The sequence below is a fragment of the Indicator indicator genome, chromosome 20 (genome assembly GCF_027791375.1).
Source record: "Indicator indicator isolate 239-I01 chromosome 20, UM_Iind_1.1, whole genome shotgun sequence".
Lineage (NCBI taxonomy): Eukaryota > Metazoa > Chordata > Aves > Piciformes > Indicatoridae > Indicator > Indicator indicator.
The window spans coordinates 16167888-16456245 of record NC_072029.1 but is presented as its reverse complement, the minus strand read 5'-3'; the positions used below and the strand labels follow the sequence as shown (position 1 = coordinate 16456245).

General features: G+C 39.7%; 2 protein-coding genes across 3 annotated transcripts; one reads left to right on the top strand and one right to left on the bottom strand.

Annotated features, from left to right (window-relative positions):
* Positions 1-62282: 62282 nt before the first annotated feature.
* On the top strand, positions 62283-89627 carry GALNT11 (polypeptide N-acetylgalactosaminyltransferase 11). Of its 2 annotated transcripts, XM_054389988.1 has the most exons (11): positions 62283-62577; positions 64983-65106; positions 66953-67119; positions 70122-70247; positions 71013-71262; positions 74219-74336; positions 75754-75906; positions 78511-78729; positions 81885-81989; positions 86408-86545; positions 89092-89627. In XM_054389988.1, the coding sequence occupies exons 1-11, from the start codon at positions 62283-62285 to the stop codon at positions 89221-89223; spliced, it is 1827 nt and encodes a 608-aa protein (XP_054245963.1). In that variant the 3' UTR covers positions 89224-89627. The 2 variants fall into 2 exon arrangements, with proteins under 2 accessions (XP_054245963.1, XP_054245964.1); XM_054389989.1 differs by lacking the exon at positions 70122-70247.
* A 3838-nt stretch (positions 89628-93465) lies between these two features.
* Positions 93466-278944, bottom strand: KMT2C (lysine methyltransferase 2C). Its single transcript, XM_054390059.1, has 60 exons — positions 278772-278944; positions 231373-231461; positions 222046-222184; positions 212171-212377; positions 210131-210270; positions 208015-208124; positions 184201-184363; positions 183331-183502; positions 181477-181591; positions 180468-180640; positions 179601-179761; positions 177054-177167; positions 176063-176790; positions 166931-167050; positions 164408-164524; positions 161529-161630; positions 161244-161348; positions 159912-160093; positions 159006-159170; positions 158281-158390; positions 152784-152849; positions 151127-151339; positions 147494-147622; positions 145724-145843; positions 143080-143210; positions 140037-140223; positions 134519-134623; positions 134100-134147; positions 132798-132935; positions 132592-132624; positions 131825-131944; positions 129620-129758; positions 129172-129386; positions 128995-129068; positions 126700-126882; positions 124168-126048; positions 122848-123173; positions 120149-121971; positions 118738-118849; positions 117722-117800; positions 117539-117602; positions 115341-115573; positions 110689-112380; positions 108903-109115; positions 108289-108453; positions 106926-107067; positions 106263-106410; positions 105274-105452; positions 105017-105171; positions 104574-104826; positions 103423-103562; positions 102353-102457; positions 99392-100511; positions 98443-98579; positions 98135-98277; positions 97702-97870; positions 96711-96827; positions 96006-96079; positions 95516-95624; positions 93466-95250 (listed from the first exon to the last, which is right to left on the bottom strand). Exons 1-60 carry the CDS (start codon positions 278942-278944, stop codon positions 95158-95160), a joined length of 14958 nt encoding a protein of 4985 aa, XP_054246034.1. The 3' UTR covers positions 93466-95157.
* Between the last annotated feature and the right edge of the window lie 9414 nt (positions 278945-288358).

Below are 288358 nucleotides of genomic sequence, written 5' to 3'. Positions count from 1 at the left end.
AGCTCTGCCTTCCCAATTATTACAGACTTGGGCAAGTTCCTTGTTTCTTTTCAAGCTTTAAACCAGAAATAATGACACAGGACAACATGGGTGATACTGTGATACCCATGTTATTCTGCAAGTATTATTAAGCCAACCGTTTCTCCTAAAGATTTTGAAATTTGCAGGAGGACGGAGGAGGAGAGTGCATGAAGATTATTATGTTTTGTTGGCTCTCTCACCAGGCTTTTCTCTTGAGGAGAGATTTAAAGCAAATACTTGGATCAAATACCCCATCAATTAAAACCTGGATATCCTCCAAGAGTCCACTTCTTTGGCAAGTTCAAATAAAGCAGGTCTCCCTGTGTTTAATGTGCAAGTAAAAACTTCAGTGAGACTCAAAACGTGACTCTGGGGAACATCAGGATGTGCCTAAGAATCAACAGTCTGAAGGTTGGTAATAGTCACATTTCAGATTCAGAGTGATTATGGCATTGATTCTTTATTTGATTCACTAGGAACCCCTCTAAACCAGGGCCAGTACAGGTAGAGTGCTATAGCAGCACTTGAGTTTATGTGGAATGAACAAAACCACATTTTTCTCTAGACACACAGAAGTAAGCTGATCATGTCCATTCAAGATCTCACAACATTCGGCTTTAGAAAATGAATTTTGACTTTAAACTCTGTTCCACACATTGCATTTTTTGGCAAAAGCCTTCCTAACAGATATTCCAGGTGAAGTAATTTTCTTGAATTTTTGCTCTTTATATGGGAAGGTTCCAGAGTTTTCTCCATGTACTCTCTACCCAGCAAAGTAACTAACTGCCAGGTCAGTGGAGTGCTTGGTTTGGGCTACATGAACCCTTCAAGAACAAAGTCATCAAGGCGTTACGATCAAGACTGATATGTTTTATACTTCAAGGATATCCTCTTCCTCTACAGCCCTGATAGGTGGAAGGAGAAGCAGAGCTGGAGCCAAGATAAAGCAAGCTTGTGGTTAGGAAGTTATACTGCTACTTGCAGTCTGGCTAGACTTGGCTTTAACTACCAAATTGACTGTATTTTTGGATTGGTGAGAAAATGAGGCATTCATGACATGATTCAGAAACTAAGGCTTTGGACAATGTTTTAGGTGACTCTGTTAATGAATTACCAGCAATAGCTGAGTTTAAGTTTCACTGAATTTCTATGATCAGCTTAATGAATACATAGACTTGGAAAAGACTTAACCAAGATAAACAGTTGTACTTACTTTGCCCTGAAGTTATACATAGAATATACAAATATTCTGCACCAGTCACCATTGTTTTACATGTAATTTCCCGACAATAAAAAATCAAGAGCAAGAAAATGCTAAGACTATTGCCAGAACATATAATTAAATTTCCTTCCCAAAGTTATAATCTCCTGTGTAGCCCAGACAATGTGCCAGACCAAGAATTCCAGTTCCAGCCACCCGAGGTAGGTCCTGTCCCTACACTGGTATCACAGATCCTTTTCCAAGCAGTAAAATGACACAGGCAGACTCATGGACAGCAGCACTGAAAAGCCTGAGGAACAGAATATCATAGAAAGGAAAATATGAACTTCATAAGGCCTATTTTTAATTGATTATCAGATGGAAATAAATCTTTCTTGGAACTTCCGGAAGTGTCTCAGAAAAGTCAAGCTTTCCTTGTGTGGCCTTGTGTGCAAATTGGGACAGATAAAAGATTTCTTCTATTAAACAGATAACGATAAACTCTGACATGGTGCTCAGAAAAGAAAACAACATTAACTAAATCACCATGATGATTAAAAAACAACAAAAAAATCTAGTAAAGTACATGGCTAGGTTTATACACATAAAACCCCCTCATATATTATGAAAACATATATTAAACAGTTTAAATTTCCAAATCCTCAGCTTGTGCACAAAGGCACACTTTATTTAGATGACTGTTCCATAGATCCACAGAAAGTACAAGGCTTAGCCTTAGAGCTGTCTCTTGATCTCATATAGTTACCAGCCTCTAAAGAAAATATGATCTGTCAGAATTCTGTTTGTCCTTCTTGTATTTTGTTTCTACAATGGGGATGTGAAAGAGAAAGGCTGAATGCATTTATTCTGGTCTGGGCATCTTGCCAATACTTACAGATATATTTTAGGTTTTCTGGCTCACAGTGAGTTCAACCTTTTACCTGCCTCTCTGTTTAGACTGACAGAAGAAACCACAGCTACAGAATTAGTTGTAAAACAATCAGAATAGCAGAGAGGGTGAAGCATAGCATCAGCCATACATTATGACTCTACCCAGGCTTCACTCTCCCATCTCTATCACAGTTTTCCTTTATCATGTATTTTGCACAGTCCTGCTAAATGTTATAAGATCTGAGGTAAGCAGCACTGTAAAGGTTGTCTGCAAGGTAAGAAAGCTCTCAACAGAATATCCAGAGGTAACTTAGCTGTTTGTCAAATTATTGAACAGTTGGAAAAAAAAAAACAACCCACACCAAAAAAACTACCATTTTGTTATCCAGCACAAAATGGGTATGGTGTACTGGTAACAGTGCACCCTATTTTGCTCATTTATACTTTATACTCACAAGTTTTAGGTGGCTCCTGCTCCCATCCCCCTAACCTGCAGAGTCATAATGAACTATTAACATTTCCACCTTGTGCAGAAATAGTGCCTCCAGCTCCACCACCACTGATAATAGAGGTTTCAGTGATGACAGTGAAAATACTCCCACTAAGGCAAGTAACACCAGAATCACACCCAGCAGATCTAGTGGTGAGCAGCTCATATAGCCGGAAAACTTCCAGCAGGTTCAGCTGCTCCTTGCTCTGCACAGAGTAAGTCACTAAAGCCAAAAAATATTCTTCACATCCCCTCAAACGCTAATTGTGGTTATCCTCCCTGAAACAGCAGGAGCCTTGTGGCTCCCATCAGCATCAAGTACCCCACCCTTGGGCAGCCAGAGCCACCAAAATTTCTGAAAAACCTGATATTCATCCTTAAAGTTTTCCCAGGTCTCAGAGATATAAACAGAACTAAAAATCCTTTCGATAAAGACCGAACATGAAACTCTGTGAGAGTTTTTGATCTTTGTATTTTGTGATTCTGGTGGGTTTTAAAAACTATGTCTAGAGATAGCAGCTAGTGGTTTTGGCTGGGGAAATACAGCTGAGGATATATTATTTGTGTGGAGGTTACAGTGACTTTTGGAAATCATGGGATTACGAAAACAGGAACATATAGAGAGAAATCTGATGTGAAAAATGAAAGATTGGGAAGAAGATGGAGAAAAGATATTTGGGCAACATGCTCAAAATCAGAAACAGCAAAGATGTTTAGGAGATCACAGTGAAATTAAGTTCCCAACCCAGTGCCAGAAAGTTGGATTTCTGCACTACAACGATAAATATCTTCAGTGGTAACTGCTGGAAGGTCAATCTTATCTGTCAAAAAAGAAGCACCATAATGGATAATTATAAACTTTTTAATCAAGTTTCATCAAGTTTATATGATAAACTTGATTAGTGATCTCAGTCACAATCATTCTTTAGAGCTGTCCTCATACTAACTTTTATAGCATTGAATTTACATATTTTAACTAAAAAGGGATGAATCTATCTCCATGATAAACCATGCTATCATTGCACTTTTCTGCAATGCTAATAGCAATCATATTTCTACCAGTAAATAGTTTTCCATCTTCTTTAACTCTGTTAAAATTTTCCTTATGAAATACACTCTGGCATAATCAGACTGCTTTTCAAGGTCAGTCATTGGTAGGAAAAGGCATCTGTCTTGCAAAAAAAGTCAATTGCATTGGTATAATCAAGTTAGTAATGATAGTCCATTGTATAATCAACAAATTGGTGTTTCTGCTGGCTATTCCCTTTCCTCTTGCCTTCAAAATAGTTCTCAGTTCACTAAGACATTTGTGATGCATTTAGAAAATGGACAAAGTAAACCCTTGGAATTTTGCCAGTTGTGCTGAATCATGCTAATTACTAATTGCACCTGTTGCATTTCACTGCAGAAAGATCAACTTCTCAACGTAAGTATGATGATCTTTCAGGCACAGATGAACTTGCAAGTTCCCTGTGTATCACTTGTCTTTTCTGTTTCCTTGATGTAGTCTTTTCATCTCCAGGAGATGACAAATCCCAGCATGGGTTCGTAGCTTCCCTGTGTAGCTAAAACACACTATGTAATGAAGCATAGATCTACACATTTTACTTTATGAATCTCACTAAATTTACTAACTTAATTTTCTATTTATCATAATTTTGAATAGCTTCCATCCTATAGGATAAATGCTCTTTTCTGAGGCTCATCCTACCAAATAGTCATCCTTTCATCACTTTCTTTACCTGATTTTTTTTTAGAGCTTAAGCAAAATACAGAGTCAACATTTCAGCTCTGTATTCAGCTCCTGAGTAGAAATCCTGGGTTTCATTATGAATAAAAAAACCCAAATGCTCAATTTTATTCTATTTATGTTATATAATTGATTTGCAAATCACTTCAGCCTGTTCTGGATTAGAGGACACAATATGTAAGAAATTTACTTAGATATTTCACTCCACTTCAGCTGAATATATTTAGAAATGCTACTAGTATCTGCCATTAATAATTAATAAATTGATGTTTCCTATTCCAAATATTTAGGCAATACCAAACAACTAGAACCAAAAATTATCAGATCATTTCAAGCTAGCCCAGCAGTAAATTGGCACTACCTGTTACAATTCATGTTTGCTAAGTCCACAGCAAGAAATAGCCAAGAAAGCCTCTAGAAGTGAACAAATAAATAAAAAAATTTCTAAAATTGTCTGGCAGGGGCAGACTAACACAGAGGATTCCTGTTGTGGGAGTTCTCCTGTGCAACATGTACGTTCCCAATGAGCAAGCCCAGGCATATTTGTTTTTACACAGTCATTTCCACACCAAGACACATTTCCATTCCCCCCTCCCTCCTTCTGCTTTTGTATTCCATCATCCACACCAACAATTAGTGGAAGTGCCTGGCTGTGCCTGTTCACATTGTTTCCAGACTTTTGTGTCCCCCAGTGAGCTCTGAAGACCATGCATTATTTGACATGACATGACTCGGGGGCCTTCTACAGCAATGGCAATTTGCAAGGAAGCAGACAGAGACAAGGAAGAAGAAAGTCCTGGTTACAACAACCTGGGACAGTAGGACTCAATATGTGTTAATGTCCTAGCACAATACCTCAGGTGACTGGAATTTAAATTACTTAGTCTTGTAAAGTGAAAAATCCCAAACCCCACTAGAAATAAAAACAAAGATACAAAGTCAGCTCCTTGTTCTATTTGTTTTATGGCAGTAAAACACAGGATATGAAGTAGAAAATAATCTTAGTATAGTCAGAAACTAAATCCAGATGTTTTAAGATCAGGCAGAAGCATATCCATAATGTGGCAGGCTTTTTTTCTGAGAGAATTAAATATCTATTGCATTTTCCATCACAGTTCATTCCTCGGCAACATGAGCAATTTGCCACCTTGTATACACACACCAAAGGTATTCAGTTTATAGTAAACAGCTGTACCCAGGGCAGCTTCTCTTCACACACACAAGCTCTACACTTGTGTCCTTACATATTTTTCATTAACCTGGTCAACTGCACAGACCACTCAAGACCATAAAACATAACCAAAGGGACCTATTGCTCTTTGGAAATGAACTCTCAGAAGAATCTTCTCTGAAAATTGACATTTCCTTAGAGCGTATACTTAATATTTCCTCTCATTTTGTTGATAAAGCCCAGAGAAATGAGATTTTACTGTTTGTTCCTCCAAGAGATGTTCAGCCTGTGTATTCCAACTCTCATCTACAAAACTGCATGTACTGATCACTGCCATTGATAGTACCAGCCTTTGCTCTTATGTGTGTGTGCCTCTTCCTCAGTTACTTCAACTCAAATACAGTCATGGCTAAAACTGATATGTATAGAGAAATTTCATAGACTAAGTTTGTTACTCCATCAGCTTCTCACAACCTGTGTCCTCTCATCTCTCTCCAGGAACCTCAAGAAGCAGCAGCCCATGAATCAGTATTGACACTGATTTGCAGAAGCCCAATTACCTTTAAAGGCAAACACCAGTGCTTCACAAACATGCTGACAAAAAGTATATGCAGATTATGGCAGGGAAATATAGTTTTCCTTTTCAAATAAATATTTTTGAAGTAAACTTACTATTCTAATTGAGTCTAAACACATTAAATTTCTACAGTAGTTCTAAAAGGTTACACATAAAAGGTAAAAAACATAAATAAAAATTTCTCTCAAACTTTAAATGTTTGCAGCTTTTCCTCAAGTTACATTGAAATGTTGAAGGGAACAGAATAGGAATTTATTTCTGAAGTCTTTATCATATGTAATACTTGGTCACTGTCAGTCAAACATAAGGTCATACATAGACTTCTATTGTGTGTCACCACAGATTGAGCTGCATGAAGTATCAGTATTAGTTTCAGACTTTATAATCAAAAGAACAGCTGCTATTTATCTCTTCCCAAATTACTTCCTAGTATTACTTTCAATCGCTGTTCCATAAAAACCCCCAAGCTTCTGACTTGGTTTTTCGTTTGTTTGTTTGGGGGTTTGGGTTGTTATTGTCGTTGTTGGTTTGTTGTAGGTTTGTTTTGGTTTGTTTCTATTTTAGCTATCAGATGCAAGAGAATGTTATTGGGAGTAGAGAAGTAGGAAAACCAGCTTCTGTTTTGTAATGCAGGTATACATAGCAGAAAGGAAGATTGGCTGCTTGACAGCATGAAAGGAAGCTCAGGTTTCAAATGTATTGAAGGATATCCTGATGCAAGTGGACTAGTAGAATCTTCAAATACTGCAGAGACCTAATGTGCCTAAATTCTTCCAAAAATCCCATCTGAACAACTAGGCTTATTAGCATCTTTCCCCCCCTTTTTTCTCTCTTTTTTTTTCTCAAGGATTAATCTCATTAATGGCATTTCAAGTAAACTTGAGTCATCTGCTGTTCTCAGATTTTTGGATCTCAGATTTTAGACAGATGGACAGCAAAATCGAATGAGTTACCAAAGCTTACCAAGTTACCATTGACTTGTTTTATCTGACAATACACACCATGAAAATAAAACATGTTGGCTAACTAAGTGGGTATTGTAAAGCAACATGTTTTAATCAGCACTGCAGTGGGACAGGAGGGCACACGGTCTGTTAATAAAGCCAGCTGGCGAACAGTAGCTTGCTTTGCCTCAACAGTAAGTTGAAGTCCACCAGTACAGCTAATGAATACTGGGTGAAAACATTTTTATTTTACTAAAGAATGGAGACTAACCCACTACTGTGTGTACTTCCTTAAGTAGAGTTTCCTCCTCTATTGACTTCAGTGTTTCACAGCTGAAAATCAGAAAAATTCATTTAGACCGTAGCTTTGGCATGCCAACTGATAATGCCTCCACAAGCCTGTCACAGTGAGGAGTCAGAACTCTAAGCATGCAGTACAGAAAAAAGAACTTAAGTAATTGCAGTTTTTGAATTACTGGTATTACTTTATAAAGAAATGTGCTGGCATGTACCCTCCCACCTCTGCATAGCTCAGAGCACATGCAGTCATTCTCAAAACCGTAAAAAATATAAGGAAAATGTATAGTTGTCACACAACGGAAAGAAGCCCATTAAATTAGTATTTACTTTTAACATTAACGAGCTAAACAAAAGGGCAAAGAGAACATCTGGATAACATCTACCTTCCATTCATTTCAAGCTGTAACCATTATGATTATGAATGATATTGGCTCAGCTTTTTGGACAACAGAAGCTCTCCATTTTCCCATTAAAAATGTAGAGCTGACTTAGCATTAGTGGAAGAAGTAATCACAAAGAATAGTATTGAGACCATGCTGGTATTTTCTCTCCTACTTGCTGGCAGAAGTATTGGGGAACACTCAGCTCCAGGAACCAGAAGGAGAAGTCAGTGGAGTGCAGAAATGGAGACAGGATGTCTGTGAAGTCTTTGGAGGGTGCTGTAGGTTGAACATGGCTGGTAAAGCACTGTTTCAGATGTTCTAAACTCCATCTGATTGAGTCATAGACAACTGCAATGCTAAATGGCTGCAGACATTCTGTTTCAAAAACTCTGCTACCAGCTATTCAGAAAAAAAAGCCCAACTAATGTTTCACAGCTTTCAACAACCACATGGAAGGTGTGATAATTAGGCACACTCATTGAAGTACTACTTTTGATGCTGGAAGTTACCATAGTCTCCTGTAATTTATCCAATATCCTCAATCCTTGAATATCCTCAATCCTTGGTCTCCCTGATAACGCTGCCCAAAGAGTCCTAACTGTTATTTTAGGACACAGCATGACCATCTGTACACATTAGACTTGAATCCTTTCACTTCACATGTATTTTCCAAAGGAAAATTACAGAATCAAAGAATCACACGTTGCAAGGGACCCCAAGGATCATCTGGTCCATCTGATCATTCTTGGCAAAGCTATTTTGTATAGCAGAGGCCAAAGCTGAACACAGTATTCCAGGTGTAGCACTGCATAGAATGAGATAATAACTGCTTTAGCTCTGCTGCTGATGCTCTTGTTGATGCAACCCAGCATCTTGTTGGCTTTCTTTGCTACAGCAGCACACTGGTCACTCACATTGAGTTACTTTCCATTACTGACTTAGGTTGAGCTTGTAAATGGATCTTCATGGGACAAATACTACAGCAGGAAGGCCAGGTTTATGGTTAAGATAACTGAACCAAGTCTCCAGACTTCATGAGTCCAACAGTCACACTCCTGTACACCATGGAGCAAGTTGCTTAAATTCCAACCATCTACTTGAGTATCAGTACTGCAAGGACAATGTCATTTCCTCTCACCAGTCTGTAACATCTGTTCAAGCTTTAAACTTTCCAGAGAGTTTGTGTTTAGTAACATGTGTCCTTATGTACGTATAGACATCTAGCTCAACAACCTTCAGTTATGGATGGAAAGAACACTCCACAAGATGTCTCAGTGTTTCAATGTGGCATGCTGATACTTTATTTTTTTTCTTTCCTTCTTTAATCAGCCATTCAGCAATCCAAAACTTACATCAAGGACTCTCCTCTGCCCAACCTCAGGTGATACAGCAGACAGAGATTCAGACAGCCAGATAATGATTTAGTGCTCTTATCCTTGAACTGTCTTTCTTCATGCCTCTTGGTTTAGATCACACTTCCTGCACAGAAGCCATGATTAATACTCAGTAACAACAAATCCTCCTCTAATTACTTTATGCAAAAGGGATGACAATGCATGATGAAAACCACATTCTGGAAGATGCAATGCACTTCTGAGAAGGTGGCAAACTCCCATGCAGACTGTGAAAACACTGACTAAGCACCTTTTAAAAATCTCTTCCTTACTTTCCCTTTCTTTCACAAGCCTTGTTGGGACTATTATGCCTCCAGTTTCAGCTCCCACCTCAGAGCATGCTATTCCCAGAAGTCTCTACATTACGTGGCCAAATCCAGCTTCATTCTCCAGGTAGACACCATGCTTTTGGGACAAGATCCAACCACTCATGGAGTTAAATTCAATGTGCCTATGTAGAGGATGAACAATATTTAGTTTCAAGAAGCTTTCGCTTGCCCAAAGGCAATGAGCTATGAAGCTGTGCCGTCTCCACCCTTAGAGATATTAAAAATCTGAAGGGACACAGTCCTGAAAATCCTGCTCTTGCTGACCTCCTCAGCAGAAGGATTGGACTACGCAATCTCCAGAAGTCTCTTCCAACCTCAAGTATTCCATGATTCTGTAAACACACTTGTTAGCAGTTACATCTTTTAAAGGTTGCTTCACCAAAAGCATGACAACACAGGTTTAGCAAACATATTAAATGCACAACTATTAAAAAGCAGAGAACAGTCCTAAATGTGTAGAAACTTGTCACATATTATGGCTAGGTAGCGAGAACAGTCAACGTGATACTCTTAAGGATTCTGTGAATAATTCCAGGTGCCTTTCCCAATTTCCATGCAGAGTCATCACAAAACAAGTGGCATGCAGGTAACCAGCCATTTCTTCCACTGGACGAGCTCCTGGCAATGCTAACAGCACCTGTTCAGTCCCTCATATTCTTACAATTTATCATTTCTACAGAGAGCTTGTCTTCATGAAAATATTTCCTCATGTTTGGATTCAAATTTTACCCCCAGTCTAGCTCACTATGTACTGATTTCTCTAATTCTACTGAAAACACATTTTCAAACTTTTCCAAAGCGATAAACAGGCACTTAGCTTCCACAAACCACATCTGGACTTTAATCGTCGATAAAAGACCTCTACGAAGTCTACAAGTAAGCAGTAAAATCCTGTGTTTTGTAGTGTTATAAGCCAGCACTCTAACCACTCAGATAGCTTTTCTTTCTCCTGCTAGCAGAAGCACAATATTTTCTTATTTTCATTGTTCCAGCAGCATTACTGACATGAAAGGATGAGATGAGAAAATGGCGCAATGCCTGTTGTGAATAAATGATGATAAAGGGTTCATAACATAGCAGATAATGCTTATAATGCAAACACTTCCTCCTAATGAAACTCCAGATCTAGGAATGTGTTCTCCAGCAGCTTAAAAAAAGGCATAGAGCTCTACAGAGCACTCTGACTGCAAAAATAGATTAAGTCTTCAGCTTAATAGGTTCTGGAGCACAAGGTCACAGAAACCCTTTGCAATAATGTCTGTAAGATCACAACAATCACAGTGTGTGATATAAATGATCGTCATGGAACACATACTGCAGTGCATTTGTTCTGCATGCCACTAATTCAGGCTTACATAATGTAATTTACTGTCATACTAAATTACAGCTACCTAAACACAAAAATGATTCTGCAGCAGTAACTGTAGTAGGACACTGTTAGTAGTACTAGAAATAGTTCAGCAGTAGCACAGCACTGTATCACCTCACCACCAATAATATTTTACAGTTATTGATGGCATCTTATATTAATGTTTATACACAAGTTCTCCTTTCCAGAAGAAGAAACATACTCCATTCAAGATACATTTGAGTTGCCTTTTTTTTTTTTTTTTGTAATCAAAGACAGGCATAACCCTCCCTATTTGATAAGCCATAACACTTTCTCCAGGGTGTCTACAATCCTACAGTAGAAAACTGAGACTGCATCCTCTGCAACCAGATCAGGCCCTGTAAAGCAAGCTAATTGTCAGAGCCTGCTGATCAGTCTAGAGTAACACAGCCCACAAAGGGGTTGTTTCTATGGCAGACAGACATATTCTGTGACATCTGTCTGCTACTGATGTCGTCCTTGATGTTTCATGTCTCTTGTAGCCAACTCTGTTCTTTTGTTACTCCCTCTGCATGGGATGCCTTTTGATATAAATTAATCTCTTCCTCAAAGAGTGAGAATTATATGTGGTATTTCACTCAACATGAATGTCCATAATTGGATCTATCAACAGCCATGCTGATTCAGTCTTGTTTCCTTTCTACTATTAGCCCTGTCAAGCCAGCATGCAGGCACACCAACCTAATTCCATGACTGTCCCTTTATCAGCAACAAAATGATTGTTTTGTGGAATCTTCTCTTCAGGGTGAAATTCAGCTTTTGGTCACAGCTGAACAGCTCCCTTGAATGCAATGTGATGGTCAGGTGAAACTGGGCATAAACTGAACCTTGCAGGCACTGGAACCTCTCAGGGGTTGATCGCTACTTTTCACTTCACTCCTGATTCCTCTAGGAGCATGACATTTTCCTCCGTTTCAGTAATTCCCAGTACAAGCACAGTGTGAGTAACCTTCCCTGAGGCCCAAAGTCTCACCATCCACATTTCGGTAAAGTTTCTTCCATGACTTATTCCTCCAAAGAAATTCACATTCCTCTGAGTCTGTATCCTCACAGGCTCATAGGTATAAATAAATGAGGTTTGCTGAGACCATTTAGGAGCAGATTCTCCTACCAGAAAAAGTACTTTTCCATAGGCTGATAATGTTTGCATTATGCTTTCAAACTGAAAGGATTAACAGCTTCCTTAAATACAGTGGTAGATATTATGACTGCAAACATGAATCCTTTCTTTTTAACTCCAGGCAGAATCCAAGTGCAATCTCAACACTCCTGAGCAAATACCTTGCCCTTTCAGATTCTTAATCTTATCAGTCCAAGGAAGGAATCCAAATTTAAACTTCAAGGCCACAGAAGCTCGGGACAACATGGAGTCGGCCCTATGAGAGCAAGGAGGAGGACAGTTGCAGATTTAATTTTAGGCAAATGTTTCTCTCCTTTGTCCCTCTCTCCCCCCACCTCCTTCTCCCAAGAAAACAAACTTTTAAATTGTTTCTTTCCTCTTCATTCACACATCACATTGGAATCTGATTTCCTCATGTCCTTTGAAAGAACTGATCAGCTTATTCCTCATCTGCAGCTTCCTGAAGTGATCTCTAGACTGAAGAGTGTTGTTCTCTTCAGCCCACCCAGCAATTACAAGGAGACAAGAAGCACACTGCAAAAACTGACAGAACAAAATCTTTTCACAGTGATTTATCAGGCATGGAGCCATTAATGACTTCGCAAGTGTTGGAGGGGCAGAGCCTGAGCCAAAACTAGCTGTCAGAACATCATTGTCATCTACTGAGTTAGAAATATTTAAGCCATCTGATATTTCAGCCTGGCATCCCAACATAAAGACAGGCCTAGAAACAGCAATAAATTTGCACATTGAGGAGTCTGTTCAAAATCACAGAGGCCAACAAAGAAATGGGAGAAAATGTGCAGAGAGTCGTTTGTTTGTGTGACGTTGAAAATAAAGGATCACAGTCTCCAAGAGCATCCTCTAAGCACATCAACTCTGCTGCCAGGGCTGAAGCACCAGAGGCAACAGCCACTGCACTGAACTGAAAGATGTTTTTATATTCATTTGCAGATGTTATTTTTGTCCTTATTGTGAAAAATATCTCTTTGTTCTTTTGAAAAAAAGTCACCTTGTGATGAATTTGGGAAAAAAACAAGGAAGTGCCAACATTCTGCAATTTCCACCTGCTGGGAGCAGCAGGTGCTGGGCACTTGCCATGATGAAGCTCTTGAGACAGGTTCTGCCCTCAGTTGTGCCAGTGTAAATACAATATAACTTTGCTGGCACTCAGTGAATTATCCCAGATGAAATTCAAAGTAAGCAAGAGCAGAAATATCTCTTTTTTTTTTTTCTCCCCAGCACCATGGGGTTACAATGGTAATGTTAACATTAGAACAGATCAATTTTGCAAGATGACAAAAGAACATGCTGATCTCACTGCTGGCAGCTCCTACTCAGCAGACAATTGCATCCCATCTTAGAATATAGGTTTTAAAATGTTCAAAGCAATGTGCACGCATTAACTTCTAATGGCTTAAAAAGCCATTTTATAATGCTAATGTCTTCATATTACAGATGTGATGCATCTAAAGAGCAAAGGTTTCTACTGAAATATGTAGCATCTTTCAAAGGTATTTGGATCAGAAATTCCCATTTAGACATCTCTAATTTCAAGACTTCAGAACACGGCACTGGGAAAGATGGAGGTTCATATGACCTCTACTTTAGAAAGGCTCCTGCAGTTACACTCCATCTAAATTACTGGGTTGTTAGTCAGTTATGTATACACAAAGAAAACAAATGAAACAAAAAGTCCAGCAATTTAGTAAATACTTCCTTGCCACACTAACATATACAGAAGTTGAGAGCCACAAGGAAACCCAACTGGCAGGTCTACCACTAGGCCAAGAAGCAAGGGTTGAACACTACCCACTTGAATCATACGAGACTAAGCACAAAAAGAAGGTGAAAACAGAGTACTTCTAGCCTTTTTGTATCATGTCTTATTCTTGCTTGAGAAAGATGTACCTGTGAAATGCCCTGGAGCTTTACAAGACACAAACCCAGTCTTTTTAAATTGATCTACTTTATCTGACTGTCACAGGCAAACCCAACAAATAAAAATACATGAGAGGGGGAAAAAAGCATGCAACTTTCTTTTCAGCCATGCCTATTGCTCCACAATCCTCTAACTTAATTGTAGAGTATTTCACATTATTCACCTTTTTCTTTGCACAATATTTGTCATTACTTTTTCAGTCAGCACTTCTACATGACTAATAAATATGTTTTAGGCTAGCCTGCTGTCCTACTGCTTTCTCTTTCAGAATTGACTCCTCTCTTCTCTCCTACTCAGACCTTGTTAGTCCTTCTCTTGTTTCTAATTTGTAGATCTCAATGAGCAAGAATTACATGTCTCAGCAATAAACATGATCTTACAGCAACACAAGAGGATGAACAAAATAAAAATTACTGTCTGGTGAAAGCTCCCTTGACAACTACAGCTACATTGACAGGCGCCACTGAAATAATAGGAATAATGCTTCAAAATAACTGCCAAGAAAACGTTATGAAAGAGAAAAAAAAACAGTCTAAATGGATCTTTTCAAATGCAGATTCCACTGTCAAATGAGGGGAATGAGAAAAATGTTCTTGCTTATAGCACAGTCATATTTAACATCTGACAGGTAACACAAAACCACCAAAAATGTGAGTACAACTTGAAAGATTCTAGGCACAATAGTTCATTTCAGGAATGCTAGAATGGTGTAGAATGGAATAGAAGGATTGTAGTTTGGGGATGAAGAGGAGAGACAGAAGGTGTTATCTCATCAAATCATGAATTGCTTCCAACTTAGTAAACTTTAATAAAACTCAAGAATTTGCAGGCTTGTGTCTGAAGAACTACCACTACCTAGGTCACAAATGCAAAGCAAATAAGATATTAATGGACATGAAAAATTATGGCCCACTACTAATGATGTTCTATCCAAGACAGAACAAAGGCAACACTCATTAAAAAAGGTTGTCTGTGGGCTTAGAGAGGCAATTAGGAGAAAGCATTAGCTCCTTTGTCAATAATGCTTAAGTGTGAACAAGTTACGTAGGCATTTTTTTTCCATCTAAGCTTTACAACCATAAAATGGGGGAAATTGCTGTAAGTACTGGTGTGGTCAGAGCTATGTGGTGGTTGGAAGAAACTTCAAAATCCTGAAAAATCCTGCAGCAACTGCGGCATATCCCAAACTACCTATGGCTCTTCAGCAGGCAGAAAATACAGCTTCTTGGAGCAGAGGTGGAGATCCAGCTGCACTGAAGTTCCTGGTTAGACTGAGTCGGAGAAGCAAGGGGGAAGTGGGGGAGGGGTGCTACAGAAAAAGGAAAGAGATGGCAGAGACAATGCAGCAGGCAGGGTGGAAAGGAATAAGGTGCATGGGGTGAGTGATGCTTTGGTACAGTACATTTGATTTCCTTGATATTTTACATCTCTGTTGTGAAAGTGCTACTCATAATATGACAAAGATTATTGCCTAAAAACTCCAATTACAAATGCACAGGCAACACCCATGTTAGTAAAAACAAACCCTTTTCTCCGAGTAGTGAATGCACTCAAAGCTCCAGAAGTTTGGCTTAGACTCTTCAGCTTGCATTCCTCTCCAGAGAAAAACGAAATCTGCAGAGGAGCCATGTATTTTTCCTCCATTTTATTCAACACACTCAAGACACTTAATAAATTTGCTGTAATTTTTTATTCTCCCATAAAACAAAGGAAAAATTTAGAGGTAGAAATATCTTTTTGCTCCCTGGTGGTGTAGCAGAGACATGTGTAGGACTGTTTCCTACTTTTATATAATGAGATCTCAAAAAACAAACCAACACAGAAAAACATAGACAAACTCTGCCATTTCTTGCCAGAAGCACTGAAACAAAAGACACATCTGAACTGGGAATAAAACTTAAATAGCTACATAAATAACAAGAACACCCTAATAGTAAAGAAAAAAACACAGTAATTAAAGTTTTGAAAGGCATGTCAAGTCTGAAGATAGAGATAGTCAGCCTTTCAGTCCTCAGAGGGAATGGAGAGAAACTTTTGGCCTCAAGTTATCCTGTATTTATACAGTTTCTTGCATGTCTCCCTATAGTGTGAAGAAACAAAACAAAACAACAGTCAGTGAACAAACTGCATGGCTCTCTAGTCTGCTCCACCATGGCAATACAACTGTCCCTGCTCTTTTGGCAATAAACAGACTGCTTGTGTCCAAATCTAAGCAAGCTCTGAGTTCCACATTTTGGGAAATTCAGATGTGGATTAGTCCTGAGAGAGGGAAGACACAGATTAAACGCTCTGATTCAGCCACAAGGCACGGACAGTTCCCGGAGCCAAACATGGGGGATGCTGAGACCAGCGTTTGGGGGGGGATCAGACCTTTCGCTGAACTTTACTGCACGTCTATGTTACCTCGATGGGGCACACTGAACCGAACTCACAGCTCAGGACAGAGCAGCAGTGGTGCAGACGGAGTTATCCTCGCTCCTCCGTGCCACGGACACTGCACCCTGAAGCTCCCAGCACTACACCGGGGACAGAGACCAGGGGAGCACTCTATGTTCTAGCCCACCCCAGATGTGGAGGACTTGCCTGTTGCATAGGCTTCACCCCCAGGCAGCATACCCCGAAATCCCTGAGAAGGAGACACCTCTCCCTGACTTTCGCTGCGCTACACGTCAGAGAAAAACATGCCCCAGCGCCCAAGCCACGCCAGCTGCCGAAGGGAAGGGAGAGCAAGGAGCCACTTACGGGGATGTGGACTCGCAACATGAGTTTCTTCTGGCTGGAGCTTTTCCTGCTGCTGCTGCTGGAGGCATCTTTCTTCTTGTCCATAGCAGTGCTTCCCATCCCTTCGTCCAGGCGTGGTGCTGGACGATGCGTATGGAGAGGGAGGCTCCTCTTCCCCTTCTCCACACTGTCCCACCGTCCCAAGTTACTCCGGACTCCTTATTTTCTTTTTTCTTCTTTTTTAATTTTTTTTTTCAAATGGCCTTAGGAAATGGGAGGGGGGAAGGGGGGAGGGGAGAGATGGGAGAAGCAGAGGGAAGGGGAGGAGTTTCTCCAGCTCCGGCCTTTAATCCCAGCAGCGAGGTGTCAGGGGAGACCTTCTCAAGTGCATGAGATGCCCTTGCAAACGCTGCTCGCTTTCTCTCTCTTCCGCCCTTTCAAAAATATCCGGGGCATCCTGAGGGGGTGAGAAAGTTTCCTTCTCCTCGCTCAGCCCGGCACTCCCCGAAAGAGAGAAAATCAAAAAACAATCCTCCTAAAAAAACCCAAACGCCACAGAATGCCGAAAAGGGGAAGGCGCTCGGGCGAGGTTCCCGGCAGACTGGCGGTTGCGGGGAACACCGGGACAGCGGAGGCAGCTCGGATGCCCCGCTGCAGGGAGCCCGGCGGGGAACCCGGCCGGGGCGGGAGGAGGTGCCCGGGCGCTACCGCAGCCGCGGCAGGCTTGTCAGGAAGCACATAACGAGGACAACGTAACTTTTCTCCGCGGCGATCCGCTGCCCTCCGCGGCTTCGGGGCGCGCCGCATCCCGGCCGCTTCCCCCGGGTCCCGCTCGCTGCAGGAGAGGCTGCCGGGCCCTTGGCGGCGGGGTCGGGGGAGAAGGGCTCTGCCTGCGCCCGTATCCCCGGGCTGCTGGAGCAGGAGAGTGGGATAAAACGCTGGGATTCCCCTTCCCGAAAACGCACAGAGGCGGAGCGGTTCCTTGCCGTCCCGAGCTCACAGGCCTCCCCCCCCCAGGGTTTCTCCCCGCCGTGCCCTAGAGGAGGGTTATTCTCCCCGGAGGCAGCCCTTTCCCACCCCTCCGCAATCTGGCTGCGCAGAGCCCGCTGCGGCGGCCCCGCCGCTGGGCTCATGGAGCCCCGGCCAGGCTCGCTCCAACCGGGAACACCACGGGGCTGCCCTCCCCTTGCTTCCAGGGAACGGCTGCCAAGGGCGGGAGCGCCCCACTCCCCTCTTGAACATAGACTTTTCTGCTTCCCTCCCTCCCTCCCTCCCTCCAAACAGCCTTCAGACGCCAACTCCGCCGAGCGACAGAAGCAGCTCGTACCCCGGGCAAATGACTTCGGCGTTGCAGAAAACACGAAAAACTCTCAGAACTCTTCCACCTGTGGCTGTGCAGGCCTGCTGGCCTTTGAGAGTGTGCTGCGTTCCAGCTATCAACTAAAACCTTGCCAATGCCACCACTGCCAGGCAGGCTTTCGGGGCTGGGATTTTTGGAGAGGGAGATGTCTTTGCCCTAAAACAGCACGTGATTTTCATAGCATCACAGAATTGTTTAAGTTAGAAAAGACTTTAAAGATCATCAAGTCCAACTGTGAATCCAGCACAGCCAAGTTCACCATTAAACCATGTCCCTATGCACCACATCTACAGGTAATCATCATACACATGATACACAGAGAAGCAAACACACATTCTGGATCAAAATATAAGGCTTTGTTTTAGAAGTAATTCTTCTTCCCTGGACAATCTCTGCACTATCTTACACTGTCTGAGGGTGACAATGAGACCAGGCTCATTACAGCCATAGACCTTTGATCACATCACTCAAAAGCAGACTTTCACTAGGTTCAAAGCTGTGCAGGTATTCATTTATGGGGTCTACACCACAGCCACCTCTAACACATCTCATGGGATTCTATAAAACAATGATTTCTAAGCAATTGGGTGGAGAAGGGGAAGTGCTTTCCACTAAAATCTTATCTTCTGAAAAAATAAAGGATTGTAATGGCTGTCTTCAAGAGATACAAGCATTCAGATTTATCTCCCTCCTCTCAAGATTTTACAGATGCAAAGTTGGGTCAGTCATGAAGTCTGTAACCACTTCCCTAAAACCGTACCAAATCAAATTGAAATATGAACCCTCTTCTTTAGTGTTATATGGCACTGCCCTATAGGTTCCCACAGGACATCACAGAAACAGACCCAGAAATGAGACTGCCGGTGTTAGCATCACTGAGACATTAATGATACATGGACCGAGGAAGCAGAATTTCCCCAGGCAGTACATGGTGCTGCACCATGAGAAAAGAAGAGGAGCAGGGTCTCTAACACTGACTTTCCCCCAATATCTGCATAAACTCTTCTGCCAACCAAGTTCTACTGCCAAGGGATATGGGAATGGCTGACCCCTGCACCAGGAAGTGAGATAAATACTAATAAAAAATGTCTATTGAAAACCTGTAATGACATTTTTCATTGCCATCATGGTCATGAGAGTCAAAAAATAAGGAAAAAAGAGTAGAATTTCTTTAGAAGAATTTTACCAGTAGGTATTGTAAGAAGATCCCTTGGCTGTTCTTTTTTAAATTAACAAGCATTTGAGGTAGAATAAAATCTACCATGCATAAATCTATCGATAGATAGATAGATAGATACACACATATATATGTAATCCATTCCCTTATTCATGCAGAATAGTTTCCTACAATATTATAATTTCTTTTCCACATTTAGTATTTTAAATCTAAATTGCTTCTTTTTCTTCATGTAGATTATTTATACGAATAATGGTGGGTAATGTAAAGAAAATTTTGAGAAGTACAATAAAAGCAGTGTGAGCAAACTCACAAACCTAAAATCCCTGCATGAATCAGCTTCTCCCCCATGATGATATTGCCTTAAGCATATTTATAACTTCACTATTACCACAGTGTGGGGCTATTCTTATTTTTCTCCTTTGATCCTCTGTGATCCCAAATATGACCTTTGGTCCTCCAGTCATATTTTTAAACTTTTTATTGCAGCTCTGAGGATTAGAGGCACGTTTTTAAAAAGCCAAAGCCAAAATCCTCCTGCAGCTGCTGGACTTCAGGAGCTTGAGTCCCCATAAAGTCAAGTGTTAATTAGAGCCTGCTATAAAATAAAGGAATCACTGATTGTTTCAGACAGTAAGGCATCATGAGTTTATCCTTTTTTCAATCTTTCTTATCTTTTGGGGAAAAATGCAGCCATCATATGAACAAACAGCATCATAAATGTTCTTAATGAGAGTTAAAATTATTTTCCCATGATAAATCCTGTGAGTTCAACACTAATAGCTGTGCTTTCAGAGGCTTATAAGCATCTACATTACTCATTTCACAGTCAAATGAGTACTGAGATACTTTCAAGAATATCATTCTAAGTACTCAGAGGTTTCATGTACCCTAAGAGGGGGAAAGCAGAAGAGCACCACACACACCAGCCACATTTTGCCTCTCCCTAATATCACCTGTGTGCTCCCCATTACCAAGTTGTACATGTAGAAGCAGCCTGTGTATTTTGGTCTACACTCCATCACAGGGCTTGCCCTAGTTATTTCTTAAATGCAAGTTGAGTCAATTTTTCCATGACAAATTCCAAGAATACATTCCTAAGTTTATAAAATAGCCATACAATTTTGCTTTGAGCCCTGGTTGTATTGATTGTAGTTGCCATAAGTGAAATAATATGTCACCAGCTAACTTTTGTGCTGAAATTTCACACACAATATATAGAGGGGTTTTCAAGACTTTAAATTGAAGTGGAAAAGTGTTGAGAAACAATGGTGCATGGGGGAGGATTATGTGAGTTGCTGGTGAGTTTTAAATCATCATTAAAACCAGCAATTTTGATAATGCTTTAAGTTTGTTGTTAGTGATATTGACAAGCATGGAAAAAAAAAAGTGAAAATAGTTGTTGTTTGTTCTCTCCAGACTACACAGAGATTAATCTTACTGCAAGCACTTCATTTAGATTTTTCACACACACCATCTGTGAGTATTTTGCGGGCACTAAAACCTACAGAAGTCCCATTTTGGAGGCCTAGAAATAATGCTACGTTACATCCGGATAAGTACTGTAATTTCTCGGATGAACCACATCAGTTCTTAGGCTTCTGTACCCATATTACTTGGGACTCTCAAACCTTTAAAAAATGTTTCCAGGATTAAAAGACAAATCCTTGAATATTAATCTGTTTTGAAATCTGGATGCCCAAGAACTTGCCTGCTGTTACTGGTACCCATTGTCCCAGCACCTACTATGTTTCATCACAGCTAATTTTCTCTTTATTTTCTTCTTATGCTAACATTTGCCCATGCTGATCTCTACAGTTCCTCTTCTACCTGTCTCTTTATGCTGTGCTTTATATTCCACCTCTTGTTCTCATCCTTCTGTTTTTGCTGTGCATCTTTCTCTGTTCTCCAGTATTCTTCTCACCTTTGTGAGCATGTGTAAAGTTGACTGTTTGGTTTCTGTTCAAGCCATTTATTAGATTGAATTTGACCCTGCTGCTGCATGTCTCCTTAATTTAATCAGCAGCACAATGTCACTAGTATGATGTGATATCAAGATGCAGCAGTCACTCTACAACTCTTCTGTGGAGGGCACACACCACGCAGCTGTCTGCCCATACTCACACTCTCTCCTGCTACAAATGACACAGCATAGTGCAGGAAGCAGTTTTCAAACCAAGCAGAATAGAGTTAACACAGAGAAATACCTGCAGACAGCTAAACTGTGTTGGTTTGCAGCAAAACTGCAATTAAAATGGTCTTCCTTGGAGAAATTTGCACAGAAAATTGCAGGCCTGCCAGGAAATCTAAACTAGCTGAAGTAAGGTGAGATAATGAGGTCCCCAGAATGTCCCCAGGAACATGACAGCAGCAAAGACTGACAAATGCCTATGCTGAAGGAGAGAGATTGTGTGGTTGGGTGGCTGTGCTTCCTCTCCAGGCTGTCAGACACCTTCTGGTACATGAATGATTACTGAAGGAAATTCTGCCATCACCTAAAGCCCAGCAGCACACGGTGCTGCTTTAAAGCTGCATGCTCTGGCTGAGCCATTCTGCCCTGCAGCTCTCTCTCTCTTGCTCATGCCATTACTGCTGGTGTGCTCCAGAGCTGCTGCATTGGTTCACCCACTGACTAAGTGAGATGTCTTCTCATCTGGACCATAACACAGAGGAGAGGAAGTGAGAGAGATGGAGTTTCATAGGAACTTTCTAGGCTGTTTCTCTAATTTAGGCTGACTGCTGATTTCTCTCCAAACAGCCAAAGGCAGGGCATTTCTTTTCTTTTCCCGAAGTGTCTCAGTTGCAGATCTTGTGCATCTTGACAGTTGATCCTGGGTACCAAAAATTTTAGAAGTCTTAATTTGACGTGAGTAGACCCAAACTATAGATTCATTTGGTATGTAGATAGCCATAGCATGGTCGGCACAGGCACTCGTGCAAGAACTTGCAGGAGGCTTCCTGTTTTGCCATCTACAATGCTTGCCTCACTATCTCCCATCTTCATGAATCCACAGCCACAGTCCTCTTGCAGTTGCCCACATACTCCATAGCACTGACACCACAAGAACAGATGCAACCACAGTAAATCAGATGGGTGCACGATGATGCAACCTGAACCCTGTTGCATGGTTCACATCAGTGCCAGCACTGTATTGCAGACTATGCTGACAGGTAAATTAGATTCTTATTTGCATCATAATAGTCTAACAGTAAAATAAGAATAATATTCTCAGTGTCATCTCTGCACAGAAAGTAAGTGCCTGGGAGTCCTGATTTGGTGCAAACACAAAAAAAAAAAATCTTTTTTGAACCACAACAGCTTGATAAAAGACCTTGAAGCTGATTTTTCAAGGTTCACACAACCTCTGTCAGTTTTGAGAGCCAGGAGAGCCTTCCAGTGTGATCAAAGTAACTTCTGAGATAAAAAAATGTGTTTTTTTTTTTTTAATATTAGTTTTTAAATACAGAAAAAATTCCATTAACTGAAGTGATGCTGTTCAGCCTCAAGTTTTCTTAGTACTGAAGAATCACAGACAAAATGGACAGAGCCCTATAAAGCATCTAATTTCCTCCTTCTTGACACAGGAACATTTCTTTTGTATTTTCTACTCATTATGATTCTGACTTTCTGGCTATTAGCCAGACAGAATCCTTAGTGCTTTTGATCTGCATATATAGGCCTACAACTTAGACAGATAACCTCAATCAAAATTTAATATAGCAGATCATATGCAAAACCAGTGAAAAGATACTCATTTCCTTTATAGGGTGATCTTTGTCAGTTCTGCAAATTAACACAGAGAAGTACAAATAGCCCTCAAGAGGAGTCTGCTTGTCATTTTCTTTTTCAGCAGTATGTGTAATGCAGTACATTAGCTAAAAGAGCATTTAAAGGAGGCAGAGGCATCGTTCTACCAGATATGTGTGAGCACAAGGACAAAAAGTGTTTTCAGCAGTAAAACTCTGAAAATACTTCCATGTTTTTGCCAGTGAACTGGGAAGAATTCAGAGAGCTGAAGAATTAAAAACACACTTCTGTGAGCCTCCTCTGTGCAATAATCTCAGAATTTGTTCCTTGGCATAGCGTGTGTCAGGCCTCAGACAGTACATTAGGCGTCAACACCACTTTCCTTCTGGAGCAAAGTGGGAGTGTCTGCCCCAAAAACATCAGCCTGTTACTGCTTGGTGGTGCGGATGTAAAAAGCGGCAAGGTTTCCAAAAGCAATCCTAAGCAGTCAGTTCCAGGATGGTCTGGTAAGATCTCAAAGAAAATGATCTTTGCATGTTTAGCTTCAATTTTTTTCTGCTGCAAAGTGGCAAGGTGTTCCAGAATACACCTGGGACAGTAGCATTGCTCCTGCAGTAGAGCTCTGCCCCAGGCCAGTGGCTAGGCTGTTAGGCACAACAACATTGCACTGACCAAGAATATTTCCTGCATAAACCAGTTCCAATGTGTGTTCTCACATGGTATTAAATAATAACAGCAGAGCACCAGAAGTCACACTGTGTGAAGAACCAGTGAGAAGGTGATCATTTATGGATCAGAGAGAGAAGGGAATAAAAAGGGAAGAAACCCCAGAATTATGTGAAACTTCATCTACACAATGGCTTCCAGAAGATCAGAATACACACCAAAAATTTGCTGGCCTATACAGCTTGGCAGAACTTATGGATATCACAACATGCATGCAGCAAGATCCAAACATCAGAAAACCATAAAGGGTGAATCCCAGTTTCCCCTTGGTATTTCCCCTGTACTGAGAGCACAGCCTCTCCAAATTAGTCTTGCTTGAAATAATGTCAATATATTCTTTACCCCCAGTTAAGAGAAATCCTCAGAGGTTTACTGGCTATGCAATCAAGAGTATTTTCTATCGAATGAGCCCCATGAAATGAAAACCAATATGAAAATGTCGTTCTTTGGAACCAGTAACTGATGGATCTGCATTTTGGGCCAGCTTTTCAACAGAAAGCAGTAGTCATGTATTCTATGTACTTAGCACTGTGGAAAGAGTACAGAGAACAACAATCTGGACTTTATGTTATCTGAAGTCGAATGGACTGCCCCATTTGTGCTGTTTACTTCTTATTTGGCAAAAAAGCTTACAGAGTCAAATAAAAAGAAGCAACCAGCAGGAATCTCTCTTGTTCTATGAAGTCATGATCAGAAGCTCACACAAACTGCTGGGAAGGTGTGGGAGACAATAGGAAGCACTGGCAGAGTGCAACTGCATGCAGGAATCACGAAGGGGTGGAATACAGAAGATGCTTGGAAAGAGCAGATGTCAAGGTCATATCCTCTCCTACAAACAAAGGAAGTAACACTTCCAAGGGTGAGTGACAGAAAACTGACCAAGAATCAATGCAGAAAGCTCTCCCAGCTGGAATATGTGAGAGACAGCTGCCAACCAGACTGAAGGAAAGGTGGCCTCTTAGTAAAAATCTTGTGAAATAACACATGAAGAGCAACAAAAAGGTCTTGAAGTGCCTTGATGTCAGCCCTGAGAAGTCCCCACCTATACTAACAGCAAACCCAAGAAGAGGCATGTTCTTGAACCCTGATTTAGATACAAAGAGCGTTAGGTGTTTATTGAGCAAAACAGGTAGAAAGCTAAATGGCTAGAGGACTGTATCATCCCCTTAGCGTCACTTGCATGTAGTGACATAATTGGAATGAGGCCAAAGGACCATGTCTCCTCCTCTTCCTCCTCTCCCCATTCACAGAGCAGCTAGATCTGGCAGTGCTTAATGTCATGATCTACTAAAAACCTGCAAGAAAGCAGAGTGTGAAAAAGTGGCACTGCTATATGACAGAAACCTAAAATCGGGAAACTCTTGTAGGAAAGGAACAGAACCTACATTCTGAAAAAAAGTGAACAGCAGGAGGAAGACAAAAACAAGAAGAAAAATGTCCTGTAGCCGATGAGAAGCAAACAACTTGTGCATCTGTTTCTGCAAGCATCTCTGCAAGCTTCCCAGATGACAAGAAACGTAAAGTCCAGAATGTATGGCCTTCTTTTTACATCTGCATTGATTTTCTTTTATTTTTTGGTATACATAAAAATGTGGTTGGGAAATATGGGAGGCTTTAAAAGCTGAGAGAAATACATTCATTATGCCCCAGTGTTATTGCAGTCCACACAAGACCTGTTTTCACTGGGAGATGACCATGAGGTGAGGGGTCCTGAGGGTCTCAGTGCTCCACTCCATTGTGTCCCAATAAGCTGTTATGGGACAACAACAGTTTGGGTGAAAGGAGGGAGAGAGCAGTTGTTGTCCTGTCAAATTTTTTCCTGCCCATTGACACTACTCCTGATGGCATGAAGCTGATCATGTGGAAGGCATATTTTTAATTGCACAGTAGTAAGCTTTGCTGAGTACTATTCTGTTATCTGAAGTGATGGTAGAATATTCAGTTATTCAGAATTATCAGGATTATGAATATCTGAACTGGTATTTAATATCTAGGAGACAGATTATAATTACAAGCACTTTGTGCCTGGGAACTCCAAATCAGAATACACATCTGTATTTTGACTAGCATATAGTAAAATATAACATATAACTAATAAATAACATATAACTAATTAAGAGTGTAGGAGAACCATCCATATGCAAAAATCACCATGAACAGGTATAATTTTATATGAAAGGCAACGCCAAAGTAAAGATACAGAATTGCTAATACACAGACATATCTACATATATTTATCTCTCAAATTGGTCTGAAGCATTCCATACAAAATTGGCCCCAGGGCCAACTATTTTATAGCGAGGAAAAACTGTTGATAGTTGTTGCTGGAAGCAGGCCATAAATTACTAAAGTTTGGGTTAATCTTGCAATCTTATCATAACAGATGTTTTGTTTTTATCAGGAATTCAGGATCCATATTAAACAAATACTATCTTAGTGCCCAAATAAAATGCAAAGTACTTGGTATGATGTGTTTGATTTAATGGAATATGCAGATTTGTTTATGCAGATGCCACTCTTAGGCACATGATACCCTGAATTTATTTGTTGGCATTTGGACTAACAGTTTCACTGTTCTTCAAACTCCTGAGGTTTGCTACCATTCAGCTCTGCAGCAAGATTTTATTCCTGGGAGTGCAAATGAAGGCATTTAATTTTAAGCTGTTTGGAGATGAAGGAACAACTTTTCCCATTCATCTCTTTAGAATCTGACAGTAATCCCTTAGCAAAAAGTGTAGTCCTACCAGAACACAGATGTCCCATGAAATTAGGGCAACTTCAGGACAAGTATTTTTAGCACATTCTTCTCATTAGCACTAAAAGATAAGCTGAGGAAATCCCACTACTCTAACAAGTACATATCAAAGTTCACACAAATATTTGTTACTGAATCACACCAAAAAAATACAGCTTGAGTGGTAATATTGAGTGAAGGATACTCTTTTCTTATCAGTAAAAAAATATGTCTCTCATTAAGTCTTTTCACAGTAAAGCTGCTTCATTATTTATCTTCTGGGTTGGCAGTTACTGACAAAGTTGATCCTGAGTAGTGCATGCTGGTTTTCTCTTTAATATCTACTACAAGGGACCAAACATTTCATGTTGCAAATGCCAAACTGAAACAAACTCCTAAAACTGAAGAATTGCTCTAAGCAAACAAAAATCTCTTGGTATCAAAGCCATCACTGGGCATGAGGAAACATGCACTTTTTTCTCAAAGGAAACTGGAGAGTGCAGGAATTGCAGATTTATAAGGTCTTCCAAAAAGTATCATCCTGACTCTAAAGGGTTCTCAGCTCCAGCTCAAATCAATTAAGTTGAAATCTAAATCTGACACAAAAACAAATTTAAAAAAAGAAAATATTGGCATATATTTATTTAGTCCAGAAATCAGAATTTTCTTATATATAAGAGCAAGCAAGGTTTGGGACTGATTTTCAATGAGAAAACTAGCACCAAAAAAAAAAAAAAAATTGTAACTGCAATATATCAACGAAAGGGATTATATACAATACAAAGTGAGTAATAACAGGTGATTGGAGTATGTTCCCATGCAGAACATAAAAATTAATTTCAATATGGGGCCCAACAAGGTGTGACTATTGAAAGATTAGTGTCGGATTCACAGCTGGATACCTCAGCTGAGTCTGCCTTGCCATTATATTGCTCAGATACAGCCCTTAGCTTACCTCTTATTCAGAGGAAAAAGAATCTAACCCTGAAATCTTGGTGTTCTCAAGATAGAAAGCCTATGTGGAAAATACCACATATTAGCTCACCTCCCAAATTAATTTTGAGTTGTAAAATGAAATGGAAGATTCTACTCATTTGAGTGAAAGACCATTATTCCCTTCGAATAATTTAGGTAGAAGCTAAACTATTTAAATGCTTCAAGTCCTCTGAAGTTTTCCCAGAATATATGTGCTTGCCCAGAAGAAAAGGTGAGGCCTTCCAAAAAACTGAAAAAAGAGTGACTCATATGACTATAGTCCTACAGACTGTGAGATACATTATGAGACTCAGAGGTTCTGGCATCTCCTGGAAGTACCATTAAGACAAATAAGATGAGGCAGCACTATAAGTGTAGGAACTCAAAATGACTCCTCAACCAAATATCAATTAACCTAGTAAAGATTACTGTAATGAAAGTAACATTTTTGGTAATATCTCAGAGTATTTTAGTCATGCAGTATGAAACCTGTGAAAGTGAAATACTTCTGGGGCACAAGGCAATTGGAGGAAAAGGAGTACAATCAGTAAATAATAACAACAAAAGCGCCCAAGTTCAGGAAGGTAAACAAGGGTGGAGGCCAAAATCTGTTCTCAGCTGCCAGTGGACATGAAATTCCCAGGTTAGATGCCCTCTGCCACTAGTATTGACACAGGAACACATTGTCTTCTGTCCCCCAAAACACTGCAAGTCAATGACACCTTCTCCTCGAGTCAAATGTAATGGTTAGGCTTCAGTTTTATAGAGATTTGCAGACACAGTTGTGTAAATGCTGAGCACCTCATGGAGCCCTCAGAAACTTCCTGAAATGAAATGTCAAACTTGTCTCTTGTGCATAACACAAAACCACAAGCCAGTCTTTTTATGTGCCTTTATCACATTAGATCTTCAGCTTTTATTTTGGTCTATTTTTCATGCATTGCCACTCACCTATAAAATCTACATTTTTTTCTTCTGTGAGACTGAAGAGTTTTGGAGCCCTTGGTGATAAACATTGTCAGTAATTGCTCAACATTTTAAAATGTGCCTATTTAAACTTGGCATGAGTATTCTGTGGATTTTTTTTTTAGTGTTTGCATGCTTTCTGCAAAGAAAATAAATAGAACAAATATTATGGCACCGCAAGTTGGTAAATTATTAGCTTTTGCAGGGCCAGATCAGGGCCCTTCTTTACAAGGACACGTGTTAATATATAATAGAAGTGTATTTCAGTTCTTTTTAAATTGATTTTTCAGACACATATTGCAAGTCTTATAAGGCCAGCTGGAAAGGAAGTCAACCAAAGAGAGGCCTTTGAGAAAAATGACCCACTAGCCTCACAGATTGAGGAATACAACTGGAGCTAACCATACGAAAATTATTTGTAGCAGTTCCAGGCTGGCCTTAGACGCACACCCCCCAGCCTCACTTAATTCTGGATGAACTTTCCATAAAGCTCTTAAACTGTGATTCTAACACTTGGCAGATCAGAGTAATATAATAAATATAGTGGGCCAAATTTGTAATTCACCTTTTCAGACTACTGGTGCCTACCACAGCTGTGACTATCTCTATGAAGATGCAATTGATATTTAATATAAAATTATCATTCTGAGGATGTAGAAATGGTAAGTGGGGAGACAGCAAACAAATTTAATCTGGTTTGGTGCATGGGAAATGAGGTGGCAGGGAACCTGAAATATCCACACAAAGTATACACAGCAGTTAATATTTTGTGGCTACATTCAGAAACATAACTTGGAAACTGCGAGAGAGAAAGGTTTTATTATGAGATGGATTAAGGCAAGGCAGAGTTTGGTGAACCAAAATATTCCTAACATAGAAACAAATAAAAATAACCAGAGAATAAATAGGCAGAAAATTAGAGAACGGTAGCCAAAGAATAGCAAACAGACTCATGCAGCCTGAAGACTCAGAGTGAGTCAAGGAACCACAGACCAGAAAGTAATTTGGACCTTCTTGGTCCATTGGGGGACATTTGATAAGATAAAGAAAACCAAATCAGAACAGTTCAGTTCAGCCTTCAACTAACTGCCTGAACTTTGTACTGTTGTGGCAGATACAGGTAGTTTTAATGCATGGAGGATTGTGTAAAGGTATGAGGATTGTACATTCCTATACACAACTCTGCACACAAACGCAAGGAACTCTTGAGTGATACATTCAATACATCTTGAGGCTAAATTCTCCCATCTTTTTGCTAAGCAGAGATGTGAGGGGCTCAGGAGGAAAAAGGCCTTGTAATTAAGACTTCCTGACTCCGTCTTTCTAAAAACTCCAATTCCCAGTTCTGCAAACCATTTATCTTCAAGTATTGCATTTAAACTGTGAAAAATGAGCTAATTTCAGTTGCATAGGTTTCAAATGGAATTAGAAACATTATTTATTATTTATGAACTGCACATTATATATTTATAAATTATGATTTGCAAAATTCAGCACCCTGTCTGAAGGGACTTGTAAAGGAAAAAAGCCAACCTGAAATGAATTAAAAACTGAGGCCAGGAATGTGTGCTAATCCAAGTGTACAACAGAAAAAAACCTCAGGCACTTTGAAGCGAGTAGTGTACAGAAATGACCTGACCGCATTCATTAACGTTAGTCTGAGTTTCCTAGCACAAGAGATATAAAGGAAAGTGTTACCAGGGATAGGTGAGAAAACAAGTCTGCTTTAAGATGGAACAGCTTTTCCAGGAGCCTGAGTAATCTGTTTATCACTAGAACATGAAAGATAGAGATCTCAAGTTTTTCACATGAAAACTCATACAGACATCAGAAGCTAACCAGTCTGTCAGCTTCTCAGTGGATGAGATGTTGGAGCAGCTATGAAAGGGCTTTATTGCTACCTTGTATCTTTTCATAATTTCCTCCGTTAGAAAATCTTATGTTTGTAAGTATTGTTTTATCCCTAAATCTTCTCTAGTGGGAAAGCAGATCCTACACATCTGACATTTGAATAGGGCACTCCCTTCAGCAACCTAAAACTGTGACTTGGTGGGTAATAGCAAACTCCTGGAATACTTATCCCATACCACTTGTGGGACTCCCACAAGTCACAAGGGAGATCTACCACTGAGCTGAAGGTCTGAGCCACAGGCAGGCATTCTGAGGTGAAAGGCAACACTTGCCTAGCAAGTATTAGTCCAGGTCTCTTTGGGAAGCAGTGAAGTAATGGAGGGGTTGCAGATTAAGTTCATCACTACAATGCTATTTTTTAAGCTGACAGTATAAATTACATCTCAATTTATACTGATGAGATTCTCTAATGGTACATACCTCGTGTAATATGTTAGTCCTTGACAGGAAAACCAAAACCGGTTTGGAACATTCTGGGTAAATCTAGGAGAGAAGCCTGAATGCAGAACTTTTCTGTTTATATTGTCTTGGGTTTTAAAGTGTATCCATCTGCAGTCTAAGATGAGTCCATATATTCATGAGTTCATTTGTCGTTTATAGGCAAACCTAGAAACCTTTCATACCCAGTTCTTTTAGCACTATGGACTTTAACCTGGCCATACAACACATGCATACAATGCTATTAAAGAGTAAAATGTCTATCCCTTAACAGATGTGAGGAAAACCTCAAGAATTGTGAGACCTCTATATTAGTTCAAATGTCTCCTAATGGCAATGTGAAGGCCAACATTGCTAAGTGAAATAATCATTAACTTATTAATATGCTTACCAGTTATGCTTTTTGTTCACTCCTGTCTACACAAGAAAACAAAGACAGGTCAAGACTTACACACAAATTCTTTCCTGGTACTCTAAACTGTGTGTTGTGCCTGTTATTGTTCCATATTCTCTATCTTTCGGTCAGGAAGTAACCAAACTAGTAAAACAACTGAGCAGTTAGAGGATGTCTACTGCCAAATTATTTAAGACCTGCCTTTCAAGAGTACCATGTGCTCCCAGTTTTTATGAAGTAAGTGGGAGCTACAGCAGGTCTGGATATATCTCTTTGCCCCCTGTCCCTCTCACATGCTTGATTCCACATGGTTCATTCAGCATCGCTGACATCAGTGGTCTGAGGCAAGAACAAAGAAAGAACAGATTCCTCCAGTGTGGAATTTTGCCCAAGAGAAATCTTACAGGGGTTAAGTTCTGTGCTACTGTCTTCTCATCTGTAACCCAGAGCTTAGGAGTAGTCCCTGTTTCAAAGGGCTATGGAAAGATAAAGGGTTTAACACAGATATACTGCAGTGGTAATATGATATGCTGCATATCCATGAAACATTCTCTGGGAGCCTAACAGAATCAGACAAAAATGTTTTCAAAGGCCATAGCTGGAAAAGCAAAGCTGTGTTTTCCTTCTGTTCTGAGTCAGCTTTGGCAAGGAAGACAATATACTGCAGAAAGTACACAATAATTTTTATGCTTTCAAATGTAGAAGAGAGTAAGAATTGTGATACAAGAACATTGCATTATAAAAGGATGATCTGAGAAAGCACATGTGTGGTTTACATAAATATCATTGGCCTTACATTTTCTCCTGTTTTTTTCGTCCAGGCTCTCTCATGTAAACAGACAAGCATTTAATTCCAGGTGAGCACTTTAGTCTATGTAGAAGCCTCTAAAGCCAGTGGAGATCACTGTGTACACAGAAGTCGGGTAATTGTACTGCAGCTACAACATTAGACTTTTGGATCCTGACTTTCAGACCTGTTCAGCATATTACAGTGCTCCAAGAGCAACCTGCAGCAGCTAGGGACAGGCAGCTAAATAATTTTAAAATCAGGCCCTTCGTACCATATTGGACTGAAATATTCTGACTTAAAAGTTTGCCTGACAGGGCAATGTGTATTACCATTAGTCTAAGAGAATTAATTTCTTCTGCCTGCTTCTGCCAACAATGTTAGCTAGTGAAAACTGCTGTGTAAAGGAAAAAAATACCCCACAGCTTATCCTCTCACTTACAACACCTTATCCCTGGAACACAGATTTAAAGCAATCTTTTGTGCAGTATACAAAATAAATCAGCTGGCTGCCCAGAGGCCTCACCCAAGACAAAACAGTAACAGTCCTTCAGTTAACCTATCTCCCTGGCTCAGCCAGACGCCAAGGAATCCAGAGCCTCCCAAATGTCTGGGAAACAAGCAAATATCCTAAAATGCTGTAGGTCAAACCATGTCATGCTTCTTTGCTGTCTCTCATCCATAGCTGTTAGGGAACTGCTAGTGCTCAAAATTACAGCTATTGCTGATACAGTAGTGGCAGCACTAGCTGGCAGGATGTTGTCACTGCTAGGATTGTGCTGTTCTTCTTTAAACAGTAAAAATGAAACCACCTCCTAGACTGCATTCCAGAAAAGGCCAGGTAGATGAAATTGGCCCTTTGTGGAAAAAGGGTGGGGCAATGAAAAAAAAGGCAAACAGGAATGTTCGTGTACTTCGTCAAGGTTCTGGTTTTTGTTTGTTTAGCTAGATACTTCTACTATGCTGGAAGCAAAGAAATACCCTTTGGCTAATAACCTGCAGATTAAAATGTGAAATTGATCACTATCAGAAACACTTTGTGACCTAAAATGAAGCTCTGATTAATCACTGCAAGTGGCAGTAAGCAATGTGAAGAATTTAATTTTTTTGAACCATAGAATCACAGAATGGATTGGGTTGGAAGGGACCTCCAAAGAACATCTAGTCTAACCCCCAGCAGATTGCAGGGACATCTTTAGATTAGATTGCTCAGAGCCCTGTCCAACCTGACCTGGAATGTTTCCAGGGATGGGACATCTACCACCTGTCTGGGCAACCTGCAGCATTGATTTGCCACCCTGACTGTAAAAACTTTCTTCCTTATATCCAATCTAAGTTACCATCATGGTGACTTTGTCAGACAGAGTACCCAAATCTTAAGTTCCACTCTAACTCTGACATCTTGAATAGTTTTTATTTTGCATGGTCTGGCTTTCTTCACGGGGATAGATTTCAGTGTTATACAGTGTGATTTGATGGCAGTGTACTAGCAACACTCTCCACATTTCTCTGCTGCTAGTAGCAACTACTCTCACCATTTCAGTCCTATGTTTCAGTTATTTATATGGATCTCTATTACTAGAAAAACAGAAAATCTCATAAGCTTACTTTTCATCACTCTTTATCTCCCTTTCTGGCAAGTCAAGAATATATTCTTTTCATTGAATAGCTGAGGAATGGAGGCACAGTGAAAAGTGATTTGTATATGATGGTGGTCTAAGAAGAAACAGAGCATACATCTACAAAAATCCTGGTTGGAAGCCAAACCAGATGACCACATTTGAACCAAATCGAACTGAATTAATAAAGGCTTTCTGCAGCACTCAACACGATGTTATTTATGCTTTGAAATGGCATATCTGTTTCCCAGATCTTCCTGTCCAATTATTTAAAGGCTTGGTCCAACAGTGATAACATACAGAATCTGACTGTCAAAATATCTGCTGCCAGCTGCAGTCACCTGCAGGGACTGAGAAGAAAGACATGTCTGATGATAGCATCAAGATTTTGGCTGAGACTGTTAACTTCATAAAGCTGTCATTGTTTGAAAAGTGATGTCTGTTCCCTCTGTATCATGATGGAACCAGCAATGACCCATCCCTTGGATTTTACCCAAGGAAAGGCCAAAGAAAAATGTGAAAAACAAAGGAAATGAGCAGACCACAGTTGCCTGCCTCTGCCCCCAGTCACAACCCACATGAGCTTGGTTTGTTGTTTTGGCAGGGGAGCAGGCACTGAATAAGCAAGTAGAGCTGAAACTGGCAGAACAGTTAGAAAAGTATTTAGAGTTGTTTATGTATGAATGATTGCAGAGTGGGAAGGACAGACATCTTCTATTTGGATAGATCAGGTAAAGCCCTGGGGGCAGCACTGAAAACAGCCCTTTGCAATCAGATGAGTAACATGATCCTGGACTGCTTTCTCTTTTCCCTCTGTGCAGACTCCACGTTACATTTGTGCTTTGCCTCCAAGTTGGACTGAATGTTGCATTTGCTGGCATGTGTTAAATCCTGCTATAGCCCAGAAGATGCCTGCCACTTTAATCCTCTTTATTAGCAGCTCTCACATTTTTGGTGTTGTAGCCAAGGTTTGCTTGCTCTCAGCCTTAAGAGGCATTGGAATGTATATTTACCTCCCTCTGACTTCATTACAGTAGTGATACTTGGCACTCCAATTCCACCTCCTATAAAGGAGGGACAGCTCCATCACTAGTAAAATATGTGTGACACCTCAGGTTACGCTTAATTGCATTCAAATTCTGTGTAGTAAACAGGGAATCAGTCTAAATGCAGTGCCTGTTTTGCACAACTAATAAACTGTCTGAGAAACTTCTATTATTTGAAAAGTTCACTGTTGTTTTTATTGTGAGGATTATACCCTTTGTAAACACAGCCACTGTGGGGCAGCAATGCACAAGCATTCATCAATGCACACAGAAGTTTATGGGTGCTTTTCATCTCCCATGGTCCTGATGAGGCTGGGATGTGTTGTTACCTTATGTCTGCAGACAAGAGGTCGATGGAAAGGTTCACACCCTGTTCTGTAAGCATATTTCCCTAATCAGGCTGACTTAGTGACTTGGGAACCATTATGATTTTTGAAGGAAACGTTGAGATAAGGCAGTACCAAAACTGCTTTACGTAGTTTATATGTCTATTCTGAGAAGCTGTCAACAACTGATAGCCTGAGGATGTTTGAACTTCACTTGTGCAGGCTGCCAAATTATACGTTCTCAGGAGGATCACGCCTACATGCAAACAGGCAAGTTGCTATTTGCTTTTGCCATTTTCCCAGAGGAAATGATGGTGCCAGACAAGTGTGAGCAGACCCACCTCATATAGTATGTCTGTCTTTGTGGTTTGTAATTCTGGAAGTCAAAATGACAAACACTCCCACTACACTTTGTGTAATTGCTCAGTGATACAGAAAGGTGATGGTAATCCAGGAGGGCATGAGATCCCCCTACTCAGGATCTTCAGGATCAGACACACTAGAACTTTACAAATCCAAACCAAGGTTTTACTGGAATTTCTCACTGTTCTTCATTACTCTGGATTCCATGATCACTTGCACTCAGCCTAAATGCATATCTGGCCCAGAGCTAAAGAATGGAGATTGTAACTGATACGAGCTTGATAATGAAGAGATAACTATTTGAGCTTATAATCATGACTTAGATGTAAGTAAATTAAAACAATATAGAAGCTATTTTTTACCAAGTTGGGATTCTTGCTGTCAAAATGAAAACAAGGAGATCATTAAAACTGGTTTGGGTAAAATACAGAAAATTCTATCTACTTACATGTTAGAACTAGGAACTCAGATGCCACAGTCACTCCTGAGGGCAATTTTTGAGCAGATCTCTCACATTAAGTACTACCATGCCTCTGTGCATTTCTTTTGTCTTGCATTATTTGACAGACCAAGATTTTCTGAGTTTAAATATATTCAATAATGATTCTGAGTTTTATTTAATGTGACTACTGAACAAGAAAAACAGTCAATTTTAGTTCTCAGCTTATCTTTGTAATACATAATGCTACATCCTTGTTTCCCCTCTAAACATAAATCACAAGAAATAAAATCTTTAGTTCAATCAAAATTTGCATTTCTTGTTAGTCTTCCCCATGAGTTGTCTCACCACATCAAATGAGTAGATGAAACAGATTCACTTAATGAGCCTGCATAAGAGGGGGAACATAAGAATAAGAAAGAATAAAACCATTCCTCACAATAATTCAAATTGCCTGTTTTGATTTTCTTTCTGTAGGTACCAAGATATGAGAAGTGGGCATAGAAAAGATATCTTGAGATAAGCTCCCCCAGAGGTAAGAGTTATCCATTCCAAAGTTAAATCAGTGCTACAGACTACACTAGAAAGAGAGCTCATTGTAAGTATACAAGCCTGAATGTCAGGACATGGCAGTGTAGAGATCTCTGCAGGTTAATTGATCCTCTTTCTTTGCAGGGTGAAGACACAACCTGAGACAGATTCATTCAGACCACCATGATGTTTAAAGACCATACAGTTCAAGCTATAAAAATTAGGAGGGTGAAGAACTGCCCTGTTCCTGAATTACAGCTTTCTCCCAGGTTGATGGGACAGATGAATGCTGCACCAGTCAAGAATCATATACAGACTCGGGTGGGGAGGGCATCACAAAGGGTTCAAGGGCTACATATATCTAGCTTTCATGCTGCCCACTGTTGGGGTAGACTGGCTTTCTAATTGGACATTAAAAATATTGCTGATATCTGACTTCTTTTTTCCTTCATCTTCTCTAGGGGGCATTATGGGATAGAGACAACTGAAGTTTCATGTTTGGGTTTAGTTTTGGTCATGTTTAGGGGGTAAAAATTTTGTTTTAATCTAAGTACACATTCATATAAAACACATTAAAAGAAAATTTATGAGGTTTTTAGCTAAAAAGTTGTCTTTTCTGTAGTCAGTAAATACCTAACACAAAAGGAAAAATAATATTATTATTATGTGGTTTTGACTAGTATGGAAAGTTGCAATGCATTGAAGATTGCTAACTTTTGATTTTGGAAAGTAAGAATATATGTAATGCTGCTAACCAAACAGCTTTGCATCACCCTTTGAATGGTAAAATAATTGCCAGACTTGATAGGACTGTACATGACTGGCAGTAGGAAGAGTACATTTCTTTTAACTTTCAGTTGAAATTGATAAATTAGCAAGGCAATATTGCTAAGAAGATCCCCAACTCCAGTTCCTTTATGAAAACTTCCCAACATTCTAATCAGTTTTTTAAATCACCAAGTTGTATATCAAAACGTGTGGCGCAGTGAATTTCTGCCAAAGAAGTGGTGATAAAACTGTCTGGGAGATAACATTTACCTAAAGGTGTTCAAGCTATTCAACAAATCGCTTACCCCGTGCACTGCTGTGGGGACCCACCTAGTGAAAGCAGGACGAACTGCACCCAACCAGAAAGGGAATACTGAGCCAACGAAACAAATCATTGAACAACGGAACTTAGAAGCTTCCAAATGATGAAACGTGTGGCAAGATGAGAGCGAGCACAAATTCCAGACAATTTACAATCACCATCTGGTATTACTTTGCAATTAACTTGGTTCCATAATATGGTATAGCAGAAGTTTGCATTTAGGGGAAAGGACAATACATTTTGGTTTAACTCAAATTGGTACAGTGCCAGAAGACATATCTGTGACAACATTCAGTGTTACCAGCCTGAGCACTAACAAAATCAGGAATTGGCCTCTTTAAAATCAGAAGAATGGCTTTACTGAAAAAACACTAGAAGATATTTCACTTTGTTGGTTTGGGGTTGTTTTGTTTGTTTGTTTGTTTGTTTTACAAATTTTTTAATTTGACTCCTGTAGGAATAGCCATCATTTGATGTATTGTCAGAATCTTCAAGGTTTTATTCTTCTCACCACAAAGGCTGGAAGTTTTTATTATAATGAAGGCTGAAATTTTTACCCTCCTACTTTTGTCAACAAAGGCTGTAAGAGCACCATGAAGATTGTTTGGTTTACAAGAATTTTCTTATGCAATGAAGTGCTACAAATTTTGTTACAATCAGTATTGATCTGTTCAAAGGTTTTTTTGACTCATTTACCTATTTACCTGATCCACAAGTGAACCAAAACTTTCACAACAAATAAACCTCAAAAAATATATAGACACTAAAATCAGATTCTTGGCTTAATGGTACAAAATTATATAACCTTTTTTTTACACAAGGACATACAAAAAGTGATAGAGATTTGATATGCATTTAATATTGAAAGTAGCTTTATAATGCTCTTTTTCTGCCTGAATGAAGCACCAAACATCTTTTGTTTTGCCATCTGAAGACCTGTCAAAAGAAAGCTGTAAATACTAAATACCCAGTTACAAATAGATATGTTATAGTGTAGGAATTCCCCCAAACTCTTAGAATCATTTCCTTTTGATTCTGCTCTTGTCCATAAATTTTTAGGTTCACACAGTATATGTGACATTATTTTCAGAAAAATCCTGGACAACCAAAGCCACAAAGCCAATTGCTACCATCTAGAACAGCTACTTAAGATTGGAGAAGAGCCATAACAATTTAGAGGTGAGAATAGAATTCTAGTTTATCTATCCTAATTACAAGTTTCTTCTCTCTTTCTTGACAAGACTATTCCAAGAAAATCCTGACTATTCTGAATCCTCCTCATACCAACCAGTCTTATCTTAGACCTTGTAAATATTTTATCTCCACTTTTTTACCTTATCTTTATCAAGATACTACTACTAACAAGTGATACTTTACATAAACTGGTAGCTGAAAACTAGAGCTCCTGTAAGAGTGTGTCCTAGTAGTCAGTGTGCTGCTACTTGGGACACAGGGACTCTTCTCATGATTCTGGACTACAGAGGAGTATCAAGGCACACAGGCCATACTTGCCTTCTGCCTGCACAACCATCTAGTGCCTCTGAAAAAAAGGGCAGCAAGCATTACTACTAGAGCACTGGTTCTTCAGATCAGTGGTTTGGGCTTTTTTACCCCATAGGAATAGGAAGCCTTGCTCTCTAAGGTATTCCTCTTTGTCTCAGCCCCTTCTCTTCCTCCTTTCCCCTTTGCTGAATAGTTCCTTTTGCCTGTCCTCTCTCTGCTTCTCCTCCCTCTTCTCAGCAGCTTTAAATAAGTAGAAATTGCTGTGGGCAGAAGACTGTGTATATTGATATGGAAGAGATCTCTGGGTGAATAAGGAAACTTGTCGCTCTGTGATTCTCCATAGTCCCTCCATGCCTCCCTTCCAACTACAGCTTCCACAAAATGCTGCTGACCCCTTCCCCACCTCAGTCACCAAATAGCATCCTGTAACTCATGCTACGGAAAATGTTACCTAAACCCAAGCCACTTGCAACTAATTCTGCTTATTGTTAATGGCAGTTAGATCCTAAATGGCATTGCTACCAATCTCTCTTCTGCAGTTTTGAGGCTTTCTGTACCTTCCACTTATCTTTTATGCTTTCTTACCCTCTCTCAACACTTTGGGTGTTTTGTCCTTCTCTGACCATGTACAATGCCTCAATAGAGATAAGCAGCTGAGGTTTCTAACACCAGGGGGCATCTCAAGACTGGCAGAGAGTATTGCACTATCCCCTTGTGCCACACAATGTCTATTCATGACAGATTTTAGCATAATTTACCTGCCATTTCCCTAATTTTTCCGAAGATAGTATACTTCTTTCAGAGCTTGACATTTTCAGATAGTGCAATAATGGTTTCCTTCAGTCCTTAATTTAATTGCCTACTAATCCTTCACTAAGGTCAATAACATAAAGGTCTTGTTATTTGTATCAGGATTTTTTAAGAGGCTTCAAAATTATCTCAAGCCTTTTAATCATATAGATTTTTTGCTCATGCTAAAATAACGAGCAAATTTACAAGTAACTACACAGCTACTGGATTCTGCACAGACCAATTAGAACACTTCATCTCTAATTAGTTTTCATCATTTGAAATACAGTTTAGGACAATTCCAAAACTCATATTTTAAAAACACTGCTTTTGACTGTCTATCCTAACACTTTTCTTTGGCAAAACAGAAGTTAGTAATGCAAGGAAGAGTATATTGATGATGGGGATTTTTTTTTTTTGTAATTTTGCTTTGGACTTGCCTAGCAGCATCAAGAGAAGCAGGTGCCCTTGATTGTAGTGATACCTAAGTGTCCAATATGAAACTGTGTTAGGCCACAAATGCTTCTAATCTAAATAGATAAAATAGACACATGTTGTGGGAGTAAGAATTTTATCAACATACTGCACATAACAAATGAAGACATCAAGCAATAAACCCAGATTTATTGAGGGAGCACCTTGAGGGACAGTTATGTCTCCTAATTATTGTCCTCATAGCTCTAAGAATAAAATTTCTCTTCAGTTTGTCACTTATGCATAATGAGATAGGAAACTCCTGTTGTCTGGAAACTGTAGCTGAAATTCCCGCTGCCTGGATTGTGGCCCGCCCTGGAAGGTTCCACAATCACCTAATAAGTGTGGCCAGAACAGAAATTATACTTCCCGAAGTGAGTCATCTCACTGTTCTATAAATAGCAATTTATAGTGAGACTCTCTGAGCTCTCTGGGATTGCAGCAGGCTGTGAGATGCTTTCTCCTCCCCCTGAGCTGAGATACCTTTCAGGGTAGATTCTGTGAGGATTTCTAAGATTGTCTGCTGACAGAAGGTGTTGTGAGGTTTCAAAGATCATTTGGTGTCAATAATATACTACCACGGGCAAAGAGAAAGATCTTGATCATAGATTAACCTTTATATCTCTGTGTGCCTGTGTGATTCAATTTAGGAAACTTTGTAGTGTTGATTACAGCAAATTTTACCAAATAATTCTGATAATTGGCTGATGATTAGGTATTGTTAAAAAGCTCATAACCTAATCTTGTGATTTACTGTAACAGTGCTAACAAATCTTAAAATTGCTGATATCTCCAAGTTGTGAAGAATCCAGAATCATTCATTCCCAGACAAATTGCCATAGTTGCTTGCATAATGGAAACCAAGAAGTTTTCCATTAGACATAAACTGTGGACAAGTTTGGGACTAAGTCTAGATCCAGGCACACCAAGACTTCTCTCTGAGAAGGAGCTTAGAAAGCTTCTCATTGAGTCACAAGGCTTTCTTTACCCTTTGTATCCCTTCTATTAGACAAAAAACATTGACCAACTCTGTGACTAAGATTGGATCTAGCTGCATCTAAGCTCCCTCAGGAGTTTAGAAAACAAGAGGATCCATTCTGAATCTCATGACTTGATGGGAAGGTCTCCCTTACCCTTTTGACTCTCCAGTCTCTGAGTAAATTGTTCTAAATCAATTTGAACTCAATTTTCTTTTGTAGGTTTCTTCCATGTAGTAAGCAATAGAGTGAACCTTGCCATCAAACTTTGTCACACTTTTACAAATTAACATTAAAATCACTTTTGCTAATCACCTATGACAGTGGTTCTTTAAGTGATCTAAATCACTCTTCTAAGACAAACTGGCATACTTGTCAGGATCCTAAATCAAGATTCTGTGACAACAACTCAGGCTTGGAGTCTTTTTCTCAGTTCGAACTTTATCTAACCTCTGTTTATGTGACATAACTAAAGGGTTTTAGGTTCCACACTTCAGGAAGTCTGAATCTTTCTCACATACTTACCTATGAAAATCACATTTCAGACCTTCTCGTCAAAACAGGAAGACAGAGTGATGCAACAGAGTGATGCAATAGAGTGAGCACTGAAGGACTTGGTTCTATTTTTTTGTCTTCCACTGCTCTGTTGGATGATCTGGAACAAACAACTTCATCTTTCTATGCTTTAACTTCCACATCTGTAAAAAGAAGATAATGAGACTAACTTCCTCTGCATATAAAGTTTTTTTTCTCCTTTCATTGGGGAGTAGAAACAAAGATGGAAGGAAATTCTTGGTAGAGTTCTTATATAATTAATTGGGGAAAAGCCAATTCAGTTAGGAGATTTCTGGGGTTTACAGGACTGTTTTCATTTTCAAAGCTTTGCAATGCAGTTCAAAATGGAAAAGAAACCAGTCCAGGCTGGCCCAGACTCTGAGCCCCTGAGCACAATTGAGCAACACTGGATAGAATGTTTAGCCAATTACCTCCCTCCACAGATTCCAAGGAATGTTTTATTTCAGTAAAAAGAAATCACATAAAGTCTAGCATCTCACTTCCAGATCTTAAGAGAACTTCTGAATACTAAAACCAGATGGAACGTAGTCAGTAATGATTCAAAGATAAAACACAACTTTTCCATGGTTCTCGAGAGACTCTACAGAAAGTATCAATAAAGAGCTGTTAATAAGTACAGAAGAATCACGACTGAGCTGTAAAATGTAGGGGAAATGTGGAAGGGAATTAAATAAAGCATGACAATACTAGCCATATCTCTATGCTCAGTGCTGTGATTCCCTGCTAAGACAAAACAAGGGAAGATGCTCAGATCTGTGAGTTCCCCAAGTACTCTTTTACTCACACAACTGGCTTTTTCCTCATTTTTCTGTTGATTTTAGGGATACATTACATAAGTTCATCATTACATCCCACGACATCTTTCTTGTTTCATTAGCATGGGTTAATGTTAATATATTTAGCTAGTTGGTAGACCTTATCTGTGACCCATGTATGAGAAGAGAGAGGGCTGGCCCATGATACTGTATTAGGTTTGTTCTTGTCTCTGTCCAATCTTGAAGAGCAGGACATTTGAGAGATATAAATGCTCCATTAACAGCAGTGATGCTAGGAGGGAGTCTTTATTATTAATTTTACTAACAAGGTATTTTGTCAATAAATATCAATTGGCAACACTACTGCAGTTGCACTACAAAGAAGTTGGAAATGCATAAATGTTCCTTCGTATCTTGTTTTAAGACACTAAAAACCCAAAGTCAGAGCTGCTGACTTCTTGTGAGAGACCTAGGAAAAAAAACATTCTGCTTTCCAAAATTTATCTAATTGTCATTATTATTTTATAGTTATCTTTCTTCTGAAAGTCTTTGGCCTGAATCTTTACTCAAATTCTTCTTTGGCAGGTTCTGTAACTCGAACAAGATCTAACTGGTCTGATTCACAGAGGGTGTAAAGCCTGTCATCAACCAAATTAGTTTTGATTTATCTTCATGCAAAAAAAATCACTTTCAGCTACAGGGTCTAATACCTTAAGAATTTGTCATTCTTGTGGCTTCATGAGCAGCATCTGTGGTTGCCCCAGAGCTCTTGGCCACTAGGTATCTTCCAGGCTTAAAGAGTCACACAATGGTGTTCAATGTGTCTCCATACATCAGCACACCATTTTGCAATGCACCGAGAATCTAAACCTTCACACAATCCTCACTATCAATAAATCTGAGCGTTTAAATAAGGTTTTTCATACACAATCTCCTGTATTCTTCCCCTACATCAATCCCAGTTGAATCAGCTTGGTGGTCTGACTCGCTAAGTAAACTTTAGGAAATAGAATTAAAAAGCTAAGCAACATGCCCTCTGGTATAGCCCACAAAAACTTATAAATTCTGGCACCTAGTGTCCCCATGCAGATATCTTCATAAGTAGTGAGGAAGAAGTTCTTCCCCATGAGAGTGGTGAGAGCCTGGAATGGGTTGTCCAGGGAGGTGGTTGGGACCCCATCCCTTGAGGTGTTTAAGGCCAGGCTGGATGAGGCTCTGGCCAGCCTGATGTAGTGTGAGGTGTCTCTGCCCATGGCAGGGGGGTTGGAACTAGATGATCCTTGTGGTCCCTTCCAACCCTGACTGATTCTATGATTCTATGATTCCATGATAAATTCCTGCTACAGTCAATAGAGAACTACTCAGTGCAGTTAATGAAACTGAGAGCTATTCAACTGTGCAAAATACACTGACATACCTACCTCAGGGTGGTCTGAATAGCTTGCCATGTCAACTATGAGCAGGGTTAAGTTTGTTAACCACAGATGCTTAATGACAACTGCAGTGGTCTGAGATCTCAAAGACTTTGACATAAGACTTCAGATACAACAAACATTTTTGGAGATCTGCTTCTTCCTGGATCAGGAGGCCAGGTAGAGAACACCACAATGTCTAAAATGGCATTTGATGCCTGCATTTATGTAACTAAATCCCACATTATTTCTCTACTGCGTATAAAGGAAGCTTAGACATCTGGTTCACATGGAGACGCCTACACTCTGAAACCCAAATTTAGGTGTCTTAATCTGCTGGTTAAGTCCACCCTTTTACTCAGAGCTTTCCTGAGCTGGCAGCTGCATTAGCATTATGTTGAAGAGGCCTCTATGGACTTCTTTTTTCATTTCTATTTCTAATCCACTCATAAGCACATTTAAGCTTCTAGCCTCTGCAATATACTTGCAGCAATTTACAATCGTAACTCAAGAGAAAATATATTTTCTTTTGAATTTACTGCCTTGAAGTTTCATCAGGACACCTGAATCTTGTGATACAAGAAACACAGAATTCACTTTCTCTATGATGGTATCTTTTTATGCCATTCTCACATTCCTTCATAGTCCTTTTCCAAGTTAAACCATTGGAGTGTATTAGAGTGCCTTTTTATCTTTCCTTAAGGAAGCAATTCCACACCTCTGATCAGTTTACTGCTTTTCCCTGTACCTTTCTTGGTGCTTTAGGGAAAATTGCACACAATATTCAAGATGACCAAACATTTGGGATTTTATGACAGTGTCCCATCATATTCTTTATTCCTGTCCTAATGTACCTAATATAATTTTTGTCTTTTCACCCAGTACAAAGCACAGAACTGAAGTTATCAGTACACTAGCCTCAACAGCTCCATGGAGTTTTTTTCCTGAGTGGAAATGGGGTATTTGATGAACTTGTTTTACAGGCTTTTCCTCAGTAGTGGATAACAGTTTTTGTCTTCTACTCAGAGGTCTATTTTTGAAAAGTTATTTAGAATATAACCTCTTTGAGATCTCTGCCAACTGTCAAATTTGATAAATATGGTCCAAAATTTCAAAAATATTTGAGAAATCAGATAAATCCATGCACATATTCTGAGTTGTCATTCAAACATCTTTTTTTTTCCGGAATTGGGCAAAAAAACATGTCAAGTGGCATGCAGCCGAAGTAACACTAAGAAGGAAAAGTTCCAGAGGAAGAAACTGAAGAGTCTGCTTCCTCAAATACTCCAAATAAACTATCCAGCTCTTACAAGGACTTGTTTACTCAAGTCAAAGCCATAACCGCATGGAAACTCTATTGAGGGATGTGCAGACTGACTTCAATCATGGACAGCTTATAGGCATTTTTTTACAAAAGGAAATGACTGAAACAAATGCAAGTTCTCCCAATTATTGAAAGAACAGTTGGAGTTTCCTCCAGTTTTCTCTCTCAGAGCTGGTCAACAAGCTCTAGATCATAGCTGGAGAAATTAGTACTGAACAGTTTGGATTCAGAAAAACAATATACATTAATTCTGTTGGGGTTCGGGGGTAGGAGCTTCCTTTTTCACAAAGTAGAAGAGCCAGTCTAAGAAATGAGACAAATGTGAAGAATAACTTTTGTAGCTCAGTGCCCCATTCTCATGTCTTTTCTGTGTCTGAGATGTGTCAATGACAAACATTTAATAAATGAAATTTCAGTGCCTGAGTACATATGGATCCCACCTGCTGACTACAACCCATATTCACAGAAGATTACTTTGGGTTATGACTTCTTGCCAGCACTTTTATATGAGTTCTTGTCGCTTGCTGTGAGCACAGAGGAAGTGGGTCAATTAGCTTACACTAATGAGTTATCATAGAGTATATTAAGCAATTGGGCTGGGCAGATTATCATTATCAGGGATTCTGAGAAACATGTCTCAAAGATCTTACAATAAGCGATGCTTAAAAGTAGCAGTTTATGAATTCCGTTAACAAAACGAAAATTTAACCATTATCTTCGTTCACAAACTCCCAGAGTACACTAAGCAAATCTGATACTTAGTTTCTAAACTTCACCAGGGTTTACAAAACAATATGCTTTCCATCCTCTTTCCTGAAAGGACACCTGCCAAGTTAGGTACTGCTCAAGGATGGACCCGTGGTGAAGCTACCCCACCATCCTTTTGTCTAGTAAGGGAGTGGCTAGATCACTTTGGGTATAAGATCTGAGGATTCAGCATGCCTCTCCACGTGTTAGGATGTAAACTCCTGTTGCTACAGATGCATGCTAACTGCCAAGCACGGATTATTTTAGGGCAGTTCTGGCTGATTCGGTTAATCTGTGTCCTTTCAGCTGAAGAAGCCAGCTCTCCCATATTCCAGTTAGCTACTCATACTATGTGGTGAGGAAAATACTGGTAGTTGGTCCACAACTTCCCCATCGGCCTGACAGACACCTCTTGTCTCCTCAAAGCCCCTAGACAAGTATTTCCACGGGCCAATAAGGACGGTGAAAGCCAAAGCAGACACCCCTGTGGGGGATCAGAACTTCAGAGAAAGCTGCAAGGGAGCATGCCAGCCCAGAGGGATAGGTAGATACACAGCGGCGCGGGATAGGTAGATACACAGCGGCTCTGAAGGGAGCGCCTGCTTGCAGGCCGTACATCTACAGCCTTCCAGCCCTGACTAGTCCAGCGTCATGGCAATGCAAGAAGGGGCCAGGCAAGAACCCCGCATCTTCACCCCGCAGTCTCGCCATCTTCCCACACCGACCGTACCTCGCCTGTCATGGCGGCCGCGCCTTGAGCGCCCCACGTAACGGCGGTAGGCGGACCGAGTGTCACGTGGCGCCTCCGCCGCGCGCGAGCGGTGCGCGCCGCCGCCGCCGCCGCCGAGGGCACGGGGCGCGCGGAGGGGTAATGCCGCCGCCGCGGTGAGTGTGGGGATGGCGGCACAGAGACGGTGAGGTATGGGGTTGGTGGTGGCGGTGTGAGAGGAGGCGGCTCCGGCAGGCAACCAGTGGCGGTGAGAGGGGCAGCCCCTCAGGGTGAGGGACGGGGCCAGTGGCGGCGGTATCAGGCCAGCCCCGGTCGTTTTCCCGCCTGCCCTGAGGGACGCGGCGGAGCCTGTGCCGGAGGCACAGATTCTCATTTTCCAGGGGCCAGGCTCAGATGCGGGGCTTCTTCCTTTCTAGCTATAATGAATGGTGCGAGCTTATAGCGGAGAGGCTGCGATCGGTGGGGTGAGCACGGTGAGGACTATTAGTTTGACCTGACCAGTAGCACTGCTCCGGGGAGAGACCGTGGGGCCGGTGAGTGGCTGCCCAGAACGGAAGACAACGTAATTATTGGGTTTGGTAGTCTTTAGATGCCAGCAAAGGAGCAGCAGCCTGCTTGCAGGTAAACCGAACCTCTGCAGCTGTCAGCCCCGAGTGTGAGGATCGGTACCTGTTAGCTTTCATTGATTCGTGTGCGGGGATAGGGCAGGCGTTGCTTTTTTTGGGAGAGCTCTGTGACCTGGTGGCGTATTAAAGCTTTTCTTATCTTTATGACTGGGAAACTTATTTTTAAGCCATTTCTCCTTTTGTGTTGCAGTGGGTTTCAGTATATACTTTGTAACATTGAGGCTCCCCCTTTCCTATCAGCGAATATGTGTTATTCTACGTGGCTGGTCTCCATCCGTTCTAGTCACTCCCCCCTGCCATGTGGTATTTTTCTTTTTGTGTTAAAGCTTATAAACAGCAACGGAAGATACCGATAGCAAATTAACTGTCTCCAAGTTACTTGCAAGGCAAAAGAAAGGTTCTTTGGTCCTATGTTTGCATGAAAACAGACCAAGCCGAGCAAGCAGCCAAAAGCTCTCTGCTGCTGGGAGTTGAGCAGGTCAGACTGTGTTGTAGTGTGGCAATGGAATCTGCTTTTCCACATATCTGTTTTGCCTTCATTTGTTTCTTTATAGGTGTCAGCCTTACCGTTGCTGATGAAACTAATTAAAACAGTAATGCTGACCAGGATAGCACTTCTGCCAAACTGTCCTGATTAGTATCAGTTGCAGGGCAGCTGCGGTCAACCTTACAGAACTTTTATTACATAACCAGATATCAAGTGCAGAGAAGAAAGTAAAAATCTCATGACCTGACTTTGTTGCTGCACTGTGAACAAACTGCTTTATCTGTTTGGTTCAGTGTATTTGGAGTGTTGCTTTCTGTTTGGAAGACTGGTGAACTCTCTTAATGCCAATACAGTAATTATGCAAGTGAGCAGGATCATCAGCACCCTGCCAATATGCAGGGATTTGATCCCTTCTGCCATTACTTAGAGTGGTCTGTAAGTGACAATAAATATTCTTGAATACTTTCTGATGTAGCATCTGCTTTTTTTTTCCTTTTTATTTTTTTCCCCCATATGAATCTCATTTTAATGAGAGACTGCTTCCAGACATCTATGATTAACTTAAGCTGATGCAAGTGCAGGCTGTGCCCGGGAAAGGATGGTACCAACCTCTCCCTGACAGTATGTTCCTGTACCCTGTATAGAACCTTTGCATGTGTGAAGCTGTCCAGCTGGGATTCCTAGACCTCATTTTAGAACAGCATAAAGGTCCAGGTGGTTCCAGATAAGAGGCTTTTGATTAACAAGCAATTGGCCTCCCCCAGTATAACTGTTGCTGAAGAACTGCATGCCTTCTGCATAAGCTTCTCCTCATCTCTGGGTAAGATAAGCTCCTGCAGAGTTTTAGGAGCTCTTCTGCAGCAGGGAAGGAAAGAAAGAATGCTGCAGCTCTAATGAGCCTTCAAGTCAGCCTAAGATGAAGAAGCCAGCAGGCTAAATGACATGGATTCTGGTTTAAGAGATTCTGACTGCAGATTTCAGGGCCTGTTGCCTGTCTTCTGCTTATCTAATCACTTTGTCTCAGAGGATGCAAGTCAATACTCCATTATGCATAGGGGTAAAATTGGAAAGAGTTCCTGATAAACTGCTGTGTGACAGTAGTTTATGAGAATGGGTGAATCTGTTCGTCACTTTTATAGTGATGTAAAGTACCAGTGGGTGTGAGTCAAGCTCTTTAGGAGGAAGAAAGTGCTGAAACAGCATGGCAAGGGAAATAAAGATAAATTATTAGGATTTTGAAAATTCATCTCTTATAAACCACTCTTCCTTGTAGGAGGTGGTTCACTGGTGGTGATAGGGCGTGTGTGTGGAGTGAGGCAAACTTGGTCAAATGGAAATTGAAGACAGTAAAAATGGAGATTTTAGATCTTCTAGCAAGAAAGGATAGAGCATTGTAGGGGTGAAAATAACAGAGGATCATTCTTAACTTTAGTTAGATTACCTTGGAAGGTACTGTGAAAACGTTGTGGTCTGAGCAGCTGGCAGGCTGAGTGTGGCAGCTGTCTGTTGATTACCAAAGCAGAGAAGTAAAGGGAGACTTCCAGCTACCCCTGGAGGGAAAAGTAGCATTTTGAAAAAATACAGTAATTTCTTTCTGTGACAGTTCAGTTTATTGACTTCCTAAGCAGTTACATCTGTCTGGTGAGGCAATGCTACAGTTACAGGTATCCCTAGTATCAAGTAATTTTCCTTAGTGCCTTGCCTTTTGGAGAGGTGCTGGAATGCAACTATGTTGCTTGCTGTTGAAGAATAAAACCGTATTTGTGTATTTCAGAACTTAATTTGGTTTATTAACTGTCAGAATGTATTACAGAGGTGAAGTATGTTTCAACCCCTGTTAGAGTGTGGGAGGTAGATAAAACTGTTGATTCTTATCTAAAGTTTCCTTTCAAAGCATATAGTGGCTTATGGAGATGAATGCATCTGCTGTTGCAGTTACTGTGTTAATGTATGAAGTACTGTCAGTACAAAGGCCTCGGCTGTTAAACCAGTGTTCAGCAGCATGAGGAAATGCATTTGTTCAGCTCATTTTGTTCAAGAGTTAGTAGTATCTACCAAATCCTTCAGCTGTGCTCTAGCATGTTTCTTGTATGAGTCAGCATTGTGCAATAATTAGTGTAAGTACTTCATTTGAAAATTCTAAAAACTAGAAATAGACTGAAAAAAAAAAAGAGGGGTGGGGGATTTAGGAAGCTGATCATGCTGTTTCAGTGAAAAGTTGGCTTCAAGTATACTAAGTTTCAGATATTTTGTTACATAAACATCTGAACTCTTTCCCTAATGTGTGAAAATACACCAAGTTTGTAGATTAAATGACTGATAGTGTTACTGAAATACGGAGTCTGGACTGAAGTACCTGTAAGAGTGATGTGCTGTATCAGCCCTTTCTTGTGCAGTCTAGGGTTTGGCAGCCAGATATTCTGCACATTTGAAACTGGAATGCAGTGCTTGGGGATGAATCAACTTTTCCGCTACTTTAGTTAGAACCCCCTAATGCAGGGCACCTCAAGGCTTCATCCTGCCTGCTTTATGCTTTGTACTATGAGCAAGAAATAGCTACACAGGCTAGGAAGGAGTCCAGACCCTACTACCCTCTACTGCTCACAGGCAGGTACTTTGATGTCTTTGCTGACTCTAAGTTCAGTTTGGAGTAGGAGAGCTGTTGTGGTTTTCTCTTGCATGGCAGTAGTGGCATTGCAAGTTCTACCTTTCAGAGACTGAAGGTTTGCTGTGACTGACAAGTTATAATCTGTCAGCTGTGCTACAGAGACTGTTCTTGTCCATGCTCTTAGCTCCCTGTTGCCGTGGAGAGAGCTACCCTGGCAAAAATAATTTCTCTTGCTGTGCCAAAGGGAAGGAATATGTGCATGGAGAAACATTGCAGAGTGGCTGATGAGAGGTAGCTGCTTACCTGCAGTAACTTTTTGTCATTCCCAAGACTTCAGCTATGAGACACTGCACCGCTGAAGAAGCTGAATTGTAAACTGGCAGGTTGAACTAATAGACTCACAGAGGCATGGCATAAAGAAGGTACCTCAGGAAATGATTGCTGTGTGCCAAACTGATTTAAGCAAATACTTTACTGTTAGGTGCATTTTCATAGAGGTGGTCTTTTTAGTTTATGTAAACCTGCCCTAAATGACAGTTTTTCTTGTGCAGACAAGGATTAAATTAGATGCTTTAAACCTTGGAGGTGGCCTTAATTAAAGCAGATCGTTTTCCAGGAAGCACAAAACAATCCCCTTTTGATACACAACCCCTTGTGAACCAGTCTTTCCAGGTATTTTGACTGTTTTGACAATTCCTGAAGTGTAACATCAGGAACAAATGATGTCACTGTCTCTGTTGATACCTCCCATGTTTGTAGTGAATTTTCTTTGTAGAAGTGCTTTCTTTTGTTTTTATTTTCCTGGATTACTTTAATGTTGTCTGTTAGCATGAATCTCTTATCTCGTGTTAGCTGACACTGAGACTCGTCACCTGTGAAGCAAGAGAAGTCTAAGTTTTGGATTGCACACTAATGTTCTGTGCTAGAGATGTGTTGGAAAGCATGCCTCCTAGTGAAGTGGGAAAATGTATTTTTGATCTGCTGTTTATTTGTTGCAACATCTGTGATTTCAACATCAAAATCCTGAGGATTTTTTCCCATTAGAAACATTGGCAATAGATAAGTAGAAGAAAAGAGATGGAAAAGGAGTGGTCCACCACTCTTTCCTCAGAGGAGTTGCTTTGGAGAAGGAGAGATTGAGTCTGTAAGATTGTGCAGAATGAAATGAAAGACAAAATTAACTCTTGGCATAACTTGCAGAAGTTTGCTCCCCTTCCAGTGTAAAATCTCTTTATGCTAGTGACTTGTCATTCTAATCCAATAATTAATGTTCACAGATTTTTTTTTTTTCAAGAGGCATGCTAATTGAAGGTCAGTTTGCTTACATATATGAAAACCAACCTAATCTATTCTCAAATACAATATTTAGCAAGATAAGGTTAAATTCATAGGTTAGATGTGTGAGAGAAAGTGTTTTCAGTGACTCCAGGTGTGGCTGTACCAGCAGGGGTACCTCTGTCATTATTACAGTGTTGTGTTAAGGAAGGGAAAAAGAGAGAACGCTTCCTATACGAGAGTTTACTGATGTAATTTAGCAACAGGTTCACTGGGGGAGCAGCAAGTATGAGTTGCTGCTATTCTTACCCAGAGCTGTGCTGGGTTTTCGTGTCATCTGCGCTTATTGTGGCCGCAGAACCTTTGATGTATCTGCCTGAATGTGTCAGTCAGGTTTTACAAGTGAGAGCTGTAACATTGAGTTGCTAATCAAAAACTGTAGCAGAGCAAACAGTTCAACCAGAATGTCCCACAGGTCATTCTGATAACTACGCAGAGGTCCTGCTTCAGTCAGTGAGTTCAAGAGAGTACAAGCAGTAGTTTGTAGTCTTAGGATTCCTCTTGTATTTTAATGACTGGAGATATGAGCGAGAAACTAAGAGGGTGGCTCCACAAGCAAGAAAATGTCAGTGTTTTTTGGTCTTCCTGGTTTTCTTACTTGGAAAAACTGAAGTCCCGTGTCTCTCTGATCCAAATGGTATGGATACTGTGGACTGTGCCAAAGCTTTGGAGTGAAAAACTCCAAATGACCTTTGTTTCTGTACATGAGAAGTGCAAATGGACATTGAATTTTATTCAGCACCTCCTTATAGTATTTTAGAAACATAGAATGATTTGGGTAGGGAGGGACCTTAAAGATCATCTTGTTCCAACCCTCCCTGCCATGGGCAGGGACACCTCCCACTAGACCAGGTTGCTCATTCTCATTAAGCCAGTTTCCAATTCTGCAGTGTTAGTAATAACTTAATTGCAGCAGTTTTGCATTGTATACACCTTCAGGTATAGTCTTTCAAAGTTCCTAGTCCGAGTTTGCAAATGTCTTATGTATTTTATTGTACATAGCTGTTGATTTCATTACTGAGCTCTGTACAAATAGGTGGTTGATGTCTGCTTGGAGTTGACTGCAGAATGGGGATTTGCAGAAAAAACGTGTGCAAAATGCAGTGCCCAGTAGTCACAGGTTTAACGCTGAGACTGGTTAGCCCTAGTTTTCGTTGTCCCCCTCAAAAGTATTTCACTGAGGTCTGAGGTCTTTTTTGCCAAATATGCTGTGAGCTGAAATTCCTCCCACCCCTGCCCTGGAAAATGTGTTTTCATTTTGCTTTTAAAAGACTGTAAAAAAGCCTAAAACACCTTTCATGAATATTTCTTATGATGAACAGAAAGCAAATCTAGAAAATGTCAGTCAAGTTGTGGAAATTTTGTGAAATTACTAGTGAGTTGAAAAACAAGAAGCAGAGGAATTTTTGCAGCTGAAATCAGCATGCCACTTAATGATTGTTTTCCCTAGTATTACTGTGGTCTGTATTGACACTATGATGTAGAAATACACTGATTGAATGTGCTTCTCTATTGAGTGAGTGTAAAATAACCAGTCTTGTTTATGCTGCCAGATCCATATGGATTATGTATTAGCTGAGAGGGGGAAAAAAAACACCCCACCCAGCAAAAACCCCACCAAAACAACCCCAAAATATGCCTTTTCCTCTTCCCCCCCCCCACAAAAGGCAAACAAACAAAACTCCCCCAAAACAATAACAACAAAACCCTACAAACAAATAAACCCCCACCAACAATGAAAAAAAACCCCATGACTGCAAACAATAAAACAAACAAAAAAACCCCCCACCAACAACCCCAGCAATAGAAAAACTAGATCAGTGCTCGTGGCAATCTGTGCAGTCAAATGAGAAATAACCTTGCAGCACTGATCTAAAACCCCATCCAAATTAGCCCGTTGTCATAGAGAACCTTGTGTTTGCTCCCCATTCCCAGTGAGGACTTGCAAGCAGTTCTCAGCAGCAAAGTGTTAAGTTTCAGGCTCAGCATTTTATTGTTCAGTGAGAATGAAGACACCAACTGGATTTGACTGCTGCTGCGGTAACTGTGTTCTCACTGGGTAACCTTGTGCTGCCGCTTCAGTGCCGACTCTTCTGGAAAAAGGTGAGCGTTCTGCTGTTCAGCTGCTGGTGGAGAAGTGTGCCTTACCTAATTATTGTGCACCCATCTGTATTCCTACTGTCATTTTGGTAAGCTTTGCAGGCACAAAATGCAAGGAACAGCTAAGTAGATTTTAAACATATAGGCAAAGGTATTAAGCAGCTTACTCTTGTGTAGATGACCTTGTAAGCTCTCTTATATTTTGAATGTGCATATAGGACTGCAGGGTTTTTCAAGTAATAGATATGTGGATCTTTCATGTGAGGGAGCTGTATTGAACAAGTTGTCAGTGTGGGTTTTTTAAATCATGCTATTTTCTAAGCTGTAGCTTAGAAAAGAAGGAAGGAAGGGCTGTATCACAAAATGCATGCATCTTTGGAGACTGTATGTGGAAATTCTGGCTTTCCTGAGAGCTGGTTTTGCTAATGGAAGGAAAATCTCTGTGTTTCAGTTGGAAGGAAGCATTTATTAGCAACAAAAAGGCAGAAGGTATTTTTAGGACTCCGTGAATGGCATGACATATATTTATTTGCCAGATGGCTTAAAGTAACATCCAGTTGAGCAGCCCTACGGTGCAGCATTTATTAGAAGGATAGGTAAGAAAATTCCATGCATGTAACTGTGCTTTGGCAAACCAGTAGCTTTTCTGTGACTGGGGGGAGAAGAATGAGAGCACTGCAACAGCATAAAACTGTCTATAGCACCTATTTACTCAGTACTGAGCACAAGGATTTTGATAAGTTCATGTTTCTAATCCAAGTGTGCTTGCTTTCTCTAATCAGACTGGGCTATTATATTACTTTCCTTGATGCAATGTTGTACTGCTTGTTGTGACTAAACCCAGTGTTCTTTTCTGTTGTTTGTTAATATGAGATCCTGCTCTTGTGAAACTTTTTCTTTCCCAAACTTCTAACTGCTTTTTCCATTAAAACTGTGTCCCTAAATGAGAGCCCTTGTAAAATACTCTTACTCCTTGGAAAGGAGTATTGTCAGGAGAAAGGCGTCCTTCATCAGTAAGGAAAAAAAGGCCTATTATGTTTTGTTGTTGACAAAGAAGTGAAAGAGGGCTGCAGAAGGTGTTTTAAAATTTCTTTAAGGGAGCATTTAAAATGAAGGTGAGAAAAGAAGGAGCTTTATTTTTTATAATAAAAGTGCTAAAGGGTTTGCATTCACTCTAGTGTGGCAGCCAGCTAAGTGAAGCTTATTACCTGGAGTTGAAAAAAATCTGAAAAGCTTGATAAGCAATGTGTGTATAGGAGGTGTTTCAATATATAGTCCACAGATTTAAAAATGACAGTATGCACTATTTAGACATCTCTGGTTAAAGTCCGAAAACCGAAATGCAAATGAGTATACAAGTGAGTCATTTCATAGTGGCAAAATGGTGAGGGTTGAGAACCTAAAGACATAAAGATTTTTTTTTTCCTTCTTCCCCCCCTTAAATACTTTATGCTTTTCAGACTTAGCACACTTGTAGTTTCTTAGATCTTTGATAGTTCATGCAACTAATCTATATGCCTTTCTTTATCTATGAAGTATAATGAATGTTACTTCAAGATTATTTATCTGTAACATGCTGATCAAAATTTTGTATTAATTCTAGGAGGGTTTATTTTAGGTGTATGACAGGGATTTGTATAGCTGTGCTGAAATGACTAAACTGTTGGCTCTCAAAGCTTTTAAAAATGCGTTTAGAAGTGACTTACAGAGGCTAATTAAAAATAGATCTTAGTGTGTCATCTCATTAAAATGAGTAGGAACGGTGATCTTATGCAAGAGGACAGACTGTGGTCCATGGTCTATTTCTGTGAATGAGGGTTGCTGGGGCTGGATTTATATTAGTCTGTTTTAACTCTTTCATTCTCAGACCTTGTACCTCACTAAATAATCTGGCTCTGTTTTCGTGATAATATCTTGACAACAGCCCAGCACCTTCAGCATCTTCTCCTCACAGGGCAAGCATTCCAGCCTGTGATCATCTTAATGGTCTTCCACTGGACTCGCTCCAGTTTACAGATGTCTGCCTGGTACTGGCATGTCCCAGACTGGGTGCACTGCTCTCTGCCTTTGGTCTTATGAGCGCTGCATGGGGAGGTGTAATTGTATCTCTCAGTCAGCTGGATGTCCTCCTGTTGATAGTCCTGGATGCTGTCAGCTGTTGCTGCAAGGGCATGCTGCTGGCTCAGTGCTTAGGCAGACCTCCTAGTTCCTTCTAGGCAGAGCTGTTCCCCAGCCTGTGTCAGGGCCAGGGAGTTTGTGTCCCAGGTGCAGGACTTTGCATGTTTTCTCACTGGATGTCACCACGTAGGTTCCTGTAGGCCCAGCCTGTCCTTACATGAATGGTTACCTGCCTGTATTGTGTCAAAAATAGTGACTTAATTAATAAAGTAGATGGACCCATCTCTTCTGTAAGGTCAAAAATTAATGGTTGTTTTTAATTAAAAGCAAGGTGACAGGTAGATCTAATCTGATGCTAAACCAATCCAGTACAAGGGTTTTTTATAAGGACTTGGGTTGATACGTAGATTCTGGAGCACATCACATGCTAAGCTTTTTTTTTGGAAATAATCTTTGGCTATTGTTTTGAATGTATGTTCAGTGGATGTTGCTCCTCGTGATGTGGGTTGGAGTCTGAAAGAAGCTGCCTAAGATGTCTCTTTTTTATCTCGCTAATGTTCACTGTGGCTCTCCCTTAAGACTGGTTGCAGTATAAAGGATGCCTGGAAAAATACTTCTTATGATATTGCAGAAGCTACTGTGAATGACATCTCTGTGTGATGACTGGAGTATGATTTCTTCCTAATCTGGCCTCTGTTCATCATGATTCCACAGGAAAATAGGAAAGCCTGTTGATGCCAATGCATCTTTTGGAAGAGGGGTGATGGTAGCCATAACATTGTAGAGGCCAAGATACATATAAAAAGCTAAGACTATTAAAAGAGCAAAGCTGCGTTTGTAAGTACTTTGTTACTTTATCTTCTTCTTATCCCCCCATAATAAAGAAAGTAAAAATTAATTTTTTTTTTTTTTTTTTACTAGAATGCTCCTTAAAAATAAAGCTTATACACATCTGTTCCTTGCCTTAATATAGACCCCAAATACACAGGCAGTCTTGCAGGAAATCTGGGTAGTATGAGCTGTGGAGTGTGTGTCTGTATTCATTTTTTTTTTTTAAGAAAAGCTGTTCTTGGATAAACTACAAGCAGACTTTAAGGTTTTCCCAAATAATTCTTACTCCTATTTCAAAAACCTTGAGGTTAATCTGATCCTCTGTTTGACCTCTGACAAACATGAGTTTTGGCACAGTCATGAAATATCGAGTCATACGGTGTGTTTACTGAACTGCTGAGGTTAATCCAAGCAGATGTCAGTGTTTAAGCAGTGGTAGGTCATAAAGCCTGTAGCTACTTTGCTCTTTAAGACAAAATATTGTGAAATGTGGTTGGCATTTTTTTTTTGCATTAAAAATATTGGAAGCTAACACATTGGGCCAGTGTTAGAGCTTGCACAGGTTACTAACGATGAACTCTCCCAGGCTGTCTGGAGGGAGCAGAGTTGTATCATTGTTGGGCCAATTGTGAACTGAACGTAAATATTACTGATTTTGATTCATGAAATGAATCTTGTGCTGCTGTTGTAAGGATGTTACAAGAAGCTGGTGCAACATGGAAAGCTGTATTGCACATAATTACTGAGGCTCAAGTCTGGAAGGTAGGCTCCTGGAGTTTTTTTCTCTTTGCAATTGACTGACTTCCAGAGACATTTACTAAGTTACTAATATCTACCTTTTGTAGTAATATTAAAAAAAATGTCAATGATTTACTACTTGTGCAGGGAACTGAGACATCGTTACTGGTATTCATGGAAATTAGAGAGGAATATTTTACTCTTGGCATTTCTGGCATGTGGGTCTGCAAACTCAGTTTGAAGGCTTTGCCAAAGTCTGAAATCTATCAGGCAATAAATACGTGACAGTCAAAGCCAAGCAACAGGAGGGAGACTGAAAGTCAGAGTATTTGGTTAGAAATACCAAAACTTAAAGTTTTGGTCTCTTCTGAGCTGAATCTGACGGGGGAAGTTCCTAAGATATTTTTTTTTCTTTTCATGGTTCACCCAGTTTCCTCCAAACTGGGTTGTAATTTCCTGATGTAAAAGTTGCCACCACCTTGCATGATTTGTGTTTGTCATGTTGAGGTACCTCTGTATTCCTAAGTATATGAATGTGAACAGCCATGAATTCCATGTATCAGTAAGATCTTGTGTATGTGAATTAAGGATTGTAAAATACTTAAAGTTGTTACCATTTAGTATTTGCTGTGAAAGCTCCTATATTGCTAAAGGACAGGAAATGTCTGCTGTTCATTCTGGATCTTCTTCCCAACATGAGATTTTGGTGAAGAGAATTGTATGAGGTATTTTGGAAACTTACTTTTTCAGCTGTGTTGCTTTTGAGAGATATGATAAACCCTTCAAGCCTGGTCTCAATTACTGGTAGAGTCTGTGATGAACTGTTTTGTGAAACAATTATTTTTTAAATACTTAAATTATAGATTTTTTTTTTAATGGCGGTGAAATTTTTATTTGCATTTGAATAAATAAGTAGAAATTAGTTTAACTATACTGTCCAAATAACAATTTATTGGTGACTAGACTCAGTGTTAGAATATTTATGGCACCATGTTAGAATATTTATGGTTGAAAGTTCTTATGAGCCTTTTGACATTATTATCTGCATAATGGAGTTCTGCTTTCTATTGATTTGTTTTTATCTAACTATTCAAATTTGTTCTGTTCAACTAGTTCTGGTTACATTAGCATTAGCAGATCTTTAGGGCTGTTGAGTTTAAAATACATACTGCATGAAAAGAACAGATTATGTTTATATCAGGGCTGAGAAAGATACTAATATGTTGGAATTGAAAGGCTTATCTTTTGTATTGTCTCTATGGAGGAACAGCTTGTTTCCATTAAAAAAAAACCCCAAACAGGAAAACCAATAGATTTCAGTTTCAAAACTCTGCTTGGAGAAACCAGCTGGGAGAGGATGGATGTTTAAGACATTCATCAGACTATTGTGACCATGCATAGGCAGTCAGAGACAGTTGTTGGGTAAATTGGTAAAGTGTTTCCTAGATGACTTCAGAGAAGGATTCTGTTCTCATTCATTGTCTAGATGGCTTGCAGAAAAAAGACATGGATAGGGAGATGGATGCGGTAAGAATCCATGTGGCTGTCTCTGAATTGAGTGTTTCCTCCTAGGTCCTTGTGACCAGCTGAAGAGTTCTGTCCTCCCTCCTCCTGGCATGTGTCAAAGTGGCTATGTGTTTTGTTTCATGCAGAAATGAGTGAAGGGATGCCTGTCTCTTTGCATGTTGATGAGGGATGGAGCTATATTGATGTGATTCTAGGGCTGAAAAAGTTCTCCTCTTTCCTTAGGGCAGGTCCCAGTCAGGACTGATAATTGCTTAGGACTTGGAAACTTACAGTGGCTTCTTTGCTAAAACACATCTGTCATAGTCAACCTAAAACGGAGTGGAATGTGCAGCTCTGACGCAGATTATGACTCCTGTGGCTGTTTAAATGGTAAAAGTGATTGAAATCCATAGGACAGCGGTTGAGTGAATAAACTAATAAACCCCAGTGTGCTTTTCATAGACAGAGTTTAACTTTTTTCCATTCTACCTTCAAACTTGTGTAATAAAGAAATAAAGAGCAAGTCTATGTTTTCCTGCCAAATATATTACCAAATATCTTGCTTGAATGGTAAGCTACTGAAAGGACTTAGTTTTCTGCATTGTGCACGTTCTGTCATTTGATTTAAACACTGCATTTCTACCTTTGTATTGCTCTGCAAAACTGCAAACAGTGAAGGAGGGGAAAAGAAGGTGAAGCAGTTCCCATTTAGCAAGGAGCTTGTGGTAATTGTCATGCTTTGTTAACAGTGCTTTCAGCCTGGTCAGAGGACTTTGTGGAGGTGGAGGGGATGGACAACGATCTTTTCACTCTGCTGGTTGCTGATTTATTCCTTCCTCTTTAACCTGATATCTGATGTTGGTCACAGCAAACTTTAACCTTATTGTGGCTAGAAGTGCCACAGCAGCAAAGTGGAGCTCTGAGCTGTGAAAGAGAGGGGCAGGCTGGGGAAATAATTAGTCCATGAAGAATTTGGCTCTGCATGCCTGTCTTCCTGCTGTTACCTGAGACAGCAAGGATTATCTCTGGTTTTCCTGTGCCAGCTGCAGTGTAGATGGATCCTTAAGCAGCTCTAAAATTAAAAGGTTCCTGCTCTGTTTTAGTAATTTTTATCTTCTTAGAAGAGTGCTGTTCCACAGTGTAAGTGCACATGCCATGATGTTAGGATTGTGCATCTGTGTTGCCATAGTGAATGGAAAAACAACTCGAGCAGGTTTTGAGGAACAGTACATTAGGCTTGGACAAGTCTTACAGCAGATGACCTCCCTGTGACCATGCAAAAACCACCTGGCAAGCACCCAGATCTTCTTTTAATGGGTATTAATTGTCTGCAGACTGTCTGGCAAGAATAATTATTATAATGAGAGGATATAACTGTTTATCTAATCTTGCTCCTTTACAGCCTCAGGTGCTTTTTCCTGAGCTTAGATTTGCCTTGGTGTGACCGTTGGCCACTGTTAGCACAGGGAAGAAGGCACTGGGGACTGTTGATTTGTACATCTTCAACTGGTAAACCCATTCTGCTAGCTAGAATGAGAGGATTTTTTTGAATCATTTCTGCCACAGAGCGTTTGTGCTCAACTACTTTCATGGCTTTGCAGTTAAGCAGCAAGATTTTTGCGTGACAGTTTTAGAGAGCCTGTTTCACAGAGCATGCAGTTCATCTGTGCTCAGGGTCAGTATGAGATTTAAACCCTTTTTTTAAGACCTTTTTAAGCTCCTTGAGCTTAACTGCTGTGTAGATTGTTGCCTTGCAGAAATGAGGGAGTTTGGCATGGTAAGAATAATGGGTAAATTATTTTTGAGGAGTTGGGTTTTTTTTTCTACTTTATTTTACTTTATGGGTTTATTATTTTTGGAGGGGTGGCAATGACCTGCTACAGTCTGGGAAGTGTAAGCTTGAATTTTGACATGTTGCTTTTTGGATGCAAGTCACTGAGGACTCAGAATTGCATTGCCAAAATAAGTGGGTTCTTTTTAAGTTTCTTTGGGATCATGAATGCCTTCTACTTCTGTTTAGTAGTTTTCCATATTGAGAAGGGAATAATCTGTACCCATAAACGTTGTGGTTTGTTCACTGCCAGGCTGACCTGAAGATTTCTGGTAGTTTCTGAAATTCTGAGAAGTCTGAAAAATGCACCAGCATAAATTCTTGTTTCCTACTGCATTACTTTATTTTCTTAAAAACAAGTGTTTTGCTAATTAACAGATGGTTTCCTGATTCCTTGTTACTATGCAAAGAATTTGTTGAGGTTAGATAATGGTGAGAGAAACCTAATTCTCTGAGTTAGTGTTTCAGTTTTGGGAACTGAGTTCTTGTTTGTTGTGGTGTTTTGGTGTGTTGTGGTGTTTTTTCCTTTTTTTTTTTTTTGGTTTTTTTTTTGTTTGTTTGTTTGTTTTTAAACCTTTTTTAGATTTGAGAAACTCCAGAGTTTACCTGATTCTCCTGGGTAATGAAAATTTGCTGTCATCAGCTTCATATGCTTTACTTTAGGGATTTGCTTATGGTAGTAATTTTGAATACAGCTTGGGAAAATTGTGTTAGCAGATGGGTGGCTAAGGTTGCTTCCTCAGCTAGATTGCTTCCTTCCACCTCTAAGTGGGCATCTCCAAGGAGTATGGAAACTCTTCTGGAGTCTGCAGATGCCTGCAGGAATCCAGTAAATCACCTTGAAGCTTTTTGCTCTGTTTCTATCCCCTATCTGTTTCCTTTCTTCCTGCAGACGAAGAGCATCTGTAGATGAAACTGTCTTGGTGCTATGTGTTGCTAAATTACACCTCATGATTTCTGGAATTTCTGGGATGTTCACAATCAGTGTTTTCTCATTCCATGTTTTAGGGTAGGAACTGAACTACAAAAATGGCGATGTTTGGGCATAATCTTGAACAAATAGCTCCAGGTGGCCCTTCCTGAGCAAAGTGACCTTCAGAGGTGCCTTCCAACCTCTACCATTCTGTGAAGAACCAGTTCTGTGTGTAGTACACTGAGTTACACCGTGGTGTGTTTACATGAAGGCAAACATACAGGGAATGTACTGCTGTGGGAGAGAGAGAGAATGATATAACTGTTAGGGGGAAAAAATCAATAATTTCTTACCTTTATGATATGTCACTGGGCTCTTTGTGGTTGTTTGCTTCATGTTTTAAAGTGGTAGTATCCACACAGAATGTCCGAACTGGTCATGTTTATCTTTTGAATGGGAAGGTGAAAAGGGATTTAATTCTTAAGGTCTGTGCTTCAAGCTTAAGTTCTAATAATCCTTTAATGGAAAAGTAACTTATAGAATGCTTTTCCTTTACCACCTGATGAGGTAACAAAGCACTCTAAAAATGTGTGTTTTCACTCTCTTTCAGGTAATTGAGAATGGGCTCTCAACGATGCTAAGTCTACAATGGGAAGTGTCACACTTCGCTATTTCTGCTATGGGTGCCTTTTCACATCCGTGACCTGGACACTTCTGCTCTTTGTTTATTTCAACTTCAGTGAAGAGAACCAAGCCTTCAAGAATGTGCCCATCAAGGGGCTGGAACCTCAGAGGCCACTTCCAAAAAAATTCTACCCTCGTTTCACGCGGGGGCCTGTTCATATACCTGAACCGCAACAGAAGGACAGTAAGATAGGAAACCCTCTTGGAAATCATATCCAGGACCCAGTTAAGGGGGAGGTGGAATTCTCTCCTGAAATGGGTAAGTGGCTTTTGGTGCTTGTGGCAACATTATTAAAACAGTAAAACAAGTGAGCTATTAAGGTTGTTTTGCTCAGGTGTTTTTTAAAAGATTGTAGGGAGAAATCTGCAATGAAGTAGTTTTGTTTGTTAAAAATGCAGTATTGGTGAGTCTCTTCTCTTACTTAAAATATCTTCTGTTGTGTTTAATCCAAAATACACTACTCCTAACACAGGTGTGCTGTGTAAGTGTTAATGAGTGGAACAGTATTACAGCAAGGTATCTACCTATGAAGCAGTTCTTGCTTATTTCATATCTTACTCCTGTGTTGACTGGGCTCGAACACAACTTTTATTAGCCACAGAGAAACTCTGCTCATATGTGGTAATTAAAAGTAGCTTGGTAACAGTATACAACAAAGAGAACCCATTGATTTGGTGAATATCCTTGGAATATGAAATCATCTACAAAAAATGTGTGTGGGACAAATTACTATGAAAGATGTATTGAGATAACAGTGGTTAGGGCCAAATCCTGCTTGCTTTGTACCAAGAAAGGTCTTTGTGTTTCTTTGGAGCATATTTCATCAGTGAGATGATTTGGGTTTGTCTTTCAGACTTGCCTTCCAAACTAAAATGCTTTGTGCATTTAATTGCTTTGCTTGTATATTTAACAACTTACAGCTTAGTGTTTGCTGCTGTGCTCAGATATGCAAACTGAGGCATGTTACTGGCCTGCAAAATTGCTTTAAGTCTGGAGGCAGATGCTGAGTGTTGCCAGTGTCTGCTGCTTTGGGAATTATGGCATAGTACCCTGCATGGACAGGACTTTAATATTCATACCTGATGGAAGTCCTCTGTCATTACTTTGGATGAATGCTGGATCCCCAGCTTCAAGACCTTTTAGAACTTACCAAAATTCAGTTTCCAAGCTGATCATTGGACCTGTGTGAATATGCAGGAAAAATGTTGATTCAGATTGCCCTGTGGCATTACAAATGTTTATCAGCTCACTTCAGAAAGCAGGAGAGCCAAATGAGGTGAAGGCCAGACTAGAGGTGGCCATTTCTTTCCAACTATTCAATATGGGCCAGGAAAGAAAATGATTCCTTTTTAACTGGGAAGTCCCTTGATCTTCAAACCAAGTGACTGATTTGGCTGGTGAAAGCCAAAGGGAATTATAGTGCCAAGATAAATTCTACATGAGTCATCAGAAGACAGCTGGGTCTCAGTTAGAATTAGATCAAATGCTGCAGCAAAGGGCTTCCTGTTTCTTTAGGGTAAGGCAGTGACAAACACACAAGCGAAGCACCATAGGGTTTTAAGTCTATTCTCACTTGTGAGTATATGACTTAGTGAGAGAGAAGGCCATGGCACTGAGTCAAGGCAGGCAGGATGGCATTGAGGATTTCAGCCTTGTCCTCTAGCATTGTTTTTATTTATAACAGCAATTACTGCCTCTGCCATGCTCAGCAACGGTTGATGCTTCTGCTAAACTATCAATAAACAGCTAGCTCCACTGCTATTTTGCTTGCTGTCAAAGTCTAGAGTGATTTAAACAAGAAGTTCACATTTTTTATAGCTATTTTTAGGTTGCTGCAGACTTGAGAAAACTGCCTGAAATCGGAGCTGCTATTTTGAGGGATTTTCTACCAGTGTTAATGTATTCTGTCTCTCAAAAATCCCATTACAGACCCTTCATCTGAATGGATAGGTGCTGATATGTTGTGTAATAAAGTCTACCCTCAGTTACTTGTTCAATGTTAGTTTTTAGGTGCTGCTAAGAATTAGAGGGCATTTAAATGAAGGAAGTGTCTCTTGTAAGGTAGTAAACACAGTGGAGACATTAGTCTTTGGAGAATGCTGTAGGTTGTTCCTGTGAGGAGATAATATTTCCTTTTACCAGCATGACTTTCATTCTATTTACAATCAAATTGTATCCACAGTTTGGTCTTTAATGTGAATTGAGATTTCAGGAGAAACTGGTACCTGTCCTTCAGTTAAATTGGCACAGAAGAAAGCAGGAGCACGTCAAGGAGAAACTACTTTGAGGATGATGGAGCACTGGAAGAGGCTGCCCAGAGAGGTTGTGGGGTCTCCTTCTCTGGAGACTTTCAAAACCCACCTGGACACAGTCCTGTGCAACATGACCTAGGTGTACCTGTCTTACCTGGGGGCTTGGACTAGATGATCTCTGGAGGTCTCTTCCAACCTCTAGCATTCCATGATTTTATTATAGCTTCAAGGGCTGCTCCTAAGTACTACCTATTTGTAAGGAGTAATTAATTGCACAAAACTACACTTTGCAAAACCAGAGGGTTTTTCGAAGAGCGTGATGGGTTTTTAGGGAGGTTAAAGCATACATTTCAAACCTTCGTTGCTTCCAAAGGACTGCTGACTGGTCTTGGCATTTTTTTCTTTTTCCAGGAATGATTTTTAATGAAGAAGATCAGGAAGTGAGAGACTTGGGCTATCAGAAGCATGCTTTCAATATGCTTATCAGTAATCGGCTGGGATACCACAGGGAGGTGCCTGATACAAGAGATGCTAAGTATGTACTGAGTTTTGGAGAGGACATGGTATAATCTCATGTGCTGGAGGTCTCATTACTCATGTTCTACCTGATGTAGCATTTAACACTTTTGTTAATACACTCCCGTTAGATACTCATTCAACCTCCTTTATCTCTGAAGGCAGATTTCCAGCTATTTAAACAGGAGTGCTTCAGGTTAGGATTTTTATTCTTTGGTCTCTACTATCTTTTTTGATTGAATATTGTTTCTGAATGTACAATTTTTTGCCAGCTGGAAAAGGCATATGATAGGTAGAGCCCCACACTAGGCTCTGTGGAAAAGAAAAAAAAAAAAAAAAGATTGCCATTCCCTGGAAGCTGTTTTTTTTTCCTGATTCTCAATACACTTGAAGAATGCTTAATCAAGAACCAGACTGGATATATACTTATTTAAACTTTTATCATACTAATTTAATTTTTTGTGTTAACATTAGGCAGCTGATTTGATAGAAGCAAGATTTTAAAAATAATACTTGAAATGAAAGTCAGTGTAGAAAAGACCTTGAAATTAAACTTTCTTTCCAGCCACACTAAGATCACATGTCCTGTGTCTCTTTCATCTTGCTAACTTGGACTTGGTTACTTTAAGCATTTTACAATATTTTTATTTTTTGAAGCTTTGTTCTGAGGTGCTTAGTACTGTAACTACCAGAAGAGATACTATAATTCTGTTTAGTATCTTTGAAAGATGGACATTAAATACTCCAGTGCCCAAGGGAAGGAGAGACTGTCACCTAATGTACTACTTTACATTTGCTGCAAGCCTGCAGAGGATGAGATAGAAGAATGACTGATGATAAAGACTCTGTTTCTCAGTTAACTCCTTGCTGGTATCTGGATTGCACTGCTCTGAATACTTCAGATTTTTTTTCTTTAATCTGTGAGGGGAAAAATGCTACCACAATAACAAAAAAATCCCAACACTGAAAAAATAAACCTGCATCTGTTTTTCTAATGGTTTCTCTGGTGTGGGTAAATGTAATGAATCATACTTGCTGACACATCTTGCTCAAGAGCTAAATGCATTTCAAATCAAGACTTTTCTTGCATGCTTCTGGGTTTTCATTTATAGTTTCTCGTTTTTATTGGATTCCCTCATGTCTGGCATCTTCAAAGAAGATGGACAAAGAATTACGGGTGGAAAATAAAGAGAATCTCACTCTGCTTCGAGTGGGATTCAGCTTGCAGATTAAGATGCTTAAATTTAGATAGCTCCCTTTAGTTGTCTCTGCTTTTATTATAATTAGCAGAGATGCAGTCAGTGCAGTTAGTGGAACATTCAGAGCCCTTCAGCTAACAAAATGTACTTGTCAGCCTTGAACACTGTACTCCACTGACAGCAGTGACCATACTTAAGTGTCTTAATTCACAGGCTGAATCCCAGCCTTGGTTGTCTGCATAGGTATTTAGTACCACTGGAGGTATTCTAGGATACCCAACCTAGTCTCCAGCAGCTGACCAATAAAGTTGTGGGGTTTTTGTAGAGCTCATGTGATATTTGCCATTCCTGTATGTGTCTGAGCTCTTAAGGGTACTAGATAGTGTTTTGATAGCTGAAACAAGCCCTTAGAGTTTTCTTGTTTGTCTAGAGGATCTCCCACCTCCTCCAATCCATCATATTCTGTGTTAATGATATGTCTGTATTGTGTGTAAAGCAACTTACTATGCCAAGTCCTGCTATAGATGTTGTAGGCCTGGGCTCTTTATGTTCCAGGTAGGGGTTCTTCCTATACATGTAATGCTTGCTTCTTACTTAGGAAGTTTCAATAGTGATCTAGCCTTGTGGAAATCCCGCTGACACTAACTACTGTATTTCTGTTTGCAGATGTAGAGAGAAGTCCTACCCTTCTGACCTGCCATCTGCCAGTGTTATTATCTGTTTCTACAACGAAGCACTTTCTGCCCTGCTTCGCACAGTCCATAGCGTCCTGGATCGTACTCCTGCACACCTTCTTCATGAAATTATTTTGGTGGATGACAACAGTGAATTGGGTGAGACAACCTTCCAGTGATGTTTTGGTTGGTGTCTACACGTTTCCTGTGCTTCCTACCTCTTCCTGTGCTTTCTTGACTGGTTGATTAAAAACATGAAACTCATGATGCAAAGCTAATGTGTACTGCAGTCTATCTGCCAAAAGCAACAGCCAGTACTGATGTTCTGGGATGATCTGCAGGGTGTTCTGGGAAGCCCAAGATGACATCCCCTTTGACACTGGTGCCATTTTACTGATGAGCTTTGTATCTCAGGGGCTTTAACTTTCAAACCCAGGTTTCAAGCTAATGAGGAGTGTACATTTGGAGGGGAGTGATTAGGCACTTGTTCATAGTTCAGCTGTTTTTAACTGCTTGTGCTGCTGTGGTGCTCAAAGCAGGTTGCACTGATCCTTCTGTAAACTTTGTGGGCCACTACTAACTGTGAATGCATCTGAAAAGAACTGAATGCACATACTCTCAGCTGTGGTCTTGCAAATCAGTTGATGTGGCACTAGGAAAACAATGTGTCGGGTTTTTTTGTACTTGCTCAGCATTTTGGACTGGTGGAAGCTGGAATGAGACTCAGCCTTTGATGGAAGGGCTTTGCGTGGCTCTCGCACAGCCTCTTGTGGCCACCCGAGGAGTAGCTGTCCCTGGCTCTTGGAGCAGCCTCTGCTCCCTCAGTCTGAGGGGCCCTAGAGGGGTAGACCTTGCAGAGTTGCTTTGCTGTTGTTGAGAGATTGATGCTTCAGCGTTTTTCGCCTGCATAATGGATAAGGCAAAGACAAGCGACTGGAACCTCCTGGCACTTCAAAAGCACCTGTTGAGGAATGCCTTAGTGTACTTGCCAGCAGGACTCTTCAAGCTCCCTACTGGCATCTCTACAAGTTCACAACTTTATGCATGTTAAAAATGATATTTAGATTATATTTTTTAGTATATATAATTAGCCAAACATGATTAGTCTCTGTGTTTGGTTTCTGAGTTAAGGTCTCACTTGCCCTGAGATTTGATTAGCTATGGATGATGTAGAATGAAATTCTCTTGTTATGCAGCTAGTTAATTTCTCTGAGGTGAGATCAAATGTTAACGTACAGGAGAGAGCAAAGATCAAGCCCTCTGTCCTTTGCCACTAAGAACGTGTAATATTTAAAGCTTGTTTTGTACTTTGGAAGAAATACAAACTCCTTGCTACAAAGCCTGTTGTGCAATTTGTTGTTTAAAAGTTTTGTAACCATAGTATTCAGAAGTCAGCTTACTTCAAAACTCAGTCTTTCGAATGTGGTTAATGCAAATTTAGGGCAAGGAAGCTGGTAAAGGCTCTAGAGAACAAGTCCGATGGGGAGCAGCTGAAGGAGCTGGGGTTGTTTAGTCTGAAGAAAAAGGAGGCTGAGTGGAGACCTTATCACTCACTGCAACTACCTGAAGGGAGGTTGTAGAAAGGTGGGGGTTGGTCTCTTCTCTCAAGTCACAAATGATAGGACGAGAGAAAATGGTGTAAAGTTATGCCAGGGGAGGTTTAGGTTAGACATTGGGAAAAAACTCTGTACTGAAAGGGTTATCAAGGACTGGAACAGACTGCCCAGGGAAATGGTTGAACTACCATCCTTGGATGTATTTAAAAGCCATCTAGATACAGTCTTCAAAGATATGCTGTAGTAGTGGCTTTTGCAGAGGTAGATAATGATTGGACTTGATGATCTTGAAGGCCTTTTTCAGCCATAGTGGTTCTGTAATGTGTTTGTTAGTGGCTGTGTTTAGGTAGAAATACCATCACTCTTCTGGTCTACTGCTAATTTGAAGGCTAAATCAAGTTCAAAACATTCAAGTTTTTGCCTTTCTTGTACCTTCTGAAAGTTACAGCTTTGGCATTGAGTGTTGTTAACAGCAGCTTTAATGTTTGGAGTGAAATTCATCAGGATAATAACATTTATTCCTGCATATCCTCTGTTCAAAATTTGTCTGCCTCTGTACCAAAGTTCCTTATGAAGCCTTAGCTAGCCTTTTTCTGTTGTTTTTTTTTTTTTCATCCTCATTTTATGTTTGTTTCTCCATAAGCTTATTAACTTAGGTTTCAGTCTTCATGTGTCCATCTTCTCTCCAGTGGTCCTCCTTTAGTGTTAGAAAGCACTGTCCTCATGTGAAAGAAGTATTGTTACTCTTAAAATTGCCATTGATGTTAGTTAAGGTGCAGTAGTGCCTACAGACTTCAGTGAACTTTGCTCTCCTTCAAAAGCACCTGCTTGCCAGCAGTGTCTTTGATCCTTTTGGATTTTAAAAAAGCAACCCCATGAGTGACTTGTACTTTGTATCTGCTGTCATTTCAGCTAAGGAGGTAGGGATAATGAAAGGTGTCTTCATGCTTCTTTTTAAAGGTGTCAGCGTTGTTTTAGTGTGTGGAACATAGTGATTTAAATCACTTGCCTTATGTGAAAAGGCTTCAGAATTTGGAAATGCCTTTTTTTTATTATTCCTTTTTATCACCATTAATTTCTTTTAGTGTAGAGTCTACTAATTGCAGTTACTATGAGACACATTATACTAAAGGCTTTGCAAGTAGAACAAAAAAGGTAACAGTCCAGTCTGTATTCAGGAAACCAAGCCTAAGTATAAAACCTGAGACAATGACAGTGCATGAAAGATTAGTTGGGAAAACAGAAGGAAGTGCTTATCAGCAGGACTGTGCCCTGTGGAAGGCCCAGTCATATGGTCCATCACCCTCCTCTGTGCAGGCTATCTACCTGCTTTGCTTGTGTGGGTTTCCACAATGCAACAGGAGAAAGGGAAACTGTTAACAGGAAAATGTGTGAATAAAACAAACAGACCACAGCAACTGGAAGACAAGTATAGGATGTGGGATGACTGACAGCGCTTCTGATACTCTTGGTCTGAAGCTGTGCTGTGTTGGGGTAACTTGTTGGTCAAGTTTTTGGTCATGTTTGAGCTGAACATATTGGGTCTTTAAACAAAGCTTTCACAATTTCCATCTTGTTCTTCAACATGTGTTTTCCTTTTCTCAGCTGACTTGAAGAAAGACTTGGATGAATATGTAAAAGCTCAGCTTCCAAAAACCACGAAACTGGTAAGAAATGAGAAGCGAGAAGGCTTGATTCGAGGAAGGATGATTGGAGCTTCTCATGCCACAGGTATAGTTTCTTGTTTCTCTTTTCCTTGCACTCTTAGACCATGTGTTAACAGGATCTCTCTCTGTAGCACAATTCTTTCAGATCTTGACTGTTTGCATTGGCCTACTGTAGGAGCTCTGTGTGTTGTGCTACGTTCTAAACCATACAACATAGTGCAGGGGAAGAAAGATTTGGGATAATGCCGTCCTAGGTGAGAGATGTTTTAGCAGTTGTTTCAGAATAGCTTGGCTTTGACATGGGTTAATTGCACTGGTCTTTGGCTGTTACATTAACGTACGTTGTGACAGCTACACAGCGTCTTCAGTGATACTAATGATAGTTGGAGACCTTAACTAACATCCAACCCAGTATCTGTAATATCCTATCATTTCTGTGGTCTAACTCATGTGTGGGAGGTGCACTGCCCTGGGACAAATGCCCCTCCTGACTCCGAGAGTGCTGGTCTGATGATGTTTCACTTAAAATACAGTAGCTCTGCTGAACCTGGATAGAAAATCTGATGATATAAAACTCTGTCAAAGAAATGCAAACGACAGCCCACTTGAACAATTCATAGGTCGTTGTGAATAGTCAGGAACTACCTTCTGCCTTTGTGATTGAACTAATATCCCTGTGGAGCCTCTAGTTTTCCAGGTGCAGATGGTGTTTCCCCTCTGTTACGTGGGGTAGTGATACTGCTGATGCTCTGCTGCTGTAATTGCTTAGGTATTTGTGTGTTTCCTGTTATCATGGATCTTTGTTGATTTTGTGCTTTGGTCTCTGCAGGGAAAGTCCTGGTTTTCTTGGACAGTCACTGTGAGGTGAATGAGATGTGGTTACAACCTCTGCTGAGTCCCATCAGAGAAGATCACAGGACTGTGGTGTGCCCTGTGATTGACATAATCAGTGCTGACACGCTCACCTACAGCTCTTCCCCAGTTGTGCGTGGAGGGTTTAACTGGGGCCTGCACTTTAAGTGGGATCTTGTTCCTTTGTCAGAACTGGAAGGACCTGAGGGAGCCACTGCTCCAATCAAGTAAGGTTCCTCTATGTGGTGTGAAACTCTGTGTAGCATGTGGATGATCAGAAGCACTTAAGCATTATGGAGTGTAATCTGGGTGTGCAAATGCCTAACCTGTCAGACATTTGTTTATTTTACTTAGAAATAGTTTTGGTTACAATTACCTATTCCAGTTGTAGTTTCTCACATTTAATCATGAATTTGATATATCTGTATATACAGATCAAGAAAGCATGCTTCTAGAGAATGCTTATACAACATCAAGTATTGCTAAAGACAAAAGTCTTCAGAAGCTTATGCTATTTTTCACTAAGTCTCTCCAGTGCTTTCACTTTTGAGCTGTGTAGTGATATTGCTTTCTAGTCTGTCGGTCTGCTTGGCTTAGTCATGATTTTGGTTACCATCTTTGTGTTAGTAATATCCTGCATATCCCACTAATACTGCCCTGAAATGCTGAAAAATTTCTAGACTGAGAAAAGATGGTTTTGTGGTAATAGGAGGATGGCTCCTTAGCTGATGGGAGAGAACATGAGAGCATATGTTAATTTTCTATGTCAGCATAACTTTTTTTGCATTAGATTTCTTTTATGTTTTTCCTCAACCAAATATTTTGTCATAAAAATTTCTAAACGAATACACATGGATATGGACACCATCTTTTAAATATGCTTTTCTCATTGCACAATGTGGCAAATACCAAAAACTGTCTGTTGGAAGCCTGTCTGTATTGTTTTTGTAGTCTTTTGAGTCATTCAGAAGAAAAAGCATTATTAAACCTTAACATCAGGACTTCAAAGTTCCCTTCCTTAATCTGTTAACCATCAGTGGCTGTCTCGCCTGTACAGAACTGGAAATGCCTGATTCCTACTGCATATGTAACTGTTGTAAAATTATATCAGTAGAAACTTTTTTTAGTAGCAGACACACGTGGTTCAGACATGAGAAGCTGTCCCAGTGTGAATCCCTTCATGAGAAGTGTCAGTGCTGGTAGAACAATGTCAGGAAGCTGATTGTGCGTTTGCTGCCTGCAGGAATCCATCTCAGTACAGAACACAGGTTTATCATAGAAAATCATAGAATCACATTGGTTGGAAAAGACCTTTAAGATCGTCACGTCCAACCATTATCTAATTCTACATGTTGCTGGCATATGTAAAAAATTATATTAAATGAAGGTGCAAGAATTCTACCTTTTTTTTACAAACTGATGCCCTGCAGCTAATGTGGTACTTTGGTTTGCTAAGTCAATCAGAAATGGGGTGGGCTCATCTATTTAATTTTTTTTTCTTGGACTGAAAATAAAGAACGTTTCAGGCTGACACAAGCAGGTCCAGCACAATGTCATCTGCTGTCATCCCACAGCTCTGCCATTAGTCTTTCACATATACCCATCGTAAGATTTGGTTCGAGAAGCCAGGAAACTTCTTAAGTTGTTTAACAGTGCGGCTGCCTTGTTGGGAAAGTGCCTCTGTGGCAGTTCCTGAAGCTGGAAGAGAAAGGGCAGAAGGGGAAGATCCGAGTGAGGGACCAGCATAGAAAGTCTGACAATCTTTGTTCTGTTAAGAACTGTGCTCACAGTTACTCTAGGGAATGCCTCAAGGTTGGATCTTGCTGTGTTCAACACTGTTGCATTTGTTCAAATAATTTTTAGGAATAATTCCCATGAAAAAGGCAGAGAACTTTACAGAAGGAGTTTAATCATCTAAAAAGATTATTTTTTCTGAGTAGGAAAGTGACTCTTTCTCTGCTTCCTTTGAAAAGAGAAGCCTTACTGCTGCTTAACCTTTGAAAATGGCTTTTCATCAAATGGAAAATCTTACATTTTAGACACCTCCATAATGAAATATTTCGGTGGTGGGGATGGAAAAATGGAGAACAACATTTCGACCCAGTTTTTCAAGTGACAGAAACTGTAGTAGAGAATTGTGTGAGAACAAGAAAGGAAATCCAGACGTAGGCTTGGTTTTGTTGCAGGTTTTGATTTAACAAAGATGAGAAAAACTCTGCTTCCAGCCCACTGTATTAACTATCATTATGTGCTCTTGTTTTACTCTTGTTCTGTTCTAAAGCATCCATATGTTACAACTTTCTGATACAGCAGTAATTCAGCCTAAAAGACTCTACACTGGGGACCGTAGACAGATTTTTTTTTTTTTTTTTTACACAATGGAGCACCACTCAAGTAACACCCAGGCAAGGATTAAAAAATGGAAAATACCAAGGAGAACAACTGTGCATGTTTACAGACTGTAAATAACTTACCAAGAAACTGATGATTGCATCAATAATGAAAGAATGCTGCTCCTGGCATTTAAATTTTATCTGGGAGGCAGAGTAGCATTTCTTTTAGCAGCCTTTTGACTTGTATGATTTAAATTTGGACCTTGTTTCTTGATCTAATTTAATATGGGGAAGTAATGCATAGTGTAGATTCTGTTCTTTCTGCAGTTCAGTCAAGCCTTGTCTGTGTAATTTGCCCCTTTAAGAGGGGGAAGAACAGGTTACTGTGTGCAAGTGTAACACCTAGTGTAACTAGGGGAAATAGCTTCTGGTAAAGATTGAATTAAAAGCAGCTCTTAAGGTTCACTGTAGAAAACTTAATGGGCTTCAGACTTGCAGAAGTTTTTACTTTTTCGGTTTGATTTGTTTAGTAGAGAGACAGCCACTTCTTTCCTCTTTTCCTGTCCTATCCCTTTTCCTCAAGATAAATGCAGCTTACAGGTATTGGATTAATGAAAGATCACAAATGGCACTTAGAAATCTGCTTTTGAAAATGAGACTGCGAGTGTGATCTAATAATATATAGTGTCTGTGGCATTTAAATTGTGCTTTTAAGATTTAAAATATTGAAGTTTGAAAATAGCAGATCTGAAATGTAAGATTTAAAAGACAGCAGACTGGGCTGAAGTTACTGCTTTGGTTTGTCTGTTCTTAAATAAAAAGTGAACTTGTTTCACTGTTCCTTTTTTAGGTCACCGACTATGGCTGGAGGCCTGTTTGCCATGGATCGCCAGTACTTTAATGAGCTTGGGCAGTATGACAGTGGCATGGACATCTGGGGAGGAGAAAATCTGGAAATCTCTTTTAGGGTAATCTAGCTTTTGTGTATATTGGAGCTCAAACATCAGTGTCCGGCTGCTTCTCTTCCCTATGTAGCAATTCTTTAGCACTGCTATTTGCACACAGAAATTGGCACTTTCGCTCCTAGGAAGGATGCCTTCAGTGCACAGTAACTGCCTTTACAGTAATTTTCAAGTTGAGTTTACTGGGAAGAATAAAGAGAATTTTGAGCTCTGTAGTTAAATGTTTGTGGCTTTTCTTTGTTTGCTGGAGCATTTCATAATAACTATAGAGAAACATAGGAAGAATCATGCACATTTCTGAAATGAGTTTGTAAACAAAGTCCAATGATTTCACAAGTTGGTTTGAAAGATGTGTGATGGTCAGCAACATTGATAATAAGTAAGCTTATTATATTTCCTTAGGTATGTGTGGGGCCTTTCAGACACTTTACAGCCTCCTTTCTGAAGGCCTGAAAATGTGAATTTTTATTGTAGCTGAATTAAGAGTTATGCAGAGGAGTCACATTGGTTGGAAAACTGATGAGAAAATTGTAATCAAGAGATTTGAAAGTGATACTTAATTGGGCTGCCTATATTTTATCTCACATTTCCTGTCACTTCACTGAAGGAAAAACAACTTTTTGTGCCTGCTGGAAAATTACGATGACAAATCTGAAAAAGGGGTTGAAAAGTAAAATTAATGTTAAAAGACCCAAACAAACCCCCAAAGTACCACAAAACAAAACTAACAAACAAAAAAACCCAACACAACAAAACCTCCAAGCCAAACAGACAGTCCACAAAACTTTAGAGAAATCTGTCAAGTTGGATCATTAGAGAAATCAAGATTAGATGTCAAAAAAATAACTGGCATTTAATAAACTTCAATTGCTTTAAAATATATTAAGTCTTCAGTACGTAATACAGTTATTAGATACCTGAGCAGAAGTGTATGGAGTGTGAGGATATTGTTGTTACTGTGTAATACAATTTTGAAAAAGGGACTTTTTGAAATGTGAGTCTATTCAGAGAGCTTCATAGTGTCTAGAAGCCTTGATGTTGATTGCTTTTCATTTTCTGCCATGGAAGTGTGGACATGTAAAGCTCATGTAGATAAATAAATTCAGATATGTTAGTCTGCAAGCTGAATTCCAGCACATATATTTCAGTGTTTTCTAATAGGTCATTAGAGCATAACATTTTAGAAGTTTTACTATTTGTTTCATGAAAGCCATGACTTATGTGGAAAGTGTGGTGATAAGACAGAACCAGCCTTTCCTAGCCTAAAGATCTAATAATTTGCTTTGTCAGAAAGCATGACATGGACAACACTGCAGACACCTAATCCCATCATAATGTATAAACCTGCCTAAGCATCTCTGGAAGGGGAGGAGGCAGTGTCAGTATGCATACAACGAGGTATCTTCTGCTTTTATCTGGACAGATCTGGATGTGTGGTGGCAGGCTTCTGATCATCCCCTGCTCCAGGGTGGGACACATTTTCCGTAAAAGACGTCCCTATGGCTCACCAGGGGGACAGGACACTATGGCTCATAACTCTCTGAGACTGGCACATGTGTGGATGGATGAATACAAGGTAAGAGACAATTCTAGGTTGTGAAATAAGGTTATCTGTTTGTCAAAGAACTGTATCACAATGGGGTCTGTTGGCACCTCTGATGAGGTTTTCCTTTTGTAGTCTGATTTCCTAATGTTAATTTTTATATAAATTCCTAAATTCTGCAGGATTGTCATATGGCTTTTGAGTCATCCCTGTTACTTCTAGTTCTTGCAGCAGATTGTTTTTATCCCTTTTTAGTGAAGCAAAAGGTAATGAATGAGTTCTTGTGAGCTCTGCACTGCTTTGTGTCAGAATCGGTATTGCATGACAGCCATATATGACTCTATTCCTGCAGGTGGTTTCCATGCTAGTGAGACAAAGAGTTTGCTGGGTTTTTTGTTTGTTTGGGGTTTGTTTGTTTGTTTGTTTGTGTTTTTGTTTATGCTAATTAGCAGTCTGATTCTTAGTCTGTTTTGCCCTGGAAGATCAATCAGGACTGACTTCTGGATTCAAGGCCGAGCATATTCCTTCTTTGTCTTCAGATCTTGGTACTGATGCTTTTGAATGTTTATCAGGTGTGGTACTTGAGGACGTTTTGCCTTGTGAAACTCCAGGATTTGCTGTGTGTCCAGCTCCTGTGGTGCCTACAATTTCTATGCAAGACATAGTTTATTAACTTTGTATTCCTTAGAAGCTTATGTTTCAAACCCCATCCTTTATCTTGATCTTCAGTCAGTTTGAGGAACCTATTAGGGGTCATTAATTTTTATCTCCATCTCTGTAATGCATTGGTAGATTTGATCTATCACTTTCCTTTTTATTGGTGTCTGGACACAGTTGCTTTGTGATTAATGGTGAATCCTTTTTCTGAAGCTTGGAATTGATTCTTTGTTATAATTTCCAGCTAATACTGCTTTGTCCAACAAAGATGTAAACTGCTGATTCTAGCAGTCTCTTATCACTGATTTGTCCTGGATGTTTCCAGCTGTTTCTAATCTAATTCTCTGATAGCTGCCAGAGACTGTCATGATGACAGATTTATATGTTAAAGGCAAGCCTGGAAATAATTCTGGTTTTGTAAGTATAATGCAAGTATTTGGGGCCAGTATAATTTACTGAAGTGATTGTATGATGAATAGTACAAAGATAAGACTTAAAGGACCAATTTTGCAGCAAAGAGCAAATATCCATGTTTAATAAAGAAAATTGCGTGAAGGAAGGGAAAACAGCAACATTTTCGTAACTGTCAAAAGCAACATGTAAAAAGTTCATGTATGAAATGGAAATAAAGAATGCAGAAAAGGTAGGATACTAAAACTTTAACCAGCAAAAAGGCAATTAGAATAGCAGCTGGGGTTTTTTGAAGCAGGCTAGTTTCTGATTTTCTGATAGTGATGTCCAGTCTGTTTCCAAACTTCCTCAACATTGTCCAACAGTCCAATGTACTTAATGCTTCCCCTGCCTCTACTATTCAAATAACAGTGATACATCAAGTGCATCCAAATGCTCAAAGGTCAAGCACAGATGTGTAATTTTTTCTTGAGATGGTTGTGTCTGTCATCTGAACATGAGAAATGGCAGTGGGTAATTGAAAACTGTCAGGATTTGCTGTGTGGCCAGCTCCTCTGGTCCCTGCAATTTCTGCATAACCACATTATGGTAAATAAATTCCAGATGTCTACTACAGATTAATCCAGCAAAATACCATAACTCAGTGCCCTCAAACTGATTTCTAAATAGTCTCTAGTAAACATCTTCATGTGCAAATACAATGCCTTTTCTGTGAGCTCCTTAAATCTAGCTGGCATGAAAGACCCTACAAGGGGATTTTTTTCTTCTGGTTTTGGTAACAGTGTTCATGCCACATTGTACATTCATGAATTCCTGGTTTTCCTCATTGTCTCTGCATTAAAGTTGAACAGCACATAAAATTGAGCTGGAATCTTAATCTGTCCTTGCCTAATCTGGTACAATTCCAAGCATAATCATAAATTAGAGAATGAATAAATAGCATTGTGGAAGCCTTTCTGGAGGTGATGCAGAAGAGCAGGAAAAACTGGGGCCCAGGTGACAGTTTTAATTCATCATGTGAATAAATGGGTGGACTCACTAAACATCATGAGAAAATGCCATCTATAGGTCTAATGTGATAAGGAATCTTTTTTGCCCTGGTAACTTGTATAGGTAGAAGGCTAGAAACTGTGGAAGACAAAATTGTTTCGCTGTTCTGGGGTTCAGCTGAACAATCAAATTTAAAGAGAGTGTCACCAACGAGGATGATGACAACATGCTCATCTCTTTCTGACTCAGTAACTGTAGGAATCCTTTCTTACCAATGAAGTGTAGGGTTGATTTGCTTCATCTTTAAACAGGCATCTAAAAAAGGTTGGCAAATTCATGCCTGAGAACTGTCTTCACAAAAAGCAGTTTAGAAAAACTGGCTCAGAGTAAGAGAAGTAAATTTCATCTCCTGTGGCAATCTAAACACTGGAATTTCCTCATGCCAGTTTCAGAGTTATTGGTTGAAAGTACTAGAAAAATTAAATGAAAATGTGGGAGTTTTGCAGACAGGAAAATGTTGGAAATAGCTGATCTGAAATTCTTCTCTCTTTATCCCCAACCTGTTTCTCTTAAATACAGGAGCAGTATTTTGCTTTAAGACCTGAACTAAGAATGAGGAACTACGGAAATATTACTGACCGTGTAGAACTGAGAAAAAGATTGAACTGCAAGTCCTTTAAGTGGTATTTAGATAATATCTATCCTGAGATGCAAATATCTGGGCCCAATGCCAAAGCTCCACAGCCAGTTTTTATTAATAGAGCACAGAAACGACCCAAAATAATCCAGCGTGGAAGGGTAAGAGAAACTTCCTTAAAAATGTGGAATTACTGTTTTGAAATTTTCTGAAACATTTGCTTACATACAAGAAAAAAAAAAAAGTGTTTCCACAGGGCATAGAGGTTAATTTTGCAGTGAGCTGTCTTGAAAATAACAGAATTTGTGTTTTCAGAGAAAGGCAAATCAGTCTCACTCTGATCTATATTTCAGGTAATCTTCAGATACTATTCCATGAGGGTTTTTACCTCAAAAGTCTGAGTTATGAAGTTTTGATGTTTCTAGAAGGCTCTTTCATGGCTGTTGGTTCTGAATGATGGATTTGGATAGAGGGAAATATTGCTTCAAATATTCATGCTCTGTTGGTTTATGATAAGAGTATCATGTAATTAGTTTCCAAACTCATTGCTTTTCCTGGATGACTTTCTGCAAAGAGGAACATTTGCATCTGAGACTGATGATGGCTTTTCTAGTCTTGACTGTTAGATAATGAACTACAAATGAGTTTTTCTCCTTTTTTTTTTTTTAATCTTCAAAGTAGAAGTGAAGAGAGAAATTCTTGCAGGTATTCATGAATGAAATCATGAATAAATTCCTGCCTTAGCTCTGACACCTATGTGTATGTGCTAGCATCTGATGTGTGCTTTTTTACACTTCCCAAAAATACTGGAAAGCTGCAAACCCAAGACAACTTTCTCAAGGTCTTCTCTATGAAAGAGAAGAATTTTGAATTACTCTTTCAGGCATACATAAATTATGGTTATCAGATTATCTTCTAGCATTGAATAGCAGTGGAGCCCTTTCCACAAGATAAGACAGGCTGCAGTAGCTGTTGACTGTTGTTTTGTTTTTGTTTTTGTTTTTTTTTGTCCTGCTAGTAGATTCAGGTTGGAGGACCTGAGTTCATGCAGAACCTGTTGATACCATTAAATTTTTTGCTTGGAAGCAGCTATCTGAGAATTCACAATTTGTGCAGTAATTGTGTAATAATATCCCAGCCAAGCTGTAGTTATTATTAGGGCAAACACCTGGTTTGTCCCTGAGTAAAACTGGTATGATGGGCTGATTCTCCTAGTGGTTAAATGCTGTTATTCCCCTCATTAGACATTTTTTGTTGTTGTTTTGTTACATTTAACAGCTTTCTGCTTTCAGTCAGAAGTTTAACTAAGGGATTGCTGATGTGGAGGAGACTATTTGAGAGATCTGAATCCCTCAGCAACACTGCAGAGAAAATTTTTCTAGCAAAAACCCCCAATTTGGTGAACCTTTAAATAAGGGAAAAAAGCAGTTCCTTGGCTTGCTTCTCTGTGGTTCAAGAATTATACCCAGCATTGTGTGGGAGAGTCAGCCTTGGCTCTGTTGATTGTATAAACTATTTCCAGATGCCTACAAGGAACAGAACGATCAGCCAATGTCACCGATCCATGCCAGACTCTTTAGGATTCGGTATGAATCACTCCAAATCCCAGCTTATTCCCAAAAACTAATTGGAGCAGAGATAAGTGCTGGTTTGACAGCTGGGAAGAACTGTAATGATCACAAATTGTGACAGTGTTATCAAATGCTGATCAGCATGGCCAATAAAAACAAGGACAAAAATTGTATAAAACTGGTGTAGCTGTATGGTTTGAAAGCCTTCTGTTGAGTGAGTAATGATGAAAATGAGATCTCTCCTAGAAGTCTCTGGGGCACGAGGAAATGTTACTTAAAAGGTTTTTAGTAATTTGTTTCAGATGTATGTAGGGAAGAGGAGAACCATGGTGCACTTGAGGAGGCTGTTGATGTGCCTCAGGACAGCTATTTCCAGAAATAGTGCTTAATGAAGAATATTATTTGGTGTTTGCACTCTCTAATTTTTGCTCTCATGTAATGGAGCAGTTCTTTCATTTTAATTACTGGAAATGTCTTCTGGTTTCTAAAAATCTGTAGAATCAATGCAAATGCCAAGACAACTATGTATGTCTTCATAATAAAATGCAGCTAGCTAATTAATCAGCTTGGCCTTGAGTCCTGGACAGCAAATGCTTTTTTTCCTTGACATTCAGCTCCAGATTGGAAATAATGATTTTTAATGTGGATGCCAGATAGGCCCTGCCATCTCTCCCACAAACACACCCAGTGACAGTCAAATGAACTCCCATGCTCTTGGTAGAGAGTGAGGCTCTTTGCTGTGAGCAAGCAAACAGCAGAGCTGTGGCCATCGCTACAATAACTGCCTTTGTCTTCTGCACCCTTGTCTATGTGTGATGTGGTTGGTGAAGTGCAGGCAATAACTGCTGCCTGAACAGCCTGATCCCCACCACATCAGGGGAGAAAAAAACATTGAGCTGAAAGCAAGCCTTCTGCTGGCCACCAGTTAGTGGAGAGCATGCATATAATTTAAAGGTAGGTACTGTCATGCTCAGTAACTCTGTGGGGATTGCATCAAGATCTTAATGATTCCTGACTGTTGGAATAGGACGACCTAATCTTCAGACTATACAGAAAACCTCTTGGGTGACTTTTCATAGAATCATAGAATCATAGAATCAAGAAGGCTGAAAGAGACCTCAAAGATCATCGAGTCCAACCTGTCACCCTAAACCTCATGACTGTCTAAACCATGGCACCAAGTGCCACGTGCAATCCCCTCTTGAACACCTCCAGGGATGGTGACTCCACCACCTCCCTGGGCAGCACATTCCAATGGCCAACCACTCTCTCTGGGAAGAACTTTCTCCTCACCTCCAGCCTAAACCTCCCCTGGCACAGCTTGAGACTGTGTCCTCTTGTTCTGGTGCTGGTTGCCTGGGAGAAGAGACCAAACCCCTCCTGGCTACAACCTCCCTTCAGGTAGTTGTAGACAGCAGTGAGGTCACCCCTGAGCCTCCCCTTCTCCAGGCTAAACAGTCCCAGCTCCCTCAGCCTCTCCTCATAGGGCTTCAGGGAAGCTCTTTTGCACAAGAAGTGGTTGCAAGCCAATAATGGCTCATCCACTGAAAAATGAATTAAATCTCAGTGGACTGTGGCAGGGAAACTTGAGTCAAAGGGTCCTACAGCTTGATTTCCTCCTTTGAAAACCTGTTGTGAATTTGAATCTGGGCCACACTGGCATGAGGAGGTTGTCATTCCTGTGTTTCCTTTGGTGTTTGATATTTGTTGCTTACTCTGTCCATCAAACTGTTCTCCTTTCATAGTTGTATCACCTTCAAACCAACAAATGCCTGGTTGCCCAGGGCCACCCGAGTCAGAAAGGAGGCCTGGTAGTGGTTCGGGAGTGTGACTACAATGACCCAAACCAGGTAGGATATTCCTAATCACCTTGGAGAGTGACTCACCTCTTACAAATTGCTAATGTGTTCTCCTGATGGCATCTCATCAGCAAGCAGGCTGATTTCAGAGAATCATTCAGACCACAAGGCTGGCTGAGGAGACTCTGGATCTTACTGCTCGGTACCTACTAATGCTGAGCCTTGGATATTATAATCTCCTGTCTTGATGGCATGAATCTGTATGTGGCTGAAGACTCTTAAGTGGCTTGAAGTTCATAATTCACTGGCTGACACTTCAGAATTTGTAGTTCTTTCAGTCAGTTCCTCGTATTGGGATTTAGGGCTGCCTTTTCCTGGCCTGCCCTTCTTTGTGTACTGTACAAATAGTCCTCTGCTGCTGGAGTGGCTGTCATTTGAGGTGAAGGAATGATTTGTTGTTATCATTAAACAGAAGCAATTCTAAGGAATTTTGGAAATATTTGACTACAGGTGAATTATTGATCTCTGGGGATGGATAATAATCAGAGGGCTGCACTAGACTAGGGAGTTTTCTGCTAACATCTCTGTCCTGGGCCCCAGGGAGGCAGCAGACTTCCCCATGGGGTGGACCTGGTAGGCATATGGGGCTCTCTGTTCCCCTCAGAAGGGAATCAGACAGCATTTGTCTATGCTATCTTTAGGTGACCAGAAGGATATATGTACCCCAGATCTGTGAGTCCCAGTTCCACTATGAGAAAGTTGAACCAGCTTCTGCTTTCTGAGTGACTAAGCATGAGCAGAAGGACCTCTGTGCCTCTGTAGCTTGAGGTGAAGGTGGTGACTCTGATAAGCAGCATCTGAGCACTACCAAATCCAAAATGCTTTGCTTGAGGGAAGATTCCTGTGCTCTGGGGACATCTAAGACACCAGAAGGATCAGTTGGCAGCTGAATGGCTACTGCACCCCAAGACTGAAGGCATCTTTGCACCTTCTCTCTTAGCCTGTGTTGAGAGGCAGGGGGAAAAGAGCTGCTAGGAAGAAGCCAGTCCTACAGAATTCAACAAAATAGATTTCTTTAACCCCAAGATTGATCAATTTCCATATCATGTGCCATTGAAGTTTTATTTGAAAATGGAAACAATTCACTATACTCTAATTCCACATTGGTGTTACTCTGTGACTCCAGAGAACATAGTCAGTGATTTTCCTTAGGGCTATGGAGCAGATCAGTCATTAGCATGAGTCTCTGAGCAGCAGCAGTTAAAAGTCCTGCTCACCTGTGTGGTGGGAGCTGGGCACAACTCTGTTTTTAGAACCCAAAAATCTTACAGTGATGCTCTCTTAAGTGTTAAGAAGTGGGTGCTGGATGAAAATATCCAATACATCTTCTGCTGCCTTTTTCTTTTTAGTAAAGTTAATTTTTAAAAAGGTATTTTTTGGTAGAAAATGTGTAGGAGGGTAAAAGAAGTCATCACTCAGAACTGAGGTATAAATCTTAGTCATATAGTCTATAATCTTATTGATTATAGACTTCTGATAATGTGCTGGTTGCCAGGAGATGTTTCCTTCCTATATTGGGCTGTTGCTCCTGACAACGTGAGCTAAGCATCATCCTTCCAGCCTTCAGCAGCAAAGTAGTCACTAAACTTTGGAGTACCCAAAAAGCCCTCGTGGGGTGGCTTTGCTTTCCTTGTGTTTGAATCTGTTAATAATCTGCAAGTTCATACTGATACTATAATCTGTGTTCCAAATTTGGGTCCTTTTTCCTCTTACCTTTGTTTTCTACACCAAACTCATAATTTAGCTTTCAATTAATGTTGACCATCCTGTATATGCCTTTCTGGAGAAGTGCCACACTGGATTTAACCACTGTTTTAGTGTTCTTTACTCAGCTTTTGATTAAAGGTGTGTGCTCCCAGTGTCATTGCAGTCTGCTCTCAGTTCTTGCCAGTTTCATCTGTTGTTTGGGTTTGGCTCCATCATTATTCACCTTTCTATAATAATACCCTTCTGGCAAGTCCTGCTATTTCTCCATTCTCTCCTCCTCTTTAATCTTGCCAGGCTTTATTTCTCATGACAAAATTCAAAGAGAAAAAGCATGTTAGAAGGCACAGAATGCCTGAGGTTAGGGCAAATTTTGATGCAATACCTGCACTTCCTCAAAGGAGACCTTCACTGTGCTATAATAGTCACTGTGATAATGAATGAGCTGTGTGCTTCTCAGCTGTGCTGGGCAACTCAGCAGTGTCCTGTATCACAGCTCCCTTCAGAAGGCTGGGTTTAGTTTCATCAGAGGAAAAAAAAATGATTAAAATTAGATTTTTTTTTTTTTTAAATTTGCCTGACTTTTCTTGCCTGGAATTTGATATTCTATACTCTGAGCATGAAATGCACACAGATTTAGTGGGAAAAAAAACAATATAAATCACAGAGTGGGCATGGTTACTGCAACACAGAGCTGTATGACATTGAAACAAGGCCACAGGTACTTCTGGTGCAATTATGAGGGATTCAGTTGCCTCATTCACAGGATTAGAAGTCAGAAGGAAGAGAGTTGATGTTGGCAAGTGATGCAGATGAGTAAGGATGCTCCTTGTACATACCACCCTGGGGTCAGATCTGGGAATAGCAGCAGAGCAAGAGACCTGGCCAGCTGTGCTGTCACCTGCTTAGCATCCAAAGGGCTGTGAGGTGCTGTGTGAGTGTGGGGCCCTGCTGTGCATTCAGAATGGTAGGTGTTTGATGTTTAGCCAGGTGGTCTCAGTACCTTCCCTGCACTGCAGTTACAGATTTCATATACCTTTTCTTTGCCATTCCCCTATGTAACCCAGGGTCTTTTGAAGTGCACACACCAAAGTACCTTCTTTTTTTTGCTTTCTGGCAGAAAGGTCAGAAAATCCTGTTGGTAATGACAGCTCCACATCCTCCACCTGTCTGATCTTGGCCCAGGTCTTTGCAGACCTGAAGGCACTGAATAGCAACAATAGAAGTACCTACTTCTGCTAAAATAAGAGAGGACAAGCTGAGTTTAAGTGTGTCCTTGCTTCTTGTTAGGTGGTTTTCAGTGTGATCACAGAGAAACTCCTGCAGTGCCATGTAAATTCAGGAACCCCAATGCAGCTGAAGCTGTCAAGGTGAATGGATGCATTCTTGCTTTATACAGGCAGGCCCCAAAGAGGGACTAAATTAGTTCCCACCACCCTGTGAGCTGCTAGGGTATTGTGTAGGGTCTAGAGATGCAGATCAAGAGGTTTTCTTGTTGGCTTAGCTAAAACAAAGTGGGAGGGCTGGTTTCTCTCTGAGCATGGCACAGCTAGCAAAGGCAGTGTGGCTGGGGAGCAGTGATGCCATAAATCTGTCTGTTTTGGGAATGGTGACACAGTGATTTCTCACTCCCTGGAGAGCAGTATGGAATGTTTTGATAGCACCTGGATGTCAGTGAAGATCTCTGAGCACCAGGCCACCAGCTGCAAGGTTTAGGACCCCTGGACCAGTGTGGAGACCAGCATAGCCTACCTGGCACCAGGATCTGCACAGCTGATTTTGGTTTCTTTGCATTCAGCATTTACAAGCTGACCCCAGGGCACAATGTTAAATAAATTCCTACGTGTTTGTGGCCAAATGCAGCAATTTCACAGAAGATAGGAGATGCCTTTTGGCCTTTTATGTCTGCCAAGCTACTTTCCCATGGGTCTTGGGCCATCTGCTATCACCCAGCATCCCCCTCTGGCTCCCTACTTGCAGCTGAGGCAATCCACCCTCCTTCATGATTGTCTTTGTGTAAGGAAATTTACTGCCTGGCTCGATGACTTGGCTCAGAGAGTGGCTGGTCATCTGCTCAGAGATCGATCCACTGCTTGCCTGTTGCTTTATCTGTTCTTGCTGCCTGGATGGGAGGAACATATGGGGCTGCTTAATTTTAAAAACTCTGATTATAGAGTAGAATCACAGAGTGTTAGGGGCTGGAAGAGACCTTGAAAAATCACCTAGTCCAACACTGCTGCCAGAGCATGATGACCTAGAGTAGGTCACACAGGAACACATCCAGGCAGGTTTTGAATGTCTCCACAGAAGGAGACATTGCTTGAAAAGGTCAAAGTTGGCCCTGCTGAAGTCCTGATCAGGACATCTCTTAGAGACACCCACCACAGTATCACCCACGCTGGCCTGCCCCTTAATCCACACCCACAAACTCATCAGCTCGCTCCTCGTCTGGCCCTAGGCAGGACTCAGGACATTCTAGTACTACACACTTGTGATTCTAGAATCAAGAGTGGTCCTTTTGGTGCCTCTGTGCAGGGTGACAGTGTGTGATGGGAGGGCCACAGAGCACTGCAGCTGTGTTTCAGTTGCTGGGAAGAGCGCACCTCTGGCACATCCAGATGCCAAAGCATCCCCTCCGTAGCTGACCAAAAGACGCAGGGCACCTGCCCTGAAGCATGGGGCTAAGTGTCTTTGTCTTGTTTCAGGTCTGGGTTTACAACGAAGACCATGAGCTGATTTTAAACAACCTGCTGTGCTTGGATGTTTCGGAGACTCGCTCGTCTGACCCCCCTCGTCTCATGAAGTGCCACGGCTCTGGCGGCTCGCAGCAGTGGACCTTTGGGGTGAGTGGAGTGTCTGACACACGGCACGTGGCTTGGAGTTGATGTCACAGTAAGTGACAACAGCACTAACAGGACAGCAGGGTGCAGTTTAATTATGACTAAACCTCAGATCTTCCAAGTTAATTGTACTGGACTAGGCCTGTCCCGCAGCCTAAGCAGCCTGCATAGAACTTGGCATGGACTTGAGACTTCCACTGAGCTCTGGGACATGCAGCCCTTTGCATCACAGGAAGGTTTCTGCAGCCCTGCTTAGCCTTATTTAACTTGTCAGAGCCACCCACAGCACTTGTGGCTCACAAGAATGTGCCAGAGAGACCAAAAGCCATTTGTTGTGTTGTGTTTGTGGGACAGAATCCAACAGAGAGCCACGAGGATGCTTAGGGGACTTGAGCATCTCCCCTATGAAGAGAGACTGAGAGCTCTGGGGCTATTTAGTCTGGAGAAGAGAAGGCTGAGAGGGGATCTGATCAATGTCTATCAATAGTTGAGGGGTGGGTGTCAAGTGGAGGGGGCCAGGCTCTTTTGGGTGGTTCACAGTGATAAGACAAGGAACAATGGGTTCAAACTTGAACAGAGAAGATTTCACCTCAACATGAGGAGAAACTTCTTTACAGTGAGGGTGAGAGAGCACTGGAACAGGCTGCCCAGGGGGGTTGTGGAGTCTCCTTCTCTGAAGACTTTCAAAACCCACCTGGATGCATTCCTGTGTGGACTACCCTAAGTGATCCTGCTCTGGCAGGGGGGTTGGACCTGATGATCTCTGGAGGTCCCTTCCAGCCTCTGATATACTGTGAGACTGTGAGCAGTCCATGAGGTGACCTCTGCTTGGTGCTTGAAGATGCACAAGGCAGAGCTGAGGACTGACAGAGGAGTTGTTTTGCAGTTGCTTCTGCCCTGTGATTGCATCGTGTTAGTTTAATCACTTAAATGCTGCAGTGGCAAATGTCACTGAACTGAGCCCATGCTGCACACACAGGAGATTTGGTTCCTGGCTGTTAACTCAGAGGCTGCTCCCTCCCATGCCCACTGCAGAGCAGTGAGCCTGTAGTACAGACATTGCTGAACAAAGAGGAGGGCACTGCCAGAACCGCCTTGTGCACTTCCAAAACAGCTCTGTGTGAACTGGGTCAGGTTCATGCCATGCTGCTTGTTGGCAGCACAGGTTCCTGAGTGGAGTCAAATAAGGCTGTGGCAGGCCAGGGCAGTTTGGAGATAAGAGGCAGGTATTGCATGAGCCCAGGATTGAGGGTGTCTGATGTTTGCACCAGCAGTGCCACAGCTGCAAATGGTAGTGGGAGCAGTGAGCTGAAGAATTCTGCTGCTGGTAAGAGACTATCCAGGGGTTTTCATCTTGAGTTAGATTTTACAAGACTAAGAGCATGGATGTTGAAATTTAATGCACCTAACTATTAGGTGGTGCCTGTGGTGGTGGAGGAGAATCTGGGGTTAGTGTGTGAAATGTGGGTTTTGAGCTGGCCTTTGTCCCTGGGGTGTGGGAGGTGGATCTGCAGCAGGGTCAGAGCAGTGCTTGGGAATGAGCAGGAACAAAAGGAAGTGGATCAGATGTTACCACACCAGTGTAGTTTGCCTGTACTGCACATATCTCATCTCAGGCTGAATTAGGGGTGGAGAAGATTCAGAGGTTTATCTTCAGGGCAAATTGAAGGTGTGGGGTGCCTTTCATATGAGGAGTGTGTGAGCAGGCTGGGACTCTTTAGGTAGTGAAAACTTGTGGGAACAAGGAGACCAGTGTGTTGAGTCACTAGTACAGTGCAAGACTCAGTGGGGGTATTTTGGAGGAGTGTGGTGTTCTCTTGCCTCACTGGACATCTGCTTATGGCCATAAGCAGTGACACAGTGCCCAGCGCAGCTCTGTCATGTCACTGCTCTGTCCATGCAACAGAGCAGGAGATTCCTGGTCCCAGGAGCTGCTGGGGCTCTGTGGAGAGCGCTTTCCAGATGGAAAAGGGATCCCAAAATGCCCAAGCACCTGCTTTGGTTTTCAAACAGCAAGCTGTTATTGGGAGGAGAAATACAGGGTTCCTTTAGGGGATGGGGATGGTGGGAAGAGAAGAGAAGAATCTGTTTTCTTCTCACTTGGGTAGGGTCTGGCCTTGCCCTGCTTGCTGGAACCCACTCAGTACATGAGAGGGTTCTCACACTGTGTGGCAGCTCCTCAGCCTGTGGGTGCTAAGGGCAGTGGTGCTGCTAAGGCTTGGCCAGACGCAGAGCAGAGACCTGGCTGTGCTGCACTGTAGCCTCGTGGGGCCCCTCTTTGCTGAGCACTGGGGAACACTCTGAACTGGGTCCCTGTAAGGACGCGAGAGCCTTCATTTCAAGGTCTGGATGTGGTTACAGGGCGTGCTGTGCTCTGGCTTTGACACGGTGCTGCTGTGGGTCTGGTGTGTCAGGGAGGCTGCTGAAGGGCTGATCTTTCAGGAAGGAGAACCCCCTGCCCTTAAGCACTGGTTTTGGCTTCAGTTTGACAGTGATGTAGAGCAGAAGTTTTTATAAATAAACCCCATCTGTCTTTCTCTCCCCTCTAGAAAAACAACCGCCTCTACCAGGTCTCTGTGGGGCAGTGCATGAAGGTGGTAGATCCACTTAGCCACAAAGGGTATGTGGCCATGGCCATCTGTGATGGGTCCCTTCCTCAGCAGTGGCATTTTGAGAGCTGAGACAGCGAGGACGCGGCTGAGAAGCGTTAAGCCAAGACCTGATTGCCCTTCAGCCCTGATTTTAAGTCATTCTGGGGGGCTTTGCGAGGAGCCCTTAGCTGCTGCACCTGGCCCAGCCATGGCAAGGATCCTGCTATGAAGAGCTATGTGCATGAGAAGGTCCAGGTGGTCACCGGTCCCTTCTCAGACACAGCAGTGACAGGAGCAGCCCTGCTGCAGGACAAGATGTAGAAGTGCAATTTCTCAGCGGTTCCTTGGATTGTTCTAGACTATTGAACTGGTTTTGAGTAAGAGAAATTATTAGAGCAATGTAATTTAAATGGTGAGGTTTTAGCTTTGTGACAGAAAGGAGTCGCTTCAAGTATTCCATGGGCAGTATCTCATTAATTTACATTTTTAGTATGGTTTTACTGGCCAAATCATTTTTCTTTTTCTGGAAAATATTTTTATTCCCTTTTATCTTCTGAAAATTGTCATTTGTAATATTTAAATTTAGTTCTTTTAATTTGCAAGTTTAGGACGTTTCTTGTAGTTTAAATTCTTGCTGTCATTCGTCAACTCATATTTAAAACAAAGTAACTATTACAAAGTCTATTTTGATGACTCATGACAGTAGCTGCATTTAAAATAAAGTATCATTTTTTTATTAATCTGGATGGCTTTACTCTTTGTAGCTGTTGGAGCAGAAAGCACCACCTTAGAGACTGATGCAAACCAGCGTTCACAGAGTTTGGGTCTCCCCTTCTCTTCACAGCTGGTTCTTTCTCCCTCACCTCTTGGAAGTTTAGATAGATAATTTCTCTGGTGTTTTGTTTTGTTACTTTTTTCCCCTCTGCTTCCCTTCCCAAGTTCATTTGTTTCACTGCTGACCTTTCTTTGACTTCCTGCCTCAGCCCTGGATGTTTCTTCAGTGCCTAGAAGAGCACTGCTGCAGAGGAGAAAAGCTGTTCTTACCCAGTGTATTTTTCTTGCCAATGTTGGCCTTGTCTATCACACCACAAGGACCTCCCTCCCTGGGGACTGTGCAGTTTGAATGCCAGCAGTGCCAGGGCAGCCTTGGGCCTTTGCTTGGGTGGCAGAAACATTTTCTAACTGCACAAATGCTCTGGCAGCCAGTTACTGACCTTTGGGGCAGTGTGAGGCAAAGAATGATAATGTTGGAGTAATTACAGACCCATGTCTTCCTGCCGGGAGGAGAGATTCAGTTGTGACAAGACTGCACATGGTCCTTCAGCCATCTGCCAGGGCAGCCACCCTGGGAGGAGGAAAGCAAGAAGAGGACAATGAACAGGTAAGAGCCATCCCTTGCTGCTCTGTAGCTTTTTCCCTCTTTCATCAGTGGGGGAAGCAGTGATGGGCAGGGAGGAACCACGTAAGCAGGAAAAATAGACTGAAGTGGAAGTTCTTCCTGATATTAATTATGGGAATAATTAAGTACAATGGCAATAATTAAGTTGGACACCATCGAAGTTCCTTGTCTCTAGAAGCAACCCCAGGCCCCTTCAGCAGCTGTACGTCAGCTGAGGCCTGTGCTGAACCTGGCTGGGTCAGGCAGCCCTTGTAGAGGCACTCGAGTCTGGAGAGCAGTTCCCAAGTGGCTGTTGTAGGGTGGTGTGGGGCTGCCTGGCCTTTTGACCAGCTCACAGCAGCCTCCACCTGGACTCTTTTGGTGGGGTAAAACCAGCTGTGCCCACAGCTCGAGAGCGGTTTTGTGCTGCTTGGCCTTGGCCAGTGCCTGCTTCCTCAGGAAATGCTGGGGTGGTTGTTTTGTGTGGAATTCATTCCAGTCCTTGTTGGGGTAAGGACAGGCTGCAGCTTTGTTTGCACCTTCATTTACACCTCTCTAATTAACTCTGACTTGGTCTCATGAGTGAGTGATGCAGCAGTGGGTGCTGGTGCAGCTGCTCTCAGCTGTGTGCCAGGCTTTCTTGTAGATTGAGAAGTTTGTTTTGGCTGCCTTGTGCTCTCCCTCTTTTTTTTTTTTTTTCTGAGCCCAAGCAAGTCCTCATGCAGGGGGAGCAAATGCTTGCTTTATTTATGGTCTGAATCTGTTGCCACAGAGATTTTTCTTACCTTTTGCTCCTGGTGAGGAAATTTGGAGACTGCTGTCAGAAGCAGCTCCATTCGTGTGGTCTTTAAGCTGGCAGTAATAGGCAAGAACATGGAATTGTGCAGCTGGATTATTCATGCATGTAAAGAACATAAATATTCTACCCCACCCTTGTATGAATAAAGCGCCTCTTAGTCTTTGAAATTCAGAAGTTCCCACATTCGCAGCGCTGCATCCCTGGGCCTGTGGCTCCAGCCAGGGATCGTGGTGCTGGGCTGAGTCCTCCTGTGCACCCAGCTGCTGCCAGGGCCTGGTGCTGGTTTCCAGGAGCAGATGGAGAGGATGGCAGTTTGGATGGTGTCAGTTGTTTCTGCAGCGAATGGGTTTTGGCCACAGCCGTATCTGCTCAGTGCTGCAGCTGCACAGCCAGGTCAGCACACACAAATTGAGTCTCTGTGAATTAGTCCTGAATCAGTTGACTGTTCTCAGCTTAGCCCTGCATGGGCTGCCTGTGGTTAGATGAGAATTCATAGCTTTCATCCTCTGAGTGACTGCTCACAGCTGACCCGTGGGAATTTGGCAGAATAGGAAGCACAGAAGGAAAAGCCTTACAGAATCACAGAATTGCTTAGATTGATCTTTCTGGTCACTGAGGCCACCTCTTAACCCAGCACTGCCACGGCCAGTCTGGTTTCTAAGCTGTCACAGAACTCAGTTTTGACATGGTCATACTGAAAATGTGTCACTTGTAAAGAAACTGTTCCTGGGGCTGATTTTTAAGCCTGTGTGTCACACGTTTCGTTCTTGAGGCCTTGTGGAGCTGGTAGTGACCACAGCTGAGAGTGGCTTTGCTTTGTGGCTCATGGTTCCGAGGTTGCCCTATGCTGACCTGTGTGACATTCAGGAGCCAAGTGCAAACAGCTGCTGGGCCAGCAGCCAAGCCCCGGGCTGTGCTCCAAGCTCACCATCTGCTTTCAGCTCATTCTGAATGTCCACCTCAGACATGCTCAGGCCCTGTGCAGACAGCTGCTCTGTCTTCCAGCAGCCAAAGTGCATGATATAAATAAGTTACACTGCAGAACAGCTTTGGTCTGACTGGTTCCCACCTCTCTGCAATAAATCTTGGAGCCCTTTTTTCCACCTTGACCCAGGACTTGGGGTCTTTAGTGTCAGGCAGCAGTGTTGTGGTTTAACCCCACACAGCCCCTCACTCACTGCCCTTCTCAACAGGATGAAGGAGGGACATAGAGGGGTGAAAGTTAAAGTTGTGGGTTGAGATAAAGACAATTTAGGGGAGAAAGTACAAGCCACAGGTGCAAGCAAAGCAACACATGGAATTCATTCACCACTTTCCATGGGCAGACAGGGGTTTGGCCATCCCCAGGAAAGCAGGGCTCCACCACCAGTAACTTGGGCAGGAAAATGATGTAACTGAACGTCTCCTCCTTCCCTCCCCAGCTTTTGTTGCTGAGCAGCAGAAAAGGCCTTGACTCTGTGCACTGCTCAGCACCAGCTAAAACAACTCTGTGTTACTAACACTTTCCAGCACAAAGCCGAAACACAGTCCTGTAGGAGCTGCTATAAAGAACATTTACCAGCAAAATACAGCATTTCCTTTTATTTACTTTTCTTCTTTTCATCTTTTGTAGGTTTTTCTGGGGGGAAAAAAACAATTGCAGGGGACAGCATCTGGTAAGTGCTCAGGACATGGCACCACAGTGTAACATTTAGGATGGAGCTTGCACTGGAGACAGAATTGCAAATACTTTTGGCTGACGGCAGCAGGCACTGAAATCTGAAAGAAGCAGAAAACAGACACCTCAAAATAAAACAGGAGGATATAATTTATAGATGTAAAATATTTTTATTTGTAAATGCTGATCTTCTAAATCTGTTTCCACAAATTCCAAAACCCATAACACTCTGTATACTTCAAAAAAGTATTTTTTTTTGTGTTGTTTTTGTAATTTTTTTTGCCAACATTAGATACTATTATACAGAACAGAAAAAAAAAAACCTGTAGGACAAATACTGGTAGGATGTTGGAATATTGTACAAGAGAAGAAAAATATTCAAGAAACAATTTCATACAGCTATTTATCAAGAGAAAAATATATACAATTGATTTATTCTGTAAGATAAAAATACATCATGCCATATACATTACAAGTTCAGAACTGTATTACTGAATATACCAACAGTTTACAGTCCACTTTAATTGTGCACACAAAAAAAAAAACCAACAAAAACAAAACTTCATTTTTTTTTTTTATATTTAGCCTGTGAAGTGTCAGTACCAGAATTTTAAGTACAAAATAAAAAGCTAACCTGGTTCAAAATGCTGATTAAATTTCTACAAGCAAACACAAAACAGTGTTTATTTTTTTTAAAAAAAGAAATGTAAACAAAAAACAATCCATACAAACACATCTTTAAATTACATTTTCCAAAACCCTATTGCCAGAGTCCTGCAGCTGCAAGCACATTACATCTAATTATTTTTCCTTGTTTTCCTTTTAAGAAGGCTATCATATCAGACTTAAGCTCCAACTACATGATTCTATGCTGTTTACATGATTTAATGTAGGCTGAACAGTCACCTAATCTGGACTACTTTTGCTGAAGAAAAGAAAAGAAAACAAAACAAATAAAAACAAACCCCAATGTCCAGCCTCTATTTTGGGTGGGTTTAGCAGTTATTCACAGTTATCACAAATTGTAAGCACAAAAAAACCTGACTTAAGAAATAGGGATGCAACAATATAATACAAATAAAATTAATCTAAATTACCCAAACATCTACAAAAGTCAGAGCTGTAATATACACGATGCCCTTACCAGGCTTAAGGTTTGCTTAAAAAAATTCTCGTGTAAGACCACAGTTGAGACTGCTTGAAACATAAAAAAAAACACAACCCTCTCTTGAAACTGAGATTTTGGTTATTCCACCATGGTGATCACAGGTCAGGTGATACAGGAGATCATATTGGAACATCCCTATTGACGCTTGAGAATAAGCACCCGAACTGCTGCAGAGTCTGGTAGCATTTGGTCAATAACTATTTTTTTTTATACTGTATTTTTATTTTTTAACTTTTTTTTTTCTCAAAATATTTACACTTTTGTACAAAGTAACAGAGTTTGTTAGTTCTGCAGGTAACAGCAGCAGCTTGGCTTTCTTCTAACTTTCTTTTTAAAAATAGCTTCATTCACTTATTCAATAATAAATACAAAAAGGTTCTCTTATTTTACAGAAATCAAAAACTACAATAAACTGACTCATGGAATCAAGTATTTAAATGTATTTTAGTGCAAGTTATATTTTTCCCTTAGCTCTATCCCTAAGGAAGTCGTTTCAGTACATTCCTTGTTCAGTGGTGTCTACTTTTTATTTAAAATTTTTCTTTAATTAGAGGGCCTGCCCCTTTAACAAATAAGGCTGTGGCCAGCACTTTGGACTTCTCCCTTTCGCTGGTGATTTCAGTCTTACATTCATAGATGCCCACCTGCTGTCCTGCAGGTCAGCCATCGGTTCTTTGCCCAAGTTAAACAGTTTCTCCTTAGTGAGCTCAAAAACAAAAGTGCTGGACCATTCTGTTAACTCAGTTTAACCTCCACGTGTCTGGAAAGTTTCGCTTCAGATTTTGCCGGCTTGCTTCTGGTGCTTGTTTGCTTTTTTTTCTTTTTATTTTTCTTTTTTTCCTTTTTTTTCCTTTTTTTTCCTCCTTTATTTTCTTTTTAAATACTTGAGTAGAATTCTGTACTTCCAGAAGTGACTTTTTTTTCCCCCCCTTCAAAAAGGCAACAATTTTCCGTCGACAAAATCAAAATGAATCACTTCTTCCTAGGGACAAGCAACCCTCAAAGACAGCAAGGAATGCATTCTAGTTCATCCACTTTCGGCAGTTTACAGCTCCACAGTGACATGGAATCTTGTGCTGGTCATCTTCAAAATCAAACTTGTAGTCATAGCAAAGCTAGAACAAGATGCAGGAGAATGGTTACGCAACAACTGGGACTGACCACAGCTCTCCCCCTATCTACAGGTTAAACAGAAAAATACAGTAAAGGTTGCACTGCTGGCAACTGGCAGGTTTTTAAAAGGGAAGATGGCAAGGGGGGAGTGTCCCTTTCCCCCACTTGGCACAGACAAGTCGTGTCACTGGCTCTAGAAATCACCTAAGTACCTGGAAACAAACACAAGTAGCAACAGGTAAGAGAAAGCAAATGAGAGCAGCCTACCTCCTCCCCCTTCTGGATTCTCCTGCTCGAGCTAATGATAATTTTGTGTCCTCTCTCAAAAGTTACCACTTCAGCCACACAGTTGGGTGCGCAGGAATGGTTGATATACCTACAAAAACAGAGTTTGCAAAAGGTGACCCCTTGAGAAAATGCATCCCTTGAGGTGGATTGCAACCTTGCAATGACCTTAGCTTCAGGGGCGCACTGACTTGCCACATACAATTACATTATTCTGTACTTGTTCCTTGCCTAGAAAATGTCAAAAAAGCAAGTGTTAAAAAAGAAGTCCATCCTTCATAGCTGCCATGAAACATGATCAAAGATGAGCAAAGCTAATGAAAAAGAAGACATTGTTTCAGTGGAGCTGTTAACAGCTCAAAGAATAAAAACCCCTTGGGAAAACCCACAAACTTCAGTCCCCCACAGACAGCCCCAGACCAGGGAGCAGGGCTGACTCCCCAGGAGGTCAGAGATCCGCAGTGTCACTCACCTTGCAGGACCTCCTGTCAGGGTGGCGTCGATGACGTGGTCGTTGTCAATGCGGAACATGTACACACCACGATTCTGAAAGACAGAACAGGAACAAAGGCTCCTGGAGGTTCTCCATGATTGTCAGACATGAAAACAAAGCAGCCACATGGCTGAGATCCAGGTGCCCTGCTGCAGTCAGGGTCAGAGATGATGCACCAGCTCACGAGGGAAAGTGTGAGTCACACACTGCCAGTGTGTGCCCTGCTGCCTTGCCAGGCTGTGGGTAAGGGAGGGGTCAAATCTCTGGTGAATTATATTGCCCTAACAGCTTCTGTCCTGCTGTCATCCATGATCTCCACGTGTTCCACAAACACGAACCGTTTCGATACTGCTGAGGTACACAAAGGAAGCTGCTTCCAATTGCAAGAAGTTCACATTAAAAATTAAGGTTCTGACATTTCTGTCAGAGGACTCTCTTTGTCCTCTGGGACAGAAGGTACATGTAATACCTGTCTGGGCAGGGTGCTGTGAGATCTATTAAACATTTAAATACTCTGATCCTTGATAAGAACTGCTGCTGTCTCCTGTTCAGCCAACTGCACTTATAGCACAGCAGAGAACAGAAATGGGGGGGGGCAAGTGAATGCATCAAAGAGGATTGTTTTGTTGTTTGAACATTGGAAAGGGGAAGGGGAAAGAAACAGTGAACAAACACCACCCCTACCTGAGATTCATAAAGCTTCTCTTTCCTGTTTGCCACCTCATTCCGGATAATAGTTCCGATGTATTCAATGACCATAGTGTGCTTTTCAATGTCTCTAGCAGCATATAAGCCCAGGCCCTATAAAAAAAACACAGTGTGACTTAGAATTCTGCAAGAACTTTGCATTTTCACTGCACTCCTCATTGTGCCCCTGAAGCGTTGTACAGGAAATCACAAGAGAAGTCAAATACCCAAAGAGAAAGCAGCAGCACACATAAAACTGACGTTGTAACAGCCAAGGTGCAGAACCCAGATTCACATGAAACTTTTAAGATGCAGAAAAACCTACTTGGCCTCTGTCTAGGTGAGAAAGCTTCTCTTGTACCTCTGATGTCTGACTGTATAAGGATTCTAAGTTCACTGAAAAATAAAGCAGGCCTTACTAGGATGGAAAGAAACCTAACAGGGACACAGTGGCACAGTGTAGTCAGTCCAACCTAAAACAAAGCACAACTGTATTCATGCACAGCCAGATTAGTTACAAAGCCTTAGCAAAATGGTCTGTGGAGCAAAGCACCAACACAGTTACAGAAAGCAACACATTTCTTATGACTGCAAACAAGCATTGAGCTCTTCAGCACTTGACTCAGCCTGGTCTGAGCATATCCTACTTCCACTATCTGTCTTTTTATTAAGGAGTTTTAGGTTTTTGAGAAATATGCAAAAAAAAATGGCATAACTTGAAAGAAACTGTTTTCTAGATAACTAACAAATTAGCTTACAAGGTATTTACAATAAATTAGAAATCTTATGTAAGATAAACCTATGGAAGTGATTTGCCACATTAAAATTGGTAATGTTGGGATGAGACTTGAAGGAAGTTTGCCATAGCTTTAGTTTTCATTTTTATATACAGAATGTATATAAATACTTCTGTATATAAAATGAAATGGATATAAGTAAAAGAGGAAGTAAAATGTTTGAACAGACATTTCCTGAGATGAGAACTGACCTGAATGCGGGAGCGAGCCAGGTAGACGTTGGACTTCCATTCAGTTTTCATTTTGCGGTACTGAGAGGACTTGGAATGGACGAACTGCTTACTGTAAGGCGCGTTCAGCTCCCCCGTGACTGTGCTCTGAAATGACTTCGATGTGCTGGTGCTATTCAAGGTGTGAGGCCTGTAGGAATTGGGCATGTAACAGGAAAGAATACAAGAAAAACTGAAGATTTCTCTGAAAACAGCCACAACAGCCATTCAAAATTCTTTCAGACGCACAGACACTTAAAGCCAGCTAGCAGAGACAACACAGCAGTTCCTCCGGCTCGGGCATGCACATACACAGCCAAAGACGACAGGGTTTGTAAGCAGCAGACGAAAGCACAAATAACCCTAAGCAGCCTATAAACCCTGGGCTGTACTATGTGAAATTAAAACAAAATACCTTAACACAAACCTCTTGACATGGGTACTCATTTTAGGCTCGGCACGGGCACAGCCCGTGGGGTTGATGGCAAGAGGGAGTTCCATTAAGGGGTTTCGGCCATAGCGGAAGGTGTAGTTCTCACAGGCCTCAACCCCTGGCAGCTGCAGAAAAACAGACAAAAAGAAAACAAGTCCAAGAAATCATCTGTTAATCACATGGAACGAAGCATTTACTTCTCCATACTGCCTCCGGACCCACTTCTTATGTCTATGAGGTATCTGACAGTTTGGGGTGCTCCAGCAGGAACTGGGCTGGTGAGGACTCACCGATTCGGCAATCCTGGCCACAGCAGAAACTGTCAAACCAAAGAGGTCTTCACCCTTCAGATAGCCGGGAAACAGCTGGAGCATTTCTGACTCCTTGCGAACAGAAGCAACGGGCTCCAAGATTTTATCCCACACACCTACACAGCCATAAGGGAAAGAATTACAGTGACCCAGAACCCCCTCTATTGTACTGGTTTTAAAACCAGCGCCCAAGGGTATCAGGAACCATAAACCAAGCATTCTTTTCCTGGTCACATACACAAACAGGCTGATGCTTAAAACATGAGTTGCTTTTTCCTGAGCAAATTCCAAACAAACACAACATTTATCCCACACCTTGGGAACGAAGCTTTTAGCGTCAAGTATCCTTTGACAACAATAGCACAGACCAATTCTCTTGAGAAAAACCTGCACAAAGTAGAATTGCCTGCAAACAATCCCTATATCCTCTTCCCACTGATTGTCAGCTCTCAATTGGAGGTGGGCAGTTCCCCCAGCAGTGGTGTAACTGGACAGAGGAAGGCTGTGTCTATCAGCATCCACAGCCTAATGTTTTCTTCACCCTGCCAGAGACAAACGTGTCCTGAGAAAAATGTCTTCAGCTCCTTTTCACTGCTTATTGACTTCAGCACAGTTGGATGCTGGTTTGGAGATAACTGAGAAATGGTATTGTACCTGAACAGTCACTTCTCATGAAAGGAAACTTACATTGACATTCCTTCCTACTATAATTTTCAATATCTGTGAACTTGTAACAAGTCGTCTTATTTTCAGCTTAGACAACTCTTCAAAGGTGTCCTCAGTCCTCATGGCATGATATTAAAAATAGGCCCTGGAAGCTCACTAAAAGCATTACATGAGAAGAGTGTCTGCAACAATCATTTGAAATATTTATCATACCAGCAGCAGCAAACCCACCAAAGTCACGATCTTAGCTCGCAAAATTTACCTTTTGGTGTGGTGTCAGTAAGGACCAGATCTTCATGGCCTTGCTCCACAACCTTGATGACAAACAAGGGAAGCCCGTCCTTCTCCTCGATGGAGCAGAGATAGCGACAGCGCCTGTTTGCGTACCTCATGCTCCAGTACAACCGGCTGGCCTCGTAACCCACGGGGAAGAGTGCTTTGGAGGAGTGGAAGGCCTGCATCTGCTGCGGCAGCAGCTGCCCGACCGCGTGGAAAATCAGGCTGCCCACACGGAAAGTGTGGTCACGTTCCCCTCGCTGAACAATGCTAGCGATCTGCCGCACCTCGTCGCGCTGAACGTAGACCCTCCTGAAGACTGCAAAGTAACTAAGTTCTTGCTCATGAGTTCCCTTTGGTTTGTGCATGGGGCAAAGCATGGTCTTGTCTTTAAAAAACATGCATTGTGCTTTAATGGCACAGGTAAAGTGATAAATATTGGTGCACCTTAACCTGTGACAACCGCTGGTGGCACCCATTTTGTGACAGAACATGCATTTCATTTGCAAGCCTCTTCGCAGTGCTAGTTCCACATTTATTAAGGCACCAGCTTGTGTCTCATAGACTTCTGTAGACCAAAGAGCACAGTTCAAATGGACCCAAAGGTCTAAATCCAGGTTAAGAAGCCTTGCTGGTCCATCAGTTAATCCATCACCTTCCTCGTGACAGAAGCAACATTTCCTGTAGTCTTTAGGCACAGGATCTGGTTTAAGGGTCGTGCCCAGTTTTTTAAGAAATTCATCTATTTCTTCTTCACAAGGAGGTTTGAATGATCCTTTAGGAATCACAATCTGAATGCTCCACTTTTTCCATTTCATTCCTTTCCATTTCTTACTTGGAGGCCGACAGTCATCCAGACTGCCGTGTATTGCTTTTAACCTCGGCTTTAGTTTCACTGTTACCTTAAGCTCATCCGGTTTTGCCTCTACCTTGGCTGCTTCAAATGCAGGGGGGAACATGATGGGCGGTGACGATGGTGGAGAAACTTTTTCCTGCAACTGAGGCAGACAGTGGACGTCCAAAGTGGAGATGTTGTTGCTGTACTGATGGAATGCTTTGGGCGGCCTCTCTTTCATTGGCGACTGTGGCAAAGATGGAAGCGATTCCTGCTAAATCAACAGGAAACTCTTAAGAATCCCAAACCATTAACATTAAATGTATCCTGAAACACTGTCAGATCCCTGGGGAAGAAGCTACTCAGAAGGCCTCGAATCATGATGCAACAGCAGAAAAAGATGGAAATTACCCTAATCTGTGTTATCATAGTTTGTGCCAGGATATGGAGCACAAAAATTCTCCTAGTCAGTCTATAGTGTGGTGCCCTTTAATAAAGAAGAGGAAACACAAATAATCCTTTGTCCAGGTTAAGAATTTAAGACCATTCAGAATTACCCTAGATGAGCTAAAAGAGCTAGTTCTTGGGTATTTTTAGAAAGTTTTGTTACAACACAAATTTTAAAATATGGGTCACAGAATTAATGTAGAATAAAAATCTTATTTGGCAGGAGGGGAAGATATGGAATTAATGCAACATATTTTTCCTGGAAACAAGCAAGAAGGAAATTCCTGCAGGGCAGAGATTTGGTTTAAAAAAAAAAAAAAAAAGGAGAGAAAACAAAGGAAGTTTAGACTAAAAAGTGCTCAATGTGGTTGGTACAATTAATCTTGAAAGAGTAAACGAAAGGACCAAGAGGCTGAACATGACGTTTAATTAACTTAATTATGTACATGCTGATTCACTTGTGCAGAAACATCACCCTGTTTAAATACAAGTGGAAATGAGCTACGTGGGACATTAAAAGGATGAGGCTGTACACACATTTATCTTCTCCAGGGTTTTGGTTGGTTGGTTTAGTTTCGTTGCTGGGAGTTTTGTTTGGGTTTCGTTTGTTTGTTTTGTTTTAATTTCTTCTGAAAAAATAAGTAGGATGCATTTGAAGCAAGGTTGCAAGCTCTACAGTAAATACAGGACTATCAGAAAGCATTAATTAGGTAATGCTTCAAGCACATGGCCTCTTTTGTCCACTGGGTTGAGAAAGAAAGGCACAGTTGAACTAGAGAAACCAAGCCAGTTAAAAGAAATATTCAAAAAAGTTTATCTGTGAGAAAATAAGCTTAGCAGGATCATTTAGTCTTGAATGAAGACTATTCCACTTTCAATGATTAAACAGACATAAATTTAAGTTATCAGGGAATCCCAGCATGGTGGGAATTAGAAGGAACCTCTGAGGATCATCTAGTCCAACCCTCCTTCTAAAGCAGGTTTCCCCAGAACAGGTTGCACAGGAACACATGCAGGCAGGTTTTGAAAGTCTCCAGAGAAGCAGACTCCACAACCTCTTGGGGCCACCTGAAAAAAATCTCTGGCCTAATTCCAGTTCAATAAATTTCTTAAAATGTCCTTCTCCAGAAATCTCTTTCCCTATCACTGTGACTTTACAGGCTCTTCACTAGTGTTTACACAATTCAGGATTTAAAATGGCAGCTTTGCCCAAACAAAGCCAGTGAACGGGACTGCTCTTCCAGTTACACTGAACAAATAAGTCTTTTTGCAAACTTGCTGTCCAGTTATGATTTGCACAGCTGTTTGGTTTTTTTTTTCTTACTGTATAAGCCAAATCAAAATACAAAATAGAGCCCTGCAGGGATGTGTCCTTGGGTTTGTACAATGCCCAGGGAACTTAAATTACTGCTTTTCTGAGACTGCATTTTCAGAGTCTGAGGACAGCAAAAGGTGGCTACTGTTCTGCCATGCATCTCTCTCAGACAAAGTTCTGCAAATATAAATTTTATTTCATGCTGAGTCTCAACATCTGACTACAGAGTTATTAACTTATAAACCTCCAAAATAAAGTGCAAACTTCCCCTCCTCACCCTTCAAAAAATTCTTCAAACAATAGCTGCAGTAAGTTCTGCTCACTAGGGTCTACCAGCATTTGATACTTACTTTGTTCTCTGAGTTTTTTGCTTGCAAAGCTGCTGAATAAAGAACAAAGCAGTTGTTGCTACAGAATACAATGTCCTTCATTTTATCAGAGCCTTCTTGGGAATCCTGGGAACCAAACACAGATGATTATCAGAAGTGCATTCTAACACCATTCTTCACATAGTAAGTGTAATGAAGCAAGTTTTCCAGTCTGGCTAGGAACACTTTATTTGTAGAACATTTGTGAAATAATGAGTGATACTGAGATATAAATACTTGATTATTTGGCATCTAATGTTACCACCACCTACAACCTCGTTCTAGCATTTCTTGCCTTTAACAGAAGTTTAACAATCAAAATAAAGCATTCTATACCATGCACCCATCTGCTCCATAAGCACTCTTGCAAAGTAAAATTTTCTTTTTATCTTTAGACAGCAAAGGAACATCTCATTTCAGCCTAATCAAAGACAGATCACACTGGTTTATCTACTGATCCATCTGCAAAACATTACTGGCAACTCAGGGCTTTTCTGACAAAGCCAGCCCATTACTTTTGTATATAAATTTTCACTTTATACACATATATACCTTTATACATGCGTGTGTATCTATCTATCTATATACACACCCCCTTGATGCATCATTATCTCAATCTCATTGAAAGAGCAATGGTACATTTAGAATGAAAGATAGTTCCCAGTCTAAAAACAAGAGACTGTGACTGCACTCTGATTCCTGATCAGGAATGGTGCAAGCCTTCTTGTTCTTACAATACTTCCTGACATGGCAACATGGAGCTCCCTTTGGAATGAAGGTCCATGAAGTGGTCATGGAAGAAGCTTAGTACCAGAACTTAGGAACCTGCTCTATAGGGGACCTATTTTACAAAATTTGCTGAAATTAGTTTTCTATAAGTAACAACTTTGATATTTCTTATTTGTACTAAAAATATACCCAACCTGAATTAGGACACACAGAGAAGGAAGACTACAAAGAAACCTGGAAATGGTATCAGTGGCACAACATGCAGTGGCTTTTGTCTGCTCAGTCACTGTTCCATGCAAGAAACTCTACACCCACTGCAGTACCTGTTTAAGGAAGGGAAGGTCTTTGAAGGTCTTCCGCACACCACTACCAAGAACCACAACTTTGCAGTGAGAGCACCACCGAGGTCTCAGTGCTGAGCCTTCTGCAATATTCTGGCTGTGATCCTTATAGCCAGCTACACCTAGAAAATGGGCAAGTCTGTTAGAAGCTGGATCAGATTGAACTAAATGCATGAGAAGTCACAGTATTCTTCTGTGGTCTAGAGGAGTAGCATTCTCCTGGATAGGGCACAGAAGGCAAGCTTTAAACTACAGCCTAATCATAGAATCATAGAATCAAGAAGGCTGGAAGAGACCTCAAAGATCATCGAGTCCACACCTCATGACTATCTAAACCATGGCACCAAGTGCCACGTCCAGTCCCCTCTTGAACACCTCCAGGGATGGTGACTCCACCACCTCCCTGGGCAGCACATTCCAATGGCCAACCACTCTCTCTGTGAAGAACTTTCTCCTCACCACCAGCCTAGACCTCCCCTGGTGCAGCTTGAGACTATGAACTCTTGTTCTGTTGCTATTTGCCTGGGAGAAGAGACCAACCCCCTCCTGGCTACAACCTCCCTTCAGGTAGTTGTAGACAGCAGTGAGGTCACCCCTGAGCCTCCTCTTCTCCAGACTAAACAGTCCCAGCTCCCTCAGCCTCTCCTCATAGGGCTTGTGCTCAAGGCCTCTCACCAGCCTCGTTGTGGCAATTGCTTTAACTAGACCAAAACCAAGTGTGTGAACAAGGCAAAAATACATTCTTGTATAAGAAATTAATAACTAAACCAATAAAGGATCACAGCTATCTCAGATTTTCCAGCACAGGAACAACTTTTCCAAATGAAGGATTTAAAATCAGGTTGGACAAAAATCCCACAAACTAGTAACGTTGGGAACTGTGGGAAGAAATTCCTCACTGACAGTGACGTAGGTAACATAATGGAAATCAGAGATGGACCAGATCCATTAAATTATGCTTAACAGGAGGAGCAGGACCACATGTCCTGAACATGTACAACAAGAAAAGTGGTATTTAGAACAAGAATCAATTATTTAATTCTAGAGCATGAAATCATGAGGCTGAAATGCATTAACACTGACTTAGTTAAAATTTTGGTACTGAAAACTTAAAAGAATTAATGTTCCCTCACCATTACTGTTTGCAGGAAATGGCACATTAGGCTGCTTCAGTCCGTAAGGTCCTACCATCCTGGCAGGTCCCATGGATCCTGCCTGAGGACCCTGAAGTAGTAAGTGATGCCTGTACTCCATAGATGGGTTCACTCTGTGACTGTTGGCGGTTGCCATGGAGGATGGGACATCTGGAGCGTTACTAACCTCGTAACTGTTGGGAATTCTGACGTGGAGCAGGTTGGAGAATGCTGCTACAACACTACTAATGTTCTAAAAACAGCAATAAAAACACATCTTAGTTTTCATCAGACAGGCAGTTAAAATAACACAGAGAGATTATCTTATATTGCAGTAATAAAAAACTATTAGCAGATTGCAACATCTGCTTTATTGTACTATGCTACAACCCCTTCAGATTCACTGTCTAAAGATATTAACACTAGAAGCTTATTCCTTTTACCTCAGCAGCTGTGGGATGTAAAGTAATTGCTACAGATATAAGGCCAGACTTAGGACCATTCTGGGATGGTCCAAGCTGAGAGGCAAAAAAGCCAGAACCAGGTAATGCTCCTGAACCAGGTTCTGATTTTATGTAATTCCTTTTGGCTTCTGAACCTGAAAATAAACCAAAATACACTAGGTTAATCCTTCACATGTGTGAATTTAGGTGGGGGGTGGGGAAAGCCAGTTCTAGCTGTTGCTGCTCTGCAGCCTCACCTTTTCCAGTACTGCTAGGCAGGATGGGAATGATGGGAGATGGTACAGGTTCTGGGTTCTCCTCCTTTACAACTGACAAGTCTGGATACCTACTGATTTCCATTCCTACCACACTTTCAGGAGAGGAAGAAGGAACAAAGCTGTCAGGAGTGTCTCTGTCCTCACAGTGATCTTGAACCCTGGAACAAAACCCAAAAAAGATCTTTTGGAAACAGTGTAAAAACATTTGGGAAGTCAGAGTTACAAATCACAATGGGAAGCTGAAATGAACTTGCTTCTTGCTACTAGCCATGGAACGCAATTACATGGCAGGCCATTACTTCTGGCCATCTCAGACTCCATTGCACCAGGTCATGTCTTGGCAAAGATACATAGAGCAAAAGAGGCACTAACAAAGCCCAGGCTCCATCACAGAACTGCCTGTTCCCCATGGCTCCATCTGCCCATGTGAAAAATGGTATTTAGTATTTAATCTTTCTGGTTTAAGTGTCTTCACTGGTCTATCCCCCCTTATCCATGCACAGGCTTCAGTGCCTCAAAGACACCCTAATTTTGGTTAGGCAAGGGAAAGGGAGGCAAAAGGGAAGATCTTTTTAGATCTCGTCTTCTAGCAAGCATTTCTCATGTGGCAGCAAAAACTGAGCAGAGCTGGGGAGTTTTCAGGCTGACTCTTGCACAGTTCTGCTGTCTGGTACAGCAGTCATGCACTGCCATGGTGCAACACTTTTAAGAGAGCAAGCTAATGAATTATTAACAATTTAACAGCATCCAGAGTCTAGCAATACCAGAAGCCACCTCTTTCACTATGCTGCTCTCTGCACATGGAATACTAAGAGTTAAGCAGAACAAATTATGTCATTATGTTCTCTGCACTGTGTAGCTGTGCACAATGGATTTCATTTCTTCACACCTCCACAGTCTCATCTCCTTTATAAAAGATCAAAGAATCTGCTCCAAATATGTTCTTGAAGATGTCAAGGAAAACCTACCTTAACTCCTCCTGATTGTTGTGAGGTGGTGTTGGAAGTGAAGCAGGAACATCCACAGTTTTAGGGCCCTGAGCCATTGCTCTTGCTAATAGATCATCTTGTGGTCTGAAAGGCAACTGGAACTGCTTTGGTCCCAGAGCTTTGGTAACTAAAACCAGAAACACAGAGCACAATGAGACATCTGCACAGCTCTTCCATTGATAAACCTTCTGTCTGTTGAGGTATTGGTGGCTCCCTGACACCATACCAAGGCATTACCAGCAGATGGTAACACCACTCTCACTGAATCATTGAAAAACCTACAAAATTACAAGTATCAGAAAACACACCCTGACTGCACACAGAGCCTGCCAAGGACACATTTCTGCTGGTTTTGAGCTCACTCAAAACTACCTGGTTAGTCATTTGTACTGGACATAGAAAGTTGATGCTAAGGTTTTCTTCTTTATTAAGAGCACATCTATCTTTCAGCATGTTTTCTAAAGGGAGGAGTGAAAAGACTACACTTTGTTGTAAAATAAAGCTGGATAATAATGATTACAACCTTAAAGAGTCTAGGCATACTCTTTTGACTATAGCAACTGAAGAGCATCCCAGCTATCTGTTTTGTAATTTGCTGCAAACTTGATTCGTTTATTACAGAAACAAAGGTATTGGTCTTACCATCGTGACCTCCTAACATTCCAGCCTTGCCAGCAAGTTCTTCAGTGGTTGCAAAGCCATTTACCAACTTCTGACATGCCACTGGAGGTGGTGTGGGAGGAAGAGAGGCTGGAGGTGTTGGAGGATTACTCAGATTGTTCTGCTGCATGAGATTAAAGAACCATAAATCAACCATGGAGCACAGGGTGAAAACTTGCCTTGTTCTAGTACAAGATGTATGTAACCCACTCACAGGTAGCACTGATAAGCAACAATAGTTAAAGTATGTGACCAAATACATGAAAGTTATCTACTACAACAGATACAATGTTTTGCTTTGCTTATATCAATGACATTATCAGAGAAATATCAGAGAAATACACATGACGAATATGCATTACAGAAAAGCACAAAGAACAAATTTTGGAATGGCTTGGGAGCCCAAACAAATTCCTACAGTTTAATCAAAGGTCTGAACTTAAGATTGAGAGTGACTCCATCACCACAAACAAGCCAGCTTACCCAATGCTCACTAAAAGGGAAACTACCTTGCATTCAGCACAGGATGAGCTCTCACAGAAGCACTTACCATGAGAAGTTGATACTCTGCCATTTCACACTCTGGGCTACTTCTTGCTATCCTACTGAACTGCCTACATTTTAAATGCAAATTACATGAGAACTTCAGTATCTGCTCTTGCAACAGTCATGCCTACAAAGCTAGTACTTAATATTCACTTTGGACCACAGCAACTCCTTCTGCTAGGTCACGCTCTCAGCTGACATGCCAAATAAGGGTGGAGTAACCACCACTGTTTTTAGTAAGTTACTGAAGTTTTATATTAGGGCAGTGAAGCAGCAAAATTGATTCTGTCTGTTTGCTATTTTGCTGCTCTCCCTCTCTTGCCATCCTGATCTCAGAGTTAAATTCTCTGGGTTATTAGCTTGTCAACAAACAGTCCATTTTGTTCAGAGTTCTCTGGTTCTTAGTTAGGACTTAGTGGACAAATGAGAAAAGTCTATTTCCCATTTAATTCACATTAAGAAACGCTTTAATGTTTGCAATGACTTTGCAAAAGTACTGAGAATTCATCCTTTTCTGCTCTACGAAACTCTAATTACAATTTTCACCATTTAGCACCTATTTGGAGAAGGAATACTTGTTGGTTTTAATTAGCTTACCACACAATTTCCAGAACTGATTTCCACTTTCAGAGAGTAAAACAATGGTGATCATTTCACCATTGCACTATCTATCTAGTCTAGCAACAGATAATTGCTTTCTTCTGGCTGCACAGAAGGCAGGGGTTCCAACCAACTGGTAATAATGTCACAAACTTTTCACAGGGAGAGCACACAATGGAAATGCAGATTAAAACCATACCTTGTAAATGAGCTGGGAGTAGTAGTCCGAAGCGCCATCAAGAGTAGCACTACCAAAACTTCCTACAAGTCGATTTCCACCACTTAGCTGGCCACTGCCATAGGGAAGGAAGTGTGCAAAGCTCACTCCAATTATTGGTTCCATCAAAGGCAGAAGAGAAAGCTGCTGTATTAAAGAAAAAAAAGTTAGAAATTATATAAATAGGTGATAGAAGCACTGCAAATCTCCAAACATCAACAGAGTGGATTCTAATTTAAAAAAATAATCAGTTTACCCACTATCAGAAAACTGTGTCAAGCTCAGGCCTCTCTATTTGTTAGGGAAGGTGGCCCCTGTATGTTGCATCTGCAGCTCAGGCTCCCTGCCAATTCAGCCACAGAAGCTGCCAGATCCTACAGGAACTCCAAGGATTTGAGACCACCAAATGCCTGCCATTACAGTAGATCTTCCAAATTGAAATAAACCCAAAAACTACTAATTTCTTAGTTTTGTGGAAGTTCCCATTTTCTCCACACTGTACTCAAAATTCAATTTAATGATCAACTTAATTTCCCTCATGAGAAGCCCACTCACGAGTCTCCTCTTGATGCATGACCCAGCACCTGTACACCCACCTGTTTTAATTGGATGAATGTATCAGCATTAGGGTAAATAGCCTGCTTTTCTTCTTCCTCTTTTTTCCTTTTCTTGGACCGAGGAGCTGCCTTCTCTCCTGTCCTCTGAGTTCGCTTATTTCTCTGTTTCTTAGTTTCAGGTCCTACATCTGTTCTCTGAAGCTGGCTGTTACTACACCCAAATGCACCTTGCATCTGGTTTCCTGCAGTTTGCTGCTATGAAAAAGGAAGTGAAGCGGAATTTTTGACATTTTAATATAGAGTTTGTTCAAATTTACTGCACAACAGTCTAAAAGAACAAGCACAGTATAATAAATCTCACCCATAACAGACTGTGTTTTATGGATTGTTTACTTTGCTGTCTTACTGGTAACTGTAGCTGCTGCACTGTCCCTACACACAGAATTATGACTTATCCTTACCACCACTGATATCTGCAAACATCATTAAAAAACTCCCAAACCAGAGACATTTTCTTTTGAGTGCCCCCTAAAATACAGTGACAAGTGTGTGCAAGCCCTGGAGATTTTCACAAGGACATAAAAAAGGGCAGACTTGCTTGCAGAAAACAGGAGTGTAAGTTACTACAATAAAAATGTACTTTGAGGTTAGAAAAAAACCAACAACCTGATGCTGTGAAACACTTCTGGACTATGGCATTTGCTTCAATACAGTACACATTTGTGAAGCCATTTTTCACATAAAAGGAGAGTTAAGTAATTAGAATGGGAATTTGTAATGCAACAGATAGTGGCAAGCCAAAAGAAAGTCCAATTTCTTTCTATCAATTATTATTTTAAACAGCTCTACATGACCCCTACCACAAGTACTCTCACCACTGCTCCTGTCATATGTGTTTTAACAGAAACACTTATAAGTTACTTGCTGCTCACATTACCTTTCTTTTTATCAGTCTTTATTAATTTTGAATGTGTTTATATTTTGTTTCAAGGATGTATTTCAAGTTTAGGCAACCATAAACCAAACTAGGTACAGATTGAAGATTACAATAAAATGACCAAGAAATCAAAGTGTATGCTACCTCCACAGAAAGCAATTTTCTTTAGGTCTGTTTTGAAGAACCTTAGAGATTATTACATTATATAATGCCATTAACATAAAGAATGAATGCTCCCTTCCATTAATGTGAAATTAATTAGAGGATTTTTCTGTAAGACAGAAATCCAGCAATTTTAGGAGATTTAACAATTTCACACTTGTGATAAAAACCCTGGAGCACGGTCTCTACTATAATTAGAGATAAGATTTTCACAGGCAAGAAATAAGCACAGACTTGGTTCATTCACAGAACACCCCAAATGGTGCAGGGGTGTGAAGCCCAACCCTATGCCCCTGGCAAAGGTGCAGTCACAGAAGAAAGCAGCATTCAGGCAGACCACACCCTGCTGTACAGAAACATGCTAGTAGGGAATTAAGAGTCATCCTGTCAAATCTTGCCTTAATCTTGCTGAACATTAGGAAGTGACATTTTAAAAGATGATTATCTATAGAAAAGTATTTTTTGCATTTTAACAATTTCTGAACACACTGACCTACAAAGTCATAATAAAATTTGTTCTTTTTGTTACACAGATGACTTACTCATGGAGAAAAGGCAGGAAGGGAGGTAAAAATTCCTTAAGGCTGTTTCCTCTACCCTTGTGCAGGTAGATTATCTCCCCACCTTTTCACATACCCATGGTAAAGACACAAGCTAGCCTCTGATTGTTGATGACCACTGTACAATAAAACCCAGCAGCATTCATACCATAAAAACCAGGCTCACCATTCCTTCAGCTGGATTCTGCTTCTCTGTTAACTTCTTATCCCCAGAAGCCTCCTCTTCCGTTCGGCCACTGCTGTCTGATTTCTGATTTAGAAGAGATGAGGACTTCTTATTTTTAAGCAGATGTTTCAGTAGTTCGTTCCCTGACTCCCCTTTTGCTGCTGGAATGCTAGCTGGCTGTGCTGGACTCTGAACTGAAGTAGCAGTCTGTGGGGTGACCTTATCTTCTTCCACCTTAATACTGCTTGGATTTTCAGGTTTAGGCTCAGCTTGACCCGAGCACTGATCAGTTTCTGCCTTTTCTAGTTTAATTTCTTGAATGCTGGTGGGTGTATCTGCTTTAGCCTTCTCAGTCTCTGCAATTGCACTTGGCTGTTTCTGTGGCAGACTGCTGTTGGGGAGCTTATATTCCAGCTCTGGAGGGGTTTGGCTCTCTCCTGTGTTTGATGTTGATGGGCCTGTTACCTCCACTGACTCCTGCTCATCTTGATGATGTGAAAGTTCATTGGGGGTGTTAACTGTGGGGGTGGAGGTAGAATCAGAAACGGTCGGAGTTGATGGTGCAGTTATATCTGAATGTGGAGTTGATGGGGCTTTTATTGACTCTGCATCATCGTCCTTTTTCTTTTTTCGTGTCCTTTTCTTTTTTCCTTTCTCTTCTGGGATTATGTCAGAATAGAGCTGTATGAGAGACTGGCTTGATCCAGGGAAGTTTGTAGCCTGGGGCACGCTAGTGTCCGAACCACAAGGGGCACTGCTATTGAGTGCTGCAGATGAAGGTACAGCAGGAGTAAATGGAGGCCTGACTTGGTTCTGTGCAAAGGTAGGCCCAGGGAGATTCCCATGACTTTGTTTTACATTATGGAAATTAGGGGCTCCACCTGGAACAGCAGAGGCATCAGGTCCAAAAGTCGTAGGTCCCACTGGCCTACGCTCACCGCTTTGCATAAAATTTGTGGCAGGAGGTGAGGTCACAGAACCTTGTTGCAGAATTTGCCCCATTTGTTGCTGTTGGTGCTGTGGAGACTGCTGAAGAGGTCGTGGAGTTTGTATGAAATCACAAGGCAGGTCAGAATTAAAGAAAGTCATCTGAGACAAGGGTGTTTTGTTGTTTAATTCAGATCCTATCATACTGTGCTGTTCCAGTTCCATCCTCTGCTGCAAAGCCCTCTGTCGATCTACCTCCTGCATAAGCTGAATGCGTTGCCGCTCCTGCTGCTCTCGTAAACGCTCCTTTCTTTCTCGCTCTTGGAAGCTTTCACTGAAAGGGTTATTGTCCTCAAATTCCACCCTTGGTGGTGGCCCTGACTGTGCAGCTGCATTTGGACCAGGCACAGGAGCTGGTGTACCAGGAGTAATTGGCAGCGGTGTCATTGGAGGCTGCATCCTTGCTGGATTCATGGAAATATGACTTGCAGGGGCATTTGCAGATTGCCATCCAGATAAATTCGGCATTCTGGTAGGGTTGGACTGCCCAGGGATTACCATTGTGTGTTGCTGGTTCTGCAGCTGTTGTGCCACCATAGGGAAGTTTTGCTGATTCATTGCTGGTGACGTTCCTCCTGGAACCATTGGTGGTTGAGCCTGGACACCTGGCATTATAGCATGGGGTGGCATTCCACACTGCTGCTGCTGCTGCTTGATTCGATACTCCTCGATGAGCTCTGCATGCTCTTTCTGCTGCTTTCGAATCTAAACAGTAAAACAGGCATTATTCATCTCTGACATGTACTGACTAGGTAAGCAGCATAAAACATGTAACCCAGCATTTTCATTTCAGCAGACAATGAATGGCACAGGGACACAATTTCTGCAGTCTTACTTCCTCTCCCTTTTTAAGGCTAAATAACCATTATTCCATTAGAATCACCACCATCCATCCCAAAGCTTTAGAAACAATAACAGTGCTCAAAGTTGCAACTACATACCAAGACTGCACTGTGCTAGAGAATATACAAACCTAAACCAAGTGATCCTTGTCCTTACCATTCATGCACAGGATAACCACACTTGGGAACAGACAGGAAAAAGGGAACAGTGAGATGGATGATCTTCACATGTCAGCAGTATTTTTAAAAAGATATAATTGAAGAAGAAAAGTTTGCAGGAAAACAGTTAGGTAGATCCTCATTTGCTCACAAGACAGATCCTCAAAAATCACACAGCAGATGAAAATGGCAAGCACTGCTTGAAAATTTTAAATTTTAGGTTGAAAATAAAGTCCACTTCAATGCTAGGAGTTAAACATAGTAGTTCATTTCTAAGGCAAGCAGGAGAAGCAAATGGAAGGATATGACAGTGTCAACTAGACAAGAGCGAGCACTTCAGAAACACAACAGAGGTGTAACTGCACTGCTCTCTAAAACAGTAAAGGGTCTTGCAATCCACCGGTTATTAACATATGCGTTATGGAAAATGCCTCTCTCCCTGCTGTTCATTAGATTATGACTTCCACATCTTCCATTTTCAGTTTGAACTGATAGAAAAAGTCCATAACATAATTAAAAACGCTTGACACGACTCTCCTTTACCTGGGGCAAGGGACAAGTCAGGAAGCTCAGGATAACAGAGATATTTCAGGACACACTCCAGAATGCAAGACAACCCACAAGGCTATTTACATGATAATCTCAGGTCCAAGATGATTTATGAGTTCTGGCTTGGCACTGACACTGCCAGATAACAGTCACACTGCAGAAAGCCACCAACTGGATTTGTCTGCACTGGTTCAGAGCTCTAGGCCTTTTCTGTGGATACACAACACTAAAGCTGTGTTGGCTCTGTATGCCTATACCATGAAGCATCCAAATCCTCCCAGGGAGGGCATCACAGGATCTGCAGTGGCAGATCAGCCACATGCCTGTACCTGGAATTAGCTGAGATCTCGAAGGACCTGTACTGACTACACCCAGATGGACCTGAGCCAGCCTGTGCGGAATGACCTGGTGATTTTAACTGTGCAGGGGAGAAGAAGGCAGAACTTACCAGCACAGGCACAGTGCCACCCCAAAGCAGTTAAACTGCCCTGGCTGCAGACAATATGGTAGTGTCTGCATGGCTCTGTGCCTGAGCTAATAACCCTGTCAGACATCAGCTCATGTTGCACAAAGTCAGCTCCAGTTTCTCTGTGCCCATGACCAGGACCAGCAATTCACAGGGATCTGAGAGCTCTTTTCTCTACATACACATCTAGAGACTTTGCCCTTTTGAAAAAACTAACAGAAGCTTGATTACAGAAGAATTACTTCATCTGATTTGAAAGAGTGGTGAATTGCTTCAAATTGAAGGTCCTTACAAATATACTTTCACAGAACCTTATTTAAGCTCCCATGAGGCATGTAACAAAGTGCTGTTTAGAATGTGGATGACTGGTTTGGAGGGTATTTACCAGCAGTATATGAAAAATAAGTTTAAAAGTGAAAAAATAAGAGAGTTTTAACTATGGGGCACTAACTGCCAGCAATATCATGATTAGCAGCTGTTACTTCAACATAACTCCACTGTAAGACTAGATTGATGTATGTATGAAAAAGATAAGTGGAGTTTTTTTGCACTTATTCTACTTGTGATTCATTATGGAAGGGATGAAGAAATTATGTAGACATAATTTATCTGCTCCATCCCTCTTCTACATAGCAAAAAGGAGAGCCAACTAATACTCCATCCAGCACATGCTTTGTCTTGAAGGAACACAGGAGCAAGTAGTCAAGGGTCAGATATCAGTTAGGACTTTGTTCCAAGCAGACTGCTGCCAATTTTTTCCCCTCATATTAATAAAGGAAAATTCTAAAGCATTTTTATGTTTAGCAAGTCTATCTGATCCTGAAAACCATGTTAGATAATTTATAAATAATGAATGTTTTGAGGAACAGAGCAGTCACTACTCTTGACCATAGTTTTATCAAAGCTATCACAGCTTTACTTTTAATCTCACTTGCAATAACCACAGCTTTAAGATGTAGCAAGTGAAATTCTAACTGAATATAGAGAAGGAAGAACAAAACCCAGTGAAAGCGGTTACACGTTGGAAGAGGAACCCAGAGAAGCTGGGAAATCTCTACCCTTGAAGGCTTACAAAACTTGACTGACAAGGTGCTGAGCAACCTGATATAGCCATGAAGCTAGTTCTGCTTTGATCAGTAGAGTAGTTGATCTCCAGATATTCCTCTGACCCAGGAACTAGACAGATCGTAAAACTGGACTAACACTAAAGGTATAATGAAAAGAGATTTTCAAACAGTACCACTGAACTGGCACCAGATTCTGATTGTGTCAGGATACCTGAACAAGAATGAATTATGAAGTTCATTCAAGCCTGAAACAAAGCCCTGAATGCTTTGACTTTCCTCAATCTTTCATTTATGTTTTTCATGGTGCCAGGAACTTTGTGCACAGCATTCTGCCAAGTAATTTCCCTTCTTCCCAAAATACTAAACCAGCTTTTTGTCATAATGTTTGCCACAGCACATTGTCCTACAACTCCAGTGTCCCTGGCAATCAGAGAAGTGCTGTTACACACACAAATAGGATAGGCAGTGGCTACCTTTAAATATGCTCCACCATATGTAAGCATTTCAGCTTGCCTTTTAGAAGATTTAAAGGAGTCATACTAATATGACAGCTTAGTATCAGCTGGGATTCCAGATGATTACCTGGTCTAGCTGCTTCTGGACCATACTTTGCTGCTCAGTAACATGTTTCAGCTGTTCTGCATCTTCTTCTGGGAACTCCCGGCCAGCTTTCTTGGCTGTACGCTGTTTTGCTGAGAGTGCCTTTTTTGACTTCCTGTGGGCTCCAATCTGCTCCTCCAGATACTTCTGTTGCATTTGAAGAAGTTGTTGTGTTTCTTGCAGCCATTCTTCATATTGCTTTCTTTGTGAATCATCTAGAGAGAAGGGAAATTAATGATGATATCAGCTTGTCATTCTGGGGGTAGGCTCTTCTCCTGCTTTTTAGAGATTAAGTTTAACAACCAGGTTCCTCCCTTATTTTAAGAAACCATTGGTAAGTTCAGCCAAATTTGACAGTGGGTGTCCTATCCCAGGAGATATTAAGCTCTTGGAGTGATGTGAGAAAAGGAGAAAAAGATCCAAATTAATGCCTTTATTGAGAGAATGCAGTTTTAACATAGTCCCTTCATTTCAAGAAACATGAGCCCACTGTGTACTCTCCTCTGACACAGAAGAGGGGACATGGAAGAACTCTGGAAGTACTCAGGTGGAAGCAAAGAGATTAGGGAGTAAGAACAGAAAATTTACAGGAACCAGAGCCTCATTTATTGTGGTGTTTACAGAAGAGTTTTGTACATGCAGAACCCATTTTTGTTACTACTTCCAAGGAAAAAGAAAACTATAAACCTCCATTAAATATCCATGACATAAAGATAGATACTGTTTTTGTAAAAATAATTTTATGCCAGTCTTGTGCACAGGACCTTCAGCAGCAGTGCCTTCTCCTCCTCACAAACAAATGCACTCTCATCTAGACTGTAACTGAGACATTACTCTTAACAAATGAGAAATGCTCATCTGCTCTGAGCAGTTCACTGCTCTCAGATGTTTTTCTTGAGGCAAAACAATCATGTCTATTAACATTTGATCTACACTAAGCCCAGAAGGCAAGAGAGAAGGTTTGGTGATGGTATCATTTGTCTCTTGATTGCACTGTGGCAATGAGCTGGGTAACCAAGAACATGGCATGGATCCTCCTTGTAATGAAAGTCTGTTAAATAAGGATACCTACACAACAGTAGGATTTCACTACTATCATGTTCTCCTTGGGTTCCAAACTCTACCACCTTTTACTTTAACAGTTATTGTGGTAGCAACAGCCACCAATTCTTAACAGCTCAACAATATCCATTCAGAGAGCTAGCTACAGTTCAGAGGGGTGACTGATCTTTCAACAAATTCTGGACAACTAATCACACAACTGGAAAGGATGAGTGAGTGAAAATGATGGAGGGGAACTGCAGACGGGAGTGATGTGAAAGTGCAAAAGGGAACACTGAAATACGAACAAGTTCCAGCTAAAAATAATTACTGCTGAAAAGAGAAACAGATTTTGTCAAGTGCTCAGAACCACCATCACCTCAGCCAGAGAATGCCACCGCTGGGTGCCATGTCAAATCTGACCAGAACATAGTATCACAAGGCTGAGTGCTGCTACTCCAGTTTCTGGTAAATTTGAAGGTGTTTACTTCTGTTTCTTACTCATAAATACCAAATTTTTGTAGACAAACACTTTTTTATAACGTGGCCTTTCTCTCCTAACATATGCTCAGTTTTAATTTCTGCTAATAAATCTTTCTCATCAGAGAGACTGGGATTTACAATTGACCTAGGGCAACTAGAAACAAGGAATGTAAAATACTAGTGTAATATATCTCTGCTTTCAACAGTTGTAGTTCCCAGCCACTCCTGCTTAACTAATGCCTGGAAAGCTTTTATTGGTATTTGTTAAAAGACAATGATGCTGCACAGAATTTTTTGTTTCTGGGATAAAAATGGGCTCATCAGGACAGAGAGTTGTTCCCACTGAGCTCAGACTATTACAACACAACCAAAGACCAGGTTTTTGACAGAGTACCATTCTTACACAAATCCAAATAATGCTAATTTTCCATTTGTTCTATTTCCCTTTTTCCTTTCGGTGTTTCTTGGAGGACAGCTTCTAGAAAAATGCTAATAGCATTTACTAGGCACGGCTATACTGGTAATGATGAAATGACTCAATCTTAAAAGGATGACTTTTTGAGAAACAGGATTAATTTATGGATAATTTATTTTAAAAACACCAGAACTGTTGAAGGAAACAACAACATATAATAAATTATTACATCTGTACTTACTGACAAAACCAGGACCAAAACTGGGGGGATTAGGTCTAGAAATCTGAGGTGTCAAACTTCCATCCTAGAAATTTCAGTAAAACATAGAGAAAAGGGTATTAAATCATGATATAATACACAACCCCCCAAACTAGTCATCATTATTAAACACTTTTGTTTAAACACCATATCAAGTCATAGTACCTGTGTAATGGCCTGCTGCATATGATTTTGACCTTCACTGCTCTGAGACCCTGGCACTGGCTGACCCATAAAAGGAAACCTATTGACATATAAACAGAAAGTGAAATTGTAACTTTTAAAACTTCTGGCATTTTAGGGAAGAGACAACACTTTGCAATACACCAAACTTACACCGGGGTGTCCAAACATTTTATAGACATTTCTTGAACTTGTCTACTAAGCTTTTGATGCTATGACACTTTGCCCTTGGTTGAAACTATTGCATTTTACACTTTTCAGAGAGATGAAGTACACATGATGTACTGTACTAAAATATACACAAAAAATATTTGTATTTGTATTTAGATATCATGTTTACCAGCACATTCAACTAGAGTTGGGTAATGTACCCCTCAGTAAGCCATGTATTATCATGTAACAGCAAAGTGTATGTTCAGAAGGAAAAAACATATTGGTTTGATGGGTCACATAAAAAGAAAAGGTGCCGACCCTTTCTGCCTCATTGGCTCCCTGCAGTCACGGTGAAGTCCGCACAGTTCATAGCTTCTTTTGTCCTCAGAACAGATTTAAAGAGAAGATGAAACTTCCATTACTTGGGACAAATCTTGCCATTAAATTATATGCTGCAACATGAAGTTTAATGGTTGCATGGCCATCAACACTTCAAACACAATGCGTGGAAGATGTGCCAGTGTGTAATTAGTACGTGGGGAAAAAAAGAAGTGTCAACAGTGAAGCCATGTTGACCAATGACATTACAACTCAAACACAAGCCTGACATGTTTTAAGACATCTTGTAGTTTCTACTGTCACGCTTGCCTCCTAAGGATAAAAGCAGTGGCAGTAGAAACTATAAACAGTATCCAAACACATCAGATGCGTTCCAGTTGGTCCATTAGCACGGACCTGACAAAAACCTCTTTTTCCACTTTTTCATTTCCTGCGTACAGTTTCCCTAGCTCTATCATTTCCTTTACATTTTGTAGCCCTTAAGAACAGTATCACGTGTTGCCTACCTGTTCATAACCATTGGCGGCATCCCCATGTTACTCTGCGCCATAACCTTATTGATCCCCTTCAGAGCTACCATTTTTGCTTTCATTATGGGATCAGTAATTGCATCAAAGTCTACAAAAGAAAAAGAGTAAAAGTGAATTACATAGCTCAGAATCGTAAGTTAATAACTGGAGCTGATCTGTTGAGATCTACGTCATGCATAAATCACCAGTAAAACAATATAACTGCACTACTATTGCATGTTACTTGAAATCTGTGGTTAATATGTAGTTTCATGTATTCTTTATATAATGTCCTTGATTTCAACCCCAACATATAAAGAAGAGCAGCCTGTGGACCAACAGATGAACAAATTCTATTTATAAGTTTAAGAATCAGGAAGAAGAGTTATTTCTGTGAGGTCAGTTGGCTCAACTGACACACCACCACTGATGTACTAAGAAAAGAGCTTTGCCTCTCTAATTAGCGGTGTCACTACAGGCAGAAAGGCACACATGGCCCACAGAGCATCTGAAAAGACCATAAACATGGTGAACTCTGCCTTTTTGCTCTCTCTCTCTCATTAGATGCCTCACATAGAGCAGGTTAAATAAGAGTATCAAAAAGCTGCAGTTGGAAGGGACCTCTAGACATGATCTTAGCCACCTGGGGTGGCTGCAGCATGTTCTAGCCACACTACAAATATGGAACTGTGACTTGGGGGCTACGTTGAATTTGTCTTTCAAACAAACATGGGCAGTGGAGTTACAACTAGCACGTTTCTCAACTTGTCATATTTCATTATGTTTATCATTCACTAAGTTATGGTGATGGTCTTGATCTGAATGCTCAAACTGCTTTTATACTGAACAGGAAATGGCAGTTTATCTTCAATGCTTTTAGCACATGCAAAATTGTTTGCAATGTTTCTGGGCTTTGCCTAGATTGTGAGTTTGGAATACAGCTCTCAACGATCTCTTTTCTTGAGACACACTAAGCACTGTGAAAAAATGTAATAAACCGACCATAAATAGAAAGTTGATCTATCAAATATCAAAAGGACAACTACTGCACTCTATCACTTCATTATGTTTACAAAGGATGTGTTTACTCCATATCACACTTTAAAACCTAAAGTATTACAAGTTTACACCACAGAGTTGATGCCAGAAAAATCAGCACTAATGCAAAATTACCTTCATGTTGGTCAAGTCAACAGAAGCCTTGCCACAGAATTCAGAATGCCACCTCAATGCTCAATTTCCATACTCCCATCCCATACACCAACTACTAAACAGTTTGGGGTTTTTTGTTATGCCACATTTAAACTCTACATTATCTACCTGCTTATTTCATTGCCACTGATTATTTATTTATTCCTGTATTTTTAAAAAGCTAACCAGAGCACAGACAAAGACATCCCCCACGTACCAATATTGGGGAAAAATGGCTCTGAACGTTGGCGAATCATGGCTTGCATCTGTCGTTGCTGCTGCTGCTCCTGTCTTTCCTGATCCAAAAGGTCCTGCAGAAGAAGTGGCTGTTCCTCCAGCAGAAGTGGTCGTTCTCGACTTTGTTGCTGAGCTAACGGTTGAGGAAGCATAATCTGTTGGGGTCCAGATACGCCACTAGGGCCAGGACGATTTGTGACAGCCACAGTTTGATTAGATGTCTGTCCTGGCCCAAAGTTATGATTAGATGACTGACCCTGAATGAATCCTGGATTTGGTGACCCTTGAGGAAAATTATGGTTCATTCGTGGAACCATAGTCAAATTTGAATTTAAAGTGTTTTCCAAGATCTGTCCAGCAGGTGTCATTAGTGTTTGTGGAATACCTGATGCATGGTTCATTTGTGTTGTTGGCAAAGATTGAGATGGAGATCCGAGAGTCCTTGCTTCAGCATTATCTGAGCTTTCATTAGCTAGCAAACTTGAGAGGACTGGTGTGGATCCAGAAATACTGCAAGAGCTTACTGCTCCTTGAAGAGGCAGAGGAGCAGATCCCTGAGCATCTGGACTAGGCACAGTTGTCTCTTGACCAGGAACCGCAGTATTTTTGTCAGGGAATTCTGAGTTAGCAGACTGTGAAGGAGCCTTTTCTCCATCCTTTACCTCCACCTCAGCAGCCTGTTGAGTACTTGTGGATTCAGCATTTCCATCACTTTTTTCATTTTCATTCTTCTTTTCCTCCTGAGTGTTTGGGGAAACTACTTCTGCTTTTATTTCATTTTCTGTAGCAGATTTCTTCTGTGGAGACTGGGTCTCAGGAAGAGAAATGGCTCTATCACCTTGTTCTTTCTGTTTTGGTTCTTCTGTCTTGCCCTGGATATCTAGTTTGTCATCAATGGGGACACTAAGATCTAGTTCTTCATTAAACATTCCTTTCTTATCCCCCACATCAAGGTCTGGGTCTGTGTATGCAATTATATCAAATTCCCCAGATCTCAGAAGATCATCAAGGTGAGGATCATTGGTTTCCAAATTATCTAGAGTATCCAGTTCATCTCCTTTTCCATCCTCTGTGTCAAGATTCAAATTTTCCAAATCCTCATCATCTAAATCTTTGACTTCGACTCCCTCAAGGTCTTTCACATCCAAATCTTTTACGGCAGGATCATCAGGATCAAGCTTTTCCTCTAGACCATCACTTGGCTGGTTGGGAATCTGTAAATTTGCAGATTCATCGTTTGGTGCAGATGTAGACAAAGATGGTCCTGGGAATGCATCAGCAACTGGTGGATGACTTAGAGAACGTATTACCAGTGCAGGTGGGTTGTCAGGATTTATTTGATCCTGTTGGGGTTGTGACATATGCTCCAAACCTGTAGGCATCTGCAACTGGTTAGGTATACCTTGAGAATTATGTCTCAGTGGTTCTGCTGGTCTTGGGCCTGGAAACTCCTGCCTGGGTATAAAGGCAGCATGTCGCTGATGTTGTGTTGCTGCATCCATAACATTTGCAGCAGAAGGGTTAAAAGGCAGCCTTGGCCTCCCATCAGGAGCTCTGTGACGTAATTCAATAAATGCCTGACCCAATATATTGTGCTGCTGAACTGGAATTCCTTGTGGAGGAAAATGCTGAGAAATCCCAGATGCATTATTTATTTGTGGATTGTTCACTGGCCGAGGCATATCAATCGACAGAGATCTTCTCAGCTGTGGTGGAACTCCAGGGCGTTGCATTGGCTGCTGAGGACCAAGGAAGCGTTCTTGACCTGATGGTGGACCATGGCCACCTCCTGGAAACCCATATCTAAAATAAAGTATGAAAGACTAAATAATCTTTTTTCCTTAGGACTGCCTAGTCTAGTGTGTTTGACTAAATAACTACTCACCAAAATGCTTTACATGATTCATTCATTAAGATATTTAAATAAATATTTTGACTAATTATGCTTACATTTAAATGAGCTTTATGACTACAATAAAGTAATTGCTTTAATTATGTTTAATAAACAACCTGTTTTCAATGCCAGTAATAATAATGGATAGATAACTCTTGACAGTAAGAAATATCATAGTAAATAAACTACACGTTAATGGAACTCAGTGTAAAAAATGCTTTTGTGTGGATTTAGAAATTATTGAAATGAATTCCACATATTGAAAATATTAATTCCTGAGATGACAAGGTATGTCAGTCTTGGTGTTCATTTTACTTCATGGCATTCCCTGTGCAAATGGCACAGATGGAAGCTGACATTTGGTGACATATTCATTGATAATGAAAACAAGAATATTACATTTATCTGTTAGTCAGACAGCAAAGCTAAAGCCAGACCTTTCCATTTACTAAAAAAAAAAAAAAAAAAAGAAAAAAAAGAAATGCTCCCTTTTCCATGCCCAAGGAGATCTTTCAGGTCACATAACTTTCACAAGAATGGTAATTTCTCCATTCTGATTTTGTTTTAATTCCCAATAAAAGACAGCATAAGCCAGGGTTAGTGTAAATACATTTTCTAGTACAGGCACAGGCAAGCTCACTGTACCTACTCACTTCAGGACCTACCTACTGTAGACAACAAATTATTTTTCATCAAAACCTCCCAGCTTTATATAACAATTTATGTAAATGTAAATGTAGAGCTACTCCTGTAATGTCCTGAGTTTAAGAGATTGAAGAGCTTACCTAAGACCATGAGGTCTCATTCCCATGGCATTCATATCACCTGGAAACTGGGGTCTATTGAACTGCCCATCAGCAGGAAATGGTCCCCGTTGATCTTTTGGGTAAACAGTGAACCTTGGCCCACCTGGAGGGACAACAGAGGATCTAATATTCCCAGGATATGGAGGAGGAGGGCGGTTAAAAATTTGATTCAAGTTGTCTTGCTGCCAATGCTGAAGAGGTGTTGCATGGGTAGGAGCTGCTGCATCCTGCAAGGCTTTTTCCTGACGAACTGCGTTCTTCTTCTGCTGCTGTTGCTGTAGAATAATTTCACGCAATTTCTGGCGCTGTTTAAAAAACAAAAATCATTGTGCTTGACACTGCAGTTGACATATTTTGAAGCGTTACACTTCCACTAGGTTAAACCTTTCGGAGAAAAGAAACTCTTCAATCACTACAGAAAAAAAACAATAAACTACTTTAATCACTTCAGAAATTAGAAGAGTGATCAAATGGTGCAAAATGCTGGTAAGAGAACTTAATCTCCAGACTTCTTGATAGAGTGTGAACCCCTTTCCCCATTTAACATAAAAGCAACATTCTTTGCCTTTTTCTATTGTAACAATGCAGGTCCTTTCACCACATGAAAAAGCACGTTCTGAGTAAGAAAAGTAATCAGACGTCTATACTGAAGAAAATTCAGCAAGAGGTTTATACCAAAGCTGCAGAATTTACTCTGAGTCTGTATGATAAATACTGCCAATTTTTCCACTAAATCCATTTCCCATCGCTCCTTCCAAACAAAAGACTGAACAGCTTTCCACAAATTCAATGTAATTCTGTTTCAGCAAGAGATGTTTCCTAAACATTCCCTGACAAAAACCTTGAGAGAATGTGCCTCAAGAAGAGCAGTGATCAATGGCAGGATTCACCTCAGCATGTCAGCCAACTGAGAAGTTGGATGTCTAGTCTGAGATCCTCACCTGTCACTGTCACAGTCACTGACAATCATTTCTATATTTCATCTATTATAGGGTAGAGTTAATTGTCCTCTCAAAGCTTTTTTTTTTTTTACCTCAAACTGTAGGTAAGAGCTATGACAGACCAATCATCTACATTTTCAGTGGTTTCAAAGATCACCTTTGCTCCTTAAAAACTACTGATCTTTCTATATTCTCTATATATTGTGGTTCTATCCAGGAGGACCAAATTAACACCCTAAGTGAATGAAGACAACTCTATGTTATAAAGCTATGTTTAACTGCAAGAAATTTCAAATATGAGCAAGAATGGGGGAAATTCTTCTACTTATGAAATTTTAATACCATCAGTAATTCTCACCTGTCTCAGCTTCTCAGTATCTGCTTGAGACATGTTCATGGTATTCTGTGTATCTGTTACTACTGTAGTAGGTGCTGGGCCAGGAACCTGTGAAACTTTGGGATACTGCTGTCCTTGAGAATTCATCGGAGAATTTCCAGATGTATTGAAGTTGCCCTCAGATCCAGGCCGTGGCTGTTCAGCAGCATCATGGGCCAGCTGACCAGCTCCAAAAGACTCTGGCTGAGGCCTTGGCGTCATTGGTGGCTGATCGTATGGGTCACGTGCTGGAGCAGCTGGACCATGACTAAATGAATCTGTTATTGCAGGTCCTGCAGGTCTGGGAGTTTGAGAACATGGATCTGATGGCCTGACAAAAGTTCCTTGAGATCTGTTCTGTGGTGCCTGCAGGAAAGGATCTCTATTTGGTATTAGTCCTGGTCTCGTCATTGCAGGTCTGTTAAAACTCTCTGGAATCCCTGGCCTTGGAGTTGCTGGTTGCTGAGAATAAGGATCACTGATAACTGGCCTTGGTGTTCCAGGAGGTTGGGCGTATGGATCAGAATGTCTCTGATTTGCTTGGGATTGAGCAAATAAATCTGCTGGCTGAGCAGGTCTTGGTGTTGGCGGTTGCTGCATATATGGATCAACTGAGGTGGGCCGAGGAGTTCCTGGAGGTTGGGCATAAGGATCAGCAACTGGCCGAGGAGTACCTGGAGGCTGGGAGTAAGGGTCCTGAGAAGCTGGCCTTGAAATGGGTCCAGACTGAGGGAAAGAATCACTCTGCTGTCGCACTATCCGGGGTGGATGGGCAAAAGTCTCCTTTATTGCAGGATGGGGAGTGAGTGGAGGCTGGCTGTATGGATCATTAGGCTGATTATGGGAAAAGGTGTCCACTGGCCGTGGTGTGAGAGCAGGCCTTTCGTAGGGATCAACAGCAACGCGCCTTGGTGTAGCTGGCATTGATGCATAAGGATCTTGTGGGGACTGGGGTGGGCGCATAGGAGTTTTAAAAGGTCCAGGGCTCCCATCAACAGGAGCAGGAGTAGGGGTCAATGGTGGCCGTGCATATGCATCAGCAGGAGCTACTCTCTGTCTCTGAAATGTATCAGTTCTAGGAGCTGGCTTAGTAAACAGATCACTGCTCCCAGCTGTCAAAGGAGCCTTCCCTGACTGTTCCATAACAATGGGTGATCTTGGGACCCCCAGTGGTTTGGAGAACTGCTCTGATACCATGACAGGCCTGGGTGTGTCTGGTGGCTTTGCATAGGGATCACTGCTACCTGGAGATGAAGAACATGAATCCCTGACTGGTGAAGGCCTGCTTCCTGATGGTTCGGTCACTTGAATGGGCCTAGCAATGGATGACTGTGGTGCACATGTATCTAATGGTGCAATGGTGTTTCTTCTAACAAAGTTTTGGTTAATGGGTGCTGGTCTAGGTGTTCCCACCATTTTAGCATATGGATCCATTGGAGAAGGAGGTCTTGTGTTTGTGGAACCTGGAGAAAACATTTGTTGTGACGGTGTTTGAGGAGTCTGAGACTGAGACAGTGAATCATGTACTGGGATTCGGGTTGGAGTAGGGGGTGGGGCTTGAGGTTTTAGGAACACATCATCTGAGGATGCTGATGTAGGGGTAGCAGGTAGCTGCTGCTTTGTAAATAGATCCTTATGGAATGTCTGTTGTGCAGGAGACATATTTCCATTGCCAGTCTGTGGTGTCAAGGGGCTCTGGATCCCACTGCTAGGTGTGTCTGAGCCAGACTGGTTCAGAAGCTGTTGTGAACCAAACTGCTGCTGCTGCTGTTGCTGCTGCTGTTGCTGCTGCTCATTTTTTACTTGTTCAAGCTTCTGTGTGGCTTCTATTTTGGCTTGCTGCTTACTTTTTTGCCGCATTTGCTGTTTTAAAATTATGAGGAAAACGATTACACTTGTTAAGTCCAGAGTATACAAACCCTTCCTGATGACTGAATCTATAATTAAAACCTTAGGACACATCAAAGATCAATTACAAATAACTGCAAATTGCGGGTTTTAAATGCAATGGGAGCAGAGGGTCTAGCTATTTGTAAAGTTCAATTACCTTGACGTGCACCTTGATTGCCTGGGAAGAAGCACTTCCCAGGCTGCCTAACGAGCAGCACTGCTTTCCAACCTCATATTCTGAAGAGGAAAGGTTACTGACAGCTGCAGCACTTGTGTGCGACAAATGGGCTCTGAGAGACAACCAGCCCAATTTGAAGCAGTAGTCTGCAGGACAAGGTTACTGCAATACAGACTATATTAAAAACAAACCACTAGCCAGCCATGCAGAGAAAGAATAACCTGCTTCCATAAGAGGTAGAATTTATGAGTTGAAGTTTTAAAACAAAGTTTTCTAAGACTTACAAGTAGCTTCTCTTGTGATAGCACCTATTTTCTCCTTACACAGAACAGCTGGCTTTATGCTTTCCCACAAAGAAAGGACAAAATCAATTCTATTACAACAGAGTCCAACAATGCAATAAGAAGCTGGAAGAAAAATAACAAAACACCCTAAATGCAACACACCTGTCTGAATTTCCATTCCTGCTCATGTTCTGATTCCCTCTGTTTTAATGGATCTTTAAAGAGGTCGGAGTCGATGCGTGAGCTGGGATCAATGCTATCCTGTTGCTGCTGCCTTTTCATGGAGTCATTTGACATCTGTACTTTATTGATGCGCAAAGCAGCTCTATTATCTCTGGCTTTTTGCTGGAAAAAGATTTTTTTTAAAAAGGAATTAGCTTAATTTTCTTCTGCTAAGTGGTAACACTGCACCTGTTGTTCCTACAAAATCTATCTTCAAATTATTTGCACAGCCTATTTTAATCACATGCATGCTTTTGAAAACTAAATTATGCACTTTAAAGGGAACTCCAAATCGGAAATACTTCATCTCTATAGAAATTCTGCATTTAAGATACACAGAAAAAACAAAGGAGTTATTTGCAGTAGAGGTTTTTTTGTATATGTTAAGACTGTCTGTTCAGGTGCTGTGCCAAGAATGCACAACCCCCACAGTTTACCTTTCACATCACATATTGGTGTGGTCTGCAATCTGAAGACATGAGCACAGCACATGATGTTTGGATCAATAAAGGCCACCAAGGCGGAGAACTTCAGTGACAAGAAAAATACAGTCTACTCCATTAAATAGCCTCTATAGATCACCATCTGTGTTAAGTTAGTAGTATAAACATAGGATATGGACTTATGGATCAGGAAAAATTGGATTGAAGAACAGCAATTGCTCTTCAATGAGGCATTTTACAGCCATACTGACACTTTAAAGCATCTAATGGAAGTTTCAAAGAGTCTGTTTTACCACCAATCTAGGATGTGATTCCTTTTCTGAATCAAACCCTCACATCTTCTTTTTCACAAATTTATTTCACAGTTGTCTAAGCAGGGGTTGCCTAGCAGAAAAGACTTTAATCCTCTCCCTCCAACAATGAAACAGTGGCATAAATGAGAGCACCAGTGTCACAGCAGCAGAATTAGTGTCATTTTCCCCTGTAAGTGAGGGGATTGTGCATACTAAGGAAAGTAAAACATGTACTATGAAAATTTACTAACACTCTTCTGAATTTCATTTTTAAGGTCGCCTTTACTTGTCCCCAGAGTGTAAGTCCCTCAAGGAGAGGTACCACAGACACTTCTTGTGTGTACAACGCCAGAACCAGGAGAGGTATCACAGATGCTTCTTGTGTACACAATGCCAGACCCAGGAGAAGTACCACAGAAGCTTTTTGTGTGCACAATGCCAGAAACACTACCAACACCTGAATGGGAAGAGTACATGGACTATAACTTCTGTCAGGAAATAACTGCTTCTTGCTGTGTAAACACTTGTGTGCATGCAGCCTCCTCCCAGACAGGTGGGAAGTAATTTTTACAGTTACATTTCAGATATCCATCAGGAGAATAGCACTGCATTTATTAAGAACAATAAAAAAGACAAAATCCAGTAACAGAAATAACTGTGAAGTGATAAACTCCTGGATATAAATCCACTTGTGTAAGAGGATAGTATCTTATAAATACTCTACAGAAGGAATCATCAAGATTAAATATGGCATGGACAAGAAGGTCCAAAGGTGCTGAAGCTATAGGCGTGAATAAAAAGCAGAAGAATGATGGTGTCTCAGTGATAAAATGAAGATAATAGAGAATTATTCTTTCAAGTGACATGGGGTTCAGAAAGATTAAGAATTCCACTTTTCACATTCAGTCTGGGGCAATGATTTATCCTCTAAAAGCTGTCACGGAGATAAGGGGATTTTTTAATTTGAACAGTAGGAGATTATGGTGATACTGCTAAGCTCTGAGCCATCAATACACCTGGGAATCAAGTTTGCTTACTAATGGGACCATACTAAAAAAGTGGAGGTGTGGAGAGGCTAAGATACTGAAAACATAACTGTGAAATCCACAGAATGTTCACTCAGCTGCTGTTGTGAAGAAACAAAGAGAAGATGAGAACCAGGAGAGAATAGAGAGGTGACAAAATTAAAGTACACTTTCTAAAAATGATTGTGATCCTGTGCAGAAAGGGACAGAACAAATGAGACTTGAGGTATGAAAAGGCAGTGGGAATCACAAATGGTCTCATATTAGCTAACATCTTCAGCTTGCACAATACTAATATAGTTTATTCCAAAGAACAGAGATACAAGTATTTGGAGTTAGAAGTGAAAATATCAAGTAGTTTTTGTGCTAGTCTTAGAACTGAATTTATCTTAAAAAAAAAAAAGAAATTAGAACCTTATAAATGAAATATTTGTTTGCTGAAAGCATGTAAATGCAGGTGGCAATTGTTCTTACCACATATGGAGCCCTCTCCTGTGAGCTTGCTTTCCTCCACAGTTTAGCAATCTGCTTCACTCTTGTAGCCCAGTCTGCAATCAGAAAAATGGCTTTGAAAAGTCTATTCTATATTTTTTCAAATGAAGATACATAAACTGCTAGAAAATATTTAATGTTATTCAATAAATTACTTACCTGGGAATTCCTCCTTCAGATTAGGGAAGTTGATATTTGTATAGAGAACAGGTGCTACTGTTGCCATTTCACCCAAAGCTTCTTCTTTTTCCCACTTCAGAGTGCTTCTTTGAGCGTTGGACATTGTATCGCCTTCCCCTTCCAAAGGTGGAGCAGAAGGTGCCCATGAGCTGTTAGGATCACTCACCATCGGATTGAATGCTGGATTCTTATCCCTGACGAATTAGAGAAGGGTTTTGTTTTACAGACAGATTGCTCTCAATACAAAAATCCCCACAATTAGCAAAGTGCTTGTTATGTTTGCTATTTCAGTCATGAACAGGCTGCAAGAATACAGAAGGTTTTGTAAGGGCTGGCAAGAACTATGGCACAGTATTAATAACAGCACCACCCTTTAAGTCATAAATGCTAAACACAAGACATTTTTTTATTTCTCATCTTGACTTACCTGGTATCAGTATAGGATTGCTGTGTAATGGGTGAGAAAGTGGCCAGTCCACCTCCAGCAGCCAAAGCTGTATGAGGAAGATGAGGGTTAGGGCCAATCAGGCCATTCATAAGGGGCACTCTTGGAAACACATTCTCTCCTGGAAAGAAGAAAGTTAAATTACAGTTTTAAAGGTGACTGCTTTTAAGGTAGAGGTAGAAGTTTTCAGTTAAAAAATGATGTCTCAGCTAATGAAAAACTGACTTCTTTACAATTTTATAGTACTGGCCTTACATGCTTTTAAACTTCAGATCAATTTACCCTCTTCCCTATAGCCTTAAGGGATTCTTTTATAGTGTATCATATACATGCACAGATTTTTTTGTTAATTGAAAAAATAAGGGTTTTTAAATAGATCTCCAGAACTTTTGTGGCAGTCTATGCTATGTTGTTGTGCTTTATATTGAGGTACATACTTAAAGGCTAATGATCTGCCATATTTATTATATCCAGACCCAGGAGTGGAGAAGGCTTTTTTCAGTCCTTACACAATTATCCTTAGCTACCTGAAGTAAACATCTCTTCTGAGACTTCTGAGCCAGGTACCAAAGTAAGCCTCATTATCTGCTAACTCCCTGATTTGTAACCAATGAAACATATAAATCTAGTCAAATGAGCATCAGCATTTTCTAATTAAATGTCCAGCCTAGCAGTACAAATGCAGAAAAATTTATTTGATTACAATATTACAAATGTGGCACAGGCAGATTCATCCCAGCAGATGGTATTTGCAGATGTTCCTAGACAGAATTAACACTGGCCTTGAATCCCTGTCACTTAAGTGCAACTACAACTGTTGTTCCAGTATTCCCCTAAAAGCATAGAAGTAGCTCAGGAATTAGACACGTCTGTAGGATGACACTGTATCATTCTCTCATGCTTTAGGAGGCTGTCTTCTAATCCATAGGTTACATACACTAGGAAGCTTGGATAAAAAAATCAAAATAATTCCAGAGAACACCTTTGTTATAGCTGCTAAATAGCACACAGAAGCTGCAAGGATCTGACAAACAAACAGCATGGATATTCAAGGCCTCTGGTTTGCACTGTAGGATCACACCTCTTTATGAGAACAGAGCATTAATTTTATTGGAATTGCTGAAATTTGATGCAGGCTTCCCTATTACTGAAGCATTTATCTCACAGAAACATGTGGATCACTACATCATAACTGAACCAAATTATAAATCTAAAACTGTAATTGTGAAAGTTCCCACAGGGAGAAGTTAAACAACTTCAATATTTGATATCTCTAAGATTATCTCCAAGTACTCAAGTAACTAGGAAACAGGCAATGGTATCTTTATTACCTTTTGTTTCAAATCACCTCATTATTTGCTTTAAACTCTCTCCTTTCTAAGACTTTTTGAAGTCTTTCCTTTTTATGGAAATTCATCCAAGCAAGAAACCAATCATTTTTCTTATTATTATTAATTAACTGGTGAAATCAATCTGCATACTACTTTTTGCAGTACCAGTACAACAAAACGGCCACTCTTTACAGGAGCTCACAGAAAATCCATTAGAGGTGATGTTTGATGAGAAAAGAGTGCGTTTAATTATGTTTATACACACTGCTAAAAACACCCAATAATGCTCCACTGGTAAGAACAACAAATAGAATCAATCTAGCCCTTGTTTTCAATAAAAGAGCAAGAATATGTTCTAGCAACTCATGATAACTTAGGCAGTAACAAAGAAAATAAATTATAATGTCCCAGCTACATTTAAAAATCACTTCACCTTCTCTCTGTATTTGGGCAGCTAATGTGTTGAACTGAATTCTTAAAGGAAATTAAGACTCAATAAGTCACTGTTACACAAACTGTTTCCTCACCCTTGAGGAGATACTCAAAAGTAATTAGAAGAGAACACATACTTTATTACAGACAAATTTGAGAACTATGAAAGTGTCAGTTATAATACAATCTCCAATATGTCAGAAGAATTTAAAATAACTGTCCTTTCCTAGTATCAATATTTACGTGCATGTTAATCACATAACTCCCTTCAGAACAATTTTAGAATAACATTTCATAAATTAACAAGAGCAGATTCCACCAGTTAACAATAGCAGAAAGTGAGGCATGTCCTAATTTCAGTACTTAAAAGATGCAGACCTCTCATGACCGTGCTGCAGGTTTTAAAATCAACAAAGGAACGTACCTTGACCGTGCAAAGGCATAAGCTGTGGTGGAGGCGGAGGTTGTGGCAAAGGAGCTGGCTGGGTGGTTGCTGGACTTAATACAGCTGTGAACAAATCTTCAACATCCTTTCCTCCTAGCTCTGCAAAAACGGTGTGTGTGAGTTGGCTGCATTGTTTATACATGATATTATTGTTCCTGTTTCAGCTGGGATAGAGTTAATTTTCCTCCTAGGAACCGATACAGTGCTGTGGTTTGGATTTAGTGTGAGAATAAGGGTGTAACACACTGCTGTTGTAGTTGTTGCTAAGAAGTGCTTTTCCTGAGTTAAGGATTTTTCGGTTTCCTACACTCTGCCAATGAGTGGGTTCACAAGAAGCTGGGAGGGAGCATGGCCAGGACATCCAACCCAAACCAGCCAAAGGGTCTCAGTATACGAACTGGGGGAAGCTGGCCAGGAGGGCCACATCAATGCTTGGCCATTGGTCACTGGGTGGATAGCAATTGTATTGTGCACCACTTCACTTTTCTTGGGTGTTATTTATCTTTCTTTTTGTTATATTCCTTGCCATTACTACTACCACTACTACTTAAACTGTTATTATTATTTTATTTTAATTATTAAACTGTTCTTATGTCAACCCATGAGTTTCAATTTTTTTTTCTAATTCTCCTCTCCACCCCATTGGCAAGAGGGAGGAGTGAATGAGAAGCTGTGTGATGTTTAATTGCTGGTTGGGGTTAAACCACAACAGTTTTATAAAAGACATCAATGATTAGAATACATACCTGGGATTTTGTACAGTTTGCCAAGAATAGCACCTGGACAAAGGAAAGACAGCGCAGAATAAGAGATCATGAAAAGAAGCATAAAAATTAATTCTGCAGCCAGGTCCAAATAGGTATGTTATAAAACACAGATTATTTGATAAAAAACGTGAAGATTTCTACACAAGTTTTCCAGAAGACCAAGATCAAGGACAAAAAAAAATTACCATCTGTGACCATTTTGTCTAGCTCTGGACTGAGGATTCCATCCAACTGTTCTTCACTCAGTGGCCGTGAAGTCTGGTTGACATTTGGCTGAGGCAGAGAAGAAGGATCATCAGAGATGGGACCAATATCCAATCCAGCTGAAGGAAGAAAGAATACTAAGTTAGACACAAACAGTTAAACTTATTGGTACAGAATAAAGCAAAAGAAAAAAAAAATCTTTTTTTTTCTTTTCCCCTAAAGCTGAGCTCTCAACTAAATCGAGACTTTCTAAAATTTGAAAGGTAAGGCCAAAAAAATTAGCAACAACATTAGAAAAAGTAAACCAAACAGCTTGCTATTTACATCCAGCTTACTGTATTGTCTGAGGAACATTAATTGAACAGAATGCAACTGGAAGAATGTGAAACAAGACTACTGAGTCCAGGTTCAACACGTTTTTGAGTGTACAGTCGTCAGTATATAGCCCCACTTATAACTATTTTTTGCCTTTTAAAGAACAGTCACACCAGCAGTCAATATAGTTCATCCTCACGTACCTTAAGTTTCACTCCAAATGTTTGTATAGTATCACATTAAATATCTACTGAAGTATAGTCAATATCAAACAAGTTACAGAAGCTTCTGTTTCAAAAATAACTAATGAAAATTCCAGACCAAGTGATTTGTTGGTGCTGAGAAAACATAATTTACTGCATAAATTTCCTCACATCCTAAGTCAATAAATCTCTCAAAAGAGAAAGATCTTAGGAAAAATCCCCCAAAACTTCACACTTCAGTATATAAAATATATTTCTGTATTAGATATTAAATAAAAACAAATTTAAAATAACAAAACATGCTGTTCTACTTATTGCCAACCTGTGTTTTACATAAAGTGATGAACCAGTATCCAGTGGAAACTAAAAGATTGATGCTGTTTTATTCATGCTTTAGTATACTCATATTGTTAAAATGTTTTTAATTTACAAAAGATACCACTACGATAAAAACTACACACTACTACTAGAAGTAATATTCTAATTGACAGTGGTAGCAAGAAAATGCATGGGTTTGTTTTGTGAAACACAAAAACTCAAGGTTTTTAAAAGCTGTAAGCAAAATTTTATGCAGTTAAATGTAGAGTGCAGAATTCATAGGTCGTGTTAGACTCAAACACCACAGAAAGAGTGGAAAATGAAGGCATGAATTAGTGACACAACAAAAAGGGAGTGCTAGTTTCTACACATGCAGTTCTCTCAGCTAGAACCACTAGGAAAGATGACTACTTCTAACCATGGATCATCCATTGTTTAGTTTCTTACCAAATGGGGAGGGTGAGTTCTCAACCTGGAAAGTGCATAAATCAAGACCTACAGGACCCAAACCAGATAAAATGGATGATTATAACACGAAAACAAAAAAAAAAAGAAAAGAAAAAAGCTGCATGCTGAAAAAAGCTACGCAGGTATGACAGACAACAGCAGCTACATTTTATTCTCTCTAAGCAGCAAAGCAAAGAGCCAAGTAAAATAATATGTTGAAAAGACTGGGGGTTTTTCTTTTTTTTAATTTTTGATAGAAGAGAACAAATTCCTCTCAAACCAAGGCATTCTTAAGACAGGAAAATTGTATCTGAAATCACCTGGAGCATAACCTATAGATACAACACAACAAATATATCTACAATTAAGAGGAAAAAGAAAGAAAACAAATACTGGAGAGACCTTATAAATATACATACCCGAATGATCTCCAGACTTTACCAAATCATCAGAAAGTATTCCAAGAATATCATCATCAGTATTTAGGACCTCGGAAAGATCGGCTAAAGGATCATCGGTGCTACCTGTATAAGATGCAACCAATTAAATCAATTAGTCATGGCATTTATACATGACTCTGCTGATGTACTACAGCTTGAGCTATAAACTCAAACACGTATCCACCAGGCTGCAAGAGCCTTTTACAGTGTGCTGCGGACTACAGGTCACTCTGGTCTGAAAGACTGCAATGCCATTTGGAGGTCCCTTCCAACCCCTAGCATTTTGTGATTCTGTCACTAGCATCCCCACCCATTCAGTACTGCAGCCACCTTCACATGCTTAGGTTGTTTAGTATTTTCTCCAGTACAGTAAACATAATAATGCCATCAGTCATATGGAAGAAAGACTGTATGACATAGGGAAAAAAAACCTCCAAAATCTAATGAGAACTTGCAACCTCTAAGACAGAGAGGTCTGTGAATATGGAAGTCAACAAGTAGGTTCTATAAAGAACACAGCTCACAGCAACTCAATAAGGAATATTATTTTTAAAAAAAGTAGTGATCAGTTATATCTCAAGACCACCATTACCTTTCCTAAGACTACAGAACAACCAGTTACTACACCTTGACAGATAATGAAAATGTAAGACTAAGAAGCAGTAGTAAGAGAAAAAAAAAATTAAGATGCTATTTTTAAGATTAGAGGAAATCCTGAATAAGTGAGAACAGCCAGAAGCAGAAAAATTTCATGTTTATTTATTGTCTAGGAAAAATTGGCCTGGGCCTACCAATAAATTATTTAATATTAAATAATAAATTCTAGATATGATTACCTTCTTGACATCCAATCCATTAGAGAGAAATTAATCCAAATGGCCCATCTGGTTTTATTAACTAGTTTTTTTAAAGGCCTATTACAGATGTGCAATATCTGAAGAAATTTGTTAGACAGATAAAAGTCGAGAAAAATATTGTTGAGGACAACTTCAGACTATCACGACTACATGAGCAATCACTGCCATACCAATGAAACATGATGAGCTGGCAAATACATATACAATTAAACAGAGGGAAGGGATTAATACAAATCACAGAACGTACAAAGTGGAAATAAATAAATGTGGACAGGTTGAAGAGTGACTAGGAAGTCAAAGAACAAAGAGATTTCACAAACATACTGGAATCTTTCCCGCTGTTAAAACCCAACTGCCCCAGGAAAGCATTTATAGCTTAATTCAGATGACTAGTGTCATGGATTTACTTATATCATGATTCTACTCTCCAAGCCACTGAGTTTTACAATGAATTAGAAAGTTCCTTCTGCTGTTTTTCAGAAGCAACCTTTTCCTTCCTACTATTACTGAAAGCCAAAGAGAACAATTTTTCTTCACTTAATTTTTATTCTTTATTTTTATCCTTTGTAATGCACACAAGACAATATCATCCTAATTAAATCATGCTTTATGTTTGCCATTCAACTAGGTCAGTGCAGATCAGTTTACATCTACATAAAGAATATGGCTCCTATTGATACCAGTAGAAGTATTAAAAAGCATTACTTTGTGGGTACAGTTATTTTGTGTATCTGATGAAAAGTGCTATGAAATGTAAGGTTTTAAACAGAACCTGGTTGGTTGGGTTTTGGCTTTGTTCTGTGTTTTGCTTTTGGGTTGCTTTTTTTGGTTGTGGTTTGTTGTTTCTGTTTGTTTGGGGGGTTTTTTGAGATACTTGCCTTCCTCCTGGCAACATGGTCTAATTATACAAGTAACTAACACTAGGCACTGCAGGATGATGTTAATGACTTCAGCTGGTTGGTAGGCAAAGGATTGACTTTAACCATTCCTTAACTTTCCTGAATTCCTACTTAAAGGCGGGTAGGCATCAGGGAGAAAAAAGCCCTTGGGAAGAAAGCACTAAGACTGTATTAGCAGCCTTTAGTTCTGTAGCATTTTATGCCACTGTGTTTTTCTCCCCAGCCTTTAGTAATGTGCTTGGGAACAGTCCCTAAAAATTCAACTTCTAATCTGAATATAATTATATTGTATAAGTAGCTAGAAAGAGCTCAAGTGGAAAGATATAACTGAAGAGTTTACAACCCGTGGCTACTAACTGGCCGTGAATAAATTCAGGCCTCAGACTAGAGGGCTCCTAACTATTAAGCAATCAGATTCTGTAATGGCCTTCTGATGAGATTAGTATGTTGGAAAAAAAGCTACCTGCTTTCAAAATGGAGCTTGTTAAGTCTACAAAAACACTGAGTATTGGTGACAGCAAAGGGAAAGACTCCATGATCCAGAAGTATCATATAAGACATCTAATGTAAAACATATTTTCATATCTTGCTTCTATTTTTTCCTCATTTTAATTCCATGTGTGCTAAATATTATCTTGGAAACAACTAAATCACTTTAGTCAGCTGCTTCAGATCAGAATCAATAGCTGGTTGACATCTGCTGCAAATAAATAGCTCGATACTGCTCAGTAATTTGACTCTTATAGAATGAAGATGAAAACTAAGACAAAGCAAAAAAGAAAATAATTTGCTTGTAATGCTGGATCTCTAAAAGAGCACAGTTCTGCTGCTATCTCATGATTCTTATTCCTCCAATATATTTACTACTTTTTTTTTTTTAGGTTGTAAATGACTAAAACTGCTTCTCCCAAAGCTGTAGCCACCCCAAGATGTTTAATCAGGCAGCAGAATATCTAGTTATAAAATGTCCCACAGCAGCCTGTGAATCAGTTGCACACAGACTCCTCTTCTTTTGTCTAGGAAGAATTTTGTTAGCATTCTCTGGGAACCCTACTTGAAGAGATGACTTTTCCAGAATCCCTAGAAAAAATACACTGAATTTAAGCTATTTCATCACACTACCAGAGCTTTCACAGAACACACTTCAGCAACTGGCCTCTTTTTCACCAGAGACAACCAGATCAAGAAACTCAGGAGAGAGATAGAGAGTCCTCAGATTACTCAGGATGCAACAGATCCCAATCACCACCTCTAGTATTATCCATGGACTGCCAAGAAGACCCTGGAGATCTGGTGCTGTTTTCCCAGCGGCATGCCTTTGCACTCTGCTCTAGCACTGTCTTGGAAACGATTTTGAGGGTTGTTCCCCTGCAGAACATACTTTGCAATGTGCCACCACATTGTAAAACCACACAAGTCTTGTAACTGAAAATAAAAACTGCAACCTCTTTGCCAGGCAGAAATCAAGACCAGGAGCTGAAAGCTCACTTCAGTTATAGTTACTAGAAATTAATAGTAAATAGAGGACACTACAAGCCCTTTCTGGCTGGTTCTGCCAATCCAAATCACTACTGCAATCCTGTCTAGAAAAAGCTTCAGCTACCCTTAAACCAAGCTCTAAGAGCAAATAGTCAGAGAATATGTCACAGAAACACAGTGTTAGCTCGTGAGCAGACTAAACCGGTCACTGTCCAGCCCCTATCAGTCCTGTGCACATGCTGAAAAGCGAAGTAGATGGTAGATAGGATAATGTCATTAGATGCTGGAGAGCTCTTTGGAAGGTGAACAAGTATACCCAACCCTCAATCCTGAGATTATACACATGGAGTTTCCAAGAGAAGAACATTTGCCTTGTGGAAAAGACCTATGCAGTTAAGCAAGAACTCTCACAGGAGTCATCAATTATTGTAAGAAACGGTACTGAGGGAAAATAATAGTCCTACAGCCTGCCAGTGCAGTGAATAAAGCAGCTCATGTTGTTCCTGCTCCAAAGCCAGGTCTGTATCAAAACAATGAAAATACCACAGCTGCTCTGGGACACTGTTGCAACCTCCAGCCCCTCTGTATTACCAGCCAGAAAGGAAGAGGGAACTGTTGCTAGCTCAGCATTTAGGCAACTTACCAGGCTCTCTACAACTCAAAATGAATCAATCTCTCTCACACATGTAGATGCTATTGTGAAAATATCTCCCACAAAGTTACAGTGAAAGAGTTAAGAAAAATTGCCCTGGAACTGGTTGATACTGGCAGATGACTTCACCCAATGGCACTCCAACTACAACAAATAGCTCCATCTGGACATAGTTTTGGCTGGAAATGTGAACAGTTGAGAGAAAATCGCTGAGAACATTCCTAAGGCTGTCCTTTGAGTATCTCACATATAACATGGGGAAGATAGTAGGTTATCCACCAAAACCATTGCAAGTGATTTACTTCTCAAGAACCACTTTGTTACATTTTAGTTTTGAATTAAAAGAATGGAAAATGACATTTTAACAACTTGGCTTATTCACAAAGAACAGTTTCTTTAAAAATTCCTTTAAAGCTTTAGAAAAATAGAACATTAACATCCAAGTTCATGAATTTCTAAGAGCTCATACTACCATAATACTTGACCATTAGTGCTTGAATCTTGCATTTGGATAGCCCAGCAAAGACTTCAAATCTCTGTTTCTCTGGCCTTGAAGGAATGTGGAGGTGAAAAAGCGTCTATGTGAGCACATCTGATTGCAGTGTTGGAACCAATTGAAACACTCCATGTGCTGTGGTTTCCCTTTCAGGGCAAGTTAACTTTTGCATTCCCTATTACTCACACTTTCAACTGTGTAACAATCAACGGTTAATTATAATGTAGCCTTTTGCATTTTATTCTCAGATTTCACTGAGTAACAGTCACAAAGAAGAGACCTTTCTTCAAATGACTCTCTGGACAGGACAGATTGTATCAGTGTGTATAAACATTTTCAGATGGAAAAGGAGTGAGGAAGAACTGAAACACTAACCATAAATAGTAAAAGTTTAAAAAAACCCCATAAACAACAGAATGGTAGACACCTGCAGCTAACAGCACATACTACAAGACAGAGCTAAAAATAATTTGGAGGGGACACCAAGACTTTAGCTTTCACTTGCTCCTTTGAGTGAAGCTGCCCTTTCAGCAGCACTTTACAGCCCTTCAGCTATTTGCAAAACTCTCAGCAGTAACTTCAGTAATGTTTTGCAATTGCAAAAGCAAAAGATTGCCTACAGGCTACAAACTGTACCTGGAAAGGGCACTCATGTTCAGAAAGGGCACAGTGAACCAAAAATTCCAAGGATACTGGCAAGCTAAAATAATCTAAAACACTAAAGAAAATACAAGAAAATACAAGAAAATACAAGAAACTACAATTCACTACACTGTATCTTTTAATTAGAGTATTTCTGTTGTCTTCCATAATGGATCTATATGTATTCTTACACACAATTAATTTTCATGGATTTTATAGACATGGCAGTTATAGTCATGGAGCCTCAGATTGACATTAAGTGCCAATTGTTGTGCCATCCACTGCTCTTTCTGAAACAGCTGGAGCCCTTGAGCTGAATATTACTGATTACCAACATAACTTAATGTCACAAGGACCAACAGACAGAATATTAAAACATGTATCAGATAAAAATTGCAAGGAAAGTGGAAAAGACCCAGTTGCAACAACTAATTCAAACTACTGAATTATCACTACCTTTAGCTTTGCATACCTTGAGGTCCCAGTTTTGCCTGAGCTGGAGTGGAGGTTGAGGAAAGAAGGGGGTCAGATGAAGGATCCAGGAAATTGGTGGTCAGATTTGTTTTACATGACAGTGGAAGTGACTCTTCGGGTAAATTATCTAGGCTCATCTTGGTTTGTCTGCTGGTATCTAGTAGGTCTTTCCCAAAGAAAGCTTCCTGCAAAGATGACGAAATGATTCAATGCAGGAAGAACACTCTATCTATTGAAAAAAAACCCAGATAATCAACAAAGTTAAACTTAAAAGCCAACAGTTACTATAAATACAAAAATATAGTCTCAATCCTGCATGCCTTCCAGTACGGCAGCATCTCTTCCAGGCTGTGAGGTGTGGATACAACTTACCTGAGATAGCTACGTTATTCGAATTAATATTTTATAAGTAAATTCACACCTTAGATTATACAGAAAGATTAGAATCTTCTTACATATATGTGACACAGACCATGTACCAATACTGTGTGGTTATATATCACAAGATCTTTAGCACTTAGAATATTTCTCCTCACACAGAAAGGACAGCTGAAGAATGGGAATGGTACTGGGCAACTTGATCAAGGCCAGACAAAAAGCTTATGAGAAACATGCAGAACTGGAGAGATGTGGACATTCCGCTGGTCAGTCAGGACAGGGTTAGAGATTTCTTATACCATCTGAAGACACACAAATCCATGGGCCCTGATGGGATGCATCCACGAGTGCTGAGAGAGCTGGCTGATACTGTTGCTGAACCTCTCTCCATCATCATTGAAAAGTCATGGAGAACAGGAGAGGTGCCTGACGACTGGAAGAAAGCAAATGTCACTCCAGTCTTCAAAAAAAGCAAGGAGGACCCAGGCAACTACAGACCAGTCACCCTCACCTCCATCCCTGGAAAGATGATGGAGCAGCTTATCCTGGAGGTCATCTCTAACCACATGGAAGGCAAGAAGGTTATCAGGAGTAGCTAATCTGGATTTACCAAGGGGAAATCTTGTCTAACTAATCTGATAGCCTTCTATGAAGTTATGATGATGTAGATGAGGGAAGAACAGTGGATGTCATATATCTTGACTTCAGTAAAGCTTTTGATACAGTCTCCCATAACATCCTCATAGAAAAGCTCAGGAGATGTGGCATAGATGGTTGGTCAATGAGGTGGATTGAAAACTGGCTCCACAACAGAGTTCAGAGCGTTGTCATCAATGGCACAGAGTCAACTTGGAGGCCTGTGGCAAGTGGTGTCCCCCAGGGACCGGTACTGGGTCCAGTTTTGTTCAATATCAACAACCTGGCTGAGGGGACTGAGAGGACCCTCAGCAAGTTCACTGACAATACAAAACTGGGGGGGTTGGCTGACACCCTGTCAGGCTGAGCAGCCTGTCAGGCTTGAGCATTTCCCCTATGAAAAGACACTGAGATCCCTGGGGCTCTTTAGTCTGGAGAAGAAAAGACTTAGAGGGGGTCTGATCAAAGTCTACAAATATCTGAGGGGTGGGTGTCAAGTGGAGGGGGCCAGGCTCTTTTTGGTGGTTCACAGTGATAAGACAAGGAACAGTGGGTTCAAACTAGAACATAGAAGATTTCACCTCAACATGAGGAGAAACTTCTTTCCAGTGAGGGTGACAGAGCACTGGAACAGGCTCTCTAGGGGGGTTGTGGAGTCTCCTTCTCTGGAGACTTTCCAAACCCACCTGGATGCATTCCTGTGCGGTCTACCCTAAGTGATCCTGCTCTGGCAGGGGGGTTGGACCTGATGATCTCTTGAGGTCCCTTCCAACCTCTGATATACTGTGAGACTGTGATGCAAGTGCACTGTCATCCAAATTCTAGAAGGGCCATACAGTGCATTGCAATTAGCACAAATTTATCTTAAATTTGCACTGCAGTAACAAAACTCCTCAAGATGTTTAACTTACATTAGTGCCTTTTAAAAGATTACATAACAGCTATCGCTCACCTAAGCCTCAGTGCTCAGCAATTTGACAACAACCTATCACATTTGCAAGCCAATTGTTATTCATTATATAAGATTTTTTTTTCTGTTTTCATGTAGTTTTTAAAATCTTGATTTAGGATACAGCTGTTAAAAATAAAGGTAAGGACAGATTTTTCAATGTCAGTTATTGCAACATGAGCAAAAGAAAAATGTAACAAACATTCTGTGTTTTAAAGGAGTAAAACATGCGTTAAGAAAACAATATTTATCCTTATTAATCCAAAGGAAATGTTGCTTAAGTATTTTCTTTACAACTCACTTCTCTACTTAGGAAATACAAATTATTGTTAGACAGAGATTGTTCTGTGTCTCTGACAGTTCTTTGTTTTCAGTGCCAATGTACATCATGGAGTTTGGTGAACATCTACAAGATAATACAGTTTTCATTTAAATGATGGCTGAGAAGAGTGAGCCAAATAATGTTCTCGTTGAGAGACAGATAAACCAGTTAGTTTTTAAACTGGCTGATGGTAGGCAAGTTGCTTGTTCATCTTTAATATCCTGGTTATTATCCATGACTGCTGACCTCTTAACCTGCTGGGGACATCACAGAAATAGTGGGGTAGAAAGAGCAGAGATTATTGTGGTAGGGAGATGCAGCCATATAAAGCCACAGAACTGTAGGAAAACAAGTTTTCCCTATCAAACCATGTTCTATCACCTGCTGAAATGAAAAACATGTATCTTAAGAAAATGGCATGTGATCAGGTTCAGAGAGAGCTGAATGCTGAAAATATCATGTATCAGTTCAGAGAAAAAAACACCAAAGGCTTCCTTTCCCCCTTGCCTCCTCTCTCTGAATCAGTAGAGATCTATACATCGAGAAATAACACCAGAGAACTGGAGATGTAAGATAATGTACAGCTCTGTATAACCTACCTAATATACATCACAAACCAATGAACATTCTTTACAGAAAACCAATTTCATTTCAATGATAAATTGAGAAAAGGAACATTGATGGTTTGCTATGAATCAACACAGAAAGATCAGGCTTTTAAATGGATTTACAGAAGAAGCATACCACCAGTTTTACCTGCAAGTAGGCTGGAAAGGTTTCTTCAAGTTTATTTTTCTTTTTTCTGTAACGCTTTTTTATTTTCTCAGTACTTTCAGAAGCTGGGGTAGACTCTTCAACTGGAGTGTCTGGCAGCTGTTCTGTCCACCCTAAAAAGGAACATTCAGGCAGAAATAAATAAAACACTCAAGATCTTGCTCTAAAGGCACAGTAGCAGCATATCTAACGTATCTTGCTAATAATTCAGTAATTTGAGACAAATTATAGGTGCCATTCATCCAGATATTTGAAAGATAATCCCACTGAGGTAGTATTTCCAATATCATCAATGTTGAGTTACATATTGATCACCTTTCATTTTATTCACTAACACTTCTCAAATTAAAGGAAAAATCTTTTTTTTAATACAAGAAAAGACTGCCATAAAAGTAACAAACAGTCTAGAATAAGAAGCCCTTCTAGAAAAATCACACATTTATTCAGCTATTATATTCCAAAGTGGCACTGCTTCTTCTACTAAACACAGAAGCACACAGTGCTCATCAATCATTTAATATTTTATTTCAATAGACCAAGTAAAACACTGCAGGTAAAAGCAGAACTTTTCCAGTCCTGCTACTTCTGTCTTGCCAAAGCCAATTACATGAAGTTAATGACCCTGGGAAGTTATTTAAGAAACTGTATTATTGTGGTAGTAAAATCAGCTATGCTTTATACTGTAGTAATCTCTTTATCATATTCAGAGGACAGCAAGTAGAATGAGGCTGTGACCTCTGCATTGTTTGACAGTGAGCTTTTGCAGAGAAAGGGACTGGAACGCAACAAGAGTAGCCAAAAAAAATGGTAAAGGTTGATGAGTACTGGCAGCTAGGAAGCAGGCCCTCAGCAGGCTATGATGATTTAAAACATACAAAGATTTTTGGAGTTGTCTTTTCTTACAGCAATTGTGCCTGAGCAGACAAAAAGAAGCTCAAACTTCGAACTGAAGAATACTTGTCTAGGAATACCACTTTTTAATAGTATACATTGTACTGTTAACCCAGAATGGGAATGAACTTTTTTGCCATCTCTTTTTGTTGGTTTTGGGTTTGTTTTTTGTTTGTTTGGTTTGGTTCTGTTTTAACTTAATGGAGTGGATCTCCACAGAAATAAACTCCAAAGCAACATTTTCAGCACTACCTGAAACAATGTAGTCTACTACACTGAAAGTATATGTACAAAGCAGAAAAACATTGCTACAGCACCCCCTCTGAATAGGGGACCTACCCAGAATTCTGGGTTGCACTGACAGAAAGAAACATTTGTTGGCTTCATAATGTAGTTCTACAAATGCACTTAAGGCCAACACTTAAACTATGAGTTTTTAATAGTACCTGAATGCTGTAGTAAAGATCCAGTCTTCACTAAGTTGTAAAAATATACAACAAAAGACTATCTGGCTATAGAAAGGTTAAAAACACAATGCTAAACAAACAGGAGAGAATAATAGGAGAAATCAAAGGCCAGAGTCTTCTGAGATGGTACCAGCTAACCTTTAGAAGCAGCTGCCTCCTTTTTTATAGGAAACAGGCTCTGAACTAAACATATTCCATATCTCACCTTAATGATAACTCAATATTTTTTAGGTTAGATAGTGTGAACGAACACAGATGGATGAAGTAATTTAATCTAACCACACATAGGAAGCCAGAAAAGAAGGCCCATAAACAAAACCTGACTTCTTGTTAGGTGCCCAATCTACTGAACACTACAGTGTCAGAGGCAGTAAAATAGCTTTGCTCTGAAAAGAGAAACCAGAGTAGGATTCTTCAGCCCTGCAAAAAGACAAGAACTGATGGGGGGAATATGACACAATCTTAGAAAATCATTCTGGATTACAAATTAATACAGAATATTTTTAAAAATATTTTTTCATAACATAAATCACAAGGGTAGCTTATGAAACTCAGCTGAAAACAAGGAGGAGTTTTTTCTTTATGCAACAACAGCATATTGTTGAGCTCACTAATACAGAGCTTCACAGATATATTTAAATATTGGACACATTTGTGGAACATGGAACACTGGCGAACAGTAAAAGTGATGGTCCAAGAAGACACCTCAGATCAGGACTACAGCTGGAGGAATTTACATCAGAAGGAGGATTGCTCTAAAACTACTCCATTTTTTACACTGTGTTCTACTGGTCAAAGCTAAGCTAAAGAGTTTGCACACTATACAGCACTCCTTATAACCCTCATCAATGATCTCCCTGTAAATCATGGGCACTGCTGAAATCATAGGTATGAAGGAATTAATATTTTCAGCTAGATTTATAAAGCCATCATGAGAAATACAAACCCCTTTTTTCTTTATAGGACATCCCTGGAAGGAGTTCTATGCTCACAGAATCATAGAATGCATCGAGTTGGAAGGGACCTTTAAAGGTCACCTAGTCCAATCCCCCTGCAGTAAGCAGGGACATCTTTAACTAGATCAGGTTGCTCAGAGCCCTGTCAAGCCTGACTTTGAATGTCACCAGGGATAGAGCCTCCACTACCTCCCTGGGCAACCTGTTTCAGTGTTTCACGACCTTCATAGTAAAGAATTACATTGATGAGTTGCCTTCATTAAGCATGAACAAAACTTTTGAAGTTAAAAATTTAAAAGTTTCTGCACTTACCTTCATCTCTGCCAGGTAACTGCTCAGAAACAGATCCAGAAGAATCTTTTCTGGAGAGAGATCTTTTAGTCTTTCCCTGCCCTGTACGACTTCTCTGACGTACCATAAATCCACCAATACCTAACAAAGAAGGAAAAATTCAGTATATTGATTAAAACTATGTTCATAGGAAGAATAAGAACTAAGATAAAGGAAAAGGGGACTACTGCATCTGTAAATGTCTAAGAATGGATCTGAGATACTTACAGGAGTTTTCATTCAGTTTGAAGAAACTTTTGTGAATTGCAATGTCTCAGTGGGTACATAGGTAATTACCAAAAAAGATCTACAATTTTGGACAGTAAAACATCCTCAAGAACTTCAAATCACCAAACGTGGCAACTTTCAGATGTCAGTCTTCCCTTCCCTTGGCAAGCTGATGTGTTACTAGAATTGACTGCAGTGCTCCTGATCCCTTACAGCTGGTGTCTATCTACATCCACACATCAGATTCAAGTTTGTTTCATTTTTCAGGGAAATTGTTGGCTGCAGAAAACTAATAGATGGCTGCTCAACTCATGATCCAAAATCACTCTGAGGAAACAAAACTCTCTTCTCTTGAGGACCCAACAGTAGAAATAACAGGCTTGTTGATATTATTTGTAGATTAAAAAATGCCATTTCTGTTATAAGTGGTGGGTTTGTACCACCACCTCCACAGGGCAGGCCCACAACGGAAGACAATATGCACATGGACATGACCTGCTGAGGCAGCGTGTGGGGAGGGTAAAAGGTGATAGAGATCTGTTTAGCTACTAAGAGAGAAACCAAGAGAATCTGGACCATGTTGTAACTTCTGCTTCCTTTAATTCTTTCACTGTATTCCTTGCTCTCACTTCCTCAATCATTTCATGGCCTCTGTTCTCCTTCTTTACTATATTCATAATCCAAGGAAAAGGCCCACATTACAGCAAGCAGGATGGGTGGGACTGGTCAGGAGTATTCATGACTGCAAAGACTACAATCAACTTCTTAAGCATAGCAGTGGGCAGCTGCATAATGAAACACAAACCAAACATGTTAACATGGATTCTGAGACATGCCAAGGTGTGTGTGATATGGGGGCTCTTCAAAAATCCAGGTGGTGTCTGAGCAGTGCTTAATATCACGGCTTCAGTTCTAGTCCTAATGGATCAGGGCTACTTCCTACAGAGTTGCCTATGTACCTCTGCTTTTTCTGCCTGCAGACAGTTCAAGTGTTTCTGTACCCAGGACACACAGTTAATCCACAGTCAAAGTAATTAAGAGTTGACTGCACTAATAAATTAATATAAGTGAATTAATCCAGTAACTGAATTCATTAAAATTCACTGCCAAAAGTCATCTGCAAATATTTAGTAAATTATTAATATCGAGTATTTCAGAGAGATACCTGCAAAAAGTTCTCTGAAGTTCAGATATTGCCATATATATAAATACTTGCATGCAGCACACACACAAAATGGCCTTCATCAATGATACACATACAGTATACTCTCCTACCAAGTTAAGAATCAATACAAGGTGTAGGTTTCAAGTATTAACCAATAACTGGCAATATACCAAGAACAGGCATATTTCCAAGCAGCAGTCTTTGGAAATGTATTTTGATAAAAGGACTAAAAATCAACAATTAGTAGAATACTTCACTTTTCCATAGATTCCTAATTATATTTTTTTTTTAGTTGCACATTTAAAAAAGTATAAAAAGCAAACAAGGGACACAGAGTCATATAGATCATTGTATCCTACCAGGTCTATATGGTTTTCGCTTCCTTTTTTTAATCCCATCACCTCCTTCTGCCACTTTGGCATCATCATCCACAGCTTCTCGTTCTGGGCTGGAATCTGATTTTCCATCACAATCCATAAGATCACCTTCTGCAGAAAAAGAGGCAATGGTAACTTTAACTGGAAAGGGGAAAGAAGACATTTTCCCACAATTTCTACATCTGACTGATTTCCGAGAAACTGATTGAGAATGACAGACTTTTCAAAAGGGTGAAAAGATACTCAGACTCTTTAAATATTTTTGGGATACCCATCCTATCTATTCAAAAAGATCCACTGTATACATACCTCTTCTGCAAGATGATGTCTACACAAAACCAGAAAACAAATGCTATAGTCACTATATGTGAATCTGAGGGGTTTTTGGCATCCCTTTCAGAAGCCTCTGCTATTTTAAGTTCTATGTGTCTATTCTAGCTATACACTAGGGACCATGGACTCATTTATGATATGAGATGAAGCTTGATTTTGTTTACTGTCCTCCCAAGCTTTGTTTGGTGCAGCTTTGTTGTTTTGTTTTGTTTTGTTTTTTTCCATTGAGAAAACTGAAAAACTACAACCTGGACTTAGAAGGTAATGTTTAATGACTCTTAGCTTAGAGGGTTCTTGAAGCTGTGTGAATGAGTGAAAGCAGACTTACCTATGAAAAGGAATTTGACTCATACAATAGAAAATTCAGCCCAAAGGAATTACTCAGCCTTAAAGATGAAGACTATAATTTTGAGTTAGAGTTTATATTCTGTGGGTAAGCAGGGTAGAAACAGATGACAAGTACAATGGCATCAAGAAGTCTTTGGTGTTGAAGAGAGATGGAGTTAATTCTGTTTCTGAGACCCCCAAAATGTCAAAACAGTAACAACCATCTATCTTCATTTTATTGTAAAGTTTTTGAATTGTTAAATATACTCTTTCCTATGAAAAGAAATTGGAATTCCAGTTCTCTGCTTTGAATTTAGGTGTGTAATTATATATGGTCTGAAACTACATAGTTGTAAGAGGAAGAAATACTGTTAGAGCTGGACTCTTTCATACCATTTTTGTTGTGGTAGAACTGCAACCCTTGCTCTTCCAGAGGCTGGGTCACACACAAGACTTTCCCACCGATGAAGTCTTTTCTGAGTTCTACAGCAAAAGGAGTTTTCCCTTACCACCAGAGTAAATTCCCTCCTCTCCTTAAGAATATGAGGGAGCCCTCTTTGCAATGTGTCCACTTCTGGCAGAAGAGAAGCTTCCCTGAGTGCTAACGTGTCCTGCTACACAAAGCAGTATGCCAAATGTGGACCCACAGTGGTCCTTCCCATTTACTCACAAAGCACAACGCTACAAGTAGCAGCAGAAGAGCCAGACCAAGTCTACTTAAGCTGAAGCTCTCAAAGCAAGCTGAGCTTTCAAGTGGACTTTAAACGCAGAACATCAGAAAAAATGCCAAGCCTGATGAAATGCTGAACCTGATGAAAGGCTATAGATGAGATGACAACAAAATTTCCACAAGCTCAGTTTTCTCCACCTGGAATTTCATGGTTGAAGTAAGGCTTATTCCTATTTGCCTGGAATTACTACACTCTGTTGCTCCAATCAAAGCCGTGGCACAGCTTTATTCATCTTGATGCTCAAAAAAAAATTTCAGACATTCAGAGAACAGGCACTGACCCACTCTACAGAGCAGATTTAGAGCTTTCAGGAAATACAGCCAATCCACCATGTATATGCTGTGCTGTTACTGTCACAGGAATGAACGTGCCCTAACTCTCAAAAAGGCAATGAGAGGTGATCAGAACTGAAAAGAAAAGTATGTGGAAGCTTTGGTTCTCCCTTTCATAGTCTGCTATTATGTTTATGTATCTTCTTATCTAACTGAAAAGGGATACCTCTAAAAGCCCACAAGCAGACCAGAAGTTAGAAAAGTTACATAGAAAACAGGCACGCATTTGTAAGAGTGAGGATGATTAACCATTCAAAAAGAACAACAGAAGTGGTTAATTCTGTCTTGATACCTTCAAACCAAAATCAAAAGCTTTTTTTTTGCTTTCAACAACCCACCTGATGGACTACATAAAAGTATGAGATGGAATTTAAGAGTCACTGTAATGCTAGGGTAATATACCAAACTATGTGAACACTGAATGAAAGAAAACCAACTAGTTAACTGTTTTAAGGGTTATAAACAAATAAAGGAAAGCTATCATAAACCCCATACAATTCTAGTCCACAGCAGATGGTAAGGTAAGATTGTGCTAATCAAACGAGGGGAATAACACTTTTATCAACAAGTTAACACTGAAACTGCACTGATGGTTAAACTACCCAGTTATCTCAAGTACACTCTCTGTATCTAAAAAAAGCTTCATGTGACATTTCATCTGATTAACAAAGAGGCAATGTTGCATAAACAGAAAACACTTTAGATTGTGGTAAGGTGGGGTGCCTCTGTTCCTCACATAACAAACACCTGCATGTCTAATGTAATGACTTTCACACCTGCCATTTAAGTAAGCCTTTGCCCAGACCATGGATTAACACTGATTCTACCAACACACTTATCAGGATGTACAGCCAGACCATGGCAAAGAGGACAGGAGAATGGTATTGCACCACGCTGGCTGTGTTCTGAGTGTTGAAGAGTGGGGATTTGAAGAGTGAGGGCTGGCTGCTCCTACATGCTTTTCCTACTCTCTTTTCCCACCCTCAGTTTCCTCTCTCTGTTCTTGCTCAGCTGTGAAGGAAGCAGATGAGTACTGGTGGTCCTGGGACATGTGAATCTTTGCTCCAAGTCTAGACTTACGGTGGAAAAAGCCTTTCAAAGGGCTTCTACCATTAACTGAAATGTCATCTCTGTACACAGAGATGTGTTTGGGTAGGCAAGTGTTTGCTCAGACCCCTTCCTATCTCACCAGCCTTGGAGGCCACAAAAACACTGCTAAATCTTCCCCCCCTCCCTCCATATTATAGCCTGGAATCTGAAACCATTTAGTAGGACTCTACATACAGCACCATCTACTTGAACTACAGCAACACCTAGAATTCACTTCCAAACTCAAACTCTGTCTTAAATTCTCCATTGGAGACGAGGACAAACAAAATGTCGGTTTTGTTTATGGAAACACAATGAAATAATTTTTTTTCCACAGACTCTCAGGTCAGTCCACCTTATTTCTTTCAATAGAAGTAAACACTCTCAGCAAAAGGTTTTTACTCCACTTTGCCTTTGTTGCAAATACCAGCTTTACAGTGATCTAAACATTGCTTTGCTAAGCCAACTTTCATACAGTGTTTACTCTAAATTTCAGAACCTCAAAACCCACTTGTACTCAGGGAGCACACAGTATTTCCCACATGCAACCGAAGGATTAGACAAAAAGGCAACTCATATTTCCAGTGTTGTTAGCCTTACAAAGGTGAGTTTCCTACAGGACGGATGACCCATAAGCATGACAACAGAAGAAATCCCTGAAATGGACAATTGTTCAAGTAATCTCCATGAGGTCTTCTGTGCAGAACATGTATCAGTATAATAAAAATTCCCAGGGATATTTCCAGTACACACGTGTACTGTCATGCTCCAAAATACAAGACATGCCAAAAGAAGACTGCTACCTCTACTGTCATCCATCTCCCCATCTCTTGAGTGTTCTGACTGGGCATCTGGGGGTGTCTGTAGCACAGCCACACTGTTCTGATTTATAATCTTCAGTTTAAGCTTTGGTTTCGTCCGTTTTCTTCTTGGTACTGTAACAGTTAGGCTCTGTAACTGAGACATGCCGGATTCTGTCAAGCAGACTCCATCCTGGGTGTATGTCTTCGGTGGGTCTATAAAAGTTAAATGAATCATAACAGTAATATAAAACTCTTTAATTTACAAGGCTTAGATTTTTAGGAACAGCACTCTTAAGAGTTAATAATCTGTGTGTATGGAGGTAATTCGAGTGAGGACATCGGTATAAATAAACCAGAGACATCTGATACTCTCTAAAACATTACATCATAAAGCTGTGACTGTAGAGTTTGCTGTCAAATCCAACAACAATCCAGGAATCAAACCTCAAACCCATCAAGGGTTCATTACAAAAGGAAGACTCGACTATGGATACCAGTGCCTTGCAGGGTACTTCTGTACCCCTGGCACACCCATATTGCTGTGCAAGTCTTGCATTGAATCCCTGTTGCTTATCAGCCAAGGTCCTCATCCAGCCTCCAGCACTGTACCTTCATCTTATCAACGACCTTAAGCCTCCCAGACTCTTGGTAACTCCAGTGAGTTGTTAGCCCTATTTTATAGGCAGACAAAACCCAAGCTGTATCAAGTGAGCTGCTCAAGATCAAACTGAAAATTGTGTGTACAACTCATGTCTCCCAAGACATACAAGACTGCTTCCTCCTCAAGCTCTTACATGACAACTGAGTCTACCAAACAAACTCTAACATTCCTTAATTCACCACACAGAAAGATGCTGTCAGCTGTGCTGAGGCCCTGCAAGTGAAGGTCTGTGAACTTGCAGGAAATTGGCAAATTATAAAGAGGCTGTAATGATGCTTCTCCTTATTGGAGCCAATTAAATACTGATTTGACAACACAGCTTTTGAAAACACAAAACCATCAGAACATTAGTTCCCTTTAACCAAATGTATTTTCTTATGTAACATTTCACACCTTGAAACACAGCTGGTTCTGATTTCTTCCCAGATAACTGTCTCCTTATGTTGAACTAAAACCCAATGTTTGCTTTTAAAAAATGCATACTCTTTTTCACACTGAAGATTTCAGAGGAGAATCCTCTCTCAGAACCACATTTGTGCAGTATCAAATGGAAAAAAATTCTGACATGATGGAAGCCATCCTAACATGATGGAAACTCTTAAGTACTATCATAAAAAGTGACTTGTGAATAGGCTTGTCAAGACTATGAACCAGACGAATACAGAAAAGTTTTGTCCTCCTGCAGCTCAAGCCTGTAAACATTTGTGACCATGTTGGACTCAGATGTACTATGTTATCACTGCTGATATTAAGGCAAGCAACTAAGTCTGCAGGATCAAAGCATAATTTAAAATAATTATTATAGTGCAGGTATGGCAGGCAAAAGAGAAGGAAGAAAAGAGAATGGAAGAAAGAAAAAAAAGGCATGCTGTGATAACTGAAGGATAGTTAATGTTGGGTGTTATAAAATTGTAGAAAAAGGAATTTTTGTCTCATGTAAAAATATACCCTTAAAATACACTAAATGATCAAAGATTAAGCATTTACATTCTTTACCTAGTTCTTTTGATTTTGAAATAATCTGAGCTCCAACTGATGAATCACAACAGTCCAAAGAAGGCACTGAAAAATATAAGGAAAATCATTTCAACTTTTAAAAATGGTGACTTGGTTTAAATGGAAACTATCAGTTAATTCTCCTTCAAACAGTTTCATTAAACTCCCTGATTTATACTGTTGGCAACATTTGCTAGCTCCTTAAAATAAAAGTGCTTTTCAGAGTCACAGAAGGTGTGACTACAAAACAAGCCTGATACAAGCTGAATTGCTCCAACTTCTTAGAGCCAAGAATGGCATTGGAAAGGCACTGAACTTGATGGCTAATGATCTTCTACTGGACCAAAGGCAAACGAATACACTGGATCTACTGGGTTGGAAGATGACCTCCATAGTAGTCATGAGGTCCAGGTTTTGCTGACCTAAGCACAAGAAATGGGAGGGCTTTCTGAAGCCCTGTGGGTAATGACCACTATTGTATTTCCCCAAGGAGGGACAGGGTCACTTCAACAGCTTCACACACAAGACTCTGGTTGTGTCTATGCTGTCAGGTCTCTTATACAGCATATATGAGAAATCTGCTATATCTGAGAACAGATGATACACAACTTGTTGTAGTTATATAGGGTAATTCTTACTGAAGGTAAGAATATCCATAAAATGGAACAGCAGAAACTCAGTTTAAAAACTACAGCTTGTGTGCTTCAGGGAAGCACTGGAACAGTGTGACTGAACAAATGATGACCAAAATGTCCTACAACACTAGGCTACTGTTGGGGAGGAGAAATGCTCTTCCCATCTGCCTTAATTACAATAACTGTAATCATGTTTCACTGACCTGTGATGTGCAGACTAGACTCCTAATATTAGTAGTGACTTTACAGAGATTATGTAGACAGAGTAAGTGAAGTGAAAATTAGAACCTTCTATCTCACAAACACTGAGAACTAGAATCAGAAAACCTGTTAGTTTGCCACAGTTAGTACTACCATATGGGCAAGTTCATCCACACTTTTTTCTTTTTTTACCTAGAAAACTTATCCACGATGAATTCAAGACAAACATCTGGAATATGTAGTTTGCATCTACCACACAAGATGAGACCACTGAGGTAAAGCACCTGCAGGAGGTTCAGTGCTTCTCAGTCATGTCACAGCACTGCACTGTGCTGCTGCTGACCATCTCATACACAATATGGGAGCCAGGGGCAAGACTAGGAAAAGCACAAAGGCTTCCAAGTAAGATATAAATTCTTTGCTAAATAAAGTAATGAATATAAAATCTAGAGGATGTTTTCTAGGAATATTAAAAAAAAAAAAACCACAAAAAAACCTACGTGAAAGTTGGTCTTCAAAAATGCAGACCTTCAAAAGTTTAATGAAAGGTGTAGCTAAAGCATAGGACATAACCTACAAAAACCCCTATGTTCCACATAGTCAATAAATGAAAGCAGCCCATGAGAATGACTGAAAAACTCATACACAGGAGTGTAAGGAAAAAGACAAAGAAGAAAACAAATTTAAAATGAGATTTTGAAAGTCACTGAGTTAAAAGGAAATATGGACAAGCTGCAGGATGGAAGAAACTCAAAAGCACTGAACTGAAACAGAAAAAAGGCAGATTGTAAGAAATACTCTAAGTGGAACAAGACTATGTCTGTTCATTTAATTGCTTGTAATCTACAAGATGTTTAAAGGCAGAGAAAACAACTACTGAATTGGGATCCAAGATAAACAAAAAATTCAGAAAGACACCTGTGAATGGGAATTTGAAATCCTCATTTAAAATTCAAACAACAGGGACCCACCTTCTGGTTGGGGTCAGATTGTGAACAGTTTTAGCTTTGGAGTCTGAATAGAGTTGAAATAGTCAAATATAACAGAGGTGAGGCCTTCAGAGACAAACTCACAAAAGCTGCACAGTGTTTGAAGACAGTATCAAACAGACTTCCAGAAAATGAGCTAATTAGAGTGAAGACTAATGATTAAAATCAATAAAATAGGTAACAGAGAAACACTGTGCTGTTAGAGAAAGGCTGTTCAAGGCAAAAAAGTTAAAATCTGAACAAAAAAGTACTTTCTGCAGCACTTTGCTGAAGTTTAACCAAAATTACTATGTTTATTTGCAAAAGGGTTTAAACATACTGAATATTGTACAGCATTTAGTAGCTTCAGCTGAAAAGAAGTAATTGTGCAGACTACAATATGATTAGATTCAGTTTCAAAAAGAAAGAGGCCTTCAACAGAAAAGAAGAATTCTAGGAAGGAATTAAATCAGGCAAAACAGTTGATGGAGGAATACAACACTAACAGCACTATTGGATGCTTGCATAACTGTGTTTCCTTGCAAACTCAACAGTTATTTTTTTAACATATATTATTATGATGCTTTTGTATCCTGTATTGGTAAAGTATACAGAATTACATTTCAGAATGGAGAAAAATTTCATTTAATGAAAATTTTACAACAGAGGCTCCCAGACATAACAAGTGTATCACTGGCAGTATTGAGCACCTCTGAATCTCTAAGTGATAGGAACCCCTCGCTGCCTTTCTGGGCATGCTTCCTTGAGCCAGAGGAGGAACACATGCACAGGCAGCTACCCAACTGTTACCAGATCTATTGAAACTAGCTAAAGAAAACCAGACAGAGCCAAACCCTTTGCCTTCTGCAGAGAAAGAAAAACAGCACCAAAAGAGAAGGACACTGGAGTGTGTGGTTGGAGAGAGGATGGGAGTAAGGGAGGAAAGGATGAAATTTGTAGATGGGGCATATGACATAAAAAGGAAAAACACTAGAAAGGCAGAATGCCATGTAGATGGTGGAGAATGGCTTGTCTAGGAGTAAATGTAGGTAAGAGATGCACACACCCTTCCTGGATGTGCAGGAATTACAGGGCAGAGGAAAAGCTTCTGCTACCTAGAGTAGCTGCTAGTACCCAATCACGTGAATATTCAATCTAAATTAGAAAAAAAGTTTCTACAAGGCACATGTTTCTGGGGGACACATGTTATAACTTGAGACCATACTAAAAGGAAACCTCATGGAACACTGATCAGAGATGATTATTTCTGAAGAATCTAGTAATGAAGGTTTATGATATGCTACTTCAGAATAAATCTCACCACTAACTGGCTTTTGGTATTTATGTATATTGTATTATGTTCAAGAAGAAAAAACTATCTTTTATTTCTGTGTTCTGAAGAAGATGACTTTGTAAGACCACCAGCTATGCATCTGCTATTCTTAAGGTGTGATAGGGAAAAGCTATTACAAACTAAAAATTTTCCATTTTCTGGAGTGAGAAAATTTGAAGCTCTTTCTTAATATCAACAGGCTAAAAGTATTTACTCTTCATCAACAGTAAACCTGCAATGTACTGTTAATTTACTAGTTTGAGAAGCTCTTCTCTATAAAGAAAGTAGTTTAAAAGCTTCTGATAGTATGGCAATACATTAACACACTCTATGGTACATCAAATGAAATAAAGCAAGAACCATCCCACTAAGAAATGCACAGAATGGTACATTTTAAGAAGCCTTCTACTGTTAACTAATATTTGCTTCCCTAAGTTTGTCAATTGCTTACTGTTCTCATCTTGGAACAAAACATTATAGGAAACTTTCAAAGTGGTTTTAGAAGAATTAATGAGACCAAAACACTTCATATGAAAGTACATGCAAGTATTTATATGAACATGCATCAGATGACATACTCAGACATGCAACTGTGCAAATGTACATGTGTTAAAGGGTTATTATATATACTGAGTCAAAACATGAAAGAGTGTGTGGGGAAACGTGTCTTATTTAAAAAAAAAAAAAAAAAAAAGTGCAAAAACCTGCAAAGAAAGCTTGGGAAATTCCTAATGCATTATTCCTGCAGGACTGCTTCCCATTCCTCAAAATAAAACATAAACAACACAACTTCATGAAGGTGTGAATGAAGGACTAACTCAGGGACCATCTTATGCCTGGAAGTGAAACATCTCTGATACCATCTTGTCAGGTTGTTCCATCTCACATATTATGGTCTTTAATTATCTCTAAAAGATAGTTCTGCCAGCTCAAAAGAGAAAGGAAGACAAGAGTATTTCTCACTTGCACCTTTTCGTTTTAATTGCCCAAAACTTATTATCAAAATAAACAAAAATCTGTGCTACATCTGCCAAGTTTCTTGGTTTCTTTACCCACTTACAAAACCTTTTTTTCTCCTTTTTTTTTAATTTGTGAAAACACTTAAAAAATGAAGTGACTTGCAGAAATACATAAGTCATTCTTCTAATAGTGATAAAAGTGGAATACTTGGAAGCGTTCCACAACCACGTGTAGTTGACAAGGGAGCACATAAACCTCCAAGCTCACGTCAGTAAGTTATAATTACTGCCACGCTGTCATGAGGACATTCCAGTGCAAAGGGACATCAGATGCTCTGTTGAACTTTTCTTGGTGGACCTCTTGAGGACATGCCTCATGGTATCTTCTATTTTGATCAGGAAAGCCGATCTTACTGACATATCTTGGTGAATATGAGTATTTCTTGAAACATTCACTTAGCTTTTATACCTTTCTCCTACCATACCATAATGATACCCCAATAAAGGGTTAATGTGAACACATTAACGTGCTACTATGCTCAAAACAGATATAGGCCTCAAAGTACCAGACTAAAGCAGAAACTTCCCTGAGCTGACATGCAGATACAACAGACCTGAGATAAAACACTTGCAGCAAGACTGTGAATCACATCATAGGCCACTCCCAAGAACATGAACCAGCACCATCCCACAGAACCCATGCTGTAGTTCTGCTTAAAGATAAAAACTCAACAGCAGCAACCTCAGCTCCTGAAGTACCTCTGCTATAGAACTGCAATACAGACTAACAAGGAAGTTGGCAAAGTTCATGAGAAAGAACTATACATTTTCACTAACAAAAAAATGGCAACTTCCAACTAGCAAAGCATGTGAACTCTTTTAAAGACTGCAGCTAGGAAGGGAACCACCAGTCTTAATATACTAGGAGAGCTGACAGAGCAACATTAATAAAACATGAGGGAGGAGGGAAGAAATGCTTGAAGAGACTGATGTTACAGCTACTGCTGCTTCAGCCTCAAAATATAGGAAGTTTTTCTGCTTAGAATTGATTTTCAGATTCTTCTATAGCTAGTAACTTCAGAGAAGTGGGCTTTCTTCCTTCCAACTGACAAAGCAAGATGTTTTTGAAACCTTTCAATACCAAATGCTTTTAGTCATTTACCCAAATTATCTTCAACAAATATAGCTTTTCTGCTAGGTTTTCTTTGGCCTTGCGGCCAGTCACTAGAGGATGCGAAAGAGCCAAGGGCACTTCCAGAAGGCCTTTAAAATAAACATGAAAAAAATCTTAATTCTATCACGAGCCAAATTTCCACCAGAGGAAAAAAAAAAACATAACACATTCCCAAGCCTATTCATTGCAGTGTGCAATCCTGCCGTTGGTTTCCATCGTCTCCTTACCGTTTGTTGGTGGTATGTATGGCCTACAAATGGTACAGTCAAAACCCATATCAGCTATGTTTTCCACTTCCTCCTCTGTGTTTAAGTTCTGACAGATTGCATGCATCCATCTAGAAATTAAGTGGGGGAAAAAATACAATTTAAAGGAAATATGTGGTGTTTTAGGAGACCCAAATATCAGTATATGGTCCAAGTAAATGTGAAATACTTGTTTAAATTCTTTTAGTGAGAAATGATGAATCAGGTTCTCCATATACAGCATTCCCCTATGGTTGTGTGTGTTAAGCACTGTATATGCAATATCAGATTACCTATTTCCCTTCACAGGGAGGAACTACTCTATAAAACAATGTTCTGGAAGCAAATATATTCTGTATTATAATTTTCTTCCTATATTGCAATCATTTAAACTACTTACTCGATACAATGTAACCTAGATTTAGCCTCATGACAATAGACTTGAAGGTAAATTAGACACTTTTTTGTTGTTGTTGTTACAAGAGGGGGAAAATGAGGCACAGAGTGAATAATTAATTTGCCCAGAGTCATATAGTTAAGTCTGTGGTACAACTAAGAATCAACTACTAAGAGACTTCTGAGACTCAAACCAGTGCTCTTTACCACAAGACCATTCCCTTCATCTTTATGCTTTTACATTAGGGAAAAAAAATTAATTAAAATAAGCCTTAAACGGGAAAAACCTGTAAAATCTTAGCAATCCTTACCGATCACATTGTCTACACTGAATGATCAGCTCTTCATCCCTGTAAGTGCGATAGCAGATCGGACAGGTAGACAAACTTGCACAGGGAGCACACTGTGTGTAATTATTTTGCCATTCACATCTTAAGCCTGGAGAAGTTGCTCCACAGTGTCTGCACCAAACACACCTGCAGAACGGACAAAATGATGTATTACTCTCAGTTCACAGGAGGATTATTTTGTGGCTTTAAACCTCGCCTACCTAGAACCAGGTGAGTAATTAAGTTTTACATCACTAAAAGCATGTGTGGAACTCATTTCAGGTCAATAATATTTTAATTGAATGAAAATGGCATTATTTAGATTTTGAACATTGGCAATGTTTTTATACTTTTTAAAGAAAAGTCCCTAAGAAAGAACTCCGTTCAATCTACAAAAACAGGCACATGGTCACAGGAGTCAACAGGTCAAAGAAGTTCATGCTTCCAGTTGACATTCACTTTGAGATATGGAGACTTAACCATGTAAGAGATCTATTCGGTTACTATTTCACCCAAATAAAGCAAATGTTTTTCAGAGGGGTTTATTTTGAGAAGGATTTGGTGAAGCACTCATTAATTTTTCCAACTGAATGTTGGAATGAATATTCCAATGAATGCAAATGGAATGTTTTTTGGCCAAGAGTTCCAAAACAAGATTTGTGTCCACCTCTACTTACATGGGTTTTGGCATGAAGAAACAGTATTAAAAGGAGATAACAGTTTCCCTGTTAAACTACTAACTGAATGAAGCCATTCAAAAGTATTTTGTTTGTTTTAATACACCTAACTTAGATACAATTGAAAGTTTACTACAGTTCAATCGACATTGCAAATTCAAAGTGTCAAAAATAAACGAGTCAGTATCTCTGACCCCAGAACCAAACACACCATTTGCACTTCCAGCCTCCCTTTGGAACTGTCTGCAGGGGTGGATCCAAGCAGTAGGTGTGGTAGCTGATGTCGCAGTCATCACACAGAAGCAGCCTTCCTGGATCTGTTGCTTTCCCACAGGCTTCACACACTGTGCACTCCAGACACCTCCAACCTTTGCTAAGCACCACTTTAGTAATCTGCAAATGGCAAGGTGAAAATTATTTGAAAACTGCTCTATGAAGTGTGATCCTTGTATAAATTAAGGTCTGGCTAGTGGAGCACAGGATGCTCTTCTGTGCACACTATCTACATCACAAGTGGCTGTTTATCAATTAGATTTTTCTGAAGCCTCAATAAATGGGAATGGATTACATAGAAAGAAACTGTAATTACTGACATTTGATACTAATCCAGAACATAATTCCTTTGGGCAAACTATCACATGCAAGAATATATACTGCACTGGATCTACACGGAGGACAGTTTGCTCCTTGCAGGAGGAGCTGGTCCTGTAGGGATGAAGGACACAGCTGCTTTTTTTTTTCAGTTATGCACTGAAGCCAGGATTCAGGTCACTACAAATCCTCTAACTTTCCTAACCTGTGATGAGGTTTGAGTCATCTGAAGCAAACAACTAATTTATTGTAGTTAATATATAACGTAAGACCAGAATATAAATACAAAGCCAAATTAGAGTTGCATGAAATGACGCATATGGCATTTTGTTAGGTGCATTTAAAATAAAATTTGTTGACATGTTTTAAAAAATCCTACTTCTATACAGATGCACTTACATAATAAACAATAAAGAATGTACAGTATATATGTTGCATTAAATAGCTTATTATATACTAAGTCATCTCATACCGTTCAAATTTAATTTTCACACATTTTCTCCTAAACTAATGAATGTAAAATGTATTAATTAACCACTCCAACTGCTGTCAATTCTGACAGCCAACAGATAAATTGAATCAGCTAAACCTTATGCCCCTAGTAAATGAAGATGCAGAACATTTTTTTCTTAGTTTTTAATTCTGCTTTTATTTAGGCTTTAAGCTTATATCTCAAACTGTTATTTTAACCAACTGCTGGATAATCAGAGCTATTTATGGTTGCAAATTTACAAAAAGGTTAATTTCTCTTGAGGCAATGCATACTATAAAATGACATTTAATTAAAGTCTTTCACAAGGCACATGCAAATAATGGTCACATTAGCTGATGAATATCTAACAAGTTAATGACTCCCCTAATTACCACAAACCCAAATGCAGCATAGTGCTGTTAAAGTACAATATCAAAACAGTGTAATCGAGTACTTTTTTTATGCAATACAAGCACTCACCTTAATACTGACACAGTATGGATGGTAACACTGACCACATTGAGAACAGGCAAGCAACCTGCCCTCAGCACCTTGGCCAAAACTCCCACAAACTACACACATATCCTGAAATGATAAAGAGCAGCAGATTTTCAATACATGCCAGACACTAAGCTCTGAAAATGCATAACTGTAAAGCCCAACTAGCTTCCTGTATAACTTAGCTCATAACAAGGCCATTCATTTACTTTTTTATTAATTAAAAGCATAGAAAGAAAATGAAAACTCAGTAACCATTATCCTAACCTGATGGAGAGTGAACTTGTCACTATTGGAGAAGAGGACAACTGTATTATGCATCGAGTTCTCTTCCTCATCTTTGTTAGAGGAAATATCCATAGTTGTGACCTATTAAAAAAAAACATAGAACATAAACAGCAAGCACATCACATTTTCTAAGACATGAGACAAGATGAAACTTGTTCTCTAAATACATTCATTTTTTAACAGTAACAGAGAATACAAACTTTGCAAATGCTTATTCATATACTGTGAACTTTCATAAAAAGCTATCTTCATCCAAAATTACTATATTAATTCACATTTTCACATAAGTACAAGCACCATCACTACTTCAGTTTTACAGACATTCTCTTCCTCTTTGTTCACCTTCACACATTGCTTCATTGCACTTTAAAATGGAAATGGAAGGAAAGAGTAGTCTAAAATCAGTAAGCAGAAAGTGTCATAGTGTGACCAGTCTGCTCTGCTCCCCACATACAAACATTGAAGTTCTTACTGAAAAAATAATTGCAGTGACATGCTTTTGAGTATTAATTCAGAGAGCAATTGCAAAAATTTCATTTATCCTATTTTGCCCACAATGTGGTTTAGATAATGTTCCAGGTGTGTTAGAGGAATAAGTAAGAGTTCTAAAGTTACAAGAGTCAAGATACTCTCCATAAGCAGTTTCTTTATGAGGTTTATCTATCTTGCCCATAAAAACTTGCACTGAACTTGAAACAGCTGTTTTTATCTCAATCCATAAGCTCTTACTGCAGACAGTCTCTCTCCTTTTGATCAAGACATTGTTACTCTGACCTGTCCCTTATTAATTCAGCTTATCCATGTACATAGAGCTGCTCAGGAAGAAAAATAAGAAAAAAAAGACTTCATCTGGGTCCTGACTTTCATGCAAGTCTTGCTATGCAGAATTTGATATCCAAGAATTTAAATTCACAGTCCTATTTGCCCTCTGAACCAGTAGAAGCCATAGAAGCTCTATATAAAAGAACAAATGCATGCTAAAGAAATATAACTTTGTTTAACCAGCTGTTCTAATTTTATAAATGTGTATTATTTTAAACACAGTTTAAGTCTTACAGAGGCAGTTTTGTTTAAATGATAATTTAAATATTTGACAAATCCAAACATTACTCTGGAGATAAATGTAAATATTGTTACAACAGCTACAGGAATCCTTCTGATGCACTGTTGCTGAAAATCAGCATTTACTGAGATGCAGCTAAAAAGGAGATATATTGTTAATCTGTTTTAATTACTGTGCGGTTGAAAGCACTGCAGCTGTAACTACCTAATTAACCAAAAACCACCCAAAACACCTCTTGATATCTTCAGGGAGAGTTTTTCTCCTTGCATTTATTTCCATAGGTTCCACAACACTCTTGGAATTGCTTGAACACACACACAAAAAAATAAAAACAACAAAATTTGAAGGACTGAAGCACTGCTGTTTTGATGCTTGCTTAATGTCAGCTGTGATACAGCTTGAGTTAACCTGCAGCCACCTTCTTACCCGTTCCCAAGACGTACCCAGATATTTCCAGATTTGTATAGCTGTTCACAGGTCATGATCCCATGCTGAGTAAAAATCAGTTAGTGAAAAGGGGCTGAAAATACTGCCATTTCAAACATTTATCTGGCCCGAGGCTGCTCTCCTGGTATTGCTGCCTTCATCTACTCCAGCACAAGACAGCCGTGTCTCCCCTCTAGAACTCTGAAGCTGCCATTTACTTGAGGAATAATTTCTATAGGAAATTGTGGAGAAGGATGTCCACTTTGTATTTATAGCAATGTACCCAACTCAGAGTCCTCTGTTCATGTACAAAAAATGTTAAGAATGTGTTCTATAAAACTCAGCTTCTTCTGTAGTATAAATTTATGCTTTGTAACAGAGAATCATAGAACATTCTGGGTTGGAAGGGACCATTAACCGTCATCTATTCCAACTCCACTGCCATCAGCAGGGACATCTTCAATTAGATGAGGCTGCCCAGAGCCCCATTAAATCTGACCTTGAATGTTTCCAAGGATGAAAGTCCAAAAGTAAGAAAAAAATATAATTAACATGACAAAACAACTGGTAAGGATGATAAAAACATGGTATAGTGCCCTTACAAAGAACAACTCAAAATACTGAGAGTCTTCAGACTAGCAAGGAAAGAGTGGAAGGAAAAAGAGAAGAAATTATGAAGATATACAGAAACTGAGTGGTATGGAAAATATCAATTAAAAAACAATTGCCTCTTCTAAAAGAGCACTGAGCAGGCAGTGAAGCCAGCAATTTAAAACACCTGGCTGATGAGTTGTAGAACTAAAAAAAGGTCAAAATATGATTTCCAGAAGTTCTTACAAGTGAATAGACATATTCATGAAAGACAGTTCCAATGCAGGCTGCCCAAGTCAAAGATACCACCACCCATTCAGCAAGTCTCCAAGCCACAAACTGAAGTGTCTCCTGTAGGCATCTCTTGTTTCTGCACTTTTGCCCCAGCACTTAGTTTTGCTTCCAGAAGAATCTCTGGTCTGATCTGCTAGGGCTGCTGTTATATTCTTATGCACAAGCCTCACTCTCCCCTTTTCTGTTGTTCCAGTGAGCACTGCCCTTATCCAGTGTGTTCTTCACCCAAGAAAATGAAAGGAGTATTCTAAGATTTCCAACAAATGTGCCTTTAAGTGGCAACAGTAGCATAAAACTGCTCTAAATCCATTAAGCTACAGTGCTTTGGTTCTTCATGACAAACACTAATAGCCAGATTTAACAAACACCTCTGCTTTTCAGTGCTCATTTGGTTTATACAGTGTATTAATACAAGAGTTATAGTTGAACAAAATTGTGTTACATTGCAAAACTACAGTATAACACAAAAAATAAACGTTCTTACCCCTGGAATGACTACAGTCCCAACTCCGTTTTTCAGTTTTGATCTACCTCTGCCACCTCTTCCTGAAAGACCTGCACCACGTGGCCTCCGCTTCCCTGGGAATCCTGATCCACGGCCCTGTTCAATGTAAGATAACAATTAAGTGCAACCTGAAGTTCTTCAGTTATATGGGATTCAGGTATTCAATGCATTTAGGGAAAAACAAGTAAAAAAACACCCTATGATTTCAAGTGATTATGAGCACACTAAGTCATAGTCATTAAGTCACTACATAAATCATTGTGAAACACTTAACTACTTACTTGACATAATATGATCACCTCTATCACCAGTGAGAAAGCAGCCAAAACCAGAAATGTTTATTTTCTGCTCAGGAATAACTGGGAATCTGGATTATTTTTATTTTTCTCCCCCACAGTTGCAAAGTATCCAAAATAAACAGCCTTTATTCTATGATTCATTTTTGTTTCACTTTAAAACAGTCAGCTCAGAGAGACATGGGACTTCTGAACAGAATCTGGACACTTGACTACTTGCCATTACAGATGCTTTTCTTATGGGATGAAGAACCAAGCAAGAACTGGAATTTATTAGGGCTCTATCCTGCTCCCAAAGTGAAGCAGGAAAGGGGTCTATGAAACTCTCTTAATTCAGCAGATACAGAGAGACCTTTTTATACTAACTATATCAATTATACTCAGATCAACATTATTCACAACATGACGTTCTTCTTGCAAAATATACACTTTTTTTAAACAGCTTCTTTTCACCCTTCCTTATTTTAGATGCAGGCACATAGTTGCAGTGTTTTCTGCTCTGAAGTATTCACAGTATGTTCAACTACAATTAACCATGGAAAAGCAAGCATATTTTTGAAAGTAATAATCCAATATTAATGCTATGATTTACTTGGACTTTTTATTATTTTTGTTTCATTTATTTATTTCAAAATGAACTAAATACAAAGAGGATCCCTAATCCTCCCTAATCACTTCCAGAGAGAAAAAGAATATATTTCTCCATGTCCCCAAGTTCTGGCTGGTATACCAGGTATCTTTACAGAATATTTTGAAGGCTCTGATCTGTCTAGCTGACAATAATTATGGTTTATACTCGAATAAGCACCTTTCCTGCTTTGAAATAAACTATGAGATTATTTATTGCATATTCAGTTTGTGAATAATCTTCTCTTCTAATGCAGCCTGACTCCATTAGATACAATGCCTGTATCCTAACATTTGCTGGAAACTACTTTCAGTACTAAGGCAAAACTCAGTAAAACAATGTTAATAGAACCACAAAGCTCTTTGGGGATGGTGTCACCAACAGACACAAACTGATGGAGACAGGAGTTCCCTGGATGGAAAGCAGTACACTGGGCTCAATATTACCAACAGTATTTTTCAAATTTGCCAACTCCTGTTTTAAAGAAGATGAAGTTTATGGTAATAATTAAAGGGAGAATCCAAACATTCCAATGTTAAAATTTTATTAATGTCCAGCTATTAATAGAAAGAGAAATTAAACTCACTTACTCTTACACAATGAGGTAATGTAACACAATGATATTTTAGGAAGTGAAAGGAAGGCTGCTACTGATGGCTAAAGTATTTATATGTATCAAAATGAAATAAAAAATGTTGTCTTTACATAGACAAGGAGTTAATAAATATGCACACAGAGGACATACAAGCTGATTTTTTTAACATGTAAACTCTTTGGCATGTTTCTTACTTTGCTTCAAACCAGGTATCAGTATTGTTATTTTGATACAACTAGTAACAGGAAAAAACACATACTTCTATCAATGTTAATGCTGAATATTAAGTTGAAAATTAATGCTCGAAGCAGCCAAAGCTAAGCTAATGTCAAATTAAAATAAAATTAGCATGAGTGTTAAAGTAAGATGAAAATAAATAATTTGGAAGCTACAGCTATTTCTCAGAATTTAATCATTTAGCTTTTTTTGCATTTATTTAAAAATAATAATTCCACTTAGTTTCTTCAGGTGTTTTTAATGGTAAATGTCACTGTGGATACAAGCTTTGGTCCATCTAATCAGGTAGGAAACTTGTTATTTATTCCCCCCCAAGCTAAAAACAATGTCACTTTGAATCCAGTCTGCAAGATTTCTCCACAGTAACAAATTCAACCCACCCTTCAGATCTCTGCTCCTTTGCGTGCCTGGCTTACCTTACTGACAGTATTAAAGATATTTTCCGTCTCAGGTAATTTATTTTGACAGCTACATAAAGCCAACGACAAAAAGTGAAGCACTCAACACAACAAAAAAAAAATTGGTAATTCTTTGCCATTTGAAAATGAGGGCAATGCCATCATACTGTGAACTCTGGTAGGCATGTAATTTTTAACCTGAAAGCTCCAGAGTTTCAATAATTTTTAAAGGCCTTAAACAGTAATAGAATGGAAGATTAATTCAGTTGTGAGATACAGGATTTCATCACTAGTCTCTACAGCAGAAAGATAGCAACGGATACATGAAAATAAATTCAAATTATTTACCACTTTGATGCTCCAAATGGCACTGCCAGGAAGCTGTCTGGATTTAAAAATGTCCCGACCTTCTGAAATGTCTGGGGACCAGGAAGGTGGGCTGACTGTATTATTGGTACTCCAAGCCCCCTAGGATATGGTAGGTGAGAAAATAGATGTATAAAACTTGGCAACATAAAGAAGGGGAAAAAAGAAAAAGAAAAAAGCAAGCAACAAAACCAAAATTCTGAAAAGCAAAGCACATGCAGGCATAGGCATTTCTATGTTAAGTAGTCAATTAGTTCACTGAGTGAAAGGAAGGTGGGAAATTTTTAGGTTCTCATTGAAACACAGGCCAAACAAAATATTAACCTCCAACTGATAGTTCAGTACAACAAAATGAGTTTTATAAACAAAGCATAGTATACAACCAAAAAAAGCAATCATACAAATGATATCCCTAAATGTTATTGCATCAAATGAAGATGACAGTAGTTTGAGATAACATCCCCCTTTAGACTTCAAATCACATTTTGAAAGAACAGATGGCCTTTGTCAACTTCTGAGTCTAAACTACTGACAACAACTAGATTGAGAAGAAACAAAAGGAATATGTATATATGCCTTTGGAAAAAAAAAAAAGGAAAACAAAAATAGTCATGGTAATTAACAAAGTATCTCTTTCCTATAAGCTTGCCACAAACAAAGCATTATAAATCCCCACTACTAGTTTTTTTTTTTTCACCCCAGTGGTTTCACATTACATTGTAGTATCAAATCTTAGTATATTATTATATACATGTAATAATAAATATCTGTATGGTGTACCTACAAATTCTTTTTCACTAATTATTATTGCCCTGATTTATTGAGTTCCAGTTACAGTGAGATGCTGTAGAATTCAGTCACAAGAAATATGGCAAAACAGTAAGAAAATGCTAAGATGGACAACAACAGAAAAATCTGAAGTTCTTCATACACATTAAAATCTGTGGAAGACTTTATCAAACCCCAAGTAAAGACTGCAGGAGACAGCCATAATAAATAACTTCACTCTAAATTTACACATTCAAGTAGTTAAAGGATAATATATTTTCCTAATTCTGAGTTTGTGAGAGTAAGAAATAATGAATACCAAGATGAGAAGAAAACAGATGAAAAGTGTAAGTTTACTTTCTGGAGAATGCCATTCAGAAGCAGAATTGCATGGATGATATGGAATAACTTCATGCATACTAATAGTCCCAACTATTCACACACACGTAACTGGTCACATGGGCAAGCCCAGACACATTCATGCCTTTCAATACTGGTCTATACAATAATAAGAAAAATGAGATAGCTTTGCAAAATGTGGATTTTGTTCTGAAATGAAATATTCCTCATCAAGAATGTGTGGGAAACAGTTTCTCTGGAACCAACAACTCATCAAAACACATATCCATCTCAGACTGTAAATAGGTATTTCGCTAACAGCTGCACTGACTGAAAATAGGGCTGCCCCTCAACTGATTTCAGGCCAGAAGGATCATGGGCAAGATGGCCCTAATCCATGTAAGGCACACTCAGGTTAGCTCAATCTGCTGATGAAGGTGAGTATGAGCCAACATCTTGCTTACCCCCTTGAGCAGATGAGGAAAAGCTCATATGACACCTTCTGCTTGCAGAGCTGGGTAGGCAGCAACCTACAGCTCCTCAGATAGATCAGAGTTCAAACTGACACAATAGATCCAAAAGAAAATGTTTTTTAACGACCTAGAAGCCTCCTTACATATAAAACCTGCATTTAAAAAATGCCAACATCATCCAAGTAGTACAACTCGGTGTGGATATGGTGGTATTCTATAGAAATTTGTTTTCTCAGACTTTCACTCTACCTACACAGGAAAGGGAACATGGACAACACAGCTCTTAAAAACTTTCCACCTACATTTACACAAAGTGATAATTATACACACAACCTACAAACTGTTTTAGTGTCAGGAAGACTACTTTTGTGTTTTCAGCTGTCCATCATTGTCTCCCCTCTGCCAAGGTGCTTCCAAAAATGCTCTAGCTGAACTGGTAGTGCCAGCAACTGTTCACTTGCACTTGGGTTAAAGTTAGTGTGCTTGATTCAACAGCTTAAATGGTAAGATTTTGCTATCCCAATTTTTTGCTAGAGTTCAGTTAGATGGTCACCATGGTGACATCTCAGAAGATCACAAATATCAAAAACCTCTACAAGGGAAAAAGCACTGAGCAGATTCCTTCTGCAACTGCAAACCTAGAGATGGACAAAAGTCCCTGTTCACATCCAGGACATAAGGACACAGTACTCATGGCACATCATGGGCACAACCACACCAAGTCAGAAACTTGCACAGAGAGGTTTGAATACTTCTACCCAAACACCTTCCTGGGGTGACTTCACTGAAATACACATCACTGTACCTGTGCTGAACCACTCTGGGCTCCCTGCATGGTCAGCAAAGAGAAACAGGTGCTTGTAGAGGGCAACTCTCCATATGGGATAAAAAGTACCAGATTCATCTCACCCTACATGCCCCTAGAGTTCTGCAGAGACTCTTAATGAAAACCTCCAGGTGACTACAGTAGACCTTTAACACTGCAGATACCTGCAGTTGGCTGAATCTCACTCCTTGAGCCTGCAGCAGGTGTAAGTCTGAAGTCTGATTTTGTTGTATCAAGAGCACTGTAGTTTATTAATCAGTCCTCTCTTGAAATCTCATGATTTCACTGTCACACCAGTTACCAATAATATCAGCAGGTCTGTGGCAATAGGAGAACCACCTTCACTATGCTAGCCATCTTTTGAATATCAAAGAACATTCCAATTTAGCAAAACACAGTTAAAATTTTCATAGAATTTTAATTACTGTCTCCCTGTATTTCAAAAATTCAACATGCCCATTAAGTAACTGTTCTTACAATACTGCAACTCAAAGAAAATTTGTGTATTGTAGGAAGAAGCTTTCCATCAATAAGGGAAGCTGGCTAAGGGTCAGAATTCAAGATCTCAAATATGCTCAAAATACTTAATCAGCAAGTCATCTACCTACAGTTACTTGGGATGTAGAAAACTGTTTTCCTTTTAAGAAGATACACTTCTCTAGTGACAAAGTATACTTAATAGATTAAAAAGCTAAAAGAATATTAAATCTGAATATGAAATATTGTCTTCCAAAACAAAATGAATTGTATATGATTCATAAACCATACTGTTAAGAATTAAATGAGAAATTTAATCCAAGTTTTATTGTAGATCAGAAACATTTGAATTCTTGGTCAGATAAGCTTAATTAAAAACACACACTTCCACAATATTATGAACAAATGAATTACATCAAAGAGATGCATTAATTATATTTTGGCTTTTAATTAATGCCTATTGCCACACAACACTGAAGAGAAAGTTCTATTCAGTTCATTTATATCACAACCACGGCAATAATTATGTACTGTGACAGAAACAGGAAGTTCCAATTCTCAATCATATTCTTGAGTTCTCAAAATTGAACAACACAGCTGCAAGTAAATTATAACAAAAGGAAACCCAATGTCAGCAAGGGTCAGGAGATCTCACTAAATTACCACTGACTGTGTTTAGCTGCTTAATGCTTCATGAAATCTACTGCAATTGCAAATGCACAAAGCTGGATTTTCAATTTAACATTTAATGTAATTTTAAGGTGAACAAAATTTAATCTGTTCAAGATATAGCTCCCATCATAAAAAGAAAAAAAACCAAAGCAAAACAACAACAAAAATCTAAACCACACCACAAAACCTAACCATAACAAAACCTAATCCTTGAAAAACAATATTCATAAAAAAAAAGACCTTTTTTGATCATTATCCAACATCTGCCACTACAACAACATACTTTGTGGTACCATGTAATTGAAGACAGCCAAAAAGCCATAATACCCAAGAAAGAACACCCATCCAGACCCATCATCATGATTTGCATTTTTAGTGTCATTTTAGAATATCTCTTAAGACACTGAGAAATAGGTGGTAAGCTGTCCACATGACTTCATGATGAGGACTCAATACCTCTAATCACAGTATTTCCCATGGAATGTATTCTAGAATCATGCCTATGGTGTAACAAAACCAGTAGGTTATTATTTTGAATCTGATATTATTCTACAGACTATTCTCAACTCTTATCAGTCTTACAATGCCACACATTGCAATGTTCTCCATTTACTGACCTGATACTATTCTTTCCAGCACACAGTGCCCTAGCAAAAATACCTATTTCAAATTTATCCAATTCAGATACGTAGAATATACCCAGTATCATTTCAAGCTTATCCCCAAAGAAAAAACCCACCCCGTTTTCCCTGTGAAGATTTATTTAAAACTAAATATAGAGCAGATTAGTCATTAATAAACTTACATAATAATTTCTTTTAAGACTATTACTTCAGAAAAAGAAATATGAAAAGATCTAAGAGAGGTCCTGCCCCTGGTATAACTGCAGTTTATAGGCAAGAGCAGAGAATCTGCACACTCCATGAAGAAGACACTGTACAATTACAGCTCTGAGCACAGCACTGTAAAAATTCCATCATGCTGGCATCTACATTTCAGATGTACGCAAAATCTAATTTGGCTCCACTACAGTGCAAGGTAACAGAAATAGCAAAGAGACAGCCCCTGGACTGAAAGCCATGGGAAGTCAGTGAGATGCTAAGCCTGGCAGCTACAGAGGGTCCTCTGACTGGGTGGGATAAAGATTTAAAGCTCACCTGTAGTTGAAGGTATAGATAATATGCTACTCTAACAAACACAGTTACTAGGAGTGCACCTTACTGACAGGACTTCTTATGCTGACACAGAAAAACATTCTCCAAAGCGGAGCAAGCTTGTAGCAGCCAAAGCGATTCTTAGCAATGCAAGGTAGCTACATACTGATTTATACATAGCTCCCCTTCTTTTTGTAAAATGGATTTTCTCTTGCTACTTCCAACGAAAGTAGTGATGTCTGCCAAAATGCTCAGGTAGAGGGGGAGTGATAACAATAACACTGATAGTGCACCCTGAAACAGACTCAGGATGCTTTTTAAAGCAGAGTATTGTCTTCAGACTTTGTGAGATAGGCTTTAGTCCTTTCAGATGAAGAGTGATATAGTGGTGTTGCAGACACATCACTAAATCCTATTAAAAATTACTATTAGGATCCAAACACAGGAAATCACTTCAGATTATGCATAACTTTGTATTCAATAGCAAACCCAAATAATTATTCAAATATATTTTATTAACAATTGTATTAATAGATTTTGAAGAAAGGGATAATCATTCATCTTACTGCCCAGAACAATACAGTAAAAATTGAATGAAAGCAATTCCAAATCAGAAGCCATTCCTTCACATGGATCCCCTGACTCCACTGAAGCATGTGTCTAATAAAATTGAGGCACAATACATTCAGGATCCAGATTTTTTTTTTTCTGTTCTTCTTCCTATGAGGTTCCATAACCCAATTGCCATGGAATTTTTTATTATTATTATTACTCTTTAAACCGAAACAGGACATTCCAACAAGGTAAACTACATATTAAAATACTTAAATCATCTAAGAGAAAGTGAAGAATATTGCCATCTGTGGAAACTGGCTAATGTTGGCTTGTCTTCAGGGTTTGCAGAGTAATCAGACTCTTTATGAAGTATCTATTTTAAAAGTGTGCAGCTCTGGACAAGCAACTAGTTCTGCAATGACAGCTCCTTTGTGCAGCAGCTGTGGAGCCAATGTTAGCTTGACCAAGTACAGAAGCCACACTTTCTTTAATTAATAAAAATAACCCAGTTCTATTTGTGTAACTTTTCTCTCTTATTTCACTGCCTTCTTAAGACAGGTTCACAAGATCTCACCTCAGACCCATAGAATCAACCTGCATTTGAGAAGGCAAAAATCCCTCTTTAGTGACACCTTGAGAAGAACCACACATGGCTCCTGAACTGCTATCTCCTTAACTTCATAGAAGCAATTCTTCCTCCCGAACTGTTTTCCTCACATTTGATAGGTTTTGGATTAATGATCCTCTTTGGACAGACAATCACCAAAACACTGTGGTAGGCTAAAATGTTTTAAATTAAGTTTATATCTCTTCAATGGTGAGGCCACACCTGGCATGGAAAATAAGATGGAACAGCAGAAAGCATCACTTTTCTCAGCCGCCTGCATCTGCCCCATATCCTGCTCTCCCTAAGGCTCCCTGGGAAAAAAACATCCATTTTGAAGTGTCTGTAGAGTATGACAGGCCTTAATCCTTTGATTTTATACCTGGTGAAAATCTGCTACCTTGCCTTCAAACCTGTCCCAAAGAACTATCATGCAACAGGAAACCAAACCAGACCCTGGCACACATTAGTGTCTGGATAGCACTGAAGGTAGGCAAGAGAGAAGATCAGAAGGAAGAACACAGAGCACACCTACAGGACTTCTTTCTTTTGACAATTTGTGAATTCATTTCAAAATCATACCCAATGAGTTGTTTATAGAGAAAATCATACATAGGGGCTGTTAGCACAAATATGCAGCATTTTTTTCTCCTGGGAACCAAAAGAAGTATTAACAAATACCAAAACCAAACCAAAACAAAACAAAAAAACCCCAAGCAAACAAATAACAAAACAAAAAAAATCACTTTTTAAGATGACATAAATTGAGTAAACTACATTAAAATGTTCTTTGACAATTAAATCTATTTAGAAGCTTCTGTTCCTAACCACAACTATTGATCTGGAAAAATTCTTTAAAAACCTGAATGTTTTAGCAAAAACATTTACCCATTTACCTAGAAAAATCTAACTGTAGCAAAAAAACCCACACTGAGTTCTGAGAATTAATTAATTCAGAATTAATCTCAGTGGAAACAGAAGTAAGATCCTAATAATGAAGCTCTTTTTAGAAATCTTCCATTATAAACAAGCTGCTTCTCTTTTTTTTTTTTTTTTTGCATAATACACATTATCTGCAGGTACAAAACTTGTATCCTTCATGCCCAACACAGAAAATCAGATGAACAAAAATAACAACTGACTGTGAAAATGATCCCCAAGCCCAAATCCCTACCAGCTATTTAAGATAATTTAGAATACTAGTAGAAGGTGATAAAAACAGAGCCTATTTTTCACTAATCAAGTATCTACAGGGTTGGGGTTTTTTTTCTTCAGTCCTTATTCAAGACAATTTTTTACAGATTCCCATGAGGTGCCAATCTGTGCTAAAACTGAATAATCAATGGAAAGTAAGAAAGAGTACTGGGATCTAAACCAAAGTATGCATGAGTTCTTCTTACCAGAAAATTGCTATTCACTTCACAAAAGTTCCAGCTTAATAGGTGTTTAAAGTGCAAGATAAAGATAATTGAAATCAAAAGACACCCTCACAGATTTCCAAGACACTTTTACAAGACAGATCATGAATTTCACAAATAACTTGTCCAAATCTACATTAAGTATTGCTAAGTACCTTGTATTTTAAAACATAGTTTGAAAACTGTTGAACAGATTATATTGATTTAGCACCACAGCTAGGATTTTGTGTTACATCTGATTTATAAACTGTAATTCGACTCAGTTTTATCAGCATTACTCATACCACATATTAAGAGGCTAATGTTTACACTCCGTTGTACATAGATTATACAAATTGCTACTTTTACAGGTGTTTTGTTTTGTTTTGCTTTATGATATGTAGCTGTTCTGCTACAGGCATTTACAGTTGGGAACAACCTGAGTTTTCCTCAGTATGTTCTCTGGTGGTTAACTAATTTTATTACCAGTATCATGATGGTGGTTCCCATGAAGAGCAAGGGAAAATTACACAGGAAAATAAATACAACCCTTACTGGAAGGCAAAAGAAGACAAATAAACTTCTCCTACAGAAAACCTGAGTTCATTTTAGACTACCTAAAAAGGTCAGCCCTCCTCCACTTGCATGGTAAGTTGAGAAAATAAATATAATTTTGAAGACAATACAAAGTACTAAGAAAAAACCCAAAAAGTTTGTATATGAGGATAAAAAAAAAAACCCCACAGAAACTCTTAAACCTTCCAAATTTAAATAATTATGTTTGCTGCTTTTATTATACACTTTTAACCTTTTCAGAAGACTATCTCATACCTTTTCTTGAGAACCAGGAATTTTGAACTCTTAAGGTAGCACATAAAATGGGAAAGAATTGTGCAACACATACAAAGGTTTTTTAACATTAGATTCAGAAAGGCATGAAATCATCAGCTTAGAAGTCCCAGACTAAAAATACATTGTGAGGAGAGACCTGAAACACTAATTTTTGTGTAGAATTCTGCAAACACAAACCAAATCCCGCTGACTGATGAACTACTATCTCTACAATCACGCAACTCTATTAGAGAGCAAGATTCATAGGTCCAGAGAATGGTTTGGATTGGATGGGACCTTAAAGATCTAGTTCCAACTCCCCTAGCAGGGACACCTTCCACTAAACTAGGTTGCTCAAGGCCTCATCCAATCTGGCCTTGAACACCTCCAAGCAGAGGGCATCCATGACGTTCCCGGGCAACCTGTTCCAGTGTCTCACTACCCTCAGTGCTGCAGCAGGTGACAAACCTGAGGATTCTTTTCCCTTAGCAAACTTTATCCTAGTCAAATCACAATGATTTGTACCAGACAGTTCTTATATGGTATTTTCTAATGTTAACAAACCCATCAAATTATTTGCAACACCATTAAAATTGTCAAGATACTATCTGGCAGTTCCAGGAGTTCCAGGAGTTGTTCCAGGTTTTTCTATAAAACCAGTTTCAGAAATGTTAACACACTTTGAAAGTACTAGCCAAGATAAAGGCACATAGAAAAGAGTTGAAAGTTTAAAGGCCCAGTGTTACAGACATCTGCATTTGCAGCATATGCATTAAAAAAATAACACCTCTTTTATTTTGTTCCATGTATGAACCAAAAGATACTTTAATTCTCACAAGAGAACCTTTACCATATCTGATCTCTCAATTATTCAATATGAAATGCCTTTCTGGAAGAACCACACATTCACTTAGAATAAATGCATACTATGTCCTAAAAAACAAGGGAATTTAATGCATTATACGGAAAACGTGAACTATGCTTCATAAATATTAAATTAAATATTCCATGTGCTTACCTGTCTTGATCTGGGTCTTCCAGGAGAAAACTTGCGTTTGGTGATGGCAGGCTTTCCCATGCCAATTTTTGGAGTGACTGTTATGTAAGTCGTTGGGAGGGCACTTCCAGCAGCGGAAGGCCGTGGTGGGGGCTGGCTGTGCTGTACATCTCGTGCAGAATGCAAGTCTAACGAAACGTCGGGCGAGGAAGACATGGTTGTCTTGTTTATGTTAACTGATGGGGGAAGTGAGGGGTAAGTCTCAGCTGGTGATTTTATGGGTTTGTCTCCAACTGGTGAACTACGGGCAACACCTTCATTTGCAGAAGTAGTTTCTACTCCTAGAAGAGGTGGCGTTTCTGACTGTTCATGGATTTCTCCTTTCTCTACATTGTTTTGCACTTTTATTACTTCCAGTTGTTGTTCTACAGGGATACGAATATCTCCTTTACTTTCGTTCTCCTGTATTTCTGACATCACAGTTATGGTCTCAGGTACTGAAGACCGAGAGTCTACCGTGGATACTTCTGGTACCTCCACACTACCTTGTGGTAGCTGTCTCTCTTCCACTTGTTTGTCTAACTCCTGCTGTATTACAGCTTGAACACTGTCCACCATGTCCGTCATTTTCTCAGTCTGACTCTCATCAGATGCTGGTGTCTTTTTAGGAGACATTTCCATTTCATCTGAATTAATTTCAACAGACACTTCTGTTTCCAGTTCTGCTGTCTTTTCTTCTGGTGATATGCCTGTAACTAAGTACAACCGTATTAAAAGCTCAGCACAAAGAAGAAAAACTTACCCGGGTGTTCCGGTGAACGAGTATACTTGCTACTCAGCAAGTACATCAAGTACATATCACTTTACTTCAGTGAATTTAATAGGTAGCTTAAAATATACTTCATAAATACCTGTCTTTGTACCTATTTTTACAAGAATCTATAGTTTTGGTTCATTATTTACTTCCCAGGAAACACAGTAGAGTAAATCAGACTGCAAAACTCATTCTTACCATCTGTGACACACCCAGCAGCTGGTTCTTGACTAGGGCCATCACCAGTAATGGGTTCTTCCTGAAATTTTGCATCCTCTGCACCACATTCCACTTCCATTTCATTTGGACACGCTTAAGGAAAGGCAAAGAATTTATCAAAGTTGGTATGTTTATCCTATTACCCTGACATCAGTATTGCTGTTGCTGACCTTTGGGCTAAAGACAATGATATTTAAGGATATGATAAGGTTAGGCAGACTACATAGTGCTCCTTAAAGATTAAGAGCCTTTTTCTCATTAACACTGGAGCTGGTTTATACCTTTCAGACAGCAAAAAATGTCTATAAAGCAATTTTATACATTTAATTGCGACACAGTCACAGACTTTTGCATTACCTGACCAATACAACAATGCTTTTCTCAAATTCCAGTCTGCTAAATTCAACAGAACTTGCAGCATGGAGGCTTCAAATTTTTACAGAAATACTAGAATGGCTTATGGTATGGATATGAGGTTCCATCTACTATCAGCACTTGGAACATTGATTTTCAACCCACCTGACCTGTTAAATAATATAAAAACTAAATCTTGCCACTTTGGAACTAAGATATTTTAATCTGTGAGGTTTTCCTTGAATAAAGGAATATGCATGGAAAAAGCACTGCTGAGTGCTTTTTGGCTGACATTACAGAACACAGAAACAGGAAATAATTTAATTTTTCCTTATGTAAAAACTTTTTGAGTTCAGGAAATTCATTAAAATGCACTAGACAAAGTAGAAGCAGGGAAAATAAGGTATATAGCAAGTGTTAACTCAAAAAGAACTGATCCCTCACAGATGATAGCAACAGAAAAAGTCAAATGAATGCAGCTCAAAGAGTCTCTTTAAAGTTCAAAAAGCCCAGAACTATTAGGTGGTGCTACTTTTAGCACCTAAAGACTGCTCTTAGACTCTCCCAACTTTAAAGTGATATTTTAACTTGAAGGAAATGATCATTTAGATTGGCTTCAAATCTGATTTTAATGTACAAAAGCGCTCTCCTGAGTATAAAACACTACACAACTGTACTGAGGTAATAGCTGCAGATTACTCCTAGTGGTTGAGATGACAGTCCTGTTCCTCCTTGGGGAGAAGAGTATGCTTCTCAACTCTTCTACTAGCTAGAAATCCTGAAAGGAGTATTACTTAAAACTTTAGCCTTTCAAATAAAGTTGTTACTTATTCAAAAGGGTTTTCAGCAGAAGACCGGGAGTTCTTCCAGTCTAAGTTTTGGGTATTTCTTGTACATCTTCCTACATTTGCTACATGCACTGCCTGAGAGTTCAACAGCCTCTACTAACCTTTCAGAACTGACCTTCAAAGGCTGAAGTCGTCACTTTTTCTAACTTGGTGTGCATCTTCACTGCCAGAGTTCTGCTCATGTACATACATTTACCTTCTGTCACTGCCCTTCCTCCAGGATCAGCTTTTTCTCTACTGCTCACAAAACGTATGCACTTACATGTACAGGCTAACATCAAAGAGAATGACTTGCTTACACAAAACATCAGTTTGAACATACAAAATTAGAGTTTTGGTACAGTCCAACACTTCCCCTTTCTAGTCAAAAATTATCAAGCTTTTGAAGACACAGAGACTTACGCAAGTGAGATACCAATGTCTTTTAACAAAAGATCAAGGCACAAGCATTGCTGTTTAAGCATCAAAAATGCACATGGCAGTGGCAGTGCAGTTACCTGTTAGATTTTACCTTGCTTCCAAATTTAACCACAACTGTACTTCTCATGAGAGTAGGTGTTATTTAACAGAGCACAGTGTGAAATACGCAAAGACATTGAGCTACAACTTCTTTGCGCATATTCAGATCAACAGATTCAAATTCTCTCTGTGCTTCCTTACTCTTGCTAAGTAAATAAAAAAACAAACACCTAAAACAACCCCAAAACTACAGTTTTCTGCAACTTCCATTTCCACCTTTTGCTTGATTTGTCCATTTAGACAAGAATATCTCAGGAATACGATGACTGATCTTATATTGTTTTGAAAAAGGACTCCTGATTAGAAGTTGTTTAGTTAAATATACCTGTCCCTTGAACACAGTCCAGCTTCTACTGCTGTGTCTTACCTGGACAGAGGGAGAAGGAATGCTATGAAAATGACAAGTATCATGAGGGAAACAGGAAAACTGGATGTCTCCAGGAATATCTACCAGAAACTGGCTTATGCCTAGTGGTTAGGCACAAAACAGGATGTCAAATGAATATATTTATTAATTGTATCACATCCCAAAAAAATCAGAGAAGATTACAGCTTCAGACTGGGAAGTTGGAGCTGGAAGTTTGAAAGCCACCATCGTAGGTTTGCCCCTGTTCCTAATACAGAATATGCTGAAAGCTAGAAAACATTGAGATGGACTTCTTGAGCAGCTGCAACTAAATAAAGGAATGCATGGAGCCCACAGAGTAGAACATGAGTGTTTGGTTCACATGAGATTTAGGAGATAGCTGCAGATACTTATACTTGATGTTTTCATTTTGGAAATAGAAATATTACATTTGATTACCTGTCACACTGTCAGGTTCAGGAATGAGTTCAGAAGTGTCCATTACATCACATGACTGAGTCTGATCCCCTTCTCCTTGTTTACAAAGAGTGCAGACGTAGTCTTTCAACTGAGACTCCAATTCACTACCTGGAGATCTGTCACATTCTATGTGAATCCACCTGAGGGGATTCATTTAGTGTGAGTATGATTTTAGTAATAAAAATATAAAGCATCCTAGTAAAAATCAATCAAGAAAATAGCACTGTTTTCCATTCCTCTGAGAAAATAAACAATGTCAACCAATGCTTTATTGCAGAGAATTTTACAGAAATAAATATGATACAACAGTATGTCAAGCAGTAAACAAATTCAAACATGAAGACCTAAGCTGTCACTAAAGCCAATTGGACACCATAATATGTATCACAATATCAAGATATTGCACAGTTTACATTCTGAAATGGTTCCCAATAGAGCTTTGGTTTTCTATTACTGGCATAGCAAAACACACAAAATTAGACAGAGAACAAGCACTTGAAATTTCTTTTGATAAAAGTGACCATTGCAAACAACAGTCTTTCAAAGTTAAGACAGTAACTCTTCCAACCTGCTTATTCACAAAACAGAAGCAATGGAAGAAGCAGCAGCATCAGAGATTTCTCTGTACACTTCAGAGATAACTGCCAGTTAAGACTTAATTTTCTAAGAATACAATAAGACTACCTATGATTGTTCATTGTATTTAGGAATGAAGGATCAAGATGTTGCACAATGTGGTATTACAGTATTGTACATCAAATGCAATCTATAATTGTCACAGACACACATCAGTGTCACACAGCTCACCATAAGCTTTAGGTATTTAACAAAAATTTGGCTTCTTACCTTTTGCACATGTGACAATGCAACATATCTTTCTGGAAGTCTTGGAGGCACAGTTTTTCACAGAAAGGACAAGATAAGTTGTCTTGCTGTTGGTAACAACTGTCACATACCAAACAATTATGGTGCCACTGACAACTTGTTCGTGTGCCACACTCAGCACATACTCTACAGTTCTAGAGATCACAAGAATTTAGTTGTTAATTATGATATTTCATAATGTGATAGAACTGCCACTAACTGACATTTTCCTGGTTTTAATTAAATAAATTTTCTGTCCTTGATAACACTAATAAATTACCCAGGATCTGAAAATAGAGCATGAAGAGCCTGTGCACCAGCAAAAAGAGCTTCCTTGTAATACTCCTTGACTTGAAAGGAGTATTTCTTACGACATCAGATTTTTTCATTCATAATCTGACTTATTTTATGACTTCCACAAACTGACTATGAAATTACATACATCTCATATACAGAGGCTTCCTTTGTTGTGCTGAAATCATATTTTTATCATTATTTATGCTTGTATTAATCACAAAGTTACTGATAAAACAACGGAGTTACTGATAAAACCACCAACTCATCCTGCCCTCCTCAAATGCAAAGGAACCCTTGAGCTGCAGAACTTCTGCTCTGATAAGCAAGAAGTAGCTGAATATAAAGAGCCTTCAAGTATAGATTAGATATACTACTGTACAGGTTTTAGATTACATTTTAGTTTACATTAGATCATTAGATCAGATGTCATTAAGTGAAAGTTATCCTCTCCACCTAGATTCTATGATTCTCTTTTCCCCTGTGGGGGTTGATTTACTGTCCTGCGCAGGCTGCTTCGGACACTGCACTGACAGCTATCCTCAGAGAGCAGCCATAGAGCTACTATCACCTACCAGTGGGATTCCTTCAGAAATTTCAAGTTACATGGCAACAAGTCTGCAATACACCTAGAATAGCATAACAAAATATGGGCCCTGGTAGTGACAAAGAATTTTCCTGAAAACTTCCGACTTACTTTACATTTCCAACCATTTGTTGGTACTGCATCCATAACTGGTTGTAGACAGAAAGTATGGTAGCCTTTGTCACACGTATCACACACCAGCATCTTGTTGTCTTCCCCAGAATGCCTAACAAAAACAACATGTGGTTAAACATTTAAACAAACCATGACAAAAAAAAAAAAACTATTTAAATGAAGAGTGTAAACAGGAAGGCACACAGCTGAGCATGTGAAAATACATGAATACCACTTACAAATGGCCCCAAAGACGATGCTCTCAAATTCATATTGAAGAATGAATGAAGACCACTAAGCTTGCTTTAATCAGTGATGAGCCTGTGTAACCACTCTGAATTCTAGAAATTAGCCTGCTTTCACTTTACATAGGTCAATGGAGATTTAATCGCCTTTCTGCACTGAAATCAGTTCAAAATCTCAAGTATGTACTTTGTTTCTTTCTGAAAAGAACATGCAATTGTACTTGTTCCTACAAACAGTCTGGCTGTACTTTTTCTAAGGAAAAAATGAGCCATCACCTCTGACTATCAGAGCTCCTACAATGTCAACCAATATGATTGCAAGAGCAAAACAAATACTAAAGAAAGAGATTTCAATTTTCCTACAGTCAGGTATTACAGACCTTCACCACAGATTTCAGTGATATAAAACAAATAATTTGGTGATATCTAAAGGGGTTGTGTTCTGCTTTAGTTGAAATAAATTACTAGATACTACTTCATTACCTGGGAGATCTGATATTTAGAAAATAGTGTATGTTCTCTCTTTGAATGAAGATATGCTTAAAATGCTATTCTTCAACACTGGAATAGAACAGCCATGCTGCATAAAGTAATAGGTGTGAAAACATCACATTTTCTTCTACTTTTCTACTAGAGAAGGTTTGCTAGCCAATACTGTCAGTGCCCAGCGCAACATTTTTAAGGATACTTTTTAGAATGTACTTCAGTGTTGTAACTTCATTGCTGATATTTGCTATCAGCAGTGTGAGATCAGGGAATAACCTGCTTTCAAGTGGGTGAATTTGCTACCAAACATGAACTGTTCTGCTTGGAAAACAGCAAAGCACTGACTGATCAGGTACATGAGGCAGCAGCAAAGTGGAGTTTTTCCTTCATACTGTCCTAGTTGAAAGCTGAACAGAACTCATTTCTATTTCAGCAAGCCCTTAAAAACCAGAAAGAACCCTGCAGTGCCCATCAGATTAAGTTAGATGAGAACAAGCCTACAAGCAGTTAGAGGTTCCTAAGTGAACACTTACAACATTGCAACAATTATGTTTCTTTGTTTCAGTATTTGTCTGGTGTAACAATTCAATCATGATCACTCATGTCACTTTTTTCCTTTGCTCAAGTAAGCCATGTTCTTGTTTTCATAATGACTCATTAACTGCCTCTGAAGGATATTATGAAACAGAAGGGAGGGTCTAATGCAGGGGACCTACCCAGTATGCGGTACAGACACAACAAAATGACAGCTCAGTAAGAGCACAGGTTCCCAGACTGTAATGGCTCTACATTAAACTAATTTGTTAATTCAGTGCATTTGAGAAAAATCTTTCGTATAAAAGAAGGAAAAAGTCAAACGGCTTTGCTGCTCTCCAGAGTCTGCCAAGATAAAGGTAACACACAATGCATAGGACTTCCAGCTCAGCTCCTTTAGAAGGAAGCTCTCAGCACAAAAGTTTGTTCAGCTGTTTAATATAATATCATAGCAGATACATTTGAGTAAGTGATCTACACTATTTAAAAAAAAAAAAAAAAAGAACAGTTAGTAAAATAGATGTTTTAAAATCACAGCACACAAGTCTCACATCCACCTCCTCCATGTCCTTTAAGACCCACTTACTTGCAGTTCTGGCACACTTTGCAATCAGGACACTGCCAACCTGCTCTTTTCAACGGTGTAACTTGTATGTCCAGGCACATCCCATGATAGTGCTGGCCACAGGTAGTACAAAAGAGTTGATCCAAGAGGTCTCCAGGGCTATCGCACACTGCACAATTTGCTTCTTCCTTTGCTACAAAGAAATAATTTTTTCAGTTACCATTTCTTTCACAGTTATGAACCTTTCAATGAAGCTAATGAAGCCGAGGAAACCTTTAGCAGTTCTTATGCATACAAAACTTGCTCATTCTTGCAAAATTTGAATGTAATTATTAAAATATCCCTAATAACTACCTTTTTAATTTGGTTTTCTGATATATTCAACTAATTTTCTCATAACAAAAGTACATTCATTTTAAACCTTAATAAAGTCCTACCAAAAGGAATAGTTTAATTCTTCTCAAGATAAAACTGAAGAGTTTTAGGACCAACTCTTCTTTGGAGTAAGTTCAAAATAAAGCTTCTGACAGCTTTACTTGGCTTCTTATTTAGCTGAAGTGGTTGCCAGTATGGTTGCTTTAACCTGAGTTAGGGGCAGTAAGCAAGCCTATTGATTGGAACTAAAACCTGATGCAAGAGAAGCCTGATGAGCAAACCCTTCCCATGTTGTGTCACTAAATCAAAAATACTAACTTGGCTGTGCACCATGGTCAGCCTTTAAAAACAGAGGAGTACAAGCTTGCATCTTTCTCATACCTTAACATACACAAATTCTTGAATAAGCAAAATGGGAAAACAGGTCTAAACAAATGGATTCTGAAGCTGATCCTGTCATGGAACAGTTTTCATAAAAATGTGGCATTAATTGTGTCATTTCAAAACTGTACTTACATCTTTCGGGAGCCTGATCAATATGGTCTGGACAAAGTAGGGACAAGTTACTGAAATCCTGAAATGTGCCTGCTCCAGCAGCACAGGGGTAATGGTACATCTGGGTACATTTCTCTTCACAGCATTTGATAGTGGCTCCAAGGTGCTTACAATATGCACATCTCTGAAAAACAAACATAAAAATACATCACAAACTATTTTGTCTTGTCATTTTTCTGTCAGACCTGCTCCCTAGCCTCATTTAACAAACACACACCTTGGCCAGAAGAAGGGAGTGAATACCAAGGAGAAGGAAACTATTGAACTGTGACTTTCAGTGGCACTCCCAAATCATTCCAATTTAAAATGTTTAATGAAACCCATTCTAAATGCACTCTGATGACTGAGATTCTTCTTGTCTCTATGTTATCTAACTTGAGCTATGCTTCAGTGAAGAGGCTTGGAGACTTATTCTGAGTAACAAAGGCAGACCACACTATGCTGTCAATAGCTTATAACTGAAAACCACAGAGCTCTGTAAGTTGTAATGTAAAACTGTAGACACCACAATCAGAAATGCAAATAGAAATGAAATATAATGTTCTACTAAAAATCTTACTGACGTTATACAATTCTCTCTTGGATGATCATGCATTACATAACCTAGCATTTTCCTCTCATCTCTCCTTTCAAGGCTACACAAATATCACCACCAAACTTCAAGTTGAGTCTTATTAGAAGCCATAGGCACATTTGTAAAGAAAGAATTATTTCTCGGAAAGAACTACCCAATAACCCTCCAGTTCTCTAGTCAAGAGGGAACTGATTCCATAAGTCTGCTTGTAAAATATCACCCACACCTTTCTGATTCAGTTAATCAGTCTTTTTTCTTTCTTGGATTCATTACAGTCCCTGAAGCACTGTAACATGCTTTTGCACTTTTTCACCAAGGCAACAATACTTTGTAAGGCACAGCACAGTAAGATTTGGAGTAAACTTAAGAAAAAACAGGTCAGTGGCTCACAGAATGGAACACATAGCACACAGCAGCAATGCATCTTGGGGACTCTCATTTTTCATAATAAAACCATAATACTAACACTGGCATGTTTGATTACTAGCTTAAGTGTCAAGTAACATTCAAATACGAACATAAACCAAATCAAAGAATAGCTACATACTGCATCTGCTTAATTCTTAGAATACAGACAGTATTTATTACCATAATTCTTCTCTGTTTCAAAGCCTAGCATGAAATGAGGCATGAAATACTGCTACTACGAGTCCACAGATAGCAAAGCCAGCCCATATGAAAATACAAATCACAAAGCTCCCTGTGTTAACAGCTACAGTGATACTCTTAAAACCAGATAAAATTAATGCCTTCAGCAAAATGTCTTCCTTCACCACAACTCATGGGCAAGAGAAAGAAAAAAAAAATTCTGGTTTATGCTAAACACAACTGTTAAAAGATAAAACACTGGCACAGGAATTGAAGCGAGTGACTATGGATAGCTACAGCCATGTTTCTGTGCTACAATGCTCAGTCTGGTCTTCAGATCTGCAATATGTCTCACCTTTCTCCATGTCTCTAACACCTACTAACAGTATGGAAAAGATGTATTCTGTTACTTTACTAACTGAAATGCAGAGGAGTAGAGGGGGAACCTGGTAAGCAAACAACAACATGGAGTTCCTGAAGCATATGAAGAAGGTAGTAGAGGCAATCACATTTAAGGACTGCCAACAAAATCAAAGTCATGCAAGAAACTCATATAACATGATGTTATATTATAATCAGGAAACAATGTATTCAGGAAAACACTTGCTGAGGATGCTGTAAAAAATTAAATCCTGAAGTTAAATGTGAAATCATGAAAATATAGCCCAAAGCCTCCAACTTCATGAACTGCAGCTGCACATTCAACAGCACACAACCCAGTGCATTGTTTTGTACTCAACACTCTAACAGCCTATTGAGATGGCCCAAATTATAGCTATGGCCCAGCTCTTACACACATTTTTCAAAGATATTACTCTCTAAGCAAGAGTTGAAATGAGAATTTGGGAGGAGCTGAGGTCTAAAAACCTCTTCTTCAGGAAGGAATTCAACAGTATTTGCTCGATCTCATAATTAACCTGTAAGAATCATCTAATCAGGAAAGAAAATTATGGAAGGACTGGAAGTGCTCAAGGAATCCAACATTTACTGAAAGCTGGGGACAATGGATTAAACAGGAAACATAAATGGCAGTTTTAAACAGCACATGTGTTTTGCAAAAACACCAATCAACAATGGCACACAACAAACGTACAATCACAATCTACCTTTTCCCACATGCTATATGACTAAGTGATGAAATTATTAGAAATGAGCAAACTACAGGATTATTGCAAAGTCTTGAAAAATGTTGATGTTGATTTAAGGAACCATGTAAAGATGCTGGAAGAAAAATGGAAACCCAAATTACATTTAATTGAACCCTTCAAACCCATCTGCTAAACTGCACTGGCAATGAAAAGCATTTGGCAGCTAAGTGAAAAACACACTTATAAACACTGTGGTATGTATCATCTGAAGCAAATAAAAAGCACAGAATATCAACATTTACTGAATTTATAAGAGAGAGAAAGCAATCTGATGAAACAAATGCCCAAAGGGATTTTTTTTTCTTTTTGGAACAGCTGTTGATGAGAAGAGTTACTTTTCCAGCAGTAGAAGCCAACAGTTCTCTGAAACCAGGCCACACGCTATGACCCCAGAATAATGAGCATGCAGCTATTACAATTAACTGACCTTCATGAGGAAAGTAAGGATGTGAACTGCAAAGCATATTAACTAAGAAAACACCTCAAAAGTTCTGCTAAAGAAACTTTGGAACAATTGCTACTTTACTACTCTATTGCTAAAACATAGCATCAGGACAGTAGGAGGTAGAAGGAGGGAATAAATCATGTTGCCTATGAATTCAAAGCATCTTTACCACACTGCATGAGGACAGTAACAGAAACAGTACAGAGTCTTCAGTTTCACTAGGAAGAGCACAAAATACAGTATTATGTGAAGGGGGTAGAAGCTGAATCCAAGCATTCAAAGGATAGGTACAGGAAAATGGTGTCAAAGCAAGCCAAACACTGTTTTGTTCATGGATCAAATAATTCTACAGCCCTGTTATACAGAAAAAAACCTTACAAGATGTCAGGAAGCTAGAGAGAGTTCATTACTTAATCATAGCACATTTAATAAAATAAACATTGCTGACGCAGTCAGCAGACCATCTTCCTACTCAAAAAGTCCTTTATTGGTTACCATTTTCTTCAGCAAGATCCCAGTCCACTTGTCCATATCAAGAAAGCTCTGATGCCATTCATACTTCTGCTCTTACTATTGGAATTTCCGTTATTTAAAACTATCCACACCTCCTTTAACTTAGTCCTTCTCATCTTTTTCTTTTGACTTTTTTTCATAAAGACAGAAAAAGTTCTCATTTTTAGTAGTATTTAGAAGTAAATAGCTAAGCGGTATTTCAAATTTAGCTTTTAAATTCCCTTTATTCACTAATCCCATTGGATATAACACAAATATGGTAAAAGAGCAAGAACTACATGAATTAACACAAAACCTGATCAATCGTCTCCTCCCTTTTCTAGTTGTAGAGTACATCCTCCATGAAACAGAGTGGCAGAAACCACACAGGAAATTTCTGGGAGGATAAAAACCTCATATGGCTATGGTAGAATCAGAATTGCACCAAAACCAGCTGAAAAATAAAGGTTACATCTGCCTGTGGCTTGGAAGTGAGCTAAACACCATGCTGCTGGCTTTAATGGAACCGGCCAAGCTGTAACATGGTGACAAGAGAAGCAGCTTACTGTGTACATCTCTCTAACCTTCCTACAACATTAAAAACCAAACTAAGCCAAACCGACAAAAAACCCTGACAAAATATGTATTCCAACTTTACATCAACCTGCCTGCTCCTCCATACTCTGAAGTACTCCAAAACTCAGTGCCCATTCAAACAAAGAAGAGATGACTGTGTTTACGAGGTAAGATTTTATCCAGATAGTACTAAGAACAAGTCAGAGGTCATATTTCATCTTTAATTTATTGCTTTTAGAATACTTTATAGTATTAGTGCCTCAGTAACTGGACAAGAAACAACCCTTAGGAGGTAGCCATTAAAGAAAGGCTAAAATAGAGACTTAAGTGTTAGTATTAGGTATTGGAAAAAGGTTTTTAAGCAAAATGACAAAAGGTTTTCACTGATTATAAGCTTCCTTAGCTTTTTTAAGGGTCAGCTGACAACACCTATAGCAATAACCAATTTTAAATTTATGACAGTGTAACCAAAATTGCATACAAGCCATCTGTCCTTAGTTAAACACTTTAATGTATTACCTGTAAGAACAAATTTCAGACTGTTTAGCTACTGAAAACTGCTATCATACAAACCTGTAACTAAGGAGAATGAGACCTTAACATCCTGTCATTAACGAGACCACAAAGAAATTTTAGTATAAACAGTGGTTAATGAAATATGTTCCCTGGTAGCTCTGATAATCTTCATTGATTACTCACACCATCACCTACCAAAAGCTTTATATTGCTAACAGACACTAACCACCAATAGTACCTTTAATGTCAAACACTCTGGTTTCAGTAAAAAAGCATACAAGTGCACAATGTAGTAAAATGGCAAATGAAAAGAGTTGGTGGATTTTGACTGAACTAGTGATTAGAAAAGGTACTAAAGAACATGCATTTGCAGGAGTATGGAAATTGCCTTCTAATTTTAAAATGCTGTGCTAATCATGGCACAAATTTGGAAATTACTTAAATTTCTAACAAGCAAGTCAATCCAGGATCAATTAGTTTTGTTCCTCAGTCCTTAACACACACCAAAATTGATGAGATTAACATTCTGATTTTTCTCTTATAACTGCAAATTAAAACCATAATGTTCTTAACAGACAAAGCATGTATTAAAACTTTACTACAGTGTCCACTTCATGCTCTGAGTACTGTGAAGTAAGCTTAAAAACCCCATGAATCACAATTATAGAAATAAATCATCAAGTTTTCCTTCTAGAACTGTATGAAGCCTCATGGACAGCCAGAAGAGATGCAATTTGGCCAAGCTTAACACATGACTGATAAAAGTGTCTTCTAGCACATAACTCTTCACTAGATACTCCACCTCTCCATAATCTGCCCAGTTATCTCCACCAGAATAAGGAACAAAGGTAGGTAGATACAAAAGATAATGACTAACACCACCACCAGTGACTCAAAATGTGTAATCACCGTAGCAAGCAGAAGTCCCTGTAAGTATGGAGATTCCAGGTTCTCTACAAGTCACTACTTTGCTCCCCCTTCCTACCACAGCTGCATTCTTTTTTCACCTTTACAAAAACCGTGTATTAAATAAATGGTGTTGGTATCAAGACATGTAAAAATTGGGACAATAAAGTATTCCTGTTTTGCAGAGCTGGTTTTTGTTACAGTTGTGATAGGTTAATAACCTGTAGGAAGCAAGTTTGCTAAGGTAGATTATTTTTTTTACCTTAAAACCTGAAATAGGTAGAGGAAAACATGCCAACCTTATGGCACACAAATCCTGACTCATATAATCTTAAATGTTCCCAAGCCCTGTCTATTCAGAAGCTCCACAGAAGGGTTTGTGTGCCTTCAAGTCATATTCACCTCATCCTTACATAAGCTAGTGGAATAACTGCATGCAGATGATTCCCTCCAGACTCTGCCTTTGCTGCTTTTTTTTCACACTTCCATGAGGAAAAGCAATTTTTATTCACCTCCTCGCTTTCTACAAGATTTAGGATAATGTAAATGTTTTGAGTCTAAGTTTTCCCACAGCCAGCAACCAACTATTCCCTTAATTCTCATCTCATACCAACCATGACAGAAGTGCACACACAAGGCTGTTGTTTAGTTAGCATGTCAACAATCAGAAGGTCAATCATGTTTAATGTAATTTAACTTGTGATTAGGCTTCAGCATCAGCAACTTCAGGACAAACAAGGCAAGAGCAGAAATCACCAGCTTTGCTTTAAGGCTGCATTTTGGCAGGCTCAGAAAACAGACTGTTGTGCCAGTTCTATTTGATTCATTCTCAGAAGGTCTTAAGAAGTATGTGTAGACATCTCCTTTTGTTGGCAGAGCATAGGCTGAGCCACAAATTGTTGCAGGCTTGAAAAATAAAATAACTGGGGGGAAACATTGCTACGTGCTGCTTGTTGAATGAGCTTCTCCAGGCATCTGTCACTGGTCACTGCGGAAGATACCAGGACAGAGTCAACTTTCTGTCTAATCCAGCACAGCTGCTACATTACTAAATTGCACATAAGTGAAGCATTCTATAGGTTATATCCATGCTACAGAGAATCTGTAGCTACTAGGCTTGCATGGTTACATCGGCAAGGCCATTTAATAGAAACTCAGTGAAAGGAGAATTTGCTGCTGATACAGTCACAATGTGCTTCACAATGGCACAAGGTTTGAGATGAGGAAATCTAAACTTCAAGCTCTACATTTTGTGTCTTCCCGTGAGCCAAGTATTTAAGGTCCCATAATAGAGACTTAAAAAATTCAGTTGTTTAAACAGTGTCCATTTTTGGCTCCATTGATAATATTGACCATTGTCTATAATTGGAATTTAAACACGGCTCTTATGTAGACACAGCCACAGAAGGGTCGAAATTTAGATGAGTCTTGAGTGGAAGCTTGCCTAAATTATGCTGGCAAAAGTTCTCTAATGGCAGGACAGCTAAGTCCACACCAAAGGTATTGTCACTGTGGCACTATCAACAAAGGGACGGGTATGTGTACTGCTTACAAAGACTTCCATATAAATTCTGTTCTATTCACGTATGTTTTCTAAATGATAAAATGCTGGGTTAAAGCTTCACTTACACTTGCTTAAATTCTCTTAAATACTTTTGGAACACTGAAGTCAAAACTTTCCAGCCATTTCTGAGAAAAGTCAGTAAGAAAAACATTTTGCTCATCTTAAAAACAACCTCATTCACAGGACTTGAAATTTGGCAGGAACTTTAGTGTGGGGGTACAACTTTTGCCCTCACCTTGCAGATCTATCCAGATGTGACTAAGCTTGAGAAAACTAATTTTTTTAAAACATAAAACACTTCCAAAAGTTTGTCAGTGAAAATCCCAGAAAAATCTACTCTCATTGATCATGACTGATCCCCTCAAATTTCTAACACTGATCAGACTTCACGTACCTTCTGCAAAGATTGCTTCAGTCTGAGAAGGATTAGAGAGAGGAAGTCTGTAATAAATAGTCTAAGCACAATAAGCCACTGGAATGGAAAGCAGACATCCCTAAGGCTCTTGATACTACTGTCACTTCTGTTGTCTGGGGAATGAGAGTATCCAGTGCACAGGCAGATGGACAAATATCAGTCAAAGAGACAAAAGAGACTAACTACACTGTGTGGATGAGTCTGATGAGACTGGGAGAAGAAACCATGGATGGAGATGGATATTGAGAAGGGGCAGAGATAACATTTCAAGGGTGAATTAATTAAAACTGGGCAATAAAATTGCATAAAGAGCTGTGGAAACCAATGTGCTAAGACAGAGGAAATGGTGAAGGGACAGATCTCAGGAGGAACCTAGGGAAAAGAGAAGAGCAAGATTAAGGAGAAGGGATGTAATGAACAATGAGGATGAGCAGAATGGTCAAAAATCAACTGGAACCAAAAGCCAGTCTGAGGCAACTGAAACTGGGTGAAGAAGACAAGGAGGAAAATCAGGCTGTCCTCTGACACCCCTATGCTGTATCACTATCACTTAGTCAACTCAAATAGCAGAGGTCTGTACGTAGCCATAAAGGATTTAAACCTGCAGTCTGGGAGGTCTGGCTTTCCCTTTTTTCCCCAACACAAGGAAATGGTATAGCCAGACAATTACAAAACAAACACACAGAGACACAGATAAGCCAATGAACAGACACGTGTGTAACTATAACTATATGTATGTACATTAAAACACAGAAAGGATTGCAGATCAAACATGGACTTGGTGCATAAAATGGACCTCCTAGGAGTCTCTGCATTAAAGAAATATGTTCTATCTAGGACTGTGCTTAATTTGTACAGGGGGAAAAAGTATGTATTGACAAAAGTTGTGGATTGTTTGTGGGAGGGAAAAAAACCCACTTAGTTATGGCAGCTGGATGATGTCCTGTGAAACAATTTTAGTTTCACTTGTTTCATTGAGCTCCTTTATGATATTGCATAGTGTACTACATAATTTGTTAGAAGATTTTTTTTAATCTTCAACCTTGCTGTTAAAAGCTTGGGGTTTCCCCCCTAAAAGCATAGTTTTGATTTCTACAGAGATTGTGCACTCACAACTCCAAGAGAGCGCAGTACCAGCACAACTTTTTAATGAAGTCTGAGCATTTTTGAAACTCTTTCAATTTGTCATCCACAGTAGCAGACAATTTTGAATTAAAAATTCAACTTCTCTTGGGGTAAACTGAGCCTAAGACGCATAAAAAGGCCACATAAATCTGCTATTTGTAAAAAAAAAAAAATTACAGTTATGTTATTCACATGTTTATTATAGTAGAAACATCATAGGAAAACTCATGAGGAAATGAGCAAGTCTTTCCTTTCAGCAGTATTTAAACAGTCTACATACCTGCACGTTGAAAAACGACCAAAAAAATGTAAAAATATAATAGTGAAGATATTTTTACTAAGATGGCAATGTCCACCCCATGAACTGAACTGCACTACCTGGCCTGCATGCCATCATACAATTAAAGACATACACACAAAGGATATTAATTGTGTGCAGACAATCTGTCTCCTATCATGTCCTAACTTTGTGTGTTTGATTTTATAGTCTTAATAATGCATTTTTTAAGCAATGATTTTGTAGACATATTAACTGATCTTATCAGAAAGTTCACATCAGCAAAAGTCACTATATATACTCAATGATCTGCTTAATTTACAAGGTAATAGTAGCAATGGGGTGACAAGGAACTCTGGATTATGTACAGACATAAAAAAATACAGGAATTTCCTGCCTTTAATACCTTCCTCATTAGAGAGCACCTCCTTAGTATTCCTTCCCCACTGACTGCAATCAGTACCTTATTGTTCATAATTCCTATTTCCTTGGCTGTTCCTAAATTGTGCTCTCCAAATGGCACAGAGTCATCGTAAACAAAATCCTACATCTTCAGTTCACTAATTTCTGTAAATTGAGCTCAAATAAAGCAATTAGATGGCATACTTTGAAACTACCAGCTTGAAACATTAATATAATTTCTTTTCTAATAAAAGCTTTACATGTTTTATCTGGTTTAGGCTTTTAGATTTTTTTTTTTAATTTGACTAAATTAGTCACTTATGCATATTTCTCCCATTCCTCCTCCCAAACCATAGTATCTCCAAATCCTAAATAGTTCTGGTTTCTTGTTTTGGGTTTTTTTAATTCACAAGCTATTTGAAACAAATGCATAAGCTCCTTGTTTTTCCATCCTATTCCATCACTGACATTCCTTGGGCAAGCACTGTGAAGTGAGACATCCTGACCTAGAATTCAAAATCCTGAAATGAGTGGTCCAACCTTTAGCAGGTAATTCAGCTGTTGTTCTGGGGTCTAGGGAGGTGAGGATAAGAAGGGGCTGTTCATTTCATTTTGCAGCATGCTGCCTCAGTAGCTTGTGAAGAAAAAAGCTGCCAAATTTTGTAATGAATTCCACAGAACATTAAGTCTGATGCTTAGCAGAAGCCATAACTGTTAAGTAAATTATATCCTTTTGATGAATACCCTTATTTGAAAACAACGTTGATTCTTCTAACCCTTTAGCAGTGTCCCAAAACAGATGTGCACAACTGCAAATTCTGTTTGCTTTCAGGTTTACGAAGTGTGATGACATTTTTACAATCATGCATGAGCCCTTTTCCCCAGGAGTAAAATAAAATACAATAATTCTTCACCATCTGTTTGTTAATTTTGCATTCATTTAACTTTGCATTTTAAACTAATAATCATTTTCTTATAATATAGTTTGTTCCATTGGTAAAAATTACAGCTGTTCAATTAAAAAAAGAATGGTTTATAATAGCATACAGTTTTCCTCTAAATACTTCCATTGCTCTTAATTATAGAGATATTAGTGCCATTGAATGGAAAAAACTGCCAGGAAATAATGTTGTGCTTTATATGTCACAGACTCCCTTACTAAATGTACATATTTACTCCTGCTTCAGCACCAATTCCCACCTGGACTCTTTTACATTAAAATTCCTTTTCTCCACTACAAGATTCTGTGTGTTTTTTAATGCTGCTATCCATAACAAGCTTCTTACCCTCTTGAAGGAGTAAGACACAAGCAATTAGATGAGCTTCTGTTTCATATGTAGCATATAGTCAGAAAAAGCACAGTCCTATGTCTTCATAATGCTTTTCCTTAATCTCTGATGGCAGGTCAAGGAGGTTTTGGTATTTTTATTCCTCTTTGGTTATAGCTGAACTAGGACTAGAAAAATGCCCTAAAAGCTTTTTCTCACAATGTTTACAGCAAAATGGGGAAATCCCATCCCTTTATCAAAAGGAAAACTGCACTGAAGTAACATGAATAATACATCAGAACTAGTGAAGAGGAAATAATTTGGGTCAACAAAAGACAGGGGCCTGGAGAAAGAGCTGGAGCCAGCCTGAGGTTCTGAAAGCCGTATTTTGGATTCTGCATTAAGCTCTAGACAGCACATTTTCCTGTTGCTCCACACCAATCAGGATGTAAGGTCACAGTGATGTTACAAGTCCTAAACACAGACCATCCACATGGTACACAGTGGAAAGTCTGCTACACAGTGGTTCCTAGGCTTAATAATCATAATCATCTACAAAGAAACTCTTCAAGAGACATAGGCTCCTCTGCTAATTCATGTGAGTGGCCCAGTACTATTAAAATAGATTCTTCAGATGGTTAAAACAATCAAGATTCAACCACTATTTTCTAAATTCAGTTTTATCTGATGGCATGGAAATCTGAGCATCAGATGATCATCCTAATTTTGTGGTTGTGTTAAGATAACAATGCTGTCACAGTACTAAGATGAATGCTTCGATGAAAACACCATAAGGCAAAGATGGTTTACCACATAATGGATTTATTTCAATTAAAAGAGTTCAGTGAAGGCTGAAAAACACCAACCTCCTGCATAAGGCTGTAACAGTGCACTCACCCACAGAAATGAGCCTCTAGAAGTACCTAAGACAACAGGCTCTCATAAAATTAAGAGTGGAAGTACAACTATACATCACTGAGATGCTCAGCTTCTAGTCTTACCAGAATCTTGAGTATTCTGACCTTTTAGTTTCTCAGATGAGTGAGCATTGCTGCCAGGTCCGACCTTTACTGGGGGATTTATCCATCACAATATTTTATGTCTGACAGAGAGCAAACATTCTGGAGGTGCCCAAGGCACATTCTGATGTGATGGATGAGTAATAGTAACAATCTTCCCAACAATTCACCACCTATTTCAAGTTACTTTCATTAGGAAAACCTCACCTGGTACAACATTTGGAAACCCTGGAACTCTTACCTATTCAACGCATCAAAGCCATTTACGTTTTGGAAAATGAGAATTTTCCTTAGAAAGCTCAAAGAATAATGATAGCAAATGAACTATCTAAACTCTCTAAAAGTTTCTATTAACTTTTAAAGGTTTATGATTTGTCAACACATCTCCCTGGAAATAGCATACAAATAACACCTAAGATTGCCATAACAACCTGCAGCAATTGAAAGGAAAAAAAGGAATAAAAAAAAGGCACCAGTATTTGCTTGGATATTTGACAGCAATTTCTTTAGATCCAGAAACATTATTTACTGCACAGAACCTGCCACTCTTCCCAGTTCTTTATAAGGCAATTTCATAGAGAAGCTGAGTGGAGGAATATTTTTTTTAAAAGAAGGAAATATTATTTTATGAATTAATAACTAGAAGTGAGAAGGCTAGATGTGGAAACACCTGCAGTGTTAGAAAGAAACCTGTCTGGACTGCAGAGTGAATACATGCATTCTTATTGTATCTGAAGTGAGACCACGTCACAGCAATAGAAGTAGGGTGTATCAATTGTTCTAAAAACGCCAGATGTTCCCAAAACCATACATTTATTTATTTATTTAATGGCAGCTACTTCCCCCCCCCAATGTACTGAAGAGGAACATGACATCTTTGAATGATCACTAAAGAAAAAAACACAACACTGGTATAAAAGCTTCTAGGAAGTGCTGATTTGAGGACATGGCACTTCATCAGCTCTTCAATTAGTATTATTAAATAGATTCTTGTTATTAATATTAATCATGACTATGATTCATGGAACAACTACAAGTTATTGGCAGCAGACCTACCACACTCTGCCTGCTTTTTATTCCCAGGTCAGATCTACAGAACGGAGAGGAATGGAAAGAAGTGATATTAATTCTCTCACATAAAGAGATGACTATCAATAGTATCCTACATCATTACAAAAATAACTTTGCTGCAGGTAATGTCTGTATTTAGCACTTAGTGTTAGGTACTCACACACGAAAGGCTGTTGGTCCACATTTGTGAAGATTCCTCAGCTGTCTCTCATGCATGATTTGTTCCATGATATTAAAAAAACCACTCAAGGACACCTGCATTAATGGCACTACTTCATACTGATGCCTGCAATATTTATGCTCAATCTGCAACTCTGGGACAGAACTTACACTAATAGAAGTCAATAACAAAATCTTTAGGGAGTTCAAAACTATTTTTTGCTAATGGTTTGATTTTGCAAGCTGCTGAGTACACCAATCTCAGAAGCAGTTTTTAGGCTACTGCTTAAAAACAAACTGATGCCAATAGCCTAGTACAAGTACTCCTGAGTTTTAAATTAAAATATGTTTGTATGACTTTTTGTTGAAGGATGGTTGAAAACCCCAAATGAAATCTGTATTATTTATTTTAGTAGGAAAAATATTACTCAAACTCTTGATTGGAATAATCAAAACTACCTTATAACTCCAATTACATTGAAGAGTCTGAACTTCAAAGTTCTTGTTCAAAAAAAAGTACATGAGCCACATCCATGAAAAAAAGTTAAAAGATGCGCTTAAATAAAATACTATTTCACAGAGAAACTGCTGTGAAACCAAGATTAGAGTCAGGGTTCTAATACTAACCAAACAATGCTACAGGTCAGCAAATGTACCTACCAGCTTGTTCCACAGGGGTATTTTTTCCTTTTACTCATGTGCTATCTATTAAAGAACAAGTTTCTGAAAGCAAGGAAGAAGGCTTTGAATTTCTATGACGCTCAAAAGCATAACAAGGACCTGTCCTTGACTGAAACTAACCAATATTAACTACAAAAGATTGATTAGTCTTTCTTCATAAATGTAATCATCACATAGAGGCAAAATTGGACCCCTAAGCACTAACATTAAAAAACCCAACAGATCGATCTACATTAGCTGTTGAAAAGACTGAATATAAAAAAGCTAAATAAGAAGCAGCCATGAGAGAGATTGTAGTAAGGTAGAAAATGAGGACTGCATTTAAATACCTACAAAAGTGAGGAGATCACAGAATCATAGAATGCTTTGGGTTGAAAGGGACCTTAAAGATCATCTAGTTGCAACCCCCTTGCTAAGGAATACTTACATTTCCTTTCTTGTGTAAATTTCTCTGTGCTTACTGTTGGCATCTTGTTAAGTGATAGGTGCAGATTGCTGCATTTTTACAAGTATATTTAGAGTTCCAGTATTCTTATCTGCTGAAAATGTGAATGGGATACTAATTCACATTAATTTGTAATATTTTCATAGATTTTTTAAAAGAACATTTTGTTATTTCTCTGGTCCACTTTTAAAATTTGGAGGCATTGCATTGTCATTTTGTTTTTTCTTTCAGACCTTGAAGGACTATGCTACTGCTGCTGCAGATAGAAAGACAGGAGAAAGGGAGAGCCCAAATGTCCAACAACAAAGCACCAGAACGGGTCAGCAAAGTGAAGCACTAGCTGAGGAAGATGGTACAATCCTGATTTAAGAGACAGTGCAATCTTCCTTTAATGGGCTTTTCTTTGTTCTTCAGAAATCAGGTTCTTCCCTTTTTTTAACACATAAGCCCCCCAAATAATATGGTATTAGATTATAAAATCTTGAAATTAAATGCCCAGCAACAGAGTGCCACCTCAACATGAACCTAGCATGTCACTGCCTTAATGCTCAGAGTAACATTTAAGAAAGACACATGGGGTGGGGGCAAGAGAAAAAAGAATACAGAGAACTTCTTTGGGTGTATTATGAAAAAAAGTGTTTTCTACTCAAGTCATGCAAAAAGGAAGAAAAGGTCTTTCTGAAAGACACTTCACCAGTTTGGAACACACACTAAACAATTTCACTTCAGAGCTTTCAGTAAATTATTTCAGTGAATGTTATTGAGTAAAGGAAACCTGCACTAGAAATTCCTTCAGGAACATAGGCCCTTTCATGTTTCTCAGCCAGGCTTTTCAGCTTTCATTTCTGGGCTTTCATTGCTGCTTCTCTCTCAGCCTCTTTCTGTGCCCCTACTCCATTTTGTCTGCTTCCTACATCTCACAGACTGCCCTTACTATCTGCAATGCCAATCATTTATTCAGCATCAAAACCCTCTCAGAAACATCTTTGTAGCAGCAATCTCTCTCCCTCAATTCTAGTACCTACCTATTCGACATCTAGAGTTCAAGAAAGGTGCATTTTTCAAAGCATTCATCTTGAAAAATCTCACAGACTGAAAACTCTAAGGCTGACTCTGCTTTCCAGCTCTTGTGCCAGGGGAGCACGCACAGGGCAAGCTCCCACATAACAGCCTCCTGGCACCACAGCAGGAAGCCAGCAGCACCACTGCAACGGGAGAGAAAAAAGGAACAGGTGAGGCTGAAACATCAAACGCTTTCCTTGAGGTGAAGCTGTATGAATCATCTCAAGGAATGATATCTCATGCTAAGGAGCCCAAGAATTTTCCCTCCTCATTTGCTACTGTGTTCCGGAAATGCAGTTACTATGGGAAAGCTCATTTATGGAGATTCACCTGCCAGAAATGACACTGTGCTTCTGTTCAGGTCTGCAGAACTGCAGGGGAAACTGGGCAATGAAGTTAGAGAAATTGTATTAATTCACTGGAAAAATACATCCACTTATTAAAAGCCCTCTCTTAGTCTGAATAAAGTTTATTACTTAAAGCCAAAAGGTATGTATTAGAATACAGGTACTAATCATTTTTCCTTTTAACAGCTGGCAAGGGTTAAGCCAAAGAGGGAGCAAGATGCAGTTTCACCACTCTCATCAGTGTATTAGTGGGTATTGACAATACTATTTGCTATACAGACACATTCACAATTTTTTTCCATATACCTGGAAACAAAAAGGTAGGGATAAAAACACAGCTGTTCCTTCACAGAAGACTCCAGACAAAGCAAATCAAAAGAAAAATCTCAAAAATAAATAACTAGTTTTAAAATGTACATCTTTACTTCTGCTGCATCTTAGAAGATGAATGTTCCTCCAAATTGTGGTTCATAAATTAATGCCTGCCTTCCTCTTGTAAACAGAATCAACACATTGAAGACAATATGAAAATTAACTATAGCTAAACTTGTCTCATGTTAGCACATGCTCCTTTTCCTAATTAAAAGGTCAGAAACATGATTATATCAGTTGATGAAGAAAAGAATTACTATAAAGACTGAAAAGTCACATTAAAATACTTGCACTTGTTAAGAATCAAACTCCCAAAACAAGAACCAGAAAAAGCTCTAAATCAAACACTTTGCAAAATTTGGTATATTTATACTCTGCTGTATATTAGCACAAAACCAGGACAGTGTGTTCTGTGTCTCTAAAGAAAAGAACCTTTTCTGTTTCTTGAGAAGCTAATTTTTTATTATTTGAAAGTGCTACATTCGGGATCTATCAGATAGCCTTGAAATAAGTATGTCTTCACACTTATAATACAGTTTTCTACTCAAACATTTTTTCGCTGGCTGGTTGACTTGAAAATTTACTCAATAGTAACAGCATCTCACATGAGATAGTACAACTCTGAAATATTAGTCCATCTAGAACCTGGTAGGGAAAGAAAAAACATCAGCTATTCATTCAACAAACCTCAAGCAGACTATCAAAACCAACATTTACAAACAATCTCTCCTTCAGTAACACACAAAGACTTACTCCACTATCAAAGCCTTCACAAGCAAGCAACAATTGAATCAGATCACTGGGAAAATAGATGCAATTTTCCTTCTCAATAAATAGAAAATTCAAAATTAAAATCTATTTCTACTTCTTTGATCCAAAATTCTTAGACTTTACATCAGTTACACTTCTTGCACAGGCTACTGCCTCTCATTTTATGATCATACTATTCAGACAGATCACTGTTTCATAGCAAGCCTTTCAAACTTTCAAATACGTCACTGAAGATCCACGTCCAAGAGTGGAGTCTAATTAGGTCCCAAGGTATCCATATTATACATGCCAAAATAATTACAAAAACCTATTAGAAGCAGAGATGTGTAAAGGTCTTGATTCACATTTACTCAGTGTTAACTATTACTTCATTTTCTTAAATACCAGCAGGGATATAGAAAAATGTATTTTATTTTGTACTAGAAATTCTGGCCTATGAGACAACTGGGGAAACTGAAAACAATTTTTTTGAAAGCTGAGTCCTAACCTTCGTAGCTTTAAAGGTGTTGTGCTTGATAAAGAACAAACAAAATTCCTTATTTGCAAGAACTCCAATTTAGTTTTTTCTGTTCTCTGTTTCACTGCAGAAGGAAAAATAAATAGACAAAATCCTATCAGATAATTTGACACACACAAAAAATATCATAAAACCTTGCAAAAGTGGCTGTACAGTTAAAAATAACAACTACTAGGTAAAAAAGCTAGGTGGTTAGGTTTGGGAGGGTAAAGTGTATTAAATTATGCGTTATTTGCTTTGGCTCCTAGACTCAGATTATAGGTAACAAGAAAACAGGAAAGGGTGATTTTTTTTTTGTTCTAATACTCCTAGTATTTACAAACATCAGCCTTCTTCCTTGTCTGCCTGTTGTCACTCTTCCCTATGCCTGGACCCTCTGTTTTGATGAGTGCTTTTCAAAGCAGCTACTACAGGACAATGACTTCAAATGAACCACAGTATGTCATGGTAAAGCTTTTTTTGGTTCAAACAAAAGAATGCTTTTGTTCATCATTGCTCAAGTGACAGTACCAATGAGAATAAAGTTGCACATCTTACTTAAAAGCAGGTAAATATCTGTTCTCAGACTGCAAGACCTGCAATAAAACTGAACACATGTACAGGTCCCATAGCAGCTCTGGAGGCTGAATAGATTTACCAAAGTTGTACTGACATAATTTATGGTGTACAAAAGTCTTCCAGAAGAATTACATTTAGTAAACCAAACCCAGCTATGATAATTTTAAGATATTGTGGCTGCCCAGCAGAGCTTGGGAAATACAGCTATAAAATAATTGATGTAGCATTTCTGATGTCATTAACAACCTGTAAGAACAGTCTGATCCATGTTCTCCAAGAAACAACTGACCAGGATTTAGGTGTCCAAAATCCAAAGCATTATGGAACAGAACAATTCATGGAGGGTAATTTACAGTGTTAAAAATGCCACCAAAGCTGTACCCTTAGTCACTATGAAATACAAAGCTCATCATCATTGGCAGAGAAATGGCTACAAATTCCAAATTAACAACAGGGAAATCCATGGAAAACTGAAACACTTCACATCCCCCACTGCTGAACTCTTACAGCATTTGTAAAACATGCCAGGAACAGAATGAAAGTACTAAAGTGACCAAAAGCATACAAAACTGTCACTATTCCTCTAGTCTTTATCTAGCACTTTGTGTGCTACAGTTCTCCAAGGGATGGGAACCCATAAAAAGAGTTGAGATGTTATTTTGGAAGAATACTTCCTGCAGTACTTCCTTCCTCACTTGCAGGACAAAAGCAGCTACAGGGGTTAAAAAAAAAAACAAACCCTCAGTAAGATAAACTCAAAAACCACTCCCATCGAGCAGCCAGGTAGTCACTCCCAAATTGCCATCAAGGGAGCGAAGAGAAGCCAAGTGCCTTGTACATGCAAAAGTACCATAAAAATAACCCTCAAGAGCTGGGAGAGGACCTTTTGAATACCAGAACTGCTCTTTAGTATCACATTACAAAGCCTCTCCTTGAAAAATGGGCAAATTTACAGGACTCTGCCCAGAAATAGTATAAATTATGATAGATTATGTTCTTTATGCATTTCCCCTTGACTTTAAGAATTACTGGCTCTTCCACCAATGAAGAAGGGAGCTTTCAGAACATCCAGGAATTGCAAATCCTGCACGTTCAAAAAAAAAAAAAAAAGGCAAAAAGACACCACTACATGCTCTGCTCAGATAGGTTGAAACATATGAAGCCAAGACCATCCCTAACTTCAGGATTCTGCCATCTACATAATTTTTCACATAAAGTTTTTATGATGACAAAACCTAAAACTATCTGGGAAATTGCTATGGCTACATGGCTACAATCATCCAAAGTGTATGAAGTTAATATTGCATTAAGATGGTGATGCTTATCTTTATATACAAGGAACAACACAAGGAAGTATCAATTTAGCCAAATCAGTATTGAGCTTCAAGCAGGACAAGTGAACACACACATACACTAAAAACACAGGCAAGTTTCAACAAGATGAGAAGGGTACTGAGGCTAAGGGGTGAAGATACACTCAAAATATAGACAAACACTTCAAAAAAAAGTGTAAACCTTTAAAATGTTTCCCAGGTTTTCTCTCAATTTACTTCCTTATGGTCTAGCTATGGTGATCTAGAAACAAGCCTTAAGCAAAGAATTAACAACAGTAGATGGAAAGGGCTTTATGAAACAGAGTCAGGTATTTAATGTGCAAACTTTCTGACACTGCCCCAACTCTGAAGCACCAACAAACAGTGCAATCTTCTCTCTCTGCTGGCAGAATTCAAGAGAAGTTACCTTCAAAACAGGTTTTCAAGATTGCGTACCATGTGAAAAGGGCTTACAGGAAAGAGAAGTGTCAAAACAGCAGATAGATCATTTGGAGTTTGGAGCGAGGTAAGATACTACTGATTAGCTTGCCTCTATGTGAAGCAGTAACTCCTACAAGTTCTCAGCAATGGTAACATGTCAAACGCTGCCTGCAGAAACTCAGCAGGAGTGGGCAACAGCTGTCCTGTACAGACAGCAGAAACTGCCCCGATTAACTTTAAAAAAAAAAAAAAAAAGGTGGGAGAAGACAACAACATTTCAGCCGTTTGGCTGCAAGAGTCCTCCCAGCCCCTACCATTTTACGATTCTAAGAGTCTTTGTCCTGAAGAAACACTCGACTATCACTGGGAAAAAATGAAAGCTGTGAAACAGATCAATATGCAAAGAGCTAAGAGAATTCCAAGGCAAACAGAAATCCACATTTTATTAAATGGAAACGTGACTATTTTGGAATATGGTATTTTGGAATGTCGGCTTTAGACACTTTGTTACTATCATGTTTTCCCTATTCAGCCTTTAAGTAGATAGGAACCTCCTTCTTAGTTTACTGTTTTCTCTGAATTTAGTGCCCTTGACAAACTCTCCCAGACTTGCAAACTGCTTCCTAGATCTTATCAGAAGAGAAAGTTGGCTGGGAAAGTTACTATTGTATTCCTTTCTTGCACAAAGTTTGCTCAAAAGTAGTTCAAACACATTATCTACCGTGTCCACCTTAAATTCACTTTTTGAGTTGAGCTACTTAAATAATGGAGGAAAAATAAGTCTACCTTATTTGGGACTTTGCAGCATCCAGAAGAGCTATGGCTAGACAATGTAAGGCAGACAAGCAGTAAACTTCATTATTTCCTCATCTGACTGTAAAGAAACAGCCACCTACTCAGCATACGTAAAATAAACATGGAAACTATAAAGCAGCATTTAAAGTACCTGAAAATATTTCAGAAACCATTCTTGTTAAAAGCTAAGCAGATGCAAGCCCTGAAGACCTCCATTTTAAATGGTAATCCCAGTAAATTCACACTTCCAAGTATCAAAAAGCAGCATAGTCAAGAAAGCCCAAGACTGAAGCCAGAAATACAAGAAAAAAAACCAGAAAACTCTGCTTGTCTACATCTACTACTATTTTCAGTAAAAACCCTGATTTCTGTTCAGTTAGTTTCCTTTGCTTCGTTTCTTTTACTCAATCTGCATTTCATAGCATCTTTGCACCTTGCCACAAACATCTGTAGAAACACCTTACAGATACAGGTCTACCTTCACAAAGCTGACAACATGACAGCTTCTTTAATATGATCATTTTAATGTACTGAGTAGAGCACTTAAAAATTATAGGAAAATTTAGTTAAGTTTTTGATCAGGCAAATAACTGGAAGTTTTCTCTCCCCCTGTCTATATTCTGAAGAGCTCTTTTATTTGAGAAATTGAACAAAATTACTCAAAAATCCCATGAAGACCTAATAAAATAGTGGAGGAAGGACCTGCCATGTCTGGTCATTCAGACTCTAACTTATAAACTATACAAACTCCAGAGAGAAGTATGTGAAAGAGTCATCTTGAGAAAAGCTCTGCCACTATGCTTGTTGCCTGGATAACCTGTTCTTTTTTCTGACTTTTGAAACTTAGAAAGTGGTCCTGAGAAAATCCATGACTCCAGGACTCCCACTTGCTGAGATGAGCAAGGTAAGCTAGACAAACAATGAGTCACCATTAGTACCCATAAAGGCTAGGACATATCCACTACCATAAACCTAACTGCATATTCCAGCTTTCATTTGTCAGTTGGTATAAAATACCACGATGCACAAGACTTCAGACAGCTCACATATACAGATGAATGTATGTGTGCTCATTAATATTAAAGAGAGGCAAATCTCTCTTTTGAAAAGAGTCAAAGAACTCATCTATCTAGACACAAATACATGTAACAAACTGGTCAGATGTCTTTGCCAGGCCTTCAAAATGACTGAATCAAAAGAGAGAACTGAAGAAGAAAGAAATGCAAAGTAGGGTACTTTGGGAAACATGCACAGATACCAAGATGTCTATAGCACTGCATTTTAAACCTTCAGCAAAGACAGGCCAAGAAGAAAACCAAAATAAATTAACATACGTACTCAGGAATAGGTCAGTGAAATATGTCCACACAAGCTTTATTAATGCAATCACAAGTTCAGTGAAGCCAAAGGACATCTCAAGTGGTAAACAGAGTAATAAGAAACACTGTCATATCCAGTTAAAACAGATTTGCAAACAATAGACAGTCTAAACTAATGAGAAACATGAACGCAACTTACAAATTAAGAGACATTCAAGGTAAGAACAGACTCAAAATGTTCTCCACAAATTAAAAGACCTATACCAAGGGGACTATACTATCTATCAAGTAAAAGTTTATTACATACCAAAAATTAATCTGTACATGAACATAAGGAAAACACCAACATACTTTCCCAGCTAAGGAAAGATGTCAGTGATGCAGACCACATCATAAACCCATATCATGCCAGAGGGACTTCCAAGAAGACAGCAAGCAAACAACCAAGCAAACAACAACGAAAAACCCCAAAGCAAATCTGGTGGCAAGCAGAGGAAACAGCATACAGATTGTTTTTATTTAAACTACTTTTCTGTATGCCCTGAGAACATATTTGCATCTGCACTGCCAACAGTATTCAGAACATGTAAAGAGAAATAGTACTTTTAAAATGCACTAACATCAGAAAGCCCAAAATTTTAGCAAAACACAAGTAGCTGTAAATGCAAAGCCAGACATTAAATTAATTGCTAAACCTTTCACTCAAAACTTTATCAAACATCTCATGCAAAGAAAGTTTCTTACTTTGAGGTTTTATGATAAGCAGCACCTTGTGTTTTTTTATGCATTCTTTAGTTTAGTGATAATTTTTAAAGCAGTGAAAAAATTATTACCAGGCACTACAGCCTGGCGACAATCAAATACAGGATTGCCTGGGCTCCAAACCAGTTATAGACAAACTCTTTGAGCAATCCCCACAGCACTGCTCCATGATCAGGAACAGAGAACTACAGAAGAGTTAGCTCCTTACTTCTTGAAAAAAAACACAAACTAAAAGCAAAAAATTCCCTGGTGTTACTGTGGGATAAAGATGTCCCATTTTGTCTAGCTATTTCTCCAAAATCAATCTTGGTTGTGGTTATACTCTGCTCTCCCTGGGGATGTCACAAGAAGGATAAAAGAGAATAGCCAAACCAATGTCATTCTTCACTAGCTGACTGCTGTATTACAGCAAAGAAAGTTTCTCAACAGTTTCAGAAAAGCTTGAATAGAAAATATGTAGAATGACAATGGATTCAAATTTCTCTCATCTCTGTATTGCTGAAACGTGCAACAGGGAGACCTAAAAATTGTTTGCAAAATTTGAAAAGATTAGTAGAGAAGCTACAGAGCAGCACATGAAAAGACATGGCAGGAATAGAAACTGCCACAGCAGAGAGACATGGCATTCTTCAAAAATTGTTAGTTAAATATTTGCCTTATAAACATCTACAAAAAACTTAAAATGCGTGATGACATGAAGAGGAGGCATCGGCACCCTGAGGCACAGGGAAGGTGGAAGGTACCACGCAGAAAGAAACACATTGAAATAATTGAGATAGGATGGAATTCAACAGAGCAAAATGCAAGCCTGAACACTGCAGAAAGAGTTTGTTAGAAACCAGAATGTTATAATGAAAGTGACTGAAGATGGGACTAGGCTCCTCTAGAACTTAATACTGTCTGTTTCATTCTTAATAGTCTTTTATTCTGAAAGCAGATACACAGAAATCAAATTATTCAAAGCAAAGCATTTATCAATATGAGGAGAAGTAAAAGATGCATGGAAAGCCGTATTATATGGCTCACACTGAAAGACTGATTCAAAGCAGCTTTTTAGTCCATACAATGAAGAATATTTATTGGTATCATCTGCAACCTTTTCTTCACTTTAATATAATGCATGAAAAACATGAAGAATCAAGTAAAAATAAGCCTAACTACAATCATGGGGGAAATATAAAAAATTGCACAGATTTATTGATAGCATGTCTGATTAATATAGGAAAAAAATGAAATTATTATGAGACAAGATTAAGTATGACCCCAAAAAAAAAAAACAGTTAAGTGTGCTAAAACCAATGTGCAATAGGTACCTTCATAATTTCAAAATGCTATCAGAATATGACACCATCCTTTTCAAAGGCACCTAGTTAGAAGACTAAATGTATTTTAAAATTACAATGTAGGCTCTGTGGTTTTCCTATACCAACCTGCTTTTAGAAACCAGTATGAAAGTTATCAACAATTTTTTTACCATACTGGAGCCACGTAACTTCAGAATATAAACTGGCAAAATATATATCTCCTCCACCAAGCAGGGCATTTGCTAACTTGAACTCAACCTTTCTTTGGTCTGTATTTTGTTTCGGTCAGTCTGGTACTTCCTATGTTCTAGTGACTTCAGAACTAATTAATGCTACATTCCATGCAACACCACAAGCATTTTTAAACAAATTGCAAGAGCAGATGACATGAAGACCTGTCCAAAGAAACACTATAAACGTGAGCTCAGAGATCCCTATGTGTATATCTTTGGTCATACTCTGTATTGCATTAGTCTACTATCTTCTGTTCAACCCCACTGCTTATTTTCTTACTCGCTTGAGCATTCAAGACATTTTACTCACTTCTGTGCTCCCTGAGACAACAGCTTTGTCCACGTTCACCGATAGCTGCTCTTCAGTCTGGCAGACTCCCAATGACCACTCCGCACAGCGGTGATGAGCCCAGCAATGACCTAATGCATAATTAAAGAAAAAGGAGCTTTGGTTGTACAACTCTGTCAAGCACTTCCTGTAAATACTGAACTGAGCTCTAGTAGTAAATACTTGCCAGATAAAATGAATAGTCTCTCTTCCTCCTTTTTCTCTTGTTCTATTAATGCCCTTATTATCCTACACTGAATGTATTGCAGTTACCACCAGACACTAAATATACTGCAATTTCCTTTTTCAGGGAACACACCTGCCTCTTCATTTCAGCACATTCTGTTTATCTAATTCTCAGATGTACGATCCTGTAACCATAATAGTGAGACGTATAGATAATCATAGTCATACATGCCATGTTTGTGTGAGACAGACACGCAGTTACGTTTGTTCTTACATTGCATTGTAAACAGCATTTATCTATGCATGTACACTTCAGATTCATAAGAGCTGGATACACATCTGTATGTTCAGGTAGAACATGCTCACACAATGCTTTAGAATAATACACAAAACTTTTCAAAGCTCAAAATAGAGCATGATCAGAAACACGACATAAATGACTGAGAAAACAGTGTTGATACAATAAACACATTTCAGGGATACAAAGAGAAACGTTTGTCTTCATAATAAATGCAGAATTCAACAGGCACCTTTGAAGCATCTCTCTTACGGAGAAGGGCTGAGAGCCCTGGGGTTGTTTAGCCTGGAGAAGGCTGAGAGGGGATCTTATCAATGCTTCTAAAGGACAAGGAGCAAGAGAATGGGGTCACTCTTTTTCAGTGGTGCCCAGTGACAGGACAAGGAGCAATCGGCACAAACTGGAACACAGGAAGTTCTATCTGAACATAAGGAAGAACCTCTTTAGAGGGTGACAAAGCCCTGGAATAGGCTTCCCAGAAAGGTTGTGGAGTCTCCTCTGGAGAGATCTAACACCCATCTGGATGCCATTCTGTGCAACATGATCTAAGCAACCCTGCTGTAGCAAAGTGGGTGGATGAGATGATCTCCAGAGCCCCCCTTCTAACCCCCCACTACTCTGATTCGGTGACAATAAGTTTCTAATTCAGTTCTAGGAAAAACAAGATAAACGATTCCAAAGGAAGACTTGGGAAGAGTCATCTATGAATAATAACAAATTTTTTAAAGTTGGTTGATAAATCTCTCTGCCTAATCATACACACTATAGTATAACTATTTAAAACAAACACTAATTTTTTTCGTAGTTGTTTTAATTAGATTCACGAGTTTCCACATTCATGAAAGAGGACATCCATATTACTGCACAAATACATTTCCATTTTTGTGGCAAAATATGGGTGGATTATTGGCATCAAAGCATTTGGACATGCTTTCTGAAAAAAATTATTAACAACTAAGTATAAAAAAAAACAAGTTCCATGAACCAAAGAGCAGATGTGAAACTAGACAGTTTTCTGACAGAAAACCTCTGGATACTGGAAACATGCAAGTTTGTTATGCCTCTGTTGTTCTAGCAACACTGTTTTTTTAAATCTTCCATTATTTCTGATAACCCTGCATTAAAAGCAGGAGATTAGGCAATCCTACAGGATTAGGACTTTAACATTTTATTAAAATGTGTTTCTTTTCCCTATTCTCTGCAAAACAGAATCATGATCATCATAGAATGGTTTGGGTTGGAAGGGATCTTAAAGATCATCTAGTTCCACCCCCTCTGCCATGGGCAGGGACACCTTCCACTTGATCAGGTTGGTGGTACTGAATATATCACCACCTGAACATCTGTTCAGCAATACATCACAAATATTTTCCCACAGAAAGCTGACCACCACTGTCCAGTACTTGAAGAACAGACTACAGAAAACCACCATGTACTGTTGGCAAAAAAATATGAGAGCATCATCAAACACTTGACAGACACCAGAGCACCAAAAATCAATAGCTGAAAAGCTTCACTCACTACCATTGTAGCTACTGTATTACTACTGGGTGGTAAAAACCAAAACAAAACAACAAACAAAACAAAACAAACGAGAACAGCGACATATCTTACCTGTTGGCTCAAATAAGGCTTGAACATCAATGTCATCTGGTAAGCCAACTAAACTGAGTTCATCCCAGAATTTGACAACCTGATCGTCAGAAGCAGTTTGGGTGCTTACGCTTGTACATGACGCTATACTTGACCGAGATCTGTATAAGGAAGCAGAAAAACAAACTTAGAAACGAGCAACCTTTGTTCAGTTAGCTAGATACTTGTACATGAACCCACACTTGAGGAAAGTGAATAGATTTTTTTTCAAAAGATGGTAAAAATTAAAGCAATATGAAGTCTTTCTTCCCCATACTTTAGTCCAAGATTCTTCTCAACAACAACAAACTTCACCCCCTTTCCATCCTGATCTTTCCTATTTCATTTTATTTAATTTATATGCATATATGTATAAAATAGCTGTCCTAGAGCAGGGGGTTAGTTTCACAAGCTGTAGAAAAGCAGTTTTTCCCTCTTGGCATTACACAACGTGCATTTTCACACCACGGACACTACCACACAGACGTGTGCTGTGTACTGTGCAACACCATCAAGAAGAAAGCTCAACAGCTTCTCACGCGTTCGAATGTGCAGTTCAGCAGCACCAACCGAACAATCATCAGTTAAATCAGTTCGGACGGTCAGTCGGTCAGACGTGACCAGCAGCAGCGCCCTGCCGGGCCCCTCGGCAGGCAGCGGCCCCTCAGGGGGCCCCGCCTCAGGGCGGGCACTGCCACCGCCGCCGGCATTGTTCCGCTTCCCCGGCCGGGCCCCGCGGCCCGCAGCCAATCCCCAGCCTCCAACGCGGCGCTCCGCGGCGGGGCCCGCCCCGGGCCTGGCGGCTTCCCACAGCCCCGCACGGCCACCGCCTCCCGCAGCCCTGCTCCGAGCCGCTTCCCCCAAGGCCGCATACCCTGCCCCATTGGCGTTCACACCGCGCCTAGCCCCGGGGACAGCGCAAGCCTACGGTGACTGGAACATCTGCCTTAGGAGGAAAGGCTGAGAGACCCAGGGCTGTTTAGCCTGGAGAAGAGCAGCCTGAGTGGCGATCTGATCAATACTGATCAATAGCTAAAGGGCAAGTGTCAGGAGGATGGAGCCAGACCCTTCTCAGTGGTGTCCAGTGACAGGGCAAGGGGCAATAGACACAACTGGAACACAGCTGACTCCACAAAACCGTAAGGAAAAAATGCCACCCTCAAAGGGAGTAGAGCACTGGAACAGGCTGCCCAGAGAGTTGTCAAGTCTCCCTATTGGAGGCATTCAAAACTTGCCTGGACATGTTCCTGTGTGATTTACTCTAGGTGATCCTGCTTTGTCAGGGAATTTTGACTAGATGATCTTCAGAGATCACTTCCAACTCCTATGATTCTGTGACAGAACCCCTGTACCTACGCAGTATCTCGCGTGCAGGTAAATTTAGTAACACATCAGCTGCATCCCAAGTTCCATTGCCAGACAAACGCAGGCAAACCTTCACTGCAGAGCTGTGTACATCCCTGTGGAGTTGTGTGCATCCCTACCATTTTCCAGGCACATTGGAAGGTGGACCTTACCTAAAAATCCTCAGGACACTGCCCTTTGGTGGCAAAAACCACCCTCTTGGGGAACCTGCCAATGAAACCCACTTCTGAAGGGTAGGAAACAATGTGCTATGTGCGTGCATAATACTGTTGCCACTACAAGAGCCAGATCCGGAAGGGCAAGACAAAAAAGCTTCAACAAAATGGGCAGAAACTTCCAGTTTCACTAATCTACAAAATACATAAAGTGTCAGTTGTCCAATTTGATCTACTCTTGACCATATTTGTACACAAGTAGATCTGTGCTTTGCAGTAACTATATCTTTTCTGTGTTCTAGAGTCAAGATTCTCATTGGTGGGGAGAAACCAACCACTTTAAAAGCAGAGGAGACAGCTATTCCTACACTGCCTGCATGTTGAGTCAGCGAAGTTTTTCTCCCCCAAATGACCTGCATTTTCCCAAATGCAAATTACTATTGCAGTACAGTATGTGTAAAGACATAAAACAGAGGAAGCATTTACTGTAGAACTGACTTACTTCTTCTGTCCTCTCTGTTTGCGCGGCACTGAGTTTTGCCGTGGAGTTCTCTCACAAGCTCCATCGGTGCTGTCGCTGGCTTCACTCTTGCTTAAAGGCTGGTTTTTCCATGGGATAACATACCCAGGAGTTGGACTGAATTGTTTTAAGTCTCCTTGTCCTAATGAACTCCGTTCTCCACAGTAACAAAAGGCGCAGAGTTGTTCGCTGTGAAAGGGAAAATAATTATTTCATCAGAGGATACACCATCAATGAGCAACTTTCATGCCAATTGAACTCTTTACAATAAAATGATAGAAGTTCCCAAGTACTGTCAGGTGCTGGAATTCAGCATATACTACTTCCAGCTACTTTCAAGTTACATTGGAGGAACTTCTTTGTTCACAAATTTGCATGTTTAACAACAACCACCCCCCCCCCCAATATTCAAATGATTAATATAACCTTTTTGTTCAAATATTCTGTATCTCTGAAAGGCCTCAGAAAACAAGGAAAAATAAGAGACGGAAAAACTTAACACCTCACACCCGTTAAAAGAACTCAGTGTTGCCATCATTGAAAAGGCAAAGCTCTGCCTTTTTGAATAGAGAGCATGACTGCACATACACCCTTCTGTAAGTGTATATATCTTATGTGTAACACAAATACTATCCATATATCATGTTTAATGAAACAGAAGAAAAATGGAATGATGACAGAAATCACAGCAAAAGCTACAGTCATACATACCAGGACATATGATATGCACAAATCCAAATACCCTTGTTTATTTAAAAACAAACAAAAAATAATCCTCATTTCTTTTAAAAACAAAATGATACCTAAAAGTTTTACTTAGAGGAAATTTGTATTTACAGAACTATGACCGCTCCAATATCCCTACACCATTTGCAATTATGTTTTAACATGCATAACATAGCAACAGTGTTAAAATGACAGCTCTGACAGCACTCCTTGTGTCACATCATATGGAAGCTACTGAAAAATATTTCTATAATAAACATATCCACAAACTTAAAATGTGAACTTCTGCAACTAATGCAGTTTGCATTAAAGGAAGGCCATTTAACACATTTTTTTAATGCTTAAATGAGCAATTCTGTTTTCTTCATATTTATGCCCTTAAGACCCCAAAAAGATGCCTCAGGGAATCAGGCACTTGGATACAGACTTGGTTTTGCCTCGATCCCATAAATAGATTTCAGTGCATCTCTAAGGTGGCACATTTGGATTTGAGACACTTCGTGTTGGGTGGGTGAGCAGAGGGAAGTAAGGTGGAAGGAAAAGAAATCCTTAAGGTTAAACTCCTGTATAATATTCACTAAATTTGGAAAGGATGGAATGAGTGGCCTGTGATTTTCAGCCAGGTGAGGCAAGGGTTGCAACAGAAGAAAGCAGAAGTAGAAAACTCCAAATTGGAACAGAAGACCATGAGAATCCAGCAGTGCCTCTTAGATTTGGTTTAACATAGTCTGGGATAGGTCTTTTTGCCCTCAGCATAGAGCCATACTAGGAAGGAAAAAAAAAGAAAGAAAATAAAAGAGTACATAAAATGCCTTTGAACTGCTCTGCTTCTACAGTACTGGTAATACAGTCAGGTACTAAGGAAGGGAGTGGCATGTCACAAGGCCAGAATGAAGCAAAATACTTTTATTTTTCTTCTATTGGTATGATGGCACCTTCCCTAAGGCAGAGAGATCCTTGGGGACATGCAGATTGGTGGGCAGGCAAACCAGGTCCCATTGACAGCACTCAAATTAAGACCCTACACCACAGCACTGTCAGGAAACAGTCACCCTCCTATTCATGGTCTCAGTCACACATCCCTCACTGACCCTGCCTGAACACAGGACCAGCATCACCAGCACAACCCCCTGCGCTGATGGTAAATGCCTGACATGTTCCAGAAATCTTTAGAACATGGTACCTGAAGATAAAAAGCTGGGCAGAAAAGATGATTAAATGTAGCATAAGAATGGGGGAAAACAAACAGTTCCAGCTAAACAGTACAAATGATGTCTATTTTAAGGCTATTTTTCAATGGGATGGGCAACAAATAATTATTTATTTGTATGTCAGTGAGCATAACCACTTGACTACCAGTGAAATCTGATCTGGCCTTGCAGGCAGAGTTTGTAGGAAGGGAAAGCAAAGCTATTTATTCTAGCTGAGACTAGAGAGACTTGTGAGGAGACTTAAGAGATTTAAACAGGCAGCACCATGGTATATAAATTACACCAGTTACAAACACAAGATTATCCACAGTGGAGTAAATAATTATTCATACATCCTGTTAGGACAGACTATCACTGCTCATTAAAAGACTCAAGGATAATTATGACTAAGTAAACAAAGCTCCTTAAAGTGAAGTCATAGCAAATATGCAATATTGTTAAGGTTTATTAAAGAGAAATACAAAACAGTAATTTAAACCAACCAAACAACAACAAAACTCAAACAAAGCAAAACAAACAAACAAACAAAAACCCCTACCTTTTAAAGCAGTATGATTTGAAAAATGGCATACAGGGATAAAGCAGATATTTCTGGGAGCCCACAAAGGCAGCTCCAGTATCACAACTTCCAGCAGTAGCTTTCTGCAGGCAGAGTGAAGTGAAACAAGAAGAGCAGAGAGTTTCACAGCTACTCTGCAGCGTGGTGTGGACAGCTGTGAAGCTGTCAAGAATCATATGGTTTATGCTAGTGCTCCTGCTCCAGCAAAGCTGGGGACAGCAGCTGAAGCAAGTGTTCAAGTGTTTGCCACAGGGTGGGGCCTGGGGGAACACTTTGGTAAAGGTTTGTGAACACAGGGATGTAGAAGTTGAAGTCAGGAGCAGCAGAACATTCCCAGGCCAATCCCAAGAGACTGTGGGGCTGAGACAGACGGGAGGGATTATAAAAGAGGAAAAGGAAGATTTCACACTTTGAAGGCAGGCTAAGCAGAGGGGTTCAAATGTATGTGGCACCTAAATACCCGGAAATAACCAGTGGCAGTGTACACCCTGCCTAGCATCTGGATGCTAAAGACCCTCCACAGAAAGCCATGGTGGTCTACTTCCCCACATGTCCCTCTGCTGATCTGTCATGCAGTACAAAGCGGCCACTTCCCTCACGTTAGCCTTTTAGGTTTAAGTGCTCAGTAAATATTTTAAGTTATGTCTGTATGGGCAGAAGGTAGAGTTTTTTCATCCTGTCATCCAAGGATTGCAAAAAGTACTTACAAATCTACTTTCCATATGTTGATATGCAATTAGAGGATCTAAATCTGTGATGCAAGAACTCTCATATTGAAGATAAAATTGAGATACCAGCAACTCTGAAGATCAAATCCTAGATCTGTTATCATAATTAGCATATTTTCAGAACAGGCTAATTCAAATTGGGATAACAAGCAAGAGATGATGTGTCATGTATCTTTTTATATGTTACTAAGGAAAAAAAGAAAGATAGAGCTCATCAGTATTCCATTTAAGGTAACTCTATGATGCTCCAACCCAAAAGATAAATTCACCATTATTAATGATTTCATTACTATTAATCTAATTCCTAAAATTTCCCAGAAAAAATGCTTTCCATACAGGATTAAAAAATTAAAAAATGCTTTCCATACAGGATTAACATTCCAGATGTGGTTTATTACCAGTAGGTGCTTATATATCCCACCTCATCTCATACATTCATACATCTGTATGGACACGTAACACTGAGCAAAAAATATATTTGGAACAAACCAGATATACAGTTGGGTTTGGGGGATGCAGTTAGAGGCAATAAGACTGCTGATGTCTGAAGCTTATGTCTGTGTCCTACCAAGCCATTAGAGGAGATCCAGAGTCAGATCCTGTTCAAAAGATGACCTTTCTAATAGAACAGAACAGATCTCAGAATTCTGCTGCAGAGATTTTCATCTACAAGTTCCTACTTCATTGAGTTTGTCTCATCAAGGCCTCTTCCTCAGGCAGAGTTTACTCAACCCCTTGACAAGAATCTAAGATGCTACAATCCTACAATCCTCCCCAGTCCACATCCCAACAAAGGAAAACCAAATGCCCTCCAGCCAGTTAATCCTGGAGCAAGGCAGAAGAGCAGTAACTATTTCCTGTACTTGACCAATGACATAAAGCACTTGGGACTCACCCTAAAACACAGCCTTTCCCACTGAAAGGAGCTCATTTCAACACATGCACTATTGGGCAACTAGTTGCACAATAATAAATTGTAACCAGAGGAGAAACATTTTCTGGTTTGCTTGCAAATACTCAGTCAGAGAACTGAGGTAAAATTGACAGCCCCAACCCCTGTTATTTTTTTAACAGAATTTAGGCTGACTGTCAAGATTAGCAACACTTAGAGCACACCAAGTGCTTCTGTAGTTACACTCCCAGGAGTAAGCAGAAGTCCCTCTCGGATCCTCATGAGTTGGGAAATGGCACTGGGGTACCCTGTGTCAGTCAAGGCTCCTTGATAATAATAAGCAGATGTGCAGCCTGACTTAGGTAAACATGTTTGGTTTATGCACTGTCCCTTATTTCACAGATCTACACTTGTGCCTGCATGAGCACTGTGCTCTGCAGCTGGTGGAAATCTTTGGACTGGTCCTCGTGAATTTGTGTGACCCTCAACAGTATCAGATGTGACCTCAGACTCTCCTGCCTATTTGTCATACCTGGGTAGAAGGCATGACAGTCTGCAAAGATATGGGGCACTGTCATCCACCTGCAATCTGTGCATACAGCTAGGGGGAATAAAGAAAGAGCCCTTCCTCATTTCCACGGGGGTAACTTCCATGTCTCTAGGAACCTCACACAGCTGAATGCCAAGAAAGACAGCAAGTGGCCCATGTTAAGTATCTCTATTGGTAAAATGCTTAAAGTTATAGAACCCTTTTAGTACTAAATGATGAAGGGGACAGATGACAGAAAATTCTGCAGCCACCTGTTCTGCATCAAGGTGTTAAAAGTCCCCTTGTTTCAGGAGAACATGCACAGGGGAATCTAAATATCCTACAGAGATGAACAAAACTGTCAACAGCAGGAGAAATACAATGGATTTAGCTCAAGAGATGCTTTCCTCTTAGTTTTTCCTCAAAACCCTCCCAGCCTACTGTGGTACACCAATTACCACAGTTTTACTGTGCAATCACCTTTTCAATCAGTCTCATTAAAAGCAGAGATCATTGGTGCTGTTTAAACAGGAAAAGGCAATGTCTTATACCTGAAAAAACCCAAGGCATGGCAATTCCAGTCAGATGCACCAGCTATAACCATTGCCTTTACATTTAATATTAAGTTACAGACGATCACTACTATCATTTGCCATGATAAAGATTGCTTAAAAAAAATAATTGGAAAGTCCAGAGATAAAGATCTATTTCTTTCACGTTTTGGCTTGATAAAGAAGGTAAAGAGGGTATCATATGAATTTGTTTGTTTTTAAACAAATCATACAATAATTTTCCTCGGTATCTGGAAATACCTCCAGGATGTATTTTTTCACGCATACTTTTGCATTTTTGAAAGCTGAAACTGAGAAGTATAAAACCTTGGGCTGTGTCAGCAAAGTTGTTACAGAAACCTAAAATGTTTTTAACATCTCTTTTTTCACAACTAAAATTCAAGCTCAGCACCATAAAATGGAATATTTGGGAGAAAAACTGAACTTTGGAGCATCACTTCTACTGATTGCTGAAGCAGACTGATGAGAATTGGCCTTGAGAATTATTCTTCCACCTAACCCTTGTTAGTATTTTTAAAATATATTAAAAGGCCAAATTAATCACTGCAGGGGACTTACTATCTAGCTATGCCAAGTTGTGCTAATGCACAAACTACTTTGCTACCACTCATTTTATTGTGTGTTATTTGAAGAGGAAATTAGCTTTCTCCTGAGTGAAGATGTACCATTGTATCATTTTTGTAAATTCAAAACAAGACCCACATGCTACATTTTATGTGAAAAGGAGGTTTCTGGCTTAAAACAGAGCTGGTCTGCCAGCACTAGGCTTGCTGCCCACCAGAGGCAGGAGAGCTGCATGTAAGCAGCAGGACAGGCTCAGGTGAAGACAACCTTGGAAAGATGGGTGAAACACTGAACTGCCCCTGTGAGGGGCTTAGAGTGGGACTCCATAAACTGGAGCACCTGCTCGCACATGGCAGGAGCCATTTCTAAGTATGGTTTCTGCAGTTGGACCATCTTACCTAAGAGATTAATTGAAGGAGCAAAGGTCTGTACAATTTAAAGACGTGGTCATGACTGTCATTGATCATAGGTGTCAAATCCCACCAGGCCCAAGTGCTGCATGGGAACATCAAAACCATTATGGTCACAATTTCAACTGCTCAACCTAAGAAAAGGATTAAGGCTGCCTGTGAAACCTTTCTTTGTGCAATACGCCTTCTGTGCTTCAGGAAAGGTGCAGACAACTCAGAACAGTGAGAAGAATCAGAACTCCAGAAAACATTAGCTACAAAGAAAGTATGATCAAATTTGGGATTTTTGTTATGAAGTAAAGCATTCTGGGGAAACAAGCCCAGAGCCTTTTGCACAAATCTATCCTTTATCATCCCTGGCAGATGGCAAAAGTAGTAATGGGATAAACCCAGAATGAGGAGAGGGTGAGTTGTATGCGAGGAAAGTGTTTCAAACAGCAAAAACAAGGAAGAGACTGGCAGGGATTGTTTAGGGAAGATCTGGAGATTTTATTATTGGAAGATTTAAGAGTAGTTTATGTAAGCTTCCATTGGGAAAGACAGCTGTAGGTATATGCCTTGGAAAAGGAGGTGAATTTAGATGATGTCCAAAGGTCATGTCCATCCTGCCCTATGAATCTGAGGTAGAGCTGCTTTAACAACAATCCATCATCAAAGTCTTCTGGAGATCATTTCCTTAGTTAATGCATGAACAGACAAGATAGACAACCAAAAAATATTGAACGTTTTGCTCATTTTACAGTGTGGTCTTAGTCTTTACCTACTGACAACATTAAAATTGTGCTCTGAAAACCAAATCAGTAATTTTGCTCTGGGCTAGACTGGTCATTGATATAGTGCTGAAATATTACCTCACTATTTTAAAATAATTAATTTTTGTAACACAAAGGAATGCTATCTCTACTTTTGCAGATGTAGAAGTCAATCATTGACCAGAGGAAGATATTGTAAATGCATAGACAGATTCAGATCTGAAAGTGTAAAGGAACTCTGCAGTGATTTCAAGTGCCCTGTTTCATGCATAAAGTCCATTTCTCTGCAGAAAGAATTCTTGTAGAGAAGTGTTCATGTAAAACTACAAATTGTATCATAACACATGTGCAGGAAAAGAAATAATCCCTTTCAAAATTAATCTTAATACTGGTATCTCCTACAATATGTGCTTGACTCTGCAACCTTAAAATATTTAATACTAAAAATACGTTTAAAAAAATTATTACCTAACTCCTTCCTGTCTAAAGATCTAGCCTCTCCTCCCACCACTGCAGTGTTATTCTGTCCAGATTATCTAAACTCTGCCACTCCACAACTTCTTTTTCTACTGAGTGTTGCTAGTTTTATAATGTGCTTTCTTTGAAGATTAAAAGAAAAGGTGATGGAAGAAATTCACTGCTACTTTTTCACCATTTCTTTGTTCAGAAAAATCAACAGATGTTCACCAACCACTTCTTTTTGATGGAATAAAGTATCCCAGCCCTCCATCTTCAGGCTCCAAATTTGATCTTAGCAGCAACAGCAACAAAATAAGGGAGAATTGAGCAATTGGCCTGGAATGAAAATTACATGCTTTGTCCAATTACAAGTGAAGCAGGAAAGCAGGAAGGTGTGCTGCCAGGGGTTTTTTTTGTAGTTTTAGTGACAGTCTCACAAGAGCAGATATTTAGCAGACCAAAGCACTAGAAATTTAAAAAAAAAAAAAAAAGCTGTGTGAAAAATCTCAGCTTCTACTTACTCATTTTAAGAATGCATGATTATGGCAAAAGGACCGCAAATGTGCAATTAATGAAATTTACAGTCTCTGGAAGTAGATAGAAAGCAAAATGAATCAAAAGGTGTTTTGTTCTTCTATGAAATTGTGTTTCTAGGCCATTCTTGTTAGCTTTTAATGCTTGGAGCTGACAATGTGGGAAGCAGAGGAGGAAGGTAGAAGTGGGCTCTGCTGCAAGTCGCAGCCGGGTTCTGGCTGCTTGCCTGCCTCATGGGCTGCACTTCCCCTGCTCTCTGCAGGCAGCACAAACCAAGGGAGCAGATTCCTTTCGAAGAAGCTGGATTCCACTCAGCTCTAAGTCCCAGGTTGACAGAAGCTTCTTACAAAAAGGGAAAAACCAAAGGAAAAGGCTCCAAAACTCATGATGCTCATGATATATGAGAGCTGGCAGCATTACTTCTCCCACTGCCAGTCTTGATAGTTTATCTTTGTTTGACATTACTGCCCCTCCCCACATGTGGTCAGTAACTCATTCCTTCTGAGCAGACACACATACACATGCCTCACCCCTTTCAGCCTTCCTACCCCAGTACGGCTCAGACACTGCTTATTTTAATGGGTTTTAGCACATCACTACACTTAACAAAATCTGTTATGAAATTCCCTACCTCAATCCCATTTGCAATCAGTAGTTCTCTTGAACTCCCGTATCCCACCTCAGAAAGGTTCTAACATTGACTAACTTATCTCTTGCCTTTCAGATTCAGATTGCATTGGGTTGGAAGGGACTCTCAAAGGTCATCTTGTCCAACCCCTTCAGTGAGCAGGGACACCTCCAACTAGATCAGGCTTTCTCTAGAATGTTCTTATTTCACTCCAGTCTCAGGGAGGATCCAGAAAAAACTTTTGCAAATCACCCAAATCAGGGTCAAATAAATACCTAAAAAAGCTGTTCAGTTCAAGTAGCTTTACATATTTACTGCAATTTAATACCAGCTTTAGAAATTCTATTTAGAACAGACACTTGTGTATTTCATTCAGGTATACACACAAGATATATTTAACCAAAATTCTCTGTAAAGGAACATATTTCTTGGAACCTAAGAAGATTGTGAGCATGTAAAACATGAAAATTATGTAGGCAGCAAGTAGATGAAGTAATTTTTTGTGCATGGAAAATATGCTCTGTGTTGGATTAGGAGGAAAGTAAAAGAATGACGACAATTCTCATCAAGTCTGTCAAAATATAATTACACCTGGAACTGTCTGCTAACTGGTAACAGCAATCTCTGCAGCTGAAGAGACCTACTATTGGACTAAAAGCTGTTACCAGGGCTTCAACAGAGAAGCTCTGCTAGAATTCTGTGACACTGTTTCAACAGTGATCACAGACAGTGTGTTTTGGTTTCCCTCTAATAATGTAATTAATACTTTAACTGCTTTTGGGGTAATTTATATTGATAAAATGTTTTACAAAAACTAAACCAAACCAAACCAAAAAACCAACAACCAAACAACAAACAACTAGAAACATTTTCTGTATTACAAATTCTGAAATAAGGAAGAACACAGTAAAAATGACAAGGAATTTCTTTCAAGTGGTTCCTGAAAATACAGGCATGCAAGCTGAAATTTCAGAGATCACTCTATATAGAACCATTTCCTCAGTAGGGAAGCTTCAGTAATCACATTTTATCTCCTATCACTTCAATTTGTTTTAATTTAAACAGCTAATATGCTGGAATTTAGAGGTTTACCAGTGTAATCTGAGGACAACACTCAAGGAATGTGCTTTTCACCTTGGTCTCCCTACATGCCAGTTAATCCGTCAGTCTCAAGAAGAGGCTGCTGTTGCCAGCATTTCAAAGAAGCAGTAGCATGTCCCAAGTCTCTGCACCCCATGACCTGACTCCCACCCCTGTGACCCTGGCTTGGCACCAGCCTCCTTGCTCACTAACCTGGTTTTAGCTTCCACACCCACAGAAGCAGTGGAGCTTGCAGACTCCTCAGATACTGAGTGCTGAAGGACTGGTGTTAGCTGCTTGGTGCTGTCTGCTTCCGTTTGGGCATCCTCTTCTGCAGACTGCTCTTTGACTTCTGTTTAAAAATAAGAATAATATTGACTTATTTAATTTATTTAGACTATAAAAACATCTGTAAACTTTCCCTTGTGCTGCAAACATCCATTTAACCTATAGGCTGATTAGCCCATGTAACTATGTTCTCAGACACAACAAAAACGAGAGCAGGAAATATTACCCTTCACATCTCACTAAAACATTAAAGTGAATGCTTATAAAGTTGTTTCCATAACACAATATACCACTGTGGACTAAAGATGTTCAATAAGTAATGAGGAGCAGAGCAGGGGGAGTGTTGGTCAATGACAGTCTTTTCATATGAGGTTGCAGTTCTAGACATTGTCATTCTCCCCACATCTGCTCTTGTGCACCTGTTCAGTCATCCCTGAACAAACGCCAGAATGAACACACTAATCTGGGGTATAATAAACCCTTTTTCCTCCCAGGTTAGCTTTAAATTTGATCAATTCCCAGTACTAACTCATTCCTGATTACACTAACTGTATGCTGTTGTGGAGCTGAAGAAGTGAAGGAAGAAAGGACACAGCTTATGCCAGTTTAAACTTCATTCTGAGCTGTAGGAATATAAACAATTTTTGCAGCATCTTTTAATTTAGATTAATGTTAGATAGAAACATATAGGCCTACAGCTGACAGTGCTATTATTTGCCCAAGAAGTTTATTTCTGCTTAGAAACATGAAACACCACATTGCCACTGTGTACGTAACCTAAAGCCTCTTCCAATTTGGTTTCCTCCTTTGCAGGATGACTCAGGGATTTGCCAGCAGGACATGGAAATGTGCTGCCCCAAGTGCAGCAGAATGCACAGGAACAAGGGTCAAGGGCTGCAGAGCAATAAAACTGGTTATCTCCAAACTCCTTCATGCCTTGATTTTGAAGCCCAAATAACAAAAAAATCACAGGACTCTGATCGTTGGCACATCTAGTTTAAAATCAGTGCTCACAACTGCTACATCTGTCCCCACAGCAGAGCCAGACCAAGGTCCTGCACCTGGGTCACACACACCACCTGAAGCTTCCAGTGAAGGTGGGTTTGAGCTAAGAGGGCAACGCACACAGCTCTTTCAAAGAAGCCCAGTTAGAGTAAAGCAACAGCCTCTTTAGAAGATTTTCGTAGAAGATACGTTCACTTTTTAAAAAACCTTAATACACAACATGTCAAAACACAATCAAACATTGCAAAGGATAAATGATTCAAATGGAGACATGGATGGGTAGAAGAATCTGCGACATGGGTGGGTGTGCTCAAAAACCTGCCACAAGCTTTAATCTTATTTATACAAGAGGAAGATTCTCAGAATATAAAACTGCACAGCTTGGTCTGTAATACTGAAATTATATGCCTGCTAGTGCACACAGAGAAGGAGACATCTTTCTTGTTTGATGTACAGAGACTGAAGTAAAATTATTCTTTAACCCAGAGTGAACTCATTTAAGATGACAATGTATAACATTTTCAGATGCCTTCACCGAGGGCTTTAAGATACTGAAGAGAAACACAAAATTAAGGAAAAAAGCATACAAAATTCCTATTCGTGACTGGGTGTGCCAGATATTTATTGGAACTGGAGTAAAAATGGAATTGTTTCACCTATTTCAGTTAAGTTACTCAGTAACATACATCTGAAATGCTTTTGGACATCCATAAATGACTGCCTTTCCAAAAGCCAAATGACTCATGTTAAACACATTCCACAAGCCTATTCCCCCCTAAAATAATAATAATTAAAAAAAAAAAAAGATTAAAACTTCTGGACAATCATTTGACACTAAATAAATATCCTGTTCAGAATGCATCCCCATAGTAAATGGCTCCATACAGAAAACAAAACAGAATTTGGCACCTTTACTTTTTGGCATGTTGAACAAACAATCCCTGCTATCATTCCTGGACAAGGATTCCTGAAACTGGCAGTGTCCAGAGGAACCATTTATAATGGTCCATAGTGTGTTTCCAAAGTATGTTGGAACTGAAGGATAATTTTGTGCACCTTCCAAGTTTCTAAATACAATCTCAGTGAAGAGTGCAAAACATAAACACCTATACGACAGGCAGACACCAGAGCACTAAAATCAAAACCCACAACGCAACTCAGGACAACCACAAGTGAAGTGCTCAAGAAGACCACCAGAAACAGTGGCCTTGCTCTGAACCATCTTGTCAACTTTATTTAGCCTCATTAAACTTTGCAAAAGGGACTCTGCTTCATTGTGTGCCCACAGAAACTTTCAAGTACGCAAAAGCTATTGACTCTCTGCCAGTTTTCATCTCATTATGCATTAATGGGCACCCATTACACTGGAAAGACAAAGTTCATAGGTACTAACTCATTCTCAAGAACCCTGGACTGTGTGAGAAGACACAGATTGTTTCACTACACACTATAACTGTATGAGCTTACATCCTTATGGTGTTTTTTCCCCTGCTGTTTGCTTCTCTAGAAAAGAAGGGACCCAAATTATACTAAATGAGACAAACAACATCTCAACTGCTGTCTCTGCAATAAACCAAACTGTGTCTCAATATGCCGTTGGAAGACTGAAAACATGGTGCTCACCAAACACTATGAAAATAGTGCTTCTGCTGGTTGTGCATGCCATACTTTGTGCAAAGTTTTACAGTAGAAGATAAAGGAAGAACAGAAGTAGTGCGTTTCATGACTAAAACTTCTAGGAGATTGCAGTCCAGCAGTGGCACAGCAAAGGGACAGCAGACATACTCAGTGCTGCCTCAGAGATGTTCTTGGAAGCATCTGGCACAACACATTAACTACTTTTCACTGTATTTAATGAACATTCATCAGACTTCTTTATGGCATCCTACTTTGAGGCTTCTGGGAATGAAGGAACCATGAATGATTAATAAATGTGAAGCTCATTTTGAGATTCATATATAAGGCTTTATTTTGTATCCTGTTTTCATGATTGATTCTGTCACAATGAAGGTCTTACCCATGTATAATGAGTTGATGGGGGAACTGAGAATTAAAAAAGCTAATTGCACAATTCCCAAATGTCTCTAAGTTCTTTTTTTAATGTCACTATCCTTTATTAAAACATTCAGAAAATACTAGAAAACATACCATTTAAAAAATACTTATTATTTGAAGACAATTACATCAAAAGCTTTTCCCCCATCTATTGGTAAGGACAGAAGGGCCTTCTTAAAGTTAAATGAGTTCTCTAACAGTACAAGAAATAAAGCTCCTACCCACATGAGCCATCATAAGAGCTGTCCCAATTTAGGAACAAAGAATGTTTCCAGTAGTCAGCGTTTATAGTTCTGTTACTGTTCTGAACACATCTCATAAGAAGCATCACCTCTCCTACCAGAGCCTGAGGAATTCAGACTGGCACATATAGGCTTTGGCAGCTGAACATGGGGGAACAAATGGACATGCTGTAGCTAACTGCTTCCATACAGATCACCTGCAAGCCCTCCAGACAACACCAAGCCAAGCCAAGCTACACTGAAAGTCACGTAGCAGTTGATGACTGCTAATAGATACCACCATTTGGCTGCACTGAGTGTGTAGCCACATTTTCATACCTGCTAAAACCACAAGCATGGGAGAAAGAGGGGAAAAAGCATACTGAAGTTTGAGAGAACCATTTCTTTACAGAAACAGGCATGCTTTCTCCATCCTAAGTCAACATTGTAAAATTTTATTCAGAACAGTAAACAATAAAATGTATAACTGTGTCAGAAGTGTTTTGGTGGGGTTTTCTGCAAGTGCTGCACAAGTATTTTCTTTTACAACCACCACTTACCTCTTTTTTCCTACCTGAAGGACACTGTGGCTGTTTACTTACTGTGACAGTTGTTATATGGAGATGAGAGAAAAGGCTGTAGTTATTCTTTTTTGAACACTGATGTGTGTATTTTGATACTTTTAATTTAAATAGAACTATTTATTTAATAGCTTTTATACAGGGAATGATTTTGTGCAGATTTTGTACCAGCTATGAAATAAAACCAAGGTTTGTAATGGAGAATCATTTAAACAATAATTTTGGGCATTGTAAACACAAGACACTGTATTATAGATAACCAGCTCCCAATGATTTGCAACTGAGAGACTTCCTAATCTAGGAAGGGTATTCAACAGCAATTATTAAAGTATTTTTTCATTAATATCTTCGGGTCTTTTTGAAACTCATGTACATTTTTAATGGCCAAAGAATCCACCAGTAATGAATTCTATAATTTAAGTAGATGCAGAGTGCAAACTTACCTACCTTTGTGCTCTGAACATGACCTATGTCCCTTCATTTTTGTGTAGCAAAACAAAATAAAACATTTCCTGCTAATTTTCTCATCATTTGAGATGACTGAGATCATTTGATACCAGTTATCATTTTGGAGGATCCTATTAAATTGCTTTCTAGTAATGCCATTTCAGACTGAAGTCTTTTACCTTAACTGATCTTTCCTATTATTTACTTTTTCTTGTACTTGTTGGCCTTTCCTGTACTTTCCCAGTTACAGCTCATCCTTTTGGAAGGGGAAGTAGAACTGCACCTGGCCCTCAACATGCAGTCATGGCATAATTTTATAAAGCAGGAATTAAAAAAACCCAACAAACACACTGATGCTTTCTTCCCCTTAACCCACTGCCAGTAATTCTTGGAATTTTACTTCCTTTTTTACTTAAAAAAGCTACTGTACTTCTTGAAAGAACTACAGCACCACTTGCTCAGGTAGCAGCAGCTATTTGAGAGTGATTTTTGTTAATACAAAGATTTTCCCTGTGTGCTCTTCTACATGCACTACTACCGTTTAATTTTATTTTCTACAGTCGATCTTCACTGCCTTGCAGGTGGTACCTCTTTTATTATCCTAAATAAATTTATTTTACCTACTGCTTTCTTTTATTTTGTACCTGACCTAGGAAAGTGTTAGCAGGGCAGATTCTTATGGAAACCCCAAAGCCAATCTGGTTTATACTATGATTTTACTTAGGTGGGACTGAGGTCTCAATGTCTTCAGTATTTCATCTACCAAACTGGAGAGTCAGCCTCAACATAGCATTACCAAAAATTAAGACAGGTCCCTAGAACTAAAACATACACAAAACAGGACCATTTTCACTAAGGAAAAGAGTGTACAGGCACAGGAGATACATGTTACTCTTTCAGTATGCTTGACTGGTAATGCCAATGCAAATTCCATTGTCATGTCACTAATGACACAGCAGCAGTATTAAGTTTTACATTAAGCTGAGAAGCAAAATGATCACTAAAACAAAATAAATTAAAACCAAACCAAAACAACCTGCAAACAACCAAGAAATACACAAGAGACAGGGCTGGTGGGTAAGAAAAACGAGACTGTCCTGAGGGGGACAAGAAGCTGAGAGTCTACTGATTGAGTAGAAGCAGTTACCAGCACTATTTTCTAGGAAAAAGTTGAGCTATCTCCAAGTAGGTTTTTGTTCCAAATTCCAAAATTTCCTTTTTCCAATTGCAAATCCCTCCTCTCTTTCCATCTTTAAGAATTCTACATTCAATTTATACTAAAGCAAACATAGCACTTGGGAGAAAACAGGCAGGGCTCAGAAATGGCTGCAGTTGGCAGGGATAATGACCCATACTGAAGTGATCAGAGCAGCACACAGCTTACCCTGCTTAGCTTCCAATTCTGCCTCTTTTCACATATCACACAACAGAATTTTGTTAAGGTAGCAACTTTCCTGGACGGCCATTAAAATGGCTGTACCTTAGCATTACAAAAGAGCCACTTCAGGAAGGCTTTTTTTTTTTTTTTTAACCAAACATTTGTTGCAGCATTACACAGAATTACAGAATGGTAGGGGTTGGAAGGGACCTGGACAGCATCTAGTCCAACCTTCCTCCTAAAGCAGGGTGGACCAAAAGCAAGTTGCACAGGATCATGTCCAGGAGTGTTTTGAAAGTCTTCAGAGGAGAAGATTCCACAGCCTCTCTGGTCCAGTGCTTTGTCACCCTCACAGTAAAGAAGTTTTTCCTTATGTTCAGATAGAATTTCCAGTTTATGCCCATTGCCTCACACCCCATCACTGGGCACCACTGAAAAGAGACTGGCCCCATCCTCTTGCCCCTCATTCTTTAGAGGTTGAGAAGCACTGACAAGATCCCCTCTCAATCTTTTCTTCTCCAGGCTAAACAGACCCAGGTCTCTTCTCATAAGAGAGATGCTCCAGACCCCTCACATTTTTGTGGCCCTCCATTGGACTCTCTCCCATAGTCCCCTGTCTCTCTTGAACTGGAGAGCCCAGAACTGGACACAATATCCCACATGTGGCCTCCCTAGGGCAGAGTAGGTTACGAAGAGAACTTACACATTACAAATTGAAAGAATATATCTTTAATACTTACATCCTCCCTTGCTTTTTCCCCCCCAAAAAAGTTTTCACAGCTAGAAAACACCTCTTTATTCTAGGTGGGATTATATGAGGCATCTCCTTTTTCCCTTCCTGTGGGGAAAGTTCTCATTCCTTGTGCATCACTCTCTTCCCAAAAAGTAGAGCTTAATACACTGAATACAACATTTATGACATGGACTAATTAATTTTCATAAAATGAGAGAAATTTCACCAGCAATGCTAAACTCCATAAATATAACAAACAAGAAAAAAAACTTCACACAGAGTAAAAGAACTCCCATTACACTCATCACATGAATCAGACAACAGAAAAGAGGCTAGAAATTCACAGACTCAAAATATGTCAAGAGTTGCATGTTTCGTATGTTCAGACGATCTCATTTTGAGTTTTCAGATATTGTGGTTTGGTTTGCCAACTACCACAGCAAATTGCTGACATCACCACTTTTTGCAAGAAAACAAAACGCCTTTTTAGTCAAGGCTAAGTATTTGGAACACAAATATACTTCAATCTGATTAGCAGTCTCACATGAAGCAACAAACTGGGATTCCTCCTTCTCCCACAGTTTATTATTAACACAGGTAAGTGCTTCTAAGTTTTTAAGGCAGACACCTTTTCAATTAATACAACTAAACCTCTATCAAGTCACATGCTGATCAACTTTTAAAATAACACAGTTTCTATTTTCTGTCTCTATCAGACTGCTCAAGGCAATAACGCTCTTAAATCTATTCTGGTGCTCCCTGTCAAAATAGGATTTAAGATTACTGTATTTTTATGAGGCTTCTTCTCACTTCAGAGTACAGTTTGCAAAACCATCTTGGGCTCAGCAGTGAAGTCATGGTGTATAACTTCCAGCAGCAGACCCAGTGGAGTCTTTTGTCTTTCAGGATTTCTAGCACAGTGCTCCACTGCTGCCTGTATCTTTAGAAATGAGCATCAGCACTCTGTGACAGTCAGGATGATTTTGATGAAGGATAATGGAGATATATCTATATGCACCCTTGGAGCCTTAAAAATAATTATCTGTGTCCCTCCCTCCTCCAAAGCAAAAACTGCTCTCAGATTTCTGTTGAAGAGCTTTGTTAACAATGACATGCAAAGCCAAAAAAAATCCTAAATTCCCTACAGTGTAGTGCACCAGCAATTGTTAAGCTTGAATTTCTTTTTTTTGGTTTGGGCCATTTAAAAAAGTACATTTTAAATTTACAAATCTTACCACTTATAATCACACTTTCTGGCCCCCTTTGCTGATTTTCCTAAGACTCTTTCTAGCACATGGGATAGGAAGAGTAATAAACAGAATATAGGACACAATAAGAACTAGCCTTTCTTTATCCTACTCGTTTTTTTCTACAGACAATACTGGGTATGACGTCTCCACTTTCAACTTTAATAACTTGTAATTACCTATTTGTAGAAGCTGGAAAATACAGGCCAGGTTCACTACCACCAGCAGCTTATTACCAAAGGCAGAAAAGCAACTGACAGAATAAAATGATGCAGCATCCTTGCATTAAGCTTTAATCTAGATTTCCTCCACAAACCATTAAAAACACTTAAATACAGCAAAAGTTGTGACTAAACACTCATGACACTCCTCAAAGCCTAGAGGCTTGAGTACAAAGCCTTCACCACTGTTCACCAGCTTGCACATAAGAAGTGGGAGACCAGTATACACAGTCAAAGCTCAACCTCCGTGCACTAGGTTAATTTCAGCCTCCTCTTTTGTAGCTTCCACTACTGCAAACATATTCCTGTATGATCTATAAAATGTTGCTGCAAAATGGCTCTTTTGAAGTCCTTCACTTGTTGTCCCTATAAATCTACACAAAGCACAGATTCTTGTCTCCATCTTTAAGGACTTCACAACTCTACCTCCTTTACTTAAGAGTAATTCTCCACTCAACTGGCATTTCCATGCAGTTGCTGCCCTGACCACCAGCTTCTGCTGTTAGTGCCTCTGTGCTTCCTTCCACTTTCCTCATTACATATGTAAGCCCATCTAATTAAATTTATAAACCCTTATGTTTCAATGCATTTTTAAGGCTTGTTTCTGTCAAGCCAACAAACTTTCGCCAACTGGCCATGGTACCATCCTTCCTGGCAGGTTTTATTCTTCTACACATATTCAGTCCCTGGTTAAAAACAGGCAAATGGCTACAGACATGTGCCTGGCAAAGAGATGACAGTTTTTCACCATGGCCTTTATCTTGTGTGTTAGCTCATCTGCTTGTCTCCTCAGACTCTTAACCTGCCAGAACAGAAATCACAGCGTATGACAACAGTACTCAGTCCAGTACAATGAGATCCCTCTGGTAACAGGAGCATTTGGGAACTATCATAACAAATATTTACAAAAGCAAGCACAGAGATTTACCTTGTTTCCCAAGAAGCACTGGGAAGCATTCACATTTTGTTATCCCCACTATCCATTCTGTATATAATCTGCTGTAGTCAGCTGAAGGTACAGGTCAGTCAGTAATACTGTGTTTTGGCAGGTATTCTAAAAACAGCACCTAGTGCTTCAGAGCTTTTAATTTTGTTAGCTACAGACTCACAAAACCAGGTAAAAGAGCCTCTACATAACACACTACAAAGACATTCCCATTAGGCTGTTTAAAAGCAATAGGTTCAAATAACTTTAATTAATATAGGTTTGAATAATACAGGCTATTTTCTTTTCTATCTGCCCAAATGCACATTTTGTGCTATAAAACTAAAGGTATATTTTTTGTCTGCCCGTCCTGCATAATTAAATGCATTTCCAAGAGAGAAGCAATAACCAGACAACATCAACATCACATTCTCATCACCTGTTTCCACAGTGTTTTCTGTTTCTGCTGCCTCCAAACCATCCATACTGTCTTCATCCTCCACTGCAGTTTTTCCTCTACTCCGAGGCCTGCAGACATAAGAAAAGAAAAAACACATTTAAAACTGAAAGCATTTTTTAGATTTTGAAGTTTTTAATTTAAATTAGCATTTAAATTATATTATTTTGAGGGATGAATGTCAGCTCTAACTTATTCAATGTTTAAGCTAACTCATTATTTATTTGAAGTTTTCTCCCCCTTTTTCTCCACTCTAGGTTGTTCTCAACAACGTACACCTCAATCAGCAGTGGGCCCCTGAAGATTTTCCAATTATTCTTACAAGAAAAATACAGTAACAAACTTTCATTGACCCAAAAATACAGAAATTGTTACAATTTAAAGATATGAGCATCGTGTTGCTCCACATAGGAGGTAACTATAGGCAGACATGAGAAAACACAATCAAAAATCTGGCCAGTAGTTACATAGGCTAAAAATGATACCAGTCCCCCCAGAGCATCTGCTGTGGTTTAACCCTACAGGCAGCTAAACACCACACAGACACTCATTCCCTCTCCCCTGCACCCCTTCAAGTGGGGCAAGGGATAGAATTGGGGGGGAATAAAATCTGTGGGTTGAAATCAAGACAGCTTAATAGAGCAGAAAAGGAAGGGAAAATAGGAACAACAATAAATATAAAATACTTAGAATAAACAAATCAAATGATGCACTCTGTAGTTGCTCACCATTCACTGACCAATGCCCAGACAATTCTTGAACAGCAACCACCAGCCAATCCTCCCCAGTTTATAAACTGAGCATGACATCATATGGTATGGATTATCTCTTTGGCAAGTTTTGACCAGCTGTCCTCTCAGTCTCTTGTGCCTCCCCGCCAGGCCTGCTTACTGGTGGGGTGAGAAGCTGCAAAGTCCTTGACTTAGCATAAACACAACTGAGCAACAACTACAATGTCAGTGTGTTATCACCTTTATTCTCACAGTAACTCCAAACCACAGCACTGTAGTAGAAGAAAATTAACTCTATCCCACTCTAACCCAGGACAGCATTCTTAGAAGCCATTTCTGTGGAATAATAATGATGGTAAAGCAATTCAGTTGAAACGTATTCTTTTCAGTGAAGCAAATATTTTGACACATAAAGTAAAATGTTATGAGAGATGACTAGATGTTATCACATTTTAAAAGTCATCATGTGAGGACAGCACATCAAAACAGAAACACCTGGCAGATCTGTTTCAATTTCAAGCAAGGTCTGACCAAAAGCTGACAGGTTTGTGCCCCAAATTTCAGCCTTTTTTCCCCTGCCTGATGCTTCAGCAACTAACGTGGTGGGCTGTTGAGAAGTCCAAGCATCCAGATTCCCAGCTGTTCAGCAGCCCATTTGAAAGGGAGCCAAGAGCTTGGCACCTTGCCTCCCAAGTTTTTAGGCTACTTGGCAACCTGCCTGACATGCTGATGGAAAGCCTGGGAGACCCTGGGAGCTTCTCATTCCAAGTACACAAATTCTGAGCAGTTTGGGGCATCTCAGCAGTTCCATGTCTCAGAGCTCCCAGGCAACCATTCACCCAACCAACATGCCTTGAATCAGGATGCCATGCAGGCCAGCACACAGGCACCCTGCTTGCCTCCCTCCAACAAAACTGTTCTGGTTCCTCTTTCATGGAGGATTCTGAAAGGTTTGAGTTTAGCTATACATTGGAGGAAAAAGGCTGTTGGGTTTGGTTGGGGTTTTTTAAGTGATTAAATCATTCCAAAACTGCCAGGAGGGGAATGCAGGTAAATGAAATCACTTCCCTTGGTACAGAAATGCTCAAAAGCTTTACAGAACACAAGCAGCTAATAACAGGAATCATTTCTAAATCCCATCCCAATTCTTCTACCAACTATCTGTCTGCAATGCAAAGTTACAAGTTTGTACTAAACCACGATTACTTTGAAATCACCACAAAGATAAATGATAATTCTGCTTCCTCCACAAGTATCCCATTTCAGTATTCTTCAATACAACCCTATTGGTGAAGGTCACTGAATAATGAAGATGATGATTGCTTATATTTTTACTTAATAATTTACACATGGCTTTAGATTTTCTAATAAAACAACATTTTGTGTATTAAACACAAAGTAGCTCACAAAGCCTTTTTAAACAGTTTAAACAAGAGCTGTATTCATTCCTTGAACCTCCCTATCGTATTTTAGCAATCTATTTAACACTAAGGAAACTAGAGGTTTCAATTAATTAAACATAATTACTTCTTTCAGCAAAAGATACAACCATGTCTAGTGTTCTCTTGCCATTCTCTGCCCTCAAATATGCTGCAAAAAGCCTTCATAAGGCTGTGCAGGTTTCAAATAAAACTGAAGAAATGGTGGGGAAAAAAATCCTGCATTATATCATTAACTTATTTTTACTAGTTACATTCATTTCACAACCATCAGAAGAGATTTTGCAGCCTACAAATTTATGTTTGGCTTAGAGAAAAAGACAATTCAAGTCACGACACAGTGAAATATACACTGTACTGACAACCATATATTAATGTTTCCACAGAAAATACCATTTGAGAAAGCCATATAGTATACCTAACCACTGCATTCAACATTTGTAATAAGAATGGATTGTTTAAAGTTATTTGCATTAAGTTTAGACATTTTATTTGATAGTGCTATAGACAAAGCCCTTGACTAGTTTGCACAACACTAGATTTTTCCACTGACAAATCCTGCAAATATTTACTTTGCTATTTACTTATTCCACTCCACCATAAATATAGTGGGAAAAGCAACCTGTGCTCTGTTCTTTCCCTGGGATTTGACTACTTCTTTTGAAGTTCGTCCTTCTGAAGGAGGATGTGAAAAGGCTGCTGAGGCAAGACAGTGGCAAGGCCAACTTTGGCTGCCTTAAAACAATTACAGAACAATAGCCAGTGACTATTCCCCTTTGCTCATATGCAGCCAGACAGTAGTGAACTCTAATTGCTATACTGAACATTATCATCTCAGTTCTGTTTTAGATCAATCCAAAGCTTTCTTACTAGGGAGAGTAACTACATCTTGCTCTTACATATCATTGTAGAAATTGCATCAGCTCACAATAGCAGAAATACTGAACACAGATGAGCCACATCTCCAGCTTCCAAACTAAGAACAAAATGTACAGGCAGAGCCTGACCAATACAGACTCTACAAGAAAACAACAATAAATATTAGTCAGTACAACAGGCAGTGGGCTTGGTACACAGGCTGAACTACTGCCAAGGTTTCTGCAATTGGTTTCTTGCTTGCCTTTTTCCTACAAGACAGTTCAATTTAGAAGGAAAAAACAAAAGCACATCTATTTATGTTTAAAAGACCAGATCCACTGGTTTAATGCACATTCCGCATCTCATGAGACAAAGTCAAACAAAAGACAAAACTACCCTTTTTACATCTACAGGATTCCAGTTGGACATACTTACTGCCTACAATATTTTTATTCATATTTGCATACAAATAGCAAATCTTATTTGCATTTATCAAAATATTTTGTGACCAACTCCTAAATTTGTTATCAGTTCGCTTTCTTAGCTAGTGCCTATCATTAATCTCCATCTCTAAATACACCACAATAAACAAAAGTATCATAATTCTTTTCTGGGTGAACAACTAATTAAATTTAGCCCACTGGAATGAGCCCCAAAAGGCCTTTTTCAGGGCTCAACAGAGCATTAGGCACAGCCTCTGCTCTGGGGGAAAGCCTTGCTGAGGCTGTCTCAAAGCCTTGCCCAGACCACTAACAGTGGGTGACCTCCAGGCACCTGAATGGCTTCTGCTGAATTGTGTGAAGAGCAGCACAGCTGCACAATGCTGGGCAAAATGGAAAAGTAACCAGATACCACTTCTTTGCTCTTCTTTCTTTGTTGTTTTTGGTTTTTTGGGGGGGGGAGGGTTGTTTTGTTTTGGGTTTTGTTTGGTTTGTTGGCTTGGGTTTTTGTTTGTTTTGGGGTTTTGTTTGTTTGTTTTGATGCATGACATTTTTTACACGTTTGGGAGGGATTTGTTGTTGGTTTTAGTTGTTTGGGGGGGGTGTGTTTCGGTTGGTTGGTTGGTTTAGTTGGGGTGTGTTTTTTTTGCAGGTGACAACAATAACACCATAAACTCTGACAAGTGCAATGTAGGTCAAAAGTTCATCTTGGATCTTACTCATTCTTTGCACAAAGTGATCAGGAATAAGGTCATGGGCCAACATCTCCCAGAACCATGTGACATAACTGGCAAAGCTACAACTCTCAGGTGCCTGTCAATGCCAAGCTGTTAGTTTGTGATTACCCAGAAGTTATTGCCAGACACCAGTTTCTGCAAGTTCTCTCTTAAGTTGCTACCAACAAAATCAGGTGACACCATGCTCAGGTCATCCAATGTATTTTGTTTCAGGCTTTTGAGAACGTGTCACACAAACTGTTCCAGAGCTTTCCTTCTCTCAAATGCAGAAACCTCCAGATCATTCAGGGGAGAAACTACCTCCCTTCCTATGCTCTGCAAACTGCTGAGTAAAACGATAGTACTAAATATAGGAAACAGGGCCAATAACCTTAAAAAGCAGTGTAACATCTGGGATACAGTAACATCCTAAACCAGCACAGATGTCTTGTTAAATGAACATCTGTCCACAGCCTGACACTAGAAGATGGTATGGGAATGATTTATAAAAAGGTTCAATTAGTGCTGCCATCAGCATGGCTAGCAATGAATTAATGTTCACACGAGAGTTCCACAAGTGAAAGCTGTTACAGGCCTTCCAAGAATCATTTTAACAGGTGTGCAAAAGCACATGCTCCAGTACTGCTGAACCTAAGACAAGTACAGCTCTAAGTGCAAACCAGAATACCTAAGGTTGGGCTAGCTAGCCCTGTGCAAAGGGAATCACAGCAAGCAAGAATCAATTCATTGAAATACCTACAAGGAAAGATTTTTTTTTTCACTTTCTGAATGCTCCTTTTCAATGAGGTCTCTATTACTTCAAAGAGTTGAGAAAAAAGAGCTGAGGCACTGGACACAAGGCAGATGCCAGCTAACTAGAATTCATTTCAATAGCTCTAAATATTGACAAGCCTAGAATAGGAAACTCACTATTATATTGACTACAGATTCAAACCAAGTCTGATTTAAAAGATCTTAAGAGGGTTTTGGGGTTTTTTAAATTGAGCAATCAGTAACAGCTGAAAATATTTTCTGCGCTTGCCCTTCATAACATTTTCTTTCTTACATTACCTAAAGGAAACCCCAAATCATCATCATGTTCTTTCTTTCTATTTACTTCTTCTGTTAGCTACATACATATTAAAGGCAGAAAGACCCTGACGTATGGAAAAAACGTGCAACAGAAACACCGTAAGTGATGCAAAGGTGAACAAATGTTGACCTTTTAGTAATAGAAAGGCTGTAGGATACCATACTTGATTTACATCTATAGAACCAGACTTATTACAATCTCATTATAGAATTTACTCAACCTTCAGTTTCATTATTAAAAGATCTCAAAAATATACTCCTGGTACAATCAACATGTTTATCTTAATATTTCTAATTCAGAAAGCTTGAAAACCTTTTCATCAAACAGAAGTGACCCAGCTTACATTTAAATCCAAAACATTGACACTTCCCATCTTACATCTCCTTTAACCAGTAACAATCTAGAAGACATTCTTCATTCCCTCAGCATTATTCATTCATGCAGGCTATAACATGTTCAGAGCTGAACTTTTTTTCACATCTATATTTTATACAGTTACCACTGAGAGCACTAAGCACCTAAAATAAAAAAATACTATAGTCTTTGAGATCACGGATGTCTGAGAAAAAGCATAAAAAGAACCTGGCCTCTGCTTGATGATTCTAATCTAAACTTTTCCAGTACTCCCCTGTGAAAGGGAGATTTGTCAAAGATTTCCTACACTGTCAAAAGAAATGCAAATAGGAGTCTTTTAAAGATTATTTGTACTGAATGTGGTAGAAACATCCTTGCTTTCATTCTAGAGTACAGTTACTGTTGACAGAAAGTAAGCTAATACATGGGAAACCAAAGGATGAATGCAGGGCTCTTGAAGAAAAGAGGCCATCCCAAGACAGGTTTTGAATGTCAAAACAAATTTGTTTCTCAGTTCTAACGACAGTCTACAGGCCAAATAAATTACTGCTTTTAAGTAAATATGAAATCTGTATTTTCAGCTTCAAGTGCCCATGCATAATCACCTGTACTATGTGGGTTCCCAGTCTTAACTCAATTTTGCAGAAACCCACCAGATCCAGGACCCTGAAGCTACACTCTGTTGGTTGAAGAGGCTGGTCTGGCCAAAGTGACTATGTTCTGCATTTGCCCTGTTCTTCCATGAAGCTATTTATAGTTGTTCAGTCTGAGTCTGGAACTGCTATTCTAAAAGATAAAGCAGACGAAGACTATCCTAGATGAAACAGAGCCTTACTAATATGACCATGAAATTGTCCTCCCAACTTGTTGCCTGTTTGGCAACATCCTCAGTGAGGATGTTATGGAGGGTCACAGCAGACAAGAACCAAACTAGGATGATTCATTGTCAACATTTGGTGGAACATACAATAACCACCTTTTCACATGAGCCCATATAATACACATGGGATCAAAGCTCTGTGCAGCCAGTTACAGACTTAAATATTGAAGCTAGGGCTAGTACACTGCAATGTACCTCTGCATGGCTTTCTATGATGCCACTACGTAAGAAAAATACGGACTGTTCAGATTTGAAGACAGTTCGAACAACAGAGTGAGAAAACACAGAACAGGCTTCCAGATCTATCAGCTTTCTTTTTACCCTTCAAACTGACTGATTAGAAATACATAAATTCTGTAAACGGAAATTAATTTTAGTCAGATATCTGTCACATTAACTCAGCAATACACAGCATAAAAAATCGCTACAAGTTCTTCTTTCTCAAGAACTACCTTCCCACTCACAGGCAGCCTCATGGTCTGACTGGCAGTACATAGCTTTAGTTCTGTAGCTCAAAGACAGACCTTAACCATTATGCACATTTCAGAAACAATCATACTTTAAAAATTCTGGTGCAACTATGACCTTCTGACACCCCATATATATATTTGCAGTTTTACACAAACTCCATCCCTCACACCATTTGTTACCAAGGCACTCAGCCGTATTCACTATCAAAATGCAGAACACATCAGAATTTCAGCACTTGCAATACTTTTTAAAAACCTTTCCCAGAACCAAATTAGACAAATCTTTGGGAGCATCAGCAGCCAGTAGAGCCAACCCCAGCTAGGCCTGCTTATCTACCTGGGTCCATACTTGGTAATGGCTATATTCTTACTTCTCCAGACAAGGGTTACCATGAGGCTCCTCAATGAATTTGCTATGTAATGCTTATCAAGACCACTGAATGTTTTGAAATGTTCTAATTTTACAAGCAAAGGGTATGAAATGGCAACATTACCAGTGGAGAGACCACTGGTATTGTCAGAAACACAGATCTAAGATTTTTGCAAGACTTTCATGTGTGCACCTGCACCATCAAATATTGTACTTTAAATAAACATTCCTTTAAATAAACAAAAAAATGCATCAAAATATGCTACTGCAGCAAACACACTTTCTTCTTGATGTAAGCACCTGCTTACATCTGAATACAAGATTTGTTTCTCCATGACCACAGCTATGGCAAGCTTTAACTCCTCCAATCTTGTGAGAGCCAGGATGCCCAGAATTTTTTACCCACAAAAGCACCAAGATCACCTGTTCAAGAGCTAAGAATTATCCAGCTACGTGCTCTGTCGTATGTTGCAGGGTTTGCCTGCCACTCTCTTCTGAATATAGGTGGCAATACAATGGTAAGGGCTGCAATGCTCATGGCTGGTGATTTCAGGATCCTGCACATAAAATTCAGCAGATCTGAGTCATTGTACATGAGAAACAGCTGCCAAGTACTTGGAACTTGGTGAAAGTTTTGGTCTCTGCGAACAGATTTTTGTAATTTTAGCACCATTAATTAAGAGTCATTTTCAAAGATGTCCTTTTGGAACTCTGCAGTCTGCTGGAGTCTTACCATGGTAAGGCTGTGAAGATTCTTTCAAAATGCTTTTGTCTGCTCATGTTAAATATTGTCACTGGTTATACTGTGTTGCCTGGCTTAATACGCACACACAATGCAGGTATAAAACCAAATTATCTAAATACTGAACTTTCTACTACAAATTGTTTTTATACCCAGCAAGGATAGCCTGCATACCAGTGATCATCAAATTCCCTAACCGTTGCCTTACTTCATTGCTAATTCAGTTAGGATACTCAAAAAAAGGATGCATATAATCAGCTCTTACCTATTATATCAATGTATTTAAAACAAAGTAAACCCCACTCACATGGCATTGTTTTAAGAGGTTTCCAGAACTTACATCTATCAAAATGCACCAGTCAACTCAAAACATCTCATGGTTTCTCATCAAATAAAGTTCATTATCTTTTGTCAAAGGTCAGTTATACTCATATCTTTAGACCTAACAACAAACAAGTCTTCCTGTAGATTACATGGAAAATAACTCCATTAATTCTTATACTTTTGAAATACTTCTGATCCCACCAATATCCCCAAGCTCCACGTCTGCTCCCCCTCAGATGTGTGGTACAGGATTCCCTGAGAAAGGTGTCTGTCCTCCAATTTCACCTGAACTTCTGTTTACAAAAGGTGCTGAACAACCTACAGGCAGCAGTATCAGTGCATTGCCCCACTGCTTCCCCAGTGAGCATTTAAGCTTAAACTAGAAAAGGATGAAGACATTTAAGGCTGGGCAGTACCTAAAGTGATATAAATAACCTGCTTTTATGCGAGATGCTGTCCTCAAACACATTAGGTACAATTTTCTTAATAATATCTGAATTAATTAGTCATATAAGAAAAGTAGTTCTTGCATATTAACTACAGTTTGTCATTACCCATCCAAAATGGATTCAGACAGGAAAAAAAACACAACAGAAATGAATGTCATATCACCACATATCTTTTCCATCTGTTAGCACCCTTCATACTCCTTATAAAGAAATGCATTTTTATTTCAGATGTCAACAAGTATTATGAAATATTTTTCTTTCAATAAAACAGCTAAACCTAGGAAAGCCAAAGGAAAAAAAAAAAAAACACAAGTTCTGCTCACTAATTAAAAATCCATTAGAACTTATTCAGAAGGCTTGGAAAACCTCAGAAGAATAAAAATAGACCTAAAAAGAAAATGGGTAATCAGAGGGGTGTCAGGGTACATTTATAATTCATAAGAATTGTTTTTCTTTTAACAAAATTGTTTTCAAACTTGAAGTAAATCCTAAAAGCCAGAACATGGAAACTATTTTTATACCAGAGTAAATAAAACTCTAGAAATACTATTGTGAAATATAAACAATACAAGCAGCATAATCAGCAACGCTTCGAAGCGCAGTCACAACTCATACAAGTCTTCAAACACGTTAAAAGCTTCCATATAAACAGATGTATCAATCTCCAGGGGTGTGGAGAAGCACAAACACTGCATTCTGTTAACAAAACCATCCAGCACTTTTTTTCCCCATCCCTGAAGAGGATTCCACTAACCTGGAGACACACATCTGCCTTCTGACAATCATAGCTAGGTTACACATAGCTCCAAATAATTATAATAGAGAACTTCTAATCTTCTGCTCAAAGGACTGTTAAATTACCATCTTGATGTGGGACAGTGATCAGTGCTGTACATCAATGTTCTCAAATTTAATCTCTTTTTATTCGAGGCCACTACAAACCACACAAAGCTACTTCCTCTGGTTTTTCTCTATGCCAGTCTTCTATCCATTAAGATAAAACATACACATTCGGTAGTTTTTTTTTGTTTTTAGAACTGTTATTATCTCACTTCCTTTATTTACCTTTTTTCATTTTTTCCTTAAAGGCGTATTAATAAACAGACGGGTTTTCCAGAACATGATGCTAGAGGAGTTCTACCTGATCACCTCCTTGACACAGCCCTAACATGAGATGAGATCAGGCTGCAACAGAAGTGCTACCAAAAGAATGATCTAGTGCCCGGCCTACGTCATACGATACAGGTCAGAGTTCTAAACAAAATTGTATCTGTGTCACACGATAAGGGCATGTATCCAGCGAACCTTGTTACAGCAACTACTACAATGGAAGTCATCCAAGAAGACCAACTGATACCTCCAGGTCAAGTTCCTTTGAGGCCATCATCCAAGGACACACAAGCAGTAAGCTTATTCCATTTACTGCACTGCACGTTGCAAAAGGTCCTCAAAGTTCAGCAATTTCTTTCCAGTTCCACAGAAAACCTCAATTTAAACAGGCCAGGAAATGTGCTTTTAAGGTAGTAAGAAATTAATTCTCAGAATTTTCTTCTGTATAAAGAAAAATGCCAACATATTCAAGTTTCAAGCAAGCTAACCTGAAGCTGCATAAATAAGGTTAAAACAAAGTTTAAGGCTTAACACTGATTGAATTTACACCCAGCAAATCACAGCTAATTTCATCCAGGTCAGTTATCCCATTTCACTCACTGGGCATTTAAGAACATTTGTGCTGGAAGCATCATGGGTAAGGAATAGTGATAGGAAAGCATTCCTAGAAGAGGAGAAGAAACAGTGAGGTGAAGCTTCTTTTGGTGAAGGTGCAAGAGACGCAGTCTAAAAAGATTTGGAAATTACATTCTGAACCACTTTGTAACTTTTTTTCAGAAGCCACCAGAAAAAATAAGCAACAAAGGATAATCAGAAATGATTCTGAATCTGATTTATAATGGGACTGTTTGTATATTTTCTTAATCTTTTCTGAGCATAGACCTTCTGGAACGACAGCTTCTTCGGTATTTATACTTTTACTTCAGCTTGCTTTTTACACACACACATATGCTTCTAATTAACATTTGCAGCACGAAAACTCAGTTCTACTCACCAGACCACAGAGCTTCAAAAATTATCTTAATCAAACCTTTCAAGAGTACTTCTAGGTATAAAAAATTGGCAGGGCAGCTCTAAAACAGCAACTTGCAATGTTTTGTGAAGATGACACAGCCAGGGAAGCACCTATGTCCAGGTGCAACCATAAAGCTACTGTCTTGCTATCATGACAGGACAGAGCAAGAGCTAGTTCACAGTTTGGCCACACAAATTTCAGCAGTAAAATCATTACTTTTTGTTACAATATTACTTCTGCTTTTTTTTTTTAAACCTTTTTTTTTTTTTCCCTGAATTTTTACACATTGAAGTTTCTCTTTAAAGTACCTGAAAACCTTCATCATGACAAAAGGATTACAACTGAGGTATACTTTGTCCTCAGAATCTTAGAAGCTACATCTATTTTGCAATCAATATATGAAAGATTACATTTGAAAAGAATCTTTGGCCACAAAGATGTTCAAGATTCATTACACCATCCATGAAAAAGCTGCTAAGGAAGTGTGCTATTGAAACAAAGTCCAACCACTCACAGCCTGGCTGGGGATAAAGCCAGAATCATTATCCATGCGAGTCTAATACCCACAAATATCACTCAATAACTGTAACTGATTGAAGCCCATCTTTCAGTAAGACACTCACTTTGCCATACCCTTTATCATTTGTTGCTCCTTATGAATTTGTGCTCAATTCTTACTTTAACTTCTCTGGTTTCAGTTTTCAACCACTGGCTTTTGTACCTTTTACATTAGGGAACCCTTAAGAACTCAGTATTTTCTTCACTGGAGAGATTATCCACCATAATCACGTTGCTGCTTAGTTTTAGGGTTTGGATTCCCCACTATCCCACAACCTCACAGACTGAGCACGTTTTTGTTTCTCACCAAAGTAATCTTCAAGCTCTCTACAATCTTTGGTCAGTTTTTTGCCAACAGTTCAGTCTTTCAGTTGTGGCTGTCTGAATCACACTAAAATGGCAGGAGCCAATCCCTCAGTCTCAGTGACAAACAGACCTCAGGACATAGCTACAAACTTCCCACACTCTAAATTTCTTTCCAGAAATGCTCCTTTCCAGACAGTAACCCCGTATCTACACCTCTACATGATGACAGCAACCTTCTTCCTCATTCTGAAAAGCATTGTTTAACTGCTTAAACTAAATCCCACTTTTGCCTCTTCCCTCTGCTCATCCATGTCATTCCATATACAGATTTCAACAGCAGTAACTGTTATTAATATTGACGAACACCAGACTTTATTGCTGGAGGACCACCCAAAAAATCCAAAGCAAGGCAACAACAGTTCCCAATGACAACAAAGTGCTTGGTCAGCCAGCTCTTAATGCAATTACTGTAAGCTTTGTTCCACTGAATAATTCAAACAAGTAGTTTTAATCAGAATATAAAACACTGTTAGGCCCAGCACCTTTAAAGAAATCTATTTACATTACATATTTATAGAAAACCTTGGATAAAGGACCATATTAGATGATTTAATATTTACAAAGGCAACTTTCAAAACTCACACAGTGGATAAAACACAGGATGAAAAGCAAGGCAAGGAATTAGAAAAAAAATACACCGAACCCAAGTGTTTCTGCCTCCATAGAATACAGTACATATATTTATTTCCAAAATAAAGTTAGAAACCACTAATTTTCCACACTTCTTCACTTTTGCATGTTTAACCAGCAAGGCACATACAACAGCTATCTCAATAGCAAGGGGCTTGCTCTCCCAAAGTCATACCTTCCACATCCTCTTGATTTCAGAGGGAACCATGGGATTTCACCGTCTTGCAGAAGTAAGCAGCATGTATTTCAATATACTTTGCAACATAATAGAATATTCTACTGAAATTATAAGATCTAAAAAACAATTACTTTATTGCTTCTTACAACTTTTTCACTGTAAAATTCAACTCCAAGGTAGTAATTGGCAGGGACAAAATTATGTAGCAATTAGGGCATGACAGCAAAAGCAAACAAGAACTCAAAATGGGTTCGACACTTCTGGTAACAAGCAGGTAATTATCACAGCAGCTTGAAAGGGGCATAATCAACCAAACTGACATCATCCCTCCCACATAATAAAATGTGAAATCCCTTTACGTGCAGTGTAGCTCTTACACACAGCTGGTAAATGCTGCTAGTCTGGTCTCAATGTCTGTGTCTGCAGAGCAGCTGAGGTTACATTCAGGACAGTTCCACAGTGGATATTTTTATTTATTTATTTGGAGTGATAATAACTATTACATGTTTTCATCCTTTTGGACTACAGAGATTCTTTCTAGAAAACGGTATCCTTATATAAATACCCTTTTTTCTCCAGCTTTGTTTTCAAAGTTCCTTGAATACATTAAAAATCTCTGCTTAAAAGGCACAGCTACCATTATAGAATCATCTACAAGATAAAACTGATTTCATATTAATATAAAACTAGCAAGTTGCTAGTTTTAAATACGCTCAGTTCTTAACTACTAACTAAATTTTTAACTAAATTTCACCAACACTTTTTTCCCATGTGGCACATTCTTCTTAAACTTAGGTGAGCATTAGCTGTTTTCTCGAAGCAGCACTATCCTTTCAACGTGCCTGTCTAGCCGTATCACAAATAGCAATCCATTCATTTTCATAACATTTGAGGCACTTAACAACCTGAAAAAAAAAACATTCATTTCTCTGATGTCCCCTTTCAGCAAGTTTCTTACTGCAAGACTGTCAGTGTAGTGTTTGGAAAAGCCTGATGGGATCAGTACTCATGGTTTTATTTGTGAGAGGAGGTTGGGAGGAATCTCCTTCTCCTTTTTCTGTATTTTTTTATATTCCCACCCTATGTTCCTCTCCATTTTCTCTCTCCTTGTGTTGACAATCCCATTTGCCTCCATGCTGTCTGTCAATACCATTAGCTTGCTGCTTCCGCTGCCTTCCAGCTCATTAACAACAGTAAGGCTGAACCTAACACTAATCCCTACATTCTGCTGTTAACTGTTTCTATCCAGCTTCAATCTTTTAGATGGGTTTTGTTCCTTGTTTCCTGGATACAAGCAGTTTCAACCACACTGGAATTGTGGCTCGATCTATATTGTTTTGTCAAGTCAAATTTCCACAGAACACTTGCAGAGTACCTGCACCTAACCATTTTGTAAACTGCTGCAAGTACTGTAAGTCAAATATACGATTAACACTTATTTTCTCATCTTTAATAGCTCAGCACTAACACATCACAACACAACTTCTTCAGCTGTTATCTTGAGCAAGCTGTTTTCTAAAGCTATTTTTTTAACTTGAGCAACCTCACTTCCTTTTTGCATGAAACTCTTCAAGATAAGCCAAAGTTGGGTTCCTGGATAGCAGCTTTTGAAAAGCACTAAGGTAATTTTGAATAATTAAAATGTGATGAGATGAGTGTGTAGCCTAGACATGGCATGCCTTGACTTGTGGAAGGGTTAGTTTACTGTCAATTAATACAGATGTAGGCACAACAGGAGCTATTTGATTGCTGACTATATGCTACTGAGTGATAAAGATGTTAACACTATACCAAATCTTGTCTTTTTTTCTGCACACCTGAACCCTTTTAAATATCAGATTACCTACAAATGTTAAAATTGTACAAGATCTATAATTTTAGCAAGAGTTGTGTTAAGTGGAAACAAATTATAAAAGCACAAGTTTGCCAACTTAAAACTATACCAAGGAAAGTGAATGGAAACATTACCTTTTTTAGCTGTGAGGTCAAAGACTACCAAAAAACAAACAAACCCTCCAAAAAAAAAACCAAAACAAAACACAAACAAATTGCCATTGGTGAGACCTCTTCTCTGTAAAAGCAATGCTTCTCTAAGTATTATGGTTTTACTATGAGAATCTACAAACATGAAAAATAGCTTTCTGGGAAAAGCTAGCAGGGGTCAAAGCAAAACTAACAGGACTTGGACAATGGTCAAATATTCACCTGAAGTAACACACAAGCTGCACGTACCCTTTACAAACTGAGGTTATACTGTCACAAGCAAGTTCACAGCCAGGTTCTCCACACAGGCATGCTAGCAGTTGTACTGGCAAAGGAACAGAGCTGAGCAGCTGCAATAAAAGGCGACTGCCTAAGCCACTGCTGCCAGCAGAACAGATCTCTGCAGTCATGGCCTTAAATGCCCTGTAAGATACAAAACTAGAAAGTTTCCATCGCTAAAAAACATGTGCAGGTAAATTACCTGGGAACAGTTCTTCAGAAGTGATGAGGTGGGAAACCTTCAACAATCTTCACCACCTTTCTTTTTCCTATCTTTGTTGTGCTTCAATGACACTAGAAATACTTTTTTACCATGAACTTAAGAAAGCTACAACAGGCTCTGAAGCATTCAGCACACTGGAAAATAGATATTCCAGGATACTTCATTTCTCAAGAAGAGCTAAGACACCAAGATATTTTCTACACCAATGTTCAAGCCCATAAAGTCATCTCATACCAGGAGAAATAATGGTTTTCTTCTTTGTATCTGGATCCTACAGTAAAAGTAATGTGATTGGTTCAATATCCTGAAGGGAAGCTTTCTTCATCTGCACAGCTGGAAACTATGCTTTGTTACAATATTTTGAAGTAGAGCTCTGAGCAGATGTCAGGCAATCATAAAGTTAATAACTCCAAAAATGTTACCTCCTCAAGATACAGACACACCCCACCACCTTATTTTCTTATATCCAATCTTATGCCTCAGTTTGAAGATAGATTTACCTCCTCCAAATATGAGATCAAAATTTAAGGTTTCACTTCCCTTGGAAAGTCTCACCAGACACACCTCACATTAGAACAGTATTTAATTTACTGTAGAATAACACTAATTTGGTAACACACAATTTAAGAACTTCAACTGAAAAATAATAAAAAAAAATACACAGAAAAAAGTGTGCTACCATTAGCTTAGCAATGCCACTGGACTAACTCTAAGCTTAAATAAAAACCAACACCAAATATGACCTTTATCAGCTAAATAAATTTCTGTTGTTCCAGTTCCAAATCAAAGAACTGTTTATGTGCTTAGGCTTGGAAGGCCACAAGAAAATAAAAACACATGAGTCCGAAAGCCTGACTCAAACCTATTCCACTTGCATGGGCAGTGTTGAATAATTAACCTATGTATTTCATCTTCTGTCTTTTGTGCTTTCAGTTATCAGTAGCATTAGGAGAATTTGAATTAAAACCCTACACAATTCTAAATTATTATGAAGGCTTTTAGATTTCATACTTGGGTTCATTCAAAAGAAATCACAAAAATCTAAATTGTTAAATTTAACTCCTAATAAATCTATCTATATCATCACTACTACAAGGCATAAATAATCCATCAATGGCTTTGACTTATTAAGATTACAGCATATCTTATAACATGGATGGCCAAGAAATGAATTAGGGAGTAAAAAAAAAAACCCCACACTAATAAATTTCATACATTTATCAAAATCTCAGGTAAAAATAAATTTGCTAGCCTATCTCACCAGCTGCAAAATTCCCTTTCTGCTGCCTTGCACACACTTGAACATTTTACAAACTGGGTTTCACAGCATTAGGAAAAACCATTGATAAAATACAATGATGATCTGAAACCTAAAACACTGAGAAAGGTTTCTGTTTCATTTTATCAAGTAACTGCTCTGGGTGAGGACAGCAACTACTGATGTTCTTAAAACACATAGAAAACAAACTTTAACTTTGTAAGATATTAGTTTCTTAAGAGCCACAACACAACTACCAAGGCCAACTAGTTCTTCTACATGGCAAATGTATAAAAACAAAATATACTTGACCTAAGTGTGACCAAGACAAGCGGCTACCAGAGATTTACAACAGGGACTCTCTTTGAATAAAGCAAAGTAAGTTATAGTATTGTCCTACAAGTTGCATTAAAGCTAGGGAAAACCATGTTTCTATAGCACACTTTTAAAAACAAATTTCAAAGAAAAAAAATTATGTCAAACAAAACCCACATCTTCAAAAAAAAAAAAAAAGTACAGACAAAAAAATACATAGAAATTGTCATCCTATTTTTCAGGAATATCTAAGAATACCAAAATATTTTAAACACAATAATAGAAAGCCAAGATTTAAGCCACATTAGGAATCCCTCCCCTAAAGCTTCCAGTTATTGCAACGCTTCTTAAGGCAGAGTTTCATGACAAAAATACTTTTTTTGTGCAGTAGAGACATACAAAAGGATTCTTCGGGATGCCAAACACTTTCAGAACTCTCCAGTGATGACTCATCCTGTTATGTATACAAAGCTTTCATTAAAAAAAAAAAAAAAAAAAAAAAGTCAGTTGGCATCATTACAGCTCCTCAGTTAGCAATCTTCAGCTTACTGTTATTTCTTGTACAAAGTGTTCTAAACACTCCGCAATAAAGTATTCTGGTATGCTAATTTTGGGGAGGAAAACGTGTAACTTAACTTGAATGGCCTTTCTTACACAGAGAGTTTCTACTCTAGTTCACAAAGTGCACCAAGATGGCTTCAAATACAGTTTTTAGCTAGACAGAAATCTTTGTTGCTTCACATCAGTTCCTTGCCAGCGTGTTGATCAACTATTTTGCCAAAACAAGAAAAGTAAGGCTTTCAAAATGAGGCTTGGTGAGTGTAAAACCACTTCTTTTAAATTAAAAAAAAAAAAGTAAAAATTAAAAATAAATATTCTTTTTTAAAAAAGGACAGAGCAGAGAGTTTAACTTCTAAAAAGTCTGAAAGTGTTCCTTCTGGCTGCCTCCTTAAAAGCATTGTTTTAATCCCTCCGAAACGGGATTTATTTGTTTAGGTGATCTGTCATACTGCAACCAAACTATAATAAACTGAAACCTGCCATATAGGTGCAAATAACTGTAATGAACTATATTGCTATGCTGACAAGTACTTGCCAATAAGACAGCTTTTAGATAGATAGATAGATAGATAGATAGATAGATAGATAGATAGATAGATTCTAAGAAATGTGGTGCTGTGTTTTGTTGTTTTTTAACTGTCCATTGTTTGCTTTACACATACATGTGAGTGTTTGCAAGATGTACTAGAAAGCAGAAGCTTCCCACAGTGCTACCTATAGCACAAGCATCCTGCACTTTCCTTCATCAAGTGTTGGATTGGGTCTTTCCGGACAACATTTGCCAGTCAAGTCAGTCATTTTCATTCACACATGTTCATATTCTACCTGCAGGTAGAAGGCAGCCACATACAAACCCAGGTAACGGCAGCTATAGAGCTTTTTACATCAAACAAACATTTACCTTCTGAAACTAATCTTAAGATTCACTTTGCACAGGCAGCTAGTCTAGAGTTAGCAACCCTCCCACACTATCATCTGGCCAAATTCAAACAAACAGGCAAGATACAAATAATTTCCTTTACGTTCAATCCCTCCAGCCACTCACTTCTCTAATAATTCAGTTCCTAGTGTTGATCCTTTTCTAAATATGGCCACACATGCATAAGAAGCAAGCCTCAGTGCCAGCTATGCAATTTCTCTTTCCCACTGGGGACCCACTTTCCAGCATCTCAGATGTTTTCAGAACAGACGCCTCCCCCACCACTGCTACATATACATTTTATTTTATTTCTTATAAACCCACAGTAGTTACAAGTGCCAAACCATCTGATTTCACAGGGTGTCAAAAGAGAAGCCAGATCTAAGAAGTTATATAGCATTTTCTATCTCCTTTTTCAACATGGTGATCTGGAAATAATACTCTTCTTTTGCTCAAATACCAGTGACCACTAGAAAGCTGGACCTCTTCTGTTGTTTACACTGATCACAGGATCTGACCAACTATACCATGCTTCCAATAAGTTTATGCTTTCCACACGTACTGTCAAAGCTATACTCGATCAAAGATCTGTGGATTCATGCTATGAGCATTTGAGTCTGAAGCATACAAATTTCCATGTTTCACAAAAAATAAACCTAAAAAACAGCTCAGACTTTTCTACTTGCAGGCAAAATAAGGAGACTTGTCTTAGCATAGCTAAATCTTTTTTTTTCTTCTTTTTTTTTTTTAATTTAGTCCTAAATTTTTGTTATTCTCTCATTATTTACGCCCAGCCATGGGTAGTCAAGGCAAATTACCAACATAATTTATGCTGGCTCTCTAACTGTAGGACTAGCTTTTTGATTAAATTTAAACAAATAAGTTGTTTGGGGTAGTTAAGCAAAGGTATGGTAAAACAAGACATTCCCAATCAACAACAAGAGCTTCATATTCATGTTTCTCTTTAGAAGACTACATTTTAAATGAAAGCAGACTCCATCTTCATCTCCTCGCATTTAATCATCAGTCAATGTAAGAGCAGAGGAATAACAGAAAGGCAGCTAATGCCATACATCTTCAGCAGAGGTTTGAATGGGGCTGGGGTTTGGGGTGGTAACAATCAGCCTCACAAACAAGAGAGACATTGCAAAACACACAGCAAAAACATAATGGAGAATCCAGCACAAATCATGGGCTTGGCTCCATCTAACAAACAAAAGGGGATACTTCAATCATATTTTAATGAGGGTTTACACGTGACTTGGTCCATTAGATACTGAGATGCCACTGCAGTATCACACAGTCCCCTTGGCATCTGGTGGCTAAATGCTCAAACTGGCCACTACAGTAACTTTGAGGAAGGGAAAATTAATAAATAAATCTGCAACAGCTTTGGTTGGTAACAGTATTAATGCACTGGGGGTTTTAAGGACCTGTAGATTCACAGACATCAGCATGATCAAGTTTGAAACCTTAACTCCCCAATAACCAGTTCTACACAAACAATTATGGGTGGATATATATATATGGATATATAAACCAGGTTCATTATCCAGATACAAATATTCTGTATACCTAATAAAATCGATCAAAACCTAAGCTATGTAATAAACACATTTAACATCAGAAAGCAAAATCCCATGACTCTGTAAGCCTGTAAAAAGTCATCAAATGTACTGCCCTAAGAACAAGAAGAAAACTTGCTAACAGTCCATCCGACTCTTAATGCCTTCCAAAAGCAGTTCTGTTACACACACAAAACCTATTTTTTTTTCAGTTTAAATAACATTTTACAGATGTAAACTGGTTCTCTCAACTAGATGGCTGATACTTGTGCACCTCTCTGAAAAGCATATAGTCTGGTTTTCCCACACATATATTTCCATGCAACTTGATAATCACAGTTCACATTGAAAAGCTGATCACAGAACTAGCATTTAGTGTCTCTTCCAAAACATACTGCATGGCACCGATGCCAGTAGATTGAAGAAAATACCACAAAAAAGGCACAGTATGTAGTTAAACTCTGGTACTCCGTGCTCAGCATGATTAAAGTTTCAGTGACCAAGAAGGGGCTGGCCACATTCAAAAATTGCCCTGTCCTTATCTTCTTTCCTATGCTTCTGCTACTAACCACTGCAGGAAACATGATGAAGGGATATCCAGAACTCTGATCTGACTCAGTATAGCTGCTGTTGTGAAAAAGGTAATTTCTGCATATTACCTTACATACTCTAAACTAAGAGCTAGGAAAACAAAGCTCGTCGTATTGCCCAAGTTAACATCACACCTAAAGACCAATCTTGGACAACACCAACCTTTCATCTCCAGCCTTGTATTCAACATCCTGCACTGTGAGTAGCAAACATGAAATCATGAAGCCCTCAGTGGTTCGCAAAACTTTCATTCCTCTTAAGGACTTGTTACTGATTTCTGGCCTCCAGAAACTCTAATGTAGCTTTACAGAGAATCAGTTCTGCATGGTGGGAGGCAGGAAGGGGGGAGGGAGAAGCAAGAAAAATGTAGAGCATCCTATCTACCTCCCCAATCAGTACAGGGCTTACTGGAATATTTGTCCATACTGAATTGAAAAGATTTTCCTATGCCGTAAGTCAAGAGGTCATCACCTACTAGAGTGAAAAAAAAAAAAAACAACCAAAAACCAACCAACACCTTAAGTACAGCAAGCTTCACGTCATACTTTTCAACAAGATGATTTCACTGTCAAAAAACACCTACTTTTCTTGCATTTAAGCAACACTAAGCTCTTCTGGCAGCTCAAAAGATTGCTCTAAGTCACCAAATTCCTTGCACAGCCTCAGAAATAACCTAAGCATCACATGTAATGTGTCATGTCATGAAAGAAAAGTGACATTTTGCTGCTATCTTCTAATTTTAAATAATATGCAATCCTAGTGTATCAGCATTCTATCCTTACATTTTGTAGGGAATTTGCAATTGTTTGCTTCTCGTGGTCTGTTAAAAGACTACAGAGAGAGATTTGTGGGAGTTCAATTTTCCCCCTACCCTGGATTAAGTTACATAATTAAGTATGAAACAAGCTCCTGGACACAAACGCTTTTATTCACATTTGCAGATTCTTCAGTCTTTAAAGGCAAATCTGTGAATCTATCTGTGAAGCCAGGCTTCACAGAGGGCTTCACATTGGTTGCAGAGAGCTGGGGGAAAGCTCTTAAGATGGTTGTCCCCTGGGGAAAAGAGATGGAGTACGAGGCAATTTACTATCTGTGGAAGACAAAGAGGTGAGCCTAGGGCAGGGGTACAGGAAAGACGCTAGACTGTGACTATATTTTGTCACTTATAAGGCCCACGACTTTAACCATCCCATGGCACTCAGTTTCATCTTTTAGATTAAATTTGGCATGCATCTTTGAATGCCAAGACCAAAGAGTTAAGGATGGAATTTTATGAGAAACAATTAGTGTTCACTGACTGTGGGCAAATTCATCCTCATCCTTAGAAGTAGCTTAACTTCATCCACCCACATTCCATGAGGATGAGATGAATATTCATGCGGAAATTTGGTAAAAGACAAAGTTGTGTTATGCAGCATCCTATGACCTGGGTGATTCTGTCTTGGAGTGCATCTACTGGAATGGCCATGGAGCTCTTCTAGCAAATTTCACTTTTGCTGCTCAGGTCCAATCTGGGTATAGGATGATCTGCAGAAAGTCTGCTTCATTTAGCCAACTTAGGAAACTATTGGAAGGACTGTAGAGAATATTCCAGGAGAGATTATTTCAAAATATGTCTTCTTTCAGTATAGGTTGCAACCAGCAAAAAGATTCCGTAAATTGATTTCGTACTCCAGATTAAGAGAGTGCTTTCTCTACTGACTTCAAGTGCTTATGGTGCAGATGGACACTTTAGGAAAAAGCAGCACATATTTCCTTATGTGTGCCTAAAAGATAACATGGTTTACCCACTTATAACAGTTTTACCAGTGATGCAAACACTCATCTCCATCTCTGCTTCTCTTACAGCCTTAAGAGACATACCACTACTGCTGCTTTTCTGCCCCAAACTATAGCACTACAGCACACCTTTGTAATTCCCCACAAATACTTTCAAAGTCAGAGGATGCTATGGAACAGTGAGAAAAAATGACTCTTATGACTTCAAGATACCACAACGATCCTCGATTTTCTACTACAAAGATGATCTTCAAGAGAGCCTTCCCCAGCACAAGTCTTCTACAAATACGTTACTTACCAGGAGAGCCAACTAAGTAGCTCTTTATCTGCTTCCTGGTCTGGAAATTTTGGCACAGGAGATGGTGAAAAGTACAAGGATAGGACATGGACTCCCATGTGCCAAATTATTCAGCCCTACATCGCTCTGATAAAATTTAACACATAATATCAGTACTCAAGCTGCTCCTGTGCGTTTGATGAAATTGTGTATCAGACATTAGGCTTGGTCTCCAAGGCATGAAATGTCTTGCTCAGGAAGAATACAATCAAATAAGCCCAGTTCTCACTGAGTGGCTTAACACTTGCCCTTCTTTTTTTTGTTGTTGATGTTGGTTTGTTTGGTTTGGTTTTGTGGGGGTTTTGTTTGTTTGTTTTGTGCACACAACAGAACTATGATTCTTGTCGGTGTCTGGAAGCAGTGGGAATAAAAGACCGACTAATCAGCCAGTAAAAGAATGGTACAGAAATCAAGAACAAGTTTATGCCATTTATAATTCTTATGACTTCAACTTAGCACTGTTTCATCAATCTAAGCTGACAGAAAACCAATCCCGTGTTTTCTTGAAATTTGAAGAATGCAAAACTACTCTGCAACACCTGGTTTGGTTTTATTTTCTAAAGCATCCTGGTTCCCACACTTTTTGATCACGCAAAGCAGCAGTTAGCACTATTCAAAACAGTTGATAGAACAACTGGACTATCAAATTCTTACCCCTACCAATGGGCATTTATTCTCATGACAATTTTATTTCAATGGAAAACTTTCTATTGGCTTAGTTGTCTTTGAAACAGAATTATGTACCTTAGAGAATACTCTATCATCCTGATTAATAATTAAAGCAATCCATACAGTATTTATTCACTAACAGTTCTTTGTTTGGAGGTTCAGAGGCATCAATAAAGAAAATTTCTCTGTAGTGCTCATGAAGCTGTCATCAGCAGAGCTTGAAGATTAGGCAGCCATAAGAAAAGAAATACACACATGAACATAAGATAGGGTTGTTTACATATGGATTACCAGGTCTACATGAACATAATATAGGGTTGTCTACATATGGACTGCTGGTAGGTCTACCAATTACCAGGAGAACTTCCTCCAACCCCAGCCTTCATTTCTCTCTCAGCTATCACTACATGAAATAGTAGCAATCTTCATCAACAGGAGGGTAGGCAGTGCATGTCACAACTGGCAATAGCCATTTCTGGCCAGTCACCACAGTTCAGAAACTTGACTTTCTGGTACTGTACCAAACAGAAGTCAGTTGACTTCAAAATATCCCCAAGAGAGGCAACAGAACTGCCCCAAATAGGAGGTATTCACTGATTCAGCACTAGAATTCCAAAATTTTCTATAGAAACATGGCGTAACCATCTCACTAACTGAACCATAGCTATCAAGACAGACTCAACAGCTACATGTGTTTCTGACAAATGAAAGAGATGAGGATTAACTTACAAACTCTTCATAGTTAAACAGTCTACATCATCCTAGGTGGATTTTACTACCTAAACATATTAGGGAGGGGAGAACTAAATACATTTAATTAATTGACATTTAGTACACTGATACATAAGCTAAATAAGGAGACCAGACTCCCCTCCTCAGTCCAGTTCCAAGAATCTGTTTGTGTGCATAAAGGTACATGAACAATCTCAAAAATCTTCACTATCACTTTCAAGAACTAGACTGCAAATTGTAATAGCTGCTACTTCTGGAGCTGCATAACACTGTCTTATACTGCTCTTTAAACTGTTTATTTTTCTATTAATTAAAACTCTGTTTCCTTTAGCAAGGTGAAAACAGAAGACAATAAGGGACAAACAGAAGAGACAAGATGGTTAAATGAGCATGAAAAGAAAGACTGCTCAGAGACAAGCTATTGCACAAGATGGATTAAGGTGAAAGACTGAAGTCTATGTGTCTCATCCTCAATCTTCTACCTGTTTTCAAGATTACATTTCTGTAACTCTGGATTCCTCTCTTCTGATCTCTGCAAACCCTTGACTGTTCCAAAAACCCTCTACCTTCCTTTTGTATTCATCCGTTTGTGCAATCAGCCTTCTTTCAAACCAGAAAAATCTGTCAAAGGTTAAAAGAGTTAAAAGAGTACTTACTGTTCAGTCCAGACCTCATTTTATGACAGTTCTGAATATATAATGAATTATTTCTGCCACAACTATGACTAAACCTTTTGTACACAAGGCAAGGCAGGGCAAAGCTGACAACACGTAGCACACCTTCTATTATTTGGCCCAGGCCAAGTAACCTTTGAAAAATCTTAGAAAATACTCCAGATTCATTGATTCATCACTCTCCTTGACCACCACTGGAATCTTCTTGATGGTTAAACTCATTTTCAACAGTGCTACAAAACTGTATTGCCAAAATCACCCAAGCTCCAAACAAAATCTTTCTTCTAATTGTTCCCGATATGCTATCCCTGTATAAATCCCATCCACTACATCCCTTCCTCCTGTCCCATTCTCTTTGTTCTGCCAGTTACATCGTATTCTTTCACTCTGCTCCTTCTGCTTGGAAAAAACCTTCAAATTCCACCAAATTCAATATCCGCACAAGTCAATTGATTTGAAGAAGGCAGATTTCTGCAGAACTATAAACATAAATAAGAATTCCATTGAGATTTTTCTGAATTCTGGAAAAAAAACCAGCTCTGTCTTTCTGGTCTAATCCCATCTCAAACAGATTCCCCCAAGGGATAATTATTCCAGAACTGCCCACTTCAGATTTTGTCACATTTTTCTCTATGGTATCTGATGTTAGACACTAACCGGGAGCAATTTATAATTTGGATCATAAGCTGGTCAAGTCAGAAGCCTAGCTATGAACCAGGGAGAAGGATTAACCTATTCTCACATGCACTTCTTCCTAAACAGAGTCTTACCAAAGATATGCATTCTCTTTTTCCAGCACTGGGGCATAAAAATTGGAGATAAGGATAGCAAAAGAAAGGGAAAACAAAAAGGAAAAAAAAAAAGACAGAGAAAGGGAGATCTGGAGTAGCAATAATATGGAAGTGTTTGTGATTAGGAAGAACACATGAAATTCCATTTAAAACAAGGAATTCATTCCTGAAACAGAATCACACCCAAGAAATGCAAGTCATGACTAAACAAACAAATAAGTACACAAGTAGACCCTTCTTCCATGCCTTCATCTTCTACTAGTATCTAATTAAGTAATGCTACACAGTATTTACCTTTCAATACCTGGTAACTAGGATGAAAACATGGGTCAAAGTAGCCAGCGTGAAATATTTGATTTTCTAGCTCTGTTACAAAAGCACCATCAGCACAAACCCCACTTACTGTGTAACATTTCCAGACGAGGAGACTTCATCCAAGAGACAGACAGAAATGCAATGCGCTATGACTAACTTCCAGCAGATCTTATGGAGGAGTCAAATATCCCCCATATGTGCAGTATCATCTATACTTATGCCTGGCATTGGACCTCAGCTTTGAGATGAAGATAAATCCCAACAAGGCCACATATAATTATGATCTGTTTTTCAAATTTCCAAAGGAAAAAGCTTAACTGTGATGTTTTGCCACTCATTCTGACATGCATCTATAGCCAAGATGTTAGGGAAAACTCTGTGAAGACCACTTGGTCAAAGACACTTCTGTTGGCTGAATACATTTCCACATCATGTTACCAAACACAAAGATCTCAAGACTCTTAAGCAGAAAGTGCTCACCTATTCCCAATACTACATAGCTGTTTCTTTCTCATGCCTCTCTCCTACTGAATTGCTCTGACATTTCCTGGTTCACCTAAGCCATCTCAGAGTGCACCACTGCGGCACAGCAAATGCCATGAATCGCAAGAAGACATCTGATATCTGTGATATCACACGCTGGGATACTGCCAGAGAACAACAACACGCCAAAAGGAGTTCACAGAGGAAAGACAGAATTATAAAAGACTAGCTAAAGGCCCACTGTCAAATTGGGGTTCAATGCTACTTTCTGAAAACACGTTACCTCCCTGAGCTTCCAGGAGCTTTAGTAATTACTAAAATAGGAATGCCCCAAACAAAACAAAAAAGTATCTTTCAGCTCATTTAGAGTGTGCTTTTGACAACACTCCAGAACCAATTTCCCTTCTTCTCAGGCTGCATATTTTATAAGGAATGGCATACAAAGTTTCTACTATTCCACACTAAGAGTTTCCTATCCTCACTTCAGAACAGGAAAACAGGGCTGCAAATCTCTAAGATTTGATCACAGTGATGATAAAAGAGTATTTTTACCATTATTTTTAAATAGCTGACTAAATTTGACGCTGGAAATACCCTGGAAAGCACATGCTGAATAGTCCTTTCAGCCTGAAACAAAAGCAGAAATCAATACATACCCGCTTTCATTTTTGCTCAGCCATTTACCTTTAAGAGATCATTTTCAGGCAAGTCTAATGAACAATCACATTAAGAAAGCATTCATGATGCAGCTAGTAGATTCTACTGGCATATTATGTAAATGACAACAATGCCACCTCTTGCCCTCCCCCTCCTCAAAGAACATTCTGCCAAAACTCTGCAGGAGTTTCTGTTTGGGAAAGAATAACACAGAAGAAAAGAAGGAAAATAAAATAAAATTTAAAAGAAAAGGATCTAAGGCAACTGAGTACACAGACTGACAAAATAATTATACCAAACTGCACTAACTATTCCTAGGAAAAAAAAAAAGTATTCTGCCCTAAAAAATCTTGATTTAAAGCCACCAATAAAACATATGACTTTGCATAGAACAGATACAACATAGGAAGAGTCATAAAACCAGTTTGCAAAGATGATCTGCAAGGCAAGCAATTAAGAACTATATATACTCAAACTACAAGTATATTGTCAAGACATTTACAATAAAGTAGCAATGGATGCACACACCCAATGCTTTTAAAAATAAATGTACAGAAATTATTACTGCAATTAATGAATGGCTGGCATTCATTAATTTGAATGATCATTAATTTGAGTATTCATTGCAGCTGATCACATCAGCACTGAGAACAGTGCATCTTGTCTCCTGCCTGTGCTACAAGTAAATGGTTAAATTATTGCACTAAACATTCTAGGAGCTGCAGTTTTTTTCTGTAGCAAGTGTGCTTTATTGTGCAGGAACATCCAACACAACACAGTAACATCACAATGATGTACAAAAAGCACAAAGACCCCTACATGTAAGCTCCAGCTTGGAAATTGTGTTTACTTTAATACATAGTATTTCATATAGTCACTGAGAACCTTATAATGTCTGCCTGTGTGTTTCAGTTTTGCAATAGGAGTATTAACCCACTGCTGGTTTATTTCTTCAGATGCAAAAAATCCAAATTATTTTCATACTGATCTTTATTCAGTTCTTTCAATAACTCTTGACTATGCCAAATAATGGTAATCTAGAAAACAGTGAAGTTAAATAAGAAAAACAGACTAACTCAGGAACATTTTCAATTATGTAATGAAGCTGGTTACAGTATTAACTAATGATTCATGGGTGAATATCTAGCATTTAGCATCCAAAATTAGGTACATGACTGAAACAGGTCTTTTTGAAAAATACAAAGCAGCACACAGGTTAACTGGATCATAATTTTAAAGCATAAATTGTTGGGTGGGGGGGAGCGTTGTTTGGGTTTGGGGGGGTTGTTGGTTTGGGTTTTTGGTTTTGTTTTGTTTTGTTTTAGGTTGGGGTTTTGGGAGTGGTGGTTTTTTTGCTGTTGGGTTGGGGGGGTTTTTTTGGTTTTGTTTTTTTTTTCTTTCTGGTTGGTTGCTTCGGTTTTTTTGGTAGGGGTTAATTAACCTGCTACAAAGTAATCCCACCGAAGAAAGGGACAGCCAGCCTCTCATTTTGTCCAAAGCAAAACCAACCAACCAACCAAAAACAAAATAGACTCTTCCTTCACAGTGTGTATCAAGTTTACTAAAGCCAGCCAGTTACATAACACTTACTTTGACTTATGACCTATTTGCTCACTGCTTATACAAAACCCATCATATATTATGACCTGAACATCCATTACCCAGTAGGAATACTGTATATTTTAAAGTTTGGGGTTTTTTTTCCTTTTAATTTAGAATAACAGATAAAGGTAGCTGGGAGGATCACCTAAAATTAACACTATACAAATACGCTTTGAAATCCTGCAAAATGAAAATGGCATATAAAAAAAATAGTGTGTACAGAGTACTTCAAAATATTGAAGACAAAAATTAATCCTCTCTCATTTTCTAACACTCCAGAATTCACACTAGGAAATGAAAGGGCTAAAAAAAAAAAGGGAGGGAAGGGGGTAAAAAGAAAAATAATAAAGGAGTTATCCTCTAACTAACCATCTCCAGTGCTAACTGGAAAGGATCGGTGTGTGTCCGTGCAGGCACACGTGTGTGTGTGTGTGTAGGTGTAGCACAGGGAGTAGAAATGCCCAGAGGACCGGCTCCGGAGCCCAGCTCAACCCTGAGCTGGGCTTTTGTGTTTGTTGTTTCTCCCACCCCCACACCTTCTTCTTCTTTTTTTTTTTTTTTTTTTTTTTTTGTTCGTTTGTTTGTTTTTTTGCCTTCAAATGCCCGAGGATTATCTCGTGAGTGTATAACCTGAACCTCTATACCCACGTCTGAAGCTGGGTACGTGGTTTTATGACCCAGCGGTGTAAAATCCTCTCGGATTTCTCGGCCCGGTCCCGGCGGCGGGTCCCCCCTGCAGCCCCTCCCCGGGGACCCCCCCGTAGATGGCCGCACGCCCGCTGTCACAGTTTGCCCCTCAATACAAAGAAGTTCCACGGCAGCCGTACTCACCCCCGGCGAATTGGTTTTGCGCGGCATAGCCCAGCCCCGCGGAACCTCTCACAAATCCCCTCTGGAAAATGGAGGGGCTGGCATCGGTGCCCGCCCGTACGATCCGGAGGAAAACGAAGTTATTTACATGTCACGGCCCGAGCCCAGCGCCGTGCGGAGACACCGACTGCTCAGCACTGCCCGAGATCAGCCATATTCCTCTCCCAGACCCGCCGCTCGGTGGGAGCGCTTCCCAGGCCACTGCCCCGGGGCCTCGGCAAGGCCGGGCGGCTCTACAGGGCCCCCATGGCGGCGCCGGCGGGGGAGCGATCTGCCACAGCCCCGATCGCCTCGGAACTTCGTCTCCGGGATCCTCCCCGAACCAGGCTGGAGCCGGCGGCAGAGGAGGGCGGAGGGGGAGGGGAGCGGAGGGGAAGGGGAGGGGAAGGGAAAGAAAAAAAAAAAAAAAAAAAAAAAAGGGAGGGGGGGGAAATCACACCAAAAAAAAAAAAATAAAAGGGAAAAAAAAAAAAGGGCCGAGAGAGAGAAAGTAGATCCGACGCAGCCGGGCGCCGCCAATGTGCGGACCGGAGTCCTGCGGCAGGAGCCGGGTCCGTCTGCACTGAGCGAGGCGAGGCAGAGCGACGGCGGCCGGCGGCGCAGCGCCCCCGCCGGAGGCTCCGACCGCCCGGGCCCGGGCCCCCGCCCCGCACCCCAGCGCGGCGCGGACGCTGCGGCGCTGGCACCGAAGTGGGCCGAAGGCCGATGGGGGCTGCCACGGCTGGGCTCTGCGGACAGCGCGTCCCAGCGAGCGAGCCCGGCAGCCAGTCCCGGTCCTCCCGCAAGCCCCTGTCCTCGAAACACCTTCCAAGGCAGGCGGGCGGCAGAGCTCCCAGGTTCCTTCTCCTTCCCTGCCTCCCTTCCCTGAGCGCGTCCACTTTCCTATTTCACATAGCAGCCCAGCCGAAAAGTTACAGGAGCTTCCGAGAAGTGCCGGCTGCTGCCCTAGAGCCCCCTCGGCTGCTCGGGGCCATTCTGGGAAAGGAAGCATTAAGGTGTGACTTCGGAGGCTGATTTGTTTGTTTTCCTCTTTCCTCGTTTTTAACAAATTTTTAGGCTGCTCTAACACTTTTCAAAACCCAGTCTGAAACGGACGAGCTAAGAAAGCAAGTCCATCTACAGACAGCTCTTTCCTAATCCTTCAAATGGTGCCTGCCAATTTTCTTTTACTGCTACAGGGAGAGAAATCAAGAAAACATTATGCAACTATCGTTTCACTTGTATTGATTGATACCCGCAAACCCATTGGTCTGCCAATACAAGTAGTCATGCAACTACCTCTGTTCAATTTCCCTTCACACAATCTCCCCCCCCACCCCGAAGCAGCTATTGTGCAATGCTTCTGTCAATCTTTTGTAAGTTTTCTTAAAATTTGTTTAAACTTCAGACATCTGCCAGACACAGGTTGACACATTGACAACAATTATCTGACTTATCTGCCAAACAAAAGACCATGCATTATATCTATTTTCTCACTCATACGATTTTTTTTGCCAAATTCTCTTCTGTTACAGCAAGCTGCAACTAAACACACTTAACCCAGGGCACCGTCTGCTGTAGACAAGAAGTTCAGTGTTGCCTTATGAGTACTGGTTAGAGAAATTCTCCACAAACACACTCAGAAGTCAAAAGGACCATTTCACCTCTAAGACTGAACAACCAACAAAACAACCAAATCCTGCACTCATTCTACCCAGGCAGAGGGAGTGGACCCACGGCACCGATCACTGCATTCGCCACTGAAGCATGCTTGAGGTGCCCAGCCTACAGGAAAGTTTTTATCAAACCTATTCTCCAGAGATTAAGATAAAATTTTTAAAAGAAAGCACTCACATGAAAAAAAAAATCTCCGTATGTTTACTCTGAAACAAGTAACTATTGTACAAGAGCCATTGTGCCATGTTAGTGCAGGTACGGACACTTAAATATATTTAGCTACATGGAGCTATCACGCTTCAGCTTATCAGCACATCTCTGGTAACCATGTGCATTAGCACACTTTGTCTGCTGCAAAGAGGTTAAATATGTCAGTCTAAACCTTAGTGAAGATGGTAAATATCAGTATTTTATTTTGCAGCAAGGATTGGTTATTTTGGTCCAACCAACAAGTGGTGAAGTACTAAACCACTACTGAGACACTAATCCATTTGCTTGGTCCCTTCAGCCCTTTAGTTTTAATCAGGACAACCCCCTCTTGGCCACACCATCTCCACAAAGTTTATAAACATTTTTCTAACCAGCCATTCTGAGATTAACAAAAATAAGCTCCTCTTAAAGCAAAGAAGATACCCATGAGTGGACAGAAGCTGTGTGTTTTCCAAGTTGTATTAAATAAAATGAGTTTCTGCACTTGGCAGCTTAAGAAAGGCCAGAGCACTATGTTTACTATGTACATCAGCTCTCCCATAACTGTCTATTTCTATAAGCTTCCACCACCATGCTGGTGTGGTACCTTCTGAGCTGATACCCCCTGCAGCATAAATGACATGCCATATAGTCACAAAGTTGTTTGTCTACCTCAAACCTGTAGATATTTTCAAATGTCACAGAAAAAAAAAAAAAGGCATGTATTAACACACCAGGCAATGGGTCACCTGACAAGTTTAAGTATGTTAGCACAAACAAGACAAGTTGCAATTTAATAATAGCTGGTTAAAATCATAATAATAAATTACTCTCAGTACTTTTCCCTATTCTTCAGGTAACCCAAGATGCAAGCTAACAAGGCATGAAGTCATATAGGCTGGCTTCATTCTTCCCCAAAGTTTCAAACATGGAGCTGCATTTTCTCTCACATGAAATATGCAAGATTTAGTTCTTTCACTGTAGAATACATTAATTGCCATAAAAACCTTAGTGAAGAGAAAACTAAATTTGTTCCAGCACAGTCAGACATGGTCCAACACCAGCCATGATGACTGATTACTCCTTTGCCAGAGTACCTGCCCTGAAGTTGCCTTCAGTAGGATTATACACTGAGCTAGAGAAACAGCTCAGGGGAGGGTTTCACGTGTGGTAACAGAATCACAGAATGGCAGGGGTTGGAAGGGACCTCTGGTGATCATCTAGTCCACCCCCCCTGCCATAGCAGGTTCACCTAGAGCAGCTTGAACAGGCAGGGGTTTAGACTGACTTCAGAGTTCTAACTCCATCTGATCCTACTTCATGCCTCTTCTTCCCAGCCTCTGAGCCATACCTGTTCATCTGTAGGCTGGATTATGTGACTCAGATGAGTGGGCTGCTCTTGCTATGAAGTAACCCAGCAAGAAGCAGTGGGGCCAGACACTGGATAAAGGCAATGTCTTTTTGTCTGTATTATAGATTCCCTGCCCCGATTCACATGTCTCCACAAACATGTCACCATGATGGCAAGGCAGAAACTGTTTAAAGCCAACGCTTCTGCCAAGAAAACGTACATGGGAAAAATGGTATCAGTCATCTCCTAAGACAGACTTTTTTCTTTTGTAAGCAACAGAAGCGATGGATTTAATTTAATGATTAAGATAAAAACTTATGTCTATACATATGGTGGACTGTTTTCTTCCAAACTCAAACTGATTAACTCAAAGATACAACTCTCTGGAATTAACCCATCACACGTAGTGAAACATGCCTTATCTGTTTATGACTGGCCCTATTTACAATTTCCAGCTTTTGGAGAATTCTACCTCACAGCAAACAAGATAAATTCAAATGTAGATACAGCACCACTTCCAATATAATCTAATCCAAGTTTCAGGTGCAATAAATATACAAAGAAGAGATGGGGGATTCACAACAGAAGCATTACTTGGTTACACTAGATAGGCCATACATTTAATTTGGTTCTTCATTAATTTAAAACATACCAAGATGATTCTATGGTCTTCAGTGGGTTTCTAATAATATTATAACAGAATCACAAAGTGAGATTAAGTTTAAAGTATCTAGCTACAAAAGGACAACAAACAAGAAAGGAAACGTACTTTTTCTCCACCTGGCAATTATAGTGCAATGTAAAGGCAATTTACCATCTAGCACCCTTTTATGCTTCCACGCTACCTATCAACTTGAACCACCCTCTTCTGTGAATATTCTGTAATCTATGACAAAGCATGGATTAAGCAGAAGGAGTCTGATCTTTGGTGGTGGTGGTGGCTGATGGGTTTTGGTTTTTTAATCACATTTGAAAGGTTTTGGAAGTTCTTTGTTTCTAACCTGTATTAATACAGTCTTTGAAAATACAACTCCATTTCTAAAAGTAAAAATACATACAAATAAAAGTTTGAAACAGTTTACAAACCATATTTTTTCCTCTCCCCTGCATTCTCTTCTTCTGAGTATGAACCATAGCTAGAACCCAAGATAGGCTGGCAGAATGTCATACAGCCAAGCAACACATTTTCTGCATTAACTACATACTATTGTAAATTTGATTTGAAGCCATTACATCTAAGATGTCATATCTAGCAAGCATGCTATTAGCAATAAAATTTGAACAGTAATGTAAGTCAGATAATTGAAATAGCTTTCTACATAGAAAGCATCAATTTCTGTCTATTCTTAGGGCTTTGACAGACAACTTTTAGCAAGTATGACTGAAGACACTCAAGGTGTCTTAATTCCCTGTGATGTCTTTCTGTACTTCAGCTAAAGGTTACTAACCCTGTGACAGAGATGGCAGAACAGGACACTCCAACACAAAGCCTACCATTACACTTAATTCACTGATGAATGTGAATTTGAGGTGGAAACCCAAACAACAAGCTGGAATGTGCCCTTTTTCCTCTATAGGTGATACCTTCCCAGAGACCATCAACATAGGTAGCATCAGCATCAAGTCTCAAGCTAGCCTGAGCTCAACAAGTGTCACCAGATCTTGTCCAGTAACACAATGCAAACAGTGATATCAATGGAGAAGCAGAGGCTGTATCCCTTTTAAAAAGTGTTCCTGACAACAATATCTGAAATGAATACAGGTCTTCAAATCTCACATCAACTCTAGAAATCTCAGCTTTCCTTACCCAGTTCTTCACTTTCCCAACAGCACTCTTTTAACTGGTGTTGTAGTAGCATGGTGTGTGGTCCTTTCTTACAGAAACACTGCACAAGAGACAAAAGTCTTGTGACCTGTGTCTATTTTACACTACTGCTAAGTGCTGGTGTGGGTAAAATGTGCTGCACTGCATAACTGAAATGATACTGTACTCCTGCTTTCCATTTCTGGAAAGAAAGGGTTGAGAAAATTAATACAGAAAGGACTGAAAACCAATGTAGATGAATGGACCACAAGTTGAAAAGATGCAAGAAGAGGTAGAAAAAAGGCAATACCTAAATGTTCGAGGCCATCGGAAAATGACTCATTGCTAATGACATGCGTTGTTAGCTGCTAGCACAGGCAGTACAAAACTGGTTTGAACAGCACATGATGGAAATCTAATGAGAATACAAACTGACATATTTTCTTTAAAGTAATCAAAATAGCCCAACACCCTTCTAGCATATAAACTCTTAAATATACTCTTTAAGAAGAAAATATGGAATGCCAGGTTGCACTGTTTCTAGGGAAAAAAAAAAGAAGAAGAAACAAAAGTAATAATGAATTTAGAATGTGTGGGATCACACAGATTAACAGATAAAGCAAGTATCAGGTGTCAGAGGGAATAGAACACAGACAAGGAAACAAAGAGATTTAGTAAACTACTGTCTTTCAAGAAACAACACAGGAAAAGACCGACAAAATAAAGGTTACTACACATAATTCACAGTCTAAAAGCAATAGGTACAACACAAATAACGGACATGACCATTAGAAGGGATGCTCATAGAACAGGATCATACAATAACTCATGTTGGAAAGACCTCAAAGGTCAGCTAGCCTAACCTCCTTCTCAAACCAAGCCAAATAGAGTCAGATCCTAAAATGGTTTACAAGTATTTCTGAGGTTCAATTCTATATTTACTAGTTGTGTAACACAGTCCTGAAATCTGATGGTGGGACACCACTTGAAATTATTTATGCCCTGAATAACCCAAGTATAGACAACAAAGATACCTAGTTCTTTCTTCTTACTAAGCACAAAACTTCAGCAGAGTGCATACACTTCCTCCTATTCATCAGTAACCTCCTTTAAGACAGTAAAATAAATATAAGTAGTCTTTTAAAGCTCTGAAAGAAAACAATTCAAATAGAAACTAGACCATCACAATGCTGCTGAAAAAGAAACCTAGGTGGCATGACCACAGGAGCTAGAATTCAGTCTCTGCCCTGTCCCCAAGGCCCATTACTAAGAACTGTTGTGGAACATGCTCCTACACCATGTGACGTGGTCACATCCATGCAGCTGTAAATTCCCCAGTTTCAGTCTGGGATACATATTGAGGAACATTAAAAAAAACTAAGGAGGAAAAATACCCAAAACACAACAACAGAAAAACCCAACTTGATCTAACAACATTTATAGTCTTTACATGATAAAAGCCGGCTAACAAATGTCTATCACAATACTGTCCCAAATTGTAGTCAAATAAGGAAGACTCAGGAGATACAGGATAGCTGAAAGCCTGAGCTTCAACTTAACAAGTTTATACATGTCCAAGACAGTTACAACTTCACTTTCTTGAAGAGTGAGCGTGTTAACTAAGTATAGACGAGAAACTCTCATTGGTTGGAAAATAAACCTTTAAAATAACATGGTCAAGCTAACAATTTAAAAACAAGTTCTTTTTGCCTATCAAGGCAGTTTAAAGCAAGTAAAATGAAATAATATATTAATTCAAAAAGCTAAATTGAACATATTCTTAAAACAATATTTATTTACAGTAATTTAAATGCCCACTGACAGTATCTGGTTAATGAGCCTTGAGATCAAGATTTTCTGCTTGTCCACAAAGCAGGTACACAACCAACAGTACTTTCTCTGTTCAGTTCTACCAGTGCATCCTTATCTGAGAAGACCACATGTAGAGCACACAAAATGTGTGAGGCAGTTTACCAAGTTTTTGTATTTGTTCTTTAGCAACAAACACATTGGAAACAGAACGATGGTATCTCCAAGCTGTACACAGGACTCAATAGGACAAAGAATACTCTCCCATTCCATGACAAAAAGAACAACAGAATAGCCAGCCATGAGCCAACTCTTACTGCTACATGAAAGACCTTAGGGAAATAATTTCTTTAAATAATCTTGCTTACAGATCATTTATTTCCTGAGTTACACCCCTATTTCTGGGACCAGTTCTCTCCTAAATGGTTTCTGGAAGACACAGGCAGAAAAATAAATTAGAATTCATGCTGAATCTGTTTTGCACTTTCCTTTGTATAAATCTCTACCAGGATGCTTGATGCAAGGCTAATTATGCAAAACATGAACTAGGAAATACTGTGTGTCAGAAGACTGAAGTAGCACTGAAAGTCAGCATTTCCCAGAGCCCTATGGCTTGTATATCCCATCTTCTCTGCTCCCTCTAGGGCAATTCTGATGTGAGCTGTTCTTCCTAAACTTACATCCCTATGGGTTAGAGAACTTTAACTGTGGCACAGTGTTTGCCCAGGAGGATGAAAGTAAAACGGATGAGAATTCTATTGGTTTCATTTAATTCCTGCTTTAAAAACCAAAACAAAACCCAACAACAAACCACCAGTTATAATTCTACTGGAGATGCTGGCCGGGAGGCTGACTAGTACAAGCCTACATCCACACTATCTCAGACCCTCAAACAAAGCAGCCACACATGAATTGTGTTGGGAGCAGTGAATGCCCCACACAAACCCCAAGGCCAGCCCTGAGAACCCTTAGGAAGAGTGCTGGCAGGCTCAGGTCTGAACTGTACAGGCAGCCACTGCAATAACCTGGCAACAGGGATGATGGCATTCAATGACTCCAAACCTTCCCTGTCGGTTTTTTTTTTTATGAGCATGGACGTGGCCAACGTGAAGAAGCTGAGTGCTTGAGGTGCCAGAACACTATTGCTAACTAAAATCATGCCACTAATCAATACAAACACAAGCACAGCCATGAATTAGCCCAATTTATAAACATGAAATTTAAGGAAATTGGAGTGAACAGTTCTTTTCATAATGAATTTTATTTCAAAATTCCTTTTCCCAAGCTTTTATTCACAATGAAGTATTTGGCTCATTTCTAAGTGAGGTTCTTATCTTGTGCAGTTCAGTGGGCCATGGTAATAAAAAAAACACTACACTCGCTTTTATTACAAGGTGGGGGGGAAGGGAAACAGAGAAGAAGGAAAAAAGTTGGAATAGGAACAAAAATATAAGCAACAGAAAATATAAGCAACTAGGGAATAAGGACCTGGAAAGTCTGGGAGAAAAAACTTGCACTGACCAAATGAAGGGAAGATGGTAAGCCTTTAGAAAGATTTAACAGAAGCCTTCGGAGCATGCAGCTTAAGGGTAAGAGGAGGCCTTCATCATTCAGATATCTAATAGAAAACCAAAATAACAGAACAAACAGTCCAACATGTTTGTGAAAACGTTGAGGACAACTGTTTCACAAAGTTGAGGATGCCAGAAGAGCAGTTATTTCACACTTCACTCTATTAGGGCAGGCTCCATTTTAAACGTCTCAATGTGTACAGTGATTTGGCTGGAAGTGGTAACAAGAAGCATTCACTGTGCCAAGGAAGGGGAAGAAATGAGAGCAGTAGAAGGAGAACAAATTTTTATCTTCAATTAACTGAAATAAGAAAAGAAAATTTCAACAGACTCTTTGAACTGTTGCTAAAATCTCTTGAGGATGTGATTTAAAGGAGGACTGGCAGTCATTGTACTGCAATACACACAATGGCAAAATGTTCCAGCACAAGTGAGAGATAGGAAATGTAGTATGAAGAATACGGGCTGCATCAAAAGCATCCAGTAATAAGGGTCTAAAACTAGAAAGAATCATATTAGGAAGGAAACAAGGCATTTTAATGAATATAAAGGAACAGCATAAACTGTCAAGGATAAAAATCAGAAGAGATAAAAGCACAGCATGCATTATTACCACTGTGCAATATAAAAGGCAAACAAAATTTCAGAAATATTTTAGAAGAATAAAACCATGAAAGTTAGTACATAAAAATGTTAAAAAAGAACAAAAGGATAACAAAAGAATCAAATGCTGTTCTCTGGATTTCAGTCTTTATAAAACAGCTTTATTGTAGCTAATACTAAAAAATTATTATTAGGCTAAATGATCAGGGAAATTTAAGTCAGCAGGACTAGAAAGAAACACTCATATTTCAGCCACAAACAGAAGTAATCTCTGAACGAGGAGTGACCACCTTCCATAATATAGTCCTAGTGAAACTGCCCTAAGACAAGTCAGCAATAATGCTTTTATGTGCAAATCATTGTCAGTCAAAAAGACCATCACAAGAAAGTTCCTTCTTCCAGGTCTGCATGAGGAAATTCACACACACAGAAGGGTAACATACTACACATTCCTTGGGCACAGGCTGTAAGCATTTTAGAGGGCAATATCTTATGAAAAATTATTCTGATAAATGGCAAAGTGGTTCATATAAACCAAGGGAAGATTAGCAAACTTTGGAAGGATAGAGCAAGCAAGCCAAAATTATGTTGCTATAGAATTTAGGCTTGTTCAGTGCAAAACAAAGGAGACAATACGCTAATAAATGGAAGTTTATTGTAAAAATCATTCTCCATTTCAGTTGTGGAGTCTTAACTGTGAGTAATACAGTAATACAAAACTGGCCTAATCAGCAGCTAAGAATATTTATTTTCTACTTTAGGAAACTAGTTATTGAAACCAATTGCCCAGAGATGCAATGGAATTACATTCAACAAATACTTGAAAAGCAAGCTGGAGAAACATTTGTCATAAATAGTAGAGAAACAACACAGAAGGATGAACAAGATCACCCTGAAGTCTTTTTTGGCCATACAGTTCCATTCATCTGTAGCAGCACAGCAGAAATAAACATTCATTTTATTTAGAAGAATTTCATTGTGGTTCTGAACTCCACAAGCCAGGAAAAAAAATAAATAATTCACACTATTTATGAAAGGCTTACTAATAAATCTCCCACGTTTTAATAAAGCATAGCTTCCCCACTTTATTATTAGCAATATGACACCATCTTACCATGTTTTGTGGAGCAAACTTTCACTAGGAACACTGTAGACAGTCTTCACTGTGAGACAAAGCCAGGAGGGTAGACACCATTAAGAGAACAGCCAAGGTTCCATGAAGCCTGGGATGTTCCAGAAGTCATCCTGGATTAGGCAAGGCTTCCAGACAGTACTCTTGAACAGCCACATAAGATGCTGGTAAATGTTCAGTGGCAAACCCTGCACATTTGGGCCACATCCTCACTACCAAAAATTCCTTCTGTCTTACTGTGCCATGCAAATGATTCAACTACACATGCTCCAAATAGTATGAAGATATAATAGACAAAACTAAAAACTGATAAATTTTTCTAAAGTTGATTTTTTTTTCCTGATAGCCTAATTAAGGCTATTTTTGGCAAGAATTTATTGTCAGTAATGATGCAGCAGAAGGATAAAGGCCTCTTTTTTTTTTCTCCACCTACCCAAAGCCAAAAGTCCATGGGGACACATCCTAGTTTGATAGGGTTTCCAGCATTTTCTTAAGGAAATGCAATTAGAATGATGATAAATACAAAACTGAAAATTAGTAATTATATATTTATATTGGAATGGCTGGCAATAGGGTTTGGTGCATGTGGGATTTAATAAAAATACTTCCAAAAATGTTACAGGGAAGAATACTCCAAAAGAAATAAGACCTTGTGTAATTTTATTATAATGCCTATATATTGATATACTTGTAGGAAGAGGCTTTCAGAATATCAGAAACAAAAACCATTTTACTTATATTGTGATTTTAGGGTACTTTGAATGTTCAATTTAAAAATGTTTCTGAGGATCAAAGTGAGAATTTAAGTTCCTTATTTAATGAATACTCTTTGGGGCAAGAATCAGTTAGGTAAGAACAACTTTTCTGTCTATATGCTATGAAGAACCCTCTCAACAACATTTCTTTTTAAAACAACCAACCAACTAGCACATATAACATGCCTACAGGCTGTAAAAATCTCTCACAAATTGTGCCTGTAAGAACACCTGTATTGAAGGCCTCAAAGGAGTTTTTCAAATACCTAAAACCCAAATACTTTCAAATTTCAGGCAACTAAGGCTACAGCTTCGCAGATACTACTTTAAGCTGGCAGTGCTACCAAAAGCCCTAACTGTGTCTCTCCTCCTTCATAATATCACAAACACATTTCTTTGCCAGGTTAGTTTTAACCTAGATCAGTTTCCCAATGCAGTTCACCACATGGCTATACAAATGTCTGGGTCAGCACAAGGGAGAGAACAAACAGCTGGTAGCAGAGGGAGGGAAGCACTGCTGCTTCTTTTGGCTGCCAAAACCAGCTCAAGATTTATGGTGTTTGGGGAAAATAACCACCTGATGCACCCCACACACTCACTGCCTATGTTTCTCTAAGTAATAAATATCCTAGATTTTAAGAACTTTTTCCTACTTCATCTTATTTCCTTTCAAAATCACCAATGCTACAAGAACTTAATGTAGTTCTTGAAGCAAGTACCCAAACTTATTTTGACTAACATAGGAATGACTAGTGCCATCCTTCTAGTAAAAATAGAAAACAACAACAAAAAAGGTAAAAAAAAAAAAAAATCAATGCCAGTTACTAGCAAACAGCACTTGCTACAGTAAAACCTTGAGCTTATCCAAACTGTATAAATCATACGGCTTGCAAGAACTGGCAATCAAATATATTAAAGACAGAAAGGAGAAAAAGCTTTCAATACTTTTTTTTTTTAATTGTTATCAACTTAATTGTTTACCACTGAATAACATTTTAGTGCACCTAGAACAGCATTTCTTAAAAAGTGAAATCCACAGCATCAGTGTATAAAGGGAGCAGTCATAGTGGTGGATAAGAAAATTCTCTTTTCCCTAGTTCTGCATGATCCTGCTACCTGGGACAGCTGGATCAAGGGGAGGAAAAAAAAATAATAACAACTCCAGCCTGAGAAAGGCAGAGCTCACCTATTCTCAGCAAGCCTTTGAACACCACCTCTAAACTCAAATGACGACAAAGTACAAAAATGGCCATTTTCAATTACTTATCTTATGAAAGAACAATGACAAGAAGTTAGTAGGAGTTGAACATGCTAACAAGATAGAAAAAAAACCCAAAACAATATCAACAAGCAAAGCCAAGGAAGTTGAAGCATTTTATTGTTTCAAGCTAGGAAAAGTCTCCTGTGTCATTTAATACAGGATGAAAAGTTATCTGGTGTGTAGATGCCTTAGAGTGTAGAAATCAAGAGACTGGGTTCTTACATCTGCTCCTGCAACGCTATGTCTTATGGCCAATATACATAATGCACTGAGATTTCACAATGTAATCATACTTGGTCTGTCACTATGCTGTCTGATAGCTCTTGAAGATTCTCTCACAACAAGCACTACAGAAGTTTAATGGATCATCAAATATGAATGTTAACAAACCAACAACCGCCACATCAAAAAAAACCCTCAAAACATTCTTCATTTGCAAATTGAGAAAACTGGGCTGAGGTTACAGAAAAATATCTGGTTCCAGCATTAAGCCTAATCTCACTTTAAAACACAAGCGACGACACCAAATTAATTGACATATTAGCAACCTTGATAACATGGCAAAACAATTCTGTAACATCCACTACATGTAATAACTTTCACGATCATCCCTTACATAAGTTGCGTCACAAACTGAAAATCAAAAGATTAATACAGAGATCACTTACCAGAGATCATTTACCTCCTGAGCAAAACAGCATTGTAAGCAGTCTAAGCCCAGTTCCTATGCAAAAACTACATAAGACAGTTGGGGAATTGCTTGGTAATATCAGTATGATGGAGGAAGTCATGAAGCATGGGCTGCAGATGAAAATGGCCCAAAGTTCCCATGGGACCATGCTGCATACAGCTTGGTCATGTTCTACAATGGACTAGAAAGACCTTCAAAGAGCCCATGTCATGTTTTGATTGTAAAAGCCTGCTCCTGTGCCTCATCTCTTCACACTGTGTGATGAAGTACCTACCTTCTGGCTTCTGTCCAAACATTTTGATACCTGGCTTGTACAGGCAGAAGTATAGCACACTGTTTGTTTTAAAACCTTAACCCTTATTATGTAATAGTTGTACAAAGCCCATCCTTTGACCTATCTTGACCTTCCCTAACTGGGAACAGGTATTTAGAAACATTTTTACTGTGTAACACAATATACATAGTACATTTGCAAAGGTTACACTTTGAAGTAAGAAAGGGGCTGGTGAGTACAGATACAAGTATCACATAGAAGGTGTGTGACAAACTTAAGAAACACAGCTGAGCTATAAAGAGAATCCATCCACCATATTCACATTCTTTCAAAATGACTGTAGGTATCTTTAAATATTGGCCTACATAACACAAATGCAACTGAAGTAATGATAAAAAATTCCTAAACAACCATTTTCTGAAAAAAATGCTATGCTTACATGTCCTCAAAGATATCTGCATGTGTGAAATCTATGGCCTTTGAGAACCTACTGAGCTTACATTGGCCACAGTAACGAAAAACTAGGATGAACTAAAACATAGGTAATTGAAAACACAAAAAGTTTTCCACAAATGTCATGCTTTTTAAAATAATTATCCTATGCTGATTTAAATTACACACATTTGCAAAAACTATTTGTGACATACACCAAAATCTGATGTATGCTGACAATAAACTGTAAAATAAGCCTAGATACTGTCTCACAAAGTGATCACAATCAATGAGACTTCTGCTACTAAATTTTTGCTAAGACACATTTGTGCTGCTTATAACCAATATAGATTAAGAAAGCTCTGGTACTTAAAACAGATTACAAAAATGTTTGATGCACCTGTACAATACTATTCCAATACATTTTCATGAGCACCCAGCTGTTCATACAATGACAATGTAGTTAAAATGGAACCAATACTCTTCCCCTGAACCTTTCCTATTCTTCAGGTTCATTGCATGGTGGAGTTCAGGTATAATTCAAGTACAGGACTTAATTTTCCAAGATTTCAGGCCATATGATGACACAGCCCCTCATTACTTCAATTTTTCCTACAGAACACCAGCAAGACTTCTTTTTTAACCATGTACCTTAAAATTTCTTTCCCCTACATCACCTTGTATCTTTATCAACAATGTAACTTCATGCTCTTTCTTTGACTTTTGTAAATGCAATCTTATTACCTTTTAAATTCATTTGGAAGGTGATACTACAAAAATATTTTCCTTCTTCATTGCTTTGATTATAGTTCTGTGCTCTTCCTTCTTCCTGATGAACCATATCATGAACACTCTATTTGCTCTCAATTTCAAGGCTCTGCGTGGCCTATGTTCTCTCTGCTTCTTAAATGTGACCCACTGCTCTATACAGATACCCAGTTGACAAAATGCAAGGAAGAGCATACAAGTGTTTGTCTAGCACTTCAGGCAGGAAACAAGCTGTCTGTGAAACTCCTCAGGGTGACAATGTTACCCTCCTTTAAATATATCCTTCAAGTCTGATGCCTATGAATCATTCACCGATGCTGAGATAGCCAGAGTACTTGAACTTGTTCTTTTGCTCATAGCATTCTCACAGCTCCCTTGTGCTTTCCCAATACACTTCTTACACTTAGATGCTGTCTTATCTTTACATTTAAATTAAGAAATTGTTTGTGCAGAAGCAATCTTTGCTTATGCATTTGTACTGTATGTAGTATAATGGTGCCCTGGCCTCTAGGCACAATTACAATATAAATAATAAAAATGAACTGTTCACCTTAGATTAAGTCTCCTGACAATGCTATTTCTGAAGCTATATCTTTCAAACAATGACAAAAAGCTGTTCTAGCATCATGCTCTACCATGGGTAACTCTCCAGGTTACTGATGCCACTGATTGCTGGTTCATCACCTACAGGAAAGCTCAGCCATTCCCCATACATATCTGCTACATATCCACAGTACCGCTGGAATTTTTTTTCCTGATAACCAGGTAAAATTCAAGATGACAGAGACTTTCACAGAGCTGTCCTACGGAAAAACCTTGTGCTTACTTAGCATAAGCCTACTTCTGGGAAGAGTTGAGATCCTTCGCACCTCACAGCAGCAGATTCAAGGCAGTTTTCCATCTGTCTGCTTAAACTCATCAAATTTGCTTAAAAACATAGTCTTCAAGAAGGTAAAATGCCAACCTACAGCTTTCACCAATATGGCATTGTTCCTTAATGGAGGCATCCATAGCTGAAGAATCATTCTATTTGGTTTTGCCGGTTTAATACAGGGATCTTGGTTTTATCGTTACTTAGACTGCACTTAGACTGAACATTCAGTGGAACATTTTCTATAATGGGATAAAGCAGTTGAACAATTTGAATGGCTAATAGTAATTTAGACATGTGATTACAGTACAGAAAATGGTCTCACATATGCTCTTTTATCTGGTTTGCATGAGGCACATTAATCCAACTGGAAAGCAAAAAAGTGAAAAGGAAGATAGGACCAAGCAGACATAAGGAAAAAAAAGGTAGAAAATATTTTTACTTATTTTATTTCTGCATTTGCTAACTGTAGTCTATATTTTATAAATAGCAAAGCTTAGGAAATAAAACTATTTTCTCCCCAAAATGAATGAAAAAGATCAGTCTATGCCTGCTCTGTGGAAGTTACGATACAACTACTTTTGATAAAATCCTAGTTTTAAAAGTATTTATTACTTATGCCACAGCACCTGTGCCCACATTAAAAGTTTTTCATGAAGATGCAGAAAGACACTTAGCATCACACAAGACAGGAACAATCATAGTGTGAAGAAAGAGAGTATTGATTCATTTTAATGTTTATCTCAGGTAATTTCGTTGCCAGCTCTTACACAAACACTTGTCATGTCAGCATAAGTGCATATTTTTATAGAAAACTTAATTTTGTCCTAAAACTAGTCAACAATATCCTTATGACACCAAAAACCTAACTGAAAAAAGGGAAATGCCTCTTCACCAAGAGTGTGTACACAACCTCAAATAGGGCTACAAGATGTATCAACTTTCACAAACACTATTATGGGCTTTGTGCAGACCAGGACATTTCAGTTATATTTGCATTTTTCTTCCTAAAACTTCTGTTAAAATAAAGCATTCGAAGGTTTCCTTCATAAGGTTTGGATTCTATATGTAGATATAAACCCAAAATATGTAAAACTAAGCTTAAAGGAGATGAGCCAAAGAACTTTACAGTGTGTGCGTGTTTGCCAACTACTTTCATCTATCGTTATATGGAAATTTGTATCAAGCTAATATGTAAAATAATTAAAAGAGGCAAACAATGCATCACCATCAAAACCAGGGGTGAACATTAATCTTTTTGAAGGGAAACTTTCATCAGTGACAACAAAATATATTCCAAATGTCCCAAACTAATGATAGCCCTCTCCTGTGATATTTATTTAACAAATATTTGTAAAAACGAACTAGAATAGAGGAAAGTGTCGTCTTTGCCTATGCTTAGGTGCAGCCCAGCAGAAGCTCTTGACAGTGTTTTGGACTTCCATCGTGACATTATGGTTGGCCTCGATGACCTTAAAAATCTTTCCAACCCCGATGATTCTGATTCAGAAGCTGACGGCGAGGTCTGCGGTGCGCGTTGAGCAAAGCGCCAGCGCTCACCTGGTTGAACAGTTCAAGGGGCATCCCTCACAACAAAGGGAAACAAACTCCGAGATCCCTAGGCTCCAACAGACTGCACGACGCAGTGGCTGTTTTGCCAACAACCATTACTCTTCTCCGAACGCGCTCGCCCAGCTTTGCCCTATTACTGCTGCCGTCAGGTATGCCATGGCAGGATCCATCCTACTCAAAAATAACCCGCGGGGCGCGCCGCCAGCACACGGCAGCGGCACTTCCATCGGGGCGGTCAGCAGGCCCCTCCGCGCCCAGCCTGGCACCTCACGCCTATCCGCGCTGGGCGGCCATGCCCGCCGGGTCGCCGCCTCTCTCAGCGGGGAAGCGCCCGTTGGCACGATGGGCTCCCCGCATCCGCGCTGCGGGAACTCGTGCGCGGCCGGAGACGAGAGGCCCCTCAGGAGCGACTCCCACAGGGACGGGGCGGAGAGGGACGGGATACGACAGCGGCACGCCGCGGCCCTTGGGGCCAGCGAACGCCCGCGCCCCCGGCGGGGAGAGGCCGCGGTGAAGGGAAATCTGCCAGAGGCGAGAAGAGGCATCCCCTGCCACCCCACCTCCCCTCGTCTTGTGTATGTGCCAGAGGCGAGAAGAGGCATCCCCGGCCACCCCCCCCCCCCCCCCGCCTTGGGTTTGTTGTGCTTCGACACCGTCCCGTCGGCGCGTCCCTCCGTGAGGGGTTGCCGCCTGACAGCTCCCCCAGCGCAGCCGGCCCCGCTCCCCACCTCCAAGGCACGGCCGGACAGGCGGCGGAGAAACTGCTGCCTCAACTTTGCGTGTGCGCCTCCGCACCCCGCCTGTGTTGGAAGGGGATGGGGGTGGGGGAGTTCTCCGTGCCACCCGCCGAGAACTGTCTTTTCTTTCCCCAAAAGAGGAGGGGGGATTAAAAAGGGAAAGCGACGAGGAGCTACCGTCAAGCACAGGGAGTAACTGCCAGACGACGCTGAAGGCAGCCGAGCGTCCTGGAGAAGAGACCCAGAAAGAAGGGGGAAGGTGCAAAGGCAAGGAAAAAGGAGGAAGAGGGTGAAGGGGGAAGAGCTAAAGAGAAACTCGGAAGGAAGAGAAGAAATTAATAGGGTCGGTAAAAGAAAAGTGGAAAAGGGAGAGCAGGCGGAGGAAGACAAAGGTGAAAAAGAAGGAGGAGGGGAAAGTGCAAAGGGGAGAGGAGGAGAAGAAAGAAGGGCCCTTCTCAAAATGGCATTAGGCAAGAGGGAGGGGGCGACGAGCAGCGAGCCTCCGCTGACAGCTCAGCCTGCGCCTGGCCGCCTGCCCCCTGCCCCTCTCTGCCTCGCACACACAAACGCTGAACTTACTTCTTTCTGGCTCTCTGGAAAGGGGAAGCGCCATCTTTGCGAGGCCGGCCCCTAGGTCTTTTGTCTGTGGCTGCTGCTGCTGCTGCTGGGGGGGGAGCTCCAGGCTCGGGGGGCTGCTGCTGCTGAGGCGGCTCCACCACCGCCACCACCAGACTCTTGTCCTCCGTTGACATCCTAGTCAGCAGGACGAGAGAGACACATGGATGATGATGATGAGGATGAAGATGGTGATGGGGATCCCGATGCTCCTCCTGCTCCCGCGGCTCCTCTCCTCCTCACCTCCGCCTCCTCCACCTCCGCCTCGCATTGCTGGCCTCAGCCGCCGCCGACCAGCACAGGTAGCAGGGGTAGCAGCATGGGGAGAACAGGAGCAGGGGAGCGGGGGGCGAAAAGAAAGACCGCAGAGGAAGGAAAGGTCTCACACACAATAACACCCCCTCCCCGGCTCAGCGGGGTCTGTCGGGGCTGGGGGAAGTGGCGGACGAGGTGAAGAGAGCGAGCGAAAGGCGGCTGATCCCGCCGCTGGGCGCCCCCTCCTCTCTCAGAGGCCCTGGGAGCTGGCGGCGGCTCTGGCTCCTGCGCTGCCCGGCTGCGGCGGCCGCCGCTTCATTGTACACTGGCCCTGCGCCCTCCCCCCGCGCAGAGCCCCCGGGGGCGGAGGAGGAGCAGGCGGCGGCGGTGGCGGAGGCGACAGGGGCCGAGGCCGAGCGGAGGAAGTTTTGACAGCTCCAGCTGTTGTGTGTGTCGAGGGCTGAGTCCGGCCGGGCTCCGCGTCCCCTTCCCAGCCGGGCCGGGAGCAGGAAGTTTAACTTTGGGGAAAGAAGGAGGAGGAAGGGTAAAAAAAGGGGAGGAGGAAGAAGGAGGAGGCTCCCTTCCCCCTCCCCGCGGGGTGGAGAAGGGATCCCGGCGCTGCCCTGGTGTGTAACCTCCCCCCTCCCCCCCGCCTCCCTTCCCCCAAGCCAGTGCGACACATAGACACAGAACCCGCCCGCTACCCTCCTCCCCCTGCCGTGGCCCCACACTGCGCTTGCCCGGCCCTCCCGCCCACCGCCCGTCCCACGGCGCAGACACCCATCCGCCGCCGACACTGACCTCACGGGTTGGCTGCCGCGGCGGGCTGCGGGGAAAGCGTGGAGCGGGGAAAAGACGGGACGGGGTGCCGCGGGGCGCACCGCGCCGCCACCCCGCACCGCGCCTCACGGGGGCCGGCAGCCCGCCCGCTCCCCCACCCTCTCCCCGCCCTTGTTTTTTATTTATTTTCCCTACGGCCCCATGAAAAAACAAACAAAAAAAAAAGCTGTGTTTGGATGAAAGTGGCCGCTTCGCAGCAGAGTGCCCCCGTCCCCGCACTTGGGCTGAGCTCTCCAGCACGGCGGCTTCGGGACCAGCGCATGATGCCCGGCCCGGTTGCGCTGGCTTTTCCCGGGAAGCCGGGGTACGGCTAGCGGCAGCCTAGAGGCGGGGAGCCCCTTCCTTCCCCCCATCGCTCGGAGCGGGGAAGGGAAAAGCAGCGCGCGGCGCGGAAACCGCGGCCGCCCCGGGGGAGGGGAGGGACTAGAGTTCCGCGCTGTGTGCGAGAAAGACAAAGTCTGGGGTGTGTGGCTGCTTTCCAGCAGCTCCGGCTGGAACAGCTGCGGCCGCTCGGGGCGACGGGGGGCCCTCCCGCGGGCAGGGGCCTAGCTGGCTGCCTGCCCACCCGGCTGCGCCGCGGCTCGGGGCGGGGTTAAGCCTCATTACACGGGATTTAACGTGTCCCAGAGGCCAGGAGGGACTCCGGCTCTGAAGGCGGGGTGTGGGGGGGTGGACGCTACGGCCTCGGAGCCGGAGAAAAGTCCGCTCCACGGGGCGAAGAAGTGGGCCGCACCCCCCGGACTTTCCTCCTGGGCCCTGCCCTAGCGCTGAGCCGCCATCCGGGGCTGGAGCGCTAGCACCAGCGGGCCTGCCGGAGGGGCGCAGGCCACGCCGCTGCCCGGCCGAGGGCACCCCCGCCGCTGCGCCTCCGTCCTGGGCGCCGCCCTGAGGGCAAGCCCCTGAGGCGGCTTCCCCACTGCCCGCCTCCCTCCCTCCCTGCCTGTCTGCTTCCTTGTCTTCTTGCTTGCCTGCTGCGGCGGGCAGCTTTGCGGGGACCCTAGCCCCAGGCCCCGGCGTCCCTCCCTTAAGCTGCGCGGAGCTGGAGCAGCGTGCGTGGAGGGAGTAGTGCAGTGCTCGGATGCTGAATCACGCCGGGGGTCGTATGGATAGGAAAGAAGCGAGCCCTGCTGCCCTGCAGCGTGCAGAGGTGACTCATGTTTGGGACGGGCATGTTGAAGAAGTTCGCCAGACTTAGGAGAAATCCTGGGGAGAGGTACTTGCAAGTCTCTGTACAGAGACATCTCGAGGGCCTTGCGCGAAGTGTTTCTCCTTTGTCATTTAGGTTTCTGTTCTGTGTTTGATTCCCAGTTGATAAAATGGCTTGGAGTAACACACAGGTACAAGGAAGGAAGGGAAGGAGGAGCTAGTGTTAGTCGCTCCTTTTTTTCTTTTCCTTTTTTTTTTTTTTTCTGTAAAAATGAGAACACTCCAGACCTTTTTCTTTCACTTGCCATCTTCAGAAATACTAAATTAAAATACAACGCTGTGGCAAATAGGACTTTTGCTGGCCTGTTTTTCTGGGAACCATTTCTTAACAAAAAGCCTTTGCTGATTTCCTTGGTTTAGGAGTCATTAAATCGGACCTTTGTAACATTTTTGTATTTATGTGTGGAAAAAGAAGTAAAATACTTATCTCCATGTATACATATACTTGTATGCACACACATACATATGTATAAAATACATATAAAGCCATCCCTTTTCCTCAGCCATGCAAGGCCAACAACTGGATTGTTGGCTTCTTGGTTCTATTAGTGAGAATGTAGTCATTTCTGCCAAATTAAAATATATTTCTTGAGCTAAATGTTTGTATTATGAAGTCTGTAAATGACATCAGTATAAGGCTCATGACTTCAGATACAGGAACTTTATCCGTTCATGTGTCAAACAGAACAAAGTGCCTTTGGATTTTATGAATTTGAGCAAGTTAGCAGAATTTAACCAAGAATATTTAATGCTATTCAGGCTGAGACTTGGGTGGAGTAGAGAGAAAAAAGCAGAGAACGAGAGGGAAGTAAAAGGCCACAGTGTCTAAACAGTGGGATCACTGGTGTGGCATTTGCTGGAGTTGCCAGGTTGCCATCTGGTCTGTTAAAAAAAATGGCCATCTCCTGAAACACTGACTGTGCATGTGTGGCTTTGCTGCGCATGCACAATGGCTTGGGTGAGTCTAGGATGTGTCAGAGCTACTATGCATGTGCAAATTGATTTGAGCTGAGACACGTGAGCAGGCTGTGGGCTCAGATTATCTGCTAGGTGTGTGGGGAATAACTGTTGCAGCCCACAGCAGAAATACATGCAGTGAAATCACAGGATTCACTTGGCCGTACTTGGTTCGTCCAGTCCTCCCAAGTAAACATCGTTTAATACGTTTAGGTCACCTATAGGTGGGTAAGCTTTGGGCTTTATCTCTTAGGCAAAAGTAGATATGTGTTTTCCACTTTTATTTCCATTATTTTTAATTTTTTTATTAACTATTTACATGTAGCTATCACAACGTAAAATCTGAGTGGAGCAGGATGAAGTTAGCTTTGTAGTGACATGGTCTAGGACAAGAGCATGTTAAGGGTGTTATGGCTACCTATACTACTGCACCTTATCTTGTTATCTGTCTGAACAAAGCTAGGCAGATGTGTCCTGTGAACTGCTGCAGCTACTGCTGTGACAATCAAAGGTGTGAAGAGCCGTGTAGGAATGAGAGAGACTTATAAGGAGGAACCCAAAGCAGAGGTGGAATGGTAGTAAACTGTATTTGCTAGCATTATTTAGCACTCAGTGAAGGCAGGGGGAGAAGCTAGGAGAAACTGTCACCAAACATAAATCCAGGGTAGGAGTGCTCTGTTGATTCAGGATGTTTGAATAGCTCAGTCAGGAACGTTTTTACATCTATATCTAGCCCATGCTATCCATCTATTATAAATTATGCCTGTCTGTAAAACAGGCATTTTTACAGCAAAGATGTAGTATTAGATGAACAGGTCCTCTGCTTTACAGAATGTTCAAATCTTCCAGTTCATTGTAAACTAACTCAGGTGAACTGACACACCTAACTTTTATTTTTTTTTAAAACCCTTCAAGAGTGGGCAGTTTTGAAACGTTCAGCCAGATTTTTACATACTAACCTTCTTTAACATAAACAGTTCTGTGTTTCTGGGATTGTTTCTGAACTCCTCACAGAACTGATTATATATGGCATGCTATGATTTTAACTTCTAAACATCTTACATTGTCCCAATGTGTTTAATGACAAAGAGTGATAGATTTGTAACAGAACATGTTGATAACAGGACACTGCCTTAAATTAGCCAGCTGAGGAAAATGATCCTGTTACAGAAACAATTAAAGGAAAATGACAACTGGTATATAAATATCATTGTACCATTATACATCTAAAGTGGTATATGTAACAGAAATAATGAGAAAATTATTCCAGATTCTATGAAGAATGAGATCCAGATACTTTCTCTTTCATGACATTACTTCAGAACTCTGCTAGTTTAATGATCATTCTCTACGTAAAACAAAAAGTTTAATTTTTGTTCTCTTTGCACATATGTTTCCAATTGCAGAAAAGACACCAAGTTATCATAAAGACTTCATTTAAGATAAGTCAGCAACACATTGACATTTTAAATGTTCAATATATTGAACTCCTTTGTCTTAACCTCTGCTAAATTGAGAATTGACTGTAGTGAACATCTGCTAACTTCAATATGCTCCTCTGAAAATGGGGGGTTTTGGTATTGGCTGTCCTTGCAGCAGGAGTAGCAAACTGCAGGAAAATGGTACAATGAGTAGTTGAGGGTAGTAACATCGTCCACTGTCCATGGTAGATTTTCACATCTGCATTCATACTCACTTAAGTAGTTTGGAAATATCTGAATAACTGTTTTGGGTTTTTTTCAGTATTAAAAAAACCACTCCAAGATGATTTAAAAGAGTTCTAGACAAAGCCTAAGTTGAATAGCAAAATCAGGATTATGTCATACAGATATGTGACTTCTAGTTTATTTCTACTAAACTTGTCTGTACTGAAAACAAAAATTAGCATGTGCTAATTGTCATATGCTAATGATGCATCATAGAAGTCTAGTTTTAAACTTGAAATGTTTGGTTTTTCTTTCATCACTTTTGCTTACTTCTCTTGTAGATCTGTCTTACTTTAGGCAACAGCACAGCCTGGATAGTGGGTAGGACATACCCTTGAGCAGTGCTGACTTTCCCAGCAGTTCACTGAGGTGCTTTTTGCTGCAGATGATGGGGGATAAGCTTCACTTCTTGTCCTGAGCAGCATTCCCAGACAGATGGAGAATTCTAGCTAGCAGGTGCTCTGAAGTACTGAACAGATAGTATGGAGCTCCAGGCCCCTAAAGTCCATTGAACTTTCTTTGGAGACAGTATAGTTTATACTCTGTGCAAACAAAACATTTCATCCTAGTTCTAGTTTTCTCACCTCCTCTCCACCATGAAATACCCTGAGTTAGATTCTACAGCAGCTACTCCCCGCAGAAACTAATCCGGAGTTCATGTGAACATGAGTCCAGGCTCCCCATCCCCTGCCTGCTTTAACTTGATTAGTTCAGTATGTCTTAAATTCAGCCTTGGCCATGCTGTGATATGTTTGCTAACCTCACACCTTTACACCTTAGTCTCACCGAAGCCTAAGGCCGTTTCATCATATTAAGCTCCTTAGACTAGGGTAATGTGACTGAGAAACACGCCTTTTTTATCCATTAAGACGAGGCCAAAAATGTTAAGTGCTCAAGATGCAAGCCCCTAGGGCTTGTCTATGTACCGAGTTGTTACACGTGGAGGCTTTTATCTTTACAAGAAAATGTTCTTTTTGTGTACGCCAGAGTGTGAATTTAAAACTAGTGGTTATGGTATAACCCTCACACAGACTCATTCGTTCTGGCATCTGGCTTTTTTTGGTCAGATTAACGTCTTTAAGCCACTTACATGAAATTTTAAAAGGTCTTTGTATTGCGGTGAGTTTGTCCACATGAAGAATTACACTTGCCTGACACTGGTAGTATTACTAATATTACTTTCCAATGTGGAGAAGCTTTGTTAGGAATGTTCATTTTGTACATGTTTGCACTTAATAAGAGCATCACTTGTTTACATTTTAATCTTCCTGTTTTGACAAGTGGTAGCTGATGCACTGCACTGAAATTCATTATTATTCCATACCAAGGCCATGATCCTGGGGATGCTAAATTAGGCAGATAAGTAGCTAAATGCATGAATAGTTTCACCGAAGACATCTATCTCCTGAATAAAGTTTGTTCTGTGTTAAAGTATTTGCAGAAATGCTTAAGTTCTTCCTAAACTAGCAATTTATATAAGTTGTTCTTGTAAGGAGCAATGGATTGTGCTGTGTGATATTGTATTTTGTTAGTGTCCATGTGAAGTCACATGAAGCTTTCACGAGCTAATAATTTTAATTTCATTCTTTCCAACTTGCTAATTTGTTGCAATTCCTGTCATGCAATTTTATGAAACTCTAATTTTCTAAACTTTAATCTTTTAGTTTTGACATGTATGTGGTGGTGATCAGTGGAAAATAATCCTTTATGAGATACTATTATTTGCAAAATTTTTTCATCTAGAAAGATAGAGTGCTAATAGTTTGAGTAAAATCAAATCAGTGTTTGAAACCAGTACATGCTAAATGCTGGCTGCATCGTGGATATATGCAGGCCAGGAGAAAATCCACAGCCAGCAGCAAGCACACAGGGCCATAGCTGGCCACTCTGTGTGCTCCTCCAGGGAAAGACAATAGACTGGTGTGAAGTTAGGACTTTATCGTGCAGCAAGTTAAATAAATGTTTGCTGTTTGCAGGAGTGGTGCATTACACTCAGATTACTTAACAGAAGTAATACAAACGTGTGGCCATGAAACAGGAAAGAATTTGTGTGCGTTCAATTGTACTTTTTTTTTTTTTTGAGTAGGACTATGTTTTCATTCTGCGTTTTGTACAGCACCTAGTCCTCGTTCCGTCTGAGTGATCTTGGGTCCTATGATAACAGGAAATTTTATGCTACTAGTAGAAATAGCCTTGCCATATATTGACGGCTTTGTAAGGAAATAATCTCAGTGCCAGACAAGATGCTCTCACTTTTAATGAAGTTGTTACAATGTGGGAGAGGCAGGTGCCTTGGTTTGTACTCAGGTATACACGGGGAGCCCAATCCTATTTGCAGCTGTTTAGTTCAAGAAAGCTACATGTCTGAGTAAGAAGAGCAGAACTCAGCCTTTGGGTTTTTAAGTTAATTGCAGAAAATTAATGGGAACGTGTCACCTACATGTGATCCAGCCAGAATTTAGTCCTTTACTTCTTTAGTATTTAACATTTTAAACCAATTAGCTACATACCCATATGGAAACAATAGCAGAGCCTCCACAGTCTATACCAAGATTCTAAATTACATATATAATAAAGCCCATGCATGTTTTCTGGTTGAGAACAATGCTACATTTCAGCCTTAGGCAAAATTTTTCTCCAAGCCATAGCCCCTCAACAAAAACACTTTTTAATGAAAGTCCTGACACTACCTTAATTACAGTGCAGCAAACATTACCAACATAATCCCATTTCATCCTTAGGCAAGGAGAACATCCCTGGGGGCCTGGCTGCCTTTCTTTGCAAGTGACCAGTTTTGCAGAAATGGCCTTTTCCCCGGTGCATTTTCTTATTTAACCTCTACTGTGTTTCCTGGGGGAAGATGCATGGAGAGATGCTAGTGCTTATCTCCTCACACTCCTTGCAGACCTCCAGGCACTCTCTGCAGCCCTGGATCTGAAGGATCAAACAGCAACTGGGGACGCCCAACCAGCAGCCAACTCTTTGGCATCCTCATAGCCCCTCTGCCTATCTTCCATGGGAGCCTAACAGGAGCCAAAAGTTCAGGTTCAGCTCCTTTGTACTGCATGAGTTTCGCCCTGATTCTTTCCAGCAGCCTCCAAGCTGGCTGTTTTGTGTGTGCCAGTGCTCAGAGACAATCCCCTTTTTTGCTGACCTGCCATGCTTTAGAAAAGTCTTTTCTTTGAATCTATTAATGCATGGGGGAGCAGCTCTCCCAGTGGCAGTTCTAATCCAGGTGGGTGAGGATAGAGCTGTTTGAAAGGGCAGGCTGTGGGCACTCTTGAGCAGCCCACAGTGTGCCCAGCAGTAATGTGTTCATCTGAAGCAGCTTTGAAGTGTCTCCAGACTTTTGTGGTGTTTGGAGGGGTGAGTAAAATGTGATTAGTTTCTCACTACCATATTGATTCAGTGAGTATGTTTTGTGTGTGGACTGAGATATTGACAGGACAAAATTGCAAGGCTGTTTGAAGCTGGAAGCTTTTCCCACCAGAAATATGGAGAGATATACACTTACATATATAAACAGCAGGGTATACTTGTGGTTCTTACTTTTTTTTTCTCCTGCCTTCCTAAATCAAAGTAATAAATCTGTATGATCAAAAGAACTAGAACCAATCTCTCCTTGCAAACTTGATCTCAAAATCCTAATTAGAGCTAGAGAGAAATTAAACATAAGCATTCTTGTTCTCTCTACAACATTGTTAAGTACAGTTCAGTCTTCTACTATAGAACTACAATTCTTATGCGCAGAGTAAAATCATGCAGCTGAGATACTTTCCCTAAAAGCAAGCAAAAGCCCTTTGTCTGCTCAGAGGGCGTTTCTGTTACCCTGTTCCCTTCTATTTAGGTTCTCATATGGTGTTAATCACCATGGTATCATACAGCTTTATAAAAATATAGTGTACCATATGTGATAAATCATTAATATTAAGGGTGAAGATAAAAATGTTTGTCACATATCTAAAGCAGAAGACATGTAGTAAAGGTATACCCAGACAAGCAGCCTGAGAAGTAATACAGGAGATGGGGTCAAAGTCATTCTTTGGGTGAGTGCAGAACTATGCCCACCTTGCAGTGTTCAAGGTCATCTGTCAGAATAGAACTGAACAATAAATGCCAAGTAAGCTTGTGCATTTGTTGTTAAATTAGTGCACAATTAGTTACTATCCAAGCATAAAGCAAAATGAGCGACTGGACTTCCATTGGAAAAAATGTACTTGAGTGGTCATAAGTTATCTTCCCAATTGGTTATCTCAGTTACATATTTTCTCATGTTTTCCATTTTCCACTTAGTTTCAGCCAGATCTGTTTTCCATTTATATTGTAAGTGTCAACACACAAATAATTTTCTCTGTTGTATCCCTCTCTACTAAATTCCTTTTCTTGATGGAATAGCAAAAGCAATTATATTTATAAATGGAATGCCTGTTTTGCCTAAGTACCACATATAATTCCCTTCTCTAAGAGGGATTTTTATAATTCCTCCAAAAATGTCTTGGCAAGGACCAACCCACCAGTTGGTAGTGTGGATCCAGCCTTCAGGGACAGGACTCAGGATTCTGATCCCTTCAGCTAACAGGCAGGAGG

Bases quoted from the DNA above. Each gene is read 5' to 3' on its own strand.
- KMT2C (XM_054390059.1), bottom strand. From the start codon at position 278,944: ATGTCAACGGAGGACAAGAGTCTGGTGGTGGCGGTGGTGGAGCCGCCT. The intron at 180,641-181,476 runs GTAAGTCGGAAG...TGTGATCTCTAG, and splicing joins CAAATGGTTGGAAATGTAAA to AACTGTAGAGTATGTGCTGA. The intron at 160,094-161,243 runs GTGAGTGCTTGT...TGCCATTTGCAG, and splicing joins CATACTGTGTCAGTATTAAG to ATTACTAAAGTGGTGCTTAG.
- GALNT11 (XM_054389988.1), top strand. From the start codon at position 62,283: ATGGGAAGTGTCACACTTCGCTATTTCTGCTATGGGTGCCTTTTCACA. The intron at 75,907-78,510 runs GTAAGAGACAAT...TCTTAAATACAG, and splicing joins TGTGGATGGATGAATACAAG to GAGCAGTATTTTGCTTTAAG. The intron at 86,546-89,091 runs GTGAGTGGAGTG...TCTCCCCTCTAG, and splicing joins CGCAGCAGTGGACCTTTGGG to AAAAACAACCGCCTCTACCA.